This window comes from Lynx rufus, unplaced genomic scaffold, assembly GCF_022079265.1.
Source record: "Lynx rufus isolate CCGP_SWC_20201006 ecotype Redwood Valley unplaced genomic scaffold, mLynRuf1.p SCAF_18, whole genome shotgun sequence".
Taxonomy (NCBI): Eukaryota; Metazoa; Chordata; class Mammalia; order Carnivora; family Felidae; genus Lynx; species Lynx rufus.
The window spans coordinates 3,114,764-3,373,874 of NW_025814832.1; the positions used below are offsets into that span (position 1 = coordinate 3,114,764).

The following is a 259,111-nucleotide window of genomic DNA, read 5'->3' on the forward strand; positions in this document are numbered from 1 at the left end:
CAAGGAGAAGGCTGGCCGGAAACGCCCCACTCTGAGGGCATGCCCGAGGCTAAGTGCAGAAAGGAGAGGGGTCAACCGAGCCGGCCTGAGGCTGCAGTCGGTGCGGAGCTGGACTGGTCCCCCACCCTCCGAGCTCTCAGTTCTCTCTGGACTTCTCCAAACATTCCCATAGTCCCCCTACTCGAGTGCTCGCTCTCTCTCTCTCTCTCTCCCTCTCTCTCTCTTTCTTTCCCTGCGCAAGGCCTAACCGGCCATTTCGTACCCCATCTCGGAATGCTTACAAGTACTTAGCATCTATACACAATCACCACTTCATCAGGCTGGGGCTTGCTAGCACTTATTTCTCTATCGTGTGTTTTGTGTATGTTTCGTCTACCTTAAGAGGACTGGAGGACGCCACCTCTTGCATTTCTCGGGTAGCTAGGCACACATGAGGGAGTCCTTGAGACAGGCGAGTGGCTCGCGGGTTGCGCTGTGGGAGTTCAGTCCACAGGTCGCAGTGAGTGGCTCTCTTCCATCTCCGCAAGTGTATGAAACAGATGCCGCAGCAGCTTTAAATCCATGCTGGCTGCACTCCTGAATCGGTTCTATACTTTCTATCAAGTCTGTTGATAGTTAAGACAAATTCTAGGAATTATTTATTTATTTATTTATTGCCAGCTGGCAAGATGCTACCCTATGCTTGGATTGAACAGGTGGTCTGTGGCAAGCCTTCCCGCCCCCCCCATACACACGAAAAAATAAAATGCATACTGTGCCAACCTGCAATAGAAGAGGACCTTCAGTTGTGTGTGTGCTCAGCTACCAGCAACCCAGTGAAAGGAAAAGACGCCCCTCTCACCGCCCTCCACCATGCCTTTGGAAGTTATTTCCTGGGCATCTAGCGCCATCTAATGGAAAGAGTGAAAAAATGAGATCTGCCAGAGCCCAGTATGTGAAGAGATACTGGCAGGCAAGCAAAGTATTTCTACTTTATAGCGGCTTTCCACCCACACAAACATACAGACACACACACACACACATCATAGCACACTTTACAAGAGTTAATTTAAACCTCAATATCATCTCAAGATTTTGGCACAAATTTTCATGCCTATGGTTCTCAATTTGTCTAGGCTAGAACAAGGAATTGTCGTTTTTCAGCTCAGTGAAATGTTAACCACACAAACTGATGAAAGAGGTGGAGGTGGGAGCCTAGAGTGGATTGACAATCCTAAAACTTACACCCGTTTTATTAGTATCCACCTAATATATCTGCTCACTTCACAAGAATGATCTGTGGATTGAAGATTGCCTTTAAACAAGCAAGATTCCTATCACAAAAAGGAAATTCTGAGTTAAGTCTTAAAGTGTCATGCCAAAATTCTGTGCCACTGCAGGGGCAGACTTACAATAAAACACAAAGGAAACATCACTTTTTACTGAAAATATATTAAAGCTATGAACATAACAGACATTAAATTATTAGATATCTTTAAAAATCCTGGGGGCGCCTGGGTGGCTCAGTCGGTTAGGCGTCCAACTTCAGCTCAGGTCATGATCTTGCAGTCTGTGAGTTCGAGCCCCACATTGGGCTCTGCACTGACAGCTCAGAGTCTGAGCCTGCTTCAGATTCTGTCTCCATCTTTCTCTGCCCCTCCCCTGATCTCACTGTGTGTGCGTGTCTCTCTCTCTCTCTCTCTCTCAAAAACAAAATAAAAACATTTAAAAAAAATTGTTTTTAATCCTGAAAGGAGGGGCACCTGGGTAGCTCAGTCGGTTAAGCGTCCAACTTCGGCTCAGGTCAGGATCTCATGGCTTGTGAGTTCAAGCCCCGCGTCGGGCTCTGTGCTGACAGCTCAGAGCCTGGAACCTGCTTCAGATTCTGTGTCTCCTGTTCTCTCTGCCCTTCCCCTGCTCACACTCTGTTTGTCTGTCTGTCTCTCTCTCAAAAATAAACATTAAAAAATTTATTTTAATCCTGAAAGCAGGGGTGACTAGAAGGCTCAGTTGAGAGAACCTGAGACTTGATGTCAGTCAAGTCCCACGTTGGACATAGAGATTACTTTTTAAAAAGGGAAAAATCCTGAAAGTCATATTTGAAATACCCATCAGTGGATCAAATTAGGCACCACTGAAATCATGTGAGACAGATAGATCCTACGTTCTGACATTTTCAAATGAACACTGAAGAGATGTAAAAGGACTACAAATAAGCATTTATATCCTATGGAAGCAAAGGTGTGGAGGTAGGTGAAGTGGGAATTCGGGGGATCACAAAGTTGGGAAAAGAGTGAAGTCATTATTAGCATACTTAACTTTGGTCCACTAGGTGCAAGTCTGATATAAAGAGGCAGCTTGTTCAGCCTTTTACTTTTGTTATTTCACAGGAAAGCACTTTCCACTGGAGTATATCCAAACCAGCATCTGGCACCTGGGAAAGTGAGAGTTTGAGCATACTGCACATGAAATATAAATAAAATTTAGAGAATTGTTGGTGCAGCAGGCCTTGGTTAGAAGCCAAATATCACAGCTGCCTTTTAAAGGGGTGTGGAAAGAGGGGATTTGCAATGGAAATGATTCCAAAATCATGATTCTAGTGGGTGTTTGTTACAAGAAGAAGCCCAAGGAGACTCATTTGGCTTCCTGTAAAGAATAGCCAACATCCTTTGACTTGTGAAAAGCACTCTCTCTGCTTATGCAGTTCAAGAGACCCACTTAAAGATAATGTCCCTACTGGTACTTAGCTAGTCATATTATATGAGTTGACTGGCTATTCTGAAAATTATTATTGTATTAAAATATGTATTAGGGAACCACAACGTGCCTGCCTAACATTGTATGGAACATACACATTTACAGAATTTCCCTTTTGAGAAATTGCATTCTAAGGCACATGATGCCATACAAAACATGTACTGACATATATGCGTTACACACACACACACATCTATGTACACACATACATGTCACCTTTAAGATTCATCAAGACCACGTTCCTTGATCTTCGGGTCTAGTAGCATATGTGCACAAAGATGTATGTGGACAGATATTTACTGATCCACTGGTGAAATCAGAAAAAAAAAAGCTGGAAAACTGGAAAGAGCTTAACTGTGCAGCAACAAAAATGATTAAATCATAGCACATTCATTATTTGAACTACAATCTGGTCATTGAAAATGATTAAGGAAAACTCAATGTATGCTGTATTAGTCCATATTCTCCAGAGAAATAGAACCAATATATACAGTGATTTATTATAAGGAATTGGTTCACATGATTAGGGAGGCTGAGAAGTCCATATCTGCACTCCGCAAGCTGGACCCAGGAGAATTGATAGCAGAGTTCCAGTTTGACTCCAGAGGCCTGAGAACTAGGAGAGCTAAGGGTGTGAGTTCTAGTCTGAGCCCAAAGGTGGAGAAGACTTGTGTCCCAGCGTGAAGACAGGCAGAGAGAACAAATTCTCCCTTACCTCACTTTTTTATTCTGTTCAGGCCTTCATCCAATTAAACAAGACACACATGGGGGAGGACATTCTCCTGATTTGCATGTAAATCTCGTCCAGACACACCCTCACAGACACATCCATAATGGTGTTTAACCAAATATCTGGGTACCCGCATCCCAGTCAAGTTGATACATATAATCAAACATCACAAGTCAACCCTTTGTCAACGTGGCACCCATAAGCGTCTCCTTAAACCATGCTTACTCTTCAAAGAAGACAATGACAAGATCATAATTCCACCTAACATGATAAAAATATCCTGTGTATAAATAAAAACACACTAACCTCTTCCCCATAAGAGGTAAAGTTCTTGAGTGACGGACGTTTACTCCTCTCCTTATGTAGTAACTTGAATACAATAATTTTAAATTAACAATACTTAAATATATCTTTTTTTTAATGCTTATTTATTTTTGAAAGAGAGAGAGAGAGAGGGCATGAGGGGGGGAGGGGCAGAGAGAGGAGACACAGAACCTGAAGCAGGATCCAGGCCGTGAGCTGTCACCACAGAGCCTGACGCGGGGCTCAAACTCATGAACCATGAGATCATGACCTGAGCCAAAGTCGGACGCTCAACCGACTGAGCCACCCAGGCACCCTAATACTTAAACACATCTTATGTTACATTATAAGTGAATAAGAGAGGTAATAAATAAAGATGTTTGCCAAACATATATGTATCCACACATATTTATAACAATATAAGACAATGACAATCAAGTGGACACATAAAATTAACCATCACATACACTAACATGAAATATCTCTAAAATGTAGCATGAGAGAAAGTAAGGTGCACACTAGGTAGGAAATATGAAGCTACCACCCACAGATTTTTAAGTGGAGAAAAATACACATATGCACACACAAATATGCTTACATGTGGATAAAATACATCTGGAAAGACATTTAAGAAATAGTAACAGGTTGCTTGGGGAAGGAAATTGAAGGACTGGAAATAGGTGTGAGAAAAATCCAGAGGGTTATTATTTTAAGCCCAAGAAAAAAACTTTTTAAATTTTCAAATAAGGACTTATTCAAAAGATAAGATACTAGGGCCACCTGGGTGGTTCAGTTGGTTAAGCATTTGACTTCAGCTCAGGTCATGATCTCACGGTTTGTGGGCTGAAGCCCTGCCTGGTGCTCTCTGCTGTCAGTGTAGAGAGCCTGCTTAGGATCTTCTGTCTCCCTCTCTCTCTGCTCCTCTCCCGGTCTCTCTCTCTTTCTCAAAAATAAAGAAAAAATTTTTAAAAAAAGATAAGACACTATAAGTGGAGGAAAAAAATATGAAAGTACATCAGGACAGGGGCGCCTGGGTGGCTTAGTTGGTTGGGTGGCCAACTCGACTTTGGCTCTGGTCAGGATCTCACAGTTCATGGGTTTGAGCCCCGCATCTGGCTCTGCACTGACAGCAAGGAGCCTGCATTGGATTTTCTCTCTCCCTTTCTCCCTGCTCCTCCCCTGCTCGTTCTCTCTCTCTCAAAATAAATAAATAAACTTAAACACACACACACACACACACACACACACACACACACACACACACAAAAATAAAGCACATCAGGACATCTTAGAATGAAAGAGAAAAAAGGTCTTATACCAAAAAAAAGCATAAGCGGGGGAGGGCCAGAGAGAGAGAGGGAGACACAGAATCCGAAGCAGGCTCCAGGCTCTGAGCTGTCAGCACAGAGCCCGATGTAGGGCTTGAACCCACAAACTGTGAGATCATGACCTGAGCCAAAGTCAGACACTTAACCACTGAGCCACCCAGGCGCCCCTAATTGTGAGTTTCCTTTAAAAGATTTCACCTGTAGATGAATGCTGTATCACAGCTTTTACATGTTTTATCTGTCCCTTTTTAAAAAAGGCTGGTCTTTTGGGAGCCTGGGTGGCTCAGTTGGGTAAGCATCTGACTTCGGCTCAGGTCATGATCTCGCACCAACTTCGTAGGTAACTTCGGGAAGTCACCATTACTGTTCTTTTCACTGTTCATTTCATCTCCCAGCAAAGCAGGAGGAGGCCTCTAGTTCCTGAAGCCTCCTAACGCTTTCCTGAGTTGGAAGCGTGAGGTGCTAGAAAAACATTATGCACATTTCCATCGTTTCCAATACTTTTCAGATCAAGCCAGGATCACAACTTGGCATCACTGTGACCCTAGCGCAGACACCGCAAAGTGGATGGTTCATTAACCGAGTCTGAAGTAGGTCCTAGCAATCCACCAGACTGCCAGATTGTTTGCCAGATCTCCAATAGCTTTGTGTAAGCAAAGCCAAAGCAACAGCACAAGAGATGGTAAGCAAATCTGGATTGCTGGGTATGAGCAAGTAAAACCTCCAAACAATTACGCTGTGGGAGAAATTTGTTCCAGAGCATTAAGACCACCCACCAGAATCAGGCTACGGTCTAAGGATCTCTCACTGGAAACAGCACAGGATGCCTTTGCTCTTACCATAGCTATCGTAGGTCATAGAGAAAAGGCAAAAAGAATTAAGAATTAATAATAACAAATATTTTCTAACAGTTGTCCTTGACTGAGTAGAGGGCACAAGTCAAAGAAATGACACACAGTCAAAAAGTCCAAACTCATCTCTCAAACACTACAGATCACAAATTATTGAGAATGATTCTGAGCCATCACTTCTAGATCCAAAAGAGGTATGGAAAGCAGACAATTGGGAATGGAAATGTTCCAATGAGAGCAAATGTGGACTGAAGCCTATTTGTCTTCTTGGGCACAAGCTATAAAAGCAACATTTTGAGTTTAGATTTTATCCTGGCATGGAGAATTCTGAGCAGGGAATTAATCACATTTCTGTGCTGAGAGATCACTCTGGATGCTTTGGAGGACAGCAAGGTAGTAGGTATGAAGAACAACTAAAATTCTATTAAACGAAACCGACTAGAGCCCAAAATATGGCCGTGGCAATGGATATAAAAAAAAGGGGTGCCTGGGGCACCTGGGTGGCTTGGTTGGTTCAGCATCTGACTTTGGCTCAGGTCATGTTTTCACAGTTCATGGGTTTGAGCCCTGCGTCATGACAGCTCAAAGCCTGGAGCCTGCTTTGGATTTCGTGTCTCCCTCTCTCTGCCCCTACCCCACTCATGTTCTCTCTCTCTCTCTCTCTCTCTCTCTCTCTCTCAAAAATAAATAAGCATTTAAAAAAATTTTTTTAAAAATAAGGGATGGATTTGAAAAACAGTCAGATGGTATCTAGGGGATGCAGCATGCAAAGAGTTTAATCCTAATTAAATTCATGGAATCACCATTTCACCTAGATGGGAAACTCAGTAAGACCACATTTGGGAAGGAAAATAAATTCTAATTTAGATCCACCTGAACCCAGTAGTCCCATAGAAGCTTCCACCTGTGGATGCCCAATAAAAGCCACACACACACTTAGGTGAGCTCTCTGGTCTGTCTCTCAGATCTGCTCTCCTGGCATCAGAGACCCTGATTTGGGATCCAACTCCACCCCCCCCCCCCCCAACAGCTCCCCTGATAGGTTCAGGCTCTTCTGTGCTTTCTGAGGCCTCCTACTTGGCTTCTGCTCCCAGTTCATGGGCAAGAGTGTTTCCTGCCAACCCCCACACTGGTGCTGCCTCCTGAGACCTCAGAGAGCCCCCACCCCTGGGCCAAAGCCCCTTCTCCTGGGTAGGGGTGGAGGGATGGAAGTTCTTCTCTAAAGCCCAGGTTGGCCTCAGCATCCTGAATCCCAGACCTGCTTCCAATCCTACAAACTCTTCTTGACCTACACCTGAACAATCCATTTATTTATTTAATTTTTTAAAAAGTTTATTTATTTTGAGAGAGACAGCACAATGGGGGAGGGGCAGAGAGAGAGGGGAGAGAGAGAATCCCAAGTAGGCTCTGCACTGTCAGCGCAGAGTCGTACACGGGGCTCGAACTCACGAAACAGTGAGATCATGACCCGAGCCAAAACTAGGAGTCAGACACTTAACTGAATGAGCCACCCAGGTGCCCCCTGAGCAAGCCCATCTTATTCTTTAGTCTGATTGGAGGCCTGCCTGCCAGTGTTCCTTATAGATCAACAGTGCTCTCGAGTGGCAGGTGATCGATCAGCTGTCCAGGAGTTATAACGAATAATACAGAAGTGCGCTTGCCCTGTGCCCTGGCGCCAGCAAAGCCGCACCCTGTGCTCCTCCCAGAAAAGCTCATTCTCAACCCAGAGGACCTCCAGCCTTTCTCCTTTGGCCATGAAAGTAGTCTCAGGACATGGGGCTGTGCACCGCCCCAGCCCTTCTTGCAACCCTTGATGAAAAATCATGTTGTGCAGCCTTCTGAACTGAATAGCCACTGTGTACTTAGAGGGGCCTTTTTTGACCCTCATCCTCTGAGAAGGTGCAGGTAGTCCCTGGTGCTACAGTACTGCCTTTGGACCAAAAGCAAGAAGTGTACTTAAAAGCCCCAGAGGAGCTCCTGGGCCACATCTTGTCCACACAAGGGGTCCAAAATGATACCAAACATGGTGTTACATTCATGGAAGTAAGAAGCCCTCTCTCTCTTTTATTATTATTAGTAATCTCTACATCCAACATGGGGTTCAAACTCACCACCCGGAAATCAAGAGCCACATACTCTACTGACTGAGCCAGCCAGGCGTCCCAGAGGCCCTCTCTTTCTAATGATCAGTCAGGATTTCCTGGAAATTTCCTACACATTACCAGCACTTCATGTCTTACTTTTCTGCCTTATTTTCCCTCATTTACCGGTTTCCTCAGAAATAGGAAGGTGTTCTCGGTTCCCAAAGCTTGCTTGTAGTGAGTGGTATGCTGGCAGATGTTGAACAATAATCACAGAAACGCTTTGACTTACAACATTTACTGATTTCTATGGTGTAAATATTTCCATCATGGCCAACCTCAAGCCACCAACATGATGTCACTGATCACAAAGCTGAGAAGAAATGCCAGCAGGACACCCATTAAGGAACACTTCTATTACACGGGTACAATAAGCATTAATAGCCTCAAGGGCACAGACAATAAGGCTGGTTCACAGGCTCCTCCAAGGCTTCCCAGGTGTGATCTGAAACCAGCCCCCACACAGGGAGCAGGGAGAGACCGAAGCAAGAGGCAGGCCACCAGGCTGCTGGGTGGAAAGTTTAATAAGCAAGGGAACGAGGCTAGTCATGGGGAGCCACGAGGTGCAGGTCTCCACGCCCACTCGCCACACTCACAAGTTGAGACAGAGGCCTCACCTGGGTTCAGTCATGTATGCCGTCCAGTTGCTCTGAACACCACCGAACTAACTCAAGGCTGTGTCCTTGGAGCAGCCTCTGGGAGTGAGGGCGTCCAGCAGAACCCACATTCCAAAACCAGAGGAGGGGCTGAGGAGCCTCCGAGGGCCTGGATCCAGTTCACTGGTCATCAGCAGTCACGTTTTCTCCATGACCTCCCCCAACAAATAAGAAAGTGGAGTAAAATATTCAGGAAGTGATGAGTTCTGAGTATATATTGCCTTTATTTTTAGTAGGATTTAATTGTAAGTGTATATAATTTAAAATAATGGCCATGCTTAGTGGTCCTGAGTGGCTCGGCCAGTTAAGTGTCTGACTCTTTGATTTCGGCTCAGGTCATGATCTCATGTTTTTTTTTTTTTTTTTTTTAACTTTTTTTTTTCAATGTTTATTTATTTTTGGGACAGAGAGAGACAGAGCATGAACGGGGGAGGGGCAGAGAGAGAGGGAGACACAGAATCGGAAACAGGCTCCAGGCTCCGAGCTGTCAGCCCAGAGCCTGATGCGGGGCTCGAACTCCCGGACCGCGAGATCGTGACCTGGCTGAAGTCGGACGCTTAACCGACTGCGCCACCCAGGCGCCCCGATGATCTCATGGTTTGTGAGCTTGAGCCCCTGCATTGGGCTCTGCGCTAACAGCGCAGAGGCTGCTGGGGATTCTCTCTCTCTCCCTCTCTCTCTCCCTCTCTCTCTGCTCCTCCCCTGCTCGTTCTCTCTCTCTCTCAAAATAAATAAATAAATAAATAAATAAATAAATAAATAAATAAAGAACTATGGCCATGCTTAATAACCAGTTAAAAGAAATCCCCAAAATTCAATAATCAGTTCTTATGAATAAGCTGGAGCTGGCCCCGGCACCCCACTGCTGGTAACAGACTCTTCCGGAAATCCCTGGCTGGGGCAAGGGTGAAGAGTAAGACCAAACTTTAAGAGGATGTCAAAAAACTCAATAATCAAGAGAAATACTATTTTATTTTATTTATTAAACAAATAAATTTGTTTATTTATTTTATTTTTTACTTATTCATTTATTTAAGCAATCTGTATCCCTAACATGGGGCTCGAATTTACCACCTCGAGATCAAGCGTCACATGCTCTACCAACTGAGCCAGCCAGGTGCCCCAAGATAAATAATATTTTAATGCAATGTTTTAAAAACCAAAATTATGAAGAAAACAATCCATGATGAACAATTTACCAAATTTTAAATAGAGGATCAGTGGGAACTTTGAGGGTGTGAGCCTGGAACCGGGGTGGTGGTGGGGGGGGGGTTGTCCACCAAGTGAAGTCACCTATCTAATGCAGAAAAGAAAGTTCAACCTGGAAAGAGAGTCTTATTTTTTTTAATGTTTATTTATTTATTTTGAGAGAGAGAACGAGCAGCGGAGGGGCAGAGAGAGACAGAATTCCAAGCAGGCTTTGCACTGTCAGGGCAAAGCCCGACTCGGAACTCAATCCCAGGAACCGTGAGCTCATGACCTGAGTGGCAATCAAAAGTCAGATGTTTAACTGACTGAGCCACCCAGGTGCCCCTGTTATCTCAAAGTTTTAGAACCTCAAGAGATAAGGATCACCAAAGAAAGTTTTTCAGAAGTCTAAATTTTATGCCATTAGTAATAAAGCAGTGATTATTTATTCACAATCAAATTAGCTACACTGATTTTTCAGCCCTCCTCTAGAAATGTTATGTTATTCTTTTTGCTTCAAAAGCCCAAATGGTAGAGAACTTATCCTGCCTCTCTTAGAGGAGTGGACAGAGGGAGGTTCCTCACAGGACATGGCTTGACCACTGCTTCCAAGAAGTGGGGTGATTTGATAATGTGCTTTTGAAAACCCACATGACTAGATAGAAACCATTTTCAATATAAATGATTTTCAATCACAACTTTATTTGAGATATTGAAAGGTATTACTATATATGTTAAATATCAAGTAACAAGGTAGCAAAATATCTTAGGATTTGGAGAAAAGTGTTTACAAGAAAAAACACCTTATGCTTTCAGGTGCTTTGGTGGCTTAGTTGGTTAAGCATTTGACCTCGGGTAAGGTCATGATTTCCTGGTTCATGAGTTCAAGTCCCGCATCGGGCTCTGTGCTGACAGCTTGGAGCCTGCTTCAGATTCTGTGTCTCCCTCTCTCTCTGCTCCTCCCCTGCCCACGTTCTGCCTGTCTCTCTCTCTCAAAAATAAACATTTAAAAAAAACACTTTGTCCTTTTGATCCTTTGCTTTCTTGTAACTTGAATGGATTCTCTTTAATTTTTTTTAGGTTTTAAAAATTTTTATTTTTTTAAAGTTAACATGCATAAAAGGAAACTGAATAACACAAGAAGCAAAGAACAAAGTCATCCATAATCACAAGCAGTTTACCAGCAGACTTCTAGGTCTTTAAATTTTTTTAATGTTTATTTATTTTTGATAGAGAGAGACAGAGTGTGATCAGGAGAAGGTCAGAGAAAGACAGAGACACAGAATCCAAAGCAGGCTCCAGGCTCTGAGCTGTCAGTACAGGGCCCGACGTGGGGCTCGAACTCATGAGCCGTGAGATCATGACCTGAGCAGAAATCAAGAGTTGGATGCTTAACCGAATGAGCCACCCAGGCAACCCAGTCACTTCTTATTAATATCTTCTCCTTCCATGAGTTTCTCAGACACCATATTTCCATCCTCAGCTCCTAGAGATCCTTTGGCTTTGGAGGTCATGGGCCAAGTCCCTTTAAAAAGAAAGTCACTTGTCTAGTACCCACTATCTACAGTGAATCAGTTGGCTATTCAGAATATCTATGTGGCCATACCTCCTGCCAGCAACAGGACTATTCAGATTACTCACCGTTACCAAATTCATATACAGTTCAAATCCACATAGGACACAATGCACTTTCCACTAGGATCTCCTTATTCTATCCCACTTGTGCTATTTCTTTGACTCTTGGGCTCCTGCAGCACGCTGAGAGAACTACAGGTGAGCTGGGGTCTCCCGGCCACCTGGGATATGGTATGACCAGACCCTCCTCCCGTTCATCCGGAGTCCTTTCAAGTGATGAGTCAGATACTCAGACACTCAGAGTGTTCTGACTCTCCCTACAACACTTCCCATGAAGGGTTCATTTTTAACTGCCTCCTGTTCTCTCTGACCCACTGAGATGCTCCCCCTATCCTTGTGGCCAGAACAGACAGCCTGGGAGTGGGGAACCAAACTGTCACATGAGGCTGCTGGACTCCCCATGATGCCAGGGCCAGATAAATCCCTAGACTACCGGCAAAGGTTCAGCCCAGGGAAACAGACACGGGAAACCACTTCTCACTTTCAGAATATACTTGAAGAGGTTCAAGTTTTCCATCAGGTGAAACCCATTCCACCTATGGAAGGAGATGGGTGGGTAGAGAGAGATACCAGATCAGTGTCTGTAACTGTTCTCTCCCCATCTATGATCCAGGCCAAGGATGTTCTGTAAAAGGCTCCCTCCTTCATGTGCCTTGGCCACATGAAATTTCTCCACATGCTGACCTGGATCTCACCGGAACTCTAATGCATACCCTTCATCTGGGGATTGATTATTGCTCTCTAATGAGTCCCATGGGTTAATTATTCAAACCATCCCTTGCTTTCCAAGGCTGCCTTACCTGGGACTTGCCTGTGGCTGGGGTGGGGGTGGGGCGGTCCCAACTTCTCTCAAATCCATCTGTGGTTCTTACAACCTCAGCATGAATCAGAGCCCTGGGCTCCTCACTCATCTGGAAGGAAAGGGTGGTTAGCAGGGTGTGTTGAGTTAGAGGTGCCTATGAGAAATGTCTGGTTCTTGTGCTTGTAAGAAAGGTCTAAGCTGGAGATGAAGATTTGGGAGTCATTAATGCATTAGAGATGGCAGTAGAGGCCACAAGGATGAGTTGCTCTGGTGGAGTGAGTTGCATGAGAAGAGAATAAAGGATGAAGCCCTGGAGGACCAACAAGAAAAGGTCAGGCAGAGGTGCCTGCAAAGAAGACTGAGCAACTGGAGAGGCTGCAGCAAAACTAGGAGAGAGAGGTGCTCACCAAAAATACGGAGAAATCTCTGAAAAGGAGGGAGGAGGGGCGCCTGGGTGGCCCAGTCAGTTAAGCCTCGGACTTTGGCTTAGGTCACGATCGGTTCATGGGTTCGAGCCCCACATCTGGCTCTGTGCTGACAGAGCCGACTTCAGATCCTCTGTCCCCTCCCCTGTCTGCTCCTCCCCCGCTCATGCTCTCTCTCTCTCCCTCTCTCAAAAATAAATAAACATTAACAAAAACTTTTTTTAAAAAAAGGGGGTGCCTGGGTGGCTCAGTTGGTTAAGCATCTGACTCTTGATTTCAGCTCAGGTCATGATCTCACAGTTTGTGAGTTCAAGGCCCTAGTCAGGCTCCACACTGACAGTGCACAGAGCCTGTCTGCTTGGGATTCTCTCTCTCTTCCTCTCTCTCTGTCCCTCCCCTGCTCATGTTCTGTCTCTCTCTCAAAATAAGTAAACAATTTTTTTAAAAAAATTTTTAAAAGGAGGGGAGGGCACCTGGGTGGCTCAGTTGGTTAAGCCTCTGACTCTTGATTTTGGCTCAGGTCATGATCTTACTGTTCATGAGTTTGAGCTCCACATAGATTCTGTCTCCCTCTTTCTCTGTCCCTCCCCTGCTTGCTCTCTATCTCTCTCAAAATAAATAAAAATAAACTGTAAAAAAAAAAATGAGGGAGGAGTCAACAGTGTCAAATGTTGAGAAGTCTAGTAAAATGAGGTCTGAATTAGATTCAACAACTGGGAATCCACGCGGGACCTTCAGAGCAGCTCATTTAGCAGCCTGGTGGGGACAGAAGCAGGGGGAATCATACGCTGTGCTTGGCTGCACAGAGCACTCTGGGTACCAAAGAAGCATCTCTGCCTATGTTGCCTGGCAACGCTCACCACCTCTGTTTGCATTTATGTTTCTCTTAGCTATTACACTCAAATACACTGCTGGATCAGTGCGACAGTATGGGATCTATTTTAGTACCATAAAAGCTACTGTAAAAGTTTTTCTGGGTTCATATATAGCACTATTTCACAGTTTACCTTTAGGTTCTGAGTTTGCAAGCTGGTAAACACTTTAATTGGTTTAACATAATATAAATCAGGCTTCCCATGGCAATGCTAGCCCTACGTCCCCAATTCCACTGACAACAACTGGCTGGAGGGAGTAGCAGCCTCAGCCTTGAGCTCTCCATCTGGCCATTCGCCTCCACCTCCTACCATCCTTCCGATTTTTCTTATACTTGGCTAGCTTAGCTCATTTGTTCACTCATTTGTTGGGCCCCTTCTCTCTCCTCAAAGGTTTAACTGTCAAACAAAACATATATTGCATACATTTGTACCACGCTTTCACACTTATTTACAAAACACCTTCCATCATTTACCTCTCACAACCCCCTTCTTCAAGGAATGATGAGGCTCGAAAAGCAGTGGCGAGGCGCGTGCGTCCCCTGCCGTCACTCCGGCGCTCTGCAGCCTCGCGGGCGTGCTACCGCTCCCCACCCGGTCAAGAGCTTCAGAGGAGGCCGCCAGGCGAGTGCCCGCGCAAAGCTTCCTGGGAAATGCCTGGCCTACAAATCCCGGTACCCCCCGCGCAGCAGGACCGAAGCAGGGGGCGCTTTCTGTGGACTCTAAATCTTGTTTGTCAGTGCCACTGGATACTGCACGAGACCGATTCAGTATTCCCAAGAGGCTTTGGGGGAACATGATATCTCTTACGCCCGGTGCGCACGAACGGACTTTGCTTCCGCAGCTTCTTGGTCTTGCTGGTTGTGGCGAATCTGCCGTTGCGTCACGGTGGCTAGGCGCGCAGGCCCTCAACGGGAAGCTTGCAGAATCTGCTGCGGGAAGAACGCCCGGGTTTCTTGAGCATCTACAGTGATGGCGGCGACTGCCCCCAGTGCGGGGGGCTCCGCGCCTGAGGCGGCGGGTTCCGACGAAGCCCCGCTACAGTACAGCCTTCTTCTGCAATACCTGGTGGGCGACAAGCGTCAGCCCCGGCTTCTGGAGCCTAGTAGTTTGGGTGGGATCCCGAGCCCCACCAAGAGTGAGGAACAGAAGATGATCGAGAAGGCAATGGAAAGCTGCGCCTTCAAGGCAGCGCTGGCCTGCGTGGGAGGTGAGGCAAGATTGGGGGGCGGGGGGAGCATTGGGAGGCTGAGGGCTTGGACGGCAGAGGAGTCCTCTGCCAAGAAGACCACGCGCCTGGGAGGCGAGGAGCCTGTGGACCTCGACCTTGACTACACCCCTGCCTCGATCCATGAACTCGAGTAAACCCACTCTAAGCCCTGAGGTTAGTTTTCGCCTCTGGAAATTGGATCAGAGAATCGGTACTGTTCTGGCCGGCGCCTGGAGGTTGGTTATAAAATGGTTGGCTTCGTTCATTCATTCGTTGATTCGCTTTTAAATAAGGATTCTTTCAACAAATTGTCATAAGCAACTATCTCATGCTTGGTAGTGGAGGGACAGGGGGAGACAAGACAAGAGCCTGGTTCTCATGAAGCTAACATTTTAATATATAGAGAAACAAGAATGTTGAGAACGAACCTGGCAAGAGAGTACTGCAGACAAACGGGAACAGCAAATGCAAAGGGTCTGGTAGGAACCAGTCTGAAGTCTGAAAAACGGAAAGGCCATTGACGCCAATGTGATTAGATGGCGGTGAACAAGGGGGAAAGACGTCTGGCGTTGGCCCTTTTCTTTTTTCCCTTTTTTTTTTTTTCTTTTTTAAACCTTTTGAGGATTTGAGAATGTATGGGGTGCCTCTTGTAAAAAGGTTGGCCACATCTGCAGAGGAGTTGAAATCTCATTGAGAATGAAAGACAATCCAGAAACAAATATGGCGAGAGTTGCAGATGTAAAGTATAGTTGAAAGCAAAGAGAGGGGTTTTGTTTTGTTTTGTTTTGTTTTGTTTTTGGTTTGGGGAAGGCTACATGAGGAGGTGAGATTGCAGCTGTTATTAAAGGATTGAGAGAATGGGAGTAGACTAAGAGGAAGAGAAATGTCCTTTCAAGTTGCAAGTGGGGTTGAGTATTTGGGCGTTTTGCCTATAGGCATTAGGGCGGTAATTGATGAACTTGATGACCCAGCACTGAATGTAGTGAAGGAAAGTCTGGTGCTTGGGGAGACCATATAGGGAATTGGCTAAAGTGAAGCTCTGTGAGGCCTGGCCTCGGTCTTTGTTCATCATTGTGCCTGACTCTAATACATCACTTGCATATTTGTTGAAATGATGAATAAGTCTTTGTAGTGCTCCAGGGTGGAAGTGATAAAGGCCCTAGATTAGGATGGTAATTGTGAACGTAGGGTTGTAGAGGAAAGCAAAGAGGCAGTCAGAAATGCCCTTGAGGGGGAGCCTGGGTGGCTCAGTAGGTTAAGCAGCTGGCTCTTGGTTTGAGCTTGGGTCATGATCTCACGGTTTGTGGGATCAAGCCCCAGATGGGGCTCTGCGCTCACAGCACAGGGCCAGCTTGGGATTCTCTCTCTCCCACTCTGTCTGCCCCTCCCCTGCTCTTGCACACTTACGTGCACTCTCTCTCTCAAATAAATAAACTTTAAAAAAAAAATACCCTTGAGGTTTGAAGTGAGAGTGACTGGAAAGAAGGAGCCATAAGTAAGAAAGTCTGGACGGGAGATGCCCATGATTTCATTAAACATTGACCTTGATGTGATGAGAGGACATGTATATGGAAATGCCCAGCAGGCTCAGGAAGGCTCAGGGAGATGTAGGATTTACCACTTGGCAGCTTTGTGACCTTAGGGAAGTTACTCCCTGAGCCTCAGTTGCTTCAGCTACAGAATGGAGAGGATAATAGTATGTACCTCATGGGACTATCGTGGAGAATAAATGAAGCTGTGACTATAAAGTGTCAGAGTACTTGGCACATGGTACTCAGTGACAGTTATGAATGTCACCATTGTCACGGGAGTGGTATGCAAAGTTAACAGCTGAATGTCTGAGTATAGACAGAATGAAAGGTTAAAGATTGAATCTTGAGGAATTTTAGACAATGAAAGGAGGAAGAAATCCAAAGGGAGACCAAGAAGAAGCTGTCAGCAAGGTAGTTCTTAGCTTGTGTGATGTGGAAACCAGGTAAGTGGAGAGCTTGAGTGGCAAGGTGGAGTGAGGGGGCAGCAGGGAGCATCCTCTTTGCTGGTGGCCATCCAAAATGTGCTATTCGAGTAGGACCTCATTACAGTAACCCAGAAAACATGCCAAAGAAATCTTCATCTCTGTTTGTTTTTAGGATTTGTATTGGGAGGTGCATTTGGGGTATTCACTGCCGGCATTGATACCAATGTGGGCTTTGACCCTAAGGATCCTTACCGTACGCCGACAGCGAAAGAAGTTCTTAAAGACATGGGGCAGAGAGGGATGTCCTACGCCAAAAATTTTGCCATTGTGGGCGCCATGTTTTCTTGCACCGAGTGCTTGGTAGAATCTGTAAGTGTCTCTGCCTTCTGAGAAAGCCTTGCCTGTGCCATGTTATGACTTCTAAAGAGAAATGCTCTGAATGTTAATTAGAAAGCAGATCAGAAATGTCTGGTACTCTTAGCGAGTATGGACCATTAGTCCATAATGTAAACTTCTTGTGCATTTATGATTTGGGCTTGCGTTATTTTTTACTTCTTTTTGTAAGCTAATGATTTTATTTTTTTAAGTTTTTAAAATTCTAGTTAGTTAACATACAACGTAATATTAGTTTCAGGTGTACAATGTAGTGATTCAACAATTCCATACAACATGGGGCTCAAACTCACGACCCTGAGGTCAATATTCACACTGAGCCAGCCAGGCACCCTAACAGTTCTATTTTTAACTTTCTGAGGAAACTCCATACCCTTTTCCAGAGTGTCTGCACCAGTTTGCATTCCCACCAACAGTGCAAGGGAGTTCCCCTTTCTCCATGTCCTCACTAGTACCTGTGGTTTCTTGTGTTGTAGATTTTAGCCATTCTGACAGGTGAGAGGTGATACCTCGTTTAGTTTTGATTTGCATTTCCCTGATGAATGATGTTGAGCATCTTTTCATGTCTCTGTTAGAAGTTGGTTAGGTGGGCCTGGGTGGCCTAGTTGGTTAAGTTTCCGACTTGGCTTCCACTGAGGTCATGATCTCACAGTTCATGGGATCAAGCTCTGCATTGGGCTCTGTGCTGGTAGTGCGGAGCCTGCTTGGGATTCTCTGTCTCCCTCTCTGCCCCTCCCCCACTTGCACTGTCTCTCTTTCCAAATTAATTAATTAAAAAAAAAAGTTGGTTAATGATTTTATTTAAAAAAAATTTTTTTTTAATTTATTTTTGAGACAAAGAGAAAGCACAAGCTGGGGAGGAGCAGAGAAAGAGGGAGACAGGAACTGAAACAGGCTCCATGCTGATAGCACAGAGCCCGATGTGGGGCTCAAACCCATGAGCTGTGAAATCATGACCCAAGCAAAAATCAGAAGCTTAGCCAACTGAGCCACCCAGGTTCCCCTAATGATTTTATTTTTTAAATTAAAAAAAATTTTTTTATAATGTTTTTATTTATTTTTGACAGAGAGAATGAGAGACAGAGCATGAGCCAGGGAGGAGCAGAGAGAGAAGGAGACAGAATCTGAAGCAGGCTTCAGCCTCCAGGCTCAGATGTCAGCACAGAGTCTGATGCGGGGCTCAAACTCACGAACTGTGAGATCATGACCTGAGCCGAAGTCAGACACTTAACTGACTGAGCCACTCAGGCACCCCTAAGTTGTTTTTTTAATTAATTTATTTTTGAGAGAGAGAGAGTGTGAGAGAGGGAGGCATAGAGAAAGAGAATCCCAAGATTGAGATGCTGGGCTCAGTCTCACGAACTGTGAGATGATGACCTGACCCCAAATCAAGAGTCCAATGCTTAACCAGTTGAGCCACCCAGGCACCCCAGAGGTTGGTTAATGATTTTAACCATGGGACTTATTGGAGAACCAAAGAGATTTTGATTACTTGTCAAATTGTACGCTTGGTTTCTGCACTCTGATACCACCTTCAGGAAGCATCCAAGAACACATTCAAATTAGGAACTATACTTTCGAAAGCAAAGAAGATTAGGTTTCCTTTGGGGAGGGACTAATTTAGCCAGCTAGAAACGCTGTGTTTTTTCCCCCTTAATCATCTTGTCTGGCTTGTGTCTTTGGCTCTAAACTGCACTTCTCCACCCACAGTACCGGGGAAAATCAGATTGGAAGAACAGTGTCATTAGTGGCTGCATCACTGGAGGAGCCATTGGTTTCAGAGGTTAGTAAACAACTCTCACATGGTTTTCTTTGTGGCTTCGGACAACATGCTGTAGTTAACATTTCCAAATGTATGAGTGTTTCAGGGACAGCCCAAGGCATATGTGGACACTTGATATTCTTCCCTCTGAGAAGTAAATCACATTTACTTTTGTATTAACTTCATTTTGGAAACTTCTAGTGTCTAGATCAGGATTTTTCATCTTTGGCACTATTGACATTTTGGACACGTAAATCTTTGCTGGAGGGAGAGTAGGGCTGTCCTTTGCATTGTAGGATGTTTAGCAGTAACCCTGGTCTCTACCCACTAGATGCTAGTAGCATCCCTTAGTTGATCACTGAAAGTGTCTCTAGACATTGCCAGATTTTCCCCAGGGGACAAAATCACCCATGGCTGAGAATCACAGAAGGATCTAGATTTTAGAACTGGGCTCACATTGAAAAGATGGGAAGAACTTCCTCCCAGTAATTCCTGGAATGTGTTGCTCTGCAGGATAAGTACGGAAGCATGGCTAGGTCTCACTCAGCTCCCGAGAGCCCACTTATTCCAAACGGCAGGCCGTGCTGAACTCGGAGCTCTGTGCATTTCAAGTAGCTAAGACATTTTTGTTAATACTGTACAACTGTCAGTTTTAATATTGTATGTAAGTTATACAGTCATGTCTTTTCATGTTGAAGATTCTTAGACTCCTACCCATGGAAAGCCAAATGTCAGGTTGTCAGCCATAAACAACAAAGAAACCAGTCCCCTGCACTTCTCCCTGTTGGCGTGCCCGTCAAGAGTGTGATATGGGGTGTCAGTGTCTGGACTCTGCACAGTGTCCATTGCTGGGCCACTCTCCCCTCTGCCGTGCCCTGATTTACCCAAATAGCCTGTTTTCTCATTCTCTGAGAGGCAGGATGATTTGCTGTCCTTAAAAGCTGCTTTTGCTCCTCTGACAGCCATTTGTGATTTATAGAGTAGCTTTTCCTCTGGTCTTCCCATCGCTCTGCTTTGTCAGGGACTCTGAGAAGCCTGGCTCCCTCTGGGACTGCTTTGATCACCTTCCCAAGAATTTATTTCATAAACAAATCAGGGTAACAGGCTGTGTGCTTTCACTTGCTTCCAAGGGCTGGTTCTCTTAACCAGTTTCCTGCCTGTGAGGGGCTATTTCATGAAGCTGCAAATAGTAATTCTTCGGAGAAAAGCCAAATGCACACTTATATAAAGCACACTAGAGTAGATTGTATACACAGCTCGTTGAAGTCTTGTGGATCTGATGGGTTTGTTGAATGACTTCAAATGCTTCCACGGGTTTCTGCATTCATGGGGCAGGCAGACTCCTGAATGCGGCCTGTGTTCGTCACTACACGTAACGCCATTTCTGTTTGCTTTGCAGCGGGCTTAAAGGCCGGGGTCATTGGTTGTGGAGGTTTTGCTGCTTTCTCTGCTGCGATTGATTATTACCTACGGTGAGAGTTATTGCCTCCAGGGAAGGACAGTGCCAGCCCAAGATTAGAGCTGTTCCGTGGAGGGCAGTTTCTGTACCACTCTGAGGCACTTGCTTCCGAGACCGAAGACCTTTGTTTTCCCTCGTGTAGTTGGTGTGGTGACGGAGCCACCTGGCTGCTTTCTGCCCCCAGCCTCTGAGTGGCCATACTGTCTGCTCCTGGGTTCTAGCCACGCCTAGTGGGGGATGTGCCATGGCAGCCTCTCTCTCTCGGGCAGATCAGGAGTCAGTGTGTTGACTTGTAGGAATTGAGCTCCCCAAAGCTCAGTCCTGACCACAGCTGGCCCTCTGGTTGTTTGGTGCTGGGAACAGAGGCGACTGGACGTACACCAGGAAGTTCGGAGCTCCAGGCAGTCATCCATCTCACACGAGGGCAGGGCACAGCGAATTTACACCTTCTCTCCCATTTTGTCATTATGTTTAGTGTTGTCTTTGTTTAAAAAAATTATATTACAGTTTAAAAGGTTGGTTAGTTTTGGGGCGGCGGAGGGGGGATAATGACAGAGTGAGTCTTTGGTTCTGCCCCTGGAGCCGGAGCTGTCTTGTCCCCTCCTCTTCCACTTCCCATTATAAATAATAAAAGCCGTTCAAACCATAAAATAAATGAATAAATAAAAGGTGGTTTATTTTTATTTTCAAATTTCACAATTCCCAAAAATGGTGCCAGGTAGCCCAGAGGTTGAGAAAGCGCCTGAGCGTCTGGGTACATTTGATTCTCAGGGTTTGCAGAGGAGTGTTTTCTGAGTTTGTTACTTCAGCCAGGGCCTGCCCTCCAGGAAGCCCAGCCTAGCCGTGGCCCAGGATGCATCAGAATTCCACGCTTAAGCCCTGGCCTCTTCTAAAAACCCCATAGGCCGCCTGGTGGGAAGGCCAGCAGTCCGAGCCATGTTGGTTTTAGGCTCTGACCGCTGGACCAGGCCCAGCTCAAGGACACAACGTGCGCAGGGTCCCGCTGTGGTCCTGCTAAGTCACAGCAGCTGCTGGTGAAGATCGGCTGTTCACCACTACGCTCATTCTCTGGTATCAGGGTTTTTTGGGTTTGTGTATATGTATTTTAACATCTTAGTGTTTTTTATTTGATCTAGTGGCCTTTTTCTGACAACAGAAGCTCATCCTAATTGTGTGCCCTGGGGCAAAAGAAAATAGGCTTTTGGTTGGGATCTGCCCTGAGACCTTCTTTACTCCGGTGCTTCAGTGATAACATGAAGGTGATGAGCTCAGGCTCTGCCACTTGGGGGCAGGCAGGTAGGCTTTGCGGGGCTGTATAATTCCAGCCGCCTTCAGCCAGCAGTAATGCCTCCTGTTTTCAACTGCACGCTAACTTCTTCATCTTTTCTTTTTTCTTTGCTTTCTTTCCCCCCTTCTGCTGTCTTCTAGCTCACCCACCCTTAACCAGAATTCACTCAGCTGATGTGTCCAGATGCCCCAAGTGTGAGTGTGTACATGAGTGATAATGTCCAACTCAGTTGGCAACACCTTCCTCTGGCTATGCATGCTGTTTCCTTTGCAATGAGTGTGAGCCAACGCATTCCTGTCCTTATGTGGTGAATTCTATATAATATCCCGTCCAGTCTCACAGGTGTGAGACTTCATTGCCCCTAGGCCAGCTGGAGTATCCTCAGAGGTCTGGGAACAAAAGAGTGTTTCCTATACAGTCCCTAAATATGTCACCTATAAGCACTTTGAGAGCAAGAACAGACACTCCTACCTGGCAGCTGTGATACCTGGCATCTTCTACCAGCCGGTCCAGAAAGTAGGGTCAGATACGCCAAATGAGGACAAGAAATGCTGCTTTCATGACCGCCTTGGACAGATGAGCCCTAGGCTGTCAGTAGCCATCACTTCAATAAGCCAAGCATTGTCCACATTGACTATTCAATCAAGAAAGGAGATGAATAGTTTCCTGTTTTAGATGGCTAAGGAGTCAGTATGAGCTCATAAACCAAACACCAATTTTCAGAGACATCTGTTCCTGATCTCCAGAATAAACATAGTGTCCAATGGCTTAGGCTGGTAGGAACCTATATTAACCCCACTGGCTCTCCTAAAGGGGGACGGGGCCCCCTAGAGGATCCAGCCTCTCCAACAATCAGACTAGGCCAAAAGGCTGCCCCAAAGACGCCCACTTCCAAGGAAAATGTAGAGAAGAGTTTACATAAAATAAGAAAACTCCCCTGGGATGGACAACTTTCTGCCATCTATTGGAGGTACACTGATGTCCAGGTTGTTGGGGCCTTTGTCCTTCATGAAAGGAATTGGTTAGTGACTGACCTGAGACCTCTGTGAAGCACACAGAGGGGGCTGGGCTCACCTCCCCCCAAGGTGCCACAGTCCCTGTAGGCTGAAGAGGAGCTCAAGGGAAGTTGACTAGGTGCACAGATTCCTGGGAGCTCCCATCTGGATGCAGCTGGAGGAGTTAAAATGTTTAGATTGGTGGTCTTCCCTGGACTACTGAGTATACAAATGTCCACACCACAGGGCTGGGTTGTGTGCAAATGTTGGGGCTTTGCATTTTTTTTATTAACATTTTCCTCTCACGTGGTTTACATCAATTTATAATAATCTACATAGGTTGAAACAGAACATAGACCAAAAAAAATATATCCTTACCAACTTAAAGTGAAATATTAATGAAGGTTCCCATCCTACCTGTATCAGCAAAAACTGGCCGCCCACAGCCATTGCCAGCAGGGATGGGCGTACTGGGATTCCTGCAGCCTGTCAGCTGGGCTCCTGTTGGCACAGCCTGCCCGGCTGGGCACAGTGGCTGGGGATTCTGGGCTGCACGGTCCCTGACTCTCAGGAGAACCCATGGGCTGCTTCCTTGATGCAACTTAGTCCATGTCTGGTACCTGCCCCTCCCCACCCTGGGGGTGGAATTTATAAATATTCTGAGCCTTTTGCATTCCTCAGCCCCTGCAGCCTTCCTCCGGTTCTCAAGTTGCTTAAGCAAGTTTGGGGGGTGTGGTGGCTACCTGATGCTGAGAAGCAAATGTCTCTTGTTTCAGGGAACTGGGAGGCACCCATTTTTTGGCTGTAACTAGCTCTAACTGGTCCTCCAGTTCATTACCATTAATTAATGGCTTTTGGAAGCAGAAGCCACCAACTCCTGAGTGCAGAGACTCCTGGGATGGTCACAAGCTGGGATCTTTAGACTCAAATGGTGTTCTTTCTCCATCTCTTGTCCCAGGGAGCAGGGCTCCTCGCTGAACCGCTAACCGGCAGCTATGTATTTCCCTCCTGTTAGGCATTTCTTTCCTCTGATGTGCACAGAATGTGTACCGTTCTGCCCAAGATTGGGCAACAGGTGTAAACAAGATCAGAAAGGGCCCTCCCTGCCTCTCACTGAGCAAACGTTCTACCTTTAAGTCCAGCAAACCCTTCTTTAAAACTCCGCCCTGAGCACAATCTAAGGGAACCGTTCTCTACTTCTCTGCCACATGGAGCCAGAGAGCCGTGTACTACAGCTCAAGCCTAGGAGTGTTCTCCGAAGCCACCTGCCACATGCCGGCAGCTACTGCTCAGGTGGGAGGAGATACCTCTCAGTCCTTTCAGTGTGGAGAAAGGGGTCTCCGAGCCGGGAACAGAACCTGCTGATCCTCTGCTCTGGGCAAGAGTGTCAACAATGAAAGTCCCCAGCAAATCCCAGTCCCAAAAGAGGCAGCTGCCCATGACTCCTCATTCCTCCCCACTTCTGGAGTTGCCTAGAGTTCACCCAAAAGGCTGCATCTAGAAGCTGTGGGTGGGGAGGGAGGCAGCACCAGGATGACTGGCTACTGCTGGACCTGGACCCTGCCTGTGTTTCCTAGGCCCTGGGGGACACACGGCCTCGGGGGCTGCCCTGTGGCAGTGCTTGGCTGTGGAGGATGTGTAAAATCTAAGGCAAAGGTACCGCAAGGTACGAGAGGCGCCAGGAAGGACTGCCTCCTGGATGGAGCCTGCGTGTTTCTAGATACCTGCTTCAGCCATATTAGTTGCCCCCCTAGAGACCTGGCTCCACTACAAAAGCCACTATAATTCCTTGTTGCTGAGAGCCACTTCCCCCCAACTCGGGGCACCTGGTGCTACATGGCACCCCTCCGAATGTTCAACCTGTCTTGTTTCCTCAGCGGCCCGCCTCCCGCCTCCCCTGATTCCTGACCCTCCGGCTCTCTTAATATTGGGTCACTTCTGAGTCTCTACGCTCAAAGGAAATAGAACACCAGGGGAAAAGGAACTGAAAAGCAGAAGAAACAGTGAAAGATGCCTCAGTGAAAGTAGGCAGGAGACAGAACAGATAAACCCCAGAAATGGAGATTGTCAGGTGGAAAATTCCAGAAATCTGCTCTCCAGCTCTGTGCTAAGCTGAGGATTAGTGTGAGTCTGTCCCCTTGTCCAACATTTGCACAGGCAGCAAGGCAAAGCAGGTGTGCTTCCACAGGTAGAGGACAAGGAAAAGGCTGGGGGCGGGGGGCAGCAAGCGGCAGCCTTTGACAAGCCACCACCGCCACCGCCACCCGGGGTCTCCTCAACTTTCAAAGTGATGGAGCAAAAACCAAGGCTGCACATGCATGTGGGCAGGCTGGGAGGAAGTAGAGGGTGGAGGAAACCCGAGGAGAGGCTGCCAGGAGACTGCAATCTGGGAGCAGGGCCAAGAGAGGATAAGCTGGCAGTGGTTACAGAGCGCAAAATAAAAGCCCTTGGACTGGACTCAGGAGGAAAGAAAGTGTTGGAGGAAATGAAAGAACAAAGCAGGCTGTCTGTATGGCCATACTGGGTCGGTCACTACCATTTCTGCATGACAAATAGACATAAAACAATTCCTGAACAGCACGGGGCATTAGACACAACTAGAGGTACAGAGGGCGGGGCCCGGGGCATGGTGGTGAGGCTGGGGGCTGGGTCAGCTGGCTTTGTACAAGGTGGCACGAAAGATGCACATATTCCAGTTCTTGGAAATCTGTGTCCCTTGGAGTCTGGAGTGCTGGGTTTGGGAGTTTTCTATTGTAGTCTTTCAAGTCTGTGTTGGGTCCCCCGGCTGGAGGGGCTGGCTCGGGCCGCCCCCACAGCTGATCCCACCTTGGGCTACACATCGGTAGAGAAGTACAGTGTGTTCCGCTTCAGTTCTGCGAAGGAAATGGGGGGGTGCTGCAGGTAGTAGAGGAGGACCTGGACCTGTGGGGGGACAGGGAAGACTCAGGCTGGGTCCCCGTCCTCCCAGCCTTCTGATCTGTTGAGAAGAAACGGTCCCTCCTCTGTGCCGCTCCCCTCCCTGCCCTCAGGCCGCTTGGCCTCCCTGGAAGCCCAGCTGTGCCTGCCTATTGGCAGCAGCAGAGGGCACTGCAGGACAGAGGGTCAGGGAGCCTGGGGCCACTTCCCCAACCTCAGTCAGAAGCTTCCAACCTGCTCCAGAGGTTGGCTTTGGCTGGGCAGCCCTGTCTCCAGACTGGACTCTGCCCTGAATCTTGTAGGGATTCCAGGGAAGCTTCCGACCCTAGAAGCAATCCTAGAGCTTCCACACATGAGGACAAGACCCCTGGATGTTTCCTGTGCCCCTGAGCCTGTCTGGGCCCCTGGTCTAGGCTCAGCCTTTTTTTTTGTCATGCTGGTCCCAAGCCCTGCCTCCCTGGTGACATTCCGCAGACCACCTACCCCGCTGCTAAGGAGGGAAGGGGTGTGGGACTCTGAGCTGTTCTCCCCGCCCCCCCAGGGGAAGCTTGTCACCCGCCTCTACCATTCCAGTTCTGGGCGGTGCTGGCGGTACCTGTGCCATGACATCATGGGACCAGATGTCTGCAGCCGACGTGAGGTGTGCTTTGCTCTCCACTTCTGAGGGTCTCAGTAACGTGGGGCCAAACACAGTAGCCAGGTTGTGAAGGGACATTTTGTTGATGGGTTCCTTCTCAGCAACCCTGAAAGGGTTGGGGCAGGGGAGAAAAAAGAAGTCATTTCTCAGCAGCTGCTCAGAGCCCCAGACCGTTGGCCCGAGCTAGAACTGGAGGGATTCCCAGAAGGTGGGTACTAGCCTCCCTCTCCTAAGGGTGGGGACCTCTTGGGATGGAGGGACTAAGCCAATGGACCAAGTCTCCAGCTATGTCCCTGCACATTCCTGTATTAGATTCTAGCTTGTGGGCCACCCCTTGATGGTAAACTGCCAGAGCCAGAGGGCCTACCCCAACTCCCTTGATGACATTACAGATTCAAGAACTTTATAGTAACTCATACTCCTCACGGTCCTTTGGGCAGGAACTATCATCATCTCCAGCATACAGATGAAGAAACCAAAGGGCAGAGGGGTTAAGTGACTTGCCTGAGGTCACACGGCTAGTAAGTGGTAGAGCTGGGATGTGACCCCGCGCAGTCTGCCTCCAGAGCCAGTGCTCCTCACCACTCTGTGCTCTACCTGTGATCGGTGAGGCTGGAGTGCATGGCCCAGAGGAAGAGCCACAGTGTGTGGGGCAGTGGCAGGGGCCAGAGGTAGGGAGCCAGTGCTCCGGCAGCAGTCACTCACTAGACCTGAGGTTCTTTGGCTGTGCTGTGGCAAGAACCCCCCTAATCCCAGACGGAGCCCAGGGGCTCTCCTCCCATGCCTTTCCAGAAGGGTCTTCCTCATGGGACCCCGGAGTTGCCTCCCTTTGATCGTTCTCTGCCTCTCTTGCATAAGAGGCCTCATGCTCTGTGGAAACTTCCCCTGAGTGGCAGCAGGGGCTGCCACCCGTGGTACTGGCAGACCCAGTACCACCCAACGCATCAAAGAGGCGCTGGGCCTCCCTCCCTGAGCAGTGCCTCCTCCCAGCTCCCAACTATACCATCATTCCCAGCCTCTGGGCAAGAGCCACAATGCACATGCTGACTGCTTTGGAAACGGGCAGACAAACACTGCCATGCCAGGAGGCAGCTGTGCGGCTGGCCCAGCCCCCTCAACACACACACACACACACACACACACACACACACACACACACACACACCAGCCAGGGGCCCAGATGTGGGAACAGACTGTGCCCAGTTCCCAGGGTGGAAAACCTAATGAATTTTCCCTTCCCACTCCTCCTCTGTGTGTCCTCCCCACAGTGCTCGCCAAACTATGGGAACTGGTTGGGGCTTCGGTCCTGGCCAAACCAGAGGGAAAATGTCTCATAATGGGAAAAACAAGACAGCAGCCCCAGGCGTTTCCAGGTCTCTGCTGGCCCTCCAGAGCTGGCCTGGCTGAGCTGCAGCCCGGAGCCTGGGCCTGAGGGCTAGAGCTGAGTTCAGGGAGGAGCCGGCCCTCGGCATGGCCCCAACTCAGGAGCTCCCTGGTCCTGGGTGACAAACAGATTTAAAGGACACCAGGACACTTTTTGTCCCCACTTACACCTGGACCAGTGCTGGGCTCAAAGGCGAATGGCGGGGACACCGTGAGGGCTGGTTTCAGTTCGGAACTTTGCAAGCATCAACTTCAGCAGCTCCCGGTTAGAGCTGACTACAGAAAGGGCGGGGGAGACGGTGGGGGTGGGGTGGGGGCGGAACTTAGTTTAGGATTGGGGACGTGCATTCTAAGGACAGAGTTGTTGCTAACCCCAAGCAAATCCCTGTGGACTGGGGCTCGGTTTCCCTGTTAGGTGAGGTGTGGGTCAAGACCAGTGGATTTCAAACTTTTTTGACTGTGACCCACAACAAACACACTTTACATCCGAACCCAGAACACGTGACCGCGTGTAACCGAACAGAACCACAACATGCACGCTTACTGCCCACAGCGTGCCCTATGCTGTCTGTTCCATTCCATTTAAAAAATGTTATGGTGACTGAATGACCACTAACTGCAAAATCCATCTACAGTCCCTGGCTCTGACCCTGCCTTTCTAAGCAGTCTATGGCCCATACCTGAGGTCACTATTAGGACCCAAGTATTTCTCAAAACAGAAGAATTTGAGGGCAAGAGTTTGAAAAGCAAACCCTCACCCTGTTAGGGATGGCCCAGCAGAGGCCAGCGCCCATGAGGAAGAGCTGAGAAAGGTGGTCTCCCCCAGTAGATGTGTCCTCCCCAGCAGGGGCCTGCCCTGGGCTCCCTGCTCCCTCCCCCAATTGGGCCCCTGCTCATTACCTTTTCAAGTGTTCCAGCAAGAAGAGGAAGGTGATGAGGTTGGGGTCGGGCAGGGTGCGGAGCAGGTGCATCATGCAGTTTTCCTTGGCAGCAGGGTCTGACAGGGCTGGGGGGAAAGCAGGGCGAGGCTGGAGCTCAGCTCCCAGGCGGGCAGGCCCGAGCCAGCGCCCCCATGGTCAGGAGGCTATGGGACCCTGAGGGAGAGCCTGGGATGCTGTGCTCCCCTGAGGGGAGCAGACCCTGTAGGAAAGGAAGGGCCTGGTATCTTCCCAAGGGTGGGCTATTAACAGCTAGTTCCTACAGAAGCCCCCACCCATGACCTGTAACTCAGTCAGGAGGTAGGCTGGTGGGGAGCAGGCACCCTTCCTCCCCTTACCACATGGGCCTCTACGGCTCTTGCCATTCCCCATGCCTGATCTAGAAGGCTAAGTTTAAAGAATGATGATACTGGCACGAATGTTTCCTCTCTTTCAACTGCCTCTGATGCTAGAGCACGGCAGTGAACAGCCTTCCCTTCCGTGGGGCTCTTCACTTCCTGCCATGGCTGAAGCCCTGATCTGCTCCTGAAGGATGCAGGAGGGAGGAGGCAGGAGGGAGGAGGGAAGAGTGAGGAGGTAGGAGGGAGGAATCAGGAGGCAGGAGGGAAGAGTGAGGGAGAAGGCAGGAGGGATGCTCCCAGGCCTGGATTCGCCTGGGTGGGTGGAGGCTGGAGCCCTGCTGGCTGAGGCCCTCAGCCTCCACCCACCCATGGCATCAGTGAGAGCGAGGGAGTGCTCCTCTGGAAGGCTGGGTTCCAGCCATCTCAAGTGCACTCCAGCCAGGCTTGTCCTTGGCTCTGGGATGCTGGCCCTGACCACCCACCTCAGGGCACATTTCCCCGGATGCCTGGCTTTCCAGCAAGGAGGTCAGTATTCAAGGAGGAAGCACAGAGGGCAGCCCACAGGGGCAAGAGGGGAGAGGGACAAGTGAGTGAGGGTCCACCTCTGGATCAGGCCCCAGCAGGTCACACCTCACCCTTTGGGCCACTCGGTCACGCAGCCCCAGAGCACTGGGCAGACCAACAAGCAAGGGAAGCCACGGATCTCTTGGTCCTCACTTTGCGGTCAGGGAAGTCTGGCTCAGCCCAGCCCTCGGGTCCCCCAGAACCTCACCGATGCCCTCCATGAAGGCTGGGTAAAGTCGGTCTGTGAGGAGGGGCTCGGGCAGCTCCCGGAAGTAGAGCTTGAGGGTGCCGGCGATGGCATTGATGTCCATGTCGCTCAGCATCAGTAGGATGTCCTTGTTATCTGCAGAGGAAGTGCGCAGTCAGGTCTGTGGTGGCCTGAGCCCCTCTCTTCCACATAGTCCTCAGCCGGGCGGGTGGGCCTGTTCTGTCCCACACAACACAGCCAGGGGAGCCCCCCACCCACTCTGTGTCTGCTCTGGTCTCCCCAGGAAGGGCAGGAATATAGGTAGTGCCCACAGGTGGTCTGTGACTCAGTCCCGGGGTGGGGGTAGGAGGGGAGCACAGTTCACCATCCAGAGTTTTGGAGCCACATTCACACCACATGTCAGACACCCTCTTTGGAATCTCCCCACTGCTAAGCCTCTCTCTGGAAGGCACTGCACATTTTTTACACCTAAAATCATGTTCTGACGAAGCCTCAGCTTCCAGGTTGCACAGAGGAGCCATGCCAGCACATCCCCAGCCCCTCACCCCAGGCTTCCTGAACACAGGCCCCACCTCAGCTCTCATGGAATCAGCACTGCCCGGCCAGTTCAGGTTTCCTGACTACTGCAGTGTGAACCAACAAAATGAAGGAAAGAAGAATCAGAAAGGTCAGGACCCACCACTGACGAGTTTACGGGGCTAGGGGAGCAATGCCCCTCCCAAAGGGTGCTCGGGGCTCTGGAGACAGCAAAGGGGGGCCCGGGCCAGCCAGTTCAGGCTTAAAGCCCTTTAGATTCCTTACAGCCCACCAGTCACCAGGGAGCTGGCAAGAAAGCCAGGAACACTGGAGTAAGAAAGATCCGAGTTTCAGTCAGGCTCAAAACCTACAAGCTGGGCGATCCCGAGCAAGCGACTTGGCCTCTCTGAGCCAAGGATCCCAATCCTCTTCCTCACCTATGGCAATGGATAACAGATTGGAGGGGAGGAGGATCACAAGAAAATACAGGTGGAGTCCTTGCTTTAGAGACTCAGAGATGACCCACCACGTGCCACATTGGACTGTGATTCACAGACCAAGGCTCCTCTGCCATCAGCTACTTGGGGCCTCTCTGTGGAGAAGGCTTCCAGTTCTTCTAGGCTCCCCTAGCAGGTGGCTGAGCCTCTCAGAGTGCCCTCTGCCCACCACTGCCCAGGTGGGGCCTACCAGACTCACTGGCATCAAAGACGGTCTTCAGCGCCTGGATGTCAGTGGCCACCCCTGATATCCGGTAGATGCCGACCTCCTCGATGCCCCTCTTCTCCACCTCCTCCACACACTGCCGCACGATGTAGGGCACCTTGGAGCGCTCCCGCCTGGTGGGGAGGGGAGGGGAGGGGGTGGTAGAGGGCCTCCCTGTGATGGCTATGGGTAGCCCCAACTTTGCACACCTTGGCCTTGGAGGGCACTAGCCTCTGGCGTCAGGGATGGGGCCCAAGAAAGGGCTAAGAGGCTGTGCCACCCACACCCCACCCAGCCAGCCCGAGGCCTGCCTGCTGAGGGACGGCAAGGGACAAAGGCAGGAGGAAGGCTTGGGAGAGAAGCCCAAAGACTCTGAGAAAAGAATGTTCCTTAGAGCACAGATCTCAGGTTCAAATGCTTACAGGGGACCAACAGGGAGTCCACTGAGGACTCAGGTCCTCAGGTCCTGGGAAGGGGAGACAGGAGGTGGTGGGCAGAAGGGCACGTCCCCCTTCCCGAGGGGCAGCCACCCCTTGGGAGTCCAGCCCGCTGCTGCCAAGCCTCAGTGGTCACAGCCTCTCGTTCATTACAAGAAGCTGACAGCCTGGGAGTCTCACAGACAATCTCCCAGTGCTCAAATGCTGGCTTGTTGATCTCTAAAGCACTGGGGAAGACGGAGATAGACCTCTGCGGGCCACTTTCGGCCTCCAAACTGGCCATCCACTGAGCTGGAGGGTGACTGACTAGGGGCTGACGGGGGCTGGCAGGGGCCCCGGGCACTCATGCCAGCACTCAATACGCCGGAGGCGGCACCTACTTAGTCACCACGCTGATCTTCACGCCGAAGACTCCAGTCTGCTTTTTGGACGGGGTCCTCTTTAGGCTCATATCTCGGCTGGTGAACTTCATGGAGAATTCCACTTTGATCTGGTTGGGGGTACGGCAGGCACAAGTCCCTCGGGGCATGAGTGCCTCCAGAATGCAGGGGTCCCCTCCCCGTGGGGCCACGTCCACCACCCAGGGCTCCCCGAAACACCTGCAGGGTGGGAGTGGGCAGGGTGCCGGCAGTGTAGGGGGGAATGGGCCGGGCTGAGGGGACAGGGGTAAGACGGCACCCTGGGGACAGCAGCCAGAGGCCCACCCATTGTGCAGACATTTCCTGTGTCTCTGGGCTCACCCCGTTCATCTCAATCACATCCGTGTGCCAGTTCTTGGTTTCTACAGTTTGTGGATCCAACTGCAGAGAAAGGAAGAAAGAGAACATGAGTGAGAGGGATGCAGATGGCAGCTCGGGGGCGAGCCAGAGCTCTCTGCTGGCCAGCAGCTGCTCATTCGAGGGCTACATGGTCAGGAAGGCAGAACTGGGGCCTGAGGCTTCTCTTGAAATCAACCCTTCAGGGAGGCTCCAGCCCCCGGCCCTCCTGTCTGTCCTGGCTAGTAAAGGACTCCCCTACTCCGTGACGGAGCCAGGACATACTGGTAGGCACTCTGGCCCATCACATCTCATTCGTTAGTCACTACCACTCTCTGAGATGGGTATTAACACCCCACTTCACAGATCAGAAACCGAGGCTTACAAACAATAGGCAGCTTATTCAACTACCAGGACTGGGGTGGACAGGAGGGTCTGTAGCCTGTGCACATGGAGGTGCTGAGTGGGAGGCGGGAGAGGTTAGGGGGTCCGTCTCAGGAGTCAGGCTGCCTGGGTCTGAATCCTGGCTCTGCTGCTTCCAGGTGTGTGACCTTGGGAAGTTTCAACCTTGGCTAAGCCATCAGTTCCCTGCAGCAGCCAGTAGCAGAACCTGTCTTGCCAGATTGTTGGGAAGACTGAGTGAGATAACAGTGGGTGGGCAGCTGGCCCCCAAGGAAGAAAACACTCCTGCAGGGGAACCCCCCAGATTGGGCTGGAGCCCCAGGAAGTGGGGGTAACCGGGGAGTCTCAGGGGCACCTAGGTGGCTCAGTCGGTTAAGCATCCAACTCTTGGTTCTGGCTCGGGTCATGATCTCACAGTTTTGTGAGTTTGAGCCCCGAGTCGGGCTCTGTGTTGGCAAAGCCTGCTTGGGATTCTCTGTCTCCCTCTGTCTCTGCCCCTCCCCCACTCCCCCTGTCTCAGTGTCTCTCTTGGAATAAATGTTAAACTTAAAAAAAAAAAAAAATTAAAACAGGGGCGCCTGAGTGGCTGAGTCGGTTAAGCGTCTGACTTTGGCTCAGGTCATATTCTTGTGGTTCCTGAGTTCGAGCCCCGCCAGGCTCTGTGCTGACAGCTCGCAGCCTCTCTCTCTGCCCCTCCCCAACCCATGCTCTGTCTCTGTCTCTCTCTCTCAAAAATAAACATAAAAAAATTAAAACAAACAAACAAAAAAGCAGGGGAGGCTCAGAGATATTCCTCACAGGGGATCGGACAGGACTCCATTTCTCTCAGTGGCCTTCAAACTGTTTTTCCTTGTGCACCCACACAATCATCTTGAAAAAAACTATGCACTCCCTGGCCCATTTTCAACTCAACATCTGAGTATTTCCAAAGCAAGTTTCAATAGTTGCAAAGGATAGAACTTCCAGGATAATGTAAATATTTACATCTTAAAACACAAACTGCTACATGATTCTCTTCAATGTATTCAGTGGAATCCAGTTACCACAGTGATTTGATGCACCGTCATCTATTTAAAAAATACAAGCTCTTCTTTCCCTCGTACAAACCCTGTGTCATTTCTTTTTCTCCCTGGATTTGTTGTTATTCTACTTCTCCTAAAGAATTTTCTCCTAGTTTGTACTTTTCTGTCTTAAAGGCTTTCATTCTTCACTCTATTACATGTTGCTTCAACAAAAATATCTGTACAAATGGCAAGGAAATACTTCCTGGGGCCACAAGGCTCCAAATATTCAAAACATGTCCTAGATTAGTTATTACAATGATTAGCAGCACACAATAAAAAAACTAACCAACACATTACGAATAGTTATTAATAAATATTCAGTAGCAAAGTACTATTTTGACGGGACTGCATCTCTTCATGAGACAGGTAGAACATTTTTCTGTGTGTGTGTGAATGTTATGTTTTGCTAGGGTGGAACTGGGTACAGCCTCAAATACTGCTTCTGTGTGTGCATGTGTGTGTGTAAGTGTCTTGTTTTTTTTGTAAGCTCTACACCCAACATGGGGCTTCAATTCATGACCCTGAGATCAAGAGTCGCACGCTCTTCCGACTGAGCCAGCCAGGCGCCCCTGGGTTTGTTTTTAAAGATGTAAAGGATGGAACATCTTGTTCATATAAATAACTAGATGGGGCTGAAAATAGTTTTATTACAGCAACATTATATGATTCTTTATGCTATTTCCTCCTCATTTGCTTTAAATTGCATATATACCTATCATCAAAAATTTTGTTTTTGTTTTTATTTTTATTTTTGAGAGAGAAGGTGCAAATGAGGGAGCGAGGCCGCGTGGGGGAGGGGCAGGAAGAGAATCCTAGGCAGGCCCCGCGCTGTCAGTGCAGATCCCTACGCAGGGGCTCGATCTCAGGAACATCAGATGTTGACCTGAGCTGAAATCAAGAGCCGGATGCTTAACTGACTGAGCCACCCTGGCGCCCCCCAAGATTTATTTTAAATGACGTCTCAGCTGACAATTTCCATCAGTTTTGTGGAAAGCAAAGAAGTGGAAAGCACCCGACTTGTAACTGGGCCTTTAGTGTCTTTTACTTTCTCAACACCTACACCTACATTTCAAGAGGCCCCGTGCTGTTGGCCACCCAGGGGGCCTTGGTGCCCTGGGCTATGCTCTGCAGTGAGTCCTGGGCTCCCCAGCAGAGGAAGGGAGGCGAAGGTGAAAGGCTTTTCTCAGGCAGATTGCTTTGTGGTAATAGCACCTGTGGGAGTTGAGAGTCTGCAGACTGATGTTCTGAAAACTCTCCCTGCCCACACACCCCCTGGAAAAGCTCTCTGCACCCTCAGGAGTGTGTGTGCAGCAGTGTGAACACCACTGTTCTAGCAGGCCCACACCACAGAGGAAAACGATCAGGTCAGCCTGGAGTGGGCTGGGCCCTGGAGCTTCCTATAGCTCCAAGTAAGTCCTTCCAGCACCTTCTATCATCCACACCAGCTGCGGGCAGGTGGCAGTGGGGGGGGGGGTCTGCATGTGGGCCAGCTTTGGTCCAGGCCCAGCCTCTAGCAATTGGTTCCCTGCCCAGAGGAGAGATGGAATTGAGAAGAGGACAGAGGAAGAGTAGTGTGGATAGGACCGAGCAACCCCCATGCTCCCCAACTCTGCCCCAGCACCTCCTCAAACACACAAGGGAAGCCTGGCTGTTGTCCAGGCTTGTTACTTCAGAAGATTTGGAGCCAAGCATCCTACTGGGTCCCAAAGGAAGCCCCGGAACCTCCCTCTCCCTAAACCTTTTTTATCTCAAACCCTCACCAGGCCTGTAGCACAGGCTGACCCTTGTCGTTCCCTCCTGCCATCCAGAATGCTGGCTCTTGGACATAGGGCCTGGGTCTGTCCCCAGCCCTATCCTCTAGCAGTGGCCACCTGGCGTAGAGAGCTCAACGGTGCTTTGTCAACTGCGGCTACCACCCTTGGGTCACACAATCTGGATAGACCAGGACCTTTTAACTCTGGTTTTTCCAGCCATCGGCATACGCCTCAGGCCGATTCCATGGTCCCGGCACCTAATGCCCCTCCTGTGCTCTAACCACCCATGATCTGGCACCTCCTGGCAGTTGCCATGGACTAGGGAGCCAGTGGTCCCTCCCTGGGTCCTGGAGTGGCATCTAGACACAGCCAAGTGGGGATGCACAGGGATTGAGAGTCAGGACTATCTGGGTCCAAATGACTGTTCTTCTTCCACTCACCTGTGTGAATCTGGGCAAGTCACTTAAACCTCCTTGAACGTCAACTTCCTCACGGGGCATCCATAGCACCTCAGAGGACTGTTACGGAAAATACTAACAGAACTAATGCATTCTGAGCATTTTCTAGGAGTCTGGCATGATGGATGACAAACCCTTCACACACAGCATCTCAGTCAATCATCATAACAAGCCTGTGGGGTTTAAGCCTTTTTTAGCCACCCCCATTTTACAGATGAGGACACTGAGGCTTAAAGGGAGCAAGGAACTTGCCCAGCGCCGCACACCGAGGAACTGAGAGCCGAGGCACAAAATCAAGTCTCCCTGACTTACCTACTCTGCTAACCCTGCAAAATAAGGCGTAAAGCACCTAGCTGGTGTCTGTGCCTCTCGGCAACAAGACATGTGCTGTTTCCATGATTTGTTTACAAAGGAGACATTAGGCCTCCCGGTGCCTGGTCTGACACCACAGGCAGGCCTGGGTGCTGGAGGGCTGCCTCCAGTACAATTCAGCCATTCTCTCCCTCCCCATCGATTCCGTTCTAGCTGCTAAGCAGCAACCTTACATTTTCCTGGGAGCATGTGAGACACAGGAAAGGCAATTCCTGATGTTAAGGCCAAGTTCTAGCCCTGCTTCTTCCAGAAAGCCTTCCTTGGATACCCCCAGGCCTTCAGTTCCCTTCTGCATTCCTGCTGGCACTGAGACCCTGTCCCTCTGCAGCCTGCTGGCACCATTTGCTGTCATTTCACACACTCCAGCCTGTCTGAGGCCAAGTCTGAGGAAGGTGGCACTTCTGTGTCTTCCTGTGAGTCCCCACCGCTGCCATATTCTGGATCCCCTTTGCAGGTGTGGCCCTGGTATGCTCGAGGGAGGCCCGCCTAGCCCCTTGGTGTCTTGACAATGAAGTTCTGTCTCCCAGCAGGCCAGCAGCCTCCAGAAACCAAGTCTATTTTCAGGACATCACTTAAATACAGAGAAGGGAGGGTGAGGAGTGGAGACGAACGTGGCACATTTTCCAGAGAAATGATGCTGCCTGAACTACTGTGGCTATTTATAACCCCTGGGAAATGTGGACTCTGCTATTTCCTGATTAGATTAGTGCCGGGGGCGGAAGAGCCAGCCCCCAGGATGTGAGCAGACAGGAACACCTGACCACTTACCCGCCAGTCCCAGCAGATAGATGCCCCCCCCCCCAATGGCCCTGGGGAGCGGGTACCTGGGGCCTGCCCGATCACCTGAGGAGGGGGAGACAGATGGGGCTGTGAAGAGCCAGGCTGGGGGAGACCCCCAGAGGACTCCTCCTTCACCCCACAGGTCATATACATGCCGCTGGGGCTCCCCCACGGTGGGACCCAGGCAGGAGACAGAAATGAGCCACAGGACATCCGGGAGAAAGTCATGAACAAGCGGGCCACACACAGCCACCAGGAGCACCTCAATTATGTTGTTTGCCTTTGCATTTAGGCAAAGGTTGGGTCATGGCTGCACATTCAGACCTCTGCCAAGAAGACAGCTGACCTTGGGGATGGATGTCCACAAGAGAACTACCAGGTCACCTGCACTGAAATCCTTCCTGCGCTTGGAATCCTGCATTCCTGCTCAGGAGACGGAGATGCACATTCTCAGAGTGAATGTGGCAGGTAGTTGGGTAGCTGCTTCCCCGCCTCACATCTCGGCCAGGAAACCCCAGCGGCCTCACAGGGGCGCTGACAGGATCGGAGGACAGGACGGCAGGGGAGGATGCTCTGAGCTCACCTAGGTGACCTGTGGATGGCGGCTGTGACTCGTTCTGCAGGAACATCCTCAAGGGTCCCCTCTGAGAAGCCTAACCCCTTCCTCCCAACCCATTTCTCGCCAGCCTGGGGCAGGTGACCCCAGTGGATCTCCTTCCCTCTGTTCATGGCCACCTCTCAGTGCTGGGGCTTTCAGAGGCACCAGTGAGTCTGGAGTCCCCACTGCTGCTCCCCTGGGTGGGTGACATAGCCCACGTTCAAACCCAAGTCCTTCTGATGGTGGCCCACAGCCTTCCCACAGTGCCACACTCCCATAGCCAGGCAGCTCGCCCAAAAGCCTTCTGGTGATTTCTGCCACTGCCCCTTCCCACACGCCCTCACAGGGGGCCTGTGGTGGTACCGCACTGTCTACGGGCAGTGGGGATAACCAGATGGAACTGACAGCTACAGTCCCAGTGGGGGGGGGGGGACAAAGGGGCACAGAGCAGCCATCAGTGTGTTACTTTGGGATGTAACACAAGGGCTCACTGGGTGACGAGGACCCATGAAGACAGTATTCACCAGGGACCCCAGGGGCTCCGAGGCCCACCCCCACCCTCTCCCCACAGCCCCTTGGCTCTGAGTCCCTTTCCTCAGAACCTCACCCTGTCATTTCCACAGCACAGCCCTGAGGCCCTGCGGAGCCTGGCCGATCCCTGACCTCTTGTCCCTGGGGGCCTCGCTTCTGCTTTCACTCCAGCGCTGCTCTACCCTTGGCTTTCTGAGTCCGGAGCCTGGCATCCTGGGCCTGTCCTGGGAGGTGGCATGGACTTCTCTTGAAGCCAGACTCGTTTGTAGGGCTAATAAAAACTAAGTGCTTCTTAACAAGAAGGACAGCAAATCCAGTATACTGGACTCGTCACCCTCAGAGGTGAACGGGGTGCTGAATGGAAGGTAGAGATGGCTGGCAGTGTTTCTGGGGATGCCTGCCAGAGGCCGAGTGCTGGGCTGTGGAGACCAGGCCCTGAGCCAGGTGTCCTGTCTGACGGCAGTACATTTCCTGTGTCTCCCAGGCCGGTGGCCACGGTGGCGGTACCGGGCTGGCTTTCTCCTGCCCTCCCCCAAGTGTGTCCACATGCTCTGGGCTGGGTCCCCTTGGGACACCCAGGCCAGCCTGTCATTGGGACAGACCACAGGCGTGAGAGGCATGGTAAGGCTGGCAACAGGGGAACGAGGGAGCTGCCAAAGCCTGCCTCTCCTCCCTCTCGGGAAGGGTACTAGAGGATTCCGTCAACGTGGCTGCTCTGAGAGAAGCTCGCAGAGAGGCAGGGAGGGGTGGCAGGAGGACGCCAGGGCCTATATCCTGGCTTCCAGCTCAGCATCTGGGCCTGGGGAAACCATGGTCAGGCTCAGAAACTCACCCCGTTTTCCCAGGGGTTGACTCCCCCACCGTTAGGCCAAACAGGTTGCTGGAGTGCCCCTCCAGCACTCACCCTGCAGGGTCAAGGTACCCTCTCCCAGGCCCGCTGCATGATAGGCTTGTGCTGACTCTGTACTGCAAGGCACCAGGATCTTGCCTCCCTTTCCCCCGCCCCCCTGGACTTTGAAGTTCTTAGAGGCCCACATATGGAAAGGGTTTAGCAGCTCTGAATGAGGCTTTTATTGAAGCCAGGTTAGCCTCATAGCACCCACTGTGACCTGCCTTCCCCAGCGGTCTGCATTCCAGTGGCTCAGCCTGCCCTCAACCCTGGGCTGCCTCGGGAGACCCCCAAGGCTGGGGGCATCTCTCCCAGAGCCCTGGGACCCTGCCTTCCTCAGGGCTGGCCCGTACACACTGCCTTCCCTGCTCCAGACAGCCTGGACATTTCACCCCAGAACCGGGCCTCAGGCTAACAGCCAGGAAGTTGCCTTGCCTTGGCTCAGGGCCATATTGGGGGCACCAGGGTAATGAAGGCAGGGTTGCTCTTGGGAAAAGGAACTGGCTGCGGCCAAAACAACACAGAGGCAGCCCAGAGCAGCCTCATCTCCAGAGTCAGGAGTGGGAGGCTGAGGTCCTGAGCAGGAAGTTTCATGCTAATTGCCATGGGAAGGCCAAGGGCCTGCCGGACCACCACGGGCTCGGTGGCCTCCCTCTGGACTCAGAGTGCTTCGGTGAGCATTGTGAAAGTCCCACTCTGAAGCTGACCTCATCCTCCCTGCCCAGGCCAGGAACGCAGTCTGGGCACAGAGCCTGTTCGTAAGAATGAGTAGCCCTGGCGATTCTGCTGCCTGTGCCCGCTCCGAAGGGCCTCTCAGTGCACTCTTGCCCTGGTCCCACAGGCCGCAAGTCCCCGAGCAGCAAGACACCCTATCCAGGGCACCCGGCCCCGACCCCTTGAGTTCTATGACCACCCAGACAACCGGGCAACTGAGGATCGGTCATAGGCCCCCACGGGGCTCTGGACCTCCACCTTGCAGGGCGGCATGCTGGCTGAGAGCCGAGTTTAAGTGCTGGCTCCTGGACTAAGCCACTCAGGTCACTCTGGGTCAGTCTCTGAGCCCGTTTCCTCATGTAAAACAGACTAGATAATATTAGCACCTCTTAGGTTATCACCTCTCACATTACCGCTAGGAATGACCTGGTACTCAGCAAGTGCTCAAAATGTGTCTGCATCACTAAAACCAGGCTTAAGCTCCCCAGGGGCTTCCCACTGTGCTGAGATTAAAAGCTGAACTCCTTATCATGGCCTGCAAGGTCCTACCCAATTTGGCCACTGCCTGCTCCATCCAGGGTGATCTCCTATACTCTCCCGTGGCCTCTGTCTGCTTCTGAACATGCTATGGCCATCCCGGCCGCAGGGTTTTCACTTTGCCTGTTCCTCTGCCTGGAATGCACTATCCTGGATCTTTCCAGAATCCTTCTTGTCATTTAAATCTTAGTTCAAGGAGCACCTGGGTGGTTCAGTTGGTTAAGCATCTGACTCTTGATTTTGGCTCAGGTCATGATCAGGCGGTGAGACTGAGCCCTAAGTCAGGCTCTGCACTGAATCACACTGCTTGGGATTCTCTCTCTCTGCCCCTCCCCTGCTTGTGCTGTCTCTCAAAATAAACAAACGCTAAAAAAAAAAAAAAAAAAAAAAAAAATCTTAGTTCAAAATTACCTCTTCAGGCAAGGCCTCTCCCTTCTCATTACTCTCTAATCTATTACCCAATTTTATTTTCTTCCCAGCACTTGTCCAGCCTGAAATGATCTCATTTATTGCCTGACTCCCTCTGTAGACAGAAAGTTCCATGAGATTAAAGGTTCTCTGCCTTCTTTGAGCACCCAGTACATGGAAGGCACCCATCAATATTCAGAGACAAAATGAATCAAATGGGATGTGGGGGGTGGAGAGAAAGCAATGCCTTTCCACCAAGGCTCCTTTAGGACAGGGGTCAAGAAGTCTCATGTTTCCTGCTCACCTCTCAGCTCCTTTGTTCAGTGAATGGCTGGCCTTGGCCCAGGGGCAGCCCTGTGACCTCTCCCACCCAGACTTTCTCAGCGTGTTGAGAGTTTAAGACTTAGGAACAGGAATCTTGAGACATGGCCAAAATCATCACATGAGCTGGATCTAGGAGATCATCCTGTTCAGCTCCTTCATGATACTGATGCCAGAGAATCAGAAAGGTGAAGAGATTTGGCCAAGGTCACACAGCCAGTAAAGACAGCAGGCTCAGAGTTAGAAAAATAAGGCCTCTTGACTCCCACCAGCCTGGTGCCTTCTCTGGCATCCTGTGCCGCATGAGCCTGAGGGGCGGGGTGCTCCAAGGAGGAGGCCAGGACACAAACAAGGCTTCAAGCATGTGATGGGAAGCAGAGCTGTGGCTGTCACTGCTCTGGCTGTGCCCATCTGAGGCACCAACCTTGGCTGGGATCACTGTCCAGGACAGAGAAGGTTCTAGCTCCTGGCTGAGGAAATCACTGTGGAATGACAGGGCCCTCCCAGCCTCTCTGCAGAAGAATCCTAACAGCAAGCTCCCAAGGTGGCTTACCACCTCTCTAGGCTCACCCTGGGGACAAAAGACAATGCAGCGGGGGTGGCCTTAATCTAAAGCTCAGTGGGATCCTGGACTGACTCTGGTTCCTCCCAGGGACTGGGCAGGCAGGTTCCAGACATGGGGGAATGGGTGTTCCTCTAGGATGCTAGGGAGCAGTCAGAACACAAATATCTTTCCTGTCCCCAGCATGAGCTGATAGGGAGAGAGGAAGCCAAGACAGTACTTGCTGACCAGCTCCCGACAATTTGGGAAGCTGGCAGGCAAGGCCACTCAGCAGAGGGCTTTCCAAACTTGTGCTCCCTGACCAGTGCCTGGCAACTCCTCCAAACTAGCTCCTGCAGAAGTTTCTGGGCTCTTTCCAAAATGTCTGCCCTCCTGTGGCCTCGCTGCCTCTGAATACTCCTGCAACACTGGGCTCTGACAGCTTTGGCCTTTCAGGAACCACCTGGGTTGGCAGGCTTAGCTCCCCCTGGTCCGGGGCCATCTAAAAGCTGGGGCACCAAGCCCAGCATGGCTGCCTGGCCAAGCCACCTGTGGACCACAGAGATGCTGGAGAGAGCCAGTGCCCTTTCTAACCTCCCCAGGTGCAAAGAAACAGCACCTGCCAAGTGCACTTAGAGTAGGGGTTCCTACCTTGGGATCTGTAACCGTATCTAAAACAGCATCCAATTTGTGCATATGGGTGGCTCTGTGTCTGGATGGGGGCTCCATAACCTTCATCAGATTCTTAGAGTTGAGGACCCCTGCTCTGTGGAATCAAATAGCCCTCTTGGGAGCCAGCTCAGTGGAGAAGTAGGGGCACTGGAGGTCAGGAGATCACCCATATGGCCCCAGTGAGCAAGTGCTGTAAGAAGCTTCATGGCTGTGAGAATGTGGGGATGTTACTCCATTCCCCCTTGCTAACTCTCCAGCCAGCCTGATCACAATCCTGGCTCTCACAGAAGCCCAGGGGGTAAATGGGCTGGCCACAGGGGTCTCCAGCCTGAAGGAGAGGCACTATTGTCCCTTTCCTACAGCTGAGGGATCACCATAGGGGTGCAAGTGGGCACGTGAATGATTAAGACATAGACACGGGTCCCTTCCCTCTAGCAGACATGGCAGAGGAGGCAGGGCAGGGGGCGAGGGGCAGGGCAGTGTGTGGGCAGCCAGGGCAGGATAGATGTCTACTGCATAAGGTTTCAAGATCTTTCTTGGCATCCAGAGCCAGATAATGAAATACAGTTAATGAGCCCAAGATGTACCTGTATCTGATAGCCTAGCACCCTTGTACCCTCCACACCTAGAACAGCCAGGGGATGGCTGTGTGAGCCTCGGGGATATACGCATGGTTTGAGTACCTGGTGCTACCTGTTAGGAAGAACTGTCAAGTTCAATGACAGACTCTGGGAGGGGCTAGGAGCTGTCCTGTGGTCACAGTCAAGATGGCAAAGAGAAGGACCTGAGCCCTAAGGTTCCCCAGACAAGTGACCCAAAGGGGGCTCCCATCCTGTCTTTCCTCAGGCAACACCTCTGACCCTCCCCAGAAATAGAGGGAAGCAAACCCTATCACAGACACTCTGGGGTTCAGCAGGAAACACTTCCATTTACCTTGCTGGCCTCTGGCTTCTTGGCAGAAGTTCTTTTGAGGCAGGGAATTCCCAACGCCCTGTGGCAACGCCTGAAGCAGAGCCAAAGTCATCAAGAACTGTCCTCAACCCCCCCCCCCCCCCCCGGCATCCTCTGGGCCCTGCCAGTTCAGCCTCAGTCCCCACCTCCAGGCAACCCCCCCACCCCGCCCCTTGCCCAATGCTTCTGGCTTGGCCTCTGCCTCATGGGGGGCCTGCTAGCTTCTCCATGGCTCCCACAAGTGACCCCATTAAAACCTTTGGATACTTCAGGGGGTGGGGGATGGGCCTCCTCCTTCAGCCTCTCTCCCTGCAAAGTGCAAACCAGGGCTCCAGGAGCAGGTGCGATGGGAGGAAGAGCAGGTGCTGAGCCTCATCTCTGGTAGTGTGATTGAGGCGCAAAATTAAAAAACAAACAAGAAATTAAAAAGGAAAGGAAAGGAAAGCAGAAACGCGAAGCGGTGCCGAGAGCCCTGGCGGAGCCCGCAAACCCAAATGCCACGTGTCTCCTCTGCTAAACGCTTTGCACCACACGCCAACCGCCAAGTCAGAGGCCAGAATGAGGCTTCAGCCCCAGAACTCCCCTTGGGGATACGAACAACCCCAAACACAGCCCCCTGGGACCCAGAGGGAAGCCCCTTCCAGCAGGTGCAGAGACCCCACAGGTTAATACTAACTAGGACTGTCCCATCTGAACACATTCTTTAGCCCCAGCAAGGGGTCCCCACATAAGTCACATACACCCCCTCCAGCCTTTAACAAATCTTTAGTGAAAAGGGAGCAGGAGGGCCGCAGGTGTCTTGGCATCCACAGCATCAAATCCTCAGGGCAAAGTTGATGAGGAGTTAATGGGCGACCCCACCTGCCAGGCTGGGTGGTACCTGGCGCCCTTCCCCCATGCCACCTAAGCTGCTGCCTGATCCTAGTCCCCTCCCTGGTTGGCAGTGAGCCGCCTGCCCTGCAAAAAATAGGTTAATGCAGCTGGGGAAAGAAGGGGAGTGGGCAGAGGGCCTGGCCCTCCAGGCCGGCCTGTTCACCCACCAGCCTGGGCACAGTTAGGCAGGCGCAGCAGGGTGAATGAATGTCCCGCCATGCAGACCCTCGTGTCTGTGACACTGACATACTTTGTCACACAGCGGGAACTAAAGGACCAAATCCCTGGCCACACAGGGTACCCTAGTGCCAGAGCCACCCTGTGGTCGCACGGACACCAATCGGCTCAGCTGCTCAGCACCTGGCTGGCCTGCCACCCTTGCCCAGAGGGTACCACCAGACGTGGAGATACAAGAGGCCCCCAGAGGCAAAGCTACCTAAAGAATTCCTGAGGCGGATTCTTGATTTTGCCAGTCACACACGCACAGCGAAAGAACAGAAAGTCTGGGATTTGAGGGGTTGAAAAATTGCCCCCTACCTGCCAGGCACCTCCCCAAAGGGACAGGTGAACCAGAAAGGCTCTGTTTGGCTGGCACCAGGCCAGGAACCTGCTGGGGCAGTTTCTTGCCAACCTGGAGGTTTGGGAATGGACAATGAGCTTTGGGCTGGTGTCTGCTGGCCTCAGCAGGGGCCGGGGAGGGGGGTGCAGGGAAGGGATGGCTCCGGGCTGCCGGGCACAGAGAGCTGCCTCAGCACAGAGGGGCGACGGGAGCAGCTGAGGCCAGCAGGGCTCTGCTAGCCTGGTCCCTGGAGATGCTGAAGGTGACACAGGGGCCAACGCAGGACAGCTCAAGTTGCTGCCCTGTCCAGCACTTTCCAAGACTGATGTCACCTCTGGGAGGTCAAGTATGCCCCACTGGCAAGGGGTGAAACTAGACAAGGAGACAACAGGCCCAAGATCCCTTCCTCTTGGCAGGTGCTGGCTGGAGATAAAGACCTACACAGAGGGTCTCCCTTCCCCTCCTCCCCAAGCTGCAGGATGGCTTGGAAATCTCCATCAGCCACAGCCACAGCCTCCCTTGAAGGATGGGCATGGCCCTTGCCAGCGAGGACAGGCACCCTGCGACATCTTGCTTAGGCAGTGAATTCAGGGCACAGTTATCAAGTGCTTGCTGTGTACTAGGTGCTGGGTCTGGTTCCTCCTCAGATGCCTGATGCCAGGGCCCAAAGCCAGCCCCTAGGCAGCCTGCCCAGCTGCAGGACAGTCGGCTTCTATCTCAGATTTTAATCCCCACCAAGGTCTGGGGCTGCAGGCAGGACAGGCAGTCCGCCCTGGCACAGCTTGGTCTAGGCTGCCTGCTGGGTCAGGAAACCCCTGGCACGCTGACTGGGTTGCCTGATGCCCAGCTGGAACTGGGCCAGCAGTCATCTGGGTGGTCCCTGACAAGGCAGGCCCCTGGAGGCTGTAGCCCCCAGACTCAGCACCACCACCACCTCCACACCGTGCTCCCGTCCTCCCTGGTGGGACATGATGCCCACAGCCCCGTACAAAGAAGTCTTACATGGCCAGTGGTGTTGAGTGCTTCTGCCAGTGCCCCTCAGCAATGTCCACGGGATTCGGGAAGGGGGTCCCACAGGGGGTGGGCACCCTGAGTAGGGGGAACTGAGACCCAGGAGCCCCTTGCTTAACCGTTCACATTCCTGCCTGTACAGACTCAGAAAGGAGCCAGGCTGTCCTCTCCCACAGGAGACAACAACCCCCCTTTTCCTGAGACAGGGACAGATGCAAAGAAAGCAGCCAGGGTCAGGGGTGGGGGTGGCAACAGCATTAATCATCAAATTAAGGCCACTTACAACAGACCCACATGCCTACCCCAGCCTCTGTCCTAGGACTCCGTAATCAGGCAGGAGCTGTAACAGATCTCCAAGGGGGGTTGGGGGGGGGGTACAGAGCGCCCCCAGCAGTCCCCGGCCCTCCCACCCACGCAGGTCCCCCTTCCCCCCCTCCTAGCACCTTTTGGCGGAGCAGCTTGCTGCGCACCCGGCCCCAGAGCCGGGCGCCCGTGTTGGGGGGCCGCTTGCTCCCTGGCTCCTCCAGCCGATCCAGGCAGCAGCGCTCCAAGGGCTCACAGACCGCCTTCAGGCTGCAGTCGGGCTGAGGCAGAATGTCGGTCATGCCGGCAGCAGCAGGACCCGGCCCGGACTACAATCGGGCCTGCGGTGCCAGCTCCGGGGACACCGGAGAGGCAGAGTCGCGGGCAGCCTGGCCGCCGGGGCTCAGCTGCAGCGGCGAAGATATTGGGAGCGTGCGGAGCGCTCAGCCCCCGGGCTGGCCTGGACTGTTACTCCAGCCGGACAGGGAAGCGCATGGTGTGCGGCTCCGCTTTCTCCTCCCCTCCCCGGAGACTGCCTCCCAGAGGAGCGCACCGGTGGCGGCGGGCCCTCTTCTCCGCCTGCTGGTCCGCGCCAGGCTCGCAGGGACGCCCCAGTGCGTGCGCCACGGACCTCCCGAGACCGCGCGGGGACCCGCCCCCACCGAAGGAAGTGACTCAAAGGAGGCGCTGGCGGCTGCCCCTCCAAAAAACCCAACCTCCGGGTTTTAACTCTTGGCAGCCTGGGGCTCCAGCTCACTGACCCTCAGCCCAAGTACTGAATAAAGTTTGACAAGCAGCTAAACACAATCCAGTCCATTCCCCTCTCCATCCGCGGCTAACCCCTTCACCACCAGGCTGCTCCCTGGGGGTCTGGGGGATGTGAGGGGGGCTTGGGAGGAAGCCAGAGGGGGGTCTGCAGGGGGCAGGAGCTACGTTCTGGCCATGGACAACTGCCCTTGTCCCAGGCAAAGGTCCTGCACTGCCCTGGAGTTCTGCTTCCCCTACTCTCAACTCCTGCCCCCAGGCACCTCCCTGGATGCCAATTTGGTGACAGGACCAGACATGTGTGGACTGGCACTCACAAACCTCCTCTTCGGAATGTAAAGAATAACGAAGTTCTCCAGTGGGGCAGCTTCCTGGGCTCTAGGGGTCTGAAAGGAACTGGTCACCATGGGCCATTCTCCAAGGACATGAGCAAAAGCCAAGAATGACACTGGTTACAAATGCCCAGCAAGAGGTGCCCCTCACACAGCCACTTTTAACAGTGGCCGCATGCACTTCACCAGAAAAACCCCAAACAGTTTTGTGCTGCCGTGGGCAGAGCCACTTTGGCAAAGGGCAATCAGCCACTTTGTCTGGGCTGGGTGGCTCGGAAGACAGAGAAGAACGAACTTGTTCTTTACCCTCAAGTTGGTAAACATTCTAACCAGAGTGAGAAATGAATCACCAAGTTAGAGCCTGGTGTTGGGGTGGGGGGTGGGGGGAAGGCCCCCAGATGGTTAGGGTACACAAAACCCAGAGACATCACATTATGCAGAGCTGGGCTCACAGCAGGAAGGAAACCAACGTTTTCAGGATGCCAACCACGAGCCAGGTCTCATGCAAAGGGCTTTCAGATATCCAACTGCATTTAGGCCTTACAACTTTTGTGATGCCTGTGTTACTGTCTCCGTTTTCTGAGTTTTGAGGACTGGGGCTCAGGGAGGGAAAATTCTTGCCTGAGGTCACACAACTGTAGCTGGGGAGTGACAGGTCTCTTTCAAAGCTTCTGGTGCTCACAACTGCTGGGCCTCACTGAAGTGTGGCTGGTTCCTTTTTTTTCCTTTTTAGAAAATTATTTATTTGAGAGAGAGAGAGAGCGAGCGAGTGCGTGTAAGCATGAGCAGGGGAGGGGCAGGGAGAGAGAAAGAGAGAATCCCAAGCAGCCTCCATGTTCAGCATGGAGCCCGACGCAGGGCTTCACTGCAAAGAAAGCCAAGACCTGGTCATAATAAAAGCCACCCTTTACCGAGCATTTACGGTGTGATGGGCACCGTGCTAAACCACATGGATTAACTCACTTCGTGATTCCTCAACCTTACGAAGTAAGTACCAGCACCCCCATTTTCCATTTGAGGAAATGAAGGAGACCAGAAGTTGAGCACCCTACCCAAGGCCATGCTGGGTCCAGCTAGAACGGGTCCGGCGGACAGCACCACTGTCGTATCCTGTATTATTGCAGGATCTGGTCCTGCACTCCCTCTGCCTGGCGGGTAGAAGTGGGGTCCTGGAGCTCTGCTGGGCTCTGGGTGTCCCTGCAGGGTGGCCGGGCCAGCTCCATCTGTTCTAGGGCTCCACACTCCACACCTGCTTCTACACAGTGCAGACAGGGCTAAGCTGCCAAGGCTGCACGGAGTCTCCTCACATCTGAGCCAAAGTTGCCCAAAGTCGCAGCAGCTAAACATGGCCGGCCCATGACACCTTGCCCGGTACTGCCTGAGGGGGAGAGAAAGAGACCCACAGAGGCAGGGACATATCTGTGTCCCCTGCCCAGCTGAGGCCTGAGGCCCCCTATCCTTCCTGACCCATCCCTAATCTGCCTCTCCCAGGGCACCAGATGCTCCCTCTGAAGAGGGTCTTCCTCCAGTCCCACAAGGGGCCAGGCAGGTTCCCCACCCTGGCTGTCACAAAACCCATTCCTCCAGGAAGGTGTCACTCACTGCTGCAGTCTTCACTTCTCCAACTCATTCATTTCATTCAAGAGGCGCTGACTGAGGGCCTGGCTATGTGCTTTACCCTGGGTGTGGGGCTGAGGAATCATCACAGACATGAATCGAAAGTCTGTGCTTGACAAGGCTGAGAGCCCAAGAGAAGAGCAAGACATGGGCTTAAATACCTTTAACAGGCAGCAGAAAAGCACTCCTTCACTTGACACATATCAAGTGTGTGCCTACCATGTGCCTGCCATACCCAGATGGCCAAAGCATCACCTTAGCTCTTATGAAACCCAGTCTCAGGCCTTAAGAAGAGCACAGATAAAGTGCAATGACAGTTGAAGGAAAGGAGAGAAAATTTCTAGTCAGAGGAACCGCACAAGGCTTCTTGGAGGAGGAGGGGTTGGCATGAGCCTTGAGAGCTGTGAAAAAAGGCCATCCGCTTGGCTTTCCTCTGCAACCCTTCAGCTGACGTGCAACCGCTGGTTGTGTAACTGGCTGGGAAGGTGCCATTAACATCTCTGACCATGTCGGTACGCTTGGTACCATCAGCTGGTTAACTTCAAAACTGGCCCCTTGCTGGCTTTCTAAGGTTCTCTTCCTTCTATCTGGGTCATATGCCACAGGGTACAGTTTACTCCCCCAAACTGCACCCTGTGGGACAAGGTGTGCCTCCCCCACCGCTGGGTGTGTGGGAGAAAGGAGGCAGTCTAGATCCTGTTCCCAAAGCCCTATGCTTGCCTGCCATAGGAACCCCAGGCTCAATACTTGTCTGGGTAAAGCAAACTCTGATTGGGTGAAAGCTGGCCAACTGGTCTCCATGGCGACATAAGCGCCTTAGCAGATGGGTAGCTGAGTTGGGAGGCTCTTCCCTTGAGATGTTCATCTTTCCCTTCCTCCCCGTGGGCTGGGGGCTCTCTCTGGGACAGCACAGATTTGCCTTCTCTTCCCTAAGCCTGACTCACTCCTTCCTGGAATCAATGGTCTAGGAGCAGGCTGCAGGGGGGTTTGTGCAAGACAAATGTTCCCAGTCACTTCCTCAAAAGCGACCGTCTGAATTCCAGTCCCTCCAGCCCACCACAGACCCTTCCTCATCTTTGCTGGATGGGCTAGGCTTAGGCTGTCCTGACCACCCAGGGAAGGACTGCATCCCCTTCCCCCTTCTGTCCATCCCTTCCATCCAGCCACACCTGGCAGAACCCGCCGCTGAGGACACGCAAGGGCCCCCTGTCTGGATAAACAGAGCCTGGGCGGGAAGGCCCACACGAACAGATGTCGCTGTCTTTGGAATTAAAAACATTCCTAGTAGACTGTCCTGTCTTCCCTCATCCCTTCTCTGCACCCCCCCTTCCAGGCTCTCTGCAGAAGGAACAAGAAGGGCCGCCCTTAGGGAGGTGCAGGGCCCTGGGTTCCACCTAAGGAGGGGTATATATCTGGGACGGTTGGGGCCAGGCACCCAGCACAAGCCTGCATGATGCGAAATCAGGTTAAAGTGATCAGTAGCGGCATCACTGAAGAAAAAAAGGTCAACAGGGAATAGATGCAGCCTGAGATGTGTGGGCGGGAGAGGCAGGGACTGCCACCAGTGCTGCCTTGGTGACAGCTGGGGGTGGGGACAGCTTCCAGGCAAATCCTCCAGCCTGTGAATGCTAGGAGGAAGGTTATTTCTCCGGACTTTGGGATGCTGCTGCCACTTCTCTGGAGTGACCCCCTTTTCCGCAGAAGACTTCCCTCTTCTCCCCCGGCCCAGACTAGAACCCTGATCCTCTATCCCTGGGATTGCACTGAGGATGGGGAGCAGAGCTGGGGAGCAAGGTGGTGGACAGCATGATGGAGTCTGAAGCTGGAGGGCTGCAGAAAGGAAGCCCGCGGCAGTCCCTGCCCAAAGACAGGCACAGGAGCCCAGCCTGAGAGAACCAGCAGGGCCAGCAGCCAGAGCCCAGACAGACCAGGGCCCTCGTGCAGGGTGTGCAAACTGGCGGGGCAGGTGGTACATCCCAGAGCAGCTGTGAGAAAGCACGAGGAGACTCCCCTTAAGATTCCCGGCTCTGTATCCCTGCATCCCTAATGTGTGTTCTCACCTCCTTCTGTACTTATCCTATAGAACTATACCAATGGCACATCCCTGGCAACCCCTAGTGATTCTCGTGGCATATTTGGTCATGGAAATGGCTGGAAAATCCACTGGAGCCTTTGGGAACATCTCGCTTATCTAAAACAAACCCCACCCAGGGACAGAGCGGGAAGAGCACGCCTACCGTGTCCTTCTATTTGTTCCCCATACAACTCATGGCCAGACCAGCACCCAGACCCCCTTGGCTTCTTGCCTGTTCCTTCTCACCAGAAGGAGGTATGTGGCCAGGGTCTCCCAGCACAGTGTTGGGGGAGAGGCAGGCCCCCCTCCCGGCCCCAGGCCTCATGCTGAAGACACAACAGCCTCAAACAGGAAGGTTTGAAAGTAAGTCAGGATCCAGTGAGCCCCTATGCCTTTTTTCTCCTGCTCTATGATTAACCAACTCTTTTCCACTCAACTCTCAGCTCCAAATGAACAGAAGAAAGCTCCTGGGAGCCAGGGAACCTGGGCAAGAGTCCTGCCTGGTCACTGGAGACTCAGGAGCCACTTTCTCTCTCTGAGCTCAGTTTCCACACCTGTTAAAACAGGGGCTTGGACCAGACAAATGGTCATCAATGAATTTCTTTTTTTCTTTTTTTTTTTTTTTTTTTGCAGAGGACACTCTCTGCCTTTCTTTCCAAATGAAATCTTATACCAAAGTCTCCCTGCCCCCCAGTCAGATAAAAACAGAAGAAAGAAGAGGCCCCTGGCTAAAGCCCGGGGTGGATGGGGTGCTCCAGGTCCCTCCCAGCAACCCCTAAGCTCAGTAGGCAGAACCTGGAGCCCCTTAGCCTCCTTCCAGGAGATGGTTCTCATGAGAACTGCTGTTTCTCTTAACCACAGCCATTGGCCCCAGCTTGCCCTCAGGGCAGGGAGATGTGGAGGCTGGGGAGATGAGGGGCTTTTTAAGGAGACTTCCGGGTCAGAGTCCTGGCTCTGAAACTCGTGTCTTATCTCTACTTTTCTCTCTGCTTTGGGAAAGCTGTGGGCCTCTGCTTTGCTGGTGTGGGTTCCCTTCGGAGGCTTTCCAACTGGATAACACTCACCGAGTCATTCAGGCTGGTGCTTTCTGGGTCACCTTGGTCCTGAAGCCAGTACAGCCCAGCTCTTGCCTCTAAGGGTATGAGCAGGCTAGGCTGTGCCCAGCCTCTCCCGTCCCAGCTCACGGGAAGTGGGCTGCGCCTGGGGGTCAGACCCTTGCGGAGTGCCACCACTGCTCACACCCTTCAATGCCGTGGCAAAGGCTGGGCTGCAGTGAGGGGCCACGGCGGGGTCTGAAGCACCCACAGTGAGGGAGGCTGGCAGACCCCATGTGAGGTGCCCCACGTGAGCACTCATATCCACCTCAGCCCTCACTCAGGGATGTCCCTGGCAATTCCTCTACTAAGTCCTTTTCTCAGAGATCTTTTCAAAAAAATCAAAAGCAAGACCACCCAGAGACCAGTTTTTTTTTATTTCTAGGAAGATAAAGTTGCAGCCTCTGCCCGCAGGGAGCTCAGCGGTTACTGAAATGTACAGTCACCTCTGTAATCTCATTTAATATTCACATGGGTTCCAGAGGAAGCACTCAAGAAGAGGTCACCTGAGGCCACCTTGCTATTAGGTGGTGGATCTGGGATCAAACCCAGCTCTTCTGCCTGAGTCTGGGAGCCCCCAGAGCTGGGAAGACAGCACCCCTCTTGTGATTTGTTGAGAAGCTGGATATTCTCAGGCCCTGAATGAGTCAGTTCCCAAAGTCCTCTCTGAATTAGCTTCTCTGCTTGCCACCCACCAGAGAGTTGGGCCTAGGGAGTGGGCACCAGGCCTGCCCTCAAGGTGGCATTCCCAAGAGGGGCAGGAGGGCAAGAGGGAGATTCCAGCCTCCAGCTGTTTCCTATTGAATGCTTCCCATCTCCAGAATCCACTGGGGCAGAGTCCGCCTCCCCAAATCAGGAACACCTGGGAGGCAGAGGCAGCTGAGCAAGGGTGGAACGAGAGAGGTTGTAGAAGTGTGGGGAAGTCTCTGGGTAGCGGGGCACTGGCCTTCCCAAGGTATCCCGCCCCTGGATTTCCCCCATCCTGCTGCCTGCTCTCCAAGTGTAACTGAGGCATCTGGACCAGTCTTGAGAAGTGACAGCAGGTGGGGATGAACAGCTCTGAGACGGGCAGGGGATGGGGTGGGGCAGGACAAAGGCTCCAGTCCCAAGGCCTCTGGGAGGAGGCAGTGTCTGAAGCAGGGAGAGGAACAGTGCTGGCACCAAACCTCCCCTGTCCCCATGTGCCTCTGGGCTGGCCTGGTGGTGGTGGCAGCAGCAAAGAGAAGAGCCTTGCGTGGGCCAGCTCTGAGAACAGCAGGCAGCAGGGATATGAAACGCAAACTCTAGAGGCAGACGCTTCCCCTGCTTGTGCACATCAGGACTGAGGCTGGGTACAGGGGAGGACTCCACCTTCCGGGGGGAAAGGCCGGAACACCATTCCCAGCGTGGCCACTGCAGCGTCCCAGGGGAGGGAACTGCCTAGCATTGTGGATGCCAGGCCAGGGGTTGAGGGCTGGGGTGGTGGAATGAAAGGGAAAAGCCAGCCCCAAGGCTTTCTCATAGCTGCCCCCCACACCCTTAGGTAAAACCAGGCCATTCCCAGGATCCAGGGGCCCAGCAGTGGTCAGCGCAGCCCGAAAGACGATTGGGAGAAGGTGTCAAGGACCCACATGAATGTCCCTCTGTGATCCCACCCAGGGAGGGACCCTGGCACCTCCTGGCAACAGCCATGAAGAACCAGAGTGGGCAAGAGCTAAAAATGTCTGGGTCAACCAGGCCTCTGCCCCAGAGCCCAGGCTCCCAGAGCAATAAAACTGACATGCCTGGCCCTCCAGCAGTCAAACAGGCGACAACAGACCCCTCAAGGGCCAAAGAGAGGGATGTGGGGTGGGGGAGCCCTTGACTCCTGCCCTAGCAGGCTCCTGACCCACGCTTACTCTGAATTTCCTCATGCTCTGCAGAGTAATTGAAACCAGAAACAACTCTCGGCCAACAATGGCCCCTTGTTCCCGGCTCCTCACTCACTTTGTGCTCTGGGCCTGACCGCACCATGCCAAGCTGAGAGCTGCACCAAGGGAAGAGCCCAGAGCTGCTCAGTCCAGGGTCCAGGCAGGGAAATCTTGGCTGCTGGATGGTAAGGGGCCTAACCTTGCCCTCCAGCCTACTCTGAGGTCAGTTCATCAAAGCCGGGTCTGACCTTCATCAGCATAACAAAATAGATATGGCCTCAGCCAACCTAAGGTCTATACAGAGGGGGCCACTTGCAGGTGACAGCCTTTGGGAGGGGGTGCTGCTTGACGAGCTATACCTGGAGTCCCTGTAGGAAGGTGGAGGACAGTGTACCTGGACCTGCCAGTTTGGGCAAAGGGCTGTCATTATTAGATGAGCACGGACTCTGTGCCAGCCCTGTGCCAAGGGCTTCATGGACTTCCACATTCAATTCTCATTAGGACCCATTTTACGGATGAGAAAACAGAAAATAAAGTTAACTTACTCTGTTCTCCCAACTAATGAAAGAAGAAAGCTGAACTCTGAACCCCAGATCTGTTGGGCCTCAAAGGCCCAACGACACTGACATATCAAAATTCTCCTCTTTTGTTTACTACATGCTGAGGTCCTGTTCACTCTTCGTATCCACAGCACAGTGCCTGACACTTAGAGGGTGCTCAGTATGCAGAAAGGCATGAAGAAGCTAGTGAAAGCATGGCTCTTTCAGGGAGGCTCCTCTGAGCCTTACAACAAGCTGGTGATGAAGGCAGAGTGGGAATAGTTATCCCCATTTAACAGATGAAGAAACTGCAGCCCCCAGATAGCAGTCTTCTGACCCTCAGCGTCAGGGTCACTCCCTCCACACTCAGTACATATAAACCATGACCTAGGGAAGGGCAGAGGAGATCCGAGGAAATAAGGGTCAAGGAGACAGGGATGCCTAAATTGGGGGAGAGAAAGCCAAGAGGCAACTGTTTTAACCAGAAAAGGCTAATAGTGACCAGTTGGTCCTCCACTTGTGGGGCCCTGCTTTCTGGTAATAGCTGGAGACCAATGAGCAGTTGGCTGGGGGTGGGGAATCTTGGGTCTGGAGAGGAGGAGGCTATGAAATCTCCATCCTCAAAGACCAGGCTCTTTTTCTCACTTAAAAGGAAGAAAGTCTAGGGGCTCCTGGTTGGCTCAGTTGGTAGAGCATGCCACTCCTGATCTCAGGGTCGTGAATTCAAGCCCTACATTGGGTGTGGAACCTACTTAAAATAAAAAAATTTTTTTAATTAAAAAAAAAAAAAAGGAAGAAAGTCAAAAATAACCAAAATGTCCATTGGTAGATGAGTGGATAAACAAATTGTGGTCTATGCATTCAATGTTATTCAGCATTAAAGAAGGAAATTCTGGGAGGGGTGCCCAGGTGATTCAGTCAGTCAAGTGTCCAACTTTGGCTCAGGTAATGATCTCACTGTTTGTGGGTTCGAGCCCCATGTTGGGCTCTGCAGTGACAGTGTAGACCCTGCTTGGGATTCCCTCTGTCTCTGTCCTTCTCTGACCTGTGCTTTCTCTCTCTCTTTCTCTCAAAATAAATAAACTTTAAAAAAAAAAAAAAGAAAAAGAAATTCTGCGGGCCCCTGGGTGGCTCAGAGCCGCCCACATCGGGCTCTGTGCTGACAGCTCAGAGCCTGGAGACTGCTTCGGATTCTGTGTCTCCCTCGCTCTCTGTCCCTCCCCGCTCATGCTCTCTCTCTCAAAAATGAATGAACATTAAAAAAGTTAGTTTAAGAAGGAAATTCTGACACATGCTACCGCATGGATAAACCTCAAAGACATTATGATTCCACTTCCATGAGGTCCCTGGAATGGTCAAAATCACAGACAAAAAAAGTAGAATGTGGTGGTTGCCAGAGGGGTTACCTTTTTTGTTTTGTTTTGTTTTTTAAAGTAAGTTCCATGCTCAACATGGAGTTTGAACTCATGACCCCAAAATCAAGAGTTGCATGCTCTACCAACTGAGCCAGCCGGGCATCCCCTGGAAAGTTACTGTTTAATGGGTATGATAAGTTGGGATGATGAGAAAGTTCTGGAAAAAAAAAAAAGTTCTGGAGATGGCTGGTGGCGATGGTTGCACAACAATGTGAATGTATCTAATGCCTCTGGGTGACACTAAAAATTATTAAAATGATAAATTTTATGGTATGTATATTTTACCACAGTTGAACAAAAAAGAGGGTCTAGATATTGTCAGATGTGCCCATCAGGGCTTTGTGTCCTAGTACTGAAGGCAGGGGACTGGCCTTTGTGACCTCCTCCTGAGTGTCATTTATAATAGCTCTGAACCCTCACAAGCTTCCAAGAGGCCAGGTCAAGAATGTTATAGAAACTATCCCTTTTCCCCTTCTGACATGGGCTCTGCACTTTGGAAGGGAAGAGGACAGAGGCAAGGCATCCCATCAGGCCTGAACTCTGCAACTGGGGGTGAAGGGCACCAGGATAGATGGAGCCTCCTTCCTGGCCTGGGACCCTGCCCCTTCCCACCCCAGGGTCTTCAGTACTCCCAGGTGAAGCCGCCTCCTACCCTGGGGTGTGTGTGTGTGGGGGGGGGGGGGCAGAGCCAAGGGTGGGGGCTGTTGCCACGCCACGTCTGGCTGAGCTGAGGAATGGGGGTGGAGCAGGGGCATGGAGGGGCTCCTCTGGCTTAGGTAGCTTCTAGGTCTCAGACTCCTCTTTAGTCTGGAGTCAGTGGCAGGAACCGAGCTATGGGGTCCTTAGGGACAGCTCTCCCCTCAGGCCATGCCAGTCAACAAGGGCTGGGCCCTGGGAATATGCTAATCAGCCAGCGGGTAGGTCCCAGTTGGGGACAGCACATCTGGAGCCTGGAGTAGCATAGTTGGAAATAGACTGAGATAAACATATGGGAGTCCCCTGGGGCCAGGGAGCCAAGGCAGACAAAGGGGGGCCTCCTGGCTGAGAGGTTCCTCGGTCAGGCGGGGGTGGGTCCGCAAGGAGGAGGCAGGCAGTGGGGGCGGCCTGGACAGAGAATCTGGACATACTGGCCTCTTGGGTCTGGGGAACAAAGGGAGGGCTCCTGACCGTGGAAGAGGAGAAATGCACTAAGCTGGGGGTGGGGGAGGCTCCAGGAAATTTGTAGTGACAAAGGGCAGATCCCTGAGGGTCACAGACTGACACCCGCCCCATCTAAGAGCATTTTCTTTCATTCATTTGCCCAGCAGCTGACCAAGCATGACCAACCTGGGACTGGGTCCCTGAATTTGGAGCCCCTGCTCAACCACTGTGGCTCTGTCACTCACCCTTTCTGGTCTCAGTTTCCTTCTCGGCCCAAAACAGGATTGGATTAAATGCCCCCTAGGAGTCCTCTGGCCTAAAACCCTTCTGATCTCTTCTTTCATTCATTCCTTCAATCTCCCTCTGACTTGTGTTACTCACAATCCCTCCTGCTCGGGGCAGGCGGGTTCTTTAATTTCCTGGGACACTCCCTGCACATCCCTGTCTCCCAGCATGGCCACAAAGGCCCTTTCCCCGGAATGCCCACCCTGCTCCTTTCTGCTGATCCAGAGCCTGCCCACCTTGTTAGAATAACACAGAACCTGGGGCGCCTGGGTGGCGCAGTCAGTTAAGCGTCCGACTTCAGCCAGGTCACGATCTCGCGGTCCGGGAGTTCGAGCCCCGCGTCGGGCTCTGGGCTGATGGCTCAGAGCCTGGAGCCTGTTTCCCATTCTGTGTCTCCCTCTCTCTCTGCCCCTCCCCCGTTCATGCTCTGTCTCTCTCTGTCCCAAAAATAAATAAAAAACGTTGAAAAAAAAAATTTTAAAAAAAGAATAACACAGAACCTTAAAATGGCAATTCATGTGCTGGCCATTATGTAAAATGATTTTTATGAAGTATAAGATCTACTTTGGGTAATGTAACAAAAAAGGTAATTATAAAGACTACATACAGCCCCAGAAAAAAGGGAGGTAATGATATTACATGAAAATAGAAAAAATACAAAATATACACTGTGATTAAAGCTATATAAAAATTTCTATGCCTGCGGAAGGGAAAAGGCACAAAGTCGAATGGCTGTTTCAGAGGAGTGGGAGGAGGGATGGCTCGTGATTCTGTTTCAAGTCCCTTTACTATTACTGCAATTTTCCTTCTAATATAAACACTGCATTTGGAATTTTAAAAAATCCAGGGCTCTCAAATCCCCCTCACTCCACCTCCTCCTGGGAGCCTCCCCGATTCCGGCCCACGGTGGTCTTTCCTTCTTTGAATTCCTGCTGCACGCTTTTCCATCTTATTCCACAGGGAACAGCGGCAGGCAGGAGAACGTCTGCAGAGGACAGGGCTCCAGCCTGCCTCCAGTTCTGGTTCTGGTCCTGTCTCCCTCCCCACGGGCAGCCTGGCGTTGGACAGGTCACCTACCCCTTTGGTGCCTCAGTCTTCTCATCTTTCCAACTGCGATCGCTTTCCTCTCCCACAGGGTACGTGAAGACCCCTGAGAAAACAGCTTCAAGTGCTGGGTGCTAGCTCTGGGGTGCTATCACCATCATTACTGGCATCTTGTTGTGCTCTCTTGTGGCTTGGCTCTCCGATCTTGGGGCCAGGCCCCTATGGATCTTGGAGCAGCCAGCCCATGGTGGGTACACTGCAGAAGGATGGTAAGTCCCCCACCCCTGGCTCTTTTCTCTGCAGGCATGCTCATTCTGCTTCTTGCCAGGTGCACCAGGCGGTAAGCATCCCCTGCCAATGTAAAAGGACTCCAGACTAAAGAAGGACTAGGCTCACTTTATACCATAAAGTGGGGTGCTGGGGCAGAATATCACCCTGGCTCCTTCTCTGGGCCACTAGCCATGCCAGTGCCCTGTACCCAGCCTGGGAGATTCCTTGATGGAGGCCCGGGGGATAAGGACACGGCACAGAGAGGGCATGGTTGCCCTGCACACGGTCAGCAGAGGCGATGGGCCTCAGTGTCCTCACGGGGAGGATATAATTGTCATTTTCCTCGCAGAGCTGTTGCGAGGATCAGAGGAGATCATGTTTGGGAATGTGCCTCCAAGAGCCCAAGGGCTAGACACACATGTTGCTGATCAGTGCTGCCATTTGTCTGCCACTAAATGCTGTCCCGCACCCCCAGCCTGCTGCTCCAGATTCCCTGCCCCCACTGCCACAGCAGGCAAACTCAGAGAGAGACTCATTTCTGAGCAAACACCTGGAGCTCAGGAAACGGAATCCCTCGCTGTCCTTTGGATGGGCTGAGTAGGAAGGGGCTTAGAAAGAAGGTGGCAGACAGGCATGGGCCTTCTTTCCCTTGCCCCTCCTTCAGGTCACCCAAACATTACCAAAGATGGCCCCTATGGCAAGGCCACCTTTAGCTCCATCCTCAGTGCCCGCCAAAGGGGAGCAGAGCCATGTGCCAGAGCCTGGTGCCAATTCCTTTCCTTGGACACGTGGCATAAAGGGAGGTGGGAGCAAGATGTGGGAACAGGCTGTTCTGTGGCTCCGCGGGGCCTGGCCACATGGGACTGGCTCAGCGCAGGCTTTCCACCCAGCCTGGTGATCCACAGGGGCTCTGTGGGGCATCACGGGGGAGCAGGCTTTATGAGGCATGGCGCACACTGGGCAGGACACCCCCACCCCTCCCTGACCCACGGGCAGGAGGGCAAGGCAGCTCCATAGCTGAGGGCCAAGGGCTGCGCCCTGGGGAGGAGAGGGCTGGGAGACTCCGAAGTCCTCCAGAGAATGCTGGCTCTCAGCTGGCCGCTCATAGGCCCAGGTCAGCTGGCAGCAGGAAGGTTTGTATTTCTTTTAATATCAACTCCCAGGCATTTAACATTCCTCGAAGCTTAAACACAGAAACATTTTCCTTACCAGACTGTGCTTTCTTCTCTGCCAAACATAACCTGGCTTCCTCCCCTTCCCCCAAAGCCTCCATCTGCTCCTGTCTCCAAGATGTAATGATTTATGGTGTGTTTCCCCTGGGGCTTGTGAGGCTGACAGAAACGAGGAGGAGGAGGGAAGCAATGGAGCTGGAAGTCCAGGTGGGGACGGTGCCATGGGGCCCTGGAATCTGGACTCTGGGGAGGGGGGGTCAGTTGAGGGGGCTGCCCTGGACACCCTTTTTAACTCTCCCATGCCACGGCCACCAATGGCCCAGGAAGCGTGGCAGTCACTTTCTTGGCTGGGTATCTCCTGGGGCTGAGCGGGCCGGCCCCAAACCCCTTCCCTGCCTGTCCCTCCGGCCAGCCCAGGGATATGGAGACGGGGCCCCCACCCCTTATGTCTGCAGGAAGTAGGTTCTGAATTTACAGCCCTCTCTCTCATCTAAATTAATGAAGGACTGGCTTGTGGTTGCCTGGCAGCCCTGTTTCCCTGGTGACAGTGCTGAAGAGCGGGTCCCACAGCATCAGGAACGGACACGCACAGGAACACGGGGCGACAGGAGGCGGATGGCCGGGCCCCCACCGAATAATGCCATTCCCCTGTTCTAACACTGAGGTGAAATAGGTGGGAGAAGGAAGAGGCCCATATGGGTCCCCAAAGGGCACTACCGCCAAGAACTTTACCCAGCCAAAGCCAGATACCAATCTCTGCAGCCTCAACAGGGCAGCAGAGAACAAACACTTCCTTTGAAAAAGCATCATTCAGCCCCCCCTCCCCCATCACACCTGGGGCAATTAAGCTCAGAGCACCTAATGCCCATGGGCTCTGTCCCAGTGCTAGTTACTGCTTCCCTTGATTTCGTGGTCACAGAATCCACCCCCAACAAGGCCACTTGTGTCCTAAACAGAAGGTGCCAGATGGAGTGTGGATGGCTCCATGCTGAATGTCATCCCTCCAAACCTGCATCCTCTTAATAGGTGAATGAATAGCAGCCATCTTCAAAACTGGCAGAATGTTCCAGAGACACAGGCTGCAAATAAACAAGGCTTTCAAGAAACACAGCCGAGGCACATATACTCTTACCCTGACTCAGGACCTGGCTCTACCAATACCCACAGAACCTACCCGAAGCCAATGAACTCCTGGCATGAGTAAGGCCCAGCAGCCCTAGCAACAAGTCAGAGACCAGCCCCCAGCAAGCCAGCTGGGTCCTAAGCCCTTCCAGCTTAGTGGCAAATGCTCAGGGTCTCACTCCTCCTATGCCAGACAGTGCTAATCAAACACAGCATTCATGGATGCAATATAGCCTCAGAATCCTTCTCAGCACAATGTTCCTGGGAAAAGCCGCCAGCAGATCAGAGTGGAGATGTGACAACCAAGGTAGGAGTCATCTCTCCAGCCCACCATGCAGGAGTGTGTGTGATGTACCTGAGCCAGCTGTGAAGCCCGAGGAAGCAGGCACACGTGGGCTTCTGGAGCTAGAACAAGATGCCATCTCTAGCAGGGGAGAACAACCACCTTGGGGAACTTTTCTCAAACCAGCTTTAGACCCAAGTCACAAAGGGCCAAGCACCTTAGCCAAGAGGGCAGGTAGGAAGGACTCCTTCCCAGTGGCACTGCCTCTTGGCAGTGTCCAGAGCCCTGCCTCGGTGCCCTGGCCGCGCCCGAACCCTCACCTGGATCTGTCCTTTGCCCATGATCTTGTCCACGATCTCGTTGTTGTCCTTGTTGACCTTGGTCTTGTCATAGCACTTTTCGTAGCACAGGATCCTCAGGGACTGGGAGCCCTCCAGCTCAATCTCAAACTCCTGGGGAAAGATGGTACCACGATCCTGAAACTCCAAAGCTGAGACACAAAGCTTCCTGGCAGGTGGGGGCCCCAAACTTGCAAGGTGAGAAAGGGGTGAGGGGGGCCCATGAGGAGCACATTGCAAGGCATGGAGGAACTTCCTCTCTTTCTGGAGCTCCAGAGGCCTCCAAATTCACTGATGAGGTGGAATTTGGGCCTGAGCTGAAAACCCCATGTCTAGACGTAAACACGGTATCAGACACCAAATGAGCAGGGAGTGGAGAGCAGAGGGGTTGGAGAGAGAGAATTCGCCAAACCAACAGGCTCGGCCACCCCCAGCCAACAGGAAGTGAGCACGGGGAGTGGGGTGGGCACAGCTGGTGATAAGCTCAGGGGTCCCTGTGGGGACACCAGCCCCCTCCACTCACCTCATCCCATTTGGGCTCTGTCGTGTCCCGGAACACCCTGGTTTTGGCTTTGCTGACAAAATAGCCAAAGGAATCCACCTCCAGGGTGCAGTACAGGTCTGCAGTGGGGACAGGCAGAGACACATCAAAGTGAGGTCTGAGACTCAGGACCTCGGGAGGGAAAGGGGGATAAATGCTTCTGTCCCTCCCAGCGTTCCTGCAGGGCAGCCCTCAGTGTTCCCCTTTCCACTTCTCTGCCCTCTTCTTAGCTGGTTCTGCCCCTCCCGCCTCATTCACCACCCTCCAGCTACACTGGCCCCCTCCCTCCAACGTGCCCAGCTGGCCTCACCTGAGGGCACTTGCACTTGCAGTCCTTCCTCCCTGATCCTGGCTTGGCTGCCTCGTCCCCACGAAACCCGTGGCCGAGGTCTTCACTGACCACGCAAACTGAAGAAGCTCCCCTCCCCCCTCCCCCTCCCCGCTGATCCCACGTTCGTCAACAGGGCATCTGGCATTGGAGGTGGGAGGCTCTGGAGGGCATTTGGCCCCTGGGCGCTGTAAATCTGGAGCAACCCCCACTCACTGTGACAAACCCAAAACGCCCCCCGCCTTCCAAAAGCTCGGTTTGTTTTCTTCATAGCACTCAACTTTAACTCAAGTTATCTTTCTGCCCGTCTGTCTCCCCTCACTACATCGACACCACACAGGCAGAAGCCCGGTCCTCCTAGCCACCAGTGTACCCTCGGCACCAAGGACAGGGCCTGCACAGAGTAGGCACACGGTGAGTATTTGCGGGATGAATGAACGAAGCAAGCTTTTACCACCACCCCAAGTGCTTCAGGTGACAAAGTGGTGGAGGGCTGGGGTGGGAGGAAGGGGAGTTTTCCCTAGTGTTTCCACCTTGAACTGTGGCCTTTAAGGCTGAAAATCTTCTCCCCTCCACTCCGGGATCCAGCTGATGCGGCCACAACACTGGGTAGCCACCCCAGGCACTCTGCAAATCCACAGACTCCCTCTGGAGCTCAGACCCTGGCACCCCATCCCCCTCCATGGGACCTGTCAAGGTTGTTTCCCAGGGTAAATGGTGCTTTGGAGGTGCTTTGGGGGTATTAGAGCCAATCCTCTGACTTGTGAATCAAGGGGCAGAGGTCAGAGGGTGGACATACATGCCCCTCCCAGGCCCCCGTTAAAGGGCTTTCCCCAGAAAGGAGAGAGGATGGGGCTGCACCCGAGTTGTCTCTGGCCGGGTGTGATGCAGACCAGATATAGCTGGGTATCAGAGCACACTGGAATGTGGGCACGGATTAAAGCAGGAATCACGATGGTGTCTACATCCCAGGCCTGACAGGGCAGATGTAATGAACTTATTAGGACAAAGAGCCATGGTTGAAGATTCATGGGGCCTAACCCCGTGGACTTAGAGTGAACACGTGAGTGGCTCAGGAGGCCGGTAGAGGGAGGAGGTGGGGACACTCTGGAGGTCAGGAGAGGTTTTGTAGCAGCTCACCTCGTGTCTAACCACCTTGACCCAGTTTGGGAGGCAGAACATCTATCTGCCCTTGGAGAGCGGGCCACTCTCCCCCAATGAGCTGGCTCCCGGGGGCCCACGCTAGCAAACAGGGAGCAGAGAGACAGGGTGAGGCACCTGGGCAGTGTGGGTCACAGACTCAGGTGTATGTAACAGTCCTAAGGAGCTTACTCACCGGGAATATTCCCGGGCAACTTCCCGGACCCTCCCCAGAACCCTGGGGAGTCTGTGTGTCTGGGGAGGGTCCAGAAAGCTGCCATGTGTACAAGCACAGCTTGAGTGATAAGTGACGTGGTCCTGGCCATACTGAGAGAAACCCTTCTCTAAAGCAAAAAGTAGGCGTGTTGCTAAATGGGAATGATATCAGTGACCTCCGAGGGACGTCGAGGATCACAGCAGAAAATCCACTTGAAAGGGCTCTGAACATGCCAAAGCACGTCCACACGCTGGCCACATTGGAGTTTTCTCCAGCATCTAGCAAGGTGCCCAGGCGTGGTAGTAAGCTACCCCATGAACTTCACAGTAAATGTTTATCAAATGGCTGGCTGTGAGCCAATGCCACATTTTCTGTGTGATGTGCCACAGGGAGAGAGGCACAGGACAGACCTCCCCACTGCCACAGAGAAAGAGAAGGCGGGGGGGGGGGCGGGAAGGGGTGGGTGAAGAGGAGAGGAGTCAGGAGCCTTGGGGTTCTGACCCTCTGTGATGTTAAGTCCCTTTAATCTCTCTGTGACTCAGTTTTCTCATCTGGCAAATGGGGAGAAACAATCAGGTGTCTAACTGGCTCACAAATTCCTACGGGGAAAAGTTAGATAAAAAAGTGTAATTGTATTTTGTCCAACACTAAGATCTGCACAGATTTAGTAGATCGTGATAAAGAAGGAAGAAAAGGGATGGTGTGCCAGTGCATTCACTGTCATATTTAAGCCTGCTCTTAGGTCAGTATTAATGAGGATGTTTGTCTTTTATGGAGAAAGAAGTTGAGGCTCTGAGAGGTTAAAAGACTTGCCCAAGGTCACATAGCTTATAACTGGCAGAGATGGGGTTAGAGCCCAGGATTTCAGGCACCTAGGGGTTGGGGAGGGCTTAAGAAAGAGCAGATCTTGGAGACACAGGGCAGCCAAGAGGAGCTGGTTCCTGACCGTCAGGGGAATGAATGGCCACCCACCCACATGTCAAGGCAGCTGGCAGGCCCCCAGCGTGGGGCAGGCCAGAGCAGGGTAAGTGGGAAGCGGAAGGCCCCATGCAATGGGTCCACAGGGACTTCTCAAGAATGGATGAGCAATGGCTCTCTGCTCTCCCTAGGGCTGGGGTTCAGGGGCACTTACTGGCTGACTGCTTAAACCCCTTGGCAGAGTGGACGATGACATGGAGGAAGCCATAGAGTCCTGGAGACTCATCGTCTGTAAGAGAGGAAAGCCCGCAGGGTAGGGGGTGGTGAGAGGCCTGCTTCAGCCCCTTCTCACCCCAGGCTGGCAGGAAGGCACAGAGGGTGGGAGACAGTTGAAGCCTTGGTCTTGCAGCACCACCTGGTGGCTGGATGAAGAAGTTCCCAGAGCCCACAGCTTCCTGGAATGTGAGCTGTAGTGCTTCTACCTCTACAGAGCCCGGAAGGCCAATCCACATCTTCCCTACTGGGCCAGGGATTTCATACTATTCCCCAGGGGCACTTTTCCTCCGGCTCTGAATCCTGCCTATCCCACGGCTGTCCTCTGCAGTGTCGCCTTTCCAAGTGAAAATTAACCACTATAAGTCAGCCTCCTCTTGGGACAGGGGGCAGATGACCCCCATATGGGGAGGACAGTCTGCCTTCAAAACCCCTCCCACAAGGTGTACCCCCTCCCAGCACCCACAAACAACCAGATACCACCCATTCTGGGCCAGCCCGGATCACAGCTCTCTCCTGCTCCAAAACCTCCTGTAGGCTCCACGGCTTGACCAAACGTCTTTGCTTGGCATTCAAGGCCTTCCGAGATCTGGTCCCTGGAAGCTTCTGACATTATTTCTCATACACTAATCCATCTACGCTTTCCCCCTCCACTGCCATCACATCTCATGCTTCAGTCTTTTGCTTCCATTATCTGACTACCTCATGAACATATTAACAACATGATTCCAGTATATGATGGTGCCAGATCCTTCTCTCAAGCCAGAGGGGGCCAGTGATGGATTGAGACCATCTGGGAACTCAGTAGAGAACAACCCCTATTCAAGCTCTCTGTGTACCTGGCAACTGAGTCGTTACAGCCACGTGTCTGGTTAGGTCCTTACGGAAGGTTCCAGCAATGCCCTGGGGGCTAGGACCTGCTGATAAGGCAGGAACCTTGGGTTCCAGATCTTACCGTCTTTATTGCTGGTGACAGGAATGTTGTGTACAGTCCTAAGTTTGAAACAGGATCCCGTGAGCACCTGGAGCTCCACTGAGCTCAGGACAAAGGCCTGGAGATCTGTAGGAGGAGCCAAGAGGAAAATGTCACAGATCCACCAGGACCTGCTGCTCTTCTCTGGGGGCTACTGAAGGAAAAAAGCTTAGCTCTAGGGGCAGAGCGGGTCATCGGAAGGGAGGGAAAGACTTGCAGACACTCACATGGGAACAGTCATAGGTGCTGTCAGCGGGTAGGGATGAGAGAGTCTAACTGAAAAAGCTCGAGAATGTGTGTATGAGATAGCGAGAGCAAGAGAAAGAGAGATAGACAAGCCTGGGCCCCGAGTCCAGTCCTGTTGCTAATTCACTGTGTGCCTTAAACAAACCACTTAAGTCCTTTGGGCCTCAAGTGGTCAGTAGCATCAATTAAGTGCCACCTGCCCTGGCACCTTGCAGAGTGACTGTGAGGGCCAAGGAGGAAACCCTGGACATGAAAGTGCATGGAAATGCAAAAGGCCACTGTTGCCATGGATACCATCAGAGCTGTGTAGAGTGGGGCGGGACTTTACCCTTTTTCTGTAGCTTCTGAATTGCTTCTCTCCACTCTGACCTCTCATAGTCCGAGGACAGTAGGAACAGGTAGCTCTGAAGAGAGGAGACGAGAAGTCAATGGGGTGACCATGTGGTCAAGCACATTCCTGGCTCCTTCTTACCCAGGCACCCCTAGGCTTGGAGAAGGTGGCAGCTGGGAGGAGAGTCTCCTTTCCTGGAAGCCCAGTGACAGGAGTGGCAGTGCCAGTGATGGCCAGCAGGGGGCACTGGCTCCATACCAGCTGGGAGTTGTTGCACCTTCCTTGGGAATCCCGCCTAAGTGCCTGACTCCCACCACAGGTCATGGACAGGAGCCCTAGAGAATGGCAGCCCTGGACCAAGGAAGGGGGTTGCTTCTGTCCCATCCCCACCCCTCCCTGACCTTTCCATTCCGATTGTGGATCCGAAATGGGATCGTGGGGGAGTTGAGCAGCAGCAAGAACTCGTTCTCAAACATCTTCTTTTTCAGGCGCTCGATGGCCCGGCTCTGTCCTTTGTTGGCTTTCTGTGTGGGGATGGAGGGCACAGATGGTTTCCCTCACACACTCTGCTCTGCACTCAGCATCTCTAAGCACAACACTCCCTTGTGCATTAGTCGTGTCTTTTTCTTTTTTATATTTTATGACGCTTTGACATCTTGGGGGGCCTAGCTGGCCAGGAAGAAAACTACCCCTCCCTTAGAAATCAGGCAAGCTGATCCCTAAGATAGTAAATGACTCCTCTGTGTGCAGACCTTCCATATACAAACAACCAGCCCTGAGTTCATACCCCCAACACCTCCTTTACCTAACTCTCACTCACCATGCCAATATTCCTCTGCCTTAAATAACCCAGGGCCAGATAGCACACAACTAGAGACCACCCTATAGCCCAGATCCTGCTGACGTTTTTCCAACTCTCAGTCCTAAGGAGTTGCCCCTGCCTTGCTTGCTTTCCCTGTGGGAAACACGATACAGGCCCTGAGCCATGCTCTCCCCAGAGGTCTTCAGCATCCTGAGCAAACCTGGTGCTTCCTCTGTGGCCTGTGTGGTATGACATGCCCCCTCCTCTTGGAAGCTCTAGGTCTTAAGAATCTTCTTTTAGTGCCATTAGCCCATCCATGTCATCACTCAGTCATCTCTAGAGATCAGATCCTGGGCACCATCAAGATACTCTGCTTAAGGGGCATCTGGGTGGCTCAGTCGGTTGGGCGTCCAACTTCGGCTCAGGTCATGATCTCATGGCTCGTGGGTTCAAGCCCTGCTTTGGGCTTTGTGATGACAGCTCAGAGCCTGGAGCCTGCTTCGCATTCTGTGTCTCCCTCTCTCTCTGCCCCTCCCCTGCTCATGCTCTGTCTCTCAAAAATAAACCTTAAAAAAAAAAAAAAGATACCCTGCTTAAAAACTTCAGACACCTTTCAGCAAAAAGCCCCAACTGCTGGACTGGCACTCGGGGCCTCCCGGGGCTGGGCTCTGGCCTCCATGAGCAGCTGAATATCCCACCACACCCCACCCTGCACCCCCCCCACCTCAGCTGCACGGTATTATTATTCCCTATTCTTTTTTTTTTTTTTCCACGTTTATTTATTTTTGGGACAGAGAGAGACAGAGCATGAACGGGGGAGGGGCAGAGAGAGAGGGAGACACAGAATCGGAAACGGGCTCCAGGCTCTGAGCCATCAGCCCAGAGCCTGAAGCGGGGCTCGAACTCCCGGACCGCGAGATCATGACCTGGCTGAAGTCGGACGCTTAACCGACTGCGCCACCCAGGCGCCCCTATTATTCCCTATTCTTTAACAAGCCATTATGTCTCAGCCCATGCTCTCTCCTCCAGCTTTTCAAGTTTATATTTCATGAAGGATCCCTTCCGTCTTATTAACTGTGGTTATGCTCCACATTTCCGTTCTGGCACTGCCCTCAAGCTCCTCAGTTAGAATTCATCTCTATGGCATTTTCTTACCCACTAGACTAGCAAAAATGGCAACAACTGCTCATAGCCAGTGTTGTGACAGTGTGGGGAGACAGTGACTCTCACACACTGCAGGGAAGGGGGGGGGTTGGTACATAATCAGATGCAACCTTTTCAGAGGTAAATGTGGCAATTAGTGCAAGCCCTCTGTCCCAGCCATCCCACTTGTAAGGAATCTACCAGAGAGAAATAGGAGTGCAGTCAGGTTTACTGCAGTCTTGCCGGTTGAGAGTACAATATCACATGCGTCCTCGTGTAGTCAAGCAACAGAATACAATAGGATTGCAGCTGGGGCACCTGGGTCACTCAATGGGTTAAGCGTCCAACTCCTGAATTCTGCTCACGTCATGATCTCACGGTTCAGGAGTTCGAGCCCCGAGTCGGGCCCTGTGCTGACGGCTGACAGTATGGAGCCTGTTTAGGATTCTCTCTGCCCCTCCCCTGCACTCTTGCTCTCTCTCAAAAATAAACAAACATTAAAAGAATAGGATACATGGCACAAAAACAGACACACAGACCAATGGAATAGAATAGAAACCCCAGAACTAGACCCACAAACGTATGGCCAACTCATCTTTGACAAAGCAGGAAAGAACATCCAATGGAAAAAAGACAGCCTCTTTAACAAATGGTGCTGGGAGAACTGGACAGCAACATGCAGAAGGTTGAAACTACACCACTTTCTCACACCATTTACAAAAATAAACTCAAAATGGATAAAGGACCTAAATGTGAGACAGGAAACCATCAAAACCTTAGAGGAGAAAGCAGGAAAAGACCTCTCTGACCTCAGCCGTAGCAATCTCTTACTCGACACATCCCCAAAGGCAAGGGAATTAAAAGCAAAAGTGAATTACTGGGACCTTATGAAGATAAAAAGCTTCTGCACAGCAAAGGAAACAACCAACAAAACTAAAAGGCAACCAACGGAATGGGAAAAGATATTTGCAAATGACATATCGGACAAAGGGCTAGTATCTAAAATCTATAAAGAGCTCACCAAACTCCACACCCGAAAAACAAATAACCCAGTGAAGAAATGGGCAGAAAACATGAATAGACACTTCTCTAAAGAAGACATCCAGATGGCCAACAGGCACATGAAAAGATGTTCAGCGTCGCTCCTTATCAGGGAAATACAAATCAAAACCACACTCAGGTATCACCTCACGCCAGTCAGAGTGGCCAAAATGAACAAATCAGGAGACTATAGATGCTGGAGAGGATGTGAAGAAACGGGAACCCTCTTGCACTGTTGGTGGGAATGCAAATTGGTGCAGCCGCTCTGGAAAGCAGTGTGGAGGTTCCTCAGAAAATTAAAAATAGACCTACCCTATGACCCAGCAATAGCACTGCTAGGAATTTATCCAAGGGATACAGGAGTACTGATGCATAGGGGCACTTGTACCCCAATGTTCATAGCAGCACTCTCAACAATAGCCAAATTATGGAAAGAGCCTAAATGTCCATCAACTGATGAACGGATAAAGAAACTGTGGTATATATACACAATGGAATACTACGTGGCAATGAGAAAAAATGAAATATGGCCTTTTGTAGCAACGTGGATGGAACTGGAGAGTGTAATGCTAAGTGAAATAAGCCATACAGAGAAAGACAGATACCATATGGTTTCACTCTTATGTGGATCCTGAGAAACTTAACAGGAACCCATGGGGGAGAGGAAGGAAAAAAAAAAAAAAAAAGAGGTTAGAGTGGGAGAGAGCCAAAGCATAAGAGACTGTTAAAAACTGAGAACAAACTGAGGGTTGATGGGGGGTGGGAGGGAGGAGAGGGTGGGTGATGGGTATTGAGGAGGGCACCTTTTGGGATGAGCACTGGGTGTTGTATGGAAACCAATTTGTCAATAAATTTCATATATATATATATATATATATATATATATATATATAAAGAATAGGATACAGCTGTTAAAAGGAATCTGCTAGGTCCAAAAAGCTCTAAGACACACCATTAAGTCAAAAGCTTAAGCTGCAAAATGGCACATTGTAGTCTGGTCTCATTACAAAAAACATACTACACACCCGTAAAAGCAGAGAAGAGTCTAGAAGAACACACCTTAAACTGCTGACAATGGGGGGTGGGTGCTAATCTGTTACACTTTGTACACTTCAGTATTGTATTTCTTGTTACAATAAGCCAGTGTTACGTTGGTGATTAGAACAAAAACAAGTTTTTAAAAAAGTATTATTAAAAGAATAAATCACTGCTCCTGTGACTCAGAGAACAACAATGTGCTTCCCCAGGGACTCTCCTCATATCGTGTCACATGCTGACGTCAGTAACGGGTAAGACAAGGAACTCCATGAGAGGTATCTGGCACACCCCTGCAGCCAGCGGCCAGTGGAGCTCAGCAAGTGTACCTTCAACTGAGCAGAAGGCCACATCTGTGCACCTGGTGCAGGAGGGAGGGGACAAAGTCCACCATCAACCAGGACCAGGATGCCTCGGGGTGGGGCTTGGCCATTCAGGAGGAGGACACCTGTGCCCTTCTGAGGAGATGTGCCTGCATCACACCCCCCAGTCCTAGGTCATCTCTCTGACCCAGACACCCCTGGGGTCATTACTGTGGTCTTCCTCTCTTTCAAAGAGGGATGTCTAAGCTGAAAGTATTCTTAGAAGCCATCTGGTCATGGATTCCTCAATAACTGTTTATGAAGCATCTATTATGTGCTAAGTCCTAGGGACATAGAACTGAAGAAAACAGTGCCCTGGCTAGAGTTCAAATTCAAGTGGGGAAAAGAGAAAGCAGCCAGTGAAATTATGATTCAGGACCAATAAAGCAAAACAAAGGGGCAAACACCAGGAGCCGGAAAGCAAGGCACCCAACCCAGACTGCAATGGGTACATATCAGGGAAGACTCTTCGGGAGGTGAGGCCTAAGCCAAGTCACTGGGCGAGGAGAGGAAACCAGGCCAACCAACCAAGCCTCTCCATGCCTTTCGTGACATTCACCGGGAAGGCTCCTTCTAGGGGGGCTTTCCTCCAGCCATTGTTTTCAAATATATGAATTGAAGGCTATACATTTTCCTCTAAAGAGTGCTTTGGCCACATCCATGGGGTTTGATATGAGTGTTTTCATTTTCATGCAGTTCTAAACATTTTGTAGTGTTGATTTGACTTCCTTTTCACCTTGAAAGTTTTAATTTTCCAGGCATTTACTTAACTGTATTCTACTTGTTGATTTCTAATTTTGCTTCACTGTGGTCTGTGAACATGACCAGTAGGCCATCAATTTTTTTAGGGATACCTGGCTGGCTCAGTTGGTGGAGCATGTGACTCTTGATCTTGGGATTGGGAGTTCTAGCCCCATGTTGGGCGTAGAGCTTACTTAAAACATTTTTTTTTTAATTTGAGATTTCCTTTGAGACTTAATACGTGATAAATGTATGCAAATGTTCCACATGGGTTTGATAAGAATTTCAGTTCTAGGCTACAGCACAAGCTTCTGTGCATTTTTAGTTTTTCATTTAAATTTTTTAAAGTTTATTTTATTTATTTATTTATTTATTTATTTATTTTATTTTTTTTTTCTTAATGTTTTTATTTATTTTTGAGACAGAGAGAGACAGAGCATGAGCAGGGAAGGGGCAGAGAGAGAGGGAGACACAGAATCGGAAGCAGGCTCCAGGCTCTCAGCCATCAGCACAGAGCCTGATGCGGGGCTCGAACTCACAGACTGTGAGATCATGACCTGAGCCAAAGTCGGATGCTCAACCGACTGAGGCACCCAGGCGCCCCTGAAGTTTATTTATTTTTATTAAAATTTTTTTCCCAATGTTTATTTATTTTTGAGAGACAGAGACAGCGTGAGCGAGGGAGTGGCAGAGAGAGAGGGAGACATAGAATGTGAAACAGGCTCCAGGCTCTGAACTGTCAGTACAGAGCCCAATGTGGGGTTTGTACTTGTACTCACGAACCCTGAGATCATGACCTCAGCCGAAGTCGGACACTTAACTGACTGAGCCACCCAGGTGCCCCTTATTTATTTATTTTGAGAGAGAGAGAGAGAGAGAGAGGGAGAGAGAGAGAATGAATCCAAGGCAGGCTCCACACAGTGAGCATGGTATTCAATGTGGGGCTCGATCCCATGAACCGTGAGATCATGACCTGAGCTGAAGTCAAGAGTCAGACACTTAACCCACTGAACCACCCAGCCTCCCCAATCTGAGAGGCCTCTCAGGCTCCTTCTTGCATGCATCCTGCTTTTCCTTAAGAAGGCCTTCTTCTCTCACTTCCCTTTTCTACAGTGCTTGACATACACCAGGAAACTTCCTATGACTAACTTCAGTCAATTCTGAGCACTGACTTCTTGGCCTTCCCTCCATCCACTCAGTGCTAATCTGCCACAGCCAGAGTCTCTTCCAGAGCATGTACTTCAGGCCTCCTATCCTTGCATCCCGCCTCCCTTATCAGATTCTCAAAACTCACAACTTCCCCTCCTTCTGCCACCTTGGCACACCTGGTTCAAAGGGCCCCAAGGAAAAGGGCCACCCTCCCTACCTCGGCTCAGATGCCAGGCTCTACTCACCTCCTTCTGGATTTCACTCTTGAGGGCAGAAATCTTCATTTTCATGTCTTCCAGCTCATGGTCTGGGAAGGGATGCACCTGGGGGCTGGCCTCAGACTCCTCAGGTGATGGAAACACTAGGTCAGCCAGGGGGATGTACCACTTGCAGTCATATTGCTGGTGCTTCCTGCAAACAAGCCAGAGAAAGACATGAGCCAGAGGGAAGGAACTTGGCTCTTCAAGCCTGAACTGCTAGAATCCAAAGAAACCTGAAAGGGATTTGCTGTGAACTTGTCACAGGCAAGAATGATCCATGTCCTTGAGGAGTCTGATCAGAAAACCCACGTGTGGAGAAATGACAGTCAAGTTCTAGGGTCAGGCGGCGGTGAGGGCTGTGGACCTTGGCCTTGCCAATCTTCAGGCCCAGTACGACTGATGTTTTTAAATATCTCAACCCTCTAACACTTTCCTATTCCCCATTGCACACTCTTCCCTCCCCCAAGCCTATCTCTACTTAGCTCATATTCGTTATCCTTTGGGCTAGAGGTGTATTCACACATGTTATCTTTAATGCCAACTCTGATCAATAGAGGTCATGTGGGGTACTGGGTAGAAGATTATAAAGCCACACCCAAGCCTAGTGGGAAACAGTGCCGTGGTTCATTAGTAATGTCTGTCACGGGCAAAGGACTAAAGGCATAGGTGTCTTTGCTTATGACTGCCATCTCTGCTTTTGAATGATCTCATCTGTGATCCCGTTCCAGGGAACTAAAGCACATAATAACCTCTCCTTCTCTCACTTCCCTCAGGACTTGGGTTTGCACCTCTTGTTGTGGCCCCTTAGTGCTGCAGTCTCCCCTGGACTCTGAGGCACACAGTAGGGGATCAAGAAGTGGGGGAGGAAAAATGAGGGAATGAGTACCACATAACCTCTTCTGCTCACGGCACAGTGTGGACTCATGTCACTGCATGTGGAGGTGGAGGTGGAAAGCAGCTTTCAGGTCTGATTAAGGTTCAAATCCTACCTTCTCTAGCTCTAGTGCGACCTTGGGCAACTGGATTTTTTTCTTCTTCTTTTTTTATTTTAGAGAGAGAGCGCGCACATGTGAGTAGGGGAGAGGGGCAGAGGGAAACAGAATCCAAAGTAGGCTCCACACTCAGCACAGAGCCTGACGTGGGGCTTGATCCCACAACCCTGGGATCATGACCTGAGCCAAAATCAAGAGTTGGACACTCAACTGACTGAGCCACCCAGACGCCCCTGATTTAACTTTTCTAAGTCTCTTCTCTTGTCTGTGAGATGAGGATAATAATACCCACTTTGTGGAGTTTGGGGGAAGATTGGAAATAATAGAGTCAAAGCATTTGTCATGGCACCTGGCATGGCATAAGCACTCAATAATGACAGCAGATTTAATGAATATTCACCAAATTGCAGTTAGCAAAAATTTAGAGCTGTCTAATAAAAGGAGAATGCTTAAGTAAATTATGGCATATCCACTTGTAACATCATGCAGGAAAGTAAAAGGATGATTATGAAGATTAGGCAGCAACGGGGAAAATGCTTATGACGTGAAATGGAAAAAGCAGCAACCAAAATTGGGCATTCACTCTGATTACAAGTACATGAAAAAACATGAGAAGGTTTAAAAAAACTGGAAGGAAATATAGCAGCAGGAGACTGATGCTTATGTTCGGGTTCGGGTGGGTGATGGGTTTTTCCCCCTGTAGTTTGGTTGTATTATCTTTATAATTAAAAACAGGATTTATCTTTAGAAAAAGGATATGTAGTAAAACAAAATGAATTAATGTGTTTTTTAAAAGGAAAAATAAATGCGGACTGCCCCAGGTGCGGGGGAGGGGGCTCCTCAGGGGGCAGAGTCTAGCTCCCTCCCACCTTGCCCCCTGGACTCACCCTGCGGATGTCTTCTTGAGCTTGGCGCACAGTAGGACATCTGTAAAGAGGAAGACGTGCCGCAGCTTCCGGGAGCTCTCCGACACTTCCACCAGGAAGCCGTCCTTCACCAGCTGCCGTGTCTGAGGGAGATAGCACACCCACCCCCACCTGCTCAGGGGGAGTCAACCTAGGGCCTGGCCTGCTCTGGGGGCACCATCTAGCTGGGAGGTGCCACAGGGACACGGTTAAGGCCCCACAGACACGGGCTTTCTGGCTGTGATCTTGGGCAAGTTCCCTGACCTCTGAGTCTCAGTCTTAACATCTGTAAGATGGGGACAATGACGTCTGCCCTGTAAAGTAGGATTCACCAAGCAAGACGGTATATGTAAAACGGCCCAATGCCTGGCACATAATATGTGATCGATAAATGGTAGCTTTGTATTTCCCCCCAGCTGCCAACAGCTCTCACCTGGATAGACAATAGTCCAGAATGACTTGGTTTCTCCACACTGGGGCATTAACACCTCCCACTCCCAGCCCCAGGACCACCCCAACCCTGCCTAAGAAGGTGATCTTGTTTCAGTTCAACCTGGACCCACAGACCCGCTGGGGTCTGTTTATGCCACCTCTGAGTGGATTCTATAGGAGACCTCAAGTGGACAGGAGACACTGGTCTCCCTTGGGTGGGGCTGTACCAGTTCCTGGGGGAAACTGCGGCCATCTCTAACCTGGGTTCTGGATGGTTAAGAGCATTTTGCTCCACGCAGAACTTCCAGACTTTCCTCCCTGACACCCTCAGAGCCAGCAGGCTTCTCTGGGGCTGTCACAAACTGTCCCAGCCTTCCCTGTGTTATATACCACGTGACCTACATATTCTGTGATATGTAGGTGGGCATGGTGAAAGTATACAGTTAAAAAGACCTGAAACCGACAGTGCTCTAAACCTTCTGGAGAGCTTTCAGCTATCTTCGAGTCAAACAAGCCAGTGACATTCCAGGATTTGCAAACCAGAGCTGGGAGTTGCACACAGGGACAGCTCTCTGTGCCCCATTAGTCACACTCCAGACCCTGTCCCTCATTACTTCCCTCCCCAGGAGATATTGGGGGCTTGTAGATGTAACAAAGGAACATAAACTCAGCCAGCCTTCACTCCTAAATGCCAATTAATTACCTCCCCCGGACAGGGAGCACTGTATAAGGGCCACGCTGCTGACCCACGTGGGTTAACTGTCCCTTCGATTCTTTAAACCGCTTCCCCTCTCTGGGATACCCCCACCCTTCCACCAAGAAGGGGCCCCAAGGAACTGGAGCTGCTGTACCACATCTAGGTGCCCACCTGGGACATTCCAGCAACCTTAGCCACCTCTCATTCCAGACTTTCTTGCTGTTGGGCTCGCTCCTAGCTCCTGCCCTCCTATTCGTGCAGGCTGATAACAGGCAGCTCAGAGCTCGACTCCCCGGGCTCCCTCAGGCTGTGCCATTATCTTCCGGGGGACCCTGAGGGCATCACACTGCCCACGGTGGGTGTGTGCATTCAGCATTGTGAGAGCCAGAGCCCCTGGTTTCGCTGGTATGGGGGACAGTGCGTGAGGCTTGCAGAGAGATAACCCCAGCTAAAGAATCCAGTTCCAACACTTATGGCCAAGAGACCTTGTGTCAGATCTTCAGAGACTCTCCAGGCCTCAGTGGATTATTATAAAGATTAATGAGACACCGAACTTAAAGCTCCCAGGGCCTGAAGACCTTTTCTTGGCTGGGCATGGGAGAGGAGGGTTGGAGAGGCAGAATGCCTGCTCCCCTGTGCAAGAGGGCAGGGATAGGTGATGTGGTCCACTGTACCCTTCTCAGCCTGGCTGAGTGGCTGGGCTGGGTCCTGAGCTCACCTCTCCCTTGGGGGTTGTGACAGCAGTCCGGCGGGGGTCGATGTCCTCATTGATGCTGGACAGGAAGTTCTGGGAGATGCGGAGGGCATCCTGGAGCAGTGGGTAGTCTGGGTGGTCCACAGGTGTGTGCTTCAGCAGGTCCTGGGAAGGGGTGGGGTGAGTCAGGGGCGGCAGTTCTGGGGCTCAACGAGAAGACAGTGGGGACTCAATCTTCACCAAAGGAATTCCAAGGGGGGGCACTAAGGGACCAATGCTCTAATCTGGTCATGCCTGCAAAATCAGGGTCAGAGAGGCAGCGTCAGGGCAGGGGCGCCCCTTTGTCACTAGTGCAGTCATCACTCTTCCCCCTGGCGGAGTGAGCCAGGTGGAGTCTCATCTCACCGAGCAGCTGCGAGAGACACCCCTCTACCCACCCCACAGCTGCTCCAAGGATCCTGGAGACCATTAGGCCAGGGATGGGGAGGCAGGAAGTGCCTGCCTCCCTGGAGGCATTTGGTCAAATGTCAAACTTAGTAGCCAGGCTATATTTAGGCCCTGGCTCCATTGGCATAGTTACCACAGACCAGGCAGGTACAGTCGGGACCCAGGGACACTCTGCCCGGCTCCCCAAGTGGGTTGTTCTCAGTGACTCCAGCACTCACCACCCTGGGCTCAGCCTCCCACTCAACTCCTAACACCTCCCTGGCCATCCAGGGGGCTGACACTCACATGTAGGACCAGGGTGCTCCTGGTGACTCGGTCAATGGGCTTGTAGAGCAGAGCTGTTGGCAAAGGCAGGGAGAAGGAGACAGCACAGATGACATACAGGGAGCAGCTCGACACCTTAGAGATGAGCCTTATCCCCACCCTCCCCGCCCCCCTGCCGCTGCCCTACACAGACACCCATGTGCAGGAAGCCACAGCTCCATTCTGTCCCAGGGCAGGCCAGATGACACCAACAGGCAGACATGCAGCCCTGGCAGCCCAGGCCCCCTCCTACCTGCCTCGTCTCATCAGTCACTAGAGGTGACTTCTTTAAGGGCCATCCCACAGGCCTGTCCTTGTCTGACCAGGCTCAGAGCAGATGAAGATGCTCCTCTGCACCCTTAACCCTGCATCATACAGCTATACCTAGCCTTACCCCATAGAGCTCTAGCACCCCCAGAACGTGGGAAAGAGACGTGGTGTTTTTCCAGGGAAGGTAGTTCCTCCACACCCAATCATTCTTATACTCCTCCGGTCCAAGGTCTGGCATTGCCAGCTGGGAACGGCAGGCTTTGTTCCGACCCACATGGTTGGCCTCATCCCCATGAGAAGACCCCCCCCCCCACCCTCCATGCCCTCAAACTCTCCAACCAAACAGGACAGGCTGAGGGCCAGGGAGGCAGGCCAGCTCTCCACATAAAGGCTTTGCTCTCAACCAAGTGGCAGCTGAGGGGGCAAAGATTTCCCACAGGAATTCAGGTGGGGCCTCTGGGAGCCCCGAAGAGGCTGGGGAAATGCCAGCTCAGCAGGGCCCCCGTTCACCACACCCCGTGGCTGACCAGGACAAATGAGGATTGCTGGGATTCAGCAGGGACAGGTGGAGGCAGCAGCTGGCTGACCATACTTCCAAACAAAGCTTCCTACAAACAGCTGTGCCTCACCCCTCCCAACATAGGTGGTTCAGCCTCCGTCCACCTGGACGCCTCTGTCCATAGGCTCATGACCTCTGTCCTCCTGCCCCGGGGCAGGAAGAGGCAGGAGGCTGGTTGTGACAGTCCCAGAGCCGACACTCATGCCCTAGCTAGCCCCCGAACCAAAGAGTCCCCTGTAGATATAAATACCCCATGCACTGCTAAGCAGACACTTTGGGGAACGATCTGCTGGCTATGGAGAAGATACAGTCTCAGTGGTGCGCCATGAGCCTTATCTGCAGTCTTTGCTTGGCTGCCCTTTAGAATCACTGGGGGAGCTCTTAAAAGAAACAGCTGCCTGCTCCACTCTCCCCACCTCATCAGCGAAATCCCAATCTCTGCTGGGTGGAACCTGGGTATTAGCATTTTTAAAAAGTTCCTTTGCTGATTCTGATATGTACCAATGGTTGAAAATTACTGCTTTAGGCAAACACACTTTCTGTGACTTATTTTAGGCCTTTCTTAACTTAGCAATTGCTAGAGACCCTCCCCATGGTATATGGGAACCAAAATGAACAGGACCAGGCTGGGGTTATCCAGGGATAGGGAGGATACAGCCCAGTTACCAGCCTAGGGCAGGGGGACCCTGTATTGACACTATTTAGAGTATCCACCTGTGGCTTAGCTCATCTGCAGGGGGGAAATCACACCCGAGAACCCCAAAGACCCAAGAGAAAGTGCAAGTTCAGCAGACACCTGCCAGCGTGGGCTCTGGAGTCCCAGCCCGGGGAAAGCTGGTATTGCAGTGCCAGCTCCCTCTGCCCCTCTCCCAGGTCCTGGCAGGAAGAGGCTGACTAAGCTCAGAGGTCTGCGCAAATGGTGGGTTGGGTTTCAGAGGGGTTATTAATATATCTGAGCTCACCTCGAGTTGACCTGACTGGGGCTGTGGAATGAGTGCCTGGGTTGGGGGAGAGGGGAGGAATGGTGGGGACAGGGGAGTGCAGGAAGAGGGCCCTGGGGCCACAGTCAGATATGGAAGGAAGAAGAGGGGGGAAGAACAACCCCGATGTTCTGCTCATGCTCCCCACGGCCCCTGTACACCAGTCTCCCCTGACAATTCAGGGTAAAGAGCCCACCCTTCCCCCCTTACCTGTTCCATGGCCCTTCCTGCCCCTGCTTCCCCTACTCTCCCTTCTCCTCACCATGCCATTCCAGTTCCTGGGATAGACACCATTCACCAAGTTACAATGCCTGTCTCCCCACCTCCTCCAGGAAGGCTTCCCTGATGAGGATTTTTGCAAACGACACTCACAGTGCCTAAAAGTCAGACCACTGACATAAGCAAGCTGGCCTCTCTGTAGTCTGCTGGGTACTTAATCTGCATCCAGTGGCACTCTCTTATACGTGCTATTTCCTTTGATTAAAAAGACAAGCAGTTAATTACCACTAGCCCCATTTTACAGATGAGGAAACTTCTCTAAGGCGCGGAGAAGTTACATAACTTGCTTATAGTAACAAAGCTGCAAATGGTAGCTGGGTTTTGAATGTAGGTCTACCCATGCTCCTGGCTTTGAGCTATCATCTTCGGTACAGGAGGGCAGTGTCTGCGAAAGCTCAGTGACCTCGGGAGGATTCTTGGCAAGATTCACCAGGAAGGAGTGGGTAAGCTGGCCTCTTTTTTGTTACCAAGATGAGCCCCCTCCTTGGGGGCCCGGATCACACACAACTTCCTTTTGCATCCCCCACAGCAACTGGCACAGAGACGTGCAGCAAATAAACCAGTAAGCCAGAGCGAGCCCCAAGTGCAGAATCTCCCCCCTGGAACCCCCAGAACCAGCGTCTCTTGGAGGGGCTGAGAAGATTCTAAACAGTGTGGTTGGTAAAGGCTCATTCTCTCCTCCCTCCCCACTTTGAAGCTGACTTCAAAGACAGCATCGCAGTCACAAAAAAAAACCCTGAACTCCAGTCCCAGGTCTGTTTCACTAAGACTCAACTCCCTTTTGGGGAGAGAAGAGGAAGCAAAGGGCTGACCCGTTTCCTTTTTAAGGAGGCAGAGTGGAGACCTGACCCACTCCTAGGCCAAACCAAAAAGAGCACTTCTCCTCTGATCTTCAAGCAAGACAATTTCAAGTCCATCCCTCCTCTTGACCCCAGCCTGTTGGAATCTGAACCAACGGGTGGGGGGCCCAGGACAGCTCCTGCCCGGTGACTGGGGTTCCCACAGCCATCCTCCTGGGGCAGCTGGAGAGGGGCTACCTCAGGGGTTCCTCCATCAAGAACGAGCCTCGACACAGCATGGCCTGAGAAGGGGAGCGGACAACAGCCCCTCCAGCACAGTGGCCTCTGAGAAAGAGCCCAGGAAACCTCATCATTTCTCCTCCAGCAAACAGCCACCCTCCTCCGTTCAGCCTTCCACAAGGAGCTCCAGGTTACCACGGAGATGTGAAGGCAAAGTGACTGAGAGGATGCAGAGACAAAACGCCTGAGGGAAGGAGGTCCTAAAACCAGCCGCCTGCTGCTCCAACACACAGGGGCCCAGGGCAGCTGGCGTGGAGGTCACACCTGACCCTCCCTCCACACCCCGTCCCTGCCAAAGGCAGCTCGGGTCATCCCTAAGGCACTTCTTGCCTCAGAGAGCAGCGTCCGCTGCTTCTGGACACCCCCTTTCCTGGGCCTGCTCCTACCTGCTCTGAGCAAGAGCCTGGCTGACAGCACGCGCCTGTCCCAGGACCTCCTTGCTGAGGGAGCTGCAAAGAGGATGCTCTGGGTCCCTTCCATTGACCAGCGGGTGTGTGACCTTCACAAGGCGGCAGCCTGCCACGCCCCCCTCTCTACCGGCTTGCACCAAGTGCCAAGACCTCAGCTTGGGGGTCTCTAGAGGCTAGAAACACCCCTCCATCCTGGGAGCAACCCAATTCCTTCCTGCTCTCCCAACTGCATCCGCGTTCTCCCACTGCCGCTGTTCTGAGGAGAGAATGTCGCGAAGGCAGCATGTGCGCTCTGAGCACACAATACCCTGGCGGCTCAACCGCCTCTCCTCTCTCCGGAAACAAAGAAACTCCCAACTTGTCCCTCCAGCGGGGTCCCCCTGGCCCGAGGCACTGCTGTCCAGACCACATGCCACTCTTTGACGGTCCCCTGCCGGGCCCCTTTAGCCCCAGGGTTGCCACACCTGCAGGCACAGCCTGGTCACTTTCTCTTCTTAAACAGCATCTCCAGGAAGTTGCCCACAGCCTCTCAAGCTAAGCCCCCAATTCCCCACCGATCCTCGGGACGGGGGTACCTGGACCCTTCTGGCCTGGTCGTTCCATTTCCGAGCCACCCTGCCCCGCGTGGCCCCAGACTTCAATTCCAAGCTGGAAGCTGGCCAGAACGGGGGTAAACACAGATCTAGCCATTTGCACCCACTCCCTTCCCTGCTGCCCCCAAACCTTGCCAGCTACACATAAGCCCACTCTGGCCGGCCCCCAGAGGTGGGAAGCCACACCGCCTCCCGTGAGAGGGGGCCTAGGTTACCATAGGTGCAGTTACAGCAGAAGCGAATGATGAGGAGAATTTCCATGGCAGCCTCCGTCCCAGCGGCAGGAGCTTGCGGCCATCGCTCGGTGGCTCCCATCAGCAGCCTGGCCACTCAGCCACCTTGCCGGCTGCTGCTGCACAGCCTGAATCAAGCAGCCGCTTCAGAATGCTCCTCTAGCAAGGGGGAGGGGCGGGGAGGGAGGCGCGCGTGGAGAGGCAGGAGGGGGAAGGGGGAGGAGGAGGGGAGCGAGCTGCCTGCTGGCATCCTAAGGAGGAGCACGTTTGTAGCTGGCCGGCTGCCTAGGGACAGAGGCTGGATTCTTCCCATTTGTGCACCACACACACTCACACACTCGCACGCACATGCTCACACAAGCAGGGCACCGTAGTCCACAAAGGCAGACAAAGGAAGGTGACTGTTACCCAGCTCGTTCCCCAGAGTACCTTCCATAGTGACTGATGTGTGGCTGTCCTTGGAGTCCTTGGGACCTTTCACTTTGAGTTCCTGCCAAACAGAGGGGAGGAATCACTACATGGCCTCCCCATCCCCCACTGGAGGCATAGCAAGTAGGGCTCTGAAACCCAGGGTGTGAAGAGGAGGTCAAAGACCAAAGCATGGGTCCCCCCACTGCCTGCCTCACTGACTCCCGACTCCCTGTGCCACACCCATGATCTCCTGGAGCCTGTGGAGTCCCAAGACTGGGTGTAGGTGAGAAGGAGGGGTTCTGGGTACCAGAGAGGTCTGTGACAATAGTGCTCCTCAGACACACCCCCTAAAGCCCCTCCCTGGTGACTCTGAGGGCATTCCAATGAATGGGTGGTGACAAGAACAAGACCTCCCCCTGCCCCCCACCCCCACCCCTGGTCAGGGTTCCCTCCACGGCAGCCACACACAGGGTTGTACACATCAGCCCAGGGTATGTGGGATTTGAGAGGACAAGCAAAAGGAGTACCAGCACCTTGGGGCACAAGCAGACCTGGAGACAAGGAGGGATGGAGATAAGGGGATAAGGTCTTGCACAGGGGGAGGCAGGGAGGCAGCACACCTGGGGCAGAGACCCAGCTCCACAGGGTGGTCTGACCTATATCATACCCAGATTGAGAGGGACTCAACCCAGCCCCCACCCACACCTGCCACTCCCCACCCACCGGTGCCTGTGCTGGCAGCAGAGAGAAAACTGCAAGCGAGGAAGGAAGAGCCAACACCCCTCCTGGACCCCAGGCAAAGTGATCCAGAAGTGAGGGCTGGAAACAGACTCCAGGGATGGCTTATCCATTCGATCCTCTTTTATCTGCCTTTAGAGAGAGAGCTTCCTGCTCTAGCCCTTTGGCAACAGACCAGTATGGCCTGTAATTGGAGCTGTAATGCAACCCCCACTTGCGGGGCTGAGTGCACGGAGGGGGCCTCCGAGTGGGGTGTCAGCAGAGAGGCCAGGGCGAGGTGAGGCCAAGGTCGGAAACTCAGGTGATGTTGTCTGCTCAGCCTGGAAGTGGGGAAATGTCCAGGCAGCGACGGGAGCTCCCCATTTCCTACTCCTGCCTCAGGCTGTTTCTAGACAGAGAAAACCCTTGGGGACTGAGCATGGGGGTGGGGAGAAGGGGGTTACTCAGCTCCTCAAGACTGTGTCTCTGGCTGGTGACTGGATTCCCAGCTTCAGGAAATTTTTCTCTATGCTCCTCTCCAGCGTGGCCTAGAGGTATGAAATCGCTCCTGCTGCAGAGAAGGGCCTGACTGCAGTGATTAAGTGGAAGCGCCAGTGGGAAGCTAGGAAGCGACGGCATCAGTGCATGAGTCAGGGTGAGAAGCCACCTGGCAGCAGGCCAAGGGGCTGGCTCCGCCTTTGGGGCCAGCAGCCTTCGCCAGGGACTAGGGGAGGGATGCAGGGGCCGGCGCCGACCAAAGAGAATGGGCAGTAGGCCCAAGCAAGGGGGGACTCACCACTCTCTGGACCGTACATGACCCCGGGCAGCCTTGAACACAGATCAGAGGGCTCCAGTTTGTTCCCAGGGAGCGCTGGGAGTGATAAGGGGAAGCGCCATTTCTCCAGCCTTGTGACTCCATGTGGAGGGACTTCCCCACCCAACTCTGTCCTCCCAGGCAGAGGGTGACTCACCTGACGGCTGACTCTGGGAGAAGAAACTGAGCTTAGCTCCCTGCTTCCGTCCCCAGTAGATGTATTTGATGGTGGAGGGGAAGTATTAGCAAGCCCAATGTGGCCGCAGACCCAAGTCTACATTTTCCCATCTGGCTTTTACTAGTAATTAAGCTGACGTTTTCATCTCCATCTGCCCAACCCTTGTGCTGCCTCTCCGCTAGTTCCAAACTGGAGGAGAACCCATAACCCCAGGAGTCTCACAAACACTATCCTACGTCTCACCAACTTTTCTAGCACCGGCGCTGAGAGCGGAAAGCAAAGAGTCCAGAGAGGCCCGTAAGGCAGGATTTCCAAAACTGCAGAAGGAGCCCCCTGTCCCTGGAACCAGAGGTTTTCTTGTCCCAGGTTTGGAGCTGGTGCCGTGACTGCAAGGCCAGCAGCTTGGGGGTCTCACTGAGATCCTTCTGACCAAAGGGGTAAGCTGGGCTCTGCTCCCGGAGGATATGCGAGCTCCTCCCTGACACTTCCTGGAGGGAAGTGTCAATGGCAGACATTGCCACATCTTTGCCCTCCAGAGAATGGGAAGAAGGCTTAGCTGCAACAGGGGGACAGGTCTATTACCAGCTGGAAGGTATATGGCTGTGTCTCCACATAAATGGGCCTGGCCCTCTCTCTGTTGTGGGATTGCAAGGATCTTAAAACACCACCTTGGGGCGCCTGGGTGGCTCAGTCGATTAAACATCCAACTTCGGCTCAGGTCATGATCTCACCGTTTGAGGTGAGCTTAACATCTGTTAATTCTGGGAGCCTGAGTCTGGATCCTGCTTTGGATTCTGTGGCTCCCTCTCTCTCTGCCCCTCCCCACTCTCTCTCTGTCTCTCAAAAATAAATAAACATTAAAAAAAAAAAAAACACACACCACCTAGTTTAGACCTCTTCAAATCTTCCTGCTCATAAAATCACCTGGGAAGCTTGTTAAAAATATAGACTCCTGGGTCCCACCCAAACCCTCTGAATTGAAGCACCAGGGAAGGTGTCTAAAGATCTGCATTTTAAACAGTGCTCCTGGTGGTTCTTATCAAGCAAGTCTGGGATGAGCTGAAACATCCAGATACCTCACTGGACAGAAGAGGAAATAAGGCCAAGAGAAGGGAAGTGACTTGCTCAAGGTCACTACCGTGTTGGGAAAATACTGCCTTTTTTCTTTTTTGCCTCCTCTGTTCTAATATAGAATAACCTAAACAGAATAACAAAATCAAACAAATCGTTATTCTTATATTAAGGGGGAAATATCAAGTGTGAGAAAGCAAATGTCAGTCTAAGTGTTACCCTCAGGGGAACCATTGCCCTAACTGGCAACAGGCCAGAAGGCTGGAAGGCTCCAGGTTGTAGCGGGGGCTGTGCAGGGAGCTGCCCACCTCCGAGATCTTCTGAAATTGATTGTTGGACTGGCTGCACTTCTCAGCGGTCTCCAGAGCGACTTTATAGTTATCCACAAACGCTTTGTACACGCCAAGCTGGCTGGCCTGCAGGGAGAAGAGAGGAGAGAGAGAGGAGGGCAGGAGTGGGATGGGAGAGAGGATTAATGAATGGATGAAAGCCTAAGCAGGGCACCTGGAGCTCCCTTAGCACTCAGAACTTCTGACTTAGCTCCAAAGGGCTATGTGGGAACAGAGAGGGAAAGGTAGGATGATCATACTACGGTACCCCTTTGAACTTGACTGTTTCCGTGGAAACCAGCTCAGCCAATAAGGTTAACAAGAGGGTACTGGGGGCTGGGGGGAGCAGGGCAGGGCCTTTGTTGGCATGCTAGAAACTCAACAGCATTTGGCTTTATTTAGCATCATCAAGGTCTCTCAGGGTTTGAAGCCCCTGAATGCCTCATACGTCTTTCATAGTCTGGAATTAGCTGGAGCAGGGAGGGCACGTGTAGCCTGTTCAGTACCCCACTCCCCATGCTGAGTATAAGGCACAGCACTTAAAGGTACAGTGCCTGAGAGCCTGGCTGGCTCAGTTGTGGAGCGTGCAACTCTTGATCTCGGGGTTGTGGGTTTGAGCCCCACGTTTGGTGTAGAGATTACTTAAAATCTTAAAAAAAAATTTTTTAATGTTTCTTTATTTTAGAGAGAGAGAGAGAGAGAGAGAGAGAGAGAGAGAGCATAAATGGGGAAGGGCAGAGAGAGAGGGAGACACAGAATCTGAATCAGGCTCCAGGCTCCGAGCTGTCAGCACAGAGTCCCATGCAGGGCTTGAACTCATGAACCATGAGATCATGACCTGAGCCGAAGTTGGACGCTTAACCGACTGAGCCACCCAGGCATCCCTCTGTGTTTTTACTTGTAAGAATAGGGCTACTAGAAAATTTTAAATTACATATATGGCTCGCACTATATTTGTACTGGAAGCACTGCTCTAGAGAAACTTGCATATGTGTGTTCCCAAGGAAATGTGGGCAAGTGTATTCACTGCTTTGCTCTTCCTCCTGTGAAAAGACTGATAACAAATGGTCACAAAAAAGGGGAATCCACACACACAGTACAGTTCAAATGAATGAACTAGATCTCTGCGTAGTAACACTGACAAGTTCCAAAACAAATGTTGACTGAATTGCAAAATATATACATGTAAAAAGTACATGTAAGGCCATAAAAAGATACAGACCCATAATAAAAAACACAAACTACAGCCCAGAAGGCGACACACCAAATTCATTCCAGTAGCTGCTTCTAGGTTGAGCAGAAGGGCAAGGGAAAGAGAGAGAGAGAGCCTTCATCTGTAAGGCTTTGTTTTCTTGATTAAAAAGCCTTTCTGTATATCTTCAGAGCTTAACATCTGTTAATTCTGGGAGATGAGTGCACAGTTGTTTGCTACATTATTCTCTAGAATTTCTGCTTTAAAATCTTTTTCAATGAAGTAGCAAGGAGGTTCAGCTGCTACGGGGCTCCCTCGGGGGATCCCGCCAAGGTGCTGGGGAAAGTGGGCTGCCCTTGAACCCCATTCTGCACCACTCTGCTTTCTGCAGAATCCTTGTGCTCCTTAAGATCCCAAAGAGGTGGGGCAGGTGGAAGCTGGCAGGTGGGGGCCAGGAAAGCCAGAGGGGAAGATGAGCACTGGGATGCTTGCAGAGAAGCCAAGGCCAGAGCTGTGCAGGTCTCAGCCCCAGACAGGCCAGACTTTGCAAAAAAAAAGAAAAATCTTGGGAGAAGGGCAGGAAGGGATGGAGCTCAGTTCCTTTTCCAAGGGGAGTATTGGCCCACTGGTGTCCCAAGCTACGGGGAAGGTTCTAGACAGCTGCTTCCTAAACCAAAGTAAAAATCATTGCTATTCTTCTTCCAGGTATGTGCTCTCCTTGTCCCCCTTTCCCACAAGAACGATAAAGGCTGGCTGCCCAGGTTGGAACCCTACCTTCCCATCCTACTGCCTCAGGGAGTAGCAGGACAGGAGTGAGAGCAGGAACTACGTGAACAGAAGACCTGTGTGTAGGGGGTCACTGACCACCCCAGGCACTGCCATCTCCATGGCATATCCTTGTCTGTAGAACCCAAGGCTGGGCCCACCAGGGCCATTAACTGGGAAGTGGAGGTTGCTTGGAAACAGCAGCTTGGCACTGGGGTGATCTCATAAAACAAATAGCAGAGATGCTAATTCCCTTCTCTCAGTAATGGAGACCAGCTGAAAATAAACTGCCTCCAGATGCCTGGACTGCCCCAGCTCCACCCCGGCCCTCCCAAGCCTGCAGCTCCAGGGGCTTCAGATAGCAGTTCCTGATGTTTGAGGAGGGAAGGTGGGGAAGCAAATTCACAATCCAGGCCTGTGGGGCTGAGACCAGAATGCGGGGACCCTCGTGACAGCAGGGTCCAAGTGACAAAGATAAACTGGGACAGTCTTTCCACTATGCTCTGGCCTACACCCCCTACCCCAGCTCTGGTCAGCTCTCTTATGCCCTCCCAAGCTGATCAGCTCAGGCTCCTGGGACCAGGCCAGGAGTGGTGACTGGGTATTCACCATCCCTGACCTGGCGCAAGCACACTGGGGCTGCTGGAACCAGGAGCGTGGGGTTCCCTTGCATACTACCTTCTGGGGTGCCTCTTGCTAAGTATAACAACAATGACGACGATGACAGTGGTAATGGCAATAACAGTAATGCTACTGGCTAACTATGGAGTATTTACTAACGTATTATGTTCCAGGTCCCGTTCCAAGCACTTTTCAGGTAATAACTCATGTAGTCCTCACAACAATTCAATGGGGTAAATACTGTTATTATCCTCTTTTTTACAGATGAGGAAGCTGAGTCACAAAGAGGTTGTACACGAAGTCACAGGTTCAATCTGTGGCAGAGCCAGGATTCAAAGTCAGCTGTGCCTCTAGAAGCTATGTCCCTGTAACACTGCTGGCCTCTCAGGACACAGACCTCAGGTCCTGTGATGTCTCCCTCAATGCTCTTCCAAGTTCTCCCTAGTCCCAGTGGTCAAGGTCATGATGCACTCATTCATTCATTCATTCATTCATTCATGTATTGGGCACTGGGATGGTTCTGGGGTCTAATGATGAAGCAAACACAGTCTGTTCTCTCAGAGCTTATGGTTTTGGGGAGTCAGGCAGGTACAGTGTTCACTGAGGGGATAAGCATAGGGGCTTTGTTCGAAGGTCTGGGTAAAGCTTCTCGAAGGAGGCTGTTCTAAGCTGGGAACAGATGGGGAAGGACATTTCAGGCAGCTAGAGCTGCAAGAACAGAGAGGTCAAGAGTGTCTGCTGCATGAACTAAGAATAGAAAGTTCGGTGTCAGGGGGCACAAGGATGGGGGAGGCAGCAGCCAGAGGCCGGGGGGTAGACAGAGGCCAGCATGCAAAGGGTCTCAGAAGCGGTTCCTCAGAGCCTGGTATTTACTTATCCAATGGGCAAGGGGGAGAGATTTAAGCAGGGGAGAAGCAAGGTCTCGTCAGGAGTTCAGATAACTCTCTCCTGCCAGTAGCTAAGGGTTGGGAGGCTGCTGGGGAGGCGGGCCCAGAAGCAGGAGTCACTAATGAGATGAGGGTGGGGACAAGCAGGCAGCTGTAAGCTTTAAAGTGGACTCCTTGGGATGTGGGGAGGGCTTCAGGACGGGGAAGGTGGTGGGGCAGAGGAGGTGCCAAGGACTAGTCCAAGGGAGGCATGGATGGATGGTGGCTGGGATGGTGGCAGCACCCATTGAGACAGAGGCAGGAAGAAAAGCAAAGAACTTCAGACACAGTAAGTTCAGTTCTGATCGTGCTGAGCATGAGGTCGCAGGAGTATCCAAGCAAGAGTTTCCCCCAGTGTAAGCAAAATACAGGCCTGTCCATTCAACCAGTCCCACCACTGCAGGGGAGGTAAAGGAAAGGCACTGCTCCTTACCCCTACCATTCACACCCAGAGAACAAAGACTCCTGACTGGCTGTCTCTTCCTGCCCTCTGGGCAGGCAGAAGTTATAGGCAGAGAAACATCAGGGAAGAGTGGGGTTGGGGCTCTGTGGGTCTGACCTGGGGACCCTCCAGGGGACACAGCCAGAGACAGTGTCAGAGCCAGGGGAGGGTGTCACAGAAGGCTCAGGAACTGGAAGATCTCTGCAAGCCTTTCCCAACAGTATGTCTGCACAGTAATTCTACCCCCTCATACCTTTCCCTCCCTTGCAATCCCTCAGGAGAGCTGACCCGTGTCCCATCTGACTGTTGACTTCAGAGGCAGCACTGAGGTGTGGCAAATGCCCAAGGTGTCCCAAGTAAGCAGTCCCTGCCTGCCCATCTGGCACATACTCCTGTATCAGCTGAGAACAGGGGACCTGAAACCCAGCAAGTGAGCCTTCGTTCCAGCCCTTGAACTCCCTTGGGGAGAGAGAAACCTATGCATATAGCCTCTCACATCCCTGGAAGCACTTAGGGCTTCACCATGGGAGACCAGGAGTTGAGGCACTAGGCCCAGGTCCCCATACAAGAGAGGCCCAGGCTTTCCTCCAGGACTCAGAAATGACCCAGGCCTTCAAGGAGGCCAAAAAGGGCTAGGGATGACTGGTCCTCTCCCAACACCAGCAGCTCCACCGAGACACTGGATAAGGACCCTCCATCAACAGAAAACTCACCAGCTTCTGGAAGAGGTGGCCCATGGTGACCTGGCTGTCCCACTGCTGCACCTTGGGGCAGAGGTTGTCATAGAACTCCTTGTGGATCTCGTAGATGTCCTGGATCTTGTAGAAGATTGTCTCAATCTGTTGGATGGTGAGCACGGGCTGGGAGGTGGTAGCTGTGGCCTTCAGGGGTTTCATGGGCTGGAAGTGAGGAGGAAGGCAGAGAGGTGAGAGGCACATAAACCGGAGGGTCAGAAGGCCCGGGGCACTGATGAGCCTTTCCTGCAGCTGGAGTGGTACCTAGACAAGGCCACTGAGGGCAGGGCACCTGAAGTGTGGTTTGTATCAAGTAGCTGCTGTCATAGGCGCCGACAAGCCATGCCCAACCGCGAGGGGACCTGGCAGCCAGGGCCTGGTCCAGCAGCCCTCCCAGGCCCCAGTGTTAATTACCACCAGGACATATTTCCCCCACGCCCTCATCCCCCAAGGGGCCCCTTCCCCTAGCCTGTATGGACTTTGGTTATTGGTTTAAAAGGACATGTCCTTCTGCCACAATGGCCTTGTGCTCTGAGTCATAAGCTCCCTTGTCACACTTCAGTGGAAGGGAGGGTTGACTGGGAACTCAACCCCTTAGCTACTTCCAAGAAACACAACATGATTCTAGGATTTTGGGGGTAGTGTCTCACAGAGACCCAAGACCAACATCAGCTGCACTGACATTTCAAGTTCCCATCACTTAGTATATAGAGAGTGAGCAAGGTGGCACGCATGCCCCTGTCCTACCTCCTATACCTGTGGCAGACATCACTAGTCAATCACAATGCTCTTTCTAAATGAGCTTGGTTGTGGTCTCAGACTCTTTCTCAGTGCTGAGGTTGACATGTAAGATGAAACTTATCTGTAACCTCTGCTTGTCTGCACCAAAACTCTCCAGGACCTACAGGTGGAGCAGATGAGGTGACAGACAATAACACAGGACCACTCCCTAACACTGGCTGGAAGCTGGAACTATCACCTTAATGCCCCAAAGTAGGACTTGTAGGAAAATGGGACTTGGGTGCATTCTCTTCAGGGTGATTGCCTGTGAGTAATGAGTAAATATTCGTTTTATAGCCAGGGGAAAAAAAAAAGCTATTAAAATTTATAGTTGAAACAAACAAACAAAACCCCCCAGATACTGAGAGATAAACAGCTCTTCCTAAGTTGGCCTTCCTCAGCCCTAAGCCTCCAAAAGATGCCTCGACTGCACTCCAGAGGCCCTCCAGGAGACAGGGTCTGGAAACCTGCCACATAGAGAAAGTATAGGAGAAGCAGGCACATTCACCAGGAAGACAGAAGCCTGAGTCAGACATGGTTAATATTCTTCATCTAGCTGAAGGGCTCTGTGTGGAAAGAGGCCTTTGACTTACCCTGAGTCACTCTGGAGACCCAGGAACAACCAGAAGTTATGGGGACAGGTGTGGCCTCACTAGAGCTGTCCCCCATTGTCTTACAGGATTGGGTAGTGAGCTTTCCAACCAGAGAAGCATTCAAGCAGATAATGGGCGACTCAGTGCTGGACTGGATGGAACACCGACACTTCGGGAGACCAAAGTTATCACTGGCTCACTCTGAGAGCTCTGAGAGATGACTATCAGCTCGAGCTCCCACGGCAGCCAAACTCCAGGCAAGCTTCCCGCGCTCCTCCCATCCGGCTCTCTGGTGGTGGCAGGGTCATGTCTATCCATAAGAGGAAGTCCCATCTACTCAAATACCCAGATGATGCTCTGAATGCCAGCTCCCTCATCCTCCCAGCTCTAAAAAAAAGTCCAGAAATGATAAAGGCAGGGAAAAGCAGAGCCTTCCTTCTGACCCTTTTAGCTAACCCTAATGTCCAGGCTTTGCTAGGGAGGTAGGATGGGGTTTAACCTGGGGCAGGCCAGGGGGTGTGGGCTTGAGTCTCCGCTCTGCCACTTAATAGCTGTGGGCACATCACTTAGCATCTGGGCCTCAGCAACCTCATTTGTAAAACTGAGATAATATTACCTTCTTGAGAACACTGATGGGCAGATCAAAAGCCATAATTTATATAAAATACCAAGTATGTGCCTGGCATACAGACGGCAGTCAATAGTGTTAGCTGCTACTATTATTATTACTCACCCCACAAATAAAGTACCAAGTGCCTCATGTGAGGCCAGACCAGGGTATTCAGTGATCACAACACACCCAATCCCTGAGCCCGTGGAGCCTCCCATCCAGTAGGGGAGACATACACATAATTCACATAGAAATGCAGTGAAAGAAATAAGAAGGGGACCTCCTGAGACAGGGTGGGGAAGGACAGCTTCTCCCAGAAAGGAACATTTACCCTGAAACGGAAGCATGGGGGTGCAGAGGACAGTATTCGAGGCAGGCTTCCTCAATGCCGGTCCCGAGGTAGGTACGGTCTTGGCGAGAGACAGGAGCCGGAGGAAGGCAGTGAGCCTGTGTGCCTGGGCAAGGGGGAGGAGTGGGGCTGGAGGACCGGGCAGAGGCCAGACGGGGCAGGGAAGACAGGCAGCTTGTAAGCCCTTGCAATGAGGGTGAGGCAGGGGAGTGATGGGGGTCCAATTTTCTTTATAGGAGATTTCTTTTTCTGACTCATGATCCTTGCTCTGGAGAACGTTATAATCTATTTGAGTAACATGGACCAACACAAATGAAACAATCTAGTGGGCAAAGCGAGATAGGATATCACCCATCTTGGGCTGTCAGTACCAACCAAGTGGTCCCAAGGTTGGTTGTGCTGGCACAGCTCCGAGGGCTTCACAGAGGAGGTGACAGGAACAGAACCTTGAGGTTTGGGAAGATCTGAGCAGGTGGAGGGTGGGTGGGGCATGGGTGAGCATGCCAGGGAGGGAAACAGAAGGAACCAGGGGCCAGGAGAAAGGGAATACTGTTCTCCCAACCCCAGGTGGGTGGCCCCGCTCGGCTTTAGGGCTCCCGAGATTCCCTGAAGGACACAGAGATGGTCCTCAAGATCAATGTCCTACTTAATCCTTTTTTCCTCTACCAGGAATCCAGTGGACAGACAAGTCACCACAGACTCCCAGAACCTTTACTCCTTGCTCCTGCCTGAGTGCAGTCCCCACTAGGGAGGGAATAGTCCTGGGAAGACAAAGGGTCAGGATTTCTCAGGAGCTGCTGGGGATGCACTCCTCCGCCACCTATGCAAAGATAAGATCTGACCACTCTGCTTCCTCCTGAACCTCCCACTCTGTCTACAAAAAAGGAAGAAATGGGTGCTCACCAGCAGTAGGTCACATGGACAGGGGCTGCACTCAGGCCATCACAGGGTTCTCAGGACAAGGTTGGGGACCTTTGGTCTCAGCTCTGATTTCACTCGGGGGAGAGGGGAGTGATGGGTGTGTGTGAGCCCCGGCTGGCCAGAAACCCTTGAAGGCAGTTCACTTTAATCTGGTGAAGCCCTGAATCCAGGCCTCGGGTCCAGATGGCTGCAAGGCCAAGGCAACCCCACACTGAACTTCGATCCAGCACTGTTCTTCTGCCCAAGTGTTAGCACTCCCAGAATCCTGCTGCAGGGAGCAAGGGTGGCCCCTGGCTCTCCATTTTATCAGAGGAGAAAAAGATTCTTGAGAGGATCACGGAGGGACCTCCCAGTCAAGCCTGGCGCTCGAGTTCCCAGAAAGTGCTTCTCAGGAAGATGGGCCAGGTGGGTTCTGACTCATAGTGGGACTTCACACAGCGATCTGTCAGCTCTGTCCCCCAGCAACTTGGCTTTCGAAACAGGGGGAAGAAATCTGCCCACCTCCTCCACCTCCTATCCCAGAAGGCCTGGGTTTACTCCTCCTCCCGGAACCCAGAGAGGGAGGCACAGTTAACCTGTTTTACAGATAAGGAACCTGAGAACCCCAAAGTTAACTGCCTAAATGAGAGGCTGAGAGAGGAGGGCCAGAGGTGGGAAGAGCTTTAGGTGAGGGCCAGGGGGCAGCACCTGAGCTCACTTCACACATTCCTCACACATTCCCCACGGTGGGGAAGATGCAGAATTTCCTGCATTTGGTTTGTCTCCCTTCCTCCACCCCCCCCACTTCAGCCCAGGCTCCCAGACCTACTTTGCTTGTAATCTGAGCCAACCAGGAACCTGGAGGTTTCCAGATTACCAAACCCTACCCTAGCCAACCACCCAGGGGGCAGGAACAGAGGCTCCTGTGTAGGTCCTGGCTGTGCGTGTGTGTGCATTCGGTGTTAGGTACACACACCACACACACCCAGCCATCTGCATATCAGGAAGTGTGAAGCTGAGAACAGTCGAACACAAACACAGTAGGAGCAGAGCCAGGGGACGAGGGTCGAGAGTCTGGTGATGAGTAGGAGATCTGGGCGCAGACCATGGAGAGGACAGGTTTTCTTCTCCAGGCCCCTTGGTCAGGTCATCCCCTGTCCCCCCCCCCCCCCCCCAAAGAGCAAAGGGCTTTCGCAACCAGGCAGCCACGAGGGGAGGGTTCTATAGCTCAAGGAGGGGGCAGGAAGGTTTGATTCCTTATCTCTGAGGCTTATTATCTGAGGCTGTGGCTGTGGAGGGTCCTGCCCCCTCTTCCTGGGGCCCTCCAGCACAGGCCAGGCCTCCTAGATAGTCTCTCCCCTCCCTCCTGCCACTGCTCAAGAAAGAACCAATCAGGGGCCTGGGATGAACAAACTCTGGGGGGCGGAGGGAAGGAGCGATGCGCCCTGGGTCACCTCTGGACTGGGGCTCCAGCCTCACAGGTTTTGCCTTTGAGGCATGAAGTTGTTAGAAAGGCGAAGCAGGGAGGGAGTGTCTTGGCCCCTAAACCTGTTGCTATCTTTGCTGGGACAAACGGAAATTCACATGGGGCCCAATGACTGACAAGAATGCAAGCTGGCATCTACGAGTGGCTTGCCTCTGATGAGGACGGGCCTCCCCTTCCTTCAGGGAAAGGGTGTGTTGACAGAAACAAGCCCTAACCTGAGTCTCTCTCAGCCCCGGAGAAAATAACAGCAGCAGCTAACACTTAGGCTCTACGAGCTTCACATACACGCTCATCTCGTCCCCACAACAACCCCATGAGCAGAGTGCCTACTAGTATCAGTGCAAGCAGTTTGCAGATGGAGAAAATGGGCCACAAAGGCTCATCAATGTGCTGAAGGGCTAGAGTTAGAAAGCGGTCAAGCAGGGATTCTGGCGAGCAGTCTGGTTCCTTTGTCTGAACTCCTTTCAAACGGGCATCCTTTTCGTAATGACAACTACGCCCCCTCATTTTGGTGTGGCAATTCAGTGTGTGAGAGGTATTTCACATGTGTCTGACTGGCCCTCTGCTTGTCTTCCTTCCTTCAGCTAATTGAGTGCCTAAGTGCCTGGGATTTATACTAGGTCCCCCCAAGGATCACCTGACCTTCTCAACCCCCTGAAGGAGAGAGAGAAGGTAGTGGGATTATTCTCAGCTTCAGATGAGGAAAACGAGGTTCCAGGATATTATGCGTGGCTTGCCCAAAGCCAGTGGTTTTCAAAACCACAACACGTGTGAGAAATAACGTGGCCCAGTACACACATACATATACACATCCATACAACAAACCCAAAGTTTCATAAAATAGTACCTATTCTTACTACGTGCGATGCACGCTGACATTTTCCTTCTCTTTTAAAAAAACACGCTGGTGCAACCTACTATGTTGACTTCACAAACGCACTAATGGGTTCAGATGCACAGTATGAAAAACAGTGCAATGAGTCTGTGATTAACAGCACAGTCAAGTCTTGCCCTAGTTCTGGCCTCAGACCACAGTCCTATCTGCCATACCGTCCAGCACTTGAAAAACACTTGCTGTGCCTACCAATAAACTCCCGGGGAGAGCTGTCCCAAACTGAGCCCAGGGTGTCGCAAAGTACCTGCACATTTCGATAGTTATTCCTTGGGTAATAAACACCAAGTCCCACCCGAGACACTGGGTGACGACATCTCACATCACAGCAAGTACAGAAATGTGCATCTTACGGTTCTCGTAAGAATGAGTTTCTACTCATCTACGTTTCTTATGCCCCCTGTGACTGATCCCATCCTACGTCTCAGAAGGCAAAACACGCAGGGGAAAGAACTTGACCTGCCAAAGTTACTCTGCAAACTACCCAGCTGCATCTAATGAGCATTTTCTTCAAAGGCAAAAACATCTTACATCTGTGTACTACTTTTACCTAATATTAATAGTATTTTGGGGCGCCTTGGCGGCTCAGTCGGTTAAGCTGTCTGACTTCGGCTCAGGTTACGATCTCACTGTTCATGAGGTCGAGCCCCATGTGGGGCTCTGTGCTGACAGCTCATAAATAAACATTAAAAAAAAAAATAGTATTTCCCTCCCAGGCTGAGTCTCGCCATGCCTCCATCTTGGGAGGAAACTGAGGCACCTTCACAGAGGGTTGGGGTTGGTCTAATGCATCAGAGCTATGGTGATTCTTAAGAGACACAGACACCCTTCCACCTCACCTTTCCTGCCACAGGGCCTCGGGATGGGGTGAACGGCTCACTACTCCAGGGAGGAGGAAGGACTGGCACCAGGAATGACTAAGAGGGCTCAGTTTGATTGACTGGTAGAGACTACCCTGAGCAGTGTGGAGGCATAGGCTGGGACGCCACCCCCTGACCTGGACAGAGTGCTGTGATTGATTAGTAATGCCTGTGTGCTTTCCCAGATCAGGTAATGGAGAGTCAGGGCTGAAAGGCACAGGCCCTTTCTGGCAATGACCCCCGGCCACCCATTGCCAAGCTGTCAGCAGAGCAACACCAAAGACTCTGCCCACAGAGAAAGACTGATCCAGGTCTCCCTTCTTCTTCAAAGCAGTTTTTGAGCCTGACACTGAGGTCAGAGCATATACTCACCAGCAACAAGGCTTCCAGCTGGTTAATGTAGATCTCTTCGCTGGCCAGGAACCCCGAGAGAACCAGCTTCCTCATCTCCAGGCCTTTCCCTGCTTCCACCTGTATGAGAGCAAACCGAGAGCCAACAGGTCAGGAGAAAGGAGGCTAACATCCCGAGGGACCTGTTTTCTTGCCTTTTTCCTCCTCTTTAACACTTTTATAGAGAATAAAAGCCAAGTAGATTTACTATAGAAAATTTGGAAAATATAGAATAAAAAAGGAAAAACAATAACCCATTTTTCTGCTGCTAACATCTTCCTTTCTCTCCCACATTTCCTTATCTGACATCCACCCATCCACCTATCCAGTCTTAGAGTAGTGAGCAAAAGAACAAAGGAGGTGGCCTCGTGTGTAAGGGGCAGTTTAATGGGGGAATACAGACAGTTGACAAGGGAAATCAGAGCCATGACTGAGGCAGCGCATGATCACATGGGAGGACCCAACAGGGGCCAGAGGAGGCTCCTGGAAGAGTATAAACTGAGAAGAGGGGCAGAGAGAATGAGACGGAAGTGGCCATGGGAGCCCCATGCTGTGGCCTTCAAGCTACACCTCTGACTATATCTTCCTGTCCCCAAGGGCTCAACCCCACAATAGAAGGTGCTGCACCCCCCAGCATTTCCTGACCACCTCACAGTGCAAGGCACATATCCTAACTAGCCTCCTCCCCACTCCAGAACTCCTCCTCCATAGTGATCGTGCCCCATTTAGCCTTGAACATCCGTCTTGCTAATCTCTTACAAGGACTCTGTTCCACCCCTCCCTTTCTGCTGCGGGCTTTGGCTCTGCCACCCAGATTCTTCTAACTGACCTCTGCCTCTCTCTCCTCCCTTCACACCACACACCAGAGCCAGGTTAACCTTCATGAGAACACTGCCTTACCCCTGATGCTTGTCAAGGGCTTAATATCAATACTGTAAAACCTTGCTAGTTGCAACAACATGTATGGATCTAGAGAGTACAATGCAAAGTGAAATGTGTCAGAGAAAGAAATACCGTATGATTTCACTCATACGTGGGATTTAAGAAACAAATGAACAGGGGCGCCTGGGTGGCGCAGTCGGTTAAAGCGTCCGACTTCAGCCAGGTCACGATCTCGCGGTCCGTGAGTTCGAGCCCCGCGTCGGGCTCTGGGCTGACGGCTCAGAGCCTGGAGCCTGTTTCCGATTCTGTGTCTCCCTCTCTCTCTGCCCCTCCCCTGTTCATGCTCTGTCTCTCTCTGTCCCAAAAAGGAAAAAAAAAAAAAAAAAAAAAGAAACAAATGAACAAAGAAAAAAACAAGACAAACAAAAAACCAAAATCTCAACCACAGAGAACTGGTGGTTGCCAGAGGGGAGGTGGGTGGAGAGATGGGTGAAATGGATGAAGGGGATCAAGAGTACCCTTTTTCTGAGAAGCACTGAGCAATGTATAGAATTGTTGAATCGCTATAGTGTACACGTGAAACTAATGTAACACTGTATGTTAACTATACTGGAATTAAAAATAAATAAATAGGGGCACCTGGGTGGCTCAGAAGGTTAAGCGTTTGACTTCAGCTCAGGCCATGATCTCGCAGTTTGTGAGTTTGAGCCCCACGTGGGGCTCTGTGCTGACAACTCAGAGCCCGGAGCCTGCTTCGGATTCTGTGTCTCCCCCTCTCTCTGCCCCTCCCCTGCTCATGCTCTGTCTCTCTCGATAATAAGTAAACGTTAAAATTTTTAAAAACAATAATAAATAACATTAAAAAATATCAACATCGCAAAATGCGATTATTTGGGGATTCAATTAGGTCATTTGTTCATTTATTCGTCCAGCAAATATTTACTGAACACCCACCAGACTCTGAAGATCCAACGGGAAGCAAACATACAATAATCTCTGCTCTTATGTGGTTTATACTCTAGAGGAGAGAAAGACATTAAAACGAACAAACAAGCAAATATAAATCTATAACATATATACACTGTGATATGGGGTCCGGCTTGTTCTTCACTTAAACACCTTCCCTGGCTCCTAGCGCCTCTCCTTACCCTGCGAACCTGCCCCACAGCTGTCAGATCTCTTTGTCTGCCCAACATGCCTGGAGTGTTCTGGCCTCTGAACTTTGGTTCCTGCTGCCCAGGATGCCTTCTTCCACTCTGGCTCTGCTCTTGTCCCAATCCCAGCTCTCTTTGGAGTCACAGCTGAAGTCTCTGGGCTGCAGCATCAGCTCTCACATCAGTGTCTGGGGGACCGACCCTCCCACCTGACGTGTGAGCTCTCGTTAACTGCCCAGTGACTCTGTAGGGCCTTGGAAACACTGTCATCACACTCTTCTTGCACATCCCTGAAGCCCAGCACCACAACGATACCCCTAACACGTGGGCATCCGACATTTATTAAGCCTTGTAAGTTCCTTCCGCTTGCATTTAGCCCTCAAATACCTCACTGAGGTCGGTACTATATTTTTCCATTATGCAACCATCTGCATAGCAGGCAGGACTTGGAAGAGGAAAGGGACTAGCCCAGGGTCACACAGCCAGGGAGTGGCAGAGCTGGGATTCCCTCCCAGTCCTTGAGTACCAAATTCCAGGCTCCTCCACTGCTTTAATGATTTCCTCGCTCTCCTTTTCTTTTTCAAGCATCAGATGCTTCCCTGGAATCTCAGACAGAACCCTCTCTGGGCATCAAATGCACACTCCTAGTACAGGCTGGGAGAGTCTATGAAGCTACCAGAAATTTCTGAAGTCTGGAGAAGAGTGGCCTTCTCCCAGTTGTACAACCTGTCCCCAGCATGTTCCCACAGCCTTCCCCAGGTGAGGGCCTGAATCCTTGGCCTTCTGTCAGCAACCCAGTTATCAGATCTGGGCCAGAAGCTGCTGCCCCCAGAGTCTCTGACCCTGTGATAGAAAAACAATGTCCTGCCAAAGATGTCCACATCCCACCCCCCCAAACCTATAAATACGTCATCTTATATGGAAAAAGGGATTTTGCAGGTATGATTAAGCTAAGGATTTTTAGGCAAGATGACGACACTGGATTATCCCAGTAATCACAAAGGTCTATGAGGGGGAGGCAAGAGAATCAGCATCAGAAAAGGCAATGTGAGCAGAGAAGGGGAGCAGGAAGAGGGAAAGAAAATGTCTACAAGACTGGAGGATGCTACACTGTCAGGATGTGGCCATGAGCTAAGGAATACAGGGGGCCTCTCTAGAAGCTGGAAAAGGCATGGGAATGGATTCTCTCACCAGAAGCTTTCAGAAGGAATGCAGCCCTGCTGACCCTTTTAGACTTGTGTGTGAGAGAATACATTTGTGTTGGGCTAAACCACTAACGGTGTGGTAATTTGTTTCGGCAGCATTAGGAAACCAGCATGGACGTCAAGCTTTCGGGAAGGACAATAGTTATTTATTGATGGCTTCACAAGTACCAGGCACAGTTCTAAGAACTTTCCAGGGATTAACTCACTACAATCCCACGATCAGGAAGGGGTTGTCATTACCCCCACACCCAAAGGCACCGGGTGGAAACTGCCAGCTGCTTGGAACTCTTGGCATTTCAGGCAGGCAGCACACCCTTCAAGGAGCAAGGTCTGAACCTAGAGCAAGGCCACGATCCCGGCCCCTCATGGTCAGATTGCGGGCAGCCTCCCTGCACATCGCACAAACCCTGCTGCTCCCCAAGCCTGACAAATGGGAGCTTGCCTTCCCTCCTGCTCCCTGCCAACCAAAGATTCACCTGAGGGCCCGGCAAACATCTAAAGGAAGTCACTCGGGGCGCATTTGGAGCTTAACGGCAGAGCTGGTTGGACTAGGACCGGGTGAAGGCCTGGTGATGGCAGCTGCTGCCATGTTTTCATCCGCCTTGGCGTGAGTACAGAACCCTGGGCCAGTCCCTGTGACAGCCCCTCTCAGCAAGACCCTCTTCTCAAGAGACTTCCGCCTCAGAGCCCAATCTTGAAAGAGCTCCCCCAAAAGTCAGTAGTCAGCCCCAAGAGGTGCATTCTGGGCCACACTGACCTGACGTTTTGGCTGCCATAGGGGTAAAGGTGGCCGAGAGCCGAAGGATGTGAAATTAGGTTGTGCACATGTTACCAACAAGAGGCCTGTTCTCAGTTACCACCAAAAACCTCTTTTTTTTTTTTTTTTTTTCCTGCTTTCCTCAGACCCCCGTGTTCCTGGCTTAGAATCATCTGGAAACTCACAATTGTTTCTTCGATCCTTGAGGGGCTAGTCTCGTCTCACAAATCACCAGGGCTGGACATTCATTCATTCTGCACTATGTGCCAGCCACTGGGAATACAAATTCAAAGGTGAGAGAGATGGTCTCTGCCCCCAAAGAGCCCTCCAGGGGTGGTGCCCACATGCCCAGAATCCCCAGGGCCAGTTCTCTGAAGAGCTCAGGGTCCCCACAGCATGGGCCATTCTGCTTGCCAGTCGTCCAGCACAGTTGTCACCTTCTGAGTGACGATGTCTCCACTTCCTCCCCAAGCAGAGCTTCAGAAACATAGCCACCGCGGGCTGGTTCATTCCCAGCAGTTTACACAGTTTGGGGGCTTGAGGCCCCCAAACGCAAGAGGTCAAGTCCCTCTGGTAAGGACAGTACCTACAAGGTAGGTTTAGCCAGCTCTGGCTCGGTCTTCTAAAGCGTTTAGAGGCTAAATAAAGGTTTGGGTCTGGGCCAAACCAAGATACGATCTGTCCAGGGACTTTGACCTCCTCCAAGAAAATAGTGAGGACTGAACAGGCAGAGCCACCTGCCATCCAGAGCCCTAGGCCAAATGGCTTTGCACACAGCAATATTCAGTTCATGGGCCACCTCACCTTCTGAGGAGCACCCAGCAGGATCTGCTCAGAGTAGATGCCACTGGGTCTAGAGGCTGTGCCCATGCCAAGCAGCAGCCTTAGGACAGCTGGCCCCTCTCTGAGCTGAGACAGCTGCAGGGATGCCCAGCCATTCTCTCTTCTTCCTAGAGCTAGGCACTGGGGAGGTCCCCTGCAGCCATTTCCTTAGTGGAATTTAGAGAGGGGGGGGGACAAAGCCCACTCCCCTGGAAGGTGGATCCCTGTATCCCAGGTTCTCCGCTGTCTGAGGCTTTAGGCAGGCCCAGCAGTGTTTCTGAAGGCCAGGTGTTCATAGCCCACCTTTGCACTTTGGTCATACATACCACCTGCACTCCTGTTTACCTAATATTATGCTTCACAACTGACTTCTTAAAAGTACAGCCTTATCTCAAGCATTATCTTTGAAATCCTAAGATGTCAAGTCATATTTCCCCTAAGATACACTAAAATATAAACCTGACCACTAACATGCAAAAAATACATCTAGGTGCCACCTAAAATCACATCTCAAATCATCCGAAGTGTAGCCCACACTTCGGGAAACACCCCAGCGAGGGGCACAGGCATGGCCATCGCTGCCTGTAGGGGCCCAAGAGACTGGGGCAGGTGAAATCAATGTGGGTGTTTCTGACTATCCATTAAAAACTGGCACGGAACAACACCTGATAGGTTAATCTGCATTACAAAAACATTTTTATTCCTGACAAATGAGTTCCTTTAAATAGCAGCTTTTAGATAGCAAGGCACTATCAGCCCTACGTACCTTTAAATAGAACGGTACGAAAGAGTTTTGGAAAGCACACAACACTTTACGGCCAGGAGGTGATGCTGCTATCAGTATTAACATTATTATTAGTTTATAGGGAATTAACTCCTCAAAGGGAAGTCCGGGTTGAAAAACACAGCAAGCTCCAGCCCCAGCTCTGGAGGAAACCACTGCCCTAATCACCTCTGTGCCCCCAGGAAGATGAAGCAGCTCGGAAATTACACTGAAAACACGATTGATTTATAGGACTGGCATTTGGACACATGCTCAGGAACACAACCACTGTTTAAGGGGAAGTACTCCTGGAGTAAAGTAATAGCAAAGAGTGAACTGCTTTGGATTCCCACCTGCTGCTGAGAAGGGTCTATCGTGCCCGAGTGCCAAGACCGTCCACAGCCCAGGCCAGGAGCATACCCTCCAGAAACACCCCTTGACCACACATGTGCACACACACACAGGCTCACACGCATGTGCACACACATGCACGAAGTCCAGCTCTGACCCCGACAGAAGTGGTGTCTCCTCCTCTGAATTTCGTACCCTTTTATTGGAACCCCGAGTACTTTCTCATTCTATCCCTGTTATCTGTGCGCTTGCCCCCTTGCCCTGAACTGTGAACTCTTTGTGAGAAAGGATCATGCCGTGTTAATCTTGTCTCCTCCCCAGTGCCAGGCAGGATGCTTTGACTAGAACACAACCTGACAGCGTTTGTTGAATGACTCAAAGAGGTTTCTCCCCACCTCTCTGCAGCCACCCTGCCTGTCTTCTCCCTCTATAGCTGACCAACCCTGATAGAGAATGAGGGTATCCTAGAGGTGTTCGGGATGAGACAGGGGGCCTGGAATTCCCCAACACTCAGGAAAGGCCTCTTCCCCCCTTGCTGACACAAGTCCAGGAAAACTGAGGCAGCAAAGAAGAGGGGAAGACCACATCTAGGTGCTCACAGGGATCTGGAAAAACCGGGCTTTTTAGGTGTGATGTGTGCCTGGGCCCCCTTAGCATCTGTGTGCAGCCTCCGAGGAACACCTCTGAGTAGAACAAGGCCGGGAACATGGTACACCCTTTGCAGGCCCCATGGAGCCTCGCTGTCTCCACAAAGTCACTGAGCACCAGTCATGTCCCCAGCTTTGTGCAGTGTTCAGCAGTGAATACAACATGGCCCTTGCCCTTGAGGAAAATAGGGTAGAATCAAGGAGGCAGATGCCTAGAGTGCTGAGCAGAATAAAATACGGTCTAAGACTGAGGTAAAAGCCAGAGCCTAGAGTAAGGGTGGATCCATAAGGCAGCATATGAACAGGACCCCATCTGTGCTAGGGAGGGGTTCTCAGAGAAGGCCCATTAGGGACCCCCCATATCTCCCAACCCACACACTACTTAGCTCCCGGCCGGTGCTCTTGGTTCATTACCAGACTTTTCCCCATCCTGTTCCTAGTGGGGAGGTTGCTCAGACCCTAAGTGCAAAGGCCTCTGAGGGCCTAGTGAGAGATGTGACTTAACCCCCAGTGCTCTGAGCTAGCACCAGATGAGGGAACCAGGGGTGGGATGCTAGCCGCTGCCCGCCTCCCATTACTGCTCTTCTCTGCTCTGCACCCAGGCCAATGGCTACGGCTCCACGCAGACGCCATGCATCAGCCATCTCCTGTGGGTCTGTAGTCTGTTTTTACCTCCATTAGCTCCTCCTTAGAACCACACTGTAGTGCGGGCGTGGCAGGGCTGTGATCCCCATCTTACAGGAGGGACAAAGAGGCCCAGAGAGGCTCAGGGGCAGCCTCCTGCCCATGGCAATGCTCCGTGCACCACACCCTCCGGGGTGCAGACAGGCCCGGCGGGGAGTGGGGCATGGATGGTCGGTCACTCTGTTAGGCAGCCTGCCTTGCAGCCTGCAAACTCCCTGCCGTACGTTCCCACTGGCCCTCTCTCCCAGCCACAGAACACGGAGGAGGCGAGCAAAAGGCTGAGGTCAGGGCTCTTCGAAGTGGGCCTAGGTGAAAGAAAGGAAGAATGAACGGTGCAGTGTGGATGCCTCACCATGCCTCAGGCAGCACCGGTGTGGCTGCGAGGGGCACCCCTGGCCCTGGGGAGGAGGCGAAGAAAGGAAATGGGATTGATGCACAGCCCCCTCCTGCTCTACCTTCAAGGCAACTCCTACGACAGGACAGGCGCATTGCTGGGGAGAACGTTCACAGCCCCAGAGTGAGTGGGCTGGGGCCCAGCAGATGCTTCTTGACTACGCCCACCTTGGGAAAAGTGCCTACCCACCTGGCTCCTGCCTCAGAGCCAGCTGTTATCACCCCCTTTTCAGCTGATCCAATTCTTTTCCTTCAAGGAAGCTCAGTGACCTCTGGCTCTCCCTCTCTCCCAATGCTCTCTTGCTTGCCCTAGCCCAGGCTCACAAAGTCTCCTTGCTAGGAGGCCAGTGGCCCCTGTGGCCCGAACTTCCTAAGTGCACTTATCCTACTGTTGCCATGGAAACAATGAATTACCACCTCCTGGTTTCAACTCCGCCAGCTCCTCTGGGGCAGCAGGCTCACACCACTGCCGTGCCCACCAGGTGACTCATGTCACTGCCAGAGAAAGCCCCCAGCACAGCTGGCCTGCTGGGGAAAGCCAGCAGCCACTGCCACTTTGGACAACTGGTCCAGGGGGAGGAGGCAGGCACTGCACCTCTCCCCCAGGAACAGCTGCCAGAGAGCTCGGCCCCTCACAACCCCTCGCAGGCATGCGCCAGCCCCTCTCGGCCGGAGTGCAGTGCTTCCACCCAGCCATGAGGCTGGTGCACAAACCAGCCATTTCTGCCCGCACACAGCTTCGGCAGTCGAGAGCTGCCAGCCCTGCCCCTCCCCCGACAAGCATCCAGGGCGTGTCACATTCCCACCTTCACGGCCACCAAGAAGGGGGACCCTGAGCCGGGGCTGGTCGGGGTTCCCAGCTCGCACTCCTCCAGGAGAAACACATCTTCATCCTCCAGAACCTTGTCCAAAAAGCCTATAGCCTCCTCTTCCTCTTCCATGGCAGCCGGAGGCGCGGAGGGCAAACAGGAAGCGGGGTCCACGCAGCAGCAGCAGCCGTTGCCGCCGCCGCCCCGGAGGGAGGCAGGCGGGCAGGGAGGGGAAGAGCGTGCAGGGCAGGCCTAAACCAGCATGCTGGCCTCCCCGGAGTCAGTCCTGGCACCCGGCCACCGGCTCCCGATGAAAGGCTCCATTATGAACCTTTTCCTGCTGCCGCTTCCCGGCCCTCCCGCGCGCCGGGGCTGCGGGCCGCCTCGCGCGCGTCCCCAGGCCGGGAGAGGGGAAGCGGCGCTCCGGCAGCCCCGCCGCCGCCGCCGCCGCGAGCGCAGGGCTGTCACTGGAGAGAGACCGCGCGGCGCGCCGGCGGAGCAGGAGGAGGCGCCCCCGCCGGCCGCCTTGGCCCTTCCTGCTGTGCGCGCCGGCCCGGGCGCAGGCGGGGCCCCGCGCTCCCCGGCCGCCGCTCCCGAGCTCCGGCCGGCCGCCCCGCCGCCACCGCCGCCGCCGCCGCCGGTCCCACAGATCCCGCCCTTTCTGGACTCGGAGGCTCGCGTTTGCTATTAATACACAGGAAATGCACGACTTGACTTGTGAGGTGGAGCCGTTCCCTCTGCGGTCACCGGCCAGAGGCTGGCGGAGGCTTCTGGAGCGCGGAGGAGGGGCGAGGAGGCCGCAGACGGGCCGGGCGCAGGGGGAGGTCTGCTTCCCAGAGACAGGCTTTATTTACAGCCCCTCACCAGAGCCGGAGCAGGCAGGGGGAGGAGCGGAGGAGCAGCTGCCCGCACAGCCTCCGGGAAGACCCGGGCGAGCCTCGCTGTCACCCTGGGACGGCCACAAGCTGAGCCCCCTTCTCATCTCTGCCTCGGGTTCTGACACCTTTGCGGAGGGGAGGCCAAGGCCTGGTGAGAAAACAGTTTCTATCACCACTGTGGCTGGGAGAACAAGATTTTTTGCAGAGGAGGCCCGATCCGCGTCACCACAACAGAAGCAAAAGTGCCAGCCAGGTTCTGCAGAAGGGCCCCCTTGGACGGCCGGAGATGCCACATCTCCTACTCACAGATGCTGCTGAGATGAGCAATCCCACCTCCGTGGGGCTCTTTTCGCTCAAGAGGGGCCTCCGCCCAGGAGAGCCAGCCCCACAGCAGAGAGTACAAGGAACCCAGGGAGATAACACCAGCAGCCCTTCCCACTCCCAGCAGGCTTCCCCTGGGCTTCCTCAGGGGTTACAAAACTCAATCCATCCAGACAGCGAAGAGCACAATCTGGTGGTCTAGGCCTCAGCAGGAGAGGAGCAGACACTTACTCTCTTGAGGGAAGAGTTTAGGGGCAGCACCTGGGGAAAGCTCTTTCACAGCACAACACCTAGGGCAAAGGTTGCAAACTCCAGCAGCTGTCAGAGTGCAGGTAAGAGCAGTGAAGTGCACCAGGTAGGAGCTGGGTGAAAAAACTACCACTCCGCTCCAGTTCATGGCTGCTAGGGGCAACGCAGGCTTCAGGTCGCCCCATCTCAGATTGTTCTAGAGAACCTGGAAATTTGGAGTCTTAGGTGATATCTCTCAATTTTATTAAAAAAAAAATTTTTTTTTAACGTTTCTTTTTTGAGAGAGAGACACACAGAGCATGAGCAGGGGAGGGGCAGAGAAAGAGAGGGAGACACAGAATCGGAAACAGGCCCCAGGCTCTGAGCTGTCAGCACAGAGCCTGTCGCGGGGCTTGAACTCACAAGCCGTGAGATCATGACCTGAGCCGAAGTCAGACGTTTAACCGACCGAACCACACAGGCGCCCTGATATCTCTCAATTTTAAAAGGATGGCAGATGAATTAATTAAAACAAAACATGGTGCGCTCTAAATGAAACACATCCGTGAACTGAATTAGGCCCAAGACAAGGTTGCTGCCTTTGCTGCCGTCTCGCGGCTGGTTGTTTCTCTAAGGGAAGTTGAGAGTTGTGTAGGTGTAGGGGACAGGGTGGTGGTGTTCCCCGAATATCCCCTCTGCCCCGTTTCCTCATTGGATCCGGCATCTTGGAATCCAGTTCAGCTTCACATACTACCAACACACCACTTACCTTTGTAAACCTGCATCATAGGTGCCACCACCCAGGTAGATCAAGTGAAAATTCAGGACTCTGGGTGGTGAGCCCTGAAGCTTCATACCCACTCAAGCCAACCCCCTCAACCTCCCACCAGCCCCCCAACAGTGTCTCCAGCCAGGGATTCCCTTGGCTTTCTCCTCATACACACGCTCTCAACGATGCAGTGTTGGAGCTGTCCATCAGTGCACGTATCTACCACCAGCCTCCTTATGCACGTGTCATATCCCCTGTCAGGTGGTAATGGCCTTGGCGGGGAAGGGTCAAACTCTTGGGAAATGAGTTGCAAAGGAATGTCAACTGTGCATCATCTTGTCATTACCTCTCCTTTCCACTGGGCACCTCAGCTGAGAACAGGGCCCCTGGCTGAGCCTCCAAGATGGATGGAGAGTTGAGGGGAGAGGAGGGAAAAGGAGAAGAATGGAAACAGTTTCTAATCCCAAATCCCCAAAGAAGTCTGTGGAAGCTCTGAGCTCAAGATGGGGCTTGTGCCATTTGCTAGAGCAGAGAAGCTGTCCTCACCACTGACAGGCTCCTCCCTGTCACCAAAGCTGAAATAGAGACTGAGGGATTTGGGGTAGGCTCTTTGGGGCCTCAGGACTGACAGGGCTTCACAGAGGCACACCCCACCTTACAGCCCGCCCCCTCCCTCAGTCCCTGGTTTTTCCCTGTCCCTGCCCTGGCTGGGTTATAAATAGCCGGAGCACATCTGAAGGGCCCTTTCAGCCACAATTCCTCATTTGGTTTGGGCGGGCGAGGCTGTTCCCAGTGCTTGGGAACAACTAGGCCTGGCATTCCCCAGAGCACAAGTGTGCCAGCCCGGGGCTCTATGCCACAGTTTCTGCCTCGCACCCCGCAAGCTTCAAGTGCATGGCAGGACTGACCCACTGGTCAGACATACAGGTGGAATGGGAGAAGGGTCTAAAAGCCCAAGGGCTCCTCTGGTGTCCCTTCCCCCACCCAATCAGGGAAGCGCCTTCGGAAGTCTCCTGGAGTATTCCTGACTTCATTCCCCATGCCCCTAACCAGCAGAGCCGGATCAACACCCACTTCTTCCCCAAACCCTGAAACCTCTCAGAAGCTGCTCCCTAAACATCCAAGGCATCTCTGCTCCACCCCACCCCAGCTGGCTGGAAATTCCCGTGAGTAACTAGAATGCCCTTCCATCTCCATCGGGCATACAGACACCACTCAGAGGCCCTCAGTCCTCCCCCTGGGGGGGAAGTGACTCACAAGTCCCAGCAATGCCCCCTCCCTTTCCCCTACAAATGCCCTGAGCCAGCCCTGGACCTGAGCTTCCTCCCAGCATCCTCCACACTCCGCTGCTTCAGCCTGGCTCCCGTTCCTCCTCTCCAGAGAAGCAGCCTGCTCCAAAGGTCCCTAAACTGCCGTATCCCAAAGTCGGAGGCCTCCCTCTCCCACTCCTTAGCCTCCGCAGTCTGGCCTTTCTCAAATCCCTCAGCTCCTGTACGCATGCTGGTGCTGCTCTGACCGCTCTGCTTTACGCTGGCCCTCCTTACTTCTGCCTCCTGTCAGCATGGAGTCACCCATTCACGACCCCGGCCCCAGCCCGCTGCTCTCCACCATTGAAGAAGCCTTCCCTTCTTACTTCCAGGCCAAAGGCAGCCCATCACCATTTGTAACCCAGCACCTTGCTCAGCTCCAAGCATGACATCTATGCTGGCAGCTGGGTCTCCTCACTTGGAAGTCCCACCAACAGCCCGTTAACTCCACATACCCAGACCAAACGACCCCCACCCCCATGCCAGCTTCCCCTTCTGGCTTCTCCACTTCTGTCGGCAGGGCCACCATCTTGCGACTCTTCCTTCCCTCAGGCCCCACATCCCTTTTACTGAGTCCCCTTCGCTCTTCCTTTTTTTTTTTTCCTTTTCTTAAAGCCACCACCTGACCAAAGTTTGCAGCATCTCACCCCTGCACAGCCAGAATAATATTCCATTTTGAGTCCTGATCTTGCCTGTCCATCTATCTGCTCCCTTGTTTGTCCCTTCATACCCAGAGAAAGCTTGGCATTACACACACAAATCTGGGAGACACAGCCTTTAGAGTGCTCTCAACCTATAGGAAGTGAAGGACATAGGAACAAAAGAGACAGTGTCTCAGTGATCAACACAGTGGGGACATAGGACAAAGGCAGATTCCTGCCTCAGAGGAAAAGCTTCACAGGAGAGTGGCTTCTAAGCAGCATCTGGAAAGAGTTGGGAAAGAGGTGGCGCCTGGGTGGCTCAGTTTGAGCGACCAACCTCCGCTCAGGTCTTGATCTCACAGCTTGTGGGTTCGAGCCCTGCGTCAGGCTCTGTGCTGACAGCTTAGGATTCCCTGCTTAGGATTCTGTGTCTCCCTCTCTCTCTACCCCTCCCCCATGCATGCTGTTTCTCTCTCTCTCTCAAAAATACGTAAACATTAAAAAAATTTAAAAAAAGAAAAAAGAAAAGGGGAAGAGTTTGCAGGCAAAGGGAGGAAGGCCAAAAAGGAGAACTTTTTGTAAGCAAACACAGATGGAGAAGAGAATAGAAAAGGGGCAGGAGGTGAACTTGGAGATGTGGCTGGAACCACGCTGTGGAGGGCAAGGAGCACCGACTGAGATTTCTGACACTTGTCAAGCCCACGCTCTCAAAGCCACCGATAGTCTCCTCTCCCCAAACCCCATGGCCTTCCCTTACACTCATTCTCCATCCCTCATTCTCACAGCCACTGAATCAATAAGTATCTATCAACTGCCTGCTGTGCACTGGGCATTCGTATCACACCCACGAACGGGACACTACATCTACCACCATGGAGCTGACGGGCTCGGGGACAGATTGACCGCTGTGAGCCACAGCAGTGCCAGGAGCCGGGCGCAATCTCAGAACTATGGGGCTGAGGTACAACTCTCCCAGGAAGGAGAACACGGAAATGTCTATTGTGATGTTAAACGTTCACACCCTCTGACGCAGCAACTCCACTTTAAGGGCTTTTTCTGCAAACACCTTTCTAAGAGGGCGCGAAGATCCGTGTACAATGACATTCACTGCAGCCCAAGGCCAGAAACACCCAAATGTCCGGCAGAAGGGGACGGCCAAGTGTGTCAAGTGGACTGTGCATGCAGTCATGTCACATGGTAAAATAAGGAGAAGTACACAACCGACTTTTAACAGAAGTTTTGTCTGGAGGATGGCACTTGGGGAGGCTTTCACTTTCTACATTATATATTTCTGTAAAGTCTGGGTTTTCAGTGAGGTAATCAGGGAAAATAAAGAAGTTAAAAAAAGAAGTGTGGTAACTGCTCCGGCTGGGAAAGTAGAGTGAGTGGCAGCTCTCTCCACCTCACAGAGAGCACAAGACAGCTGATGCCGCCAAGGGGGAGTCCTAGAAGGTTCTCTGCGGGAGGTCACCTTGAAACTCACACTTGAAAATGAACAGGGGCTAGCCATGCCAGTGGGGGCGGCGGGGGAGGGCAGACAGGACTGGAGGAGGCACAATGAAATGAATTCAGTTGGGTGGCGAGTGTTCATTCAATAAGCCAACTGATGTTTACTGAGCATCTATTATGTGCCAGGCCCAGTTCTAGGCACTAGCGTTTTCAACGAGCAAGCATTTGGTTATGAAACGGGCAAACCTCCATCTTGGAGCTCACATTCTAGTTGGGGGGTTGGTCAAGAGGCTGCAGAAGTAGGCAGCAGTCAAGTGGTCAGATCAGGCAGGGTCTTGGCAGCATTGCTAAGGGTTGGATTTTACCAAAAGGAGAGAGGGAAGGGCATCGAAGAGTTTTAAGCAGGGAATGACAGGACCATTGTTCAATGGTCATCCCTCCCACTGACATCAGATTATTCTTTCTAAAACATTGCTCACTCCGTGCCCAGCAGGAAGCCACCAAATCAGCCCAAACAAGGGCAGTGGGGCCCTTGCTGGTGATTCAACCAATCCAAGTGTTGACAACAACCTCTGAAAGGCCAGGCACATTCCCACCTCCAGGCCTGTCCTGGGCTTGAAGCCCCTTCCTCCTCCTCTCTGACTATCCCAGGCTCAAGCCCCACCAGATTTGCTGGAGCTCAGTGGGGCCAATAAGAACTGACCCCAGGGGGCCAGTGCCAGGAGCAGACAGAGTCAGCTACAGCCATAGATGGAAGCAGATTCATCATCTTCCTGATAATTGTTCTCCCCATTCTGCCTTCCCTTCTCTGTTATAGAAGTCACTCCAATAATCATATATAGGGTTTTTATATAAAGCAAATGTTGGGTCTAAGCCCATACTGACACTATTTATACAGTAAAACAAAAACAAAACCAAAAAGAACTTCCCTAGATTCTGGATATGAATCCTCTCTCTGCTTCTTGACGTTTGTGTGACCCTGGGCAAGTCATTCAAACACCCTGGGCCTCAGTTTCCTCATCTGTAAAATGGGGATAATCATAGCACCAATTCTAGGGTTGCAGTGAGGACTAGTCCATGTAGGGCAATGCCTGGCAAGTGTCAGCCCTTATTAGGCACCAGCTATCCTTTTTTTTGGCAGTGGTGGTGGGGTGTGGGGAGCACAGAAGTGGGGAGCCCTAGCTCACTCTCAGCCTCACTCCCCACCTCTTCCAATGAACCCAATGCCCAGCCACACCAGACCATTCTCCTTTTCTCAAATCTCCAGAGATTTCCCCACATTCCAGAACTTACACAGCCCTCTTTATCTAGAACGTCCCTCCTGACCAATGCCCAGGCAGAACACTACCTATGAGGCTGCCTCCTACATGCTCCCCACCCTGATTGCCCCACCTGAGGTCACATGACTCCTCCCTTGGGACGCTATACATCTTTCAAGGCTGTTGCACAGATGGCCTTGAAATAGAGTGTGTGTGTGTGTGTGTGTGTGTGTGTGTGTGTGTGTATGAGAAGGGTTAGGGGCAACCCCTGCTCATGCTAATTCCCCACAATATCTTGTAAAATGTGGGTGCTCAGAAAATACTTGGTGAGTGGAAATAGAAGCTTACAGGGCAAGGCAAAGGGTCTCCCGAAAAGATAAATCAAGGTGTTGAGGTTGGATGGATGGTTCCTATGGAAACTGGTCATATGATAAGGGGCTCATAGGGCCAAAGGGAACAGTCCTACCAAAGGAAACAGGTTGAAGGGGAGGAGGGGTAAGCACCCACTGGCGCCAAGTGAGTGGGCCAGGCGTGGCTTTATCTCAAGTTCCCAGCACTTCCCTCCTTCCTTAGCTCACAAACCCCTGGCGGGGGGCGGGGGGTGTCCCGGAAGGTGGGCTTAAGGGGAACACCCTTGCAGTGGGGGCCAGGGAGAAGGGAAGACAGACTGTAGCCAAGTGAGAAATGGCCCAAGACAAGTCTAACCTCCTTCCCAGCACCTGGGCTCTCCTCTGTGTGCCTCTCTTCCCCCTGAATCCTCCACAGCGGTGCCCTCCACAGGTGCCCTCACCAGGCAAGAATGCCACTGGGGGCTGAGCCCCCTCTGCCAGGACTAGAGCAGGGACAGGAGGGTCTGAGGGCAGCCAGAGCCAGGGACTCATGGAGAACTGGGTTCACATCCCAAGAGAGATTCAAATTCAACTATCACCTCCGGAACGGGTCCTCTGTGCAGCCCAGACAGAACAAGGTGTTCTCGCAGTTACTATGTCACTTGGTCCTTGCAGTAGCCCTTCCGGACAGGAGGTATTTATTCTCATTTTCAGCTGAGGGTACCAAGACTCTGCAAGTTGCCCAAAGCCACACAGCCAGAAAGAGGTAAAAGAAAGGCACAGAGGGCAATGTTCTGGAGAGAAAGCAGAGAGCAGCTGTGACGAGTACCCTCCCACTCACCAGGTGTGGGACCTTAGGTGAGTTGTGTAACCTCTTTGCACCTGAGTTTCCACATCTGTGAAATAGGGCAATAATGGTGCCTTGTTCACGAGGTCGTGGCGAGGGCTAAATAAGTTAATGCTTAGAAAGTGCTGTAACACAGTGCCTGCATTTCGTAAAGGCTATGGAAGTGTTTTTTTCTTTTCTTCTTCTTCTTTTTTTTTTTTTTAATTTAGAGAGGGAGAGAGAGCATGGGGGGAGGGAGGGGCAGAGGGAGAAGGAGAGACAGAGAGAGAGAGAGAGAGAGAGAGAGAGAGAGAGAGAGAGAGAGAGAATCCCAAGCAGGCTCCACGCTCAGCATGAAGTCCAACCTGGGGCTCGATCCTATGACCCTGGGATCATGACCTGAGCCAATACCAAGAGTTGGATGCTTAACTGACCAAGCCACCCAGGAGCCCTTCTGGAAGTGTTTCTATGAGCTCTTTTCCTTTCGCCACATGGGCAGGATGGTGAGGGGTCTGGAAACCCTCCAGATAGAAGCACTCAGTTGGTAACCCTGAGGGTGGCAGGCTCACCAGTGCATCATCCGTGTGAAAGAAAGCGCTGGCACCCACTAGTGGAGAAACTGGGTGACAGTGATGGAAAACAGTCCCTGGGGCAAGAGCCAGCCTGCTGGCCTGGAGGAGGTGCTCTGCCCTTCTGCACAAACCCCTTGCCTCTGGCCCCAGGGTGGCTCACTTTTGTGAGAGCACATTCTCAGGGGCGGGGCTTCTAGGGCGCTTAGTTCGCACGCAATTTCACCCCAGTTGGTGTGATTACATGTAGGTCAGTCTGCCTCCCTGCCCCACCCCTGGAGACTCCAGGGCCTCAAGTGCAGAGGATGGTCCTGGCTGAGCTCACCCTCACAGCCACAGTGCCCGGGACCTGCAGGAGATCAGCATCCCTTCACTGAATGTCCCTTTGGAAGAAGCGTTAGGGGTGGATGTGAAATCCATCACGGAACTCTGATCCCAGCATGCTGGCAGGGAGGGGCAGATGCAGACAGGCTGCGAGAGCTACAGGGATGCTCCAGGTCAGCCAGGTGTGGTCAACCACAGAAGGCCAGATCCGAGCCAGGTGTGAAGAGGGCACGGGCCAGAGAGGACCTGCCGTGGAGGGGGCTGAGGTTGCAACCAGGGCGCTATGTCTCCCTACTTCCTACTCACCTCCTTCTCAACCCAGACAAGCCAGGGAACCCCCCTGAACCTTAGTTTCTTCATCTACAAATGGGGTGGGAGCTCACCCAGTAATGGGAGGAGTTAGGAGGCAATGAAGCCCATGGGCTCCGAGCTCGCCACCTGGTAGCGGTGGGGCCCAGAGATCCAGAAACGGACAAGTGGGGGGCAAGGCTGCTGAGACAGGACGCTGGAAACTTGAGGAGAGTCTGTCTCTGATTCCACTGGCAGATGGAAACTCCTGAGAGGAGTAAAGACCCCGGCAGCCGCTAGCCCACCCAACCCAGGCCCCTAACAATGTCCAGAGGGACCAGACTGGGACACAATCTCACATGCTCTGGCTCTCCACCTGGCTCCTCCATTCACCTGGAAGCAACCTCAACTCCCCAAACCCAACCTTCGGAAGGGACTGAAGAAGGAAAGAGGGAGCAGAGATCTCCCGAACTTCATGCCCTGAGACTGCATCTGAGTCCTCCTTGGCCACTTGGTACTACTCAGTTCAGTTCCACAAACAGCAGGTGCCAGGAGCTGCGGAGGGGGGCCGTGGAAATGATCGGGGACTGGGGCTCCCGATCTCACGGGGCCGACTGGCCCCACAAGGAACGGTGCACTCTTCCCAAAGGGCAAAGGGCTCAGCGACGGGCTGTAAAACTTCACAAGGGAGGTGGTGTCCGAGAGACCTGAGTTTCAACAAATCTCTGGTCCCGCTGGCTAGTCTCGGATGAATTACATCACCTCTGCCAGCCTGTTTCCTCAACTGTAAGATGACGATTACCGCACCAACTTCACAGGCCCTGAATGAGACAACCTGCGTAAAAGGCTCAGCGCAAGTCCAGGCAGCTGTGACGAGGAGAAGCGGGTGGGGGAGATGGAAGGACAACGGTGACCGTTTCAACGCCCCCCCCGCCCCGCCCTTACTCTGGACTCTCCTGCTGGCTAAAGTCTGAACCCCTCCATCCGGCCTTTTATTAGATGCCTCTGACCTGCCTCTGGATACCCCCAGAACTACAGAACAAGTCTGACATTGAGCAGTCCCACCAACGTGGGTACAGACTCTACAATTTGCAAAGCACACTGACACTGTCTCACGGAAACCTCATGACGGGTGTGGGCGGTCAGGAGGGAGGAAATTCTCAGTATCTTCCCTTTACAGATGAGTAGATTGGAGCCAGACAGGGGGCGTGGCATCCCTCAGGTCACACAGCTAGGCGGCGGAAGCCCAGAGACAACACCCAGATCTTTTCTCTGCCTTGTTTCCACTTTTTACTGTGTCTCCCAAGGGGGCAGAAGGAGGAGTCTCTGGCTTACAGGGAGCAAGCTTTTCTGTATGACCATGGTCCTGGCAGAGGAACGTGTACCCCAACTTGTCAGCTGAGATCAAGAGTCCCTGCCCTGCCTTCCCAAGGTGAAATCAGGCACTGTCGGTCGAATCGAGCCACCAGTGATGTGAGGCCCTGGCCCTACTAAGGGGCTCTGCTCAGCCTGGGCTTGAGGGAAGGGGAGGGTCTGCAGGGCAGGGCTTGAGGTTTCCCCCGAGGCCTAGTTGGCTGCACAGCTGGGGCACACCGAAGACAAGAGCAGCAGAGCCAGGCTGTAGGGGGCAGGTTGGGGAGCGAGGAGACTGGGACACCACAGAGACCTGGCTCTATCTGAGCCACCATACCTGGCAGGAAAGGAGGTTGCAGAAGCAGATTCAGTCCTTGTCTAGCTAATATTCATTAGACCAGGTCCTTACAATGGTCTTGGCTCCAAAAACAGGCGAGAAAAGTCTTGTGGGTCCCAGTCGCCAAGGGCTGAGCACCCACGGTGAGCCAGACCCAGAGCTGCGGGCTTCACCTGAGCTATCCCAGTCTCTCCCCAACAATCCGGGCAGCTGGTCCTATTTCGAGATGAGGAAGGTGAGGCTCGGAGGGGTCATGGCACTCATCCAGGGCCTTACAGCTAGAGAGTAGCAGGTGTTCACCTATCCAAAGCTCGTGTTCCTTCCATTCTCTGGGCTGCTGCACGAGTGAGACTGTCAAGATTGTTACATTTATGTGTCACAACCTGACTGGGCCCAGACATTCGGTCAAAGTTATTCTGAGTGTGTCATGAGGGCATTTCTGAGTGAGATTAACATTTGCATCAGGCAACTGAGTATAGCTGCTTCTCTCCCTGATGGGGGTGGTGGGCCTCATCTAATCAACTGAAGACCCAAGTAGAACAAAAAGGCCTAATAAAAGGGAACTCTTCCTGCCAGTCAAGCTGAGACACGAGTCTCTTCCAGGCTTTAGCCTCAGACTGAAACACTGGCCCTTCTTGGATTTCGAGCCTGCTGGCTTTCAGACTAGAACTCACACTCTTTGGCTCTGCTGGTTCTTAGGCCTTCAGACTCAACCTGGAACTATTACATCATTCCTGGGTGTCCAGCTTGCTGACTGCAGATCTTGGTACTTCTTGGCCTCCATAATGAAGTGTGCCAATTCCATGATCAAGGGCGGCTGGGTGGCTCAGTCGGTTAAGTGTCCGACTTCGGCTCAGGTCATGATCTCACGGTTCGTGGGTGCGAGCCCCGCGTCGGGCTCTGGGCTGACAGCTCAGAGCCTGGAGCCCGCTTCGGATTCTGTGTCTCCCTCTGTCTGCCCCTCCCCTGCTTACACTCTGTCTCTCGCATTGTCTCTGTCGGGCTCTGTGCTAACAGCTTGGAGCCTGGAGCCAGCTTCGGATTCTGTGTCTCCCTGTCTCTCTGCTCCTCCCCCACTCATGCTCTGTCTCTCTCTCAAAAAAAAAAATAAACATTAAAAAAAAATAAATCTCCCTACAGATATAGATAGGCATCCCATTGGTTCTGTTCTCTGGAGGACCAAACCTTAGGCTTCCCAGCACAAGTTGGCTGCATACAGGGCTGTGAAATGCCCAGCTGCCAGAGGCCAGACATCTGAATACTTAGAACAATCGTCTGATTTGGTCCAAAAGTCCCCTTGGTTCCCAAGGCCCCAACAGGAAGCCTGGCAGGGAGGAGACCTGCCTGGCCAAATGAACAGAGCCAAGTAGCAAAAACCTTGGTTTTCTGTTTTGTTTTGTTTTTAAACCAAAATAGCGCCCAAGTACTCAGGAAGGGGTGTGTCAACTCTCTGTGGCACCCCAATGTAAACAGCAATACTTGCAGAGTCCACTAGATGGGGCCAGTGACCCAGAGGAAAGGGCAGAAATGCAACTAACTCCAGGAAGGAAGGTGGGCCGGAAGGAGGTTCATCGGACTGGAATCTTCTTCACCCGTATCCCCAAGTTGGATAAATGCTCCCCACCCCTACCTCGCATGACTTCTAGCCAATGGTGTAAAAAAATCAATTCCGGGGTTCCCAAGCACTTTAGTCAGTTCTCACTTAGCATCTCTGGATTTCAAAGTCCTCAAAAAAAACCCAGTTACTCACTCGTGAGCCACCAAACAAAATGGGCAGCCACAAAGTGAGGAAAGTCACTGGCTCAAAACCTCAGAGCTCCAGGCAAGGGGGTGTCTCCCGTTGTGCCTGTGATCTGTTTCACTGGGAAAAGCACCCACTAGCACCTTTCACCAAGGAATCTAAAAATCGATGGGCAAGCATGCCAGCGAGGCGGTCACGTGATGAGGGAAGGACCCGAGGCAGGAAGCAAGGAGGAAGGCAGGGGGGTGGGGGGAGGCAGAGAAGGGGGATGAAAATGGCAGAGGCACTTCGCTTGTCAGCAAGCAGCTCTGTTTGGCCACACGTTCTCAACTCTCAGCCAGCATTCTTGGCTCTGGGTTGGGTCCTACAGTGAATCTTCCTGCACCTGCTCACAGTGGGGTAACAGCTGAGTCCTCCAGGGGGCCTCTGAGCTCTGTTTGGTCAGAGACCTGAAGGCAGAGATGGGAAGCAAGAGTTTTAGCCTTGTTTCCTCTGCTTGGCCTCAGTTCACGCCCCAGAATACTCCCTCCATCACTAGCAAAAATCCTGCCCTGCACGTCCGAGATGGTGGACTCTCGCCTTCCTTAGGATGACAGGGCAACACTCCAGAATGCCAGCTGTGGGGGTCCTGAACCTCACCCGTCCCCTCCACCTCCCACCTGCCCCCACCATCCATTTCCAAACTTGCACTGCCTGGCAGCCACGAAGCTCTGCCTCAGCCTCTGTTGCCATGGCAACAATGTGGCTTCCCTCAAGTGGGAAGCCGGTTGCCAAGGCCCTTGTTGCCAAAGGCTATAACAGCCACCCCAGTGTGTGAAGAGGGGGTGAGAGCTCTGCGGAGGGGTGGAAGGTGGCCAAGGAGGCTGGGAGGGAAAGAAGCAGGGGGTTCTCCAGAAATGGTAGAGTCCAGGCAGCCCTCCTGTGGAGCGGGGATTGCTGGGCCCTTCGGGAGGGGAACAAGTATCTCACAGCATCTGAGTGACTGCTCCTCGGGGTTGTTGGAGGGAAGAAAGGGGTCCCCCACAGAACGCATCTGGACAAGCCCTTTACCAAGCAGGACCAGACTCTCCATGCCCCAGCCCCCCAAATAGAGGAAGGGCTTTGATTCTCCCCAACTCCAGAAAAACAGCCCCCAGGAGCCCCTCTGCCTCACTTGCTCATGTGTCTCAGGTGCACACATACAAGCTGGGCCCAGACACAGCCAGTCCCTGCGGCCAGGAACGGCATGAATCACAAGGCTTGCAAACCTCCTGGCCCGTCTCAAAGCACATACTTAATATTCCTTGTAAAATGCTTCTCTTTGGAGCAGAGCTCCTATCAGCCGACAAGAGGAGAGGGGGACACCATTAGGGCTGATTCCCTTCCAGAGTCAACAGAGGCGGGCAGCATGGGGGGCCCTTGATCTTCAGGGAATGCTACGGAAGCAGCTCACTCCACCTCACAGAGAGCACGGAGACCAGCCTCGCTTTGCTGAGCCGGCATCTGTGCATTTACAGCCCACAGGCCATGTGCGCTGCTCTGGCCCAGAGAGAAGGGCCTGTTCCCTCCCCCAGGCCCCATCCTGCTAGAGAGGGGCTGGAAGAGAAAGCTGAGAGAGGAAGTGAGGGTGTCCAGAAGGCAGGGGAAGCAGATGGCTGGTAGAGGAGGCAGAGATAGGTGCAGGGGTGGCAGAGAGAGCAGCAGGTGGTGGTGGGGAGTCTAGTCTGAGGGGCCCAGGACTGGGATGAGGTGACAAGGGCGCCAGGTCCACATTTCCCCAGCCCTGCTCTCCCAGTAGCGTCCCAGGCAGGGCCTGGCCCACAACACCCATGCCTGCCTCCCCCTCCCCCCCCAGAAGGAAAAGCAGGTGCACCTACCCCAGGCGCCAGCCCCTCAGGTGGGGTGGGGGAGATGCTGTCCCCGCCGCCTTGGCCACGGGCACTGAGCTGGGGCGACATGGTGGGCGACTCGTCGATGTACGGCATGGTCTCCGAGCCCTCCGGGGGCCCCTTCTGCTCCTCATTCCCTTCTCCGTCGTAGTCGTCTGCCCCGTAGCTGAAGTCTGAGACAAGGAACAAGAAAGGCCACTGAGAGTCCTCCACGAGGGCTGCCAGGGACTGATAGCGCAGTGGGCGCCTGCGGCGACCCCCGGCTGCCATGCCCCCCGGTGCGGCATGCACGGCCAGGCCCGGGCGGGGGCTGCGTGGGGGCCCCGGGCCTCGAGAGGGGCTGGGGAGCGCCAGCAGGTCCTGGGGCTGCAGTTCAGGGGCTGCTGGGAGTAGGGGAGGAGCGGCTCCACGGTTGCCACCCGCCAAACAGCATGTCAGTCGTGGATTTCGAGCCGCTGTTTCCTCTGCCTCCTGCCTAATTCCAAGTCTAAAAATTCACAGTGGGAGCAGGAGGCAGGACGCTTCCAACTCTCCTCTCTGAGTCACCATTTTGCTTTTTATAGGGAATAAGGAGGTGGGGCGGGCCAGGCGATGTCACTTCCTGAGCCCCTCCTCCTTGGGTACCATTTGTACACCGAGCCGATGCCTGGTGTGGGGGGTAGAGCAGGTTTCGGGGCGGAGGGCTGAGGCACTGCACCCGGGGAGTCCTCACCCCTCTGAACGAGGCCCCTGCACAAGATGGAGCCCAAGGCTGGCACAGTGTGGGCGAGAAGGTGGCTCTGGGGCCTGGCAGGGACATGGTTTCACAGCAGACTCAAAAGCCGGCACTTATTTCTAGAATTTCAATGGAGGCTCCCTTCGGAGAAGAGGGAAGAAAGGGCTGCAGGGAAGTGGAGCTGCCGTTAACCCCCTTGGTGCTGCCAGCACCAACCAGGCTGCAGAGCCCACGCACAAACTCCCCTCCCGGGAACAGCGGGCCGGGCCCATGGGGGCATAGGGCAGCACCTCAGAAAGGCCCCCAAGCTCCACCGGTGGGGTCTCTCCTGCAGCAGCACAAGCGATCCTCTCATGGCTCCTCACCCCCTGGCTGGGCCTGGTCCCACCGTCCGCTCTGATTTCACTTCTTCCAGGATGTCCTCCCTGGCGTCCCAGCTCAGAACCACAGCACGTGGCCTTCTAGTGCCTCTGTTATCTTGCCCATTTGTCCCTGCACCTCTGGGGCAGGACCGGGGGGGGGGGTGCCTCAGTCACTGTTGTGTGCCCAGAACCCACGGGCGGACACGCGGCAGGATCTAGGGAAATGTGCGTGGAGGGAATGAATGAGCAGAGGAATGCACTGTCCCTCTCAGGTCTCAGGCTTGAGTCAAATTCTCCACGGGGCCCTGGCTCCTCCTCTTCTGTCACAACATACCAGCCCCAGGGCAGCCGGCAGCCTGAGAATGGTGTCAACAGGTCACCAGGGCGTCTGGCCACAGCTATACTCAGTCCAATCTGGCCCTTTGGCAGCCGAGAGCTTCCCCCAGCCTCGCTGCACCTGCTCCCTCTGACTTCCTCTCCAGTCCCTGTGCTGACGGCCCATTAAGCTGTCAGAGAACATAAACTATTTTTTTTTCCCCCAGAACAGGCATGCAAGTGAAGAGCCACTGTGATGTGTGTGTGCCATGCACGTGGAAATAGGGCTCACTGACCAGAGGACACAGGACCTATGCGTGCGGTTGGCGGGCGGTGAGCCGACTCTGCTATTTCCATGGGGCAGGAGGGAGAAAGAGAAGCCACAGCATCCATTCTGCCCAAGTCTGGCACTCTGAGGGGGCCCGGCTGTTTGGGGAGACCTACTCACTTTGGAGAAGCACAAGGAGGGAATGGAACATCATGTTAACCTGCCATGTCTCCTCCAGGAGGCTCCAAGCTCTCCTATTAGTGTCTGGAGTCATGGTCAGGGGTTCGAGCTATGGTGAACCCTGACCCGGCCAACAGTTCAGATTCCAGCAGGCCGTGCTGACTCTCCTATACGCTGACCTGTGTTTCCAGGGGTCACAGGACCAGATCCGTTAGTCTTAATTCATTTATTTCCAAGGGGCAGAAGGAACAACAGGGAGGGTGGTAAGGCTCGCCTCTACCACACGGTCTGGAGTTGCCTGGGTCACGGCAAGGCGGGCAGGTCTCCGGTGGCCTTCCCTCACGTGTGCACGATCAAGTGGTGGCCACGGACCCGCGTCTCCTGCTCCTCTCAACCCAGCCGCGTCTATACAGCTGTTCTCACCATCCCCTGTTTGCAGACGTCTCTGAGTTTCGGAGAGATTTGCGGCAAGGATCTGAACCCAAGTCTGTCTGTCTCCAAATGCCATCCTTTCCCCTTTGAGCTTCACTGACCTTCCAGAGAAATCTACTTCCGCAGCTCTCCTTGTCAGGGGAGGCTGACCAAAGTGGGGAGGGAAGGGTGCCAGCCATAGCAGTGGGGGAGGCCCAGAAGTGGAGAGAATGCATACAGAGCTCTCTGCAAATGTTCTTAGATGCTTTTCCTTTCGTTCCACCCTCTGTAAAACGCTGACAGCCCAAGAAGTCAGTCAGAGACCCAGAAGAGCCCCTACCAGGAAAAGGGTTATAAAAGAAACCCACCCTCAGAGAAGGAAGGAGTCCTGGGGACTCAGGAGGATGGAAAACTACCAAGCACAGGCTTCAGTTTATGAGAGGCCATGGATAGAAAGGCTGAGTTGACCATGGCTTGGCCACTAGGTCTCAAAAGAGAAAAGTCAGAGGAGGCTGCTAACAGCCAATATCCATTTCCCCTCCTGGTAACAGAAATATCATTATATTTGGAGTGGCAGTGTGCCCAGTGGCTAGCTAAAAGACTACTTTCTCTAGTGGTGTGGGCCATGTGAATAAGTTCCAACCAATGAGATGTTAAGTGGATATGTGTGAAACCTTGAGGAAGGCTGCTAAGAAAGATTGGTCTAGCTATAAGGTATGCCATTCCCCCCTCCCCTCCATGTTTCCTCCTTCTATTGCCAGTTTGGAAAGCAGATGGGATGGCTGGAGCTCCAGCAGCCATATTAAACCATGAGGTGATATTGAGGCTAGAAGCCAGCGCTGAAGGTAGCTGAGTGCAAAGCCAGGAACCTGGGCTGGTGATGGCACAATGAACTGCCATACCACTCCAGGACTGTCTACCTCCAGACTTCTTTTAGAGGAGAGGAGAAAAAAATGCTTGTTATGTAAGCCACTATTATTTAGTTTTTATGTTATATGTAGTCAAACTTATTTATAACTGACCCAGATGATTTTCTTGACCTTCTGTCTGAGTGCTTTTCCTACTGCCTTCACTATTCTTTCTAAGTCTCCTTGGTGGAATCCTCTTGCTCTGCCCACCCCTTAAAAATAGGTATTCCTGGGGCGCCTGGGTGGCGCAGTCGGTTGAGCGTCCGACTTCAGCCAGGTCACGATCTCGCGGTCCGTGAGTTCGAGCCCCGCGTCAGGCTCTGGGCTGATGGCTCAGAGCCTGGAGCCTGTTTCCGATTCTGTGTCTCCCTCTCTCTCTGCCCCTCCCCCGTTCATGCTCTGTCTCTCTCTGTCCCAAAAATAAAAATAAACGTTGAAAAAAAAATTAAAAAAAAAATAGGTATTCCTTATATATCCTTACAATAAAGGACCAGTAAAAAGGGACAAACTACTGATACATAGAACAACAGAAATAACTCTTACAAGCATTATGGTAAGTGAAAGAATCCAGACACAAAGGAGCACATCTTGTATGGTTCCACTTACATGACGTTCTAGAACAGACAAAAGTAATCTATGGTTGAAAACAAACAGAAAATAGCAGTTACCTCTGGGGTTGGGGTAGGGACAGCAGTTGATTGTAAGGGGCACAGGGAACTGTCCGGGGTGATAGAAATGTTCTGTGTCTTGACAGGGATTTGGGGTACACAGGTTGACGCCTCCATCACCTTCATCAAATACATATACATATTTCACTAAATATTGAACACTAGTTAATGATATCCACGCTTAAGTGCTGCAGGGAAGAGTACTGCTGTCTTCAACTTACTCTGAAACACAGGAAAAAACGAGATGGAGGGGCGCCTGGGTGGTTCAGTTGGTTAAGAGTCCGACTCTTGATCTCGGCTCAGGTCATGATCTCACCATTCATGAGTTCAAGCCCTGCATTGGGCTCTGCCCTGACAGTGTGGAGCCTGCTTGGGATTCTCTCTCTCCTTCTCTCTCTCTCTCTCTGCCCCTCCCCTGCATTCTCTCTCTCTCTCAAAATAAATACATAAACTTTAAAAAATAAAAAACATAAAATGTTAACCTCCCTGTAATCAAAGAACATTGATTTTGTGTGTGTGTGTGTTGGGGGGGGAGGTTGTGATTGTTGCTATTTTTCTATCAAATCAGCAAGGTTAAAAAAAATACCCAAAGTTTCCAGGGAACAGGTACCCTCAGAAACTCGTGGAGGGTATGGGGGTACATGGCTGGCTTGGGTGGTGGAGTGTGCAACTTTTGATCTCAGGGTTGTTTGAACCCCACGTTGTATGTAGAGATTACTTAAAAATAAAATCTTAGGGGCGCCTGGGTGGCTCAGTCAGCTGGGTGTCCGACTTTGGCTCAGGTCATGATCTTGCAGTTCATGGGTTCAAGCCCCGGGTCGGGCTCTGTGCTGACAACTCAGAGCCTGGAGCCTGCTTTGGATTCTGTCTCCCTCTCTCTCTGTCCCTCCCCTACTCGTGCTGTCTCACTCACTCTCTCTCAAAAAATAAATATAAAAACATTTTTAAAATTTAAAAATAAAATAAAATCTTAAAAAAAAGAGAAACTCTTGGAGGGTATGTACAACTGGGACAGCTTGTCTGAATTCAGTTTGGTAACTGGTTTTGAAAGCTCTATTTGTTGGCAGAGCTTATAACCCAGCATAACCCAAGACTATGTCCTCAGAAATTAATTATAAGTGTATCTAGAAATAAGGTTACAGGTTATTAATCACAGGGTTCTTTATGATTGTGAACTATTAAAAACAACCCAAATGATTAATTATGGGGAGCCGGTTGAGTAAAGTATGGTATTTCTCCAAGACGGACTACTATGTAGCCATTAAAATTATATGGATGGTGATCAACAATATGCCAAAGTATGGAGAGAGCCCAAATGTCCACTGATGGATGAATGGATAAAGAAGATGTGGTATATACATACGATGGAGTATTACTCGGCAATCAGAAAGAATGAAATCTTGCCATTTGCAACTACGTGGATGGAACTGTAGGGTATTATGCTAAGTGAAATTAGTCAGAGAAAGACAAATATCATATGACTTCACTCACATGAGGACTTTAAGAGACGAAACAGATGAACATAAGGGAACGGAAGCAAAAATAATATAAAAACAGGGAGGGGGACAAAGCATAAGAGACTTTCAAATATGGAGAACAAACAGAGGGTTACTGGAAGGGTTGTGGGAGGGGGGATGGGCCAAATGGGTAAGGGGCACTAAGGAATCTACCCCTGAAATCACTGTTGAACTATAATAACTAACTTGGATGTAAATTTAAAAAAAATTTATATGGATAGTAGGTATCATCTTATTAAGTGAAATGGGAAATAACAGCATGTACACTAGGATACTAGGTTTGAAAAAGTAAAAGGGTCTGTATTTGCACAGGATAAATGCAAGGCAATAGCACAAAACAATTATAAAGCCCTCAGATTCTAAGAATTCGGGAGAAATTAATATGTGATCTCTGCTCTCTAGCTCCCCTGGTTTTATATGAGGTGGCAAAGGACCCAGTCCCAGGCAAGACACTCACTTTCTCTGCCTCTCTTACAACTAGGGTGGCCCTTTGACATCGTTCTGGTCAATGAGACCCAGTAAAGCATGATGGGGCCTCAGCAAGGCCTTTGCTTTGATCATTAAAAAGGGACTCCTTGCCTTGAACGCAAATATGACTGGAGTGACAGTGGCCATATTGCTGTCGTGAGGAAATGATCAATAAAGAACACAGACATTCCCCTTGATGCTTCTGAGCTACTGAACCACATTAGAAACAGTCCATCTTGGGGCGCCTGGGTGGCTCAGTCGGTTAAGCGTCCGACTTAGGCTCAGGTCATGATCTCGTGGTCTGTGAGTTCGAGCCCCGTGTCGGGCTCTGTGCTGACCGCTCAGAGCCTGGAGCCTGTTTCAGATTCTGTGTCTCCCTCTCTCTGACCCTCCCCCGTTCATGCTCTGTCTCTCTCTGTCTCAAAAATAAATAAACGTTAAAAAAAAAAAAAGAAACAGTCCATCTTGTTTTTTATTTAAGTGAAAAATATAAGCCCCTATCTGTTGGATTTTCTGCCACTTAAAATAAACACATTCCTGAGTGATACCCTTCCAGCCCAGCAGAGGAAGGCTGTCCAATAAGCAATAAGACATCGCAGGTGCTATGACAGAAATACTTCACAGGTGAGGCAGAGAAGAGGGAGGAGGCAACAGTGTGGGTGAGGGGGCACTGGAAGAGGTTAGGTGGTACTCAGAGGGAGGCGGTTTATTTATTTATTTTGAGAGGGCGTGTGTGCGCACAAGCAGGGGAGGGGCAGAGAGAGAGAGGGAGAGAGAGAATCCCGAGCAGGCTCAGCACTGTCAGCACAGACCCCAGTGCAGTGCTTGAACTCCCAAACTGTGAGATCACGACCTGAGCCGAAACCAAGAGTCAGACGCTTCACCGACTGAGCCACGCAGGTGCCCCAGAGGGAGGTGGTTTATCGCTGTGGCTAACAGCGAGACCCTAGGGCCACACGGCTCAGGTTCCAGTCCAGGCTCCATCACTTCCTAACCTCTCTGTGCTCACAAGAGTGCCTGGCACAGGGCAGCCGCCTATAAATGGATATTGGTTAATCGAGTGAATGTGAAAGAGGATGATGAAGGGGCTAAGTGCCCAGGCCTGCTTTGAGGACTAACTGGAATAAGGCATGCAAAGCACTTAGCACATAGTAAGCACCCAATAAATCTTAGTGGCTATTATTAACATTATTAATTGAATCTTGAAAGATGTGTGGGTGCTTGCCAGGCAGATGGGGACGGGAGCAGAGTTCTAGGCAATGAGAAGAGGCTTGGCAAAGGCACAAAGTGTAAAATAGCAGGGCCCCTCAAGGGGACTATAAATAGCCCAGCACGGCTGGGACACTGAATGAGCAGGAGGGTGAGGTGGCAGATAGCGCTGGAGAAGCGGCACGGACCAGCACACCGAGGGCCTTGTGAACCAAGCTAAGAGTTAGGCAGGACCCAGTGGGGGCCGCTCATCTGGACCATCACCTGCTGTGGGGTCCTGCCAGCCACACCATTGCCAAATATCGCTAACTTCAGATAATGCCGCTCGATGCACCAGTTCCTCTCTCAAGTTACAATGCAGGCAGAAGCCTGTGGCCTCCAGATCTCTTAGGAGTCATCCAGATTGGGACCACACGTGAACGTAGGCTTACCTATTCCGAGTCTGTAATGGAGCCTGTGCCAGATGACAGAACATGAGCTGACCAGTGACAGACATGGAGACCTCAGACATGCTCCTTTTGGGCAAGGTGAAGAGCTGGCCCGTCTGGGGCGGGTTCAAACCCAAGCGACCAGCCCTCATTTCCACCATCCTAAGCTCTGGTAAGTGCAAGGGGAAGAAAGGGTGCCCAAATGGCTGGAGGCATACAGGTGTCAAGCTGTTTACAACCTTCCCCTAAGACTGTCCAGCACCAATGATGGAAGGGCACAGCCAAGACTATGTCCTGGTACACCCAACCTCCAAAACAGATGCTAAAGGCAGTTTGGGGGGTCTTTCCAACCTCTTCTCAGACACTCTAAGAACCTGTGGGTGAGTGCAGGATAAAGTTAAGTTCTAGCTGTGGAATAGTCCTGTGCTCCCAGCAGGGATGCTACGAAGACTGATACCAGATGATAAGCTTACTCTCTGCCCTAGAACTGACACAGGAGTGGGGAAGAGAAAGCTTGGGAAAACAGCTGGAGGGCAGCCCAGTCCTGACCATCATTCCCACCGAAGCAGCATCCAAGGTCTTCAGAGAACATCCAAAGTCTCTGTCCACCACACGCTGCATCAGGTGGGAACAGAGCACAGGGGCATAGACTCCATTCCTGCCCTCTGGGATCTCCCAGTGTGGTCCTACACATGCCCACTGTCATCTGTGTCTGTGTTGGGCACAGCCTGATTTCATCTTCCAAGTAACCCCGTGACGGAAAAATCTTACAAACATGTTGAGCAAAAGAAAACCGACACGAAAGAGCACGTACACAGGATTCCACTTAAATGAAGTTCAACAACAGGCAAAACAAATGGAGGGTGATAAAAATTCTCATTAGTGGCTCCCTGGGGAGTGGGCTGTGGGAGAGTGTGGGTGTTGACTGGGAAGGGGCATGAGGGAACTTTCTGGGGTGCCAGAAATCTAGGTGGTGGTTACACAAGTAGACATATGTAAAATTTATTATTTAAAAAAAATTTTTTTTAACGTTTATTTATTTTTGAGACAGAGAGAGACAGAGCATGAACAGGGGAGGGTCAGAGAGAGGGAGACACAGAATCTGAAACAGGCTCCAGGCTCCGAGCCATCAGCACAGAGCCCGACGCGGGGCTCGAACTCACGGACCGCGAGATCATGACCCGAGCCGAAGTCGGACGCTCAACCGACTGAGCCACCCAGGCGCCCCGACTTATGTAAAATTTAAAACCAAGAAAGTAGTACCATTACGATTCCCATTTACAATTGAGGAAGTGAGGGCGTAGGGAGTGAGGTCACTTGCCAGAGGGATTAGTGGCTGGTAAGTGGAAAACCATGTTGAATAGTAGTCTGACTCCAGGACAAGTGCTTTAACCACTGTCATGAGTGGGACCCGAACAGACAGAAAAAATCATGTGAGCAGGTTGCTGTCAGGGCCCACAAGAGGAAGAAACAACTGGTGTCAAACTCTGGTGGAGGAAGAGATCCATCTGGAGGCGGGTCTCCGCATCCCTTGACGGGATGCAAGCATCCTTGGGGACGCTTCCCCAAGAGGGGAAGGAAGCAGCTGTTCCAGTGAGAGGAGCAGAGCTGCAGAGAACGGGGTTACAACTGCACCCTTTTGTTTGGGGCATTACTGAACAGTCTGGTGTAGCTGGAGCTGAGGTCCCGGTGCCCTCCTGCATGGATAGAGTCCTTCCAACTTGCCTTTCCTGTCACTAACTCGCAGAAAATGATTCTTCTCCCTGCTCAGACCTCCCTTGGATGCCAGGTGCTGGGCTGAGGCCTGCATCGATCCTGTTGTGAAACTGTGCACGAGTGGTTTTCCAGGGTCAGCCCCCCTCCCCCAGGAGAGGCACAGATCTGCTCATTTCCCACCCCCGCCAAGTCCCCTATCACCCTCAAATTCCTCCTCCAACTAAGCTGGGTCTTCCCTACCTTCTCAGCAGGCCAGGACACTGGCTAGACTCAACAGTTGGGGTCAGTTCTGAGGCTGACAAGCTATATAGTGACCCTCATCTCCCCCACACAGCTGAGGGGCACACAGGGCTATGAAACTTGGCCTCCCCACAACGTGGTGGGAACTAAGACCCCAAGGCTGACTTATAGTCTAGGGTCATATTGACCATGCCAGAGCTGGGCTGCCACAGAACTGAAAGAACTGTGTTTAATCAGCTCTGAGGGGGTGCTGGGGTGGCTCAGTTGGTTGAGTGTCTGACTCTTGATTTCAGCTCAGGTGGTGATCCCAGAGCTGCGGGATTGAGCCTCGTGTCAGGCTCTGCGCGGAGTGTGAGGCCTGCTTAAGATTTTCTCTCTCTCTCTCTGTCTCTTTCTCCCCCCTGCCCCTGGCCCCGTCTCTGGGCGCCTTGGTGGCTCAGTAGTTGAGCGTCCAACTTCAGCTCCGATCACGATCTCACAGTTCTTGAGTTTGAGTCCCACATAGGGCTTGCTGCTGTCAGGGCAGAGCCTGCTTGGGATTCTCTGTCCTCCCCTCTCTCTATCCCTCCCCCACTCACATTCTCTCTCTCGCTCAAAAATAAATAAAACATTGGGGGAAAAAAAGATCCTCTCTTTCCCTCTGCCCCTCTCCCTGACACATGCTCTCTCTCTCTCTCTCTCTCTCTCTCTTAAAAAAAAAAAAATAGCTCTGAGGATTGTCAGCTGGCTGGCTCCAGGCCTCTCTGAGTTTCAGTTACTCATCTTTGAGACAGGGATAACAATGCCCATGTCACAGGCTGGCTGTAGGATGACATTAAATAACACAATTAGGTTAAGGAACTTGGACAGTGTCTGGGCAGACAGAACAGTCCTCAAGAGAGGTCAGCTGAAGGAACAGGAAAGCAGGCTGCACGCCTTCAGGGCCCTGTGACCCCAGATGACCCAGGAGATACCACTGGGAGCCTCTCAGTGGTAGCATGGCACTAAGGTGAGGCATCCCTGGACCAGCATCTTTCCTGTGGAACAAGTCACCTCCTTCTCAGTATCTCCTCCTCTACAACCTATAGAGGAGAGGGGCTGGGGAACCAGGATAGCATAGTGGTTAAGGGCATACATAGGCTTTGAGTCAGATTCAGGTTATAATTCCAGTGTTACCACTTAATAGCCATGCGACCTTGGGCAAGCTACTTAAGCTTCCAGATCCTCAGTCTCCTCACCTATAAATGGGGAAAACACATAATCTCATGAGTTTTCCGTGGGGTTCCAGTGAGAAAATATCTGTAGTGCGAGGCACCTGGTCTGGGGCAAATGCTAAATAAATAGTAATCGTCATTACTACCTTGTCCTCTTCCTAAGCATTAAGTGCCCTGGGGGATCTCCTAGTCCTTGAAAAACAAACAAACAAAAAAAAACAGAGGTCTGGAAACACACAACTGGGTCCTCCATGGACCGTCCTCCATCAGTTGACCCAACTGTGCATCCACCAGCCTATATTCCAGAGGCTCACATTGAGGAAGACGCCACAGGCCATCAGAGTAGCTTAAATCTTAAACTTTCAGACAGTAGTTCCAAACTTTGCTGCACACTAGAATTCCCTGGAAAGTTTGGAAACTGTTGATAACTGGCTCCCGCTCCAGAGATCCATATAGAACTGGTGTGTTCCGGGGGTGGGGTGGGGTGGGGAGGGCTGGGCCTCGGGGCTGTTAAAAGCTCCCCAGGTGGGGCGCCTGGGTGGCGCAGTCGGTTGAGCGTCCGACTTCAGCCAGGTCACGATCTCGCGGTCCGTGAGTTCGAGCCCCGCGTCAGGCTCTGGGCTGATGGCTCAGAGCCTGGAGCCTGTTTCCGATTCTGTGTCTCCCTCTCTCTCTGCCCCTCTCCCGTTCATGCTCTGTCTCTCTCTGTCCCAAAAATAAATAAATGTTGGAAAAAAAAATTAAAAAAAAAAAAGCTCCCCAGGTGATTCTAATGTATTGTAAGGCTGAGAACCACCAGATGGAGACAAGGACCCTTAGTCAATGAAACTGAACTCTGAAACAGCGCTGTGCGAGAAGCGCAGGAAAGACAGGTAACTTGCAAGAGGCGGATATGAATTCAGTTGTGAAGGACGAGGAGGTCTACCTGGGAAGAGGCGAAGGGGCGGACGTAAAGGGCTTGGCTCAGATTGTACACGGTGGGCCGGCTGTCCCATTCGTGCAGGGCCTGCAGCAGCCCCCTGGCCCACAGCGTAGCCTCCTCAGGACCCAGAGGATCTCACGCAGGCTTGGAGCAGGGGCACTAACCCAGCAAAGGGGCAACTGAAAGACAGGGCATCAGCGACGGGGGCAGCCGGTTCCTGGAGGCGCCGCTGCACAGTTGGAGTTAGAGAGACCGGTTCTGGCTCTGCCTGGCTGTCAGACAGACTCAATGCTTCCACCCCGAGGGGGTGAGGCTCAGCTTCTGGTTGCCATGGAGATTCGATCAGATCCTCTACCTCTGGGCTCCCTTGAGGAGGGAGGCAGACCAGGGCCTCCTGGAGAAGCCAGGGCCCCAGAGCCTGAGACAAAGGAATCCTAGGTCTTGGGGTTCAGTGGCAGGGGCAGAAATGGCAGGTAAGGGGCCTGCCAATGGCCCTGGGCAGAGAAGGGAGAGGGGCTTCCCCAGTGTCCGGGCTCAGAGAGATTGAAGAGAAACACTATTATCTGCACCATGTTTCACAGCGTACAAAGCAAGACCCAAGTCAGGGTCTCACAACATGTGGAGTTTGTCAGAGTAGCTATTACTCCCCCATTTTACACAGGGGGAAACTGAGGCTCAAAGAGGTTCTAGGTCTTGTCCAGGGCCACCTGGTTAATAAACAACTGACCGACAAATTAGTCTACTCTTTGGAGCAAGTCCATTGCTTTCTGACTTTGACATAATCTGCCACCCAGGCACAGGGGCCTAGGATTTCTAATTGCTCTGTCGAAAAAGCAGCTCTAAGCCCGCTGAACATAGAGGAATTCTGGTGCAGAATGGTTAGATGACCTTGCCAGAAGGGAGGGAATCTTTATGTGTAAATGAACAATAGTCATTCAACAAACATCTACGTTATTATGCGCCAGATGCAATGAGAGGAACAGACCCCACACAGGACTGGACACTCCCACCACTACTGCCAGTAGCCTATCAGCCAGTCAGTGGGCTGCAATGAGTCAAGCCCGGGGCCAGAAGTCAAACAAAGCTGGGTTCTGGTCCCAGATTTTCTGGACTTCCTGCAAAGTGCTCATTTTTCGGGAGACTCCACTTTCTCACTGTGAAATGGGAAGACACAGCTGTCCTGCCCACTCCGCGGGGCTTCTCTGAAGAGCAGTGTAAGCTACCAAAGAAGAAAAGCGTTTCACAAACAGCGCAGCATTCGATCAATCAGACAAGAAACATTCCTCTACAAAGAAGGTCAAACTCACATGCATTAGGTCTTTGGTATATTCTGGTTTCTCCCACTAGGTGGCAGGAATCTGGAGGGCAAGGACAGCCCTCTTCTGGCACTCAGAACAATAGTCACACCTAGCGGACGCTTGGTAACTGGCAACTGTCGGATACAATTCCCTAAAACTCCTCCGAATCTCCTCCCCTAACAACCAATTCACTTATTTAGGGTCTTGGGCTAACAGGTCACTCTGATACATCCCATAGGAGTTCTAACCCTTGTTACAGTTAACAGCTTTAACTTGTCTCCTGCTTCCTCCCTGAACTGCCGTGAACTGGTGAGAAGTAAGGATCCTGTACTGATTTGATTTAAGGCTCTGCTCTTCTGACCCTCTGCCTGCTGCTGGTGGGAGATGCCGCTTGGCCCCAAAGAGGCAGAAGATGGAGTGGACAGGAGGCAATGAAGAGGGAGAATCAAAAGGCCGTTATGACAATGACTTTCAAATCCAATCTCACTTAGCACCCGCCTGGAATGGCCTCCTTAGAGCCCCTCTCCCATATATGGTTTCATGAGTCCCTAGAGTATTTATGAAAAATTAAATGACTCTCAATCTAGTGCTGAGAAGCAGAAACGGATAGTTCAGAAAACAGATAAGTAATGTAAGGTCCAGAGGGGTCAGTAAGACCCCTAAAGCAGCCTTGTACTTTGGTGGCAGCCAGGGTCAGAATCTACAACCTCTGCCCTCCACACTGGGGGTTCCTTTCAATCGTAGGGCCAAGTGGCCCCCGGTGGGAGCCTGGGAGCCAAGACATTTCCAGCCTGCACGTGCTTGCACACACTCCCACATCCACCCACAGCAACACGCCGTATCTCTGTCCATTGCTGCCAGGAGGCCAGACTCGCTGGCATTCAGCTCACGCTGTTGACTCTCCACAAAGCTTCCCTAGACCTTAAAAATAATTCTATTGTTGAACAAGGCCATACAAGGGTACCTCAAAATTCATGCCCTTCTCTGTCCCCTCAGCTCCAGAGGGTCAGTGTTTCTGCCTATTCCAACTTCCTTTTGTCACCCACTGAGGGGAGATGAGAGGACCTCCCCAAATCAATGGCCTCTTCCTGAACCACCAAGTCACCTTTCCTCAGGAGTTGTACAAAGCCAGGTGAGGGCTGTGCTGGGAAAGAGCAATGTGGTTTGCCCAGCCAGCTTCTTTCTGCTCTTGGCCCACATGCACAGATACATGCACACAGAGAGGCACACACACATATACACACATGCACACCCATGCACATAGGCACACACAGGTACATACTCACATCCGCATCAAGGCCCTGACACCTTCCGACTCTCTCTGCTCTGGTCAGCCCTTGTGAAAGTTCTCCATTCTCCTTCCCCTGCTACAGTCACCTCGGGGGCCGTGGGTTCAGAAGGTGCAGCCTCCATCGGCTGGGACCCTGAGTGACCATGTGGAGCGGAGGCCCCTGCCTACCAGTGAGGGACCGGTGTGAGCAAGCAGTAAACCTTGCTGGTGTTAAGTCATGGGGATTCCAGAACTGATTGGTACTGCAGCATATCCAGCCTACCCTAAAACATCTTCAACTGCTCCATTTAAGGTCAGCTGGCCAGTCCCAGGCTCAAAGGAGCTCCACGTGCACTTCCCACTGCCCAACAGTCCTTTCTCCTAACACCACCCATGCCAGGCTCATGGTGGACAACAGCCACCTTCCTCCTATACAGGAGAGAACCAAGAACCCAGCACCCTCTTCCGAGGGCAGAGGGGAAGGAAATCTGGAACGTCCTCAGGCAAGTAGATTGGTTCCAGAAGCACCAACAGCTTAGTGTCTGGTAGAGGACGGCACCAGAGGGCCAAGCCTTCCCCACCCACTTGGCTCCCCACCCACTCTCCCAGGACCAAGGCAGTGAGCCCATCCCTGACCAAGTCTCAGGGATGGCCTATTGCTCTTGTGTGAAGTAAGCCCAAAAGTAGACTGGGAAACACCCGTATTCATTGGAGCATTATCCGCAACAGCCAAAAGGTGGAAGAAACCCACGTCTCTACTGACAGATAAATGGACACGCAAAATGTAAATGTGGTATATACATACTGTGGAATATTACCCAGCCTTCAAAAGGAAAAGAATTCTGAAACATGCTACGCTGCGGATGGATCTTGAGGACACTGTGCTGAGTGAAATCAGCAGCCACAAAAAGACAAATACTGTGTGATTCCATTCATGTGAGGTGCTTAGAGCAGTCAAATTCACAGACACAGGAAGTGGAATGACAGTTGCCAGGGGCTTGGTCAGCAAGAAGCGGGAGTTAGTGAATGGATGCAGAGTCTCAGTTTTGCAAGACGAAGAGAGTTCCGGAGATGGACGGCGGCAAAGGTTGTGCAACACTGTGACTGTACTAATGCACGGAACGGCACACTTGAAAAATGATGACAATGGTAAATTTTATGGTTTATGTATCTTATCACAATTTAAAAATAGAATAAAGCATAATTTTTTTTAAAAACAAAAAAGCAGGGGCGCCTGGGTGGCTCAGTCAGTTGAGTGGCCGACCTGGACTCAGGTCATGATCTCACGGTCCGTGAGTTCGAGCCCCGCGTCGGGCTCTGTGCTGACAGCTCGGAGCCTGGAGCCTGTTTCGGATTCTGTGTCTCCCTCTCTCTGACCCTCCCCCGTTCATACTCTGTCTCTCTCTGTCTCAAAAATAAATAAACGTTAAAAAAAATTTTTAAAAATAAATAAATAAATAAAACAAAAAAGCAGACAGGAAGGACCAGAAGGAGCAAAATCAGAGACAGAAACCCTTTCATGGGGATTACCAAGGGGCTAGGGGACTAAACCAGGCCTGGAACCCACTTAATTTCCAAGAGGGCTTTGGAGTCGCTTTCTGAGTTACAAAGGTAGGTTCTACCTCCACAGTTCATTTCTGTTTTGCTGCCAACTTCCTGGCACAAGACAAGCCTGGCTCTGCCCTAGGCAGGGGCTAACAGGCATCTGTCAGCTCCAATGCCAATACTCCTTCTCCCATCAGACAGCATCTGGGCACCCACTACAGCCTTCAACCTGCCAATGCCAATGGCAATGTCTTGGAGAGCACGCAGAATGCCCCCAGGGGTCACGGCTGGAAATATAACTTCCCCCAGGTCACCACTTCCCTCGGCTGGACCCCTACCCCTCTGTCACTTCCCAAGTCCTCCATGCAGATCCACACAGCTCCACCCTCCCACCTGGCTGGGAGAGACGCCAGCCTTACCTCCCACAGGAAGGCAGCCTCCTCCAAGAATCAAGCTCAGGACCAGACCTGGCCCAGGGGCTGATGGGGATGGGGGAGGGAAAGGAAAAAGAGATGTGCCAACGTGGCTCTCGTAACAAGTGTGGCCGCGTCTAGACCACAGGCCAGAAAGGACAGGCCAAGAGAGACAGGTACCAGGGCTCACAGGTCCGGCAGGACCTTCCCTGCTTCAGGTAATTACACTGGACCATCTGAGTGCACACAGACTGGTAGGATGAGGCTGGAGCTGCAATGGCCAAGGTCAATCACGTCTGCTCCCAGAAAAGCTCCTGGAAATGTCCCTTCCACACCTGGGCATGTGAGCGTGAGAGGAGAGAAGGTGCACAATACCCACAAAATCAGGGCATGGCTGATGTCAGAGGCCACACCTCATACATAGGACCTGCAGGCAGGCAGGTGGGCACATGGCAGTGTCCCAGGAAAATGAGAGCAAGATTCTGAACTGGGGACAAGAGAAGGGTTATAGGGCCTGAGGCTTCCTCTAGGAGCCATGAAGGGGCATAGTAGCGTGCAGTGCTTTGATAGCACCAGCTCTGGAGCCAGGCTATTTGAAATCAAATCTCAGTTTTAGCTGTGTGACCTGGGGCAACCTGCTTAACCTCTCTGTGCTTGAGTTTCCTCCTTTATAAAATAAAGATAAAAATAGTAACACTATCTCATAGAGCTTTGTGATGGTTAAATGAGTTAGTTAGCTCAAGACCAGTAATGTTAGTGGCTGTTATTGTTGATCTTCTTCTCATTATTTTTATCCCCCAAATCCTGGTCCTGGGAAGGACACTGAGAGGAAGCCCAGTTTGCCTGGTGTCTTCTCAGGGACTGGAAGGAGCTGCACATCGTGCGCACACTCCATAGGTTACCCAAGCACCCAAAGACACACAAGAGAACAACCCACACACGCGGCAGTCCTTCCACTTTCCCTGCCTGCTTCTTCTGGGGCCACTGTCCACTCTCAGCTCCAGACTCAAGCTCCCTCCTGGGAGCCTGGGGCCCTTCAACAGGATTAGGCTAGCAATCCAGGTGTGTGGTCTGCAGCAATTTGTGCTTCAGCTCTACACCACAGGCGGCAGAGCCCGCAGCCCCCTGGGAACCACAAAGGCAGGAAGGGAAGAAGGGAGGGCCCTCGTGCACACAGGTACAGGTGTCTCTGGGCTCCCGGAAATGCACAGGCCACAGTCATTAACACACAGAAGCTCATAAGCGGGGTCCTGAGCCTTCCCTCCCTCCCATTGACGGTATACTGACGTGCTCGCATGTACACACACACTCCTCAGACTAGGCCACACAAGCTAACTCCCTATCATCTTTCCAGAAGGTAAGAGCAGAGACAGTAGTCACGGAGCTTATGCTCTGGAGCCGGACTATCTGGGCTTGAATCCCAGCTCTGCCTCTTACCAGCTGTGTGATCTTGGGCAAGTCACTTAACATCTCTGTGTCTCTGTTTCATGTTCAAAATAGAACAGCACTCAAACTCTCAGGGTTTCTGCGAGGATGAAATGAGTAAATACATCTGAAGTGCACACAGAACAGTGCCAGCACCACCTAAGTATTATCTACTTATTGCTGTGTCTCATAAACTCAGCAAGTCAGGTCTTCTGATTGCTAGGCTGTTGCAGAGGCCCTGGTCCCCCTGGCTCTACATCTTACCCTGGACCAGTTCACCAAACCCCTCTCTGCTGACAATTCATCTGACATTTAGCCTTCACCCCTAGAGGGCCCCAGGCAGAATTCCCAAGCTCAGTCTATGAACCAAGCCTGGACTTTGTCAATGCCCTGCCCTGACATCACCAACTGCTTCCTGGGTTTTCCTCTGTCCACAGGCAACACCCACATCTCTCATGCTTCCCGTTCAGAAATTAGAAAGAGCTCCAGTCAACCATGCTCCACACAGAACATGTGGTTTTCTCTGGGAGAAAACCGGAAGATGTACAGTGTGTTTCTTTACTAGACATCCTAAGAGGTCCTGATTCTAGCGGGATCTGGAATGCAAAAGAACACTGGACATGAATCCCAAAGATTTAGGTTTAATTCTTTGGGCAAGTCACTTTAAATTCTCTGGGTCCCTGAGTCTGCTCCTCTGCAAAATGGGGACGGTGTTACCTACTCCCCAATGTAGAGGTAAGGAGATGATAAAACGATGAACTAATATTTAGTGCAGTGCCCAGCACATAGCAGGTGCTTGATGCAACTGGAATGCGGACTTTATTTTTAATGTTTATTTATTTTTGAGAGAGGGCAGGGCAGTGAGAAAGGGAGACAGAGGATCTGAAACAGGTTCTGCACTGACAGCACAGAGCCCGATGCAGAGCTCGAACTCAGGAACTGTGAGATTGTGACCTGAGCTGAAGTTGGACGCTTAACCAACAGGGCCACCCAGATGCCCCTGGAATGTGGACTTTTTACCTCCTTTCCCATTATAAGCAAAATGTGGGAGAAGAGAACTGAACCGAGGTACCAGGCTGGCTTGGTCAAGCAGGTTATTATCGTTAGCAAGATGAGCTCTGTTAGGTGCTTTAGAAAAAAAATCATGATGCAGCCTGGGCAGGTTTTATTGGCCCAGAGCTGCCTTCTGTACAGGGTGACAGGTTACATTCTGGATCCCTTCCTTCCCCCAGAATCTGGTTTACTTGGTCAAATCACCCACTATTTCCAGAATGAGGAAGAAGGGCTAAGGGAGCCACTTGTGTCTTCCAGGCACACACGCCCGACCTGGTCAATGCCCACACGCTTTTGGAGCAGCTGCTCCATCATGCCTACCTAAGCAGATGACACATCTCTCCTTGGAAGGGGTAGAAACACAAGCCCACAGGCCCGTGTGCCTATCACATGGCCGCATCACAAGGCGAGAAAACCACACCCTGCAACTAACTCATCCTTCTCACTGGTTTGAAGCCTAGTGGTCACCATAGCAACAGGCTCCCGCTCCAGCCTGCCAGGCGGTGCTGACGCAATTCTCAGGCAGCGAGCAACTTGGACTCGGCTCACACAGCTCTGTTCCCACTTGGGGGCGGGTGAAAGGGGAGAACAAATGAAGAGGGAGGATGTGGGCACACACCCCACAGAAATCTCTGCTCTCCCTCCAGTTCTGTCCAAGGACTGGAAATAAGGGATGTGGGCCCTGGAGCAAGCAATACATTGCCCTCTAGTGAGTCTAACAAATACAGTATCACCGCAGTGGCTGCCACTTCTAGAAGATTCACCTCCAGGGTCTTAGGAGATCTGGAGGAGGGGGAGACAGACTGCACCATAGGCCTCTCCACCACCACGCGGCCCCTTCCCTGCCTTTGGAGCCAGCACCCCACCAGCTCAGCACCTGTGCTTCCCTCAGCCCACAGGCAGCCCAGCAATGCAGAATTCAACAGGTGAAGCTTTACAGCTCTCTGCTCTGTCGTGTTCTCTGCCTGTGTTGCATGAAAGTAGCCGTAAGACTGGAACTCCCCTGCAAGCTAAAATGTCCCCATGATCCCCATGATCCCCGTCCTCCCAGCTCCCTATCCCACCCCACAAAAGTCTTATTCACTGGCTGGAGTCAACGTGAGACAACAGTCCCACGCAGAGGACATACTGGCCAAGAGCCACTCGACCTCTTAAAGCATCCAAGTCCCCCAACCTCATGGAACAAGAACTCAGAAAGGAGGGGGATCGGGGGTGCCTGGGTGGCTCCATCAGTTAGACACCCGACTTGGGCTCAGGTCACGATCTCGCAGCTTGTGAGTTCGAGCCCCACATGGGGCTTTGTGCTGACAGCTCAGAGCCTGGGGCCTGCTTCAGATTCTGTGTCTCCCTCCCTCTCTGCTCCTCCCCTGCTCCTGCTCTGTCTCTCTCTCTCTCAAAAATAAATAAACATTAAAAAAAAGAAAGAAATGAGGGGGGATCAGGTCACACACTGCCACCCACCCACCCTATACCCCACACTCGAGACACAGGGAAGGAAGCCATGTTAGGACCAGAACTTGGCAACGCTAATGGCCCTTTCCAGTCTCCCAGCGCCTACCCATGGATGCAGGGCTCTCCCTCCCAAGGCTGTTGTCCTGGTGAAGATGCCTCCAGTGCCAGGAATGCTTCCCTCCTGCAGGCCCCACTCCCTTCTCCATCCCAAGAGCCACTTCCCGCCCTGTGTCCCCTCCTACCTGGCCTGCATCAAGGGCATCCACCCAATCAGAAGCTGTGCTTTGGCACAAACAGGCCCTGCTCTGGGACCTTGCCCCCTGCACTGGGAGATGTGCTGGCGGGTGCAGGTAGAGGGAGGGAAAGCACGCCTCCACAGCACCCTCCCCGTGTGCCTTCAGGGGCCAGTCACACGGGGCCCTCCCAGTGGTCACCTGACAGATGCGGGAAGCGGTTAACCCCAGAGGCCACTTGGGAGCTGGTGTTTGGCTCTGGGATGTCCCGGTAACACATCCAGCAGGAGCCTCCGGGGCTGCTGACAACACATGGGCAGAGATGGTAAACGGTTAAAGCCAGAGGTGGCTTTCCACATAGATCAATCAATGGAGTAGATGTGAGACGCCAGAAATAAACACATCTCTGTATGGCCAACTGATTTTTAACTAGGGTGCCAGGACCTTCAATAATTTTTTTCAACAAATGGTGTTGAGATGGCTGGATATCCGCCTCCAAGAGAATGAAGTTAGACCCTTATTTCATACTTTATTTCACATATAAAAATGAACTCAAAATGGATTGAAGACCTAAACATAAGAGCCAAAACTGTGAAACTCTTAAAGGAAAACATAGGGGGAAAGCTCATGACCTTGGATTTGAAGAAGGACACCAAAAGCAACAAAAGAAAACACAGATAAACTGAATGTCATAAAAATCAAAAGCTTTTGTGCTTCAAAGGACACTATCAAGACAGTGAAAAGATAACCCACAGAGTGGGGGGAAAATATTTGCAAATCATGTATCTGACAAGGGTCTTGTGGCTAGAATATGTAAAGAAACCTTACAACTCAACAATAAGAAGACACATAACCTGGGGCACCAGGGTGGCTCAGTTGGTTGAGCGCCTGACTCTCAATTTCGGCTCAGGTCATGATCTCAGGGTCATGGGATCGAGCCCTGTGACTGGCTCCGCACTGAGAGTGGAGCTTGCTTAAGATGCTCTCTCTCTCTCTCTCTCTCTCTCTCTCTCCCTCCCTCCCTCCACTCTTCTACCCCACTCATGCACGTGCTCTCTCTGTCTCAAATACGAAAGTTACAAATCTATTTAAAAAAAAAAGAAGAAGACACATGACCCAAGTAAAAAATAGGCAAAGGATCGAATAGACATTTCTCCAAGGAGGGTAAAGGCGGCTTCCCTCCATTCCACTGACAGATATCCGGTATGCACCTACTATGTGCCAGGTGCTGGGCAGGCAATGGGGACACAGCTCGGAAACAAAGCAGACTCAGCCTCTGCCTTCATGAGGTTTACAGCCAGTGGACAGAGAGTACACAATGACTATGTGTCTGGTGTATGTAGTAACTCCCTTAATTCTCACAGTGAGGTAGATACTCTGACAGCTCCTGTTTTACAGATGAGGAAACTGAGGCACAGAGAGGTTAGGTAACTAGCTCAAGATCACACAGCTCATAAGTGGCAGAGCAGAGATTTACACCTACAATAGTCTTCTCTCCAGAGTCCATGTCCTGAACAATTGCATGATACTGAGCATTATCAGAAGTGATTCATTCTAGTGGGAGTCAGAGAGAGCCGTTTGAGGGACAGGATGGTGAACTGGCTTTGAATCTCTTCTTGAGGCCAGCAAACGGGGAAGGCAGAGACATGGAAGCAAGAATCAATTCTGAGGGAGTCAGAGGTACTTGAGCAGACAGGATAAAAGCAAGGTGAGGGGTGGGGGGAGAGCTGTGGCCAAAGAAGCCAGCAAGCCTTGCCACAGAGGTCTCGGTCAGGAAGGGGACTCCTCCCTCCCAAAGGCCAATGGGGAGCACAAAAAGGTTTTAAGCAGGAGGGAAACCTGATCCTACTTGAATTTTAAAATGGCTGGAGGTGGCCGGGAGGGGCTGTCAGGGGAGGACAAGGGTCTGGCTAACCAGCTGTGGAGGGCTGGGGAAAGATGATTCAAGTGCACGTGGTGGCCAACAGTGAGCCGGGGGCAGCCCATACCATCCTTCTCCTCGTTGCTCCCGTGTCTATCATGAGAGTGGGGTGGGCAGGGTGGGCATCTGCTGGCCACCAAGGGGCAGAAGGAAAGGTGCTCACCGCGGGGTGCGCCATGCCTCGTGTCTGTATAGCCGGCCCCCATGTTTGACTCCAGCACGCTCCTCGTTAAGGACAATAAGAGCCGGGCGTGGGAGGGGGACCACATTAAGACCCACCCCCACCAGCCTACACCACTCAGTATTCTAAGGTGCATTTACGTCCCGAGAGAGAGCCCAGGACTCCAGCTGCAGGGCTCATGAGTGGAGCATTCCAAGAAATGAGCTTTTGCAGAGACGGACCTGGGGCCAGGTGGTTTTCCTTCACACAAGCAACAGTGTCCTGTGAGAAAATAAATCTCTTTTCTTTTTTTTTTCTTTTTCTTTTCATTTTATTTTATTTCTTCATCATGACAGGTGCACTCCTTAATCCCTATCACCTGTTTCCCCCATCCCCCTACCCACCTTCCCTCTGGTAACCATCAGTTTATTCTCTATAGTTAAGAGTCTTTTTCTTGGATTGTCCCTCTTTTTTTTTTTTTGCCTTTGCTCCTTGAATTCCACATATGAGTGAGGTCATATGGTATTTGTCTTTCTTTAACAGACTTATTTCATTTAGCCTTATACTCTGTAGCTTCATCCATCTTGTTGCAAATAGCAAGATTTCATTCCTCTTTATGGCTGAGTAATATTCCATTGTATATACATACATCTTCTTTATCCACTCATCTATCAATGGACATTGGGCCATTTCCATGTATTTGCTGTTGTAAATAATGCTGCAGTAAACCACAGGGGCACATCTATCCCTTTGAATTAGTGTGTTTGTGTTTTTGGGGTAAATAGCCAGTAGTGTGATTCCTAAAAATAAATCTCTTTTCATGCCGTTGTTGTTATTTAAGAGCCATCTCCTGAATTTTGGGCTGGGTAAGCAGGTAGAGGGCGAAGCCAGATGCTGTACTAAAAGCCTCGTGTGCATTATCTTATTCAATTCTCTTAACAACTATGTGGCAAGTTCTTTTATTGCCTCCGTTTTGTAGATGAGTAAGCAGAGGCCCAGGAAGGTCAAATAACTTGCTCATGGCTACACGGCTAGTTAACGGTGAAGCTGGGCTCTGAATACAGGCAGCCAGGGTCCAGAACCAGCTCTTCCATCCACCTCCAACTTCCTTTTAACTGGGTGTTTTGACCTCTTCCCAATGTAGCCATTGTGTTCAGAGATATTAGCAAAGAATTAGACAGGTTTCAGGCCCTGACACACAGTTGGGTTCAGGAATAATAGTAACAGCCTAGACTTACACAAAAAAATTAATTCATTTCATCCTCACACCACCCCATGAGGTAGGTACTACCAATATCCCATTTTACAGATGAGGAAATTGAGGCACAGAGAGGTTACATGTCTTGCCCAAGGTCACACAGCTGCTTAGTGGTCAAGCTTGGAACCCGGGCAGTCTGGTTCCAGACACTATCCTCTCTCTTGCTACCTGACTGAATCAGTAATGCTACAGTGCACACACTTCTAACATGTCCAGAGATCTGGTCTCTCAGGCCACAGTTCATGAGATGGGCCACTAGGGCAAGGCCACAGGTAGAAAATGTCCAGTAGGAGTGGGGAGATGTCTACAGTCACGACAGATGGAAGGGTGGGAACCAGCAGGCACAGTGGTCTTGTGCCAACGGGTGTGTGAGCAGACAGTCCTGGTGAGACAGCAACAGGGCATCCCTGTGCCTACCTGCTGGGCACAGAACCACAGGGCCATTGAGCCAGACACATGAGGGGGCACACTCAGCCGCTGCAAATTGACCTATTAGTGCATCATGAATCTGTTTGGCAGGTCACCTCTTGGAATCGATGAAAAAGGAGCATCTCACGGACTAAGAGTAGGTATTGTTTTGTGAAGCCCATATATATAGTTTGTATGTGTGCTGTGTTACAGTGTAAAATGATTTTCCTACCATGGATTTTGTCCAAAGGTATAGAAATAGTATACTTTAGACCTATACTTTGGTAGTAGTACAGTATGACTACTAAATAAGTTGTGGTTTATTCCTAGGATGGAATTCTATGCAGCTTTGACAATGAATAATCTAAAGCCACAGGCAAGAACGAAGATGAATCTCAAAAACATAATTTTAAACAGAAAAAGGCAAGTCACAGAAAAATACTCATACTATGATTCCCTTTCTATGGATTGTTGGCAAACCGGCACAGTTACATTGTTTAGGAATACACGCCTATGCAGTAACACTCTGAAGAAAAGGAGGGGATGCTTACCGCAAAATTCAGGACGGTGGTTACCTCCGCTTGCAGTGGGGGAGGGGGGCCGTGAGGGTGAGTGCGACGTGATGAATTGTGTCCTCTAAAAAAGATATGTTAGAGTCTTAACCCCCAGTACCTCAGAATGTGACTCATTTGGAAACATGGTCTTTACAGAGCTAATCGAGTTAAAATGAGGTCATTAGGGTGGGCCCTAATCCAACATGACTATTTTCTTTATACAAAGGGGAAATTTGGATGCAGAGACACTGGGAGAACACCATGTAAAAATGGAAGGCAGAGGTCAATCCGGGTGATACATCTACAAGCCAAGGATTGCCAGCAAACCAGCAGAAGCTAGGAGAGAGGCACAGAACAGATTCTGCCTCACAGCCTCAGAAGGAATCAACCCTGCTGGCACCTTGATCTTGGACTTCTGGTCTTCAGAAGCATGAGCCAACACATCTCTGTTGTTTAAGCAGCCCAGTCTGTGGCACTTTATATTAGCAAACTAACACAGTGAGGCACACAGCAGCTTCTCCTGCCTGGCAAATGTCTCTTTAAACTTAATGGAGGACAGGAGCCCCTGGGTGGCTCAGTCCGTTAAGCATCTGACTTCAGCTCAGGTCATGATCTTGATCTTGTGGTTTTTGAGTTCGAGCCCCATGTTGAGCTCTGTGCTGACAGCCTGGAGCCTGCTTCAGATTCTGTGTCTCTCCCTCTCTCTGCCCCTGCCCCACTCACTCATGCTGTCTCTCAAAAATAAATAAACGTTAAAAAAAAAAAAAAAGCTTAATGGAGGACAATTGGGTATTTGTATTGTAAGTCTTTTTTTTTTTTAAGCTTATTTATTTGTCTTGAGAGAGGGCACATGCATGTGGGGGAGGGGCACACATGCAACCGGGGGAAGGGCAGAGACAGGGAGAGAGAGAATCCCAAGCAGGCTCCACACTGCCAGCATAGAGCCTGATATGTGGGGTTTGAATCCACAAATCGTGAGATCATGACTTGAGCCGAAACCGAGTGGGACGCTTAACCGACTGAGCCACCCAGGCGCCCCATACGTCTTTATTAAACCAAGCCTAGATATTTTATATACCCTTTAGTATATATGCTATATTTTCATATAGAAAATAGAAAGAAAAACCATATAGGGATAATCCAACCATTACATTTTACAGTTAAGGGCACCAAGGACCTGCCTAAGATCACACAGCCAGGGAGCAGCCAAGCTCGGAGAAGAACCCAGGTCTCCTGCCTCCCAGTTCAGTGAAGGCCATTGTCATAGCCACAGCCCAGAGTTACCCAGGGAAGGCTGAATTCTGTTCAGAGCACAAGGAACCCAGAACTGCTCTGGGACTGAGCAGGGACGCTTCGCTCTTTTGTGCCACAGACCCATGGCAATCTGGTGAAGTGAATGGACCTTTTTCTGAAGAATGTTTTGAAATGCATAAAGTACGTAGGACCACAAGGGAAATCAGTTACTCTGAAACGCTATGCCAGCTATGGGGATCCTAGTGAATCCAAGAGAATTAACTGATTAGTGCCTGTGCACAGTAGGACTCAATATAGGTCAGCGATGGTTACTGTTAATATTAGGAGCTGCTTCCATGACCTTGGGCCTGGGTCAGTGATGCTGAGGAGAGAGATCAGGGACCCACACCTTGGAGCCTGCAGACATTGTCGGGTCTGGATTCAGCTGAAGGATGAAGGATGCTACTCCCTGAACTTGAGGCCCCTGTGAGTGATGGCATCACCAGGGAGGGGTGCTATCTGCAAAGAATAGGTCTCTTAGGACAGAGAGGAGAGGGACCCATAGCAGGCCTTGCCTGGAGACAGGGAGGCGGGCCCTACAGGAAAGCACAAACACTGCCAGGAACAGAGCCCTGAGGGCCTGTGACCACAGTGCCTGTGGTCTCCTGTATTGCTAAAGGGCAGAAGGTGACATTTAATGGGTGCATCTATGGGCCTGGCATCTCTGCACGTTATGTAACTGAATTTAAAAATATATTTTTTTTTGAGAGAGAGAGAGAGGAGAGCACTCGTGCATGCACATGTGCAGCTGTGCAAGCAGGAGAGAGGCAGAGAGAGAGAGGGAAAGAGACAGAATTCTTCCAATCTTGAGATCAGGACCTGAGCTAAAATCAAGAGTCAGACGCTTAACCAACTGAGCCACCCAGGTGCCCCTGTGTAACTGTATTTAATCAAGCGTCAGCTTTGCAACTACACCATTCCTATGAATCATACCCTGATTTCACAGATGAGGAAACCCAGGGTTACAAGATGTAATGACTTCATAGAATCAACATTCACATCTAAGGCTCTCTGGTTCTAAGGAGAACCTGTAATGCAGACTAACAATCAATCATTCATTCATTTGTTCATTCATTCATCTGTTCAGTCAACGAATCTTCGGTTATATGGAAGTCTCCCAAGGTGGGGCACTTATCCAGGGGAGACCCTGTCACTTGATGGAGTTGTTGTCCTTGACCCTTTCAGCCTCTATGCAGTGCTGATGAGTGCTCTGACTGAGAGAAGTGGGCAGGCAGCAGCCAGGCCTCACTGCCTTCTAGAGAACCATGCAGACTCCCAGCCTACCTACACCACCTCTGGGAGCCTCAGCACCCATCTTGGGCCTTTCAGAAAGCCCTACCCATCTGGAAGTTAAGTCTTTCCAACTGGGTCAAGGTCGCCTCCTAGATCCTCTAACCGACACCTCCCCCAACACAAGACTGGCTAATAGTAATGACAGTATCCATGCCCCTGTGACTCCCAAACCGGCCCAATGAGGTACATTTCACTAAAGAGAGGCTCACCGACGACTTGTCCAATGTCACATGAACATTAAGCAGGGCTCTGGGATTCAGATGAAGGCTTCTGCAATTTTGCAATTTCTGTTTCCTTTACCCACATGTCCTTTGGAGATTAGAGGATCCCAAGCAGAAATGAGAAAGTGGAAGCCTCATTCCGTGGGGGGTACCCAGTGAGTGTTTATCAATAATAACAATTATCCCTTACTCTGGCATAAAAGAGTATGAGGCACACATGCTGTCCCCATTCATGGTCTCAGCTGATTTTTCCAGCAACCACACAACATACACGGGGCGGGTTTCATAACCCTCGCTTTGCAGATGGGGAAAACTTCAGAGAGTTTCTGGCGTGTGCCCCTCCAGGCCCATTTTTTCCTGCTTCTCTACCCTGTTTTCTGCCCCAGAGAAATCAGAGGAAGGGAGGATCTGAGGCTGGGATACTTCTCCCCCCAGCCCCTCCCTGTGGGCCACCCAGGCTGTGTGATTTGATTGGAGGTTGCAGCTCCTGCCAAGTCTCACACTTGGCCTCTGTGCCTCCGGTGTGGGAACCAGACCCTCCCCTCATTCTGCCCACATTTTGGTCATGGTCCCATTTAAGCTCTCCCCAAACTTCCCAGCTGAATGTGCCACCTGTTTCCTGCTGGACCCTGATGGATGTGGCAATAAGTAACCGGCTGGGGACTCTGGTCTCCAGATGGATAAATCACGGCCTCTTGGAACCTGCCAATAAGTACTTACTGAACAGTCCCTTGAGGACCTGGGGGGGAGGGGACATGGAGAAAAGGAAGATGGCAGAGAACCGAAGAAGCTAGTAACAGAGACAACAGACAAAGTTCTTGGTCTCAGATTTCTCTTTGAATTAACTGGAGTTAACCTTTGGAAAATGAGGAAAGACCACAACATGGAGAAACTGGGTCTAGGGGAGGCATGAGGTAGAAAAAGAGGTGGGGGAGACTTGGATCTAGGCTTCTAGCCAAACAGAGCCACTAATGCTACCTATATACGCATTCTGGACACTGGTCACAGCCACAAGCTGGGATAGGGCCGAGGCAGCTCCCTGTAGCAGTGGGCACCTCCACACTGTGGCCCCTGGGATGGGCTGGGGTGTGGACAGGTAGGCATGCGATGACCTTGAGAGAGTATCTGTGGGCACCTGATCCTCGCCGTGTCTGAAAGAGCCAGCTGGAGAAGGGGAGATGCCACCTGTTGGTTTCCAGACCCTCTTTCACATTTATCCCCCTTGGCACAAGCGTCCAGGGTTGGTGCTGGGACATGGGGCTGTCAGGGGTTTCTGTCATGCCCTGGCCTCCAGCCTCACTCCTGCCAGGAGCACACAGTTGGGCTACATGCCCAGACCCTGGGTGACAAACAAGAGCAAAGAGGAAGGCTCTTCTCAGGGGGTGGGACAGTGGCACTTGGATTTTCTCCCTTCTATTTTTAGGCATTTTTCTAGTCTTCATTAACTACATGCATTCCTTTTACAAAGGGAAAAAAGTTCTATGCTGGAGAATCATGAAGATTCTCAAGGAGAAGGAAGACATCCCATTATGACATAATTATTTGTGAATTGATAAATCTGGAAAGGACCTGGAATTAGGATTTACAGGCATGGGCCTCAGACAGGCCTGGAACCTGGGCCTCTTGGGGACATTCACTTTATTCAACCTCTCAGCAAATACAGAGATGTGTCAGGGTCTCTTTTCTTGGTGACAGGCTGGCACGTGGCCAGTGTCTCCACAACATTCAGGGGGTGGTGAGCAGGTGGGTAGAGACCCTGGTGTGAGGTCCTCATGCCTGGCCAAACCCTCTTTCCATCCAGGGATCTCAGGGGAAACAAGGAAGTCACTCTTCTCTCTGGGAGCAGGCTGTGTTATCACCTGCTTTGTGAAACCATCCCTGTAGGTTTCCATGTTCTTGACCTGAAAGTAACTTCACATTTTTAGTGTGGCAGTTGGTAGGCAAGATGCGGCTTTGTGTCCTATTAAAGAGCAAGACCACAGGAGTCAAATTGCTTGAGTTCATTTCCCAGCTCATCACTTACGAGCTATGCGTCTTTGAGCAAATCACTTGCCTAATTTATGCATCTGTGGTCTCATTTGTAAAGTGGAGATAAGAGTCTTCTTCACAAGATTATTGTCAAGAATCAGGGAACTTACATGCATAAAATGCTTAGAACAATGTAGGGACATATAGCAAGTGCTAGGTAAGTGAGAGCTATTATCACTGGCATTTCCCCCTTAATCACATCACTATTTTTTGTGTCAGTCTATAAAAACCATCTCACAGTATGTCTGTGTTAAACCCACAGAAACTTCTCATCAGCTTCACCTCTAGGGGTCAGGGAGTGGCACAGAGGAGAGAAGAAAGTAATGAAATGTTCTCTCAAAAGGGGTGCCTGGGTGGAATGAGCAAGGAACATCTAGATGGGTCCCTTGCTAAGTGTTACATACATGCCATTCAACCTGGTGGCAGAGACACCAATAAAATACAAGATACCCAGTGAAATCTGAACTTCAGATAAGTAACAAATACATTTTAGTACATCTCAAATATTGCGTGGGATATAATATACTTAAAAATTTTTTTATTGTTTATCTGAAATTCAAATTTAACTGGACATCCTACATTTTTATTTGCTGAAAAACTTGGCAACCCTGTCAGGTGGGGTGGTAATGTTGTTCCCATTTTATAGGTGAGGAAGACAAGGCAACACATCGCTTCCCTCCAGCTGCTCCTCTCAGAAGAGGGAACAGACGTAAAGCCAGAGAAACTGAGACCTCAATTACCTGCCTACAATCAGTGTGCTCCTCAGCCTGGAGAGGGGGTGTGCATGCAGGAAGAACCATTTTTCCCAGAGAAGGGGGAGCAAGAGCAAGAGCAAACCAATGCAAACAGGGAGCCTCCCTGGGAGGGGAAGGGTGGGTGACCAGGGGGTAGGAGGTTCCAAGAAGGGCTGCGGTGAGCCGGGGCCACACCCACAGCCCTTCCAGAAGCAGTCCCTGCCTGGGGCTGGAACCTGAAGGCAAAAAGCCCAGGAGAAAACTCAGGAAGCACCAAAGGAAACCCCTCCGGAAGTCCTGAAATATTTCCACAGCCCAGAGAAAAACTTTAAAGTGAAAGCAGCCGTAAAAATACCTACAGGGGGCACCTGGGTGGCTCAGTTGGTTCAAGCATCCAACTCTTGATTTAGGCTCAGGTCATGATCTCACGGTTAGTGGGTTGGAGGCCCGAATTGGGCTTAGTGCTGACAGTGTGTGGAGCCTGCCTGGGATTCTCTCTCTCTCTCCCTCTCTCTCTGCCCCTCCCCTGCTCAAACTCTCTCTCAAAAAAAAAAAAAAAAAAAAAAAAAGACTACTGACAGGAGGGTCAGGCTGGCCTCTCAGAATCCAGGGCATGACCACAGTGCCCCGGCAGCCCCAGCCCAGGTCACAAGGCCAGCTCCCCAGAGCTTGCACAGATGGCCTAGGGCCTCCCCATGCTCCAAAGAGTGCCCTCTCACCTTCCCAGGGAGGGGCCCCATGCCCCTGGGACTCCAAGGTGGGGTTTCACCTCAGTACTTCTCAGCTCTATTTTTACACAAAGGTGGCAAGAAATAATGAGTGTTCAATTAAGGATAATTAAGTCACCCTGATTCCATGCCTCTGCAAGGCTAGGGACCACAGATGACCTTTGCTGGGAGCTGGGATAGGGAAGGATTCTAGAAACCTTTGGGGACTTCTCTCCAGAGCTAGGATCTTAGGTCTAGAGCCCACTCCCCAGTCTATGACTTCCCAAGGAGTGACATTCAACCTCGTCCTCACCTGGTTGAGAAAGGCCAATGAGTGTTCCTCTGGGCAAAGGAACAGCATGTGCAAAAAATACCAAATGATGACTGGGCATGGGGTGCCTGAGGAACTATGAAGACTTCAGGTTGGCTGGAGGGTCATGAGTGTGGTAAGGAACACCAGGAGGTGAGGCCGGAGACAGTGTCTGAAAAGGCTCCCAGGCCATGCTAAGTGGTTTAGATTTTACCCTGCAGAAAGGAGAGAGGTGGGAAGGTGCTAGACTGGCAAGTGACCGAATCAGATCCTCCAAAAGGGCTTGGAGGAGTCCAGATCCTTCCTACCCCAAATGGGCATCACCTGGGGGCTTGACTTGACATGCCAAATGGGGGCCCTAGCAGAGGCTTGGCTGGGTCAGAATCTGCATTTTCACAAGATTCCCCAGCTGATTAACATGCCCTGATCTGAGTGAGGCCTGAGTTACAGCTGGGGTCTAGAGAGGGTCACGGGATTGGTCTCTCCAAATATGCTTTTCTTTTTTTTTTTTTTTTAATATTTATTTTATTTATTTTGAGAGAGAGAGAGCACGTGCAAGTGCGGGAGGGGCAGAGAGAGAGCGGGAGGAGGAGGATCCCAAGCAGGCTCTGCACTCAGTGCAGAGTCCGACATGGGGCTCGATCTCAAGAACAGTGAGATCATGGGGCGCCTGGGTGGCGCAGTCGGTTAAGCGTCCGACTTCAGCCAGGTCACGATCTCGTAGTCCGTGAGTTCGAGCCCCGTGTCGGGCTCTGGGCTGATGGCTCAGAGCCTGGAGCCTGTTTCCGATTCTGTGTCTCCCTCTCTCTCTGCCCCTCCCCCGTTCATGCTCTGTCTCTCTCTGTCCCAAAAATAAATAAACGTTGAAAAAAAAAATAAATTAAAAAAAAAAAAAAAAAAAAGAACAGTGAGATCATAACCTGAACTGAAATCAAGAGTCAGAGGCTTAACCGACTGAGCCACCCAGGCGCCCTTCTCCAACATCCTTTTCTGACTGCCCTTCTGCCCTCCTCAGGCCCAGCTCTGCTGCCTCCTTGCATTTTCCTTGCTCCACGATTCTCTTGTATGATGGACCTGGGTCCCCCAGAACCCTCTATGTCTTCATACCCTCTCTACCCATCACGGAGCATTTCCAAGCCCCCACATCTTCAGGGCACGGCTGGGTGTGTGGGAAAGGGAGAAGCGTGTGGTGGTTCAGAGCCACTCCTCAAACTGGACAGAGCAGGCAGAGAAGTGTTTCAAACATACAGTTCTCATTCTGAGAGCCCTGACTTTTGGGCACCCTCACTGACAAGCACAGGCTGGGGCATCCACACAGATCTGGGTTTAGAGCCCAGCTCGGCCCTTTATAGGAAAGCTGTTGGACGTGTCTAGAATCTTGAAAAGAAAGTTTCCTCATCTATAAAACTGGATAAAAATAGTTGGGACCTCCACGGGAGGTGGAAGATTAAATGGAACATTGCAAAGTACTTAAGGACAGTGTCAGGCACCCTATAAATGGCAGCCTTTGTTATTCTTCTTCATGCCTCTAAGGAGTTTAGAGTCTGGCAGAGAAGAAAAGACAACAGATGCAAAACACTACAAGACAACAGGTAAGAAAGTGCTCCACGATGTGGCCCGGAGCAAGCAGGGTTCTGAGCTGGGGACCTCACTGGGGTGAGCACTATAATCAGGCTTGGGGTGGGGGGCTTCCTGGAGGTGGTGGGAGGCTGAGCAAGGCTTGAGGTTGGATGGGAGTTCACCAGAACACGGAGCATGGCTGTAGGGTACTGAGAAATCTGAATGGATAGTGTGAGGATCCCCATGCATGGGGGATCTTTTTTTTTTTTTAATGTTTATTTATTTTTGAGAAAGAGAGCACGGGCAGGGGAGGGGCAGAGAGAGAGAGAGAGAGCGAGACACAGAATCCAAAGCAGTCTCCCTGCTGTCAATGCAAAACCTGACGTGGGGCTTGAACCCATGAACTCTGAGATCGTGACTTGAGCCAAAGTCAGACCTCGACCAACTGAGCCACCCAGCTGCCCCTGCATGGGGGATCTTTTTTTTTTTTTTAATGTTTATTTATTTTTGAGAAAGAGAGCACGGGCAGGGGAGGGGCAGAGAGAGAGCGAGACACAGAATCCAAAGCAGTCTCCCTGCTGTCAATGCAAAACCTGACGTGGGGCTTGAACCCATGAACTCTGAGATCGTGACTTGAGCCAAAGTCAGACCTCGACCAACTGAGCCACCCAGCTGCCCCTGCATGGGGGATCCTGAAGGCAGTTTGGATCTAATGTGGAGAGAAAATGTCCCAGGGCAAAGGAGAGGAGATGGAAGTAGGTTTATCATAGCTAGAGACACATGGAAAGCCGGTGGCGCCTCAGGAGACATCAGAGAAGGGACTTGGGGGTGCTTAGGCATCCCCTGCAAGGTCCTGGCTACAATGGCATGGATCAGCCAAGACAGCGTCCCCAGGCCAGAAGGAGCATTTCAGACGTCAAATTTGTGTCTTGTCCTTCCCCTCCAGGGAGCAGGAGACAGAACCAGCGCCTGCTTTCAGTCTCTGAAGGTTGTACACACTAAGATGGAACACAGTGCCCACTGACACATCTGGGTGGGCACCATCCAGGCGCAAAGGGGGAACGTCAGTCAGGAGCTGCCATGGGGTCTGCAGAATGTTTGTCCACCTAAATCAAGGGGAAACGGTGCTTCCACACGGCTGAGTGGCACACCAGCTGGTCTCTCATTAACCCTCTCGATGATGCACTAGAAAATTCACAACCAAGGCATTCTGCTCCATTAACACTGAAGTCGGCCCTTCAGGGGGCAAGGGGGGTGGGGAGGACACAGATTTTGTCTAGACAGTGGCACTCAGAAAAGACCAGATGCCTGAGCTCCTGCCACACAGGGAGGGGGTGAACACAGGAGACCCCCATGACAAAAATCCCCAGGAGAAGCCAACCACAATGGCCGCACTCTCCTCTCATCCTTGGCGTGAGGGTAACAACCTTTCACAGGTTTACTGGGTGGATTAAATGAGATCATGAACATACGAACACTAGCTCAAGTCTGGTTGGTGCCCATTAGACTGTCCAATCAATTGCTTCATTCTTTTTGTTTTTATCGAGAAGGGGGCTCAAAAGAGACACATGTCATGGGTTGCCTTTCATCTGGCTAGAATCCAGTTTCAGAAGGGTCTGACTTGGTTCACAGTCTGCAGTCAGTCTCCCAAGGATGGGAATCAAGGAGCCCGGAGCTCTGCTACCCAAACTGTGGTCCTTAGACCTTCAGCAGCATTGGCATCCCCTGGGAGCTTGCTAGAATGCAGAACCTCGGGCCTCAGATCTACTGAATGAAAACCTGCGTCTTAACAAGATCCCCAGGCGATTCAAATGCACGACAGAATTTGAGACTCTGCTCTAGTATATTTGTTCCTAGGAGAAAATCATCTTTCTCTTCTCCTCTCCCACCACGGGAACGATGGAGCCCAGGGCTCTGGGTAGACAGAAGTAGAGAATGCCACCGCAGAGGGGCTCTTTGATTAGCACCTGCTTGCTAGCCGCCCTGCATTAAAGCACACTCAAGCACATGTTGAGAAAGTTATTCCCTTCTTGATTCCTTTCAATCTCCCTGTTACTGAAGAAGAAAGACTCTGTTTGATACTGGCATGTCTTTAACATCCCTCTATCTTCTGTTCCTTTTTCTTTAAACAACCGCTGGGGAGGCTCAGACCTAGATCCTTCCAAGGGCAACAGTGTATAATTAGGATTAGTAACATTGTTTAGTTTTTAGCGTGTTTATTGGTAAGGTAACTTTTGGTTTATTGCAAGAGGTACAGAATTTTCACTAGTTCCCTTTCTAAGTTATATTTCAAACAATAAATCAAATTGAAGAAGAACGCTAAGTCCATAAGAACAGAACTGTGTAAATCTGGCGAAAATCACAACAGCGGTATATACATGACTGCGGTCTGGTAAATTATTATTCCTTACGGTTCATAAAAGCCCTCTGAGATTATCGTGTCCACTGTTTTCATACTGCAGGTCCTGAAATCAATGTAGTAGGTCATGATCAGCACTTTCTTGGTTTGCTTTGAATGGAATAAAAGGGCATGAAAACATAAGTGCATTGCAAATGTTGCGGAAAGGGTAAGTACTGCCCTGTGAAATTTTGTATTGTTCTGCACACGTGCTTATAACGTAAAGGTACTGTGTTTAGGTTGCAAGTTAGGAAGTCATTCACCTAGTCCAGTCTTCCCTTTGATGGGTGACCCCACTGCTAACTTCATCCCAATGGTGAGGAGTCGACTCCTTTGGCCAGGTCACCCGTGAGCACACTGCCCTTCATGCTACACCCTGGAGGTCCCCACCTTAGCTCTCTGGCTCCTGTCTCATGACACAGAGATGACAACAGTAGCTACCGCAGCAGGTTATTAAACGGGCACTCCCCAGCTCTGCTCAGGTGAGGAAGGAGTTGAGCAGCTTGCAGTAAGGCCACTGTTCTGACCTGCACAGAAGGACCTGTGGAGAAGCACTAGGGTGAAGTCGCGTCCTCTTTGGAAGGACAGGATCGCCATCACCAGGCCCTCTCAATTCTTAGGCAGCCCATTTCATCAGTCTTCCCCGAGTGGTGTCTCTTCCCTTGAAAGACAGTGGAGGCTGGGGTCGGGGGGGGGGGGGGGGGTGGCGGGGAAGGGCAGGAAGCACAGGAAGACCAGGAGAAAGCTCGGGGGGTATGGGGGTAGGCCACAAGGTTGCACCTAGAAGATGGATCTTGTCCAGGCTGAGCCTCTGGCCTGGCTGCGTCCTGGAACCACAGGGAGGCAGAAGCAATGGAAACTTCTTACTAGAAACTCCTCTACAAACAGGAGCAAGGGAGGGGAAGGTTCATGGGTCCCCACACCCAACCAAAGAAGGATTCCTAAAAATGCCTACAGGCTTCGTGCAGGAAGTAAGCTGCCCATGAAGTTGTGGGCAGGGAGGGGAAAGGAAGAGAATGGGGTCAGGGAGCTCCCCCCTTCTTCTCCCCACTGGCGCCTTCTGGCTTTGGTTCTCAGCTCAGGGCAGGGCGTTCCTCCGTTTTATCCCATCCAGAACACTCACCACACACAAACCCTCTTTGCAACCATGTGCTAGGGTGTAAGCCACCAGGCACAGGCTGCCCCTCAGCAGGGGACTCTGGGCTCTGGGGCCGTGGGGGCGTGGGGGCGTGGGGGCGTGGGGGCGTGGGGAGAGGGGCTGAAGGGTCTGCACCAAACCAGCCCATCATTAGCATGCTGCGCGTGGGTGAGTTCAAACACAGAGGCTGGATCTGCAGCCCAACTGGCCCTGGGCCTCGGCAAAGGACCTTGGTGTGCAGTGGCCTGATTTAGGGCTGAGGGCCCTTTATTCTCCTTTGGAAACTGTGGAGGTGAATTTTAAAAGGCCTGAGAGTGAGGCCAGTGTGGCTCTGCCGAGTCCTCTCCTCCTCCAGCTCTCATCTCCTTGCCTCTGGCCCTGCTCTGCTCTAGAAACTGGGAACTAGCTGTACCCCATTTCTATCCCCAAAATCTATTTTCTCTCTTTCCCTTCAAACTTTATTTTATTTATTTAATTACTTAATTTGGTTAGCCATCAGTGTTTCTTGGCAATAATCCCAGGGATAAGGTAATGGTGGGATACGGGCTCCAAGTGCCCATGGGGAGATCTCCTTGGGATCATTCCTTAGGAAGAGGTAGTCCAGTGGATGGGCACATACAGGCCCCCGGAAGGCTGAGAGCTTTCTGAGCCCCATGGGGGAGCCAAGCCTGTCTTTACAGTTGTCATTTTAGCTAGAGAGGTGAGCAGATCAATCAACATCCACAAACTACCTGGCCAAGGGGGGGCCTCATTGGCAATGCTGTGAAAGGCAGGGAGTGTGGGAGAAAGCACAGTTCAGAGTCCAGCCAACCTTGTGCTCAAAGCCTGGCTTGTCTTCTAGCTCTAGAAGCTAGAAGCTCTCATTCTCTTGAATGAATTACTTAACTTCCCTAAGCTCATTTCTTCTCTATAAAATACAGATAACAATTCCTGCCTCATAAAGTAGGGCCTGTTGAGGACTGGTGATAACAGGGTTAATGCCTAGGACAGTGTCGACACATAGTAGGTACTCAACAGCATTGGCTATCATCATCATTGCTGCCAGAAGGCTACACATAGAATCAGAGCAATCTGAAATTCGATCCACTTCAAACTGGAGCCCTTTGGCAATAACCTCACAGGGCCTCTGTTCCCTTGTCTATAAAACAGGAGGGATAATGAGTTACTTTGTTGGGATGTTAGGGATAATTCAAGGAAAGTAGACCAAATGGAAAAACTAATCTTGACAAACCAAGCAGGACTGACGAGCTTCTTTTCATGGGCCCAGGGGTCATGAGTGACCCAAGGGTGAGATTTCTACGTACCTTTGTGGAACCCAGACACGTTTCCCAAAGAGGCCCCCATTGTATAGAACACCCTGCCACTCTGACCCCAAAACTCTCAGAAGGGGTTTTTTCACCTAAAACTGCACCTTCAAGAGAGAAGAAACTCATTCACAAAGATGGCCCACAGGCTGTTTAGGCCCAGGGTAACTTGCAGCTGAACAGGGGGACCACAAGTGAGGAAATCAATTGCTGCTGTGGATAGAGATGTCCCCCAGGTAGGGAAATAACTGGGTTTAATTATACGACATCTTTGGTCTCCGTAATCTTGATCCATTAAACCCCTGCTGCTGGCCAGGAGGCAATGCCCAGGAGGAAGGGGTTAGCCCAACACGCTAATAGGATCAGCCCTTCAATCCCATGAAGGTAATTATGGCCACGTCCTCCCCCAACAGCCCTGAGTAAACCCACAGATCCTTAGTCAATACGGGGCTTTTCTACGCGGCACCAGCTCCGCCAACATGCCAGAGAGGCCAGTGGCCATGGCATCCGGAGTGACAAAAACTCTGAGCTCCATCAGCCCTGGTCCACCCAAGGCCTTCCATCCACCCAACACTTTCTGGAGATCTTGCTCACCTTTAGGCAAAATGCCTGACCATATCATCTTCCACCATATCTGTGGTCTAGAGGGATATGTAGGCATCAGAAGTGAGGGTGGAGAAAAGAGAGAAACGGCATCTGATCAATTAGGTCACTGCAGAACCCACCTCATCTGCCCCATCTCCTGAAGACACTGGTCCTGTTAGTTTCCATATGGCTAGTAAACCCATATTCAGTTTTCATTCTGGTGTGTGGTAGGGAAGGAAGGGGAGAAAAGAAGAGAGGAATGAAGCATAGGTACAGAAAACTGAGAGACCCCAAAAAGGTCTGAATCTGGGACAGAGAACATCTATTCTCCATCCAGTCAGTCATGGTACCAGTTGGTCCCACCTTTAAGGGCTCTTGGGCAGCGGGTTGGATTGAGCATCTAGCCCCAATCTCCATATGGGGCCATTTCTATAAGTCTGCCTACTGCCCTGATTTCTTTCTTCACATTTACAGGGAATGGACAGGTTCTCCCCAAGATTCAGAAACAAGTAGAACACTCCCACTGCCAGTCAAGGGTATCCATGGCTCCCACTGACCCGATCTTGCCCAAAGAAATGCAAATGAAGCAGACCAAGGCCACGAATTAAAATCAATGTCTCCTATTCTGCTCTGGAGACAGCTAAGCTACAGGCCTCTCCTACTGGTGTTCAGTGGAAAGTTCTAAGAGCCTGTAGATAGAATGTGATGGGTACTGGAGCCCCATGGATCACCTCCACCTACCACAGCCAGGGGCCCAGCAGAGGAAAACAGTGACGGATGTGGAGCTGACTGTGAAACTGCCTGGTTCCTGGTTTGCCCCCAAAGGGCTCAAGCTGAGCCAAACAGCTGCAGCACCAGCCCTGGCAGTGAAGTCTTCCAATTGCACAATCACAAGCCCTAGCAACGCGTGGGACTCCCTTGGGGGGTCTCCGACTCTACTACAAGCTACTACAATTACCAAATCCACACAGCTGGAAACTTGTGAATGGGCCAATGAATCGGTTTCTGGGGTTTCTGGTGGAGTAAGGAGTTAAGGAGCCAAGAACCCAAGAGTTTTCTTTTCCCTCTCATACTCACTCATGCAACCAAAAATTACAGAGGGCTCATTACGCATGAGGAGCTGGCCTAGGCACTACCTAAGAACTGGGTCCAGCACTCTGTTCCTGCCAGCCTCCTTCCCCCTTTCCCGGCCCCTTGCCACTCCTCAGCAAGCCTTTCACGGACCCCTGTTCGTGATGAGGGCCGTGATTGGAGGGCAGTCCAACAGCACTCCTCACCTACAAAGCACCTTATAAACATTCATCAACCCACATGGTGTCCACGAGAGACATTCGTGGCTTCATATTACAGAGAAGTGTGCACAGGGTACCAGAACTGCCCCCAGGGAGAGGACCACACCTCAGAAAACGGCCCCAAGTCTTCCATCGCACCTGCAAGAGTGAGGCAGAATGAGTTTTCTCACTACTCCCCCGTCTGCTACCCACTTAGCTAATTCTTCACAAATGTTCCTGTCATTTCTTCCGTTTTGCCAAAGAACAACAGCAACAATCACAATCACAAAAATTTTTCTCGGAGTAGATGACTTCATCCTTCTGCCAGCCCCACCTCCAAGACTCCAGCAGCCATGACAATAATGGGCTGGTGTTAACAAGAAGGACTAAGTGACTGGGGCCATTCAGAGGGTAAGAAAACACCCATCTGCAGGTGCTCACTAGCATATCCGAGGTGGTCTGAGGCGGCCTCTGTGAGACCACTGCTCTGATCAGACCCACACAGTCTGTGTCAGGCCAGCAGCCTGGTCCTTGGTGTGGCTAATATGGGAGTGAGATGAGAAACCCAGGCTGCCTCATGATGCTCTGGAGATGGGTTTGTATCCCCACAGCCCCAAATGCTTTCTTGGCTCTTGGATGGGGCACTGAGTCTATAAGGGATGTGAAAATATCACGAGTGACTGAAATATCCCTTGCAAATGTTGTCTGGGGTAGAAGACGAAAGACTTTCCACTTGAAGAGGTGCCAAATTATTGCCTGCCTGGGGCACATACATGCCTCAATTCAGATCTGTTTGGAGGGTGGTATCCACTTAGAGGGACAGGCTCAGAGCACCCTCCCCATTTTGTTATCCCGTTTTTAAATTTTTTTTAATGTTTGTTTACTTTTGAGAGAGAGCATGCACATGTGTGCTAGCGTGAGCAGGGGAAGGGCAGAGAGAAGAGAGAGAATCCCAAACAGGCTCTGGAGCTGTCAGCTCAGAGCCCAACGTGGGGCCCGAACTCATGAACTGTGAGATCATGATGTGAGTTGAGATCAAGAGTTGGACACTTAACCTACTGAGCCACCCAGGCACCACTCACAGAGCTTAATTTAATCCAGTCTAATTCCATGGTATAGAAGAAAACCAAGAGGAAGTGATGTGTTTAGTGGAAAAGGTGATGAGAGAAAGGCACAGAGAAGATAAAATGAAGGACACAGCCCTACAGAAAGAATCACACCAGCTCCAGGGAGAGAATTTAGGCAAGGCATTGAGGAGCAAAGCTGACATTATTACAGTGACATAGGAAAATGACTGGGACAGAGACAAGAAGTGGGATGGCTGGAAGCCTTGTCTGCCACTCCAGCTTATCAGGAGCAAAGACCTTGCTCCCATCAGTCCCATATCACACTGGCAGCTGGGAGTCAACCCGTCTCCTTGAGTCAGACAAATCACCATCACCGTGGCCCTTCAGGACTTCTACCGCAGGGGAGAGGGGCCTGCTGCCCACCTCTTCTCAAATAACTACCAACCTGTAATGAAAATGCACATACTTCTCCTGGGATAGATGCTGAAGCCACAAAGAATGAGCTGACAACTCCAAAGGCAAGAAGTAAGTCAGAGGAGGGGCCGGTTGGCAGCCTGGCATCTTAGGAGGAGAGAACCATCAACCTCAGTGAGTTCAGAGCCTCAACCACCCGCACCTTGGCTCCAGGACCAGCCCCCGGTTCCTACAAGAGGCACGTGGACTCTTGTTGGGCTCAGAGTCATTTGAGGCCACTTATCCTGCTGGAAGAATCCTGTGAACACAGAGGACCAAAGAGACAGATGTCTCCCATTCTATGACATTCCAAGGCCTTGAGCAACTTCTGACATATCTAGGTGACACTAAGAGTCTTCCTCACCAACCTAGGGTGTGATCTGAACTGCAGCTTTATCACTTATCACTTATGTGACTTTGGATAATGATTTGAGCTCACCAAGCCCCTCTTTCTGCAAAATGGACATAAGACTACCTGTCTCACACAGTTGTGTGGTCTGGAGAGGATGGATGGAGAGAGCCTAGCATAGTGCCTGGCACATAGTGGGTCCTCAGGATATGCTATTATCACTGTTACCAGGAGCAGCACTTGGGAAGGGCCTCTATCACTGGGTCATTCACATCTCTAAGAAATGCACGGGCCACCCTGTGCCCTGGGGACTTCCCCTTTGCAATTCCTGATGGATTTAGCTTTTGTGGGGACTTGCCACCCCAGGATTGTGAGCCTTGTAAGCAAACAGCTTTCTGAGAGGCAGAGGAACTTCCTCTGGGAGCTACAAAACCTTGCTGCCAGGCAAATGACAGCCTGGGTATTTGTTTTAATTTAGGCTCTTGTCAAGAGGAAACTTCATGGCTAACAGCCCAAACATGACTGCACAGCACCTCCCCAGGAAGCCTCATTCTATGGCTCTCAAATAAGCCATTTTGAGGAGGGAGGCAGGGACTCCTCACATTGCTGCCAAGTCAGTGCCTTCCCCCCTCCAGGCTGCCCCCAGGAGCCCAGGGGCTGGGGCAGCAGCATAGCAGACAGCTCAGATGCCTGCCTGCCTGAGTCAGGGCTGGTTAACAGGCACCCCTAAAGAAGGCCTCAGTCGAATTTCCTTTTCAGGTCCCATCTTCCTCTGGTCAGAAATTTTCAAGGAGACCTCAGACAATTTTGCTTCCCTGCTCTAAGTGGCAGGGGGAGGGGTAGTAGGAAAACTTGGAAATAATTAGGTTAGGGAGTCTTTGTCAGGGCAATAGAGAGGAAGTCAGACACAGATTTCCATAGGATTCTACGCTTTGAGAAATACAGAAACCACTACTGGGTTTCGCCAGAGAGCCAGAAATATTTGGGAACATAAGTAGCATGTGAATATGAGGCATTGTTATTACTGTTATTTGCAAGAGCACAGCTAAGAGGTCACTAATCCTTCCTTCAGGTCAGGAGCTGATCTGCAGCAAGGCTCTGAACAGATGTGTGCCCCCATTCACACAGACACACGTGCATACACACGCCACACAGCCATGGGCCCTGACCTTCACCCAACGGATGCTGGCCTCTGCAGGGGAAGGAGCAGATGGAGTGGCTGGGCTTGGTGCAAGACTGACACCCAGGGGATCTGGCTTTGCCCCTTTGATGTTGAAAAGCCAAAGTGGAATGAACCATCACAAGGAGAGCTCCTATGGAGGGGGGGTGGGGGGGGCGGAGGAAGGAAAAGAGGATGGAGGGGGAGGAGGAGGGAGAAGAGGGAGGAGAAGAAGGTGAGGGGAATGATGGGGACCCAAGGGGATACAGAGGTCAGAGGCTGGATACTGAGTACCGAGGGGCCTCCAGGGCAAAGCCTTGGGGGTTCAAGGCACCATCCCTGTCTATTCCTCTCTTCACCTATATAACCGTCAACAAGGTATCAGAGCCAGGTTAACCCTTAAAAATGTCCTTGTCCCATGGCATCCAATGTCCAGAAACTGAGCTTGCCTCCCCCAACCCCTGCCCCCCGCCTCAGGACTCTGGGCTAGGAGACATAGCAAGAGAGTGGGAGGGTCCCACTGAAGTGCTCAGAGAGGGCAAAATCCACTCACTGGCTTCTTCAGGGGCCTGCAGGACCCTCTTCTTAAATCACTGAAAGCTCTGGGGAAGATGTCTCAAGGGAGGGTGGAGAGAAGCGCAGGGCTTTTAGTCACCTAAGCAAGGCAGGGTGTAAAGTGGGGGTGCTCACGGGGAGCCCCCAGAATGTACGAGTGATCAGTTACACATCCCCAGCGGCAGTGCAAGAGCAATCACATGATCGAAGCAGATTTGGGAATGAGGGGGTGGAAAAGCCGAGGTTTTTTTTTTTTTTCCTTTTCTTTTTTGGGGGGTGGTGAGGGTGGGGGTGGCGATGAAGCTGGCAGCAAAGACTGCTGAGCCCGAGGTTTTCAGCTCCTTCAATCCAAATGGCCCCCATGAAGATCCGCCCCTACAGACCCTCCCACCCGACCCCACCTCCACCCCAAAACACACAACACCCCAGGATGTCCCCGAGGTGACAAACTCAGGCGCCAAGGACTTTGCCAAAATGGCCTTTCTGCTTCAGCGTGGACAGAAGGAGCAGTCAGTCGGGAAGCGGAGGGAGCCCCCTACAAGGGCTCTCCTTCCTGGGGGCTGGGGAGTGCTCAGTTACACAACAGGTGGGAAATGGGTGACACAGCTCTCCAAGCCCCGTCGGTCCACCGGCCCCCCACCCGCTCCAAGTCCGCTCTGGGGACCCCATCTGCGGCCGATGGCGGGGGACCCACGCCTCTTCCCCGCCTCCCGGCCCGCTGGCACCCGGCCGGCGGCGCCCGCAGCCCCCTGCCCGCGCCGGGCTCCCCAGACAAGCCCGGCGGTCGCTCCCCGGGGCCGTCGGGGCGCCGCGGCCCGTTCCCGCCCGGCCTCCCCGGCCCGAGCGCACACGTACTGCTGTAGAGGGTGTCGATCCAGGAGAGGCGCGGCAGGCCCCGGTGGCTGAGCGGCTCCATGCCCGCGGCTCGGCGCGGCGGCGGCGGCGGCTCCGTCAGATCGGAAACCCGACCCTCATCGCACAACAAAGGAGGGAGGGCGCGGGCGGCGGGCGGGCGGGCCGGCGGGGAGCCGGGAGGGGCGGCCAGCCCGGGAGGCCGAAGTTGCCGGGCGCGGGGTGGAGGCGGGGGCAGGCAGGGAAACAGGTAGCAGGGAGGAGCCGGAGCTGCCGGGAGAGGAGGGGAGGGCGGGCGAGGGCAGGCGAGCGCCCCCGGGAGCCCTTCCGGCCGCAGTGGCCTCGGCGAGCCCAGCTGCGGATCCCCGAGCGGCGGCCCCGCAGCGCGCCCGCAGACTAGCAACTTCCCGGGGGCTGCGCCGCGGCCAGGGGCGGGGGGCGGGGGCCGCGACCAATCGGCGCGAGGCTTCCGCGCCCCCTCCCCCGCCGCAGCACGCCTCCAGACCCGGTCGGGGGTGCGGGGAGCAGCCCCAGTCCCCACGGACGCCCAGACGCTAGGGGCTCCAGCCCGTGACGGAGGAGTGGTCCCGCGGGGGTCTCCGAGCTGCGGTGCAGGCCCAGGCTCCGCTTCTTCCCCTCAATGCGCTCAGCCGAATTCTGGCAACCCGCAGACTAAGTGCCGCGGGGAGACCTATGGGCCCCGCAGGGGTGACATCACCTGACACCCCAGGATCTCCAAGCGCAGTTTCTGGGGCCGGTGCGGCCGTCAGGCCCCTCCCCTAGACAAGCCTGGGGGACGGCGCTGACGGGGTTAATGTCCTGCCCGCCCGCGGAAAGCCTCGGCCGCGCGGGAACTCTTTCCTTCCAAACCTTAACAACCTCATCTATTTCAACACCCGTGACCTAAAAGCCGGGCAGTTCGGCCCTACACACCAGAGGGCGGCGGCTGGAGAAAGGCGGGAGGCTGGGGGTTGAGTAGGGGCAGTGGAGGACCAACTGGGGGCAGGAGAGCCTCCAGGGTCTTCCCTGGGGTCCCCGGGAGACTTCTTTGGGGATCTACAGCCGCAGCCCAGGAGGCATACCTTGTATATATAATCACATGCAAGCTGAGGGAAGTCTGGGGTCAAGATGCCTCTGAGAACAAAACCTGAGGAAGTAAAATTCCTTCTAAGACCTCGCAAGAGCAGTGGAGTGGTTGGGGGAGGGTGTGGTGGCGGAGGGCTTTAGGCCTCCTAGGTGCCAATTCTATGGGACCCAAGGCAACTTTGCTGCAGATACGGTCCTGTGGGACCCTGGAGGAGGGACCAGGCTAGGGTGGGCAAGGGCAGGGGGCGCTGAAGCTCCTCTCCAGAACCCAACAGAAGCGAAGCAGTGGGCCCACCAAGGGAACCCTGCGCTGGGCCATTTATGCTAGTTTTACCTCAAATAGTGAGGTCTCTGATAGTGCAGCACACCCTCCCCACCCCTCAGCCCCCATCATCAAGCAGCTGACAGGCAAAGCCTTCATGGGACCCAGCTCTACTGGGACCCATCCACATGGGGGCAGGGCTCCTTCCTCATCATTCCAAACAAGCACAGATCTAGTTCTTTTGAGGAGAGAAGCAGACCCTCACCCGTAATGCTGAATGGAAGCCTGCAGCCAGTTCCGGCAGCTGCTTGGGTAGAGGCCTCCAACTCACAGCAGGTCAGGTGAACCCCTGGGAAGGTGCAGGGGAAGGGTGTGAAAAGCCTCCACAGGTGGCTGCAGTGGGTGTTTTTCAACTCTGAGGTAAGGCTGGCCCCTCCCTGCATCCACTCAGCCTTCCCCCTTCCCAACCCTCCTGGCTCAGACTCTGCCTCCGTCTCCTGCGGCCCCTCCCTGCTCAGCTGTCACCCTCCCACCATCCCTGACTTGCACACAAGACTGGGAGGGCCGAGTAGGCACCTGGAGCTTGGCAGAGAGGGGGCTGTGCATCTCCAATGAGATGCTCCAGAAATAGAGCCAGGATGGGAGAGGAAGCAAATGAGCTCTCAGAGGAACCGGAGGGAGGATGGTGAGGGTGGAGGAGCAGAGAGGGGCCCAGAGCCTCTCTTCTTCCCACGTGGAAGTCTCAGAAGGCACAGAACCCAGAAGAAAGCTAGAAACAGGAGCTCAGCCCAGGGAAGCAGCAGCACTGCCCTCTCCCCAATAACCACTACCACCATCAAGGCAGCCTGGGCCCTCTCTGTATCAGCAGGGGTTTTCCTGATGGCCACATCCGGAAACTGACTGCGAGGAGGCCATAGATGTATGTTTCTGCGTGAGACACATACATTTGCATACATTTTACATTTTTATCTACAAAGGCTTGAACACGCTATTTTCAGCATTTTCAAGCTAAAATGTTACAGTTGCTCTCCTTAGCGTTGCCATAGTTTGCTTTTCTCCTACATTCTGTCCAATCCTGTCCTGGACCTCCCGCTCCAGAACACAATATAGGGTACAGGGAGAGAGGAATCTTGGAGGAACACTTCTAATAATTAACAGAGAATGTCTGCAGTACACCCGGCTTGGATCTTAGTGCTTTGCTTACAAGATTATCTCACTGCGAACCTCAATGTCATCTCTGTTCCCTCCATTTTCTAGATGAGAAACCTGAGGCACTGAACAGCTAAGTAAACCCTTCCAGCCCTCCTCCATCTCCACACACAGTTTCATACACGTGTCCTGGGAAAGGGTAGTTACCTCAAGATGCCCTTGATGCCTTTTCTGGTGGCTTCCAGTAGGTGGTTAACACCACACAGCCCGACTCTTGGCTTGGAGACAGGTGTGTGGGTCTTTGAGCACCAGGGTGTTTTGAGACCGGAACAGAAGTCTCCAGATTCCTGGCACTAAGGATGGGGGAGGAATTTGGAGAGACCCAATCCAACTTCCTAGTAAGGAAGGAGTTAAATAATCATTCTCATCTGCATTGTGCCAAAGGTTAAGTGCTCTGCCAACAACCCCAATCTTTCAGAGTGGCGGAGGGGCTTTCCTGTGCGCAGACTGCCCTGATTCAGCGAAGTGCAGACCTGCCTGAGTACCCCAAGGCACTGAATCAGCACTCAACGCACCTCACCTCGCAGCCCACGCTAACCATTCTCTGTCTAGGCTTTTGAGTGAACACTCCCCACCTTTGCAGGTAGGCTGTCCTCAATTCCCCACCTCCCTTGGTGACCACCTGCTCCTGCCTCACCACCCGTTGATTTAAGGGGGACTTAAGGGTCGGTTGCCTTGCCCGTAGTGCTGGGCTGATGATGAGAGGCTGAGTGGGAAGGAGATATATCCCATTCTGAAGGTCAGCGGCCTTGCCCTTAATTCCCAGGTGTGCCACTCACTGCCTTCACAACAACCAACACTGGATTCTACCAGCCACTCAGCCAGGATGGAAAAAGGGTGACTGTGCTTACAGCCAAAACTGGGTATCTCCACTTTTCTTGCCTCCTCACTGTTAGCAAATCCTGCTCCACTGTGCACAACAGGGAAGGCTCCGGGAGTCCCTGCTTCCTTGATCACCTGGAGATCACTGCTGGTGAAAAGGATGTCCATTCACCTCTCCCCATGCTGGGGCTGGCAGGGGGTACCAGTGTGCAGAGGTTGGATGTACAGGTGGGGATGGAGGGCCTATGCATTCAAATTAAAAAAAAAAAACAAAACAAAAAAAACGCTTGGGTGGCTCAGTTGGGTGAGCAGCTGACTTCAGCTCAGGTCATGATCTCAAGTTTTGTGAGTTCGAGCCCAGCAGCTCGCTGCTGTCAATGCACAGCCTGCTTCAGATCCTCTGTCCCCCCACCACCGCCCCTCCCCTACTCACACTCTCTCAAAAATAAATAAACATTAAAGTAAAAACAAAAACAAAAATCAGACTATGATAGCCAAAAAAACCCCAAGACTTTGTATCCTTCCTGCCAGGTCAGCTCTTTCAAAGCTGGAACTGCATCTTTTTTCACTGGGGTATCCACAGCACTCTGCCCAGTGGATGACTGACTCAGGTAGACCGTAAAGCAGCCATAATCATATTGTGCCCCAAGACCAGACTTTCTGCCCAAAGCCCAACAGAATGGCATTCAATAATACGGGCTGAATAAATCAAACGAATGACAGCTAACATTTACTGAGTGCGTCTTAAGTGTGGGGCCCTGCTCTATGTGCTTCATGTAGGTTATCTCACTTAATCCTCATAATAAGCCAATGAGATAGGCACTGCTCTACGCTCCCTACCCCAGAAGTAGACAGGCTAAGTCACTGGCCAGCTAGTAGCTGGTAATACTTGGAAATGAACTGAGACGCTGAATCCAGAGTCCAGGTGTGTAATCTCTGTATTGGGCTGCCGTAAGAGTGAACTAATGAATGAACAGAATGAAGCTAAACTCAGAGAGAGGAAGAAACTGGAGCCATAGGAGGAATGCAAAGCAGTGTCATTCCAGAACGCGCCCCCCCCCGCCCCCCCCCCCCCGCCTCCCCTCCAGGGCCACCAATGATTAAGCAAAAACAGAGCTGGTTTTCAAAGAAAGCCCCATCTACTACAACAGGGCAGATGACTCTGGAGATAAACTAGATGCAATCAATCCAGTGACAGTTTCCTGAACTCCAGTCCCCACTGAACCCCACTGCTTCTATGCCTTGGGCCAATCTTGAACCTTTCCCATCTCATCTTTTGAGTCTGTAGGTGGGTACCCAGGTAGATCAGGCAGATGACTTCCAGACTATAAACTCTGCTTCCTAGCCGACCTTGGGTGGGAGGGCTGTTTCTGGGTCCTTGCTTCATTTCCTTTACCTTGGGACAGTAAAGCAGCATTTACTGTTCTGAAATTCACCCTCACCCCTAGGGCCTGGAAAGCAGAAAATTCTCCAGGCCTCTACTGGGTCACCTCTTAGGGAGAAGGCTTGGCCTTTGTCCTCTTCTGACCTGTCTCTTCCCAGCCTCCTTGCTTTGCCAATGACAGTGAGATCTACAGATAGCACAGATTAACTCAAAGCCCTCCCCAATTATTTATTTCTCCCAAAGTTTTGTGTCAGCTTGAGTCGTAAGAAATATCTGCAGCCCTGGCAAGACGTAAACCAGAGAACTGCATTCATCCCTTTGCTGCCTCCCTCAGCAGCATGGCCAGGAGAAGGCACAGTGACATCCAACTCCCTGTAGTCATGGAGCTCTCCACACATACCCACATGCCCAGCTCCCATGGCCAGTGGCCACAGCGAGCCCAGCTTCTTGGACACAGTAGCTGCCTTAGGTTACGCTAAGTATACACTATACCATATGCAATTTCGGGAGGGTCTCATGCCAACCCCCGGCTAAAGTGGCCCTCCTCACCCGACTTGGCTCAGATCGCACCCCCCAGGGGTCAACGTGAGAGGTTTCCTAAAGAGTCGATCAGAGGGCTCAACAGTAGAGTGTGGGGACCCCTTCCTAATTTACTCACCACAGCATCCCCGTCAGCATTTGGAAAGCAGCCAGCAGAAGAGACTGAAGGATTCTTTAAGTCCCCAAAGTCCAGAGACAAAGTTCAGCGGTTCCAACCTTATCAGCTCTGAGTAAAGCAGAGGCATGTCCACCTGGAGTCAGAGCTCACAGGCTGGCCCTCTGCCCTCCTGTGGCCACCATTCCGCTGAAGCTGGCTGTGCTTCTGGTTCTCTCAGCCAGAGTTCTGCAGAGGCATCCCAGCCCCGTGCTGCTCTGCCAGGAGCTGTGACGCCACCAGCCAGGCTGGCCCTGTCCCTGTCAGGCCCAGGAGTGGCCGCAGGGGCTGAGGACAGGCTGTCAAGGAGATTGGCTCCAAGAGGTGGTGGCTCGACATTCAGGAAGGCGACGACAAAGGAGCATCAGAGCCTAGTCAGTGGTGCCTGTCATCAGGGGAGTCTTGTGTTGGGGTTACCGTGCAAGTTTGCGGTTGTGTGGCCCTGTCTCTTTAAGGACCAGGCCTCCTTAAGGCAAGTTCCCTCTGCAGTCACTCCTGCCACCAGCAGTCCTGCGGCAGACGGCGGGGGGCTCCCGAGTGCCATCTGGTGGCCCAACAGAGCAGCACCTCAGCCGCCAGACACGGTCCTGCCAACCCTGGCCACAGTCCAGACAAGAGGCCTGGAAATGCCTGTACTCAAATCTCAACCTTGCCTGAGCTCCAGGCTACCATTGTGAGTAATGAGGCTAGGGAAGGCAGGAGGAACTCCATTTGGGGTCAGGAGACATCAGGAACCTCCATGAGTAGCCCAGGAAGAATAACCACCCCACTCGACAAAAGCTTCTCTAAGATATTCTCAAATGGGGCGGGGGGGGGGTGGTGATTTTTCCAGTTTCCTGGCTTGCTAGCTGCGGGACCTGGAGCACAGCTATGTGTATGTATCCTGTGCCTGTAAACACTGCAACAGTGGCTCTCAATCAGGGGAGGGGTAGTTGGTACTGCCCCACAGAAGTATTTGCAAATGTGTAGGAGTATTTATTTTTTTTTGTAGGACCATTTTAAAGCGAGAGATGTTAAAGTATCCTGCAAAATGCAGAACTCCCCCAAACAATGTCTGTCCCCAACAGTGCTGAGAACACTATGTCAAAGTGCTGAGAACACTATTTGGTTAGGGGGAAAACGAAGATGGTCTCTTGGTAAGCTCATACCCCCTCTTTGTTTCCCCATCATTCTTCCATTGATGTCCTAAATTTCACCTTTTGATGTCCTCTAAATTTCACCTTTATAATCTTAAAAGGAGAGAGGAAGTGGGCCACTTTCACAAGGGATGCCCCTTCCCAGGAGCTGGGTATACACCTGTACTCAGCTTGTGTTGGGCAGTCATGACCCTTGAAAGGGAGAGGCAGATGGGTAGGCGGCCTAACTCAGACAGTTAGGAACAGCAGACAGTGTCCGAGAAGAATCACAGAAGACCAGTCACCCCTTTCCCCCAAGGGACCACCCCGCCATCCTTCCCACATGGATGATTCAACCTAGCGCTGGCTTTCTCTCCCTGAACTGACCCAGAACACCCATCTTTTACATAAGGCACTTTGAGGTTCTAGTCATAAAACCTTGTAACTCCTAATTTCTCCTTCCCCAAGTTCATTGCACTCTGTCCTGGGCTAGTCTGCTTAGTCTCATGAACACAGTCTGGTGCCAGCAGCTGACATAAGAAACCAACACATGTGACATGTGTTCTAACAAAGGGAGAGTGGAAAAGAACAAAAGTCTGGCTGCAATAGCCAAAACAAGCCACACAGTGGTCACATTTGACTTGAGTCTGTCAGTTTACACAGTCCCAAGCTCATGAGGCTGACGTCAACACAGAATGGTCAATTGGAGGGAAAACTTGCCCAGCAACCCACAGCAACTAGAGCACTTCCCACTGCTGGCAGAAAAAAGACCCACATCCTTTTGGTGGCACACAAGTCCCTGTGGCCTGGCCCCTTACTTCCTTCCAGCTTCATCTTTCAGTCCCCTGGTCTCTCTTGCTTTTTCAGAACTTTTGCACAGGATGGTATTTCCAGCTAAAATGCCTGGACATTTCTTCATTTTCCCTCCGATCTTAACTTGAATATCACTTCTGCTAGGAAGCTTTCCCTAACCACCAGACTAGGGAGGCCTGCATTTCAGGTTACTTGGTGCTTTTGTAAACCACTCAGTGTCTGTCTCTCCTGCTAGACTGAGCCCTCCAAGAGGATTCCAAACACCTCTCTCTTGTTCACCACTGTAACCCCAGCACCCTGAAATAGTGGTTTCAGTGAATGAATGAGTACATGAATGAAGGGATGGCCAAATATGTTCCTGGTCACAAAGGCCCTGGAATGAGGGAGTATAGACTCTTCAGCCAGCTCAGCTCCACCAGCTGGAGAAAAAAAAAAAAAAAAAAAAAAAAAAAAAAACTCTCTGGGCTGGTTGGGATGTCATGAGAAGGGTCACGCTCTCTGGAAAGACTCAAAAAAACCAACAGGATCCTAGAATCAGATTTGGGGCAAGAGAATTGCTGCTCTAATTAGTTCCTAACTATTCACATGAAATCCCAACTAAAAACTCCCCAATGTACAGGGCTCCCTTACGAAGCAGCCAGCATTTAATGCTGCACTCTTTTCTACCCAATCAGACTCCAACATGGAAATGGAATAGAAACCAAGAAATGGTTCAGCCCACTAAGGGAACTTTGGTCTCAATTCTCAGAGTCCTTCTCGTGGGCCCGTCCCAAATTTGCAATTACATTTGTTTTTAGAGGAGGGAGGCAAATTGCAGCTCTTCTCTGGGAAAAGAAAAGCAGTCCCTGGGTGTGCACCTGTCCAGTCTCCCCTCCCATTGTGTGGCAGGGGACAGAAGTTGGGAATCAGAGAAACAAGATGCCACTTGCCTGCAGCAATGCTGAACTCCCCTGTTCCGGGGGCCTGTCGGCGGGCGCTGGCACTCACTAGGTTCCGGTGATTACTTTGGTGTCCCTCCAATCAGAGATGAGAAATCTTGCTTTCAGCTCAGTGATGGGAGAAGGACGTGGAAACTGACTCTGGACACCTGTCTTCCCAAGGACCTAGCTTGAGAGGGTCTGAAGGCTGCCTGACAGAGGGCCAGACAGACAGACAGCAGGCTCTGTGGCTGCTGCTTGCACTGAGCCATGGAGGCCCCTGGACCCAGGGAGCCCTGGAGGCACTGTGCCAGAGTCGCCCAGTCTGTTGGGAACATGCAGAAAAGGAAGAAGATTCCTTTTCATTTTCCCTTCACTGAAAGAAAGAGACAAAACACCCAATTTTTACTCAAGGTTTCATTTGTTGGGCCTTGGCTCTATCATGGTCTAGAAAAATCACCCTAGGCCCCTAGGGTCAGTAACCCAGATGGCTAGTCCTCTAAAGCTACCTGCCAGCTTCTTAGCTGCTGCCTAGGAAGGATGTACTGGCATAGGTAATATTCCCAGGGCTCCTCCCTGCCCTGAAATGACAGGACCGGTGGGAGGAGGTCGTAGTTGTCAATGATGGACAGAGGAATAATAATAATAAGGGTGATAGCAGCAAACACACGGTGCTTATTGTGGCAGAGCTGATCTAAGGACTCTGTGTATTAAATCATTTACTTATCAGGGCATCTGGGTGGCTCAGTCAGTTAAGCGTCCGACTTCGGCTCAGGTCATGATCTCAGGGTTCATGGGTTCGAGCCGTGCGTCGGGCTCAGTGCTGACAGCTCAGAGCCTGGAGCCTGCTTCGGATTCTGTGTTCCCTCTCTCTGTGCCCCAAACCTACTCACATTCTGTCTTCCTCTGTCTTTCAAAAATAAATAAATGTTAAAAAAAATTTTAAATCATTGAATTATCAAAGTAATCCTGACTACCCCAGAATATGTCTTTGCCCCTCAATACCGCACTACTCCCTCCACAGAAGGGAAAGAGCACTAAACTGAGTATACCCTGAATCCAGGCCCTGGCTCTGCCACTAATCTGCTGTGCGAGCTTGAGAAACCCCCTTTCCCTCTCTGGACCTTGGTTTCCTTACCTTGACATGCAGGGATGAAAGCTGTCCTATGATTCCTTGAGAGGCAGATGACCAGTAAATGGCTGCTAAGAGAGGGGAAAAACTTTCTTCTTTCCCACCCCTCAGTTCCCCAATATTTCAGGAAGTCCCATGGATTTTGAGGGCTGGAAAAGTTGTTCATCAGCCCATTGAATATTCCCTGCGCTTTATATAAGACTCAGTGCCTTTGCCCAGGATACTTGTGATTGTGGATTTGAGACATGCCCAGAAGTCTCCAAGAGGCAAGGCAGTGCTTGGTGGGTCCAGTGAGTGGTGTGGACAGTATGCCATGGAGGGGGTGAGGGACCACCAGTTGGAACTGAGTTAATGACTAAATGCTTCTTAGAGGAAGTGTCATTTGAACCAGGGCCTGGAAGGACACCTCATATTTCACAGGCAAAAATGGTAGGTGGGGAGGCAGTGCATTTGGGGGGGGGGGGGCGGAGAGAAAAGCATAAGCAATTATCCAGAAATGTAATCAGGCAGAAATGGGGGTGAAGAGGGCAATTAGAATGGATGCCTGGAAGAGAAGGTTTTGGGGGGACTTGGCGAGAATATAGGCAGTTGCTAATATAAAATGTGCCCTCAGCATGAATTCAGGGACACAACAGCATTTGCAGCTTTTCTTGGGCCTGTCTTTATAAAGAAGGGACACCTTTTCCCTGCAACACCAACAATAAAAGTTTTGGGCTCCCCTCCCCTCCCTGTGAATTTGTGGGCAGAGGCATCCAGTTACTGAAAGCCTCAGTCAGTGTGTCCCTGGCTTCACCAATATGTATGTTCTAGGCACTGTGTCAAGCACATTACTTTCACTTTTTTTTCTTTCCAGGTTTATTAGAGTATAATTGACAAATAACATGGTGTAAGTTTAAGGTGTACAGGAGCGCCAGGTGGCTCAGTCAGCTGAGCGACCTTGGTTTCTGCTGAGGTCATGATCTCACAGGCTTGTGGGTTTGAGCCCCACAGCAGGCTCTGCGGTGGCAGTGTGGAGCCTTCTTGGGATTCTCTCTCTCCCGCTCTCTCTCTGCCCCTCCCCAGCTCACAGTGCGCACAGTCTCTCTCTCTTGAAATAAATAAACGTAAAAAAAAAAAAAAAGATTGAAGTTTAAGCTGTACAATGTGATGACTTATATGCATTGTAAAATGATTACTACAACAAGGTAGAGAAAACTGAGGTGTCATTTCTACATCCTGCCTCACCTAAATTTTCACATCTCCACTGCCCTGGCCCTAAAGAAGAGGACCAGTAGTACACTCAGAACTTTCTCAAAAATTCTTTGTGCTCTGAAGAAAGCTAGAGGCCCTGGGGGAAGATAGCACCACATGGTGAGGTATAAGACATTCACTTTCCTAAGGAAGGACGCTGCACTGCTGAGAAACCTTTTCACAGAAACTCAAAGGGTAAAAGTTCTGTGGAACGTTGGTTCTCCTGCAGTGCCATCTGGGGGGAGCACTTTCCAATGCTGCAGGTGGTATCTAATCTCTGAGGCATCCCTCCCACAAAGGCAGCCCCCTAGCCCTGCCTGGGCCAGGCACAGCTGAGTATTTATAAGGAGCACTTAAGAGAATCATTCCTATTCCAGAGCCACCAGGAAAGAGGGCCTGAGCTCATGGTCTGGGGTGAAGAGGGGGATGGTTGAGGACTTGGACCTGCAGCAGCCTCATGCTAAATGATTTCAGACGTCTGCCCCTGGCCGACCCTTCCAAGGTCAGCCCCATGCTCAGCTTCTAGGCTGGCAGGTTGCAGACAGGAAGACACTGTCCCTCTGCCTCCCAACCCCTCTGAATACTCAGGCTTTAGAGACCTCCTTAGATCTTAGCCATGACTGAGACGAAACCTGGTTCCTCACCCTGACACCCCTCCCATGGCCCAGTCTTCCAGACAACTCATTGCCCAATCCCTTACATGCCCACTGAGTTATTTTCCAGGTTCCTATTTCTATCTGATTATGCAAGTTTCTTTCCTCCACAAAGCCACGTGCTCATCACATGAGGGTAGCCACAAGTCACCAGCAAATGGGAGAAGGGTGCTGGGAAGAGCCCCTTTCCTGGACCCCAGAGCTGTGGGTCGCGTTTCTCCACTCTCTGCAGGAGACCGGGACCACCGGAGGGAGACCAGTGCAGTCCCAGATGAGATCAGGACTTGGTTCTCAGTTTCACCAGAGGGCAGTCCCCAGAGGTGGCCCCTGCACGTGGGCTCTGTGCCAAGCAGCCCGAACAGAAGACAACCGCTCCATACAGGCCAGGAAGGACACAGGCCGTGCCTCCCCTTAACGCCAGCTGGACCCGGCTCCAGCCCTACTCTGCCTCTCAGATCCCTGGCTCTTGGGGCAAATGCACAGTACTGCCCGTTGGAGCAGAGCCATGCTAGGGGCTGCTGAAATAGGAACTTTTGCTGCTCCTGCAGGCCAGAGCCTCCACCCTGGGGCTTAGTTTTGGGGACGCGAGGCCCTTAGGGAAGCCGAGTTGTTTTTTGTTTTGTTGTTTTTTGCTGTTGTTGGGGTATGTTTTGTTTTTGTTTTTTTTCTAGAGGTAAAAGGCCGCTTTTGTAAAAGAAATCCAATTTGCCTCCCACCACGACTAACCACAGATGAGGAAGCAGCCAGAGAGAAGCTCTGGCCCCCGGAGCCCCTGGCTTCCTGCTGTTCTCTCTCAGAGACCACACATGGAGCTGCACACAAAGCAGGCCACATTTCCTTCCAGTCCTACAAGGAACCTTGACTTCCTACAAAGACTACTAATGCCAACGTCAGTACACATGGGCACATCTACCCGTGGCAGCACTTCTGCTAATTTCTAACGTGGCTTTCAGGATCCAAAAGGAAGAGATCTGTCTTGCCAAGGAGAACATAGCCTGAGACACCAACAGCAGCTGACTTCCCACCTGGCCTGCCTGACCCTGCAAGCAAAGATGCCTGATTCCAGGGTCAATGCACTCTCTCCCATGAAGACCCTCGTTCTCAGGGAGCTTTGCTCAGGAGTAGTCAGGGTCACAGACACTTTGGCAAACAAGTTCTTTCTAAGTCTGCGAGAGGCAGGGAAGAATGGGGGAACCTGAACAGTGGCAACATCCTGCTGTGAAGAACACCCAAGCTGCTAGCTCAGAAGCCACACTGCAATTAGCACCCTGTCATTTGCTCACTTGTATACATCTCACATGCCATCAAAAGACCATGTGGGGGCGCCTGGGTGACTCAGTTGAGCATCTGACTTGGGCTCAGGTCATAATCTCATGGTCTGTGAGTTCGAGCCCTGCATCAGGCTCTGTGCTGACAGCTTGGAGCCTGCTTCAGAGTCTGTGTTTCCCTCTCTCTCTGACCCTCCCCCACTCACACTCTGTCTCTGTCTCAAAAATAAATAAACACTAAAAACAAAAAGACCACATAGAAGGTGTGAGGCATATAGACTGTCTGGTTTTTTTTAACTAGTAGTTTATTCAGGCTTTTTCCCCCCTGTTCTACAAGTAATGAAGCCACAATACACATTTTTTAGACAATAAAAGAGTAAAATGTACATTAGCATTTTCCAGCCTTTTGGGACATGCATACAGTGGGGGTCTTTGCGGAGTTATAATCAAAGCAGCTCTCCAGAATGGGCTCACAAATTTCTCAGCCACCGATCCGTGGCCAGTCCAGCTTTCATTCTCTCCTGCATCCAGCAAGACAAGTTCTGTCTAGATGAACTATAACCTCACCTTCCTCAAGGCCATCTTGGCCCTAAACACAAAGATGAGCCTCTGGGAGGAAACTCTAGTTCATCATCCAACTTTGCTCACAGTGCAAGCGAGATGTCTCTGGTTCCTTGGGGGAGGGAGGAACACCACCCACTTGTCAGCACTGCCCAAGGATACTAGAAACATAGTCTCATCTGTAGTGTCCTCAGTAGGAATCTGAGAACTGCTCCTGATAGCACCTGGGGACTTTCTTCCATGGAGCTGGGCCACAGCTTTGAGATTAGAAGGACGTTTTAGGATTGGCCAGGGTGGAAACTGAGGAGGAGGAGGGGAGGGAGGGAGGTGCAGGAACAGAGGTTCCTGTAAAGACAAAGAGAGGTTTGAATTCACCACCCAAACCCCAACCTGTGACAGGGACAAAGTAAATGGAGGTTGGTTTGCTATTCCAATCTCAGGAGAACAGGGGAGAGACGTGCTTTATCAAATTTTTTCACATCATGCCGCAGGCAAGAGATGCCGTGTCTGCACAGCATGCTGGGGCAAGCAGAGATGGAAACAATCAGTATCTCCTCACACCTTCAACACATTCTAGGCACTCTGACTGGGAAGCTCGGGGAAGGAACAGGGAGAGATGGCCGTCCTATTTTCAACAAACCTCCCAGTGGCCACAGTCTTCATAAGCATTTCTGACTTTAGAAGCCCCCACAACTGCCAAGATGAAATCAGTGAAACTCCAAGGCAGCAGTCCTGGTCCCCACAGCTGATGACATGGGACAATGCCCAGGTGAATTCCCCTGTATACTCAATGGGGCTGAGGCATGCTTCCCAGGAGGACACCCTATCCGTGGGGCATGGTACTGAAGAGTTGATAGCCTAGAGGAGAATGCCATGGCTTGGGCCAGACATTAATTTAGCCAATCTTATCAAAAGGTTCCTGTTTCCTGGCTCAGGAGTCCAAAGGCCTGCCGGCCAAGAGAGAAGCTGACAATTACTTTACAAAAGCAGAACTGCCCACACAAGAGTGGCTCTTCTTGGGCTGGGTTAGCCCACCTTCCCATTCCAGGTGCAGGAGGAGGGTGGGGACACCTGCTAATTCCCCCAGAACACTGCTGCTAAAAGCACCCAGCATGTTGCAGGACCATCCAAAACCAATCACATCAGCAATAGCGTCACGGGGCCAGTTTCTGGGCTGCTGCAATTCCGGATGCAGAGTTTAATGGTCAGGATGTGGGTTCCAGAGACAGAAAAGACCTGGGTTTAAGACCTGGTGCCCATAATTCAATCTCTCTGGACCTTGGTTTCTTTCATTGTGAAATGAGGTTAGTAATGGTAACTGCCTCATCTGAGACGGTTGAAATGGGATAACAGATGTAAGACACCCTCCATGGTGCCTGCTCCATGCCTGCTACACACTCAGCAACGTTAACTAACATCATTATGCTGCTTGAGCTTTGTGGGCGCGCACACACCACTCTCTGGAGGGCCAAAACAAGGCAAAAAGTGAAACAGCTCCCAACCCCCGCAAAGGTTACAGCAAACCCAGTGAAGAGATACTGTGAGATGTGCTGAGGTTACCAAAGCCAAACCACACCCTTTGTTTTCTGTAGGTGTCTCATCTTTATTGCAGAGTTAACTCATTAGCATTTTTAAAACAGTCAAAGCAACCCTAATCCCTATTAGAAGTGTGTATCCTCCATACTTTGCTATTCAATAGCTGCTAGAGCAAGAAAAAGAAGATCCATCTAGAAAAATATAATCCCTTCACCTTAAAGTCAGGGCTGTCAGGCCTAAGAGAGCCTGGGAGCTTCTAGACTGGTAAAGGTCTTTTAAAAAAAATTTTTTTTCAATGTTTATTTATTTTTGGGACAGAGAGAGACAGAGCATGAACGGGGGAGGGGCAGAGAGAGAGGGAGACACAGAATCGGAAACAGGCTCCAGGCTCGGAGCCATCAGCCCAGAGCCTGACGCGGGGCTCGAACTCACGGACCGCGAGATCGTGACCTGGCTGAAGTCGGACGCTTAACCGACTGCGCCACCCAGGCGCCCCGTAAAGGTCTTTGAAAGGCTTCCAGGATAACGGAAACTGAAAAAGTCAGTTCAGTATAGACTTTCTTGAGGAACAGAATTTTCTCCAAGACTCCGAGTATAAAGCACCTGCCTTGGGCAAAAGGGAAATGGGTCTGAAGTGTCTAAGTGTGCTCATAGAAAAAAAAGATATATGGGTAATTTTATGTTAAAATGTTAAAATTGTAAACCTTGGATTATCCAGAGTAAACACTAAATCAGAATGGTGGACTAAGAAAAAAATTTTCTTAGAAATTAGTATATATGAATTCCTCCCCCCCCCCCCCCACACACACACACATAAATGATGAGATCACATTTAAGGGCATTTCCCCTGTGGACGAAGAACCCAACTTCCCAACCCTCTTCTGAAGGACCTCGGGCTATGGTGTGCCCACCAGAGTGTATAACACCCTTTTCATGTTTTCATATATTAGCTCTTGGTAAATGTTGCATGAAATTTGATGATCCTGCTAGGAAAGGGAAGATGATTCATCATCTATTCCTAATCCACAGACCCTTGATGAAAGCCTGCTAGGTTTAGGGTTTGAAACACTGGGGCTGGAAACACTGGTTTGAAGACAAATGGCCCTCTTATTTACACGAGGAAGCCCCAGACGCCTGCAGAAATAGTAAATTCAGTTCTCCCTACTAAGTCCTCTACTAGTTCCAGCATGAGCCTGTGTGAGAAGCAGGTCCTGGGGAGGCCCTCTTGGATGGGGCCTCTGACCCCAGCGGGGCTCCCGGACAGCTCCTAGGGGGCGGGGCCAGATGGGGGCGGGGCCGCGGGCTCCTGGTCACGTGACAGGACGCAGCAGCATTTTAAATTTGAAACGGAGCACCGCGGCTAAGCCTTGTTGCCAACCAGAGTTGCCTCCACCTGCACGCGTGATTAATCCGACATCAAATCAGAAGTCGGGTGGCTGCCCGACGCTCGAGGACCCCGGCAGGGGAGGCGGCCTCGGTTTCTGCGGTTTACGCAGTTATTGTGATGCAAATGTATTCAGGGATGGGGCCGTGTTTCTCTGACTCGCGCTCTGAGGCAGATGCCGAAACCCTCCGGGGATCTGCCTACATACCCTCAGCACCTTGCGGGGTGAAAGGAGGCCCAGGCTCTCCCTGCTGTGGTGGGAAGGGACCGGCCAGGGGGTGCGGCATGTGTGTTGGTCTGGCCACGCTGCAGCCAAACAACTAGACGTAAGCGGTGGACATTCCAGGAGGCACTGGCTAAAGCGGGAGGAACCAGCTCCAACCTTTTATTCAGGCTTTAAAACAAACAGATCAAAGAGTTTCCGTTTCCTGGCCTCGGTGTCAGATCCACTGGGGAAATCCCAGGAGCAGAAGGGGAAAGAGCGGGAAAGCACAGGCGCACCTGTCCTAGGCGCCAGGCCAGCCTACTTCCTCTTGGTGTCTCCCCCAGCTCTTACTGGCAGGAGCCACGGTCAGGGTCTCCAGGATTTCCCCCAGGGGCACTTGGGGGAACTATTACAGTCCCTAGCATCTGAAAACATTCCTTGGAAGCGCTTCAACGATGTCTTTTCACAGGGTTTAAAACGTCCTAGCAAAAATGGAAGATCTGAAATCCAGATGAGGGTTACCTGAAATTCAAATTATCAGGCAAGGGTTTGCTTACTCAGGTCTCCAAAAGTACAACTGCTAAAGGAGAATGTAGCCAAGTGGAAGACCCTAGTGTCCCTTAGACTCCTTCAGACCATGTTGGGTTTGTAAGAAATACACCAGTGGGCAAGGCTCATTCATTTATTTTTCTTAAGACTGGTGCCTCCATCTCTCTTTCTCTGAGTTTATTTATTCCGAGAGAGTAATTAAGCAGGGGAGGGGCAGAGAGAGAGAGAGAGAGAGAGAGAGAGAGGATCCCAAGCAGGCTCCACACTGTCAGCACAGAGCCTGCCTTGGGGTTCAAACTCCCCAAAGGTGAGATCATAACCTGAGCCGAAATCAAGAATCAGACATCAGATGCTTTACCGACCAAGCTACCCAGGCGCTCCTCTGTCTCCTGAAAAAGAGGCACTGGCCCTTTTCAAAATAAGAAACATGGCTTCAAACTAATTAGCTGTGGATCCCTTGGCACATTACCCAACTTTCTTAGGCCTTGGTTTTGTCATCCATAAAATGGATTAATAATACTAACCTCTTATGGCAAATGAAACAATGAACAAATGAAACAATGAACAAATCAGATATGAATACTTGTGTGTGTGCCATAAAAGGACTAGAAATACAACAAACTGTTAACTGCAGGATCTTTCTGGAGAGAGGAGTGTAAGTGGTGGGAATAGGTGACTAGAACTGATATGTTTTATTACAAAGACTTCAGTACTATTTTCATCTTTATATTAAAAATGTTTATTCATAATACAAGGACTGATTCATGGTATGTACTCATGTTAATTTTTAAAACTGAGATCTGGGGGTGCCTGGGTGGCTCAGTCCATTAATCGTCTGACTTTGGCTCAGGCCATGATCTCACGGTTTGTGAGTTCAAGCCCTGCATTGGGCTCTGTGCTGACAGCTCAGAGCCTGGAGCTTGCTTCAAGATTCTGTATCTCCCTCTCTCTCTGTCCCACCCCTGCTTGTGCTCTGTCTCTCTCAAAAATTAATAAACTTTAAAAAAAGAATTAATAAAATAAAACTGAGATCTTAATTCTAACTTAATTTTCCTTTGGGGCTTCTGTTTCAAGGTGGAAGATTGAACACGTAGAGGGTTTTTTTGTTTGTTTTACACCATTTTAATAAACTTGTCATATGCCTCTCCCTCTTAACCCAAATCTCTAGACATGATCTAAATCATGTATTAAGATAAAACCTGTAACAGGATACCCTAACACAGGGTACTCTCAAGACCATGAATTCTAGGTAATCCCTGAAAGAGGGGATAGGGGTAACAGGTTGAAAGAAGAGACCACAGGCAACAACATGCCCAGGAGAGGACTGCTACCAAAACAGTGGGTAGGGTGGGGTGCAGGAAAGAAGTAGATCCTGGAGGAGGAGGGCACCTAGGGGCAGACGGCTCTCTGGGACTCTAGCAGAGAGGAAGTAGGAAGAGTGCCCAGGTGGTTTAGCACCCAGAAGTCCCTTCTGTCCCATCCTCTCTTCCCCAAAACCCAGAGCCCAGCTGCCTTTTTCACACAGTGGCTTTTATTCCATTTCTGGTTCATAGAGATATAGATCTTATTTTTAAGCACAGCTATACCTTTTTAATTAGAGAAAAAGTTTTATCTATCATGGCTTTGTTTAGAGCAGAGGGAAAAGCTTAAAGCATGAGTTCACAGCATGAACTTGATCTGAAGTTTGAAATGATTGATTTTCCAGGAAAAATAAGTCCAAATATTGGTTTGAGAGGAAAACGGAACAAATTATTAACCCTTAAGAAAATGGACAAGTAGGCAAAGATCTGGATATGAGATTCTGTTGGCTATAAAGGTAAGAGCATCTAAATCTTTACAAACAGAAAATGCCCATGTTATATGAACTGTTCCATGTCACTGAAACAGATGGGAAGCTACCCAACTAATTTCATGATACTACCATAACTCTGACACTAAAACTGGATAAGGACAGCAAAAGAGAGAAAACTATAGATCAATATTTCCTATGCCATAAACGCAAATGATCTTAATTTTTAAATAGCATATTGAATCTAGCAATGATTTTATTATTTTTTTAAGTTTATTTATTTATTTTGAGAGAGAGACAGCACCTTTGCCCTCATGAGCAGGACAGTGGCAAAGAGAGGGAGAGAGAGAATCTCAGGCAAGCTCCATCCTGTCAGTACAGAGACCCTCTCGGGGCTTAAACTCACAAACCTGGTGAGATCATGAACTGAACCAAAATCAAGAGTTGGACACTTAACTGACTGAGCCACCCAGGCGCCCCTAACAATGTTTTTTAAAAAACAAGTATGTCTCAGAGGCACTATGCTTGGTTGTGCAGGTTGTGCATGGCACAACTTGCTGTTGTGTGAATAAGTTGTTTAGTGCACCACTGAACCTGTATATCAGATTTGTATATCAAACCAAATAGGATTTCATCCCAGGAATATACACCTAGTTCAACATTAGGAAATCTATTTGTGTAATTCACCACATTAATAGATTAAGGAAGAAAAAGTGTATGATCATCTTAACATATTTGAGAAAACCATTTGCCAAATGTTAACACTCATTTCTGCTCAGAAAAACAAAAACAAACAAACAAACAAACAAACAGAAAAAATACTCCCAGAAACTAGAAATAAAAAGAACAGCAGGGGCTCTGAGAGTCCTAAAATTCTCACTGGGTTGGTGAAGTATCCACATACAAATTCTTTGAGGTTACCCTCACTGATCCATTCCATAAAGCTATTGAAAGAAATCCTGACACCCAGTGGGTCACCAAACTAGTTCACCAGCACAGGGAGATGCGAGGGCTGACATCTGCAGGCTGCAAGAGCCATGGCCTTGGAAAGGGTCCCAAGTTCTACCACGATACTGGTGGTTCTTGCCATGCAGTTTGCAGAAGACACAATACTCTCCGGCTTCAACGTCACCCACCGCTAATATAAGTAATGTTTGTAAAATTCTTACCTGATAAACAATTCAGAGTAGCCAAAAAAAGAAAAGAAAAGAAAAGAAAAGAAAAAAAAAAAAAAAAAAAGAACAGCAAATTCCCTTAACTTAAAAGTAAATCTATAATTAGCATACTACTCAGTGGTAAATGGTTAAATGTATTCACATTAAATCTTAAAAATTGGGCAAAGAATATCACAAAGAAGAGGAAATAGGAGTCACCAAAGAATATAAGAAAAGATACTGTATCCTTATTAGTAATTGGGGTCATATGTACATTGAGATATGTTTTTATCCATTAGATTGACTGGCACAAATGAAAAATAGTAACAAATGTTGGCGAGAGAGTGAACAGGTTGTCTCAAAAAGTGTGGCGAGAGTATAAGCTGGAACATTTTTGGAGGACAATTTGATATTAATATTTAAAATGCACATGGTTTTCAACTTTGCAAGTCCATGTCTAGGTCTTCTCTAGAGAAATACTCACACATATGCACACATGGGTTATGTACATGGTTTTTCATTGTGTACATGGATTTAATCGTAGTGTTGTGTGGAATAGCAAGAAATTGGGACATCCTTCCAGGGATGAGATTAGATTTGTCCCCTTTCTCTTTTCTCTAGAAAAGAGAAATGCCCTCCCCCAAATGCTCTTGGAATCATAGACCTTATAACCTTATAATCCCTCGGGCATTCTTTTTTTATTTTTTTTATTTTTTATTTTTTATTTTTAAAAAATTTTTTTTTCAACGTTTATTTATTTTTGGGACAGAGAGAGACAGAGCATGAACGGGGGAGGGGCAGAGAGAGAGGGAGACACAGAATCGGAAACAGGCTCCAGGCTCTGAGCCATCAGCCCAGAGCCCGATGCGGGGCTCGAACTCACGGACCGCGAGATTTGTGACCTGGCTGAAGTCGGACGCTTAACCGACTGCGCCACCCAGGCGCCCCTACCCTCGGGCATTCTGTCTTAAGTCAACCACTTTGGAACCACTGACATCAGAGGCGGCCTCCTTGCTGCAGTCTAGGAAAGATGGTGTAAGAAGACCCACTGAGTTCTGAGGGTTTAAAAAGAGAAGTTTTCCAAGGGCACCTGGGTGGCTCAGTCGGTTGAGCGTCCGACTTTGGCTCAGGTCATGATCTTGCGATCTGTGAGTTCGAGCCCCACGTCAGGCTCTGTGCTGACAGCTGGAGCCTGGATCCTGCTTCAGATCCTGTGTCTCCCTCTCTCTCTGCCCCTCCCCTGCTCATGCTCTGTCTCTCTCTCTCTCTGTCAAAAATAAATAAACATTAAAAAAAATTTTTTTTTAAAAAAGAGAAGTTTCCCAGACCCTCCCTCCACCCCCTGCGATGGGTCCCCCGGGGAAAGGAAATAGTGGTGATCCTAGATCCTGTCCTTTTGGCCTTCCTGGACAAAGGGACACATGGGAAGCAGCTCTGTCTGTGACCTAAAGGAACTGGGTATCAGGAGCAGGTGCCCTTGGCCAATCTTAGCGTTTTCCTGTCTCCAGACCAACAGCAAGCTGCACTGGGTCTCGATCAATGCGTTCCCACATGACTTGCATGTTTTCTGTTGGCCTGCGCAGTGAGCAGTCTTTACTCCTAATGAGGCTCGAGTTCTTTTTTTTTTTTTATTTTTTTTATTTTTTTTTTTCAACGTTTATTTATTTTTGGGACAGAGAGAGACAGAGCATGAACGGGGGAGGGGCAGAGAGAGAGGGAGACACAGAATCGGAAACAGGCTCCAGGCTCTGAGCCATCAGCCCAGAGCCCGACGCGGGGCTCGAACTCACGGACCGCGAGATCGTGACCTGGCTGAAGTCGGACACCCAACCGACTGCGCCACCCAGGCGCCCCGAGGCTCGAGTTCTTTACCGCGTTGGGTGTAGTGGCACTGACGACCACTGCTCCCTCTTTGACTCTAAGGGACAGCGACAAGGGGGAGCTGCCTGCGATTTCTGCTGGTAGGCTTGTGGGCACTGGAGAAACAAAGAAAAATGTCAAAGGATGCGTCCTCAAGATTGTGAAGCAGTTGCTATCGATTTTGTAACCATTGGCCAGCCCGCAAAGATGTGGTAGTTGAACACAGTGGTTACCAACAGTTTTATACTGACCTTCTTTGTGCCTTGGGAGGCAGTTAAAGGTGGCAAGCCCTTGGCATGGGTCTCTACTATATTCACATTCATGCAGTGAAAACCTGTTTGCTAGCCTGGTCCCACAGTGACACCAGATTCTCTTAAAGCAGAGGTTTGAGCCCTTTCCTGTGACGTACTGTTTGGCACAATTCAGGTGTCAATTAAGTTGTTTTAATGGTGACTGCATCCCTTTCTCCTGGAGGGGAGTTTATGGTAGCCCAGAAATGATCTCCCATGGTCATAAAATCAGACATACATGCTTTTACTCTCTGCAACATGCTTTGAAGTGAATGATGTTTTATTGTCCAAATCCTTCTCTTTTAACCCTCCAATACTTAGTAATTTAGATACTCCATAAACATTGAGAATTATTGTAAAGGTATTTGTTGACCTTTCTCATTGATGAGTTTGGAGGTTATAAGTACTCCATGCCATCCAGTGACTTTTTAAAATACCAGAAAAAGTTCCATTTATTAAAGTCCAGCGGGTTTGCCGAACTATTTACAAACTCAGCAGATTTATAAAATTGCACTGAAGTGCTTGTCTTAATCTCTGCTCCCAAAGAAAATACACACACAGGTGTTTCACACCACCTACCTCTAAGTTAGCAGAGGCTGACCCCTTTGAGAGAGGGAGAGAGTAGAGGCAGAAAGTAAGGAAACTCAGAGAGGCAGTGGCTCAGCCTGTGCTGGGACTCTGGGGCTGTCACTTGTGCCCTGGGTGGAAAGATGTGACCCCACCCCACTGCCCTCCTCCCCCAAAGCTCAGCAGGGGGAATGAATGCAGGAGAGAACCCGACACCTTCAAACACCATGATCGCTGTCTGGGGGCAGCCAGAGGGTGACCTACATGATTCAAACCACAACCAGCCAAGTGTTTTGAAACAGCAGATCACAATGGACTTCTCTGTACCATGGTCCAAGTGTCACTCAGCTTGCTGATGCTGTGTTTACTCTCAGGCTAAAGGTCACCCTGGGCGGCTTCCTCCCTCTGACTGTTTGCTGGCTCCTAACACAAATGGATTACTTTATCAACTGTCTGGCAACTCCTTATCTACTCACACACAGACTCAAAAGGGCTTTTCCCTTCACATTTTCCTTGGAAGCACCTAAAGTTCTTAAGCAAACTGGGAACTTTTTTATGGCTTCCTTTTAACATCAAGGTTTGGGGCTGTATGGGCGGAAAGGGCCTCCCCAGACATGTTCCAGCAATGCCCCTTCTGGGCATTTACCCAAAAGAGTTGAAAGCAGGGTCTGAAAAAGATATTTGTACACCGAGTTTACACCAGCATTATTCACAATAGCTAAAATGTGGAAGCAACCCAAGTGTCCATCGATAGATGAATGGATCAGCAAAATGTGATATAGACATACCATGGAATATTATTCAGCCTGTAAAATGAAGGAAATTTTGACACATGCTACCAAATGGATGAAACTTGAGGACATTATGCTAAGTAAAAGACGCCAGTCACAAAAAGACAAACGCTGCCCAATTCCAGTTACGCGAGGTACTTACAAAGTAATCAAATTCATAGAGACCGAAAGTGGGATGGTGGAGACTATGGGGCAGTGGGGGAGGGGAAGTATTGTTTCATGGGTAGAGAGTTTCAGTTTTGCAAGATGAAAAGAATTCTGGGGATGATGGTGGTGACGGCTGGGACCATATTATAAATGTATTTCATACCCTTGAAGTGTACACACTTAAAAATGGTTAAGATGGGGGCGCCTGGGTGGCGCAGTCGGTTAAGCGTCCGACTTCAGCCAGGTCACGATCTCGCGGTCCGGGAGTTCGAGCCCCGCGTCAGGCTCTGGGCTGATGGCTCGGAGCCTGGAGCCTGTTTCTGATTCTGTGTCTCCCTCTCTCTCTGCCCCTCCCCCGTTCATGCTCTGTCTCTCTCTGTCCCAAAAATAAATAAACGTTGAAAAAAAAAAATGGTTAAGATGATAAACTTTATGTTATGTATATTTTACCACAAAAAGTTTTGGAAAGAAAAAAAAAATGGGATGTGATGTACATAGCCTGATCCTGTTTTCCATATTTGATGGCAATTGCAATAAAATTTCCTTTTTGATAACAAACTATAAAAGTGCCTGGTTGGGGCACCTGGGTGGCTCAGTCAGTTGAGCATCCGACTTCAGCTCGGGTCATGATCTCACAGTCTGTGAATTCGAGCCCCGCGTCGGGCTCTGTGCTGACAGCTCAGAGCCTGGAGCCTGTTTCAGATTCTGTGTCTCCCTCTCTCTCTGACCCTCCCCCGTTCATGCTCTGTCTCTCTCTGTCTCAAAAATAAATAAACGTTAAAAAAAAAAATTTAAAAAAAAAAAAAAGTGCCTGGCTGAGGGGTGCCTGGCTGACTCAGTTGGTGGTGGAGTGTGTTCAACTCTTGATCTCGGGGTTGTGGGTTCCAGCCCCACACTGGGTATAGAAATTACTTAAAAATAAAATCTCTACAGGGGCTCAAGTCAACTCTTGATTTGGGCTCAGGTCATGATCTCATGGCTCTTGAGATCAACCCCGCATTGGGCTCTGCACTGACAGTGTGGAGCCTTCCTGGGAATTTCTCTCTCCTTCTCTGTCTGCCCCTGGTGTGCTCTTTCTCTCTTTCTCAAAATAAATAAATACACTTGAAAAAAAAAAAAAAAGAATTCCCACAACACATTAAAAATATAGACTCCAGGTTGTGCCCAGACCCACTAGGATGCCACTTCAGTGGGTCTAGGCACCAGGAGTCTGTCTTTTTTTTTTTTATATATAACGTTTATTTATTTATTTTGAGAGAGAGAGACAGAGACAGAGAGCATGAGCAGAAGAGCAACAGAGAGAGAGAGAGAGAGGAGAGAGAATCCCAAGCAGGCTCTTGGCTATTAGCACAGAGTCCAGTGGGGGGCTCAATCCCACAACCTTGAGGTCATGACCTGAGCCGAAATCAAGAGGTAGATGCTCAACCGACTGAGCCACCCAGGCGCCCCAGGAATTTGTCATTTTTACAGTGCTCCTGCAGAAGATTCTGACTTGCAATCAGTTCCTTATTTAGATTACTCTAAAAGTAGAAGAATAATAGTTTAGTAATTTTCTCAATCATTCTTTTGGGTTAGTGGATAAACATCTGTCAAGCAGGTAGGACACATAAGGCTCTATGGCAGATGGTGGGAAAACAGAGGGTAAATAATAATATGAGTTATTATTTACTGAGTGCTCACTATACATCAGGCTGAGTACTTACCATGGATTACTTCATTCAATTCTCACAACACTCCAGGAGGTATATGCTATTGACACGTCCATTTTACAGATGAGAAAACTGAGGCACAGAGAGGTGAAATGACTTTTTAAAGTCCTCACAACCAGTAAATGTGGCTCAAGGGTCTGCACCCTTGATCACCATAAGTCAGTCCCTGCCTTCGGCAAGCCCTGTGAAGTGGGGGTAACACTGAAATTACCATAATAACAGGCAGAATAAAAGAGTGTTAAATTCAGACACAAAGACAAGGGCAGGGGGAGGAGCCATGGCTGGGATGACAGATTTGGATTCTAGAGTATTTTTCACCCTTTTGCTAATCAGCTAAAGGAGTGTGACATTCCCCAGCAAATCCTTGAATGGAGCCGTAAAGAATCCGTAAGAGCCAGCTCATCTGACCACAAGGGGAGATCCAGCGTTTGTTCTAACACAGATCTATCTTTGAGGTATGACATTAAACAAGCTCTCGCCCAGGGACCAAGAAAGAGAGTTGGCTAGTTCCACCTTTCAGCTTCTAAAACCTCTCGCTTTTGCAGTGTGCTCCGGTGGGAGCCAGGTCAGCCTGGGAAGTGGTCAGACAAGAAACTGCAGATTCTGTGTTTTCTTTCCATCCTCTGCCTGCGATTGATTCACAGAAAGACTGATGTTCAGGGACAGAAGAAAGCTGTCAGGCAATTTGGAAGCCAAGAACAAACTAAATAAGTCTGAATTAAGGGCACTGAAGTCACTGTCCTAAGTCATAAAAGTTCAGTGCGGGCTTTTCAGAAACGGTGTGCAAACTGTAGCAAAGACAGTGTCTTAACCCCACGGTGATCTCACTTCTTCAAGGATGACAAGCTCTGTGGTTCCAAAGAAACGAACTGGTTAAAAAAAAGCAGCGTGAGACACTTTCTATTTTGAAAAGATGTGAAATGCTGTATACGACTTCTTTTCGTTTCTTCTTTTCTTAATCCTAAAGATTAGCCTGTATAGGGTCCCTCCTAAAAATGTATTTTGGCTTTCATCAATTTTTAAAATTTATGATACATACATTTGATTGTATTATAAATATACATATATCTTCTCCATGAGTAACTGACTTAACAAGTTTAAATTACCTACTTTAGCCCAATATAAAGGAAGAAGAGGGGCGCCTGGGTGGCTCAGTTGGTTAAGTATCTGACTTCAGCTCAGGTCATGATCTCACGGTTTGTGGGTTCGAGCCCTGCATCGGGCTCTGTGCTGCTGACAGCTCAGAGCCTGGAGCCTGCTTCTGATTCTGTGTCTCCCTCTCCCTCTGCCCCTCCCTCATGTTCTGTCTTTCTCTGTCTCTCAAAAATAAATAAACGTTGAAAAAAAATAAAGGAAGAAGAAAGGAGAGACCTAAGGTTTGCATATAAAAATTCTGATTGCAGGGGCACCTGGGTGGCTCAGTCGGTTGAGCGTCCGACTTCGGCTCAGGTCATGATCTCGCGGTCCGTGAGTTCGAGCCCCGCGTCGGGCTCTGTGCTGACAGCTCAGAGCCTGGAGTCTGCTTCGGATTCTGTGTCTCCCTCTCTCTCTCACCCTCCCCCATTCATGCTCTGTCTCTCTCTGTCTCAAAAATAAATAAACATTTAAAAAATTTTAAAAAAAGGAATCTTTAAAAAAAAATTCTGATTGCAAATCAGAATTTTTCTTCTGATATTTCTTCTTTCTTCTAAGTTGGCAGCTATCTCAATGTATATATAAGCACAATAACTGAGTTGTATTTCTCTCCAAATAAGTAACTCAGATGAAATACTGTTGCCCAAATCTAATTTTGATATCCTAAATCAATGCTTTTATGGTCTCTACGAACTTGAAGAATGAAATTAAAAATAAGAAAGGTTGTTTCCCTCCTTCTCCCCCCAGTAAACCGGACAAAAACCAAAGACAAGGTGATCACCCTTGGGAATGTTTCACAAGCTAAAAGTAGCAACCGGAAAATAAACCCAGGGAGATGTTGATTTGGAGGCTTCTTTAATATGACTGTGGTGGCAAGGACAGCTGAGGGTCCCCCAAAGATTTCTGCCCCAGCCCCTTCCCCAGAGCACAGCTGTTACTGGGAAGAAGCTGCCAGGTGGGGGGTTCACTCGCCAGGACCCCTACATCTAAGAGGGGACACGGGCCTGGTCTTTGCCAATGCAATGTGAGCAAAAGAAATGGGTATCACTTCTGGGCTAAGAGGAATTAAGAAGTACATGTGTCTTCACTCTCTTGTTTGCCCAGTGCCCTCTGGAAGCAGAGAACTACAGGACCTGGAGGAGGGCCGACGCACCAGGGCACTGGAGCCTGGGTTCTGAGTGACCACAGGAAGCAAACCTGCCCATCGGGAACACCTAAGTCCACTGTCATGGGAACCAGAAGAAACTTCACCTGTTAAACCACTGACATGTTGGAGTTGGTTTGTTACAGAGGGTAGCACTACTCTGATGGTTATATTCCAAGGTGCTCGGATGAGGGGATGGAGGAGGGAGTAAAGGCTTATTAGGGAGTGAGGATGCACACTAGGAAAGAAATACCTTTTTTTCTTCTATGGAAAAACTCTTTTACACACGGATTGTAAACTCAAATGCCTAAGACATCAGGCAAGGAGTGTAATACTAGTGTAATTAACACCTAAGCAGCACTTGGAATGCGACAGGCAGCTCTAAGCACTTATACAAACTCACTCACTTCTCACAAATTTGTTAGGCACGCTATTAATATAACCCCCATTCTGCAGAGGAGGAAACTGTGGCCCACCGGAGTTAAGTAATTTGCTTAAGGTTATGCAGCTAGTAAGTAGCAGAGGCGGCAGGCTGCAAGGCCGGGCAGCCCAGCTCCAGAGTCTTGCTTGTTCACCACACTACACATACACCCTGCATGACGTGAACAGAAAACAGGGCCAGCCCAGGGCTGAAGCAGTTAGTGAAACCATGCCCCGTCTGAATGGGTCAGCTCTTCGCCTGATGATTTCCACATGTACCGCAGATCTTCCCATCTCTCAGGAAAAGCCAGAAATCCAGATTTTTATATACCATTTCCAGATTTTAAATTGTTCCCATTTTGTTTTAACCCTCTGCAGCCCAAACAAAGTGCAAAAAGCAGACTGCGTGTAGCCCAGGGCCGGCTACCTGCCTCCCCTGCTTTTCGGGCAGCTGTCTCCTAGGACCCTGCAGTTTTCTGCTTGCACAAAGGCCCTGGGGGATTCTGGGTCTGGTAGCCAGAAGGAGAGTCAACTCTGCAAACAAGAGCTCCTTCAGGCCCACTGATATGAATAATTAATTTCTGTTTTCTCACTGCCAGCCTACAAAGGTTACCACCAAGCCTAGCATTCAGGAAGCAACTCTGTCCTCTTCTGAGACAATGAGGACAAGCATGGGGGATCCTGGGGATGTTCAGGGAGCCCCATAATGAAGTCCGGAGTGGTGGCCTGCACTCAAAGGGGGCCAGTGGATACTGGGGAGGGCCTGTGTGTGTGCTCCCTGCCTGACAGCCTAGGTAGAGCCATCAGAGCGGCCGAAGAGGCTCATTAGAGACTGACACTCTTGTGGCTTTCACTGCTGTCAGCGGGAGAGGGCTCTGAATTCCTCAAGATGCTTTATAATAAAACAAAAAGGCACAATTATGCAGCCAAACAGAAGGCAAGGCAGCTGCATACAAAGCAGGGCTGTCTCCATAAAAGGACCACAACCTCAGCTAGCCAGCCCTGAGGCCTCACCTTCCTCCCCAGGCTGCAGCTGTGAGACTCCGTAATTGGAGGCTCCACTGCTCCAGCTCTTGGATTATTCAAACTGCAGGATTTCCAGAAGCCTCGGGTTTCAGTTGAGGATATGCCCAGGCAACAAGATGAGCCACAGACCATTTGCCACCCTTGCTGTCTATTTCAGCAAAGCATATGGCCAACACACGTTACAGTTAACACACACTGCATACCGTGTGTCAGGTGCTTTTCCAGGTGCTTCACATATTAAGTTATTTAATGTTTACACCAGCTTACTTTGGTGTCATTATCATACATACCATTATCACCTTCCGTCTACAGATATGGAAACTGAGGCAGAAAAAATTTAAGTTAGCTCAAGGCTGCACAACAGTAAGTGGCAGAGCGAGGCTTTGAACGCAGGCAATGCGGTCCTAGACGGTATGCTCTTCACCACCACACCAGTGGCTGCTGTCATTTCGACAGAGCTTACTGTATGCCAGGCCTTGTGCCACATATTTTCTGTATATTATTTCACCTAATCTCTACAACACCAGGTGAGATATATTCATCTACATTATAGAGAAAAGAAAATAGGTCTATGGAAAGGTGAAGTAACTTGGTCAAGGGCACAAAATAACAAGTGGCCTACGGACCGGATCCAAACCCAGGCTTCTCTGATTCAAAGCCAGGATCTTAACCATTACTTGGTACAGAGTAGCAGTTCATCTAACTGGTGTTCATAAAGTTTCGGCCTGGAAGACCATCCAGTCTAATCCCCTTATTTTCCAGGTGAGAGATGTGGCCTAGAGAGATTAAGAGTTAGTGGGCCGTGGGGGTGCCTGGCTGGCTCCGTTGGTAGAGTATGCGACTATTGATCTTAGGGTTATGAATTCAAGCCTCAAGTTGGGTATAGAGTTTACTAAAAAAAAAAAAAAGAAAAAAAAGAAAAAAAAAAAAGAAAGAAATAGAGTTAGTAGCAGGTTGTACTGGAGTAACTTTGGCCCCAGAAAGAGCTAAGGTTCCAATCCTAGCTTTGTCCTATTAGCTCTGTGACTTGGGCAAGTGACAAAATATTTCTAGACTTATTAGTATGGAATGGGAATAATAACACTTAGTCTCACGGACTATAAATTGTGTGTGTAATATATACTTCTAATAAACAGTCAGCCTGGCAAAACCATTTCATTATAGTCAGGTGGTCCTGACTATACAGATTGATAATTTTAAACTTTTGCTTACAAATCTGTTCTTTATGGCTTGAAATCATATGTATGTGGTGAGGAGGTTGCCAGTATGGCTCCCAAAGTCTCATTAACAAACAAAGACCTTGGAGAATTGCATTGCATTTCTGAAACTTTTCTGAGTGTTACTTACCCTCACTGTGCAAATTCCCCAAGGAAATTACATTAATCAGAGATCTGAGCAATCAGACAAACGTTTAGGCCTTCTATCCCCCAAATAAAGCTACTATACTACCAGATCAATGACATCGTGGACAAGACAGGTTTCCATGGTCTTTAATTCTAGTATCCCTTCCACTATGGCAGTGGTTTCATGATTTTGCACCTGGTACAATGGACCATGCTGTGATGGCTTGTTTGGCCCTTTTGCACAAACACCAGTATTGCCAATATGCATTTGGTTTCGTTTTGGGGGTTCTTATTTTTGGCTGCCAGGGGTGGTTGTTTATCAGGGTATGCCTGTGTGACCAGCACCTCATAATAGTCTCTAACCTCAGACCCAAACAGACTTCCTTGGGAACAGATAGCCCATGTATGTCTTTGTAGTCTGCTTTGAGAGAGAGAGAGAGAGAGAGAGAACTGCTAAATGGACTCAGACAAGGAAAGACATCAAAGTCTTATGCTGGACCTCTGCGGAGTCTGTCAATACATATATTTTTCTTGCCACTTTTGCTCTGTATCGTCTGTAAAAAATCTTAGCCATGAGTATAATCTGCTATTGAGTTCTACAAAATCCTTCTAGGAAATCACTGAATAAAACAAGGTGAAACAATTTAGCCATTTCTAACACCATTTTTCACATTTTTGAGCCCCACCCTCTGATATATATACCTACAGTAGCTATAGTTACCACTTGGCCTCAGTGAGAAGGGAACTTAGAGGGGCTTTTTGTGTGTTTTAGCTTTGGTTTTTTAGAGCTTCCTTTTGCATGTTTATTTAGTTTTGAGAGAGAGAAAGAGAGTGTGCGGGCCTGTGATTGGAGAAGGGGCAGAGAGAGAAAGACAGAGGTTCCAAAGCTGGCTTCACGCTGATAGCAGAAAGAGAGACTAATGTGGGGCTTGAACTCAGAAACCATGAGACCATAACCTGAGCCAAAGTCAGATGCTTAACTGAGCCACCCAGGCACTCCTTTTTGTTTTTTTAAAGATGTCTCATCTCTTTTTGTTTCTTTTTTTAAGTTTTTATTTATTTATGTTTGAGAGAGAGACAGAGAGAGAGAGAGGGAGGGATTGGGCACAAGCAGGGGACAGGCGGAGAGAGAGAGAATCCTAAGCAGGCTCCACACTGTCAGTGCAGAGCCTGATGGGGGGGGGAGGCTCAAACTCACAAACTGTGAGATCATGACCTGAGCCAAAATCGAGTCCGATGTTTAATCGACTAAGCCACCCTGGAGCCCCTGTTTTGTTTTGTTTTTTAATACAGGTCTAGGGTTAGGCCTGACATCCTGCATTTCTGTCTTTTCTTTTTTCTTTTCTTTTCTTTTCCTTTCCTTTCTTCCTCTTTCTTTCTTTCTTTCTTTCTTTCTTTCTTTCTTTCTTTTTTTCCTTCTTTCTTTCTTTCTTTCTTTCTTTTTCTAAGTAGGCTCCATGCCCAAGATGGGTCTTGGACTCATGATCCTGAGATCAAGAATCACATACTCCACTGACTGAGCCAGCCAGTGCCCTGGGAACTTAAAGGTTTTGAGGAAATTACATTGATTTCTTTTATTTTTTTAATTTTTTTTAATGTTTATTTATTTTAGAGACAGAGCACAAGCTGGGGAGGGGCAGAGACAGCAGGAGACAGACTCTGAAGCAGGCTGCAGGCTCTGAGCTGTCAGCACAGAGCCCGACACAGGGCTTGAACCCATGAACCATGAAATGAGCCAAAGTTGGACACTTAACCGACTGAGCCACCCAGGCACCCCAGAAAATTACATTGATTTCTGAAGCTCCAAAGAGTCATTCTTCTTTATGAATATAAGCCAGGTGTTTGTATCAGTCAGGATAAACTAAGTGATCCTGCAGTAACAACGAGCACCAAACATTGTAATGGCTTAAAATAACAATGGTTTCTATTTCACTCTAGTACACATCCATTAATGATTGACTGGGAGCTCTGTTCTGTATTGCCCTCCCCCTAGGACTCAGGCTGATTGAACAGTCACCAGCTTAATCATTGTACATTGCAATACCAAAGAAGGAAAAAGGTCTCATACCAGCATTAAATGCTCTGGTCCAGAAGTTGCACGCATCACTTCCATTCAAACTCACTGGTTAGAACTAGGCAAAGGTTCCTACCCAATTTCAAGGGAACCAGGGATGTAATCCTACCTACCTACCGCAGACATGCTAGTAAGCTGAAGGGCACACGTCAAAATCTCCTCAGGGGCATTTGAAGTTTGAAAATGGCTTCAGGAGGAAAAACCCACCACAGCCCTTGAGAATAATGGCTCTAGAATATGTCTTATTAATTGGTCCTACTGACCCCCCCAAAAAAGGGGGGGGGAGGAAGAGATGAATATAAAAGCAAAGTGGAAGAGAAGAGAAAAAAGTGAAAGGTCTTTAAGTGCTTAGAGATCCCAATAGTGTGCCCAGGTAGTCCAAATCCCACAAAATTCTTACTTGAAAAGGCACATTCTCCTTCTTCGTTTTTCTTTAATAAATACAATAATACACCAGCACTGTGCTAGGGGCAGGGAGACTAGAATTTTTAAAAGTGGTCCATTTCTAACACACATACACTTTAAGAAGTTAGAATCCAGTTGGGGAGACAGAGAGGCAAACCTATTTAAACCATATTATATTTGCTCAAATGAGTGTATGTGCAAAGTGCAGGGAAGAACTGTGTGGCTAACACTGGGCTGGTTTTCCAAAGAGCCAATCACAATCACAGTCTCCTCTCTTTAACACTCTTTACAACAGAGGCTCAAGGGCTGAAATCCTTGATCTCCCCTCCAGCCCTCCTTGCAGCTAATGACGGCCACATTATGTTGGCCAATAGCATGAAAGCAGCAGTTGCTAGGTAGGGTTTGGTGGGGGGAGCTTTTTAAAGGGACAGCCAGTGTGATCACTACAGTCCTTTGCACCCTTCTCCCTCTCTGAAACATGAGCACACATCTAGTGATGCAGCAGATTTTTTTTTTTTTTAACTATGAGGCAACAAGCAAGAGGACAAATACCTTTCTGCTAAATAACAGGGAGAGTCTGGGCCCCTGAGAGTGCTGCTGAGCCATCCCAGAAAGCCTGCCTCTGGAGTTCTTGGGATCGGAGGAAAACAAAGCCCTATCTGTCCAGGTCATTGTATTAGTTTCTGTTGCTGTTAACAAATGATTACAAATTTCATGGCTTAAAACGACACCAGTTTACCATCTATAGGTGGTAAGTCTGACACAGCCTGTCACTGGGCTAAAGTCAAGGTGTTGGCAGGGGCTGGGTTCCTTTCTGGAGGCTCTAGAAGATAATTCATTTCCTTGCCTTTTCCAGCTTCTGGAGGCTGCTCATCCTGCTTGGCTCAAGGTCCCCTTCCCTCCTCTTCAAAGTCAGCAACAGTGGATTGAGTCCTTATCATCTTGTATCACTCCGACCTCTTCTACCTCCTTCTTCCACTTTGAAGACCTTTGTTACTACATTGGGCCCACCTGGACTCTCTCCATGTCAAGGTCCTTAATTTGATCACATTTGCAAGGTTCCTTTTGCCATGTAAGAGAACATACTCCTAGGTTCCAGGGACTGGGACATGGACATCCTTGGGGGACATTATTCTGCATATCACAGTGTCATTGTGGCACAGTTTTGTCTTACCTGCAGACAAACGCACTCCTGACACCCAGTTCTTGGGTCTACCTACGAAAGCAGGAGAGGCTTTACAGAGGAAGTACCTCCTAGCTGAGACCTGAAGGATGAACAGTAATTTGTCATGTGGACAAATATGGAAAGGGCATTCCAGGGAAGGGGAGCCGCACGTGCAGAGGAATAAGGATGCAGGGTATGTTTGGAAACTACAAGCAACTCAGGATTGCTAGAGCATGAAGTATATGCGTGTGTGGGTAGGGGAGGGCAGAGCTGAGGGTGGACCGGATCACAAATGGCTGGGCACATTTGCATCTAAGAAGCTCAGATTTACTTTGAGGGTGGCAGAGAGTCACGGAAGAATGCAAGCAGGGGGTGCATAATTAGATTTAGGGCGATCCCTTTGGCTTTAATGTGGAAGATAGCTGGGGGCTGAAGCAGAAAGAGTGAGGCTGGAGGCAGAACAATTGGTTAGTGCACTGGTTTAGATCAGGGGCATTGAAATGAAGGTCTGGACCTTCATGAATTGTTTGAGCGGCTCCTATATGCCAGGGCACTGTGACACTCTGGGGCTACCAAGGCAAATAAGACACAGGTCAGAACAAGGATGCCTCTCACCACACCAACCACAACCCCGAGGCAGGAAGGAGGGGTGCTCATGGAACTCAAGTTTGGGATGTTCTGCCCCCTTGCCCCAAGTCTGGGAAGCACTGATGGGGTGAGGTGTGGCCCAGGGGGAATTCAAAAGGGCACCAGGACCATCTCAATGATGGGGAAGCAAATGAAGAAGCAGATGGTCCTTTCCTGTGCATATTTCCCCCAAGCCTGCCCTAGTTATTTTAATATATACAGATTTTTAATGTTTGCTTATTTATTTATTTATTTATTTATTTATTTATTTATTTATTTATTTTGAGAGACAGCACAAGCAGGGGAGGGGGAGAGAGAGAGGGAGAGAGAGAATCCCAAGCAGGCTCTACACTATCAGTGCAGAGTCCAATGTGGGCCTTGAACCCATGAACCTCAAGATCATGACCTGAGCTGAAATCAAGAATTAGACACTTAACCAACAGAGCCATACAGGCGTGCCTGACCTAGTTATTTTATTTTATAATTTTTTTAAGTTTATTTATTTATTTTGAAAGAGACAGAGAGTGCAAGCAGGGGAGGGGCAGAGAGAGCAGGGCAGAGAGGATCCAAAGCAGGCTCCGTGCTGACAGCAGAGAGCGCGACGCAGGGCTCGAATCCACAAACCATGAGATGACGAACTGAGCCGAAGTCAGACACTTAACTGAATGAGCCACCCAGGTGCCCCTGGCAACAATTTTAAATCGTTGCATGTGGTGAGTTAGAAAAGGAAATGGTGTGGTCAGAGGAGAAGCCTGGACCCAAACACAGTCCCCCCCGATGGAAATGGTCTGGAATTAGATATGAGGGATGGTTGCACAACTTTGCAAATATACTAAAAACCAACCCGTGACTCCATACTTCAAAGGGGTGAGTTTTATACTATGTGAATTATCTCTCCATAAAAGTCATTGGTTTTTTCAATAGGAGAAGAAAATAACCCCAGCACTTGGCCCTAAGGGAACCTGGGCTTGATAGCTAACTGGTCAGAGCCTCGGCTTTCCTCATCTGCAAAATGAGAAGAGTGGTACTTACAGAAGGTAAAGAACAGGAGACTGTGCTGAATATTAATGTGACCGTGTAGGTTAAACACTTAACATAGTGCCTTGCAGGTAGTAGTTGCTAAGTATATCCTAGTTCTTTTACTAAGTGCCAATAACATTTTTAAAACAATCATTTTCTCGGCAGCCACAAGATATGACATAAGCTCTAGGCAAGCTCCCTCACACGGTCTTGTCTCAGGCAGACTAGAGCCAGGATCAAACGGGAAGACAGCAACACGAACCGAAGCCCACGCTCCTGCGGAAAGACTGCAGATTTACTCTGGAGCTATGCTGTGCAGAAACCGCGAGAGAGATTTGCGTGGCATAAATACAGCTACACGCAGCAGTGGTAAAGGAAGGTGGGCACAGAGATTTCTGTTTATAATTCTGGTTTGGTATACAAACTAGTCCGGTTTCCAAAACAGCCAAGTCTGCCCCAATACCTGGACCAGTCCATTGCGGCTACAACGCAGCCCTGAGGTTTAGACATGCCCCATGCCCCAATCTCCTCGCTCTGGCTCCTCAAAACCACAATGAGCCAAAAACAAACCTTATATAACCGTAATTTTCTAGCACAGTACCAAGGCAGGGGATTTATTTTTTCACTGAACATCTCGCTTGTGATATTCCAAAGTCAACCAAGTACTCATCAAGAACCTGCCATGTGCCCAGCCCTGTGAAGGATATTGTGAAGGAGAAAAAGAAGCATAAGCTATGATCCCTGCTCTCAAGGAGCCAGCTAACCTCTGAGTTCGAAAGCTACACTTCACAGTAAACATAGAAAAGGCATTGTGCCTTGCACAGAGCAGTGGTTCAGTCATTATTTGTTCGTTGGGTCAATGAATTAATAGAGGGCACAATAATAAGACAACTGTGTGAGTGTGGGGCTCACTCTAAGAACCACAAGATGGGTTGGAGTAGTTGGAAAAGGCTTGTGCCAGAGGCTGCTAGCTGCCTACTCAATATCAATTCTTCCATTTTTTCTTATAACAGAGACCCTATTTTATTTGAGGTGGCCATATGCCCAGATAAAATACTACATCTCCCAGCCTTCCTTGTAGCTAGAGGTGGCTAATGAGATCTAAACAGAATTTGTTAGGAGAGGCTACCAGGAAAGTGCCTTAAAAGGCAGACCAACAGCTGCCACTTAGTCCTTCCTCCCTTTCTTCTAATTCTCATCTGAAATGTGAATGTGATGGCTGGATTTTCAGCAGCTATTTTGGACCATGAGGCAACCTTGAGACAGAAAAGCACAAATAGAAACAAGCCCAAATTCCTGATGATCATGGTAGTCACCATACTCTCCCTGGACTGCTTACTTCTGGCATTCTCTTACTTGAAAGAGAAATACACCTCCATCTTGCTTAAGCTACTTTTTGGGGTTTTGTCATATGCAGCAAACCCCTATCTTAACTAACACAAGATATCATGGAAAAGCCAGGCTTTGAAGGAAGGGTTGGTTTTGTGACTGGGTTTAAGTGGGGGTGAAGGGCATCTCAAAAGCCAGACAGAGCCCACAAAGACACTGGAAGGAGTGTGCATTAGCTGAAAGCAAGTGAGTAGAGAGTAAGAAATAAAGAGAAGCCAGATGACAGTTTTATAGATGCCAGGGACGACAGGGATTAACTGGGGAAGGACCAGCGACCACAAAGGAACAAGAAAGCTTATCTGCCTCCAAAGGAGCAAAACACCTGTGACCTGGAGGAAGTAAGAAAGGAGAGACAAGAGGCTTGGGGAACTTCATTACACAAAGAGATAGGAATGTGAGCTGTGGCCTGGACTTAGAACAATGACAACACCACCATCTAAGCTTCATTAAATGCTTATGTGCCCGGCCCTGTGCTAGGTACTCTTCACACACTTACCCCCTTTACACTTCACAAGTCTATGACACAGTCCAATCACCATCACCCACTTTTGGCGGACAAGGAATCCAAGGCTGAGACAGAGTCAGTAACTCATCCAATGTAAGCCTTACAACCCTGCAAGCTGGCTCACATCAAACCCATTTTTCAGATGGGGAACGTGTTTGTACCATTGTTTCAAAGCCGGGGAAATACGTCAAGATCCTGATTTTCAAACATAAAGATCCAGGGCCAAGTATAGAGCCAACTGCTTTGTGAATAGTCTCTTAACCAGAAGAAAAACAAGTAGAGGAAAAGAAAAGTTTTGAGTCTTGGTTGTATTTACTATGTATGTGTAGAGGAGGAAGGGCTCGTTAAACAAACGCACCCACACCCTCTGGCTGGCTGGTAGAGTGCTCCTGAGGTGTAGATAGTGCTAAGATGGTGGGGGGTGGGGTGATGGTGGAGAGAAGCAAGCTTTGAGAAGCCATGTCAACTCCACTTACAAATGAATCACAGCCAACGACCAGCTCATGTGTCTCAGATAGTGTTTTAATATCTCTCTGCAACAGGGAATGGAAAAAAAAAAAAAATCACTCTATCACAGCTAAGGCTGAAAATTCAACACTTTGAATTAAGTTATTCAGACACATCACTGAACACAAGGAATTCTTCCCGGAGCAAAAATCTCATTAGTCACTCACGGGGAAGGGGAAAAAACCCATCAAGTTACAACGATCTAGGTAACATGAGTACCGAATAGGAAGTGTATTTCCCATGCAGATTAAAAATAAAAAGTCTCCTTTGGCAGCCTGGTAGAATCTGATGGCAGGGCCTCCCAAGTACAGAACGCCAGAATTCTACAGCTGGCCCAGGACAGCACTAAGTGCTGGAAGTTAAAGAGTGCTGTTTTTGTAAGACTGAGTTCAAGGCGGATTCCATCACGAAATGTTTGACTCTGGGTAAATCTCTTTACCTCTCCTGGCCTCAGCACTTTACCTATAAAATGGCAGCAGTAATCTTCACCTGCTGAGATGGATGTGAGGCCAAATGCGATTGTCTACTGCTCCTGATACCATGACTTTGACAGAACTTATGTCTTTAGAGTTCTCTGCTTAAAATTCTAGGAAAGAAAAGGCCATAGGACAATGGAAAGAGCCTTGTCCTGGCTCATAGGTCCAGCCTTGAGGGTCATGAGCGTGTGACCTTGAGGTTACTTTTAGGTCTCCAGGACTCTGTCTGGAGGGGGCAGGAATAGACCTACTGTAAGATCTCTTCCTGTTCTAGACTCTTGAATGTCACTAAGATTCAGATGAACAGTCCTTAGTCATTCATTTCAGGATTTACAAAGTTTTTTTTTTTTTTAATGTTTATTTATTTTTGAGAGAGAGAGGGAGGCTGAGTGTGAGTGAGGGAGGGAGAGAGACAGAGAGACAGAATCCAAAGCAGACTCCAGGCTCTGAGCTGTCAGCACAGAGCCCAATGCGGGGCTCTAACTTACGAACTGGGAGATCACGACCTGAGCCAAAGTCAGACGCTTAATGGACTGAGCCACCCAGGTGCCTCAGGATTTACCAGGTTCTGCTGGAAAGCTGTTTCTTTATCTAAAAATGTATGGTTTCTACCCTTGGAGCCAAAGAGTCAGTGAGAACCTTAAAAGCAGGTCACCGACTTTTGCAGTCTTGACCCTTAACACAGACTTGGCATCAAGTAAGACCTTGATAAACTCTCGTTGGGTTGGAAGAGATTAATGAACAAATGAATGAATTTCAAGGGCCTGCCAAGTAGAGACTGTCTGCCCTCCACCGGGCAAAGTTTAGTGCAAGGAGAAAATGCTGCCAATTTAAAATATTAATGATATTTACTTTGTCATCTGAACTACAACCAGAATATCGGGTGAATAGTTTCTGAGTTTCTGCCAGTCAAAAGGATGACTGACTCCGAAAAGCCACCTTTGGGCTTTGCTAGAAGAGTATGCTTTGGTCCACAGAGAGTGCGTGTGTGGTACAGGGGATGCCACAGGCTATGGAAGGGATGCATAAGCCCCGAGAAGGAAATGTCACCCAACCTCTGTGGCAGGAATGGCACCAGAAGCAAGGCAACCCAAAAGGGAAAATACCAGGGCTCTGCATGTGGGCACGCAGTTGCGTCCACCCAAGAGTGCCCAGCTGAAGAGAGGAGATCTAAATCCAGCAGGGGGTCTGCTCACCTGTGAGGCCAAGTCCACCCAGGAGCCCCAAGGGTGGGCAGCAGCCCTGATGGTTGACCCCAGCAGCAGATGGACCCCCCTATGGGGTCTGCTGGGGATTTTCGTGATACAGGAAATGGTAATAATGTACACGGACATGTGTATGCACTTAATGGTCACTGTGTGCCAGGTGCTTTGCTAAAGTCTTCAAATATCTTATTGTATTTAATTTTCATAACTACCCTGAGAGGTAGGTGCTATTATTAAGGCAGTATAGTTTGGTGTTTGAAAGCAAGGACTCGGGACTCAGACTGCTTAGATTCAAATCCCAAGTGTCACTTACAAGCTGAGTGACCTTAGTCAGGGCTATTGAAGCTCTCTGAGCCTTATGATTCTCATATGTAAAATGGAAATAATAATCCTGCCTGTCTTATGAAGCTGTTGTGAGGCACAGATGAGTAAGTACATTTAAAATGCTTACAATAGGCACTGGCTCAAAGTAAGCCCTCAGTAAGTGTTAGCTATCCTTGTCATTGCTAATAGAGACTAAGGCTTCTCCATGGCCTCACAACTGCTGAGGGGCAGAGTCGGGGCACACAGGTCTGTCGTCAGAGCACACTGGACCCAACACGAGTAATTCTAGTTCTGCAGCCCTCACCCCATCCACACCACCACCCTGATGCATGTCACCATGGCCTGGTCTTCCTCAGCACCAACCCAGGCTACAAGGTGCTAAAAGGAATATACTCAAAGAACTGGCATTCTAACTTAAACTCTGGTTTGGCTACTATGTGTAGAAATAGACCCATATGTGTCTTTGTATGGGAATCTGCCTCTCATTTAAGAGAAAATGGTCCTTTTCCAAGGAGAGGGGCATCTCTGCCTCTCTGACTCTCATGTGGCACTGTCTCCTTAAGACCTCCAGACTGAATGGCTTGATAAAATCCGAACTTCAATTAAGGATCTCAGAATACAAATAATGGGCATAATTGCTGGTGGAGAAGGAGAAACATGAGGGCCAGTCCAGCAAGAGAGCTTCATGAGCAAGACACTGCCCTGGGTCCTGCCCTGCTCTTGGAAGGTTCTAGAAAGAGCCAGAGCCTTGCTAGGAAAAGTACATGCATCACAGAAAACCAAACCATCTGTGATTCCTATCTGGGAATGAGAGAATCTTTGAAGCATCTCAAAGAAAATGACCTGTAGTCATGGTTAGCCAACACTGTGAGTGCCTACCATGTGTCAAGACATGTTCAAAGCCCTTTAGAAACAAAATCCCACTTATTCCTCATATCAACAGTATGATATAAGCAGTGTTTATCAGTCCCATTTCAGAGATGTGGAAACTGAGACACAGAAAATTCAAATAACTTCTTCCAAGCTCACACAAGTAGTCTAGCTTCAAAGCCCATAGTCTTTATCAGTATTTTCAAACCTTTTTGTCCAATTCATGGCAAGAAATACCTTCTACATCAGGACCCAATATACACTCACACATTTATACACAACTGAAACAAAGTTTTAAAACAGAATAATGCTCTCCATTACCATGTGCAATGCACTCCCATGTTTCCTCTTCTCTTCAATCCCATTAAAAAATTATATCATTCAACAAATATTTCTGGAACACCTAATATGTGTGAGACACTGTTCTAGGCTTTGGGGCTTGACGTCAGTGGATGAAAGAGATAAAAATCCTTGCCCTCAAGGATGCAGAGAAAGAGGGACACTTTTGTCCTGCTGGTAGGAATGCAAACTGGTGCGGCCACTCTGGAAAACAGTATGGAGGTTCCTCAAAAACTTAATAATAGAACTACCCTACAACCCAGCAATTGCACTACTAGGAATTTATCCAAAGGATACAAAAATGCTGATTCAAAGGAGTACATCCACCCCTTTGTTTATAGCAGCACTATCAACAATAGCCAAAGTATGGAAAGAGCCCAAACGTCCATTGACTGACAAATGCATAAAGAAGATGTGGTACATCTATACAATGGAATGTTAGTCGGCAATGAAAAAGAATGAAATCTTACCATTCGCAACAACGTGGATAGAACTAGAGAGTATTATGCTAAGTGAAATAAGTCAGAGGAAGGTAAAATATATGATTTCACTCATACGTGAAATTTAAGATACAAAACAGATGAATATAGGGGAAGGGAAACAAAAATAAGATAAAAACAGACAGAGAGAGAGAGAGACAGAGAGACAAACCATAAGAGACTCTTAAATACAGAGAACAAACTGAGGGCTGCTGGAGGGGTGTTGGGTGGTGGATGTCCTAAATGGGGGATGGGCATTAAGGAGGGCACTTGGGATGAGCACTGAGTATTGTATGTAAGTGATGAATCACTAAATTCTACTCCTGAAACCATTATTACACTATATGTTAACTAACTTGGATTTAAATTTAAAAAAAAATCCTCCTCCTCTTGGACCTTGCCTTTTACTGGAGAGAGAGTGAAAAAGGTCAACATGCAAAATCGTAGCGTCTGAAGTGGTAATTTGGTGAGTGCTACGGGGAAAACTAAAGCCAGGACAGCCAAGCGTGGACAAGGAAGGCCTCTCGATGCTCTTATTCCCCACGACACTGATTTCAGTGGGCTGTCACCCACGGCATGAAAACCCCTGCCCTTAATCCCTCCACTCTAGGGCCTCTCTGTTTATCTGAAGGCTCTTCCTCCTGCACACGCTTGTGACCGTGCACACGTGCGTATACGTGTACAGGCATGCATGTACGTGTCCAGCCCCAGGCACTTCCTCAACTGGGGAGGTTTGGGAGGAGGGGCCCCCATACACAGCTGTCCAGGGGTTCTGTCCACAAGCTTGCCCTGCAGAGGGGCCCTGGAACGGGGCCTGAAACACCAGCCAGGCACCACTAGCCGAAGTCCTGAAGTGCCAGAGTGTGTGCCCTCCGGCTGGAGTCTTCAATCCAGAGGAAAGAGAATCTTTTAGTCACTGGTCCACCCAGAGGGGGCACCTTTTGTAATTCATTAGGCCAGAAGGAATGCTAATTCCTAATCTGTATCAAGATGCTCTGTGTGCTAGAATGCCCTTAAGGAGAGAGGAGACAGCACACAGAAATAAAAATAACTCCTGGAGAAAATCCAGTGCATTGGGCACACCTGAAGGGGTGATTGATGTGGGTTTCAGGAAAGCTGGGACTGGAGCCAGCTCCGAAGCAGCTCTGGGCACTTGGGTAGCCTCTACTGGGTATTTGGAACTTGGCACTAGAGTAAAATCTTCAGACTTTTCCCTTAAGTTAAAGGGGCACATAAAAATGTTACTAGCATGGGCAGCAAAAGCATTACCTATGGGAGAAGCAGCCAATCTCTGCTAATGAATAAGTGTAATTGATCACAACTGATGATTTGATGGACCTTCCAAATGTGCTTTTAGCAAAGTGGACAGTTTTTCATTCAAATGCAAACTCACCCAGATAAGATCTAATAATGGAGATTTTGGAACAATCCCAGCACCAGTGATTTCTTTCTCTCCTTCACTGAGCAGGAAGGCATCTTAAGTTCCTGGTCACAGCTTGACCCAACTAGACATCAATTTATCCTTTCCTTGTGGCTGAGAAGACCCTGACAGCTCCAGGGGCAGCAAAGGGGCAGTCACAGGCCACCTCACATCCCTATCCGTCCTTTCCTCCTTAGCCCCATTACCACTCCCTGACCTATGAGGAGCTGGGTGGCTGAGAGACCCAGACTCAATACATAAATAAGAAATATTTATTGAGTGCTTACTATGTGCAAGGCACCCTATTGACTGACACAAGGGCATTCAAAGATTGGCTAGGACAGGGGCACCTGGGTGGCTCAGTCAGTGGGGCGACCGACTTCGGCTCAGGTCATGATCTCACCGCTGGTGAGTTTGAGCCCCGGGTTGGGCTCTGTGCTGACAGCTTGGAGCCTGGAGCCTGCTTCAGATTCTGTGTCTCCCTCTCTCTCTGCCCCTAACCTACTCGCATTCTGTCTCTGTCTCTCTCAAAAATAAATAAACATTAAAAAAAATTTTTTTAAACAAAATCAAAGATTGGCTAGGACTAGGTGCTGTCCTCCAAATAGAAGGCAACGGCAACTGACAGCCCAAGTGGAAGTCTCAGCTCACTTCAACAAACACTTAATCTCTCCAAGCTTCCGTTTTCTCCTTTGTCAAACGAAGACATTGCATTAGACATGATCTCTGGGCACTAGGCCAGCTCGAAAAATATGATTCTATGCCCTCTCCTTCCCAATCAGGCTCCTAGGAACCTGACAGATCTAGGAAGGGGGCAGCCAGCAAAGGGAGGGGGAGAGGGGGCAGTGAGGATGATGTACCTTTCCCTGGGTGAGAGGATGTCTCAGTTTGGCCAGAACACACGATACAGGCTGGAGAAGATGACAGATAATTCAGAAAATTAAATGAGAAATTTAGACTTTCACATCAAGGAATGTGGGGGAAATGGGGAGCCTCTGGAGTTTGTGCAGAGAAAGGTACTATCATGTGGTGGATAGGCATCTGACCAACCCGTGGAGGATGAGTTCGAGAGAGGGAGGGCCGTGATGTTACAGTATCAGAGCATAAAGGTTGAGGCCTGAAGTGAAAGATGCCTCCCATGGTCTAGCCAATCCACGCATCTAGCACCATTCCATCACCCCCTGCCATCGCCATCCTGCTTATTTTCATAAACTCGCTCAAGGCGAAATGATGTTGCACAATCTTTTTTTTTTTTTTTTTCAGTTCCACAAGTGGTTTCAGGGTAAACAGATAAATTTTATCTCTTTTTCCCAAGTGCCTAAGGTTAAACAGAACCAACGAGGTTTGCCGGAAAGGAGTGCAGGAAGGGGCCAGGAGCCCCCGGGGTGCGCGAGGGGTGCGCCTACCTGCAGAGAAGCCGTCCTCGTGGTCCGAGCTGTTGTGGCTGCAGTCACTGCCCCTCTCGGGCGAGCTGTGGCTGGGCGAGTCCCGCTCCGGCACCCGCAGAAACCTCTTGCGCCGCCACGGGGGGAGGTGCTCGCGAGCCCCGCGCGGGGGGTGCTCCTCCGCAGCCAGGGGCGAGCTCCGCCCGTCCTTGGCCTCCGCCTCCAGCTGCTCCAGGTCGCGGCTCCGGCGCTGCTGCCGCCGGCCCCCGGGGATCAGGTGCATCCAGCGATGAGGGCTGCCCGCCCGCGCCGGCTTTTCGGCCTCGTCGCGGGTCCCGAGCCGGCAGGGGGGCACGAGCAAGTGGCCGAGGACGAATTTCTCGTTCAAATCCACCATCTCGAAGTCGTGGTCACTGCTGTTGCCCCCATCATCTGCGACCGAGGCGTCCGGCTCGCCCTCCTCGGAGCCCCGCCCCGCGCGGGTCCGGGAGGACAGCTCCTCTCCCTGGGCGCTGGGGACCGTGTCATCGGGGCCGGGCGGCGCGCGGTCCTCCCGGAGTCTGAAGAGGAGGCGAGGCTGCAGCAGCTGCTGGTGGATGGCGGCGGTCAAGCTGCGCACGGCGCCCCCTGCCTCCGCCGCCCCGGGCCAAGTGGGAAGGTCGGGGCACGCGTGACGAGTCCCGGCCTTGGCGGCCACCTCGGGGTCAGGGCGCCAGGAGCCTGGAGGGTCTCCGCCGCCGCCCGCGGCGCCCTCCTCCTCCCGCGGTGGCGGCGCCCGCTCCGGCCCGGCCGGCGCCGGCTCCTCTGCCCAAGCTCCCCCGCTGTCGCCGTCTCCGCCCTCCAGGCGCCCGCAGCCGAGGTCCCGCTTCTCCCCGGCCAGGGCCGTCTGCAGGTAGGAGACTTTGAATTTCTCCTCAGCCAACACCTGTTGCAGCCGCTTCAGGTTGAGTTTGCAGCGCTCCAGCTCCCGCTCCATGTCCAGCACCGAGTCCAGCCGCATGACCGGTGCCTCCTCCCCGGGGAACTCGGCCTGCCAGTGGCGCTCAAAGTCCTGAGGGTCCCACATGGCGGCCGCCCCTTCGGGCCTCCCGGGCCCAGCTCCGCCGCGCGCCGCGGTCGCGCCGGGCTTTTCCGGGAAGCCCGCGCTGGCGCAGTCGCCGGTCCTTCACTTCAGCCCCAGAAGAAAATAAGAGCAAAAAAGAATAATAAAAAAAGTTTTTCCCCTTCCGCCCTCGTGCCTTTTTTTTTTTTTTTTTTTCCTTCTTCTGGGTTTCGCCTCCCTGACGTAAGCGGCCACCCACCGCGGAGGCGGGCGTCTGGGGGCCCTGGGCCCGCCCCGGGCAGGACGCGCAGAGCCGGCCGTCTGCAGCCCCCGCCGCCCCGCGGGCGCCGCGCGGGCTCGGGCGGCGGGCTCGGGCGGAGGGGGAGGAGCCTCGGTGGCGTCCGGCCGGGTCCCGCTGGCGCGCCTCGGGGCTGAGCGGGCGACCCTCCGAGCCGGCCACACGGTAGGCCCGGCTCCCACCTTCCCCGCCGCCGCCGCGCCGCTCCCGCCGCCGCGCGCTGTCCGCGCGGGCTCCGTGCACCCGAGCGCGGGGCCGCGCGGCCGCGGGGGGCGGGAGCCGCGGTGAGGGAGCGCGCGGGGGCGCCCCGGGCTCCCAGCCAACCTCCCGCCGCCAGGCTCTCCGCAGCCTCGCCTGGCCAGAATCAGCGCCGCGCCTTGGACCGGGAAGGCAAAGGTGGGGGGAAGGCGATGTGGCGCGGCGACGAGGGCAGGTGTCAAAGGAGCGGTCTGCCGACCGGGGGAGTTATCCTTACCTGGGAGTTACTGAGCGCCCTGCACTAACGTGTCCAAGATCACAGCGCTGTTTAATCCAAAACTGGGGAGTGAACTTTGTTCTTTGGCGAGTCCCTTTAAAGCGTTCTCTCCACTGCTCACTAGAGCTTTTCCTGGGGAGGAATAGGCAAGGGTGACAGCTCCAAGTGGCTCTGCTAAGAGGCCCCTGTGACTTCAAAGCTGAGAGTACTCCCGGCTGACTGAATCAAGCCATGGCAGCGGGAGCCTTAGACACTTGGGCATCTAAGAGGGCCCCCCCATTCCATGGCTTCTTTTCTTTTGGAGAGAGAGAGAGGGCGAAAGAGAGCGGGGGAGGGGCGGAGAGAGAGAAGGGGGGGACAGAATCCCAAGCAGGCTCTGAGTTGCCAGCACTGAACATGATTTGGGGCTGGAACTCAAAAACCATGAGCTCATGACCTGAGTCTAAACCAGGAGTCAGTTCCTTAACTGAGGAAGCCACCCAGGCGCCCCTCCACTTCTTCTCTCTGGCCTCACGCAATTCCCCTAGAGAAGGAAAGGGGGACCTGGGGACAGTTGCCTAGGCTGGCACTCACGGCGGGGTGGATTGGGGGCTCCCAGCTCCGCCTCCCTCCCCCTTCCTCTTTTCTAGGTCTTGGGTGAGGACCCGCTTTCTGCAGAGAGGTCCTGATAAACTGTCTCGTGCTTGCTGCAATAGAGGACCTTATTGGTGATTCACATTTCCTTCATTTTAAGGATGAGGAAATTGATGTTCTAAGAGACTTGACATCTGGAAATTCTTCCTGCCCACACAGCCCTTTGGGGACTAGAGCTAAACTCAGCAACCCCTTCTCTGTAGCCACCTGCCACTTTCCTCTCACCTGAACCATCTGAACAGGCTATCCTACTCCCAGTTTTCAATCCCTTTCAACTCATCCCTCAAGGCTGGCTATTGGGAAGACACCAGGAAGATAGTTCTTAGCCACAAATGAGACAGTGCGATGCTTTTGCTCAAAACCCTTCAGTGGCCCCTCATTACCTACAGGATGGCCTCTAGACTCTGCATGACACAGGAGGTCCTCCCATAAATGGTCCTTGCCTCCCTCCTATGCTTTAGACTTACCAACTCCATGCTAACCTCAAAGAGTGTCTCCCTTATTATGGGTGACTTTTCCTCCAACTTGGCACAACTCTCTGCTGCCTGGGAGATTCCAATGGCCTTTAAGACCCAGCTAAGGGATCTCCACCTCTGAGAAGGCTTTTCTGGCCCCTCTCCCTCCTCCTTGTGTCACCAGTCCATCTAGTACATGTCTTTATCTTTGCCCTTGTTCCACTTTATGATAACTGTTAGTGACATCTTTTGCTTCTCCTACTTTTAGAGCCTTCAAGGGCAGGGTTTGTGCCTTTTCCACTTTTGTATTGTTGCTGCTTCTTGCAGGATGTGGTAGAGAGATAACTGATAATCATTGAATGAAAGAAATGAATAAACAAACGAACAGACAGATGAATGAGTCTCCACCTTGTGGTTCCTACTCAGCTTCTCCAGTTGTGAATCACTCCAGATTAGGAGCAAATGTGCTTCCCACAGAGGCTTCTCAACTCCGGGATTTCCTTCCTTGACAAACTCCGTGTTTACTCATTTTCCCAATAGCCTTTATTTCTTCTTTCTCTTTCTCTCTCTCTTTCTTTAAAAAAATTTTTATTTAACATTTATTTATTTTTGAGAGAGAGAGAGAGAGACTGAGTGCGAGTGGGGAAGGAGCAGAGAGGGAGACAGAATCTGAAGCAGGCTCCAGGCTTTGAGCTGTCAGCACAGAGCCCCACACGGGGCTCGAACTCATAGACCTGAGCCGAAGCTGGACACTTAACAAACTGAGCCACCCAGGCACACCCCCCCCCCCCCTTTAAAAAAAATTTGGTGTGCCAGTGGCATTACTCATCATAGTGTTTGGTGCCAGACTGAAGGAATAGATATGTTTTAGAATATGTTAATTGAGTATTCCCCAGTTCGTGTGATTTCTCAGTCCTTCACCTAGTTCCTCAAGCTGCTTTCTCTCCCACCTTTGCTTCATATTCTCCCCTGACCTCCTCAGAGGCTGCCACAATCTCTTTTGTCCACTGGGAAGGACTGAGGAGCTCCCAATGCCTACAGACAGCCAGTGCAGGGGTATTCCATAAAACGGAGTCCACAAGCCTCTTGGCCTCTGTTAAAATTTCAGGATGGTAGAGAAATGCAGCCCAGCAAGGATGGATGAGTCCAGTCAACAGCATATTGATTGGAAGATGTTTTGATATACACATTTAAATGTACAAAGAAAAAAAATCCTGTAAGTTACTACAAGCATCAATTTCTGAGTTTGTAAATTCCCTATGAGGATAGTTTCAACTCTGTCCTTTAATTAAAACAGCAATATGGTTCCCTTTTGGTCAAAGGAAGTTGTTACTAATACCACTAATTTTTTCCACGAGGACCAATATAGCTGGAAATGCCAGCATATATCTTCTGTAAACAGATCCCAGGAGAAACCTTCATTGTCTCTAGCTGGTGGGTAGTTCAGTTTATTACTTGGCTTGGGGTCATCATGGGGGCAGGGGTAGAGTGGCTGACATTTATTAAGTCCATACTTCTAGTTGCCATACATCTTTGATCTCATCTAATTCCTCACAACAACCCTGTAAAGAAGATATTATTGTTGCTACTTCAGAGAGAGAAAGAGAGAGAGAGAGAGAGAGAGAAACAGAAGATCAAAGAGGTCAGAAGTCACATGGCTAAGGCACCTGTATGGCTCAGTCGGTTAAGCATCTGACTTCAGCTCAGGTCATGATCTCATGCTTCATGAGTTTTAAGCCCTGAGTTGGGCTCTGTGCTGACAGTGCTGAGCCTGCCAGGGATTCTCTCTCTCTCTCTCTCTCTCTCTCTCTCTCTCTCTCTCTCCCTCTCTCTCTGCCTCTCCCCCACTTGCATGCCCTCTCTCTTTCTCTAAAAATAAATAAACTTTAAAAATTAAAAAAAAAAAGTCACACTAGTCTGCTGGATTCTAAAGCTTGGTCCGGGTGCATCTGTCATTAACGTTCATTTATTCGATAAATATAGAGCACCTATTAGGTGCCAGTGTTTGGCAAATAAAGTGTAAACTTTGTAATGTGGCACAGAAGACTCTTCACAATGGATCCTCTCTGACCCCACCCTACTTTTCCCATTTCCTGAATTTTTTCTCCCACTTGCTGCACCCATTCAGTCCCTTAATCTGAGTCACCCTATGAGCAGATGCCTTTTGTGTCCCATGCCATCTCCCTTTGGCCCATCTCAGATTGCAGTGGGCCCTTCCCAAGGGCTGCCATGGTCTCACCTCAAGCCACCCACTGCTACCACTCTCCCACTTTTCTGCCCCAGGGCTTTGGTTTTCAAAGTCACAAAGCTCTCAAGGGCATCCAGGAAGGAAGCTTCTAAGGGGAAAGTTAATATCCGCAGGGGCATCCCACAGTGCAGTGCGGAAATGTGAGCCGCTTAATGAAGTCCCAGGTCCCATCTTTGGAGGACATTTCTGAGGTGCACTCAGCGGGCCAACAGGAAGGAGCCCCAGTTGTTCACCGTGGTAACCAATCTGTAACGAGCTCTCTATTGGCTTTCCCTTTTTGTCTGTCTCCCTCACTTCCACTTTCTGGGATAATCTGACTAGAATACTTGTACCAGGTCCCTATGTCATTCCCCATGTCCCCCTCTGTTCCCTACACTAAGACATACTCCAGCCTCCCATGTCCTCTCTGATACAGCTGCACAAGATGCTTCACCGTTCCCCCAGCTCCTCCTTTGTCTCTTGTCCTTCTTTCTCTGTGCTGCTTCCTCCTCTACCTGGTGAGATCCTTTTTCACCCATGCAAGCCCAGCTCACCTGTGACTTTCTCTCCAAAGCCTTCCCTTCCCTGGGCATGCTTATCTGCAGAGGGATTTACTTTGGTTCCAGCATCGGTCACACCACACTCTAATAAATTCCACAGCTCCTTGAGGAAATCCGGGCTTTGGCCAGCTGGCACCTCTTATTCCTCTAACTGCCACAGCACCTAATGTGGTGCCAAACAGCCAATACCCAGTACACATCTGCGGAGTGAATAGATAAATGATGATTGAGTGAATGATTAGTACTCCACCTGGATCCTTGAACCTCTACCCTATGCCATCCTTTTTTTTTTTTCCTTAAGATTTTTATTTTTAAGTAATCTCTGTACCCAACATGGGATTCGAACTCACGACCCTGAGATCAAGAGTTGCACATTTTTACCAACTGAACCAGCGAGGTGCCCCTATCCTATGATATCTTAAAGCAGGACCACCCTGACCCGAAGGATGAGTGGGAACTTAATTCTGAGTTCATGATGTTAGAAGCTCTGCTTTTTTTTTTTTTCTTTTTACAAGAATTATTTATTTATTTTGAGAGAGAATGCGAGCGAGGGAAGGGTAGAGAGGCGGGGAGACAGAGAGAATCCCTGGCAGGCTCCCCACTGTCAGCACAGAGCCCAATAGGGGGCTCGATGTCACGAACCTTGAGATCATGACCTGAGCCAAAATCAAGACTTGGATGCTTAACCGCTTAACCAACTGAGTCACCCAGGTGCTCTGGAGCTCTGCTTTTTAAAATATTCCTTTCGGGGCGCCTGGGTGGCTCAGTCGGTTGGGCGTCCGACTTCGGCTCAGGTCACGATCTCGCGGTATGTGAGCTCGAGCCCTGCGTCGGGCTCTGTGCTGACAGCTCAGAGCCTGGAGCCTGTTTCAGATTCTGTGTCTCCCTCTCTCTCTGACCCTCCCCCGTTCATGCTCTGTCTCTCTCTGTCTCAAAAATAAATAAATGTTAAAAATTTTTTTTTTTTAATATTCCTTTAGGGGCACCTGAGTGGCTCAGTCAGTTTAGCATCCAACTTCAGCTCAGGTCACAATCTCGCAGTTTGTGGGTTCAATCCCCATGTCAGGCTCTGTGCTGACAGCTCAGAGCCTAGAACCTGCCTTGGATTCTGTGCCTCCTTCTCTCTCTGCCCCTCCTCCCCTCAAAAATAAATAAACATTAAAAAAATTACAGAAAAATAACTTATAAAAAATAAAACATTCCTTTAGATTAAGAAGCAGCCTCTATGGAAATATAAGATTTGACTATTAGTCATTCACACTTCAGTGTGAAGTACCTCCCCTTGCTTTCTTCAGGATTATCTGAGGCTAGTATGAAAGGGCTGGGAACTTGGACTAGGGAGGAGAATTGGAGCAGAGCGCAACTAGAAGCAGAGGGATGACCTGGGGAGGAGTTGGGCTGGGGAGTGACCTGAATCTTGAATGCTAAAGGTGTGAACACAGGAAAAAGTGCCTGGGGGCCTTTGAGCAGTTTCTCCACTGGGCTTGCTTCCTCTAATGAAAGAATTCTCCCTTAGAATAACCGGAGAGCTATTCAGACTATCCAGTCTTGGACTCCTTCTGACAGCAATTCATTCAGAATTCAGGAATAGAACCCACACCAGTATTTTATTTATTGTTTAGCTTTGTATTTATACAATATAATCATTTGTTTTGTGTATGCAGCTTGCTGAATTTTGGTAATTGCAAAGAATCCTGTAATCTCCACAATAAACAAGATATAGAGCAGCTCCTTGACACCAAAATGGTCTTTTTTTTTTTTTTTTTTTTTTTTTTTTAGTAATCTCTGCACCCAACATGGGGCTCAAACTCACAATGCCAAGATCAAGAGTCACACGCTCTACTGACTGAGCCACCCAGGAGCCCCTAAATGTTCCCTCTTGCTCTTTTGCAGTCTATCCCTCTTCCTGACTACCAGTCCCAAACAACTAGTTTTCTGTAATTTTTATCACTGTAATTTTCCTTTTCTGTAATTTTATATGAATGAATGCAGTTTTTGGAGGTTGAGTGCTGAAACGTAGCATAGTGTTTTTGAGCTTCATCTATGTTGGGTGTATTTATATTTCATTCCCCTCTCCACCCCCTCTCCCTCCCATTGAGAATAGGCACCTTAATGTACTTTATCCATTTCAACCCTCATAGCGCCCTCATAGGCGCTGTGACAAAAGTATTCTCATCATTTTGCAGATAAATGGATTATCGTTTGATGAGATTAAGAGAGTTGGTAAAGTTTAGATCATTCCTTCCTTTTTATTGCTGAGTCAGATTCCATACTATGAATACACCCCTATTTGTTCATCCATTCTCCATTTGATGGACATGTGGGTTGTTTCGTGTGGCCATACAGGAGTGGGACTGTTGGGCTGTATGACAACTGTATGTTTGACTTGTTAAGATTCTGCCCTACAATGACATCGAAAAGTGGTCATACCGTTTTCCACTACAACCAGCAAGGTATGAGGGTCTCATTGCTGTACATCCTCTCCAACACTTGGTACCATCTTTTCATTTTACATTTAGAGGGTGTGTAATGTTATCTCATCGTGGTTTTCGTTTATATTGCTTTGATGACTAGTGATGTATAGCATCTTTTCATGTGCTTGTTGGCCATTTGTATATATTCTTTGTGAAGTGTCTGTACATAACTTTTTGTTCGTTTTATATCGGATCCTTGCCTTTTTTTTTTTAAGGATATTTCCTTTTTTTAAATTTTTATTTATTTTTTTATTTTAGAGGGAGAGAGAGCAAGTGGGGGAGGGGGGCAGAGGGAGAGAGAAAGAAAATCTCAAGCAGGCTCCACATTCAGTATGGAGCTGGAAGCAGAGCTCAATCCCATGACTCTGGGATCATGACCTGAGCTGAAATCAAGACTAGGACTCTCAACTGATTGAGCCACCCAGGTGGCCCCTGGATGTTTGTCTTCTCATAATTGAGTTGTAATAGTTCTTTATAGTCTTTCTTCCAGCCTTTTGTCAGATGTGTGTCACAAATAATTGTCTCCTAGTCTGTGGCTTGCCTTTTCATTTTCTTATCTGTGACTTGTAGACAGTGAACATTTATTTTGATGAAGTACATACAGGTCATTAATTTTTTTACAGTTTATATTATATAGTATATATATATATATATATATATATATATAAGATTTACAGTTGATAAATTTTTTTGCACTTTTTGTGACCTATTTAAGAAATCTTTGCCCAACCCAACATCACAAAGATTTCTCCTATGTTTCCTTCTAGAAGTTTAATAGTGTTAGGACTGGTGTTTCAGCCTCTAATCCACTTTTAGTTAATTTAGGGGTGTGATACAGGGTCAGGGGAGGGGTTATTCCTTTCCATGTGAGTATCCAATTGTTGAAGCTCCATTTAGTAAGAAGATTCTTTTTTACACCTAATTACTTCGGCAGCTTTGTAAAAAGTCAATTGACCATATGAGTGTGGAACTATTGGTAGATTCCATTCTGTTCTATTGATGTATATGTCTATTTTCACAGCAATATCATGCTGTTTTCTTACCACAACGTTATAATAGGTCTTGAATCAGGTAGTGAAAGCTTTCTAATAGTCCTTTTAAAATTTTGTCTCGGGGGTGCCTGGGTGGCTCAGTCAGGTAAGCGTCCCACTTTGGCTCAGGTCATGATCTCGCAGTTTGTGGGTTTGAGCCCCGCATTGGGCTCTGTGCTGATGGCTCAGAGCCTGGAGCCTGCTTTGGATTCTGTGTCTCCCTCTCTCTCTGCCCCTCCCCAGCTCGCACTCAGTCTCTCTCAAAAGTAAATAAACATTAAAAAAAAATTGTCTTGGTTATTTCTAGGTCCTGCTTGCCTTTTGGTATAAATCTTAAAATCAGTTTGTCAGTTTTTCAGAAAAGTCTGTTTGGATTTTGACTGGGATTTCATTGAATGTGCAGATACATTTGGGGAGAACTGTCATCTTAACAACATTAAGTCTTCCAAACTAGGAACTCAGTGTTATCTCCCCATTCGTTAAGGTCTTCTTCAATTGCTTTTAGCAATGTTTCACATTTTCAGTGTATAGGTTTGCACAACTTTTTTTTTTTTTTTTTTTCAACGTTTATTTATTTTTGGGACAGAGAGAGACAGAGCATGAACGGGGGAGGGGCAGAGAGAGAGGGAGACACAGAATCGGAAACAGGCTCCAGGCTCCGAGCCATCAGCCCAGAGCCCGACGCGGGGCTCGAACTCACGGACCGCGAGATCGTGACCTGGCTGAAGTCGGACGCTTAACCGACTGCGCCACCCAGGCGCCCCTGCACAACTTTTGCTTAATTTCTAAGTACTTTATTTTTCTTGATGCTATTGTAAATGGGATTGCCTATTATTTCATGTTCTAATTGTTCGTTGCTGGTATGTAACCTTATAATTGTTTTTTGTATATTGACTGTGTATCTTGAGAACTTGCTAAACTTACACATTGGTTCTAGTAATTTTATTGTAAACTCATTATGGGCTTTTATGTTTTGATTTTTTTTTACTGAGATCCCATTCATATGCTATAAATCTTGCCATTTTAAAGTATACAGTGCAGTGATTTTTAGTATATTTTCTCAGTCGTATAACCTTCCTGTTATTTATTTCCAGAATACCTTCAACACTCTAAAAAGAAATCTCTGAGCACCTGGGTGGCTGCGTTGGTTAAGCATCTGACTCTTGATTTCGGCTCAGGTCATGATCTCACGGTTCATGAGTTTGAGCCCTACATGGGGCTCTGCCCTGGCAGTGCGGAGCCTGCTTGGGATTCTCTCTCTCCTGTCTCTGTCTCTGCCCCTACCCTGCTTGCTCTCTTTCAAATTACATAAATAAACTTAAAAATAAATAAATAGAAATCTCATGCACGTTACCAGTCATTCCCTATATTCTCCCAACCCATTAGCCCCTAGCCCTAGGCAACCACTAATCTACTTTCTGTTTCTAGGGATTTGCCTCTTCTGGACCTTTCTGACTGCCTTCACTTAACATAACATTTTCTAGGTTCATCCATGTTGTAGCATGTATTAGTAACGAACATGGGAGAGCAAATATCTTTCGAGATGGCTATTTCATTTCCTTTAGATATATACCCAGAAGTGGAATTGCTGGATCATGTGGTAGTTCTATTGTTAATTTTTTGAGGACCACCCCTAATATTTTCCATAGTGGCTGTACCAATTTACATTCCTAACAACAATGGTTGGGGTTTCCTTTTCTCCATAGTTTACTTACATCTGTTATCTCTTATCTTTTTGAGAACAGACATCCTAACAGGTGCCAAGTGATGTCTCATTGTGGTTTTGATTTGCATTTCCCTAACGCTTAGTGATGCTAAGCACCTATTCATATGGATGGTCATTTGAATAGCTTCTTTGGAAAAATGTCCTCGTGTCTGGTCACGTTTCTTCTTGTGATGTTAGCAACCTTTGACGATTATTGCAAATGGTATTATACCATCACTTCTTCATTTAGAAGCTGGAAAATGTCTATAAAGAGAAACATTCCCTCATCACCTATTTGGTTATCCAGTGGTACAGTTCATACAGGAAACATGATAGACGCTTGAATCTTTACCTTTATTTCCAATATTTTTAAAATAATGAGTTGACTTGATCTTGGCTCAGGTCGTGATCTCAGGGTCGTGAGTTCGGGCCCTGTGTTGGGCTGCATGCTGGGCGTATAACCTACTTTTAAAAAATACGATACTATAAAATAATGAGTTGGTTTAGGGGCACCTGGCTGGCACAGTCAGTGGAGCGTGCGACTCTTGATCTTGGATGTGAGTTCAAGCCCCATGTTGGGTGTAGAGACTATTTAAAAATAAAATCTTAAAAATGAGTAAATAAAATGAATTGGTTTACTAGTGTCCTTGATTGGCTGTGATGAGGTTTTATTTTGTTTTGTTTTTTAGTATAATAATGAATTCAGGGATTTAAATATACTTATGCATTTTTTTCCACTGTAATCATCTTTACTGATGTTCGAATTGTCCCATCTTTGGCCAACAGAAGCCTCTTCAAGCATGGGTTTCTAGGCTTTCTGACATCAGCCTAAAGGTCTTTGATAGCTTTGTTGGTTTCTTGGTTGAAAAGATGTTCCAGGCTTATCTTGTCTGTTGTATTTCCCGTCCCAGGCATAAAATCAGCCATTTTTCCAAAAAAGCCCCAGTTCCTTTTAATGGGAAATGGCATTTGGAGATGCCAGTTAAGGTGTTAGAGGTGTTTATTTATATTGCGTTAGTCATCATTTATAGGTCTTTTCAGTGGAAAAAGTTAGGAAATATTTATATATTTACTTACTTGCTTATTTAATGTTTATTTTATTTTTTTCAGGGGGCCTGGGTAGCTCAGTTGGTTAAGCATCTGACTTCCGCTCAGGTCATACTCTCGCAGTTTGTGGGTGCGGGCCCCGCAATGGGCTCTGTGCGCACAGCTCAGAGCCTGGAGCCTGCTTCAGATTCTGTTTCTCCTTCTCTCTCTGCCCCCACCCCCACTCACGCTCTGTCTCTCTCTCTCAAAAATAAACATTAAAATTAATTAATTAATTAATTAATTAATGTTTATTTTATTTTTGAAGGAGAGAGAGTGCGAGCAGGAGAACAGCAGAGAGAGCGAGACTGAGGATCAGAAGTGGGCTCTGTGCTGACAGCAGAGAGATGGATGTGGGGCTCCAACTCATGAACCATGGGATCATGACCTCAGCCAAAATCAAGAGTCAGACGCTTAACTGACTGAGCCATCCAGGTGCCCCAGGAAATATATATTAAAACTACATCATGGGGCGCCTGGGTGGCTCAGTTGGTTGAGCGGCCGACTTCAGCTCAGGTCATGATCTCTCGGTCCGTGAGTTCGAGCCCCGCGTCGGGCTCTGTGCTGACAGCCTCAGAGCCTGGAGCCTGTTTCAGATTCAGTGTCTCTCTCTGTCTGACTCTCCCCTATTCATGCTCTGTCTCTCCCTGTCTCAAAAATAAAAATAAAACGTTAAAAAAAATTAAAAAAAAAAAATAAAACTACATCATGAGCGTAGAGGCCGCTTTTAGGCAACCAACATGAGCAATGGAGGCCTGAGTAAGGGAAAAGGGTGCACGGTGAGCCTGAGTACAGACAGGCCTATTAGGTGACCCACCTCAAAATAGCCATAAGCCCCAGCTGACCAATGGGCTACTTATTCCCAGGCGCAGGTGCCAAAAAGGGAAAATTCCATAAGTTCCCATACCTCCTCACTTTCCCCCTTAACTACAACCACCCTTCCCCCTGCTTCCTGGCTGTCTCTCCCTCCCTGTCCTGCCTGCTGCTCCCTCATCGTGTATTCAATAAACTTCTGGCTCCTTGTTCTGCCTCCGGGGTGAATCCTTCCACCGCGCACCACGCCGGCCTCCGCCCGATCGGTTGTCCCACAATGACTTTATGGTGATTTTTCCAGCTAATATTCAGGATGACAGAATTTCTACTTATTCTCCTTCGCCTTTTTCCTTCCAAAAAAGAGCTCGTGTTCTCAATAACACCAGCCTGATTACTCACACAACAGCCTCACGGGAGTTACCATTAATCTGCATGTCACCTGTACCCAGGGACTGTCCCAATCCTCTCTGTAGCATTCTAAATTTAGTGTGTGTGCTGCTGGGGTGAGAACAACTATATAGTCTTTACCAGTCTGAAAGGTGAAAAATTGTATGTTGTTCTAAATTTAGCTACATTTCGTCCATAATTAGTGAGGCTGAGGGTGTGTCTTTTCATTATAGGCAGGTCCCTGGTTTAAGCCTCTTCCCTCAGATTGCTGGTATTCTCCACAACAGCCTTTCCCAAACTTCCCAATTAACAAATCCCCCATGCTCTTATTTACTGACTGTATTTTTAGTTACTGAGCTCCATCTTTTCTCTTTAAGTTTTTATTTAAGTAATCTCTACACCCAACGTGGGGCTCATACTCACAACCCTGAGATCAAGAGTTGCACGCTCTTCTGACTGAGCCAGCCAGCCAGCCCTCTCTTCTGCAGTCATATAGGGCATAATAAACATGACTAGATTTGGTGTCTAGTTATATCTTATACACCTCCCTAGTGCACATTAACATAAGTACATTACTCTTTTTTTTTTAATGTTTATTTTTGAGAAAGAGAGAGAGCGCGAGCGGGGGAGGAGAAGAGAGACAGGGAGACACAGAATCCAAAGCAGGCTCCAGGTTCTGAGCTGTCCGCACAGAGCCCATTGCGGGGCTCGAACTCACGAACTGCGAGATCATGACCTGAGCCGAAGTCAGACGCTCAACTGACTGAGCCACCCAGGTGCCCCTGTACATTACTCTTAAAATAACAAAGCAGGTATCACCTGAAATTATCTCATGTACCACTCAGCGCCCTGCAGGCCTTGGCATTCTGAGACGAGACAGAATGAGAGGGTGACAGTCATTGCCCCGTGTCAACATTTCTTCCGCAAGAAAGACTGTGTTCTGAGGAAAGCCAGACCAAATGCCTGCCCTCACTTGATGCCAGCATGGCCCACTAATGATGATGTGCTTCACCACTGAAGGTGGAGAAGAAGACCCGGAGCTAGACTAGCAGTCCTGGGGTCGGCCAGCTGGTGTCTTGGGGAAACCACATCTAGCCCTCAGTTTCCTCATCTGTAAAATGGAGAAATTGGAGCAAATGATTTGAAATTCCTACCATGCTTAAGGCAAGGTTTGTAACCCCTTCCACGTTTGTGCACTGAGGCCTCCAAGTTTAGAAGTAGCCATCCATTTCCTCTCATCTGGGTTCCCAGGTCAGGACTGGTGGTGGATGGTCCCAGTCTACACCAGCAAACTTCTCTCTGGTGGCACTGGCAGAGGACTCACACCCAAGGAGCTTAGAACCTCCTACGCTCAGGAAGCACCCAAGGGTACTGAAGAGTTACAGCTGCCCGGCCCAGATCTGGAGGAGTTAGGTCAGTGCAGACTGTATGAGCATCTTAAGAGGGTGAGACCTGCCATCAGGTAACACAGGCGGCCCTGGGCGGAGCAGAGCCTGGCAGGAAAGGGTGTCATGATGTCCGAGAGAGGCAATGCACACGACGCAGAAGCCCAGCTCATGTCCTGCTTCCAGCAGCTCGGTCCAGATCAGTGAGAATCAGGAGAGTGTGTGTGGGATGTGTGTGTGTGTGTGTGTGTGTGTGTGTGTGTGTGTGTGCATGTGTGGAATGTGGAGTCCGGAGCAGCAGAAAAGCACCAGACCACCTGGGCTTGACTATCACCCCTGCCCTTTACTAGCTGTGTGGCCTTGGACTAGTCACTTGTGCCTCGGTTTCCTCATCTGTAAAATAAGGATCATAGTACTACCAACTTCCTAAGACAGTGACAAGGCTTGAAAGGGTTAACACGTGAAAAAAAAAAAAAATGGTGTGGCCATGAGTGAGTTTATGTGTCCCAGAGAGAGGCAAACAGGAAGAGGGTGAAGGACAAAGGGCAAGTTAATCAAAGCCACTTCTCCAGTGAGGTGGGGGTAATGAGGGTAGGGAAATGATCTCCAGCCCTGAGATCTGGGAAGAAAATGGAATACACAGAGGTGAGCTTCTCTCACAGAGTAAAGGCAAAAACCAAACAAACGAAAAACCGAAACAAACAAAAAAAACTGCCCAGAGGTATTTTGTTACTCAGATGGGGCCCCGAGGCCCCTGACCTCACCCAACCAGGTGCCTCTCGCTAAGAAAAACAACACATTGTTCAGCGGCACGTATGCCTCATGTTTGCTGTTTGGGGAAGAAGGGAAGTTGCCAAGTGACACGCAGCTCAGAGGAGTGCATGTGGCACTTAACCTTAAGGACAGTCATGGGGTCTTACCCCTGGGAAAAGCAACAGATAGATCTGTGGAACGTGACTTTTGCTCAGTTACATGTGCACAGAAAACTGTAAATCGCTCTGGACGGTGGGTCAGGTATAACCTGCTTGCGACATTAGCTCAATTCCAAATGTCCAGAGCTGGGGCCACCCAAGCATCCCGAGATCAACTGATAACTTGCGACCCTGGTGTTGGGAATCCTCTCCAGATACCATGCCCACTGAAAATGCCACGCCCACAGGAAGTGGTTTCTTCTCCACACCAGAGCAGAACTGAGATCTATTGCAACATTTACTTTTTTTTGGTACTTAAAAGGGGTGTCTGTGTGGCTCCGTCAGTTAAGTGTCTGACTTTGGTTCAGGTCATGATCTCACAGTTCGTGAGTTCCAGCCCCACATTGGGCTCTGTGCTGACAGTGCAAAGCCTGCTTAGGATTCTCTCTCTCCCTCTCTCTCTGCCTCTCTCTCTCTCAAAATAAATAAAGAAAAGAAAAGAGAAGAGAAGAAAAGCAACAAAACAACACTTTGGTAATTTCCTTGAGCAGTGTGTGTGCGCACGTGCGTGTATGTGTATGTGATGTCTAAAGAGACAACCTCCCTTTTGGCCCCTTTCCTCAGATGCCTGGGAAGGTTTCAATCTGACCCAATCTTCAACTATTCCATTGGGACTTCTTTTTCCTGCCCTGTAGCATTCTCCTCAGAGACTGGCCACTACCCTCAGCAGGAAAGTTCACCTGCCTACAGAGTCAGCATGGGAGGCCCAGTAGCATAGAGGCATTCCTTCATACCTTCTCGATATTTCCCCTACCTGCAGACTGATGACTGCAATTCCTTCTTCTAGTTCAGGCCTTAGGTTCCACATCAAGAGACAGCAAGCTGTTCTGTAAAGGTCCAGAAGTAAATATTTTGGGCCTTACAGTCTCTGTCCCAGCTACTCAAATCATAGCTAGAAAGCAGCCATAGATAATACACAATGAAACAGCATATCTGTATTCCAGTAAAGCTTTAGTTACAAAAGCAAGAGCTAGACTTGGTCTGCTGGCTGGGAATTGCTGACCCTTTGTCCTATATTTACAGAGAAGGGCAGTGGGATGGGGTAGGAAGAGCTGACATTTACAGGGTGTATAGTACACGCCAGGCACTGTGCTGGCACCTTCATACACGGGATTTCATTTAGTTCTCACAAAAGTCATTTTGTAGAAGGTACAATTAATGTCCCCATTTTGTTTTTTTTTTTTAATTTATTTAATGTATTTCACTTTTTAATTTTAATTTTTTTTCATTTTAATTTTTTGTTTATTCTTGAGAGAGAGAGAGACAGACAGAGCATGAGCAGGGGAGGCAGAGAGAGAGAGGGAGACACAGAATCTGAAATAGGCTCCAGGCTCCGAGCTGTCAGCACAGAACCTGATGTGGGGCTCAAACTCACAAACTGTGAGATCATGACCTGAGCTGAAGTCGGACACTCAACCAACTGAACCACCCAGTTGCCCCAAATTTATTTTATTTTTAAGTAAGCTTTTTAAGTAAACCCCCCAACGTGGGGCTTGAACTCACAACCCCAAGATCGAGTCATGTGCTCAACCGACTGAGCCAGCCACGTGCCCCTCAATATCCCCATTTTATAACTAAGGAAACCAATGCTCAGAGAGGTTAAGTAACTTGACTGAAGTTGCTCAGCTGATCCCAGCAGAATCTGAACTTGGGCATGTGAAGTTCCAAAGCTTGGGTTCTTTATACAGGAACAAAGATGCATAGATTGCTGGAGCCGGATAGGCCTCAGAGCTCACAAAACCCAACATCCTCATTTTTCAGAGAGGAAATGGGGAGAGTAGGGGGAGATAAGATTGAGATAGGCTTGCCTTCTTTCTCTGCTTTGTACGGGAATGGCGCTAATGCCCTAATACTGTCACCTGGGCACAGCATCTCTCCTCACGAGTAAGTAGTCATCGGCAGTCTCTCTCCCTCGGGATGATACCAAACTGCCTCCTTCCGTACTCTTGCCCTATACTCTGCTGGACATCTAGTAATATGTCACAGAAACAGCTAACAATTTTTTTTTTCCTTACTGGAAGAACTACATTTATTGTAGTATTGGTTACGGAGGTTTGAATTAGCTGGACAGCTTTATGTTACAAATAACAGAAGCTGAACTCAAAATGGCTTAAAAATTAAAGGTCATTTATTGGCTCACATAACTGAACAGTTCAGAGATGGGGCTAACTTCAGGTGGGGCTTGCTATAGGTTCAAACAATGTGCGCAGGACCCACCTTCTCTTGGTTTCTCATCATCCTCGGCACTGGCTTTAATCTCAGGCATTGTTCTCCCTCATGGTGGCAAAATGGCTGCCAGGCACTCCTGAGGCTACATCTTCCCTTATTTGCATACTTCTCTCAAAGAAGTATGCCAGAAAGCCCAGCAATTGTTTCCTTGCATCTTACTGGCTCGGGCTAACTATGCTACTACATCCAGGGGCTGTGACACTCTGTCTTAGGCTAATCAGAATCCATCCCTGGAACTGGGAGTGGGGTTAATTGTACCTAAACCACATGGCTGAGAACCAGGGATGGGTTAATTTCCCATGAGAAGTCAGGGTGCTGTTGGCAGAAGAAGAGGAGGGATTGGCAAGCAAAATTATCTGCTCTGGGTTGAGCTAAGGGTCCTCAAGGAGCTCTTCCATTACCAAGAATTCACTATTCCATTCTATTTCTTTCTCCCCTAGGCAGAGGAGGCTGATTTTAAGAACATTCTCCCTCTCTTAAAAACAAAGTTTTTTTAATGTTTATTTATTCTTGAGAGACAGAGAGAGAAAGAGAGAGAGAGAGACAGACAGAACGAGCGGGGGAGGCGCAGAGTGAGAGAGGGACACAGAATCCGAAGCAGGCTCCAGGCTCTGAGCTGTCAGCACAGAGCTCCACGCGGAGCTCGAACCCACAATCTGTGAGATCATGACCTCAGCTGAAGTCGGATGCCCAACCGACCGAGCCACCCAGGCGCCCCTCCCTCTCTTTTCTTCTTGGAGATAAGGGTGAGCCTCATCTGCCATCTGCCTGGCACACAAGCCATGTGAGAATGGCATCCAGGGTGAATACGGGGCAGCTGTGCTTCTCATGGGCACTTCCTGGCAGCCAAGTGTGCGTCTGAACAGGGGGGTGCTCAAGTGACCCACTGGAGAAGGGTTTTGAAACATTTTAGATAGAGGAAGCAGCTTTGAAAATAGCCATTCACCCACCGTCCAGGGTGAGTAAAAACTGATGCCAGAGAAGAGAGCAGGGCCGAGTGCTTATTTCACGAATTCAGTGACGGCTTGGCACAGTTTCAATGCTATTTAGGGGGCCCCTGCCCAGAGGCCCTCTCAGAGGTGGTCAGAAGGCAGGCAGCAAATTACTAAGCTTGCAGCCTTTTCCAAAGTTCTCATTAGCAAGTGATACATTAGTGTCACCACAGGCCATCTTCGCTGACTGCCAAAAATACTGTGACAGGTACAGGCACAGCCCTGGTTCCAATTTACCATGACCAGGTACAAGCTGTAGACCCATCTGTCCTTCCTATGGAGGGGTGCAGAAGTCGTTTGGAATCCCTATGGTCCTGGATGAAGACCATGAGATACCAACACAGCTGTGGATCATCTGTGGAAACAGAGGGGAGGCATTAAAGCCTGTGGCCATTTAGTGGACTTCCTTGCACCATTTAGTTATGATGTATTTATGTACAGAGGGTGCTTGGCTGGTTGTCTTACACTGTTCAACTGTTTGTGTTCTAACTTTCATCCAGGTTTTTCTCACCATCCGTGTTCTTAACATCTAGTCCTTCATCTTAACTAGAGGAGTGTTGCTCTGGTAAGCTTACTTGGTTAAAAGCCAAAATTAGGGGCGCCTGGGTGGCTCAGTTGGTTAAGTGCCAACTTCGGCTCAGGTCATGATCTCACGGTTAGTGAGCCTGCTTTGGATTCTGTGTCTCCCTCTCTCTCAGCCCCTCCCCTGCTCACGCTCTGTCTCTCTCTGTCTCTCAAAAATAAATAAACATGTTAAAAATTAAGAAAAAAACAACAAAATTAGGGCAATTCCACTCCCAGATGTATATTCCCAGAAGAATGGAAAGCAGGGACTCAGATACTTGGACACCAATGTTCATCATAGCATTATTCACGATAGCCAAAAAGTGGCAACCACCCAAATATCCACCAACAGATGAATGAATAAGTAAAATGTGGTCTATCTGTGCAATGGAATGTTACTCAGTCATAAAAAAGAATGAAATTCTGGTACATGCCACAATATGGTTGAACCTTGAAATTTTTAGGCTAAATGAAGTAAGCCAGACTCAAAAGGACAAATATTGTAAGGTTCCACTTATGTGGGTTATCTAAATAGGTAAATTTATAGAGACAGAAAGTGGAAAAGAGGTTCCCAGGGACTGGGGAAAGGGAGAAATGGGGAATTATTATTTAATGGGGGCAAAGTTTCTGTTTGGGAAGATGCAAAATTCTGGAGATGGGTGGTGGTAATGGTTGCACAAGTACTTAATGCCACTGAATTGTACACTTACAGTGGCTAAAATGATCAATTTTATATTATGTATGTTTTACTACAATTCAAAAATATTGGGGGGGGGGGCGTGTGCCTGGCTCAAGTGCAAGAGCATGCGACTCTTGATCTCAGGTTATGAGTTTGAGCCCAACGTTGGGTGTAGAGAGTACTAAACACACACACACACGCAAACACACACACACACACACACACACACACACACAACTTTTAAAAGCATTGAAAAGAAATTAGAAAAAATTTTTAAAAGTTTTTTAGGTCAAAATTAGGGGCAAAATTTAAGTAGAGTCCTGTTCGTTCCATCCTATCTCAAACCACCTCAGCCCCATCCCAGGAATAACTGGTATTTAGAAATCAGTACCTCTGATCAGTAGAAAGTTTGGCTCTTCCAGTTGATAAGAAATCTGATCCAACTGCTGCTTTAATAGTGGGTTAGGAAAGTTGACATGACACTGAACGTTACACCTAGAAGAATGAATAAATAAGACATCCACATTGTTCAAACATTAAAAATAAAAGGCATATAGTAAAAAGTCTTCCTTGCACTTTCCCCATCCACTCAGTTCCCATGTCCTCCAACAGGTGAGTCTGTTGTTTAGTTTCTTGTTTATCCTTCTAGAAAAATGTTATATATATATACAAGCTATTATGGATATATGTTATTTCCCCCCTCTGTTTTTTTAAAATTTAAATTCTAGTATAGTTAACATAGAGTGTTCATTTCAGATGTACAATATAGTGATTCAAAAATTCTACACATTACTCAGTGCTCATCAAGATAAGTGCACATCTTAACCCCCTTCATCTGTTTCACTCATCCCCCCACTACCTTCCCTCTGATAACCAGTTTGTTCTCTATAGTTGAGAGTCTGTTTCTTGGTTTGTCTCTCTCTCTCTCTCTTTTTTCCCTTTTGCTCATTTGTTTTGTTTCTCAAATTCTATATATGAGTAAAGTCATATGGTATTTGTCTTTCTCTGACTGCCTTATTTCACTTGGCATCATACTCTTTAACTCCATCCATGTTGTCGCAAATGGCAAGATTTTGTGGCCATATTATATGTATAAATATACACATCTTCTTTGTCCATTCATTATTGATGGGCATTAGGGCTGCTTTCATAATTTGGCTGTTGTAAATAATGCTGCAATAAACATAGGAGTGCACATATCCCTTTGAATTAGTGTTTTCGTATTCTTTGGGTAAATACCCAGTAGTGCAATTGCTGGATCATAGGGTAGTTCTATTTTTAACTTTTTTGAGGAACGGAGCTCCATACTTGTTTTCTAGAGTGGCTGCACCAGTTTGCATTCCTACCAACAGTGCACAAGGGTTTCTTTTTCTCCTCATCCTTGGCAGCACTTGTTTCTTGTGTTGTTAATTTTAGCCATTCTGACAGGTGTAATGTGATCTCTCATTGTAGTTTTGATTTGCATTTCCCTGATGATGAATGATGTTGAGCATTTTTTCATGTGTCTGTTGGCCATCTGTCTTCTTTGGAGAAATGTCTGTTCATGTCTTCTGCCCATTTTTAATTGGATTATTTGTTTTTTGCGTGTTGAATTGCAGAAGTTCTTTTTATAATTTGGATACTAAGCCTTTATCAGATATGTTATCTGCAAATATCTTCTTCCATTCAGTAGGTTGCCTTTTAGTTTTGTGGATTGTTTCCTTTGCTGTGCAGAAGATTTTTATTTTCATGTAGTCCCAGTAGTTTATTTTTGCTTTTATTTCTCTTGCCTCAGGAGATATAGCTAGAAAAATGTTGCTATGACTGATGTCAGAGAATTACCACCTGTGCTCTCTTCTAGGCTTTTTATGATTTCAGCTCTCACATTTATTCTTTAATCATTTGAGTTTATTTTTGTGTATAGTATAAGAAAGGGAGGAGTGCCTGAGTGGTTCAGTCAGTTGAGCATCCAACTTCAGCTCAGGTCATGATCTCTCAATTCACAAGTTCGAGCCCTGCATCAGGCTTTGTGCTGACAGCTTAGAACCTGGAGCCTGCTTCAGATCATGCCTGTCTCTCTCTCTCTGCCCCTCCCCTGTTTATGCTCTGTCTCTCTCTCTCTTTCTTAAAAATAAGTAAACATTTTAAAAAGTTTTAAAAAGAAAGTGATCCAATTTCATTCTTTTGCATGTGGCTGTCCAGTTTTCCCAACACCATTTGTTGAAGAGACTGTCTTTTGCTCATTGCACATTCTTTCCTCCTTTGTTGAAGATTAATTGATCACATAATTGTGGGTTTATTTCTGGGTTTTCTATTCTGTTCCATTGGTCTATGTATCTATTTTTGTGCCAGTACCATACTGTTTTCATTACCACAGCTTTGTGGGTTTTTTTTTAAATGTTTATTTATTTAAAAAAATTTTTTTTAACGTTTATTTATTTTTGAGACAGAGAGAGACAGAGCATGAACAGGGGAGGGTCAGAGAGAGGGAGACACAGAATCTGAAACAGGCTCCAGGCTCTGAGCTGTCAGCACAGAGCCCGACGCGGGGCTTGAACTCACTGACCGCGAGATCATGACCTGGGCTGAAGTCGGCCGCTTAACCGACTGAGCCACCCAGGCGCCCCAAAATGTTTGTTTATTTTTGAGAGGTGGGGAGGGGCAGAGAGAGAGAGAGGGAGACAGAGGATCCTGAAATGGGCTCTGCACAGAGAGCAGAGAGCCCAACGCAGGGCTTGAACTCACGAACCATGAGATCATAACCTGAGCTAAAGTTAGATGCTTAACCAACTGAGACACCCAGGCGCCCCATGATTACTACAGCTTTGTAATAAACTTGAAATCTGGAATTGTGATATCTCCAGCTTTTTCTCCCTCAAGATTGCTTTGGCTATTTGGGGTCTTTTGTTGTTCCATACAAATTTTAGGATTGTCTGTTCTAGTTCTGTGAAAAATGCTGTTAGTATTTTGATAGAGATTGTATTGAATGTGGCAATAGCTTTGGATAGTATGGACTTTTTAAAATTTGTTTTATTTTTTTATGTTTTATTTTTATTATTTTTATTTTTAAAATATAATTTATTGTCAAATTGGCTAACATACAGTGTGTACAGTGTGCGTTTGATTTTGGGCGTAGATTCCTGTGGTTCATCGCTTACGTACAACACCCAGTGCTCCTCCCAACAAGTTCCCTCCTCAAAGCCCATCACCCATTTTCCCCTCTCCACCCCCCCACCACCAACAACCCTCAGTTTGTTCTCTGTATTTAAGAGTCTCTTATGGTTTTCTGGATAGTACAGACATTTTAACAATATTTGTTCTTCCATTCCACAAGCAAGCATGGAATGTCTTTCCACTTCTTTGTATCATCTTTAATTTCTTTCATCAGTGTTTTATAGTTTTCAGAGTACAGAACTTTCATCTCTTTGGTTAAGTTTATTCTTAGGTATTTTAGTATTTTTGGTGCAATTGTAAATGGGATTTTTTAAAAAAAATTTTAACGTTTATTCATTTTTGAGGGACAGAGAGCGACAGAGTGCAAGTAGGGGAGGGGCAGAGAGAGAATAAGACACAGAATCTAAAGCAGGTTCCAGGCTCCAAGCTGTCAGCACAGAGCCCGATGAACCGTGAGATCATGACCTGAACTGAAGTCAGACGCCCAATCGACTGAGCCACCAGGCACCCAGGATTGTTTCCTTAATTTCTCTTTCTGCTGCTTCACTATTAGTGTGTAGAAATGCAACAGATTTCCGTACAATGATTTTTATCCTGTAGCTTTACTGAATTCATTTATCTATTCTAGCAGGTTTTTTTAAAAGGAGTCTTTAGGATTTCCCTCTTTTTTAACATAAATGGTAGCTCCCTTTTATGAAGCTTGCCTTTTTTTGTTAGAATATATCTTGTTGAATTTCCGTAAAATACATAAGGAGATTCCTTAGTCTCTTTTTACAGCTGTATAATATTCCAACATATGAAGGTACCATAATTTATTTAACCAAGAAGATTTCTAATCTTCTGCCTTTAAATTATAATGAATAACCTGATACGAATGTCATTTTTTTTAAATTTTTTTTTAACATTTATTTATTTTTGAGACAGAGAGACAGAGAATGAACAGGGGAGGGGCAGAGAGAGAGGGAGACACAGAATCTGAAACAGGCTCCAGGCTCTGAGCTGTCAGCACAGAGCCCGACGCGGGGCTCGAACTCACGGACCGTGAGATCATGGCCTGAGCTGAAGTCGGATGCTTAACCAACCAAGCCACCCAGGCGCCCCAACGAATGTCATTTTTTACATGTGTAAGGATATCTGTAGAAACAAATTCTGGAAGTGGGTACTGGATCAGAGGGTATTTATAATTTATTATAAATTATATTATATTATTTATAATTTTGATAACTACTTACAAATTGCCCTTGATACAGGGTGTCAATTTACTTTCCTACCAGCAATGTATGAGAATGTTTGTTTCCTAGCCCACACAGTGATACCAAATTTTTGGATTTTTAAAAAAAGTTTATTTACTTATTTTGAGAGAGATAGAGAGAGAGCACAGGAGGGGCAGAGAGAGGGGGAGAGAGAGAGAATCCCAAGTAGGTTCCACACGATCAGCTCAGAGTCTGACTTGGGGCTCGAACTCACAAACTGTGAGATCATGACCTGAGCCAAAACCAAGAGTCAGACGCTTAACCAACTGAGCTATCCAGGTGCCCCAGGGAGTTTTACTAGTGTAAAGAGTGAAAGGTAGTATCTCAGTGTGGTTTTAATTTGCATTTATCATAACTGGGGCTGAGCATCTTTTCCTAATGAGAGCCATGTTTCTTTTCTGTGGGCCATCTGTTTATATCTTTTGCCCATTTTTCTCTTGGGTTATTAATCTTTTCTCATTAATTTTTAGTAGCTCTTTAAATATTAGGGAAATTAACCCTTTGCCTGTAACAGAAGTTGAAAATATTTTTCCAAGTTTGTCATTTGTCTTATGACTTTATGCTGTTTGCCTTGTAGAATTGTTTATGTAGCCAAATATGTTTTTAGTAGCTTTTGGATTTCGTGCTACAATGAGAAAATCCTTACTGCCTTCAGAATTATAAGAGAATCCTCTTGTATTTTCTTCTGTTACTTCCATGGTTGCATTTTTCTTCCCATTTTAAACTTTGATCCAATTGGGAATTTATCCCCATACGAAGCATAAAGTATAGATCCAACTGTATTTTTCCAGCGGCTACCCAGTTGTTTCAATACTGCATATTGAGAAATGAACCTACTCCCCCACGGGTGTTATATCCTATCTGAGTCAAGTATTATGGGATGGAGTGGTTTACCAGAAACCTCCCTAGTGGGCCCCTCTTTTGTCCTCCATCCCTTTGAGGACCTGCCCAAAGTACATCTTAGACTCTCAGCAGATGTTTCTACTCGACAGTCTGCAGTCCCACCTTCTCCTAGATCTCATCCAGTAATTGATCCCTATCTTGTTAACTTTTGGTGTTTTTTTTGTTTTTGTTTTTGTTTTTTTTCCCTGAGAGAGACAGAAAGAATCCTAAGCAGGCTCCATGTTCAGTGCAAAGCCTGACTCGGGGCTCGATCCCACAACCCTGGGCCGAAACCAAGGGCTGCACGTTCAACCGACTGAGCCACCCAGGCACTCTCCTCTTTGATACTTAAAAAAAAAAGATTGTTTTACTTTGTCCAGCTTAAAAATTTTTCTTTGTGGAGAGGGTTGTTCTAATCACCCAGTCTACTACCACCAGAAGAGGAAGTTCTGGGTTTTGGTAGTAGAGTTCTGTATGGCTGAACCGTTCTCAAATTCCTGGAATAAACCCCATACGGTCATGATATATTAATTTATTATGCTTATATTTTATTTACTAATATTGCATTTGGACTTTTTGCACTAACATAAGTGAGATATATTTATACATTCGGTGAAGTCTTTCATGGGTTTGGTATCAGTCTTATCACATTTTTAAAAGATTTTGGAAAATGCTCGTCTTTTTCTATAGTATGTAACAGTTTAAGCAGCTCTACGGTTATCTTCTCTTTAAAGGTTTGGTAGAATTCCCCTAGGAAACCATGTAGTGCACTGGTTTTAATTGTAGTCATTGGGACCCTTGCTGAGGGGCTATGGAGGGGACGAGTGTAATTTAAATGACAGACAGTATTTGATTCACATCAGTGCACACAGCTGGAGCTGGAGCAAGCGCATGATTTAAAATTTTTTAATTCTAGTAAAATATTAACACCATGAAATTATAAAGATTAAACTTTTGGTTTTGGTTGTTTCAAGAGTCAAAAGCTTTAAAGTTTTTTCTTTTACTCATTTCATGCTCTAGCCTTTTTCAGAGATCAAAACGTGTTGAACCACTTTCCAAACATTTATTCTGCCTTTGTTGGTTATCAGAGCTTTAGAGATGAGTCTGGTTGCTCCGGGCCATAACCATAACCCTCCCTCCAATCCCCAAAGTTAATCTCCTATAAAATTTGACATTTGCTCATCAAAAACAATTCCTATTTCTGGGCTGCTTATCTGTGCTGTTCTCCCCCAAAGGGAGAGGGGTTCACCTCTTTGATTAATCCTATAAGTGGAGTAAATGTGATCATTTAGAATAAAGATGAAAGCAAGATGGGGAGGCGGAGCGTCAAATCTACATTCTAAAGCAAAATCCAAATAAACAAACAAAATCCCAATAACGCCAAAAGCCCTAACTCTTTTAGAAAACAACGTGCTATTTGTTAATAGGCTTTTTTCTCATTTCCCCTTCTGAGGGAAAAATCATGCAGAGAGACCCTGATGTACAGCCAAAGAGCCTCGGGTCAAAAGTGACCTTTCTGAGGTAGCCTCGTTTCATAGGAAGTATGGGATGTAGAGGCCAATTTAGGGCTTCAAAGTAATAGGAGACTGAGGGCATCTGAACTGGAACTCTGCCCTGCCCCCACAACCCTGGAAAAGAAGGTGGAAGTCAAGTTCACTGTCAAGATTAGAAGTGCTTGAATTTCAGGATATTGTCCTGTTCAGCCAGTATGTACCTCTACTATGGGACTGATGTGATTTTGCTGGCTAAATGGAGTTAGTTAGCCACTAATTAGGGGAAGCTGGAAATTCTACTTGCCCAGGTTCATGTCTCTCTTGTGTTCAGATTGTAATCTAATTGAGGATGGGAGTTGTTTTTTTAATCTCCGATTTACCAGTGCCTGGCACAGAATACATGCTCAGTACACGAAAGAAAGAATAATAAAATTAAAATAACGGTATTCATTCATTCATTCATTCATTCATTCTTTATTGTGTAACTGGGTTAGGCCCTATGCTGGATGCTGGTAATAGATCAGAGGACAACCCTGGTCTCCGCCCTAATGGGGTTTGTGGTCCAATGGCACAAAATGTCCAAGCGCCAGAGATGGTCAGAGCATGGACGGCAGATGTGACCTTAACCCTCCCTCTAGAGAGGCTTCCCACTCCCTGTCAGTGGGACCTGCAGAGTACCGAGCAAAGGAGTCTTGGGACTCTAGAGTCTAGATGACTCTATTCTGGGGAACCTCTTGCTGCTTCTGCCCCAGTTCAGTGAGTAGCGAACTCTTCTTGAGTAAGAAGAAAGCCGGGGCGCCCACCTCGACTGCGGCTCACAGCCCGAGGCTCTACGCGCAGAGATTGTAATCTGCATCGCGGCTGTTCTGGAAAGGGTCGACCAACGCCGGACTGGAAGAAAAGCTCCAGATTTGCGCAGATGGTGGGGGTGTGGCTTCCCGAGGCAAGCGCTCCAAATCAGGCGACGGCGCGCCCCCTGCTGGATCTAAGGCTGTTCTGCAACTAGCGCATCGCATGTTCAGTCAAGCCATGTGGGAGGAAGGCAGCTCAAACTCAAAGTCGGAACAAGGAAAGTTCAAGAACTTTCTTTGTTTCTTCTAAAGGCAGAAGACAAATCCCCAAGGGGAGAAAAATCTACCAAGATTGATCCAGGGGCCCCCATCTCCCCTACCTTCTGGGGAAATCAGGAAGGAATCAAGAAGGGATACGTGGTAAACAAATCTCCATCTGTAGCCTTGGCTACCCACTCTGCTGACCAACTCACTACCCCCTTGGTGCTTCACTTCCCATTTTGGGCTCACCCCGAAAAAAGTTACATGCATTGTTGTAAAACATCTGTCCCCCTCTTTTTCTGCAAATACAGGGACGCTGGGTGTGGGGAATAATACAGATAGCGTCACTGGCCCGTGTCTGGCTCACTGGCATCTCCCTTCTCCCTCTCCCACAACAGCATATAATTTGAGGATTTTCTTAAAAGAAAGACTTTAACGCCCCCAACTAATCTTTCCCAAACAGCGATGATTATAAATTCCAAACAAAACTTCGAGGCATGTGAGCCTCTCTCAAGCTTTTCATTTCAATAGATCTGATAATTAAAAGCTATAATTTAACAAATAATGACCTAACCATCTCACTTTGAAACCAAACAAAAACCTACCACTAAAACGTTGGACTAGATAAAGATAATGAATCCTGGCGCAATTCAGACTCCTACTGGGCCCATGCTGGCCCCCTTCCAGCAACAGGCCTGACGCCTTTGATTAGAAGCAATAGTTTTCCAAACCATTTGGAGCAAACTCACTACAGGGAGGATAAGTGAGCAATTTGTGAGGCTAAGTGTTTTTTTGGACCCACTCCCACTGCTGATGGAGCAGGATGGAATATTTATCCCTTCCTTGCCCTCATTCATTGTCACTTGGTCAATTTCATTTTCTCCCCGACCCTTCTTTGGCCCTTGGGGGAGAATGCTGTTTCTGACGTAACAAGCAGGAAGGAATCGTGAAAAGGAAAACTAGCGATGAAACCGGGTGATGCTCCATGCATACAAGCACCCTCAGTGGTTAATAAAATAATAAACGATGAAAGCAAGAGTGCTTCCCACCTACCACGTCCCCTCCCTCAGCTGGGAATGGGCATCTGTGCCAGCCCCAAAATAGCCTAGTGTTCTGGAACCTCCCCCGCAGCTCAAGCTCGCACCAGCCGCCCGTGTGTGCCACCCGTCTGCTCTCCGGGCGTGCTGGGTCTCTGTGGCAGGAGGGCCGCAAAGACTGGCCCCTTTCTGGAGCCCTGGCAAGAGGGGAGTGGCAAAGGGCTCCCCATGGAGCTGAAGACCGGAAGAGTCGACACTGGGTGAGATCCCAGGAGAATACAAAGCTTGGACACTCTGAATCTCTGTAGATGCAGGAAGGAAGGAGCTGCCAGGTGTATCCACATCAGGCTCTCACCTTCAGGACCTCATCTAGGGCTGTGATATCCCTAGGAATTGTTCCTGTTTTGAAACATTAAACCCTAATGTCCTTCGATTTTGAGCACCACTCCTGTCCATTATCTCCCTCTATCATTCTACCTGTACCTGTTCGTCAGCCTCAAATAGACCTGACAACAGTTGTCACCCCCGTCTGCCTCTTCTTTCTCCTCCTCCTCATCGCTACCATATATTGAATGCTTACAATGTGCCTAGGACTTAGGCTAAGTACTATATGTGGACTGATTCAATTAATTCTAACAACCCTAAAGCAATAGGAACAGACTTTTTTCAGCCCTTGTTCACTCATTTTCTTCCTGTATTCTCTTCCTGTCCAAACCAACTTCACTGCACGGATCAAAATAGTTCTGCGTGTCTGCCACCCACAGAGTCCTTCTCTGAGAAAAGTGGTTACATTCTGGCTGTTTCTTGCCATGTGCCATGTAACTGAACTATTCTGGTTCTAATAGGTTGGTTCCGGGAATGGGGCCGAAGCCCAAAGTGGCTTTGGATAGGTTGGGCATAGAATAACCAACCACTCACGTGTGAGTCTGTGAGAGTCTGTCCAATAGGGTCGCTCCATACTGGATAGTGACAACATCAGCCAATCAGATTTTCTCTGGAGGTACACTTTGAGGTGCACGCTGGGAAAAGGGGAGGCTACTTCCATAGATCTGGCAGACAAAGCTGTTTGTACGCTGTTGTGTGTTTCCCAAGTGCCAAGGGCTCTGCTGAGCACTTCTCAAGTTTTACCTGGTTTGCTCTTTCAGCAGTTTCACAATATATGTACCATTAGCAACCTCAACTTTAGAATGAGAAAACAGAGGCTTGAGCAAATTAATCAACTTGCCATGGGTCATCCAGCCATGGTAGGGAGGAGATTCAAACCCAGGCAGTCTGACTTAAGAAACTGTATTCCATTTTAAAAATAATTTAAAATTTTAATTAAAAAGAAGATAACAGATGGTTGTCAGGGGTTGGGGGGCAGGGGATGAATAGGCAGAGCACAGAGCATTTGTAGGGCAAGAGACTGCTCTGTATGATATATAATGGTAGAGACACGTAATTATACATTTGTACAAACCCACAGAATATAGAACACCAAGAATTAACACTAATGTAAACTGTGCACCTTGGGTGATTATGATGTGTCAGCATCGGTGCATCGATTGCAACAAATGTATCACTCTGATGGAGGATGGTGATAACGGGGAGGCAAGGCATGTATGGGGGCAGGGAAAATCTCTGTACTTTCTGCTCAGTTTTGCTGTGAATGTAAAACTGCTCCAAAAAATAAAATCTGTTTTAAAAAGGGGGTTGCCTGGGTGGCTCAGTCAGTTAAGCGTTGAATTCTTGACTTTGGCTCAGGTCATGATCTCACACAGTTCATGAGTTCAAGCCCTGCATGGGGCTTCTTGCTGTTAGTGCAAAGCCCGCTTTGGATCCTCTCTCTCTCTCTCTCTCTCTCTCAAAAATAAATATCTTTTTTTAAAAAGGATAATAGAGTCACATGGCCCATATGTTTTTTTAAAAAGCATAAAAAACTATTCAGTGAAAAGTTTGCCTCCTACCTCTGTTCTCCATCCTTCCAGCCCTATCCCATCTCTGCCTCTGAAACCACTCATATTAATTTCTCATGTGTCTTTTGAGAACTTCTTTATGTAAATTCAAGTATGTACAAATATATATTCTTATTTTCCACCCTTTTATTTTTTAACAATTTTTAAAAAGTTTATTTTGAAAGAGAAACAGCATGTGAGCAGGGGAGGGGCTGAGAGAGAGGGAGACAAAGAGAATCCCAAGCAGGTTCTGCACTGCCAGCACAGAGCCCGATGAGGGGCTCGAACCCATGAACTGTGAGATCATGACCTGAGCCAAAGTCAAAGAGTCAGACGCTTAACTGACTGAACACCCAAGTGCCCCTCCACCCTGTTCTGTGCCTTTCTGTTTTCACTAACAAAGTTCTTCGAGAAACTTCCATGTTGGTTCCATCCTTTTCTTTGCCACAGCTGCATATTATTCCACTGTATGAGTGTGCCAACATTTATTTAAATAGTCCCTTACTGATGGATATTTAGATGGCGTCCAATCTTTTGCTTTTCAAAATAATGCTTTCTGGGGCGCCTGGGTGGCGCAGTCGGTTAAGCGTCCGACTTCAGCCAGGTCACGATCTCGCGGTCCGGGAGTTCGAGCCCCGCGTCAGGCTCTGGGCTGATGGCTCAGAGCCTGGAGCCTGTTTCCGATTCTGTGTCTCCCTCTCTCTCTGCCCCTCCCCCGTTCATGCTCTGTCTCTCTCTGTCCCAAAAATAAATAAACGTTGAAAAAAAAAATTAAAAAAAAAAAATAATGCTTTCAGAGGCGCCTGGGTGGCTCAGTCGGTTAAGTGTCCGACTCTTGATTTCAGCTCAGGTCATGATCTCATGGTTCGTGGGTTTGAGCCCTGTGTTGGGCTCTAGGCTGGTGGTACGGAGCCTGCTTTGGAATGTCTCTCTCTCCCTCTCTCTGCCCCTCCCCTGCTCTCTCTCTCTCTGTGTCAAAATAAATAATAAATTTTTAAAAATACTTAAAAAAAGAAAGAAAAAATAAAAATAATGCTTTCATGAATAACAATGGCAGATGTCATTTCATGGGTGCAAGCATAGCTGTAGAATAAGTTCCATAAAGAACGATTGCTGGGTTGAAGGGAATATACCTGCGTTATTTTGATAGCTATTACCAAATTTCCCTTCATGAGAATGATGCCAGTTTCCCTCCCAGCAGCATGTGTGAGAGGGCTTGTCCCCCTGTGGGGGTGGGCGGGGAGGGGGGGCTGTCTTCTAAACCGTTTGCTAGATTGCTTTCACTATTGGAGCTTCTTCTAGGTCTGGAATGCCAATGAGCCACTGTTGTAGTGCTCCCTAGGTCACCATGTGGCTGCCAAGAAGGTGTCCTTGCCACCTCACTTCCCTGAGGATGGTAATACCAAAGTCGGTGTTTCTTCCAGTGTGGCCCTGGGACAGCAGCCTCAGCATCACCTGGGAACCTGTTAGAAGTACACATTCTCAGGCCCTGCCCCAGACTCACTGAACCAGAAACTCTGGCAACCATTCCCAGAACCATGTTTTAAACAAGCTCTCTGGGTGATTGTGACGCACGCTCAGGTTTGAGGGGCACTGTCCTAAGGTAAACTGAGAAGTCCCTTCCTTGTATCCTGAAAGAACCTCATAATTCAGCCAGTACCATAATCCAACCAGCAAGAGGGCTGATCATCTTACTTGACTTCTTCAGAGTCTTTGGCTCATGACCGTGGTCACCTCCTCGAAGTGTTCTGTGAGTCTTTCTTGTGGTTTCCCTCCCACACCTCTGGCCTCCTTCTTTAGCTTCCTTTGAGGGCTTTTCTTTACCACCCACCACTACTTCACTGGTCTTAATGATCTGTCTGACACCCACTGCTCTTCTCATCCGTCATGTTTCCCGCGGCAATTTCATCCACTCCTCTGGCCTTAGCAGCTACCCAATGTATACCTCCGTGCTAACCTCTCCTCGAGTCATGCTGTATAAATGTTTGCCTGTTGTGAATTATCTCCACTGGAATGTCCCACAATCACCCCAAACTCAACTTTTTAAAAAAAAAAATTATTTCTTAAAGATTTTATTTTTAAGTAATCTCTACACCCAATGTGGGACTTGAACTCATGACACCGAGATCAAGAGTCACATGCTCCTCTGACTGAGCCAGCCAGGCACCGCCCCCCCCCCCACCAACCCAACTTTTAAAAAACTCAGCTCTGGGGTGTCTGGGTGGCTCAGTCAGTTAAGCATCTGACTCTTGACTTCGGCTCAGGTCATGATCTCACAGTTTGTGAGCTTGAGCGCCGCATCAGGCTCTGTTCTGACAGCATGCAGCCTGATTGGGATTCTCTCTCCCTTCCCTCTGCCCCGCACCACACTGCCACTCATGCTCTCTCTCTCTCTCAAAATAAATAATAAATTTAAATAAATAAAACCTTAAAAAAAATCTTACAAGATTTTTTTAAAGAATTATTTGAAAGAGGCTTTCAGCAAAGTGTGTTTTCAGTGAATGGAACACAGTAGTGCTTATATTGACATAAGAACACTTCTTACAAGGTGTTTCTAAGACATGAGTTGAAAGATGCATTCAGCACATCTGAATGTTGTTTCAGTGAATGGAACATAATATGGTCATTCTCTAATGCTTATACAGATCTGTTTAAAAAGACTTCTTACAAGGTTTTCTAAGAATTACTTAAAAGATGATTTCAGGACACCTGGCTGGCTTAGTCACTAGAGCATGAGACTCTTGTTCTCACAGTGTGAGTTCAAGCCCCACGTTGGGATTAGAGATTACTTAAAAATAAAATCTTTTAAAAAAGATGATTTTAACCCAGTGTGTGCTCAGTGAGTGGGCTATATAGTCACTGGGTAATGCTTACATTTAATAAATTTAAGAGAACTTCTTAGAAGATCTTTCTTTAAAAAAAAATGTTTATGTATTTAAACATAAAGGAACAGAGAGGGAGCAGGGGAGGGGCAGAGAGAAAGGGAGAGAGAGAATCCCAAGCAGGCTCCATGCAGACTGGGGGCTGGATCCCACGACCCTGAGATCATGACCCAAGGTGAAATCAGGAGTCGGATGTTTAACCAACTGAGCCACCCAGGAGCTCCTTTAGGAGATGTTTCTAAGATGCTATTTGAAAGGAAACTGGGTGAAGAACATATGGGAACTCTGTGATACCCTCTCAATTTTTATGTAAATCTAAATTCATTTAAAAAAATCGTCTATTTTCAAAAAGAAAAAAAAAAGTCTAGTTTTTGTAAGAGATGGGAGGGAAGGGGCTCCTCAGCTCAGCAGCAGGGGTTAGCACCCGCCAGCAGGAGGAAAGAAGACTCATGGGTGCAGACAGATATTTTTGTGAGCGCTAACAGGAAGTTGAGGGTTCACATATGAAGGTCTCAATTTCTCCCCCTTGATGGGAGGTGAGGGTGGGTTCCTTGCTGAGAGACCTACGGAAAAACTGTGGGTTGCAAGTGGTGAAATCTGGAGAGGCCTGAGGGGAGCAGAGGAGGAAGTTGACCAGGAGTCAGAAAAGCGCAATTTCCTGTTACAAATTTGTGCTGCAGGCAGCTCCCAGGAGCAGAGAGCCAAGGGGCTTCAGCCTAGAGGCCTAGATGGACGGTCTCCTTGGAATTTCACATCTTGACCAGCAGAGGGCGCAGAGACACCACACCTTCCCCCGCCCCCCCCCTTTCGCTTTCCCATACCCCTGGTCTAGATTTCCCAATTTTCTCTTTCCAAAGTTCTAAAGCCTTTGATTTGGGAAGTAAAAATTTCTTTTCGGAGTTAGCCGTGTTTGAAGGATGAGAAACTCTTTGAAACAGCCCAAAGGAACACCTTTGAGAAGAAAGAATTTGTTTAGCCTTCTGGAAGCTTATTTCTGTTACTTGCCTCCTTCAGGGAAGAGCTGGCAGGGTAAACGCCCACCATTACTGGGTACCTGGTGAGTGTCAGGTGTTCTAAGTGCTGTCTCATTTAATGCTTACAACCACCTCTGAGTGGTGACTCTCACCCCCATTTTACAGCCGAATAAAGGGAGTCACAGGGAGGTTAAGGGGGTTACCCAGAGATCAATCCTACTGCACTAAGCTGCATGCCTATCTGGTTTTAACCACTTAACAATTCTTCAACAGATGTGTGTGCTGGAAAGCCCGTCCTGGTAGATGCTCTGTGAGGAAAGAATTCTTTGTCAATAAATTTGTTTCTGTGTGTTTCAGCACAGTGGAGAATCCTAGGAGTCAGGAAGCAAAGAAACCTGCTTGGTTTTGTTCAAACCCATCATTTTCCAAATGTATTTGTCAAGAGAACTTTTGTAGGCTCTGGGCTGATGGCTCGGAGCCTGGAGCCTGTTTCCGATTCTGTGTCTCCCTCTCTCTCTGCCCCTCCCCCGTTCATGCTCTGTCTCTCTCTGTCCCAAAAATAAATAAAAAACGTTGAAAAAAAATTAAAAAAAAAAAAAGAGAACTTTTGTTGTTGTTGTTAACACCTGTTAACATCTACAGAACAGACTTTGTGAAATGCTGTGGTCAGCACCACCACGGTGGCAGGGAGGGGAGTGACCAGACTTGTTTGGGAATGGTGTTTGGGTAGCCAGGTGGAGGGAGAGATGAAGCATAGATAGACTGAAGCAAAAAAGATCAGTAAGAGCAGTTTGGGGACTCTTCTACCAGGAGACGATGGCTGTGAGGATGAAGAGGAAGGGACAGACTAGAGAGCAAATCATGAGGTAAAAGCAACAAGTTTGGTGGACCATCACATTGTGCGTATACGGAAGGGTAGTGGACGGCAAGGGTGGGAAGTATGTGGGATGGCTCCTGGGTTCCTGGCTGCCTGGGTTCCAGGTAAACGATGATTTTGTTCATTCGCTAAGAGGGGAAGCCAGGGAGAAGCGAGGTGTATGTGGGTGGAGATGTCTGCAGAACAGTATTCCAGAAGTGAGGAACACGGATCTGCACGTCAGGAGAGAGCTTGCAGATGGAAATAAAGATGTGGAAGACCTGGAAATAAAGGGGTTGACGGAAGAAGAGGACCTAACCAAAAAGACAGAAAAAGAGTGGAAGAGACCCAGAAGAGAGGTGCATACGAGGAAGCAGGCAGCACTGTTTCTGGAAGGCGGGAGTTGTTGGCTGCTTCAGAGCTCACTGGCAGGGCAAGCCAGGTGAGAACTGAAGATGGCCATCATGTCAGCCATGTAGGAAGTCACTGATGAATGCAGTTTCAGCAGAGTAGACAGGCTAATCCAGATTATTATGGGATGCTAAATGAGGCAGGGTGGGGGGTGGGTAGTGAGTCAGTGAGAGATTTCTAGGGAAAAGCAAGATCAAGGGAAGGCTTTGTTATATTCAGGACTAGATACTTGATCACTCCTGGTCGATAGTCTCCCAATACTGCTGCCAGTAATTCCTCTAATCCATGGACACACGTCATTCAATCAGCCAAGAGTTGGAATCTATTTTCCCTCCCTCTGTGCTGGCTCTCTCTGACCAAGAGAGTTGGCAGCAGTGGTGTTTCGGGTCTTCCCACCAAGTTCAGTCCTTAAGAGAAGCAGCAGTTTCCCCTTTTCCCCTCTTGGAACCCAGCAGCCATGCTGTAAGGAAGTCCAAGCTATCTTGCTGGAGAGATGACCCTTGTAGAGAGGCACTGGAGAAGGCGGGAGGGGCCGTCTTGGGCATTCCAGCGCCAGAGAAGATCCCAGGTGAATGAAATCATCAATGACCCTAGCTGACATCACACGAGGAGAGGAACTGCCAAATCAACCGACAGAGTCATGAGAAATAACAGATTGGTGTTTTAAGCCACTTTGGGGTAGTTTGTCACGCAGCAATTGATGGATTGAAATAGCACCGTATCTAATGGACTGAAGGGAAGGAGCCAGGGGAGAGACGCTGACTCATAACAGAAGGAGAATAACTGATGGAGTGAGTCTGTCCTGGAGGCTGAAGGGATGGCCCTGGGTGGAGTGGGGGCTGCTTCTTCCCCTGACACAAAAGCAAAGGAGACTGTGGACACGGAGTGTTACAAGGTGGGAAGCTAGGGATTTGCCTGCCCACCATCCCCCGCATCGCCCAGCCCCCGCTCGGAGCCCTCGGGAGACCTGGCGAGGGAGATGCCCGGACCCACGGGGTGGCAGGACGTGCACCGCCAGCCCACAGGACTTACGCGGGTGACCACCGGCCTCCCTTGCCTCTGGGAAACCCGCTCTCCGCGCCTCCCGACAAGGTCTCCGCTCCAGGTCTGAGCTCGTAAATCTCGTTCACACAAAGGGCAATAAATCAGGGGGCTTTGCGAGACCCCCCAGCTCCCTGCGCTCTCCCTCCCCCTTCTGGAGAGGATCGGGGCGCAGGAAGCCCCAGGGACAGGGTGGGCGGGGCCGCCCCGGACCCGCCCCCTGCGGCATGTTAATTACAGGCCCCGGAGACCTCTGGGCCTGATTTATGGCGGGGCGGGCCGCGTCCTGGGGCGGGCGCTGGGCACGTCTGGGAGCCTTGGAGGGGCAGGGGCAGGAGCCCCCAGAGGCTCCCAGATTCTGAGGGACTTGTGGAAATGACAATGTTGATAACATCAAATTGTAACTTATTTATATAAATAAAGTATAAACAGAAGAGCAATCGCTCACATTGATTGAGAGACTGCGCCAAACCGGGCTAAACACTTTATTAATTCATTCATCAAATATTTATTGAATGCCTTATTCGGTGCCAGGAATTTTGCATATACTATCTCATGAACTTCCCCAAACAGCCCGCAAGTTAGGCCTTATGGTTCCCGTTTTGCAAGTGGCAAAATCCCAACAAGAAGCGATTAAGTGACTTCTCCAAGGTCACTAGGCTAGCGAGCAGTGGGTCCAGGACTCATACCCCTGGCTATCTGTCCTTGGAGCTTAACCTTGTTTGAGCAGATAATACTGCCTCTTTGCTATCACTTGCCTCACCGTCTTCTTGCTCGACCAGGAGCTGTGTGACCTTGGGAAAATGCCTTTGCCTTGCTGAGTCCAGTTTGTCCTTGTTGGCAAAAGATGCACTCTTCCCTACCTACATCACAAGAAGTTAGGAGGATCAAACTAAACAGAAGTTTATGGAAATGTTTTTAAAAACTATCTGTAGAATAAAGCAGAAGTGAGGAGAATAGATCTATCTATGAGAAAGTCTGTCCTATCTGTGATTGGAGAACCATACGAAGAGAAAAACAAAAAGCAACAGAGGCAATATTTGAAAAGATAAAGGGGAGGAATTTCACCAGTCTAGAAGAGATAACAAACCACAAATTCAAGAAGCCCACCAGATCCTAGAAACTAAAATTTTTAAAAAACTCACATGCTTAAATGTGTTATAGTGAACTATCAAAACCCACAAACAATGAAAAGCTTTGAAAACCAATCTGGAAAAAAAAATTACCTTCAAGAGAGTGACAGTTACTCCGAAGCTGTTACTTCCATAGCAGTGGAAGTAAAAAGACAACATCGTATCTTCAAAGTGATTTTTTTTTTCAATGTAATCATCAACCAAGACTTGCATGGGAGAAATAAAGGTGAGAGTCATCACCAGGAGGCTTTCAGTAGAGGGAACTCTAAAGACTGTAACTGAGGCAGAAATAAACGCCCCCTGATGGAATGCCTGAGATACAGGAGGTAACGTAGAGCAAAGAAATTCATAAATCTATGAGCAAATTTAAGTGAACATTGATTGTATTTTTAAAAATCTGTAAGACTCTGTATGGAAACTGTATTAGTTAAGGTGATGGTAGATGCAGCCCTTCTCCAGGCTTCTTCTCCCTTTAGACTCCCGCTCCCAGCTCCCACAGATGCCCTAGGTCTTCAAGCCAGGAGGAAGGGGACGGAGCGTGGAGGCTGCATTATTATCCACAGAACTGCGAGTGACTGTACATCACTTCTGCAGATATTCACAGGAGAACTCAGCCAACTGCAGGAAAGGCTGGGAAGTGGCATAGTGCTGTATTAATTATCTGTTGCTATACATAACAAATTATCTCAAGACTTATTGGCTTAAAACAACAATGGACATTATTAATTATTCCGGTTGCTATGGGTCAGGATTTGAGGAGCTGCCTACTTGGTGGTTTTCTTCCCCTTTTGTGCATGACGGAGGATGCATGTGACTCCTAGAACTCCTGCAGCTATTTTGCCACCATGAGGGAAGCCACCTTGAGAAAGAAACATATATAGGAGAGATATAAAAGAGTCAAAGAAGAATAAACATGGAGATGATTAAACTGGACAGAAGGATCCTAAAATCCCCATGGAAGCGTAAAGGGCCAAGAACATCCAAAACAATTCTGAAAATGACCGAGAAGACCAAGGCATTGCCAGATCACACGAGGATTAAACAGAAATGGTTGGAGGTGGCATTATAGACATGTGGCATTACAAATCACTGGAGACAGAATAAGGTATTTATCAAATGGAGTTGGAAAATTTGGCACCTGGGTTCCAATAATAATAAAAATAAGAATCTGATAATAATGAAAAAGCAATAACAGTAAAAGTGGCTACCGTCTACTAACACCTACAAAGTCATAGAAATATACATTCAATTTATCTCATTCTATCCTCACACCAACCCTACAGGGTAGGGGATATTACTTACGGTTCCCACTTGACAGATGAGAAAATTGAACTTCAGGAAGGCAGAGATGGTTCCTTGAGACCACACCTGGCTGTCAGCCTCCTGGGCACTGGGGGAGAGCCCTGTTTCTCCTCCCCCACGGCAGGGCCCTGTCCTAAGAATTCCAGGCAGGGGCAGTGGCTGCCTCTCCGGGAGACAGGGAGGCAGAGTCCTCAGTCTACACCAAGCCTGGCCCCAGGACCCAGAATTCCTACCTCATCCCCGACTGACTCTGGGGCAGATCTGTGGCTGATTAGAACCACGCCAAAATCACAGAGGCCCTTTGTCATTGCTTTAATGAGAAGCCAATCACCAGGTCATTAGTGGGTGGAGGTGATAAGGAGTTTGGTACTGGGATGGGAGGAAGGAGGATGCTCTTACTTCCTGGATGATTTACAGCTGCAGTGGCCAGACTGGCTGAGGAAGGGAGGAGGGTGGCAGCAGGAGGAGAAAGTTAGCATTCCTTGGACACTTAGAGGACCCAGGCCCTGTGCCGAGAGCATACCATGCTGTTTCATTTGATCTTCACAACAAATCTGATGAAGCAGTACTAGTACATGGCCCCATTTTATGGACAAGGAAGCTGAGGCTCAGAGAGGTTAACTGAGCATTTTGCCCAAGGATATACAGCTAATAAATGATGGTCCTATTCCAGAGCCCAAACAACTCACTCTGCTGTTAAGTGTTATAGGCACAGCAGAGGTGAGTGTAGGTGAAGGGCCAAGAAATATTCTAGCTTTAGACCAAGAAGGAATAAGCTGTCAAGGGTTGCTTGACTGAGGGAAGTGACTCTGTGGGCTGGGAGTTGGGGCAGGAGGAGAGAGCCATATGCCTACATGAGAGTGGAAGAAAGAACCCCTGGGGTGGTAAGTCTGCCAGAGAGAGGATAGCAATCATAATAACAAAATAGTAATAAGTACATATGTGCCAGGCACTGCACCAAGGGTTCTCTGCATGGTGCCATTTACTTATCCCAATCTGGTTGGGAGGCAGTTACCAATCCATTTTATAGAATGAGGACACTGAGGGTCAAAGAGACTAAAGCACCTGCCCCAGGTCTCAAAGCCGGTACCTGGCAGGTACAGGCTGGGGAGTAATCGAGGGGAAACAGGATGATTGCTTACTCTCTGCTCTGTGTTGTCAGGATTCTTGGTTGTAAACAACAAAACCCAGTCTGGTTCACTTAAGCAGAAGAAGAACTTATTGGGTAGCTCTGAGGCAGCTCACAAGATCAATGGAAAGAAAGGCTGGGGTTCAAGTTTGGGAAACTCATAGGAATTACAGGAAAGGGGGTGGCTGGACCCACACCTAAACAATAACCTCCTGTGGATGCCCCACAGGACACTCGCGGCTACTGGCCCAGGTGCTGGCAGAGCAATTTCTCCTCTCTTGCCCGTTTCTTTAGGACACCTGCTCCACACTCAAGTCAAGGAGTCAAGTACCTAGACTCCTGTCTGTCCCAGCTGCGAGGAATCCCTCCCACCTAGAGCCCCACCACGGAGGTGCCCCTCCCTCCAGGTAAGAATACTATTAGATAAAAAGCTTCTGCACAGTGAAGGAAACAATCAACGAAACTAAAAGGCAGACTGTGGAATGGCAGAAGATATTTGCAAATGACATATCTGATAAAGGGTTAGTATCCAAAATCTATAAAGAACTTATCCAACTCAACATCCAAAAAACAAACAACCCAGTAAAGAAATGGGCAGAAGACATGAGCAGACACTTTCCAAAGAAGACATCCAGATGGTTAACAGACGCATGAAAAGATGCTCAACATCACTCATCATCAGAGAAATAACTATGATGAGATATCGCCTCACACTAGTCAGAATGGCTAAAATTAACAACACAAGAAACAACAGATGTTGGCAAGGATGTGGGGAAAGGGGAACCCTCTTGCACTGCTGGTGGGAATGTAAACTGGTGCAGCCACTCTGAAGAACAGTATGAAGGCTCTTAAAAAAAAAAAAAAACTAAAAATAGAACTGTTCTATGATCCAGCAATTGCACTATTAGGTATTACCCAAAGAATACAAAAATACAGATTCGAAGGGGTACATGCATCCCCGTGTTTATAGCAGCATTATCAACAATAGCCAAACTATGGAGGAAGCCCAAATGTCCATCCACTGATGAATGGATAAAGAAGATGTGGTATCTGGGTGGCACAGTCAGTTAAGTGTCTGACTCTTGATTTGGGCTCAGGTCATGATCTCATGGTTCATGGGTTCAAGCCCCACTTCGGACTCTGTGCTGAAGGTGTGGAGTCTGCTTGGGATTCTCTCTTTCCCTCTCTCTGCCCCTCCTCCCTCGTGCTTACTCTCCCTCTCTCAAAATAAACAAAATAAACATTAAAGGGGCCCTTGCGTGGCTGAGTTGGTTAAGCGTCCAACTTCGGCCCAGGTCACAAACTCACAGTTCATGGGTTCGAGCCCCGCGTCGGGCTCTGTGCTGACAGCTCAGAGCCTGGAGCCTGCTTTGGATTCTGTGTCTCCCTCTCTCTCTGCCCCTCCCCTGCTCACACTCTTTCTCTCACTTGCTCAAAAAATAAACATCAAAAAATTTTAAATAGACATTAAAAAGATATGTATACACACACACACAATGGAATATTACTCAGCCATCAGAAAATGAAATCTTGCCATTTGCAATGACGTGGATGAAGCTAGAATGTATTATGCTAAGCAAAGTAAGTCAATCAGAGAAAGACAAATACCATATGATTTCCCTCATATGCGGAATTTAAGAAACAAAACAGATGAACATATGGGAAGGGTGGGATAAGAGAAAAGAGGGAAACAAGCCAAAAGAGAACTCTTAACAATAGGGAACAAACTGAGGGTTGATGGAGGGAGGTGGGTGGGAGGTGGACTAGATGGGCGATGGGTACTAAGGAGGGCACTTGTTGCGATGAGCACTGGGTGTTGTGTGTAAGTGATGAATCACTGAATTCTACTCCCGAAATCAATAATGCACTGTATGTTAACTAACTAAAATTAAAAAAAAAAAGACTATTCAAATGGTACCAGCAAACAACAATGACAACAACAACAACAACAACAACAACAACAAACCATGCAGGAATGCTCCAGTGCCCCAGGTCTCCCCACCCCCAGCCCCAGAGGTGACCATAACACCATCAGCTCTCTGCCTTTCCTGAGTATTCTCCAAGTCCACACTTGAACCCTAGTTCAGAGAGCCCATCACTAGGAGCTGATCTGAAATCCCAGACTTCCAGTTTTTGAAGGAGGACAGGGAAATAGCACTTTCTTTTCATCATCTGCTACATCCAGTTGGTTGCCTCCATGTACCAATTCTACTTTCCAAACAGATGTTGACTCCAGCACCCCCCCCACACACACACACCTGCATACCTCAGGCCCCTCCCCTGCCACCTGAACCCCTGCAGTAGCTTCTTAACCAATTTGCCTTAGATCCATTCTCCATACTGCTCAGAGGAGCTACAATCCATGTACAACTGTGTCACTCCTCAACTTAATATGCTTTTGTGGTACCTGGTGACCTACAGTGACCAAAAGCTTTCTGGCATAATGCCTCGTAATCCCCAGCTTCATCTCCCACTCCCTGGTCTCCCATATCATGGTTTGGCAAAGCCAATTGACTGCATTGTTCCCATCTGATGGCTTATACGTCCAGGCTTTGGCATATGTTGCTCCCTAGATTGTCAATGCTTTCCACCCCTTGTCTGCTTGACACACTCCTATACTCCTATTCATCCTTTGAAGTCTAGTTCAGGCATCATCTCCCCTGTAAAACCCTTCCTGTCCCCTCTTAGAAACTCATCCTCCAACCTCTGCACCACTTCTAAACCTTGCGTTCTCTTGTTTCATGCTATGGAAAACAATAGTTTACGAGATACTATTCTGCACTGGATGGTGAGCTCCGTGAGGGCAGGAACCACATCCATTTTGTTCATCATTGTATCTTCAGTGCCTAATCAGAGACCTGGCAAAGAGGTGCTCAGTAAATGTGTAACTTAACTGACCAGGAAAGGCTTGCTGGGATCACAGGGGATGAATGAAAGAGAAGAGAGTTTCAGGAGACTGGGGATTGGGGGTGACAAGAGCCAGACCTCGTTTATAGGGGTGAGAACTGATGCTGGGCGAGGCAAGGAAGATGTTCATTGTAGGTTGTCAGAAAGACTAAGTCAGAGAAAGCAGCCCAAGCACATTTGTATTTCCAAGGAAGGAGCCAGTGGAGAGGGAAAGCTGTGAAACCAAGGGAGAGGTAACCGATGAGACAAGGTCCCCAGAAGAGGTGGAGTGGAGGCAGGGAGGAGAGAAGAAGCCTTTCTTCCCAGAGCACTGGCAGGGGAGGAAGGACACTAAGAGACGGGTGCTGCCCAGAATTGGGGGGGGGGAGGGAGTCCTCATCCAGCAGAGAAACAGAAAGCTAATAGTTTTTCTTTCTTCTTCTTCTTTTTTCAAAGTTTATTTGGCTCGTTCGGTGCGGACCTGGTACCTCTTTTGTGAAGCGGCAGCTGAGGAGACTCCGGCGCTCGCCATGGCCGACAAAAAGCCCAAGGAAGGAGTCAAGACTGAGAACAACGATCATATTAATTTGAAGGTGGCGGGGCAGGATGGTTCTGTGGTGCAGTTTAAGATTAAGAGGCATACACCACTTAGTAAACTAATGAAAGCCTATTGTGAACGACAGGGTTTGTCAATGAGGCAGATCAGATTCCGATTTGATGGGCAGCCAATCAATGAAACAGACACACCTGCACAGTTGGAAATGGAGGATGAAGATACAGTTGATGTGTTCCAGCAGCAGACAGGAGGTGTCTACTAAAAAGGGAACCTGCTACTTTACTCCAGAACTCTGTTCCTCCAGACCAAGAAGACATTCTCGATTAGAAAACCGCAATTTGGTTCCACCACATCCTGACTACTACAGTATAGTTTTCTCTATTCTTTCATTTTCCCCTTCCCCATTCCTTTATTGTACATAAAGTAACTGTGTATGTGCGCAAGCATTTTGCATTTTTTTTTAACTAAATGGCCAATGGTATGTTTTGACCGACATCAAATGGAGATGGGATGGGGAAAAATACTGGTTCTGTGAAAATACCCCCTTTCTCCATTAGTGGCATGCTCATTCAGCTCTTATCTTTATATTCCAGTAAGTTATTTTGCTCTCACTGTTTAACAAAAAAAAGAACAACATAAAAATCCTTGCATACCTTGTTCGATTGGAGAATTTTAATGTTTTTCATTTATCATTGTAAAACCAAGGACAATTTTATAACTTTTTTGTACGTAGCTGTTACATGTAGGGCAATCTGTCTTTAAGTAGGGATAAATTACTCTAAAAGAAATGAATCCTAGATAGTTTTCCCTTCAAGTCAAACGTCTCGTTGTTTAAATAAACTTCTTGTTTAAAAAAAAATAAATAAAAAAAAAATAAAAGTTTATTTATTTATTTTGAGATAGGGAGGGAGAGAGAGAGAGAGAGAGAGAGAGAGAGAGAGAGAGAACACGAGGAGCAGAGGGGGGCGGAGAGAATCCCAAGCAGGCTCCCCACTATTAGTGCAGAGTCTGACTTGGGGCTCGAACTTACCAACTGCGAGATCACGACCTGAGCCGAAACCAAGAGTCAGACGCTTAACTGACTGAATCACCCAGGTGCCCCTCTTTTTTTCTTTTAATTAAAAAAAATTTTTTTTTATTTTATTTAATTAATTTTTTAAAGTAGGCTTCATGCCCAGGGTAGAGCCCAAAGCAGCTTAAACTCATGATCCTGAGATCAAGACTTGAGCTGAGATCAAGAGTTGGACACTTAACCAACTGAGCCACTCAGGTGTCCCCAAATTTTTATTTTTAAAAGATTTTATTTTTAAGTAATCTCTGTACCCAGTGTGGGGCTTGCACTTACAATCCTGAGACCAAGGGTCCTTCCGACTGAGCCAGTCAGGCGCCCCGGTTTTGTTTTTAAAGATCCATGAAGTGAAGGGGAGGAAATAAATGTTTAATGACTTCCCATATCTTGTCAAGTAAAATGGGAAGATATTGCCATAGCCTACATGGCCAAGTGACCCAAGCTCACTTCTTGCCCTGCCCCACCCTCACTGGCCACCTTGCTTGTGGATGCTGTCCTGAAACTCAGACATACTCTCCTGCCTTAGGACCTTTGCACATGCTGTTCCCTCTGCCTGGAAGCTCTTCCTCAAGATAGCCACAATGCCTTGTCTCATTCAAATCCTTACTCAGATGTCACTTTCTCAGGTGGGCTTCCCCTTACCCCACATCCCCCAACCCCTGAACCTATACACACACTCTTCATTTTGTTTTCTGGTGTTATTTTTACCTTCTAATATACTTTTTCTTTAAAAATTTTAATGTTTTTTAAAATTTATTTTTGTGAGAGAGACAGAGTATGAGCAGGGGAGAGGCAGAGAGAGATGGAGACACAGAATCCCAAGCAGGCTCCAGGCTCTGAGCTGTCAGCAGAGTCTGATAAGGGGCTGGAGCCCACAGACAGCGAGATCGTGACCTGACCTGAAGTCGGACGCTTAACCGACTGAGCCACCCACGCGCTCCTATACTTGTGGGTTGTTTTTTTTTTTTTAAGTTTATTTATTTACGGGGGGGGGGGCAGACAGAGAGGGAGAGAGAGAATCCCTAGCAGGTTCCATGCTGTCAGCGTGGAGCTGGGTATGGGGCTTGAATCCACAAACAGTGAGATCACAACCCTGAGCCAAAATCAAGAGAGTCAGTTGCTCAAACCACTGAGCCACTCAGGTGCCCCCTGATATACTTATAATGGTACTTATTTACTATACAAATTACTTATTTTTCTCGTTATTTGCTCTCCGCACTAGAATGTGACTTCCATGAGGACAGGTTTTTGTTTTATTATTACTCTACACCAGTAACTAGCACAGTAGGCAGTCAATACATTTTTGTTGAATGAATGAATGAATGAATGTGCAGAGCCTGAAACTGAACCCGAATCTGCCGGATCCCAAATTACCGCTACTCCAAGCCCATCTCTGAATTGAACTGCTAAGGGTCTCAGCCTGAAAACGAAGGAAGACTGCAGGCCTTTCTGGGGGTCGGCTCTCCCGCCCCGCTCGAGTTCTCAGGACCCCGTGGGCTCGATTCCCCCGGAAAGCCGGTCCCTCGGTCTGGGCTTTCCCTCCGAGGTGGGACTTCTGCCCTCCCCCCGGGGGAGCGACGCCGGAACTTCCAGAGGAAGAGCAGGAATTTCTGAAATCCAGGCCCAGTCGAGCGGTAATAGGCACCTTCGCGGCCGCCAGCGGAACCGCCTGGCCCTAAATCACGGCCGCGGCCCCTCCTCCCTCCGCCCGCCCCGGCCGGGTGAAGCTGTGCTCCTGGGCGGGGGCGGGTTCCAGCCGCGCTGCGGGAGGGACCCGCCGCCGCTGCAGGTGCCGCGGAAATGCTTGCCCCGCTGCCCGCCTTTGAAGTCCGGCCGCACTGCCCGCGCTCGCCGCGCCCGAGCCCCACCGCGGAGCCCCACACCCCGGGGACTGCAGCCGGGATCCGACGGAGTCCTCCCCCGGATTCCTGGGATTCGTGGGCGGAGGGCCGAGGGCGGCGGGGGCGCTTCACTCCGGGAACCCCGGCCATTTGTCAAGAGAGTGTGGCTCAGAATTATTAATTTGGAGCCGTGGGCCATTTCCTGACTTGTTCGGGGAAGGGTGGGGGAGCAGGCCTGGAAACGTATGACACACGGGAAGGAAAAGCCAGAACTGTTTGGGGGGAAGGGGTTGGGAGGGTACGCTCCTTTCCAGGCCTGGGAACTTGTGCTGTTGGGACATTTTCTTTGTTTTTCCCCAATCTCGTTTTAAGGGTTCATGTTAGGGGGCCAGAAGAGAAGTCAGTGGTTCAGTCTCATGTTTCTGTTTTTCCCTTATTGATTTTCTATGGCTATTTTGCTCGAGACCCATAGTTGTCTCTTGCCATAAATTTTCCCTGCATCCACCGCATGGATAGGAATGCTCTAAAGTTAATGTGCAAGAAACAAATTGTGTGCAGTCAAAATTACTCTTGAATAAACATTAAATTGTGGCATGCAAGGCATAATGTATATAACCCTCAACAGGCATTCTTTTTTTTTTTTCAACGTTTATTTATTTTTGGGACAGAGAGAGACAGAGCATGAACGGGGGAGGGGCAGAGAGAGAGGGAGACACAGAATCGGAAACAGGCTCCAGGCTCTGTGCCATCAGCCCAGAGCCCGACGCGGGGCTCGAACTCACGGACCGCGAGATCGTGACCTGGCTGAAGTCGGACGCTTAACCGACTGCGCCACCCAGGCGCCCCTCTCAACAGGCATTCTTACGCAAGCTGATATTTAATAGCCACTGAGCTAGACTCTGGAAGAACAAATCTATCTTTCTGAGCATTCCAATCACTTTTGCTGTTAGAAAAATTTTTTAATGTTTTATTTTATTTTTTTTTTTTTTGAGAGAGAGGGCGTGGGGGCAGCAGAGAGAGAAGGAGGCACAGAATCCGAAGCAGGCTCCAGGCTCTGAGCTGTCAGCACAGAGCAGGATGCAGGGCTTGAACTCATGAACTGTGAGAACATGACCTGAGCTGATGTTAGAGGCTTAACCCACTGAACCACCCAGGAGCCCCTGCCTCTTTGCTGTTAAGACAGAATTTTGAATTCGGTAGATGTGGGGTGGGGTCTGAGAAGTTTTCTGTCCATGCTGCTGCCACCACAACACACTTTGAGAACCACAGCTTATTTGTTTTGAGATTTTATGTTTAATCTCTACAGCCAACGTGGGGCTCAAACTTACAAACTCCAAGATCGAGAGTTACATGCTCCACTGACTGGACCAGCCAGGTGCCCTGAGAACCACAGCTTTGACAGCTGTCAAATTCCCCCCAGGGAATAGGGTGGGTGGGGAATTTTAAAGCACTTTTATTTGGCTGCAAGGTTTATTTCCTTCTATTATAATACTGGGCTTCTATAGACTTAAGTTAATACACATACTTGTGGCTGTCAACACATGTTAAAGCTTATAGCACTGGGCCCGGTATTTATAGATGGTCAATAAATATTTACTGGATTTGAATATAGAGCCCGTTTGATCAGAGCAGTGTGGAATTTCCAGAGTTTCATGAATTTCTTAATATCAAGGATTGCACCATTTGGTCAACGTTCAGAAAATATTTCCTTGCACCTCCTATGGACCAGGCACTGCGGTAGGCCTGGGAGTACAGAGGCGGTCCCAGATGTGGACACAACATGAACATAATAGTATAATATGATCTGCTACATTCTGAGATGGAGTTAAGAAAGGGAGCCCTGCAGGGAAGGGCTCAGGGCTGGCTTCACCGAGGAGGAAAGCTGCGGAAGCTGGTGACCCGCTGCAGGCCGCCGAGATCCATCCAGAACTCTACAGACAAAGAGGCCTAAAGCCTTCCCAACGTGCCCATGTAGGAAGCTGCAGGCTGATCTTGAATCCCCTCCGGCTACTCCTGGCTTACTGGGCCCTTGCTCACCTGCCGTAGGGTAAGCACGTGGGCCCTGGTTTGTCACTTCCGCTCTCCGGTGCTCTCCTTCGGGTCCCAGCGGCCATCAGTCCAGCTGGGGTCAGAAAGAGGATGAGCCAAGGAAACACCAGGCAGCAAATCTTAGCCCAAGAGGCAGGCAGTTGGGCTGCTCAGGACTTTTCCTGGCTTCCAGTCTATATTCTCTCTTCTTTCCTGCTTGTCTCTCTTCATTTGGGGGGCCCTCCCTCCCTACTCCAACCCTTCTCTGTACCAGACAAGTTCTTTTTATTTTTTACACTTGGTTGAAACTGTTTGAATCTCTTAATGGCTTTTGTTTCCAAGGGCAGGAGCCAGGCCTCTAATACCTGCAGGTGGTCAGTGGGGGTTGCTGGTGCTGGGGGTGTGGGACTCCCTGAGTTGAGAATGCAGGTCCAGCCCAGAGGGGTTAAGACTGTGGTCTGTAAATAGGAGTCACACAGCTCAGCCCTCTGACTTGCGGCAAGTTACTTACTTTTCTCTAGGTTGCAGTTTCCAGTCTGTAAAATGGGTATTATAATAACAGGGCCTTCCGTATAGGATTGTTGTGTGGCCAAGATATGTTTCAGAAGCACTTAGTAAAATAAATAAATAAATAAATAAATAAATAAATAAATAAATAAATAGCACTTAGTGCTATGCCTGGCCTATAATAAGCATTCAGTAGAAATCAGTATCAATATTACTAAGATAATGAGGAGCACCTGAGTGGCTCAGTCGGTTGAGCATCCGACTTTGGCTCAGGTCATAATCTCACAGCTCGTAAGTTCGAGCCCCACATTTGGCTCTGTGCTGAAAGCTCAGAGCCTGGAGCCTGCTTCAGATTCCGTGTCTTCCTCTTTATCTGCTCCTCCCCTGCTCCAACTCCCTCTCTCCCTCTCTCTCAAAACTAAATAAACATTAAAAAAAAAAAAAAGAGGATGACTGCTATTACTAGTAATTATTGCTAAGCAGCATCCTGCTCATGGTGGATTGTGAGTTCTCACTAGTGGAAGGAAAGGTGATGCAAACAGTTTAAGCTTGTTTATTACTTGACTGGCACCCTCCCTCAGCTCACACACTGCCCCAGGCAGACTCTCCCCTCTGGGAGGCTGCCCTGAGGATCTGTGGGAAGGACTCCTCAGATAGGTCATCTCCATCCTTCTGTGGAGGTGAGGGGTGCTTGGGGCTTGCCCGTCTATTTCCTCCTGATCGTGGGTAATGGGCTCCCTGGAGACACCATGAGGGAGGGGAGGCCTGTTGGTGGTCATACTCAGGCTGAGGTTACCCTTGAGAAAACCAGGTGCAGTCTTTCTTGAGGCCCCTCTTTACTGGAGTCTATTTCACTGAGTCCTCTGAGACTGGTATCCTATTTTGCAGGTGGAGGACTCAAATATCAGATGAGTTTTGATCCAAAACTTGTGCTCATTACCTCTACACTACCATGTCCTACACTCAGGGCCAGATTCATGGGCATGGGACGTGGGCACCCCATGCTTAAAAGGGCCCCCAGCTCAGTTGAATGTTCTCCTGTCACCGTCCCGAAATTCGCAATGATTTTGAACAAGAAGCCCCAGTTTTCATTTTGTACAGGGCACTGCAAATTATGTAGCTGGTCCTGCCCACCTTCTTTTGTAGAAAGGATGTCTTCCTTGCAAAGAAAAGGAAATTGAAGTATAGAGAAAACAGGAGTGGCACAAAGTCATGTAGCAAGTTGGTAGCAGAACCAGAACCAGGTCTCCTGACTCCCTGTCCAGTGGAATTCTCTGGAAGCACTCATATGTCCAACCGTGCCCTGGATGGGGGAAGTTTCAGAAGAAGACACTGGCTGGGGGGTGGCGGGGGGAGGGCTCCCATTCACCATATCACCTCTCCCACCTGGCCCTTCTGGGAATGAAATGTCCACCTGCTGCCTCCTGACCTGCCTACCTTGGACCCTAGGGGCCAGGCTTTTCTGAAGGGCTGGGCAAGGCCATGGGCAGGGCAGTGACTCATTTCTGTCTAGAGTGGTTAAAGGACATGGATAGGGGTAGCAGCAGAGGTGGCCATAGAATGTGATACTCAGGAACTGAATTCTCTGGGTGTTGACCTGATGACCTCTTGACCTGAGATGGCCCATTGAGACTGACATCCTGTTAGTTAAGCTGGATTCTACTGGCCACAGTTGGACATCTGTGGCCTATGCTCTGTATAGAATCCTGCTAGAGGCATGCATTTCTGTGTGATTTGGTGTGTGTTTGTGTGTATGTGTTGTGGGGATTATGGGAAACAGACTGAGAAAACATCCAGTTCTGTCTGCTTTCATTCACTTTGTAATTTCACAGATACTGCAGATTTGGGGAATAGAGCCCCAGAAATACAAATGTCCTTAGGAT

The 259,111-nt window shown here is 49.8% G+C and overlaps 3 protein-coding genes across 5 annotated transcripts; 2 read left to right on the forward strand and 1 right to left on the reverse strand.

The window, feature by feature from the left end:
* The first annotated feature begins 14,595 nt into the window (after positions 1 to 14,595).
* On the forward strand, positions 14,596 to 21,116 carry TIMM22 (translocase of inner mitochondrial membrane 22). Its single transcript, XM_047080673.1, has 4 exons — positions 14,596 to 14,877; positions 17,007 to 17,203; positions 18,938 to 19,010; positions 20,389 to 21,116. Exons 1-4 carry the CDS (start codon positions 14,640 to 14,642, stop codon positions 20,463 to 20,465), a joined length of 585 nt encoding a protein of 194 aa, XP_046936629.1. The 5' UTR covers positions 14,596 to 14,639; the 3' UTR covers positions 20,466 to 21,116.
* A 1,868-nt stretch (positions 21,117 to 22,984) lies between these two features.
* On the reverse strand, positions 22,985 to 209,041 carry ABR (ABR activator of RhoGEF and GTPase). 3 transcript variants are annotated; one of them, XM_047080670.1, is made up of 23 exons: positions 207,825 to 209,040; positions 119,621 to 119,805; positions 96,661 to 96,759; positions 89,798 to 89,983; positions 85,118 to 85,225; positions 82,048 to 82,108; positions 77,198 to 77,250; positions 76,490 to 76,630; positions 74,625 to 74,746; positions 72,731 to 72,896; positions 66,614 to 66,736; positions 66,210 to 66,285; positions 65,618 to 65,722; positions 64,604 to 64,678; positions 61,769 to 61,866; positions 61,228 to 61,359; positions 32,114 to 32,173; positions 31,754 to 31,863; positions 30,931 to 31,070; positions 29,719 to 29,853; positions 28,568 to 28,673; positions 26,243 to 26,390; positions 22,985 to 25,653 (listed from the first exon to the last, which is right to left on the reverse strand). In XM_047080670.1, the coding sequence occupies exons 1-23, from the start codon at positions 208,867 to 208,869 to the stop codon at positions 25,564 to 25,566; spliced, it is 3,564 nt and encodes a 1,187-aa protein (XP_046936626.1). In that variant the 5' UTR covers positions 208,870 to 209,040; the 3' UTR covers positions 22,985 to 25,563. The 3 variants fall into 3 exon arrangements, with proteins under 3 accessions (XP_046936626.1, XP_046936627.1, XP_046936628.1); XM_047080671.1 differs by lacking the exon at positions 64,604 to 64,678 and having other exon boundaries at positions 207,825 to 209,041; XM_047080672.1 differs by lacking the exons at positions 119,621 to 119,805; positions 207,825 to 209,040 and adding an exon at positions 105,143 to 105,548.
* A 42,651-nt stretch (positions 209,042 to 251,692) lies between these two features.
* On the forward strand, positions 251,693 to 252,226 carry LOC124512876 (small ubiquitin-related modifier 2-like). The gene has a single exon (XM_047080507.1). The coding sequence runs from the start codon at positions 251,758 to 251,760 to the stop codon at positions 252,043 to 252,045; it is 288 nt and encodes a 95-aa protein (XP_046936463.1). The 5' UTR covers positions 251,693 to 251,757; the 3' UTR covers positions 252,046 to 252,226.
* Positions 252,227 to 259,111: the final 6,885 nt, after the last annotated feature.

Excerpts from the sequence above, each read along its gene's own strand:
- TIMM22 (XM_047080673.1), top strand. The coding sequence starts at position 14,640 with ATGGCGGCGACTGCCCCCAGTGCGGGGGGCTCCGCGCCTGAGGCGGCG. Across the intron at positions 14,878-17,006 it reads AGCGCTGGCCTGCGTGGGAG|GATTTGTATTGGGAGGTGCA; the intron begins GTGAGGCAAGAT and ends GTTTGTTTTTAG. Across the intron at positions 17,204-18,937 it reads CCGAGTGCTTGGTAGAATCT|TACCGGGGAAAATCAGATTG; the intron begins GTAAGTGTCTCT and ends CTCCACCCACAG.
- ABR (XM_047080670.1), bottom strand. The coding sequence starts at position 208,869 with ATGTGGGACCCTCAGGACTTTGAGCGCCACTGGCAGGCCGAGTTCCCC. Across the intron at positions 74,747-76,489 it reads TCACAACCCCCAAGGGAGAG|ACACGGCAGCTGGTGAAGGA; the intron begins GTGAGCTCAGGA and ends TATCTCCCTCAG. Across the intron at positions 72,897-74,624 it reads CTCAAGAAGACATCCGCAGG|GAAGCACCAGCAATATGACT; the intron begins GTGAGTCCAGGG and ends GCTTGTTTGCAG.
- LOC124512876 (XM_047080507.1), top strand. The coding sequence starts at position 251,758 with ATGGCCGACAAAAAGCCCAAGGAAGGAGTCAAGACTGAGAACAACGAT.